Genomic DNA, 288,358 nt, shown 5'->3' with positions numbered 1-288,358 from the left:
GCTTAAATACACAGGGAGTAATCAGGGAATGGGCCACAGGAGGGAGACACAGCTGGGAGTAATAAGGCTAACGAAACAAGGGAGAGGTAAAACTGAACACACTGACATGAGACATGAACTTTCAGAATAAAACAGGAAACTAACAGACACAGAGAACCAGACAGGACACTGAACTTGACAGGCAGACTCATGAGCAGACACAATAACACCATGGACAGACAGAGAGAACACGGGCAGGCATGAAACAAAAACACTAACACATAGCAAACCTAAACAAAAGACAAAACAGAATAAACGAGAACAAAGAATAATATAAAGAAACACAATACACCGAGTCCTCAGACTCAGGACCATGACACTATTAGTTTGATGTAGACACAGCGTAAGAAAAATGTAATTCCATGAATAGTAAATCGAGTGAGTGCTCAGGCAAATTAGAGACCCATCAGATGTTCCCAGTAACTCAAATTAAGACCGAGCCAGCTGTGTAAATGAGCTAACATTAATGCAAATGTTAGCTGCAGGGTTTTTTGTGTGCATAAAATAGTAGCATGTGGGTTACATGTTATCACTAACATGCAATTTGACATGAAATAACAATTTTCAATTTCGTTTTTCTTCTGACTGTTTAACCTAATAAAGCAAAGGAGACTTCCTCCTTAAAGAGACTTCCTTTGATTTTTATATTCTTTGCCTCCCAGAAATATATCAGATACAGTTATCTTGGAAAGTCAAAGAACACTTTATTTAAAACAAACAAACAAACAAACAAACAAAGAAAAAACCCTATCAGAAAAATGTAACATTTTCTGAGGAAGTCTAATTAATTTGTTCTTTTGAACTAATGAACACATACCGCTTCTGTATCTTCGAGCCCCAGAAAGTGAATCAATTTGAATTTAAATCTTTGTAGTCCAAACACAACACTGGAAAAGATCTGAATATACATAATCACCTTTAGCTCATATATGCCTTCACTTGGCACGAAAGCTGCTCCTGCAGTTTCTTTGACAGCTGAGTAACAATTACATGGGTAGCCTACTTCTGTCTCAGCAATCATTTGTGTAAACTTAGCACTTGACTTATGTTGAATTAAATTGAAATGGCATCAAAGACAGTTTGGGTGGAGAAAGGCATCCATGAGCAATTTGTTTTTGTAAAGATGTGGGAGATAGGTGTTGGGCACTCTAAAGTGGGTACTACACTAGCTGCAGTACCACAGTAGCTGTACTAGAATAGCTGAAATGTAGTACAAGTCTGATATCAAGTTAAAAATAAAATTAGCAATCATAAATGTAGCTCACTAAGGGTTTGTAATGTGAAATATTTAGTGTGGAGTTTAAAAGTATTCAGATATAATTAAAATCAAATACAATCATAAACATAGAATATTTTCACATTAAAAGTGCCACTAAGGCGGTATCTGATTAGATGTGCAGTTATCTAAATCAATCTCCAGCTTACTCAGGTTCACAGGTTTGGCTGTGCGATTCTCTGGAAAAGGTTTCGGTTTCCCTGAAAATGGTTCAAAAACTTGAACTGAAACTGTTGATTGACTGCCTGTGTCTACACCAGCGTGCCAATTTCATTTTTTAGTAGTGTTGGTGAAACAAGATAATGCAGATCCATCATTACTTGTTCATTTAAAAGGATGATAATTTGAACTAGTAACTGATTATACTGACCATGAAGAAAATGATTCTTAAAAGATCTGTATGATTTTATACTTACAAATATTTACAAGTAATACCATCTACTACTCCATCTACTGTGGAGTATAATTGTATTTTAGTGGGGTTTTTTTTAAAGCTTATAATTAAATCATTGTTTAACATAGTGTGTCATAGGTTTCCAGCATTTTCTTCATTTACATTCATGTTGATATATCAAAGGGGATCAGTTGCATTATAGCACAAAATATTCTCCCAAAATTATTTCCACCAGTTATAAAGACTCTTCGTAGTAAATATCATTCATTCTCACATTTCTCCTCTTGTTCTGAGCATTTAAAATTTTTTCTTTGGTTTTTTTAACATTTAAATTTAGACTGGGCACCAACTCAAACATTCTAATGCGGTGATGAAAAACTTCACTTTCATGTGTTCAAAGTGTGCTGGCTTATCCTCATCACAGTGAGCCAGTACATCTCCCTAGACTGTAGACATCTTGTGCCGTGCGCAGCGCTGTGGATAGACGTGTGTGCCTGGAGTGTGACTGTAGGTGACTGATAAGATTAGTACGGGTGAGGCCACAGAGAAAGAGAACTGGATGTGTTTCTCAGGAATTAAGGATGTGTTGCTTTGCCAGGGGCTGGCAAGTTTAACAGCACTTTTGCAAAGTGAAGATAGTGAAGTCAAAACTAAAACACAAAGACAGAAGATGAGAACAACTCTGTATGAGTACTTGCCTTATTCCTAATTTTTTTGTGTGTTATTTTTTTTAATATTTGTCACATTTACACATTTCAGATCATCTAACAAATTTTAATATTTGTCAAAAGTAACATAAGTAAATACAAAATGCTGTTTTTTTTTAAATGATGAGTTCATGTTTTTCTATGAAGAGAAAAAAGATATCTAAATGTACCTGGCCTTAAGTCGTGTACTTGACCACTTTTTTTGGAAAGCTTCAAAGATCATTTTCAGTATTCACACCCAGGTCTGATTACTGCCATATGCTTGAATAAATAAACCACCTAAATACAACCTGTCTGACAAAGTGAAGTAGACTAAGAGAGGTCAAAAAGCAACACATCAAAACAGGATCTAAAGAAGCAGTTGAAAAACAACATCTATCAGTCTGGGAAGAGTTACAAGGCCATTTCCAAGGATTTATGACTCCGGTGACCCACAGTGAAAATCAGTATCCACAAAAGGCGAAAACTTGGAACAGTGGTGAACTTTCTCAGGAGTGGCTGGCCACCCAAAACTTCTACAACAGTGCATCAATGACTAAACCATTAGGTCACAACAAAACCCAGAACAACAGCTACAGTACTCAAGGCTTATCTCGTGTCAGTTATGGTTAGACTTCATGAGTCAACAAGAAGAAAGAGAATCAGAATCAGAAGACTTTATTTATCCCCAAGGAGCAATTAACAAACAACCGAGCAGCATAAGTTGAAGATAAAGACAATAAGAACAGGCAATAGGAGTGAAATAATAAATACACAGAATATACAGTATGTACAGTTTTAAAATTACACAGACTGGCCTAAAACAGCATCCATGGGAGAGCTTCAAAGCAAAAACCACAGACGTACAAGACAAACGCTGAACTATGTGGAAGTTTTGATTCCCATTACATTTGGCATAAAACTAACACAGTATTTCATAAAATGAACATCATGAGAATATTCAAAAATAGCAGTGGTAGTAACATAGTGTGGGGCTGCTTTGCTGCTTCAGGGCCTGGAGGCCTCACTGTAATTGATATATTCTGCTCTCTAATAAAAAATCCTGAAGACGAATGTCCAACCATCAGTTCAGGCTCAGTGCAGTGGTTGAAAGGACATCAGTTTCAGCTTTCCTCAAAGGGGAGAAATTACTCCACTGTAGTTCTGAAAGGAAGAAAGAAATGAATTAAGCTTGTTAGGTGAAGTCAGAGTGGCTTTAATGTTGTGAATTACACATTCAAGCAACAGATTAAGCGACAGACTCCTGGTTTGATTTTGGAAGGACATACAAATCCTTTGTTGTTGTGTAAGGGAGATCATTTGATGTAAAAATTTGCCAAATCAAACGTGGAGCTACCTCCTGTGGTGACCCCGACTAAATAAAGGAGCAGCTGAAAGTAGCTTTGTAGGTAAATTCAGAGTGCATGTATAATAAGCTGTGTGTTGGCTTTACACAAAGACAGTCAGCTATTCTGTTATGGAAGAAGTAACAGAGAAGGGTTGTTCAGCTTTTGGCATCGCATAAATGATGAAGATCTTACTGCCATGAATGTGAACTGAAAATAAAATGGACAGAGAAGAATAAGTTGGTCCTTGAATAATTTCTTTCTTTCCAGGCCGTTTTTAAAGTTTGGCATGAGCTGATCAAACCATGTGGAGCTGGATAGCACTGTCCCAGTTCAAATTTCTGGGAGTGATCATCAGTAAGGTCTTTTCTTCGACTTCCACTGTCACCAGTAACATGACACAACAACCCCTTTGAGAAGGCTGAGGAGAATCAGACATCAACTTCTACCAAATGCACAGGGGAGAGTGTGCTGACAGCACCTGATGGCATGGCTTTTTATCAGAACTGCAGAGAACATCATAGGCACACAGCTTTTCTAGAGAGAAGGGCCAGTGAAGGGCCTCTAATATTATTGGAGACCGCAACCCTCTTTGAACTGCTGCCCTATGGCACACATTGCAAGACTTAAAGGATGTTGAACAGCTTCTTTTCCCACAGTACTTTGAAGATGCACCACACCTTAAATACCTCTTTGTGATCTCATTAGTACCTAATTTTGAATCTTTGCAAACAGAGGACTTTCCCTCTGGTGGCCTTTACAGAGAAGATACATTTAAACCTCACTGTCAGGTATAGCAGGTGTGGCAGTGAGGTTTACAAAAAAAAGAAAATAACTGCAGATTTCACATTTCAGCGCTACGCAGTGGGCTGCAGGCGAACCTTTGGCGAGCTGGGCTGCATGTGTCACACCTTTGCTTTAATGACTCAAAATAAAACTGAAATTTGTCTGCAACCCAAAAAGGGGGAAGTGAAAATGGAAGCGACACTCAAGCATAAACACAAGTAATTTAAGTAATTTGAAAAAAGTAAACGGACCTAAAGCTCTGAATCTGTTATTTTGAGAAGGGGATTAACAGGAAATGTAATTTCTACATTTTTCCATCATGTATTCTGAGCAGTAACACATTGCCTAATCATATGTTGCATCAGTCTGTGACTTCTATTATGTGCAGTATTAGTAGTCGTAGAAACAGTAGTAGCAAAAATCAGTATAATAGCACCACCCACACATTGGTGTTATGTTTAAGTGTGCAAACTCTGGGACTTGGAGTTTGGTTTCCTTGTGCATATTTCAGTTTCAGAAGATTGTTAACAGAATTTTAAGGATTTGTGGTTATCCTTGCGGATACTTATTTGCCAAGTTCATAGATTACACTTTCAAGCTGTTTTTAAAATATATTGGCAGTTAAATCATACACCAGTAGAGAGCAGTATAGTTATTTATAACAAGGCCTGTGTTTTCTTTAATTCTTTAAAAATTATAGCAGATTCTGGATTATCACAAAGGAAAACATGATCATTGTGATCATATGTCCGTATCCATGCTGCAGCCTCATTATCACACAGAAACACACAGAATCTAATAAACAATGAACTATAACTTGGAAATCTAGGAGCTTAAGATAACTAAATGAACTTAAACATAAACCATAAACCATCAAAACATTTAAAAACTCAAAATGATGGGTCAAATGACACAGGATCATGAAAAAGCCAGATTCCTGGGGCTTCAGGGTATGTTTACAAATGGTATAATGTCCACTGTGGAATGAATCAAGTTGTTTGATAAATCTTTTTTTTTTTTATTTTTTTATTTTAATAATGTATAGCAATTGTGGCTCCAGCAGATCCCAGGAACAACATCTGAGATCTATGTCCAGAAGAACACAGTCCTAGGAACTGGACAGATTCTGTGCAGGACCCTCAAGCTCCCAAGCCACCAGTAGAGGACCTGAACTTGAAGGATAAAGATCTCCTGCAGGAAATTTTTTTTAAAAATATAATATCTCTAAGGAAGTCTGTGGGCATCATTTTATAATAGACACAGAATAATATATGCACATGTTATTCACACTAAATAATAATTTTGCAGCACATCTCCCCAGTTTTTGATGCACTCATGTGCTACGGGCCACCATGACTTTTCAGTCTGAGCGCTGTTAACTGCTAACATGCAATCATGACAACACAGGCTGAAGCAGCCAGGAAATTGAATCTAATAATTTGTGTTCAGTTTTTATAAGGTGCATGGGTTTTTGACATAGTCCAGAAACTCAAATTATTCAATCATGGATACAAATTGTAGAAACAAACCACTGTACACCACTGTGTGCATTTGCAAATATGCAAAGGTATGCTTGGCTCAGAGTGATGCAAAATTGATCATTAGAGGCTGGACTCTTTGCAGACATCTACGTCCCCTCTAGTTTATTGTGACTGCTTCAGCTTGTCTCCATAGTCTTGTCTGTACATGCATCCTTCAAACTGATTAGAATGTGGCATTAAAGGAGCTACTCGTACATGTCTGCAACTTTCTGTGTTCACAGTGGCTAGAGAGTACAAGGCCAGGATTATCCTCAATCTCATGGATGGACATCATGAACAAGAAGCTGTTCCATTTTTAGTGTTTCTAAAAGATATATAGATACAGCACCAGCTTTATTCTCCCAGCATAATAAAAATGAAAATTCTGTATTTGGTGTGCCACCCCAATATTTTTAGTGGCACCCATATGGCCACTCCTGTGTAAACAATTCTGGAGGCACCCTGCATTTAAGCAAGCAGGACTTGCCATCAGATTGGACTGATCAGTTAACAAACAAGACCTAACCTCCTTTGGATTTAAAAAAAAAATCAATCTATTTTTGTTTCTTCCCAAAACTAATGAAGTAACTGTAGCCAATGTAAATACGATCTGCATTAAAATCCTAGATTACATAGACCTCAGAGGGAGATGAGAATAACGGACGCCTCACCCAATGACCTTGCTGGGAAAAACTCCCTCTGCTCTCCGACCAATTGCCTAATTAATGGGCCTGGCGGCTGATAGCTCTGAATTAGTTTGCAAAACAAATGAGGGTGGCTGCTGCACCACTGAAACCTCTGTGGGGATGGGCAGTGAAGGAGGTGCTGTCATGAATGAACAACAAGACCCATACTTCTTTCACATTTGAGGAATAATTTCTATTTCGTTGTGTTTTATACCGATAGTCCAGGGGCTTTATTCCACTGATAAAAGAACAACGATTTACAAGCACAAAGGAGCAACAGGAGGGGTTTAATGTTCCTCCACCACAGTTCAACACAGGTGGACATTTGGTTTATCTGGAGGTTGAACCGGTGCCCACAGAGCCATTTTAGCCCTTTTTGAAAAAGAACTTTTTGCTTATACATCACAGGAGGTGTGTTGCTGCTGCTAAATACAAAGCGGGTAAGACATTAAAGGGATTTTCAGGTGCCACTTGATCAATAGAATAATGGGGGTAATTATCCCTCGAGTGGAGAAAGGTCTGCAATTTAAATGGACTGTTTGAGGCTGGAGTTTAGCCATCACTAGATTAAGTCCAGTGCGGAGGTGTCTGTTTTCTCTGTGCATGTAACAGAACCAACACAGCATCCTCCAATCATATTTGCTGATCATGCTTCTCATGAAGTTTGAAATAGAGGTACATGGTCATTTTACTGGAAAGCAGTCATCCTCCAGATAGAACTGAATGTGCTTAGTTAATGTCATGTGGAATCTACCTACTAGATTTTTGCTATCATTTCACTAGAAGGGACAACAACGTCATATACAATTAGACAATGTTTGAAGCAGTTTGGGGAAGGTCTTAGTGAGGATCTCCCTCGTACCAGCAAAAGTAGGCAAGAAAATGAGAAAGAGGAAGGGGCAGTAGGGCACAGACATGGGAGCAAACAGGCTTATAGGGCAGCCAGAAATTCAAAAAAAGCTATCCCCAAACATGTTGTTCATGTGGTAACAGAGGAAGCTTATTTGTCCCAGTCCATGCAGTTAAGGCTGTAAGTTTTTGGACAAAGACACATCATTTTTATCATTTTCCTTGTGGTGTCCACCTCAGGGTAGCAATCAGGATGTGACTGAAGTGATGAAGGCAAAAGGCAAATCTAGTACTAGTGAGGTGGACTACTGTCCATTGACTGGTGGCAACCAGTGAATTTAGGGCAGAATGCTTTTGCAGTTTTCACCATCTTAATTTCCTGTGTTGTCATGTCGATATCTTTTAATAAGCTCTAAATTTTGAAAAACAAACAGCAGTGACTAAAATGTAAAAGTTATTTCATTTCATCCACAAGGGGAAAATAAATGCACAAAGTTTCAAGGAAGTGCATCCAGCAGTTGATGGATATTTCTTGCCTAAAGTAGAAATGTTTGTGCAAAATAAATTTTTTCAGAGTGCAGATTGATCACTTTGCAATGCTGTAGGATGAATACCGACTTTTTTTCCATTAAAAATAAAATATAATTTCCATTGGTGTCATCATTTTGTGCCCTTTTGTGTGTCGCTTTATCACCAAGAAGCCAGTCCAAAGCACGTTCGTGTCATGAGACAGTAATTTGTTGCTCTGGCCAGTGAGGATTTTCACGTATTAGCCATTTAAATCACGTGTTACTTAAAATCCACACAGAAATTCGACCCTGGTTTAACTCAACTCTCAACATTTTGGCCTCTATCTAAATTTTACAATTATCTCAAAGGTAATAAATCATCTCTTGTCAACTTGAGAAGAAGAAGGAAGTTCAGCAACAGGAAAAAAAAGATGGAAAAATATATGAAATTTCCAGTGGGCATAAACATAGCGTCAAATGACAAAAGGTCACATGGATATCCAGGGCAGGTTTACCTTTCTGAAAATGATTTGAAACATCATACAGCTGCTGCCAAATACAGCAGTCCCAGCTCTGCATATCTTAAATCGGCAATACTGTTGCTCTTTACAGTCTACAGAAGAATCAGCTCATCCCCTTCTACTCTGTGTACCGGTCTTGGAGATCACCCGAACTTAATGAGCTGGTGACCTTTCTCAGCATCATTTTGCAGACAGTCTATTGCAAAGTCATAATCTACACAGCAATACCAGATTGTGTGATTTGCATTTATATTGATGGGTTGGGAGTGTGATGTGATTGATGCATTGGCGGTTGCAGCGGCTGCAGTCTGGACAGGGGCTGATAAATGACATACTGTATCATCTAGGGGCCTTTTGGTCTCTCCAGCCAACTCAAAACATATTATTTCTGTTTCACATGCTGTCCTGATGAGGGTCCCAGAGGTCGCAGTGTAGACTGAGGTCAGTGTTGATGATCAATCAGCAGCTGCTGGGAGGCGATATCAACATAAGACATAGAGGGACATTGCTGCTCATTCTAACTGCTAATGACAATAACAAACATGTTATTAATGGGTGGCACAGCAACCAATGAAAGCAGTGTCACACATACATAATTAACCTTAACAGAATACTTTTTAAAGGGTGTCACAGTATGAACATAAGTAAAACTTTCAATTCTCTAACAGCACAAAATAGTTTTTAAACAACTATAAAAAACAAGTAATTCTTGTATCAAAAGGCAGCATGACAGTAGAGAAACGGGTTTCTCATTAGCACCCAAATCTGCAGATCTCAGAGCCTAATAGAAAGTTTCAGCTCATCGTTAACAGTCAAACTATACAACGTACCCTATGTGCAGCTACACGCAATTAGCAAAAAATTGTTTAAATATAGCTGTATTTTCCTCAGAGACTGATAAAGACCAAAAACTGAGCTAAAAGAGACTCAAACATTGATGGCATAGGGACCCCAGTGCCTCTGTCCCAAAGACTCGTCAATGATGCCCTGGCAACCATCACTTACTAGGAAAAGGTGTGTATTCAGGTTAGCAAGCATTTGCTGGTAGTTGCTAATGTGAAATTGTTTGCAAAGAGGTATATGGTCATTTGGCTCTCGGCGAAGGCAGTCGCACTTTTCTCCTCTCCTCCTTCCCCTTATCTTCCCTGCTTAGCCTCTTGTGTCCTTGTCTTGTCTCGTGTGTATTACTTTCCCTGGAACACTCTCTCACAGTCTGTTCTCTAAAACCTAAAAGAGAATTATGGATTTGATCAACTGGTCCACTGCATGTGGCGAATAAAATTTGAACTTGAACTTAGTGCTGAACCAAAAATCGTGCAATTTTAGACTTTTTTTTCTTGTGAAACAATATTTATAGGGGTTTGCTAACCTGTCTCTAGGCCTGTGTGAGTGAAGCCTTAGTCTTCATCACATTTGGCTTGCCTTTGAGGTTTTCACTTTGAGAATTTTCTCACATAAAAGTGAGAATTGGAAGATGTAAATCTCACCTATGTTTAGCTTGTCCACATTTGTTTTAAGTGCATCTAAAGCTTCAGCCTCATGCTCACACACTCTCCTGTCAGGAAATGGTTAAACTGATTTTCTCTGGCAGTTAGCGTCTGTCAAAGAATGAACACTTTGTGACACCTCTAATTCTCATCTGAGTGACACATGATTTCATCTCCTATCTTTTTGACTTTTATCAATTTTCACTTGTTGGCATTTTTGTCCTGTGTGACAGCAAAATTCCACATAAAGCATGCTGCTTCAGGCTTCTGTTTCTTGTTTATGTATTGCTGCATCAAGTGTGTCATTTTGCAGTGTAAAATAACATCTAAAAACCTCAAACTGCTTAAATAAAACAATCAATATTGGCCCAGCATGAACATTTACTGTGTTTTGTATCATTTGGCTTTAGACTATTAGACCTTGGAATCAAACCATTAAATCAAACAGATCTTAATAAACCTGAAGCATCCCAGTAGCTATGCTAAATATATGCACAGTGCATATATTTAAGCTCCAGTTTGAACACATTCTCAATATAGAGTTATGTGAGAATGAAAATGCACCATCTATAAGTTTTTACATATCAGGACATAATAAAAAAATAATCTGGTCTTGAGCAGATCTTAAAATTAGGTAAATACAAGGCTACGACAAAATACAGAATCAGTGTGTCAAAGACTAGCTTACCCTTACTGCTAGGTAATAAAAGGGTAAGAAGCAGCCAGTCATGTGCTTGACTAATTGATCACGAGCAAGTGTTGGCACCTCTGTAAGAGCAGATCTTTGAGCTGTCATGAGCTGTGTGCAGGCAGGAACGGTGGACCAAATGTGCAGACACTCAGAGGCAGAAATGTGAACTCAAAACAGCTTTAATGCTCAACTCAAATGTAACACAACTGAAAATACCAAAACAAACTTTCACAGGCAGCCAGACAGAACACACAGCATAGGATAAGGACAATCATGACACAGACCAAAGAAAACACAGGGCTTCAAAACACAAAGGGAGCAATCAGGGAATGGGAGACAGGAGGGAAACACAGCTAAGACAAATCAGGGAAAACGAGACAAGGGAAGCAAAACCAGATACATTAACAAGACACATGGACTTTCAAAGTAAAACAGGAAACATAGCACAGACACATGGACCTGACAAGGGGATACAGCTGACAGGGGAGGCAGAGCAACTGTGGAACACAGAGACATAAACCATAAGACAGAGAACTCTAAGAAACCAAAAGACTAGAAATGATAAATAATATAAAAAAATCAAAGTTCAATAATAATGTAAAACTGAAAACTCTGGGTCGATTACCCAGGGACCCTAACATTAGCAGTGTGCAGTCTTGGAGCATCCAGGCATGTTAACACAATCCCAAGGAGAAAAGACATCATCAAAGATATTTGCTGCCCATCAATCTGGGAAGGCTCATAAAACCCTTTCCAAACTATGTGCCTCATACTTGCATAACTGCCGCAGTCACAGGAACTGAGTCATGTGACAGGACAATGTCACATGCCCTCAGTCTGATGGAAATTATGTGGGGGACCTTAAAAGAGCTGTGCATAAACGAATACCTGTGAATTTCAATGGATTAAAACAACAACATAAAGAAGAGCGGGCCAAAATTCCTCCACAACGATGTGAGAGACTGAGGCTTGAAATTGTTTTGCTGCTAGAGGTGGTGCAACAAGCTACTAAATCTCAGGGTGTACTTTTCACGTGCTGCTTCTGCAGTTTGAATTTTTGTTAAATAAATAATCACATGGTCTGATAAATTGTCTGCTCTTCATCCCAGGTTTAATTTAAATAATTTTAGAACCTGGTAAGGACCAGGTGAGATTTTTTCATCATGTTCTGATACATAAAACCTTAGAATTCAAAGTTCAAAGTTTTAGTTCCTTTCGTACATGGGTGCATATATTGGAAATGTTTGTTTCTGGTTACTTTTACAAACAGCCCCCAAAGCTGTCCTTGAATTTCTGTGTTCAGGTTTGGTGCAGCATATTAATTAAGGTAATGGCAATCTGTTTTATCTGTAGTAATGGAATTACATATGAATATCATTATCTTTATCAGAGATGTCAGATATTTAATTGAGATACCATACTGTCATCAGTCTAAACCAATTACCTGTAGTGACTTTGTTTTAATTGACAGACATTTTCTTTCCCAAAGATCTGAACACAGCATAACCACACACACCCTCACACACACCCTCACACACAGGCACATGCTGTGATCATGCCTCATGATAAGTTTTGTGAATGACTTGGAGAAAAACTTTTTCTCCTTTTATTCATAGAAGTTTTGTCTATGAAAACTGCCAAAGGTAGTTTCAGTTGATCACCCAAGTAATTTATCCTGTTTGATTTTTTTCCTATTTAGAAGCAGATGAGTCTTGCGAGCTTCTTCATAATGTGAAAACCTGCTAACCCGTGTCAGGCCAGTGCAGACTGGCAGATGGTAGCAGTGGGTGCTGCAGTCTGTTTCCCACTGTAGCAATGCCTAGAAGGGAAATATGTGCAGGGATCTGTGAAATACAGGAACTGTGGCATTTTGAGATTATGACGAGGTCACTTTTTCTTTCTTACACTCAGTACTTTGTGGTAGGTAATAACTTTTTGTTTCTTTAGAGGCACTTAAAAATGCTAGAGAAAATAGGGCTTTGGTGATATTTGAAGATGCCTGTACATGGGTTTGAGCTACATGTTCATGCTATAGTTCTTTAGTTTACAAGGGTGGAAAGTACAGCGCACTTAGAGTATGTTTCTGGGTATGGCTGCCTTCTTTGTAGGTGGCAAGGACTTTACAGGATATTATGCTTGTCAGATGTCATGTTGATCCAACATTTTCCCTCAGTGATGGAAAAATTTTGTAGTGCTGATGGACAGGTTGGCAGACGAGGTCAAGCTAGAGTTTCCAATAATAATAATGTTTGCAGACAACATGTGTTAATCTGTAGTAATGGTAGGGGGCAGGTAAAAGAGAGCCTGAAAAGGTGGAATCTTTGGAGAGAAGAGGAATGGAGGTCAGTAGGGGCGAGACAGAATACATGTGTCACGGTACCTGGTCTGTGACCCAGTATGTGTAATTTTGTTTTATTGTTTTCTGCTTGTGTTATATTTATAGGTCCTAGTTTCGAGGTTTCTGTTCTGTTTCTGTGCCTCCCCTGTGTTCCTGGTGTCATGTCTCTTGTGAAGGTTTAGTTCTGTATTCTTGTTCTCCTTATTTGTCTCTGTGTGTTGCATGCTTAGTTCTGAGTGTTAGTTCTCTGTCACTACGTCTTCCCTGTGTTCCACGTCTAGTTACTTTTGTCTCCGTGTACTCTGAATATGAGTCGTGTGTTTGGGTCCTGCATCCTGCCTGCCACACAGCAAAACATGTGTAAATGAGAGGGAGACAGGTGTAACAGCGAAGCTGGAAGGAGAAAAGGTGGTGGCTGTGAAAGAGTTTAAATATAGCTGGGGTCAACCATTCAAAGAAACATTTTGCAGGCAGGATGGAGTGGGATGGACACGAGTGTCAGGGGCACTTCAGATGGAAGAATAGCAGCAAGAGGGAAAGAGCTTAACAAGATCTTATTGAGACCTGCTGTGATGCATGTTTTGAGATGGTGGCACTAATGGGGGGACAAGAGGCAGAGCTCGTAGTGTTCAAGATGCTGAGATTTTCAATGTTGTGACCAGGATGGACAGAATTAGATATTTGTACATCAAAAATATGGCAGTGTAGATTCTCAGTCATCCAGTTCATGGTAAAAAAAAAAGAAAGAAAAAAAAAGAAAGAAAAAAAAAAGAAGACGTTCAGTCACTTTTCTTTACAAGCTCCTTAGATTACATGAGAGATAACATCAAACATATATCATGGAATCCTCCATCAAGGTCTTAGACCAGGGGTCCCCAATCTCAGTCCACGAGGGCCGGTGTCCCTGCAGGTTTTAGATCTCACCCTGGGTCAACACACCTGAATCACATGATTAGTTCATTACCAGGCCTCTGGAGAACTTCAGGACATGTTGAGAAGATAATTTATCCATTTAAATCAGCTGTGTTGGATCAAGGACACATCTAAAACCTGCAGGGACACCGGCCCTCGTGGACTGGGATTGGGGACCCCTGTCTTAGACCATCTTTGTCCAGCCACAGGTACAGCAGCTTCACCTAAATAAAAGATTTCTGCAAAGATTTTAGCATCAGAAAGTCAAACGCTTAGAGGCTTTTGGTGACTACTGTATATTTGCCTGGAAGAAATGTTCCCACACTCATTTTCAAAATAAAAATTAGAGTTAAAATGATAGGTGTGGAGTCAGTGCCAGACAGCAAGACAATCCTCAGTTTGAATTCACCAGTTCACTGGGCTTGATGTCACTGGTGATTCTAAATTGGCTGCAGGTGTGAAAGTGTTAATGGTTGGTGGTCTGTGTTAGACTTGTAACAGACTGGCCACCTCTTAACCTATGGCAGCTGGGATATTATCCAGTCCCCTGCAACCCTGGACAAGTAAAATTACATTATGACAGAAAAAAGGGGCAGAGTTGCCTCTTTTTGTCAAGAAAACTAAGATTTCTTGACATTTGCAGTGACATGTTGATGTTCAATCAGTCTGTGGTGGTAAGTGTTCTTTTCTATGCTGCAGTTCGCTGGGGAGGCAGCAACAGAAACAAGGATGCAAGAAAACGGCACAACCACAAACAGATCACAAGTTGGGTGTTATTGTGAAGCAGGCATGAAATATTCAATGTCTCGCCTTTGACACAACAAGGAGCCAAGATGAGCAGCTATAACAGTCGGCAACCAGTTGAGTCCTCTGTTACTCTACTGCCAAGAGCTGACAAACAGACAGATGCTTATTGATTGCAATGCCTTGGTCATTTGTTTATGTTTATAAATGAGATTGGCAGTTATTTGCAAAGTTTTGCCAATATGCCCAAGAGAGTTTGCAGTCTGTCCAAGCTTGACTGTGATTGCTTGGAGACAGGTTGCCCCCTAAAATGCGACCTCTATTGTCACCTTTTCAGTTGAAAGTGGTCACCCAGAGATTCAGATTATTGTACATGCAACCTTTTGGGAGACCAGTTGGTCGATGCAACTACTTTCTCTTCAATCGGTTCCTGAATGCAAAATAAAAAATAAAAATTGCACAATCACTGGTCATCCGCGGATTTTTCTTCGTTACGAAGAGTTTGTGATTCCTTGTGACTCTGACGTGACTGAGCCAAAAAGTAACCAGAATGAGCCCTGTGTTCCTTATGTAGGAGTAAACAGCTGAAACGCTTTGTCAACTATCACTTCACTTGGTGACTTGATTATGCACAAAATTGGGGTGTCAAATTTATTAAAAATAACAGTGAACAGGTTTACAACCAGCATGTTAAATGTTAAAGTTCATGACGATGGTCACTCACAGTGTCCATCTTTGAACAGAGGCGGTGGTTACGACACCAACTCTCTGCCATCTATAATCCAGTTTTGAGATCCCTCCCCAGACGCCTTAACGCCCACTCACATCCTGGGCCATCTGACCTCAGGAAATCGCATGATAAGGTGGGGCCAGGTTTCACAATGAACTCACCCGAAACCCTGGCTGATTGGGACCAACAGCCGTTTTCACACCTTGGCTCATGTGATTAGAGGATCATCAGGGGGTCCTTTTGTCCCTCTTTGGGGGGATGCTCCCACTGGGTTTAAATCTGGGACTCTCCACCATTTGACCTTAGAATTGAAGAAGCTTCTCTGATGAAAGGTGAAACGTTTTCAAGCAACTTAAAGAAGTCCAGACGCTTTTCTTTGCAAGCTCCTTTGACTACGATGACCTGGATAACTGAGAACCTTCACTGACATACTTCATGACAGTACAATTGTGTTGGAAGTGTTTCTGGAAGAAAGCCTCTTCTCTATAAAGGAACATGGCAGCTCAGCTTAGGTTTGCAAAGTTGCATCTGAACAAACCACAAGGCCACTGGACCAGTGTCCTTTGGCCAGACGAACCCAAAGTAGAGCTGCATGGCTACAACACACAGTGCTAAATTTGATGAATACCAAACACAGCATATCAGTACAAACGCCGTATACCGAGTATCAATCACTGTAGTGGAGGGTGGTGATTTGTAGGGCTGCTCGATTATCGCAAAAATGATAATCACGATTATTTTCACTGAAATTGAGATCTTGATTATTTGACGATATTTATTTAACCCTTTAAGACCTACCATAGAACCAAGTCCGCCAGAGCTTATATTATTTTTTTACATGTTGTAGTGCCATTTTTGGGAGCATTTCAAGTTGCTATACATCAATACAACTGTTATAGCCCATATTTTAATAATATGTATGCATTAAGTCCATAGTAATTACATTAATTACAAAAAAGTGCATTAAACTACAAAAAAATTGAAAATCATTTTTGTTTTTTTACATATATATTTCTACTTGGAGAAATTTAAGAGGTTTATCCCTCAAAACTTTAAATACAAAAAGGTTGCAAAAATAGTTTCCCACCACAGGAAATTTATTTTGAGTGTCTTCATAGTTTTATTTTGGAGATACAGCAATTTTTATATACTGCAGGAAAAACAAAAAACAATCCTATGATGCAAATTTGCAAAGAAAACAGCATGTGCGTCAAAATAAACTATTTCCAGCAGTGCAATTCGAGTTCTAAGCATCCCAGAAACTATTCAGAAAAGCATAGGGTCAAACATGACTTATAAAAACACCAGTATAGGCTTTTAAGGCCTACAAGTACAAAACTACATTTTCCGCGAAAATGACGTCACTTCCGGTTTCGGACAGGAAATGGTGGACATGCGATAGTTTGTGTTGACCAATGTGGGAAGTGTTACGAACAGCTGATTGGATTGGCAAAGCGTGTTTCTGGAATATTATGTTTTTGTTCCTGCAAGCGCTTTTTATGCAATTTTTGCAAAGCTATATGTGAAAGGAAACCATGACCGAGGACAAGCTGATGGCATAAGATGTAAGTACAATTCCTCTGGTTTCATATGCAAAACAAATTATTGCACTAGCTTACGCGGTTCCGGTTCTACAGGGATTTAAAGAGTTAACAATAACAATGTATTGAATAATGACTTTAAAAAATAATATAAAATAGTGTGCAAATACTGATAACAGTGCAAATGTTTGCAATATAAAAAATAAATGAAAAATGTAAACATCTATGTTTAGTGAACTTTGCAGTGTTGCTCTGTGGTGCAGCTACGACACCGTAGCAAAGTTTACACACTGTGTCTACTTGATCCACGTCTGACTCCACGAACCCATAATGTTTCCACACCACTGAAGTTTTTTTACCTCTCTTTTCAACCAACGGCAGTCACTCTCCTCTCCAAATAACTTCTGCTTAGCTTTCCGAGCTTCCCTCGGGTCCTCTTAATTGTTGTGATGCATGTTCGAAATGCAGATAGGTGCGCTCGATTTGCCACATGGAGCAGCGCGAGAGTAAAGCACGAGGGAGGGGCTAATAATCGGCGCAGTCATTTTTAATGATCGTTGAAAGCCCAGATCGTAATCGTGATTAAAATTCGATTAATTGAGCAGCCCTAGTGATTTGGGTTCTTTTTTTAGCCACAGGACACGGGCACCTTGCGGTCATTGAATGTCTCTGTGTACCAAAGCATTCCAGAGTCAAAAGTGAGGCCCTGCCTGACAGCTAAAGCTTGGTTGAAAATGGATCGTGCAGCAAGACAATGATCCCAGTCTGGCCCAGTCCAAGTGCAATCCTGAACTTAAGCAATATTGTAAAAAAAAAAAAGTGTGGACCATAATTTCTCCACAACCATGTGAGAAACTGATGAAGTCATCCAGAAAACAATTAATTCAAGTTATTGCTGCTAAAAGTGGCTTTACATGACTCATGCGCTGTGCTTTTTTTTTTTTTTATAGGACAACAAAAAGTCATCTGAAGCCTTTTTCTAACGTCACCGTGCTTACCACTCAAAAATAGTAATTTTTTTTTAGTAATTTTAGTAATTTCTGCATTTCTTCCCTCTTTTTAGCCCCACTTTTCTATCAATTTGCACTGCTTCACTATCCAATAAAGGCAAAAATGCCAGAAGTAATTATATTAAAATAATAGTAACACTTTTGGTGCTGTAAATGGACTGAGCTTTTCTTTGTTTGAGAAGTCAAAGGTGCTTCTGTTTAAGGTGGTGATGGTTTACCTAATTTTTCACAGAATAATTATTAATTTTCTGTGGAAATTCAATTATTTTTAAATATCAGTCTTTCAAGGATTTCTACTTCATCTGTTCGACTTCTCATCTATTTCAATAAGAATTAAGTAAAAAGAAAAAAGAAACTATTTCCATGGAATCTAATCTTTCGATACTATTTCATCGGGCACTGCTCACAGAGCAGATTATCTGTTTTTCTCTGCAGTGCTATTAAGCTTGAAAGAGTATTTGGTACTTTCATAAGTACAATGAGCATGGAAACCTTATAGTGCAGGTAATGTTGCTAAAGGCTTTTTCTGCCTTCACTGAATTTCAGAGACCTGTGAATTTCAAATAATGCCACACTTCTCTCCGTATGTATTCTGCACAGGGTTGAACCTTTGAGGGACAAGCATAGGCTTTCCGTGCTGTCCCCACAGGTTTATAATCCAAGGGCAAAATAAGCTACAGGCTTTCCCCCCTCCCCCTTCTCCACCCCCGAGCACAGCCTCATGATCAGCAGCTGGGTTCTGACTTAAAAATGGGAGAAAATGGCTCATATATACATGTGTGGGCAGGGAGGGAGATGTAAACTCAGTTGACACAGTGAAACATCCATTTAGTCTATCTTGTCCTTGTCACATTTTCCACCTTCACCTACTTAACCCAAGGAACTAGGTATGATCCTACCTGTGTCCTCCATATGTTGTGTTCCTAATTTGTTTCCAATTCAAGACTGACAACAAAAAAATCCCACTCTGGGTAGACATAACAAAAATGTTGAACATATTTGGCGTGATCTGGAACTCTTCACACATCAGCTTGCTGTGACAACATCAGCTAATATTAGGGAGGTTTTAGCCATCTGTGGGTATGACTGCTCGCAGCATGGGTCTGACCTTCTCCTTTCTGACAGCTCCATGATGCCAAAGAGCTTTTTGGGAAACCAACAACATGCTGCAAGTCAGAAAGTTCAGCCCTCCACTCCCAGCAACTATCGCAAAAATGCACCCCGGCAAACGGTAGTACTTGAAATAGATCGAAGTAGTTTGCCTGAACATTACAGCTAAAACAGTTAAAGTATCTTTTTTTCTACTTATGGCCTAAAGTAGCTGGGCGCATATAAGGCTTCTGGTGACTTGGACTAAAAGGCAAATCCTTATGCAATCTTCAAACAATTATATGCTTTCAACTTTATAACAGTGCTCCACTTAATAAACCCAGTATGATGATTGATCTGTATACAGTAATGATCACGAGCTGCAGTCCAACACCCCTGGAACCTTTGGAAGCAATATGTCTGTGAAGGTTCTCAGTCATCCAGGTCATCGTAGTCAAAGGAGCTTGCAAAGAAAAGCGTCTGGACGCTTTTCTTTGCAAGCTCCTTTGGCCTTTGGAAGCAACTTTAATGTGTAAGCTAAGCTCACCCATTAAAAGTACTAGATGTAACAAAGGCATGCCTAACCCATTTCACACCTGAACTTTTTAAAAAGGATGGCGATTGATTCCGAGCTACAAGAAACTGTTCTTGACCACAGTGTTAATTTGTTTCATATTTGCTTCATTGACTTTATCCTTCAAGGTCCCAATTAACAGTGGAGGGGGGAAACTGTAGTTTCACTCTAAGAAACTCTGGGATATCCAGTTTTTTATATCCAAGATCCACAATGCTTTTTATGGATGTTCTCATGGAACTGCGATTTCCAAGATCCAATGCAATAAATACAGAATAATGAAAAAAGGTGTTATATTAACCTAGGAAGACCATGTAGAACTCAATATAGAGGAAACAAATGCAACTCCACTTCACCCGGTAGCCCTCAGGAAGTTAAATAAGCCAGTCTGTGGGGCACAGATCTGTGAATAACCTCTGATCACTGGTTTGCAGTCAGGTTTTTACTAAAAATAAGGAGAAGTAAAAGCTACTTCTCAGCTTCTGAGAACTAAAAAAGATTCATTAAATATGATTGCCCCAGCTTATAGAATCAAGCTCAAACTTGGCCAAAATTAGGTCATGCAACGAGACAAAGATCCCAAGCACGGCACTAAGTCTACACCAGGATGTCTTATGATGAAAACAATCAAGGTGGGGAGAGTGGTGCAGAGGCGAATGACTGCAAACCTGAATGAACTGAAGAAACACTGTAAAAACGAATGTGCCAGAATTCCTGACACTGATAAAGTCATACGGAAGACCATTACTTCCAGTTATTACTGCTCAAAGTGCTTCAAGGAGCTATTGAATCATGGGATGTACCTGGGCTGTAATTACCTTGTTTTAAGACCTGCTAACTACTGGATAGTTTTCTGTTATATTCTGATATGTACAGCCTTACAACTGTCAGAGGGTATACTTTCTTTTCAGCAGGACTTATATAACATTCCTTCATTTTCATATGGACACACACAGGATGCCTCATCCAACTGGATGAAGATTAACCTGAAGATTAATCTGGCGAATGTACATCTTCCACATTTGCCAGTGTTTGGCAATAATATTAAAAGGAACATCAATGTGACAATATTAACCTCAAAAGCAATTTATAGAAAACTCAAACTCTCCAGCTTCAGAGCAACAAACAAGAGGCTCTGGATCAAACAACATTAGAACAATAAACCTTACATAAAGGCCAAAGATGTCTAAAAAAAACATTCATTCAAGGTCATATGCTGATGCAGTTGATGGTTTTTGAAGTTATCATTTAACATATTGGAGGCCAGTTTTATTAGTTATTGATATTAAACACATATTAATTCTACAGACGATTTTGTTGTTTAATCTTTGAGTCTATATGGTTGTGAATGTAACTCATGTTACCCAGTGATATTTTAGTTTCTGCTTTGTGCACAGTATAGATAGAATCGCTTGGTGATTCTTATATAGAAAACTGACTTATATAGGAAATATTTAAACAGATTTTTTTGCCACATTTAAAAACATAATAATTTCAGTGTTTCATTAGAATCACTCCAGATGTCGCTTTAGTCGCCTTATTGATTAACATAAATTTTTTTGCACTGGAAGTATTTCAAGTAGTAATTATTAGTGGGGGAAATGGAGAAGAACGTGCACCATGTTTGGGGTAAAATTACTTGTCGGCTGTAAATGTGGAAATCACTCTACTGTCCCTGCTGAGAAGCATCTTTTTTCCATTTATTGGCTTCAACAACAGAGATATTCATCACTTAAGGTTCCCAGGTAATTTCCCAGTAACTGTCAGTAGAAGACAGCCAGAGAACTACATTTACTGCACAAATGGAGTTACTGTCATGCTCAATATTAGTTTATTTAGTGAAATGTTCTCACTGTAAGTGTCTTTATATTGCATTCACATTTTATCCAACGTGACATCAGATTGAATTTCTTGATGGAGGACGACGGGCCTGGTCGTGTTTACATTTTCCCACTCGAGCTCTTGACTTACACAAACGCCCCTGCATCTTCACTTTCTCTCCCTCGCTCTTTACGAGTACGTATGAATATAAAATGGCTTCAGATCTTCAGACAACACGCCCGCACAGGCACTAGCCGAGATGACTGTCATTACAGTGCATCTTCTAAGTATTCCAACTCAATCAGAGGTGATACAAAAGGCCTTATCAGAGCTGACGAGCTGCCCTCTCGAGTCCCCTTCTTCCTTCTTCTGCTGATTGCAGCTATCAGTGGCCGTGTGGGTGCGATGCTGCCTGATAACTATCTTCTCTTCAATGAGCCTGTCTTTCATGTTTATGCTCACAGAGATGATGTCGCCCGAACGTGTCACTGCACAACACCACATGGTGTGCACGCGCAAAAGGCTGAATGTTAAATGCAGTGCTCTTAATGAATGGATGTCATTAGCTAAGTGCAGAGAAGTTGGTTTGTTTTCTTTATCTTCTTGCATCACCATATGCAACACTTTAAAAGACTGTTTGTATTACGGATGTTATTTAGCCTTATGCATTTATGGTGTTTGGTGGTAAAAAGCAAGAAGTTACATTAATGATCAAAAGTATTGAGTCATTTTGCTTCCAAGTAGTCAGCCTTTCTTATTATTTCTAAAGTGATCTTGAGCAATAGTTCTCCAGGCTTTCTTCAGACATGTTTGTTAAGTCCCTGTTCTATGAATCAATCAGCATGAAAAGGTTTGAAATCAAAGGATGAACCAGTGTTGGGTCTGCACACATCAGACAATATAGCAAAGAACTCATTTTACATTGTATCTAGGGGCTCTTTGTTAGTAGCAGCCTGTCAGAAAACCCCATAATCTCTCTTTCACTGAATCTATGAAAAAAATCAAAAAAATGATAAAGTTTTACAAACATGAAAGAATATTTTTGTACCAGCAAGGTGATTCTTAAAGAGCTGTGAGCTAAAAATCAGGCATGTATTGACATGGTTTGCAAAGTCTCCTTAAAAACATTTGAGGAAACTGAACAAGTGGCAGGCCTAAAAAATAATCTACAGCAGATGAACAGTATCTGAAAGTCATATCTTTAAAAATCTCTTAAGGAAGGGAAACAGAGAAAAAGGATGGGGTGTTCCAAATTACACAAGGGTTGGACTGAAAATCGGTGGAACAAGTCATGAATCAGCTGAAAAGTTTGCTTCACCTTTATCAGTGTGTACAGAGGAGCTTGGGAGAGATGTACGACAGTGAGCCGATTACAACAGCTTCATTTTTCAGCATGGCAGTGGGATCATCATGGCAGAAAACAGAATAAAAGGCAGCCAACATCCAAAGAATAGCTTTAAATGTCCTTCACGAAGCCTGGAGAACTATTCCTGAAGACTACTTAAAGAAGCCATGCATGAGCGAGTTCAGGCTGTGTTAAAGAAAAATAGAATAGAAGTTCTCAAATGTTGAGCTCAGTAAAATTCTTTTCATTGCTTTTTGCTCTTGCTCAGCGACAGGTTGTAACAGTGAGTTGAAACTAGAGTGACCAGAACCCAACAAACTAAATATGGAACACAGAGCATGTTTGTGTTACTAATGAAGAGAGGCATTTATTATGTAAAGGACATGTTTTATTTGAATGTGACCTTCCTAATTCCCTGACTAACTGAATACAATGAGAATTAAAGGAAGCTAGATATAAATCTCATGGGGCAGGCTTCTTAATGTAATTACAAAAATCTCATTCACCTCCATATTAGGATATATGCCAGCCTCAAAAACTAGTGACTCTGATCTTCGCGCGCTTTCATCCTGTGCATAATAGGCTATGCACAGGATACACTGCAGATACATTATGAACATTCAACAACATGTTTTGTCGGTGGGTTTAAAAAAATATTCTGTACATGGAGAATTAGCAATATTCAAATTATTAAAGTGAAATTCCGCTTGTGCTGGTTATGGCCTCGTTTTGGTATATTATGTGTTGGAGTCTCTTTATAATTATCATTAATTAACTTCAGAAAAAAGTCTTAAAAAAAGGAAGGGTTTATCAGGAAGAGAAATGATCTTCTGTTTCCTGTCTTCTGAGGGATATTTTTCAGTAGATTCTCCATGTTTATGCAGCCTGCATGAAGTCAAGCATGATCAGAGCACACAGGCCAAAGTGTCAGAGATCTGCTTTTTGTAGTCCATTGTTGACTTATAGTTTAAACTTTGCAGACTCACTGTATTCCATCGTATTATTATGCAGTGATCCTCTCAGCACTGCAGTTCCATTTCAAATGTTATTATGAAACCTCTCTGACCCTTTCTTGACCTCATGATGTTTTCTTTCAAGGTCAAGAAAAAGTGACTCAGAAAAGATCTAACCCCCTATTGACTGCTCAGCTGCAGCTCTAGTAACTTGAATACTTGCACTCTAATAATTATTTGCTTCTTCATTTTTAAATTATTCACCTTTTTATAATAATCCGTGTGTGTTTACCAGCCCGGTAGGCCTCCTGAAGTTTGTTTTATTGGTGTGTTGTCCTTTTATAGGGCTGGAGTAAATCAGCCGAGACAGAAGACTGATGAGTCGTTTGTCCCACTGAAAACTACTTCCAGATGAACAGAATCAGCTTTACCTGGAATAATGAGCATGCATCAAGACATGCCAAGATGTTGTGCAAGTGCCGTTAAGCAGTCAGGTGAAGCAAATTTCAAGCGTATCTGATTCATCAAAGACACCTGATATGCGTGACTGAGATTGTGTCAGTCATTGCGCGCAAATAATTGATCTAATTGACCATGGCAGTTTCATCTTTAAATACCTAAGTGATTTCTCGCGTGCAGACTAGACAGTTGAATGTGTGTGTGAGGATAAAGGTGATCTTTCTGGTTTGTGTCTGGTTAAAGTAGAAAAAAAAATAATCCAAGAAAAAGAAAGTCTGTTTAGTTTGTAATAAAACAAAAAAAAAAATCAGGAATTGAGCGCTGAAAAATTGTTCTGGCATACAGCAAATATGGCAACTTTGTCTACCAGGGCAAACAATATGTGATGCGCCTGCATGACCTGATGAATGGAAGAAAATTTGAATGATCACATGTAATCCATTCAAAAATTACCATCTACACTGTTCCTGATTGGAACTCTGTTCATATGAACAGTTCGTTTTTTGCTTTGCAACTCGCTTTGCTTCGTAAAGTTTTTTAAACAAATTTTCAGTTAGTGACCATAAATAAATATGTACATACTGTCATATGTACATTTTTAATGTTCAGGTATTTGTCAGATTGGTCACATTTCTATTCAGGTTGTACTGTGTGCAAATTCAAAATGTGCTGGGAAAAAGGTGCATGAGAGCACAGCACTGTCTGTGTTTGAGAGCAAGACGTTGTGTCTGATGAGGACAGATAATTGCAGTCAGTGTTACGCCTCAGTGGGTGTTACAAAGCACAGTGATTTTTAAAACCTGAGGGTAATGACAATAACCATCATTATGCTGACCCTTCTGTAGTTGAGACAGCTCCCTTAAAAGCCTGTCATACTTTTTCCTACTCATTATGATGTTAGAGAGAGCAGCTATGGCCTAATATGGTCATCCCATGCAGGGACACAGCCAAGAAAGTTGCTTAAGAAAGTGTTTACAACCTTTAAATGATTGAGTGTGGTTGTTTATGGTCTCTTCCTTCTTCTTCTTTTGGCTGCTGCCTTTAGGGGTTGATATAGTGGATCATCTACCTCCATCTCTGGCATCCTCATTTGTCACATGAACGCTCTGGATTTCTCTTCGTTCCTGTGCTGGACTTTATTTTAAATTGAATGTTGAACCTGAACGAAAGGTTTGTTTGCTTTTTCTTCATTGTACTGTCTGCTTTAAATCCTGCGTTTGGCTAATTCTGCAAAAACAACCAACGAACTTACAAATAAAGACATTGAGCAAACAAACCAAATATATGCTGTTTAAAATATGAGCTCATATTTTGGTAAAAGCATAAGTTAGGTCAAGAGAAAAACTATGGTACTAAAGTCAAAAGTGTGGCAGAAAAGTACGTAAAGGTGGTTCAGGACATGTTCAAACACAGAGAGCCTGTGGTGAGGTGTGCAGGGATACAGATGGTTCACGGTAGGGGTGAAATAATATCAGGGATTTGCTCTGAGCTCCTTCTTGTTTGCAGTGGTGATGGACAGGTTGACAAGTGAAGTCAAACAGGAGTCTCTGTGGACTACAACATTTCCAGATGATATTGTGTGGTTTGGAGGAGAAGTTAAATCACATGGCAATATGAATAAAATATCAGGTAAATAAAGCAGACTGTTGAAGATTTATGAAAAACTCACCGCGTGAGGAGGGCTCCATTATTCTAACCAGCAGAAGCAGGGGCGACCCTTCTTAATTATTGATGCTGAGAATCTCAGCATTTTACCAAACACATTGACATTATCATCTTTTTTTTAAATCATTTTGCAATCATCCTCTATAAACAGCAGTTCACTGTTGCTGTTGGTTGGTTTTCACAGAAATACTTAGCATACATGGTGGGTACACGTGTGAGAAGCCAGAATTCAAATGACTGGCCTTCACGATGTTTTGAGAGATTCAACTAATGAGGCCTGCTGGCCCCAATTTGCAGCTTTCCATATAATATTTAGTATTTCTTGGAAAATTCCTGATCATTACAGGTTGTATAAATCTCCAGCCTTTTCAGACAGGAGGGTAACCAAACGGTCTTTAGAAACGCAGCCGCAAGAACACAGCAGGATGTTAATACTAGGGACATCTAAAAAAAGGCGATTATCAATTTTCAATAAAATGATCATTTAAGATGTTGAAAGAAAAATAATCTCATAAAAACCATAAGTAAGGTGTTTTACTCCCCATGTTACAGCTTTAAAACCAGTCATCCTTGCATTCACAGATAAAAAGTTACCAAATATTTATTTTGATTGGATCCAACCCTCCTTCTCTTTCGCCAAGTGAGCAGAACATTTTAACATAATGAGGACTGATTTTACAATTCTTATTAGAGAGTGATGAGCTTTGAATGATGAACAAGAACCTGGTTAACATTTAAAAATGATCAAACCTTTGTTTAAGGTATATATAGTGCTGTTCAAACTAATTCACGGTAATAAGTGTGTGGTTGGGGGACATGTTTACATCAGCATGAAGTTCTTGGAACTGCTCTCAATGATCAGAAAAATCTGTATTTTTCACAGAAAGTTTCAGCTTTGGTTATTTTTCACCTAAACTTTAGTACGTACCTCTTTCTAGCTGGACCTCCTTTTGCCTTCAGAGTGACCTTAATTCCTCATCACATTGGTTTGCCAAAGTGCTGTAAACATTCATATAGAAACATCTATATTTACACTATCCGATTTGTATATTTAAATAGCATTAAGAACAAGGATAAAAATGAATTTAAGTGGGGACAAAGGACCTTCTGAACTGCTCAGCTCTGCAGCCCTGTGAGGGCCTCCATCTACAGTATTATAACTTTTCCCCAACCTAACAAACTGAGAATATTCTATCAGGAAATCTGTTACCCAGGATCTCTCAGTATGAGGTGCTGGAATATATTCAAAAAAGATTCCTACAGGCATCATAGATCTTGCAGGTATGTGTTGATCTTGTGCAGCATGTAGAGGAACACATTACTCTCTCTGTTCTGATCCTGGAAGGCCAATTGGAATGGGAACCAATGCACAAGTGACTAGTGGCGGTTTTTGATATGGGCGACATGGGCGGTTGCCCTGGGCAGCATCGTGGAGGGGGGGCATCATGGCATTGGCAAAAAAAGTTGCTTGCATCCATGCTGCCCCGACATCATGCCAGCGGATTTTGGGGACTGCACGGGCACCGAAAGGTTTTCTATTGCCCATTTGTGAGGAGTAAGGGCGACCTCCATTTACGAGGTGCGTCTGCTGCTTGCTGCACAGGGAGGAGAGGGGCATTAGCCCTTTGAATACTCTCTCTCTCTCTCACCATGTAAAGTATTTATCCGGTTAAATTCAGTGTGGTTCCGCCAACAGTTTTCACAATAGGGCTTTGGAGTTGATGTCACGCTGCAAGGTAATGTGGGAGCGTGGTGCCATTTTCCTGGGCCACGAATCAAAACAAACACACTGTGTCGGAAGGACGACTGCAAGAAACATGCTTAAAAGCAGCTCAAAAGAAAAAGGACGGTATAGAGACCGATTGCGTCCGGAGGCGAAGCGACGGTACTTGCAAAAAATGTATGCACATAAAATGAGTGCGTCGCAAATGTGGACCCGTATGAAATACGCCAGTGGAGTAGAGACCCAGACAACTTACTGCCATTGTCCTACCCCGATATCTTTACGTACCTTGTTTGTGGAGTCAGCACATACACGGCAAACCAGTTTCGTAATTACATATCGCTGGAGGCGCACATCCAGTTTACTAAAGGCTGGATGCAAGATTTGGCTATTTTCAAGCTGCCAACCTGTGAGAACGTCGTCATTCAAACCAAGCTAAGTCAGCTGGAGTGCGTCGAGTATAATAGCCATTGTCCACCCCCCACCACAATTAATGTTATATATTTATCAATGAATTGCAAAAATCTCGTTGTCATATTATGTGTCCATAATTGCAAAGTAGATGCAAACTACTACATTGATAATCCGGTTAGATATTACTTAAAACCCTTTGGTTGGGGTGGGGGTGGTGTTTACCTCCGACTAGTGCTCTTTGTTGCTGTCGTTGCGTTCGCCGTCTGTGACGGTCAGAATGTGAAGTTCAAATTTCAGATTGCCCCATGTGTAGCGTTGGTACCCAGTCAGGATTTGTTTGATCCATTTTATAGGCAAGCTTCCCTACAGTTGTGCGAAAGAATTAGCAAATCTCTACATAGCACATATGTCTGCAAAGTCACTCAATACGATGTTTGTTCGCAATTTCTATAACCTCCGAGCGCATCAACAATAAAATTATTAAGCTATAAAGAGTGATATGAACATATATTGAACTTACCGGAATGAAAATGTCTGGAGCACACCAACCGATATTTGGAGATGGAAGAGAACTGGATATCAGCTCGTCTCACGGCGGCTATCCAGGCTAGACGCCTTCTTTTGGTAAGGTCCGCTATACAAGCTCCCTCATGTTGCTTCCAGGTTGGGAAAGAATAAAAAGATATACCATTCTCAAGCTTATTTCCTTGCCGGTCGTGCGATCAAACATTACAGCCGACCACACAGCAAATACGAACCATGGCTGATGTGTGTGCTTTCGCTTGAGCTTTGTTTGGCCCAGGAAGATGGCGCCTCAACCAAAAATCCGTGGCATCACACTCCAAAGCCCTATAAAATATGTAAATGTTAACTCACCTTCCTGCACACTTCTCCACTGCTGTCCTTCTCTGCTTCCCCAGCCCATTCTTAACCTCTCCTCCACACAAACAAAGAAATATCCAAGTGAGAACTCTAACCAAAATTCACTCGTTATCAAAATCAATTCTGAAGCAATCACTTCGGGCCGAAACCTCCTCTTGTTTCCTCTCTGTCTCGCTCCTGTAAAAGAGACACTTACCTGCACAATTACCTGTAACGACTCCAAGTTCTTTCCTAGTAATTCCTGCAATGAAGCCTTTTTAAACTGCAGTCTGTCTCTGGGTTCAGCTCCTTTGAGTCCAAGCATTTGGTTAGTTATGACAGAGAAAGAGACAAATACCCACTAATCAGTGCTAAGCAACAGACTAATAAAATACTGTCAGTCACTAAAACTGAAGCACAAATCTCAGCGTGGAGTGTTTGGGCCTTCTGTAATGAGCCAATCTGCCTGTCTGGTGCATATTCTGTTGTTATCCAGAAAATAAACAGCAGCATTAGAAAATAAACAAGCGCTCTTCTTTTATTGAGTCAAGCAGTTGGTTAAACTGGCTGGTGTCGTACTATGCGGAGATAGTGCTAACAAAAAGCTGTAATGATCATTCAATATTTTTTGGGGAGGGGGACTCATGTCTATTCTCGGTATATGAAAAAGATATGGGCCTAATCAAAGGCATTAGAAACAATGCTGCTCTGTCATCACTTAAAATAACTTCTGTGGCTGATATAAGCTCAGATCTCTCTCCTAGACTGTGTACATTTCAGTCTTCTTCGTGGTTTTCCAGCCTCCCAAAGTAATTCAGACATTTTTTGATTGACATATCAGAAAAGAAACTGTTTGTTTTTTATGTCTTAAAGTTTTTAAAGAGTTTGTATGGTTTGTGAAACACAGGGCTAGTATATGATATATTGAATACAAAAACTGTATACTATTTTTTTTCAAGCATGGTATTTTTTTCATAAATTTTAAGATGTAAAGATGTATTTAAAAAACAATGAGCAAAGTCGTTTTTTCTTGGCAGTTGCTCGGTCACCTGTCTGACTAAAAGGGTACTTAACAGCTGGCATAACCATCGGGAATCTGTACCTGCTGCTTTGTGAAAGTCATGAGTCAGAGGGCTGAGTGACAACTTATTCAGAGCATTTCAGATAAATCAGAAAGATGGAGCCGTCTGGCTGGGAATAAGAGCATAATTAATTGTGTTTCCTGAGGTGATCGAAGGCAGGTAGGCACTCCACCTCAACGTGATAGAGCTATACAGCAGAAACTTCTTAGAAGTGTTTTTTTTTTCTATTGCAAATTGTATAATTTCAACTGCAATAGAGTCCCTACAGTTGGTATAAATGTTTACTGGAATATACAGAGGCATACCTGCCCCCACACAGTGCACTGAGAGCATATGGATGGATGGATGGGCAAAGGCAGCGCATGCTTATGGGGTTCAGGCAACAAACTACAGGCAACCGGGGCAATCTGCTGGTCGTACTTCATATTCAGAACTCTAGTTGTTGTTTTTACTTGTGTTACATTGTCTCACTCAGTGAACAGAGTTTGTCACAACACTGAATTTTTCTGAAAACTTTAAGTGTTCCACTTGTGTATGCTTAACCTCTTGAGCCCATGTGATCCAGATTATAAAGCTGTGGAATAAGCTCGTATGTGAGTCATACAAAAAGGAATTCAAAGTAACTTTGAGTCTGATTGTTGCTCAGTTGCTTTTGTTTTGCCTTTTCGCTGTCTTCCAAGGTCACAAATTAACTTTGACTGTCCACAGAAAGAAATACTGAATCAGACAGTCCTCGCCATAAAACTTGTTGTAAGGCACCTTGACAGTAATTCAAACTCTGACCTCTGTCACCAACATGAATATGCAAATAAGCCTGGAAATTATTCAGTCCAATGAGCCATCGCTTGATAAGCGTGAAGCTTTTGTAAAGCGTTTGGTTGGACACTAATAAAAGCCGTTTAACCCACATCTCATCTTCACATTCAAGACAAACAATACTGACACTAATGTCCACTTTGAATTACGAGGCGTGAAAGCAGATCCTAAAATACACATTCAACCATGCAAAGTTTGGAGTGCCTAAGAAGTTCTTGGATTTAAAAAAAAGAGAAAAAGTCCTGTGAAAATGCTTCTTAAAGGCGATTAAAAGCCATCAAAATAAAATGAGTACCAGTACAGGACATGATGAACACATTTCAGGTACACCTACTTTTTGGTTTTTGATGAGCTCCCACTCCAGGGACTTCTGGCTGTATCGAGGTGAGTAATGCACATTTTCTGCACCAAAAGGGTCTTTGTAAATTCAGACATTGTTTACACTGTATTTGTTTAAACTAACAAAAACAAACAAACTGGGGATGAAGCCTATAGTTCATGAGGTCTCACTATTTAGGGGAGTCTGAAAAACAGGTTTTTAAGCGAAGCCTTTGATACGTTCTCTCTCTCTCTTTAGCATTTAATGAAAGATCTCTTAAAACTGCTGTCATTTATGTTCACCTCTTCTTTTTATAAAATGCCATTTCAAAATAAATGCATCGATATTTTAAAATAGTCACATGTCTCTTAAAAGATCATTTGATGGTTTTATCAGCAACAATTCAGGGCCTCATGCATATGGTCTGCAAACAAAGCTCCCATCATTTAGTTTTCACGTGTTTCCTCCTGACCTGGTTGCTGTTATGATCCATGATATCAGCTGCTCTCCAGAGTCAAAGCTGTAGTCTGATGGACTCCAACTCCAGCTGTTCTGCTCTGGATGTTCACTGCAAGCTATGTGGCCTCTTTAAGCAGCACAGGGTTCAGGTACCCCTACACTGAACTCACTATCAGCAGTGCAGAGCAAAGGCTAAAGTCAGTAATTGTAGTCCAAGGCAGTGAAGTTGGAGGTTTTAAGTAAGACCATGAATCTAAAACAGAAACCACAATTATGCTTTTATTTAATCACATCTTGTTTTTATTTGTGTTTTGTGGACATAGAAACATTTGTACTATATCACTTTACAGGGAGTGCAGAATTATTAGGCAAATGAGTATTTTGTCCACATCATCCGGAGGGAAAACAGTCCACCTCTCTGAACAGTGTCTGGGAGGCTGTGGTTGCTGCTGCACGCAATGTTGATGGTGAACAGATCAAAACACTGACAGAATCCATGGATGGCAGGCTTTTGAGTGTCCTTGCAAAGAAAGGTGGCTGTATTGGTCGCTGATTTGTTTTTGTTTTGTTTTTGAATGTCAGAAATATATATTTGTGAATGTGGAGATGTTATATTGGTAAAAATAAATAATTGAAATGGGTATATATTTGTTTTTTGTTAAGTTGCCTAATAATTATGCACAGTAATAGTCACCTGCACACACAGATATCCCCCTAAAATAGCTAAAACTAAAAACAAACTAAAAACTACTTCCAAAAACATTCAACTTTGATATTAATGAGTTTTTTGGGTTCATTGAGAACATGGTTGTTGTTCAATAATAAAATTATTCCTCAAAAATACAACTTGTCTAATAATTCTGCACTCCCTGTAGAATAGAAAGGCATTTCTGTAAATATTCTCCAGGCCCATGTAGAGCAGCAGAAAGCTCAAGAGTGGAAAAAACAAGCTGCACAACAGCAGTTTGGCCTGACTCCGCTGGAGGTCCTGGTACTCATCAGGCCTTAGGCCTGCATTACAACACACAGATCAAGAGGATACTGGATGACTCTTACAGAGGCTGCGCCAACTAGGATCCTCCCAACCATGTGATTAATTTTCTGTTTCCTCTTTCTAAGCTTGAACTTTTTTAAACGTGTAATATCACAAACGCTGCTTCAAATTTATCTAAAAGCTCAAATTCACCCTTTTTGTCCTTCTCTTTACTTTTTATGATGTCACAGCATAGCTATCTCAAGCCCCATTTAACTGATGCTCAAGTTATAAATTATGGTTGAAAAGACTAGCGGGTCATTTATCAATCAGGTCTACTCCCAGCTACTTTGTCTGCATGTCAAAGGATCTGTGTGTAAGATAGTGAACTCCAAGTTGCCCCAGTGTGAATGTCTGTGCGAATGTTAGGCAGTGGGCTTGGGTACAGAAAAAGCACTTGTATGAATGTGTGTGTGTGACTGGGGGCATGAGCCTTGAAGTAAAAATGAGGCTGTTTTATATAATATATAAGTACTGGTCAATTTGAGTTGAGTTTATACCAAAAAGTTCTACTTTGGTTTCATCTGACCACATGACATTCTCCCAATCCTCTGCTGTATCATCCATGTGCTCTCTGGCAAACTTCAGACGGGCCTGGACATGCACTGGCTTCAGCAGCGGAACACGTCTGGCACTGCGGGATTTGATTCCCTGCCGTTGTAGTGTGTTACTGATGGTGACCTTTGTTACTTTGGTCCCAGCTCTCTGCAGGTCATTCACCAGGTCCCCCCGTGTGGTTCTGGGATCTTTGCTCACCGTTCTCATGATCATTTTGACCCCACGGGATGAGATCTTGCGTGGAGCTCCTGATCGAGGGAGATTATCAGTGGTCTTGTATGTCTTCCATTTTCTGATGATTGCTCCCACAGTTGATTCTTTCACACCAAGCTGCTTGCCTATTGTAGATTCACTCTTCCCAGTCTGGTGCAGGTCTACAATACTTTTCCTGGTGTCCTTCGAAAGCTCTTTGGTCTTGGCCATGGCGGAGTTTGGAGTCTGACTGTTTGAGGCTGTGGACAGGTGTCTTTTATACAGATGATGAGTTCAAACAGGTGCCATTCATACAGGTAACGAGTGGGGGACAGAAAAGCTTCTTACAGAAGACGTTACAGGTCTGTGAGAGCCAGAGATTTTCCTTGTTTGAGGTGACCAAATACTTATTTTCCACCCTAATTTACGAATAAATTCTTTACAAATCCTACCATGTGAATTCATGGATTTTTTTTTCACATTCTGTCTCTCACAGTTGAAGTGTACCTCTGGTGCAAATTACTGACCTCTGTCATCATTTTAAGTGGGGGAACTTGCACAATCGGTGGCTGACTAAATACTTTTTTGCCCCACTGTAGTTATTTGAAAATTGGTGAACCACTGCCCTTCGTTACTTCTGAGAAAGTCTGCCTCTTTAAGATCCACTTTTTATATTGCATTGTGAATAAAATACAGATTTATGAGATTTAAAATCATTCCATCCAGAGTCCTCTCCCCACTCTCCTGCCTCCCTCGCTTCCCCCCCCTTCCTGACACCATGACACCCCCCTCCTCCAATCCCTCTCTCAGCAGCAAGACATCTCCCCCCCTCCCCTCCTCCCAAACATCTCCCAGTGTCACAGTGGATCAGGTCAGGAGGCAACTGAGGAAGCTTCGCCCCAGAAAGGCAGCAGGCCCAGACAAGGTGTGTCCTAGGATGCTTAAGGCGTGTGCTGCTGAACTTGGGGAGCCGCTACAACGAGTCTTCAACCTCAGTCTGCGACTGGGGAGAGTGCCCGCCCTATGGAAGACATCCTGCATCGTCCCGGTCCCCAAAAAGAACCGGCCCAATGAGCTGAATGACTTCCGACCGGTGGCACTGACGTCACATCTTATGAAGACTCCAGAGCGGCTCTTCCTCAACCTCCTCCGACCACAGGTACAACATGCCCAGGACCCACTACAGTTTGCATACAAGGCGGGTGTCGGAGTGGAGGATGCCATCCTGTACCTCCTACACAGAGCCCACTCACACCTGGATGGGGGAAAAGGCACGGTCAGGATCCTGTTTCTTGACTTTTCCAGTGCCTTTAATACCATCCGGCCCTGTATGCTTCAGGAAAAACTGAACAGGATGGAGGTGGACCCCTGCCTGGTGGCTTGGATCTCCGACTACCTCACCGACAGACCACAGTACGTCAGGCTGAAGGACATCACGTCTGACACTGTGGTCAGCAGCACAGGAGCACCACAGGGAACTGTGCTGTCCCCTCTTCTCTTCACCCTGTACACCTCTGACTTCTGCTACAACTCTGAATTATGCCATATTCAGAAGTTTGCAGATGACACGGCCATCATGGGGTGTATCTGGGATGATCAGGAAGAGGAGTACAGAAGTCTGGTGAGGAACTTTGTCGCATGGAGTCACACAAACCACCTGCAACTCAACACCTCAAAGACTACGGAACTGGTTGTGGACTTCGGGAGGTCCAGAGAAGGTCCACTGCCGGTTCAGATAGAGGGGGAGGAGGTGGAGGTGGTCAACAAGTACAAGTACCTCGGGCTGTGGGTGGACAATAAACTGGACTGGTCATGCAACACAGAGCACCTGTATAAAAAAGCCCAAAGCCGACTGTACTTCCTCAGGAGGCTGAGGTCTTTTAACATCTGCAGGAAGCTCCTGAGGATGTTTTACCAGTCAGTGGTTGCTGGAGTACTTTTCTATGCTGTGGTGTGCTGGGGGAGCAGCACAGCAAAGAAGGACTCATCCAGGCTGGAGAAACTGATCAGGAAGACTGGCTCTGTGGTCGGCATGAAGCTGGACACTCTGGTGACAGTGGCAGAGAAAAGGACATTAAAGAAACTGCTGGACATTATGAACAATGCTGGGCATCCTCTGCACACGGCCATAAACAATCAGAAGAGTCTGTTCAGTGACAGGTTGCTTCTCCCCAAGACAAGAACTAACAGACTTAAAAACTCCTTTGTCCCACACGCCATCAGACTGTTTAACTCCTCTCTGGAGGGGAGAGGGAGGGGAAACAGGAGGACAAAGGAGGGGGGAACAACTAAGCTGTAGTGCCTCTTCACCTCACTGTACAATACCTTGTGCAATACTTTTTGTAAATAGTCAACAGTGCAATAGACTCAATACTTGAAATATGCAATTCACTTGTATTTTTATTTTTTATTCCTATTTATTCTATTTATCCCCTTTGTATATTTTATTTATATTTGTCTCTGTATTTATATATGTGTGTGTGTGTGTGTGTGTGTGTGTGTGTGTGTGTGTGTGTGTGTGTGTGTGTGTGTGTGTGTGTGTGTGTGTGTGTGTGTATATATATATATATAACAATTCTGTAACTGTAACTTCGGTCGTTGCTGTGCTTTTTTTGGAAGTCGAATTTCCCAGAGGAACCCACCCGAGGGATTAATAAAGTTCTATCTTATCTTATCTTATCTTATCTTATCTTCTGGTTTTATTTGCACTTCATACAGCGTCCCAATGTTTTTTGGAATTGGGTTTTTTTTAAAAAATAGTTTCCTTTTTGGAGCAAAATTCCAAAAATGAGCGGGCTATAGCATTTCTGAAGATTTCTCCGTTTCTCTCTTTGTTATTTACTAGCAAACTAAATATCTGACATCACTTCAGAATTTTTTTAATGTAATAAAAAGTCTGAACTGCCTCAGCACCAAGTGCTTAAAGATTAAACTGATGTCAGGCGTCATACTTTAAGATGGACATGCTTGCTATGAGCGTGTTCGTATGTGTTTGTGTGTACAGATGAGGGTCTCTCCTGACAGTGGTGCCACCCTGATGGCTGGTGAGCGCAGGACAATGGATGGCTGAAAATGAATTTGGACAGCTGAGTGACCGCGGGGCAGCCCCGGCCGAGGGTCGTCGTCTGATGACCTTGTGCTGTCTGCCGTGGAAAGCTGATCTGACAGCACGAGGCCCAAGGCCGCAGACACACATGTGGAAGAGCAGATAGCCACCAGGACACAGACTGACTAACTGTCAGATGTGGAGGCAGGAGGAGAGTGAGGGCTGGGAGGTGTTGAGCCATTAACAACAACACTTTGCTCATCAATTAAACAATTGCTACTCTCCTTTGAATTGGCACGTTTAGAGTTAGCCTGATGAGTAGATCAGACTGCATCATATTAGACAGGTCAAGAGTTCAGTCCCTGTACTCAGTGCTGTGATATCCAAAAGCAACATATTAAGTTCCTGATGTGTCGTTTTATTTTCTTTAAAAACTGAATTAATGAGTTGGGCAAACTCTCAGCAGTGCCCTCATTAAAATTAAAAGTCAAAAAATGTTATGTCCAAATAACTAAAACAGTTAATTTCAGCAACTTGACTCCTACCTGATAAAAATTCCTACACTGTGGCTACATAAGGGGCAGCATGGTGGGACTGGCACTGGCTGTTGCCTCATCCTGTTCCAGATCAAGTCATGATTATGTATCACATGCTGACCGTTTTCCAGGAGTGGGCTTGAACTCAAGCATGCTCAGCTGTTTCCTATCTCCACTTTCTGTTCATTGCCTGTATTTCTACTCCATGTAAAATAGTGCTGGGTATCGATTTCTATAATTAATTCGATTCCGATTCATTTATCAGTACGTATCTATATTTTTATGTCTGTGTACAAAAACAAAGCTGACACTTGTGAGACTTCATCAGAGGTGTAAGCATCACAGCAGATGCCTTGGTGTCAAAGTAACTGAGGATAAAGCACAGAAAAACATGAAGGAGATTTTCCTGGCCTGGCTTTTTATAGCAGATAAACCACTTAAAAATACTCTGCAGTAGCTCAAAAACAGAAGAAAACCATGAATCAACATATGAACATTACCTGATGCTGCTGAAGTGAAACAGAGCAAAGGCACAGAGGTTTATAAGGGACACCGCTAAGCCTTTTGCAATTTGGAATAATTTTAAAAAGTTTAAATTTCTTTGGTATTGAACAGCAGAAATTGTCCTTGGTCTACAGGACAAAAGTCACTCTTTTGACCCACACCAGTTTTCACACCTTGGCTCGTGTGATTAGGTAAAGGATCAACAGGGGTCCATGATCCTTTTGGGGGACACTACCATAGGGCTTGAAATCTGGGACTCTCCATCAGTTGCTCTTGGAATGAAGAAACTTCTCGGACATCTTCAAGGAAACTTTTTTAAAAAGTCCAGACGCTTTTCTTTCCAAGCTCCTTAGACTACAAAGACTTGGATGACTAAGAACTTTCACAGACAGCAGAAGTTAGGCTTCCTTCTAGGAGGTCATTTTAGAAAACAAAAAAAAGATAATACAGCAGCTGACAGCGCTGTACACAATGGTAGACTGGTGCATAAAAAGCAAGTGAATTATGCAGAAAACAGAGATTTGAGATCGGAAACTTTTTGAATTACACTGAGAGAGAAAGAGCTGTGCAGGAAGTGTGATTTTATCGTGGTGGAAGCAAAACAGCGAAAGTCAGAGGGAATTAAAAATTGTGTTTTTCCAACCTCAAGCGCAGCTTTGATCTTCTTTTGCTGCTGGTTTAATGATTTTTGGCCAGAGAGTGACAAAACCTAAAGGTTCAGAATATGTGAGATGTCGGTTTTCATTACCCGACGGCGTGTCCATGTATGTGCCCTCGGGTGAACGATCCACGCTCTGTGTTTACATCTTTATGTGGAATCTGCTTACATGCTTTTTAATTTGGTGTTTTAACTCTCTGGTGGTTGTTGAAATAGTTTTGTGAGCTTTAACCTGAGATTCTGGCATTTCTGGCAAAACACATTTATATTTAAAAATCAATTTAGGATTTAATGAATCGATATTGCTTTTTTCAAACTAAAATCATTTTGAATCAGGAAATCGATTTTTTAAACGACCCTTAATGTAAAAGCCCTGTGAGTTTGTTTGTTCTCACCTGGACACTTGTTTGACCCACTGAGTTAGACTTACCTGTTCTGGAACTCGAGGAAACCAGACGGATAACCCTGTGAAAAAGAAGTAAAAATACTTATTTGAAAATTTTGTTTTGAGAAAACGTTCCCGAGTGATGTTCTGGTCTTTGGAGAAGTGCTTTTCAGTGCTGTCTTTTGCTGCACATTCCTGAAACTGTTCATCAAAACCTGCTAAGTCATTCAGTTGTGTCCTTGAGTCCCTCAGGTAAAATAAAAATAAAAAAAACAGCTCAGTGTTGTGATGAAATTATTAATTTGGTTTCTGCGCCCTCTGAGCTTTATCAGTTGCTTCACTTACCGGATTCAAATGTTGCAACTTTTTTAAAAAGCTTCTTTTTATGAACATGTTCTGCTACTATAGACTGCTCTCAATACTGAGAGAAGTACAACTCTGTTTCTAGAGGTGACTGCTATTTTAAGGTTTTGTGGACATTACATAAATTCTGGTCATTGACTGCGGGGACCTCTAGCCTCTGATGGTTGACTGGACCAGTGCACTTATCACTTCATTTAGATTGCATTACACACTACACTGACTCTGTTTTTATAAAAGAAACCCAATTTCTATCAACAAATCAGTTTAAGTATTTAATTCAAGGGCTACAATGCTGTAATAGTTGATGTCCCAAATCAGAGTTGCAGATATTATGTTTAGAGTAGTGTGAGTGTTTTTGACCAACTATGCACACACTCTAAATATGGCTTTTAATCTTTTTAAGTTGAGCAATGTGCATATTACTGTAGGGTAATATTTATTTAAAATGAACTATATGTTAAAAAGTGAATATACAGGGTGGGCCATTTATATGGATACACCATAATAAAATGGGAATGGTTGGTGATATTAAAGTCCTGTTTGTGGCACATTAGTATATGTGAGGGGGCAAACTCCTCAAGATGGGTGGTGACCATGGTGGCCATTTAGAAGTCGGCCATCTTGGATACAACTTTTGTTTTTTCGATAGAAAGAGGGCCATGTGACACATCAAACTTATTGGTAATGTCACAAGAAAAACAACGGTGTGCTTGGTTTCAACGTAACTGTATTCTTTCATGAGTTATTTACAAGTTTCTGACCACTTATAAAATGTATTCAATGTGCTGCCCATTGTGTTGGATTGTCAATGCAACCCTCTTCTCCCACTCTTCACACACTGATAGCAACACCGCAGGGGAAATGCCAGGACAGGCATCCAGTATCTGTAGTTTCAGGTGCTGCACATCTCGTATCTTCACACCGTAGACAATTGCCTTCAGATGACCCCAAAGATAAAAGTCTAAGGGGGTCAGATCGGGAGACCTTGGGGGCCATTCAACTGGCCCACGACGACCAATCCACTTTCCAGGAAACTGTTCATCTAGGAATACTCGGACCTGGCACCCATAATGTGGTGGTGCACCATCTTGCTGGAAAAACTCAGGGAATGTGCCAGCTTCAGTGCACAAAGAGGGAAACACATAATCATGTAGCAATTTCAAATATCCAGTGGCCTTGAGGTTTCCATTGATGAAGAATGGACCCACTATCGTTGTACCCCATATACCACACCAAACCATCACTTTTGTTGTTCCAACAGTCTTGGAGGGATCCATCCAATGTGTGTTAGTGTCAGACCAATAGTGGTGGTTTTGTTTGTTAACTTCACCATTCACATAAAAGTTTGCCTCATCACTGAACAAAATCTTCTACGTGAACTGAGGGTCCTGTTCCAATTTTTGTTTTGCCCATTCTGCAAATTCTGTGCGCCGATCTGGGTCATCCTCCTTGAGATGCTGCAGTAGCTGGAGTTTGTAAGGGTACCATTTGTGAGTAGTGACATGCGGCGAGTGCTACGCTGTGGGTTCTTGCTACGCTGTGGGCTCTTGGTTCAAGGTTCAAGGTTCTTTATTTGTCACATGCATAGTTATACAAGTATAACACACAGTGAAATGTAGCCTGACACGCTCCTCGACATGTGCAAAAATTGGGGGGGGGGGGGGGGGGGTGTAGAGGAAGAACATTATATATATATATATACATACATATAGTATATACACTGGGTGAATGTGCAGTAGTAGCAGCAAGCAGGTGAATTCTGTACATTAATATGAATAGACATCTGACTATTTTACAGGATATACAATATAAACATATTTAAAATTAAAGGAATTGAAATGTACATTGTGCCTTGGTTTAGAGTGTCTGGAAGAGAGTCCTGTTTCAGTCAATTATAGATGATGTGAGAGGGCGGGTGTGTGTGTTTAGGGCACGGATGGCTTGGGGATAGAAGCTCCTCTTGAGTCTCTCTGTCCTTGCCCGGAAGATGCGGAACCTTCTACCAGATTGCAGAAGTTGGAACAGTTTGTTGCCTGGATGGGACGGGTCCTTCAGTATCTGCGCTGCTCTAGTCCGGCATCTCCTGGTGTAGGTGTCCTGAAGCGGGGGGAGAGCAATCCTGCAGCAGCGTTCTGCTGTACGGACAGTGTTGGGGAGTAACGGAATACATGTACCGCCATTACGTATTTAAAATACAAAATATGAGTAACTGTATTCCGTTACAGTTACCGTTTAAAAGGGTGGTATTCAGAATACAGTTACTTTGTTGAAATAAATGGATTACACTGCGGTACTTTCCTGTTTCATATTGTGGCGGGTCAGGACTGTTTGAGTTTTGTTTGACAGCTATGTTCTGTTGTTCCAGGCGGCAGCGTTACGGTTGCCATGGTTACAGGGCGACGCTCTCTCTCTCTCTCTCTCTCTCTGCGACTGTGTGTTTCCTGGGTGAGAGAGCGCCTTTTCGTTGTTGTTGTTGTTGTGCTAAGCTAACAGGCAGAATGCTACAAGCATAGCTCTAAAGAATGTAGCATCATGGGCAGTGTAGTCCGTGTTGCAGGGAGAATGGACTGCCATACACGTTATGTGTCTGTGAGCGCGAGGAGGGAGAGAGAAAAAGGGGAATGGAAAGGTACGAGTTGTCATCGAGGAAAAACGGGAGCTGGAAGCATGTAAATATAATAATAACCACTGCAGCCAAGAAGAGTGCCTGACGAGCCCAGTTGTAAGTAAGCTATTAAGACTCGACTGTACACCGTGTTCGTGTTTTCCTCCGAAAACAATAAGTTCCGTTGGAGCAGTCTTTCAACGCCTCTCTCTGTCTGTCGCAAGAAAAGTTGACCCACACAACAAAGTAAAGCTAGTTTTCGGCTACGAGCCGACAGGGACCCCGCCGTATTAGTCAGAGGTCCCTTTACTACAGTTCGGAGTCGCGGACCTTCAGTAATAGTAATAAATCACACAGCAATAGTACATTCACGTTGTTGTAAAAAGCATGATAATATATTAAGTAATCCAAAGTATTCAGAATACGTTACTGTCATTGAGTAACGTAACGGAATACGTTACAGAATACATTTTGGGGCATGTATTCTGTATTCTGTAATGGAATACATTTTAAAAGTAACCTTCCCAACACTGTGTACGGATCACTCTCTGGAGAGCTTTTTGGTCCTTCACACAGCTGTTCCCAAACCACGATGTCATGTTCTGTGTGAGGATGCTCTCCACAGCGCCTGTATAGAAAATCCTGAGGATCTTTGGAGAGACCCTGAACTTCCTCAGTTGTCGTAGGTGATACAGGCGCTGCCTAGCCTTTTTGGTCTGGACCTGAATGTGGGCAGCCCATGTCAGGTCTGAGGAGATGTGGACACCAAGATACTTGAAGGACTGCACCCTCTCCACTGGAGCTCCATTGATGATGATGGGCTTGTAGTCTCTGTGCTGACCCCTTCTGAAGTCCACCACCAGCTCCTTGGTCTTGCTGACGTTCAGCTGGAGGTGGTTGTCCTGGCACCACGATGCCAGATTCTTCACTTCATCCATGTAGGCCGCCTCATCGTTGTTGGAGATGGCACCCAACACCACTGTGTCGTCAGCAAACTTCACAATGGTGTTGGAGCCATGGGTGGCCACACAGTCTGAAGTGTAGAGGGAGTAGAGCAGTGGCGAGAGGACACATCCCTGAGGTGCTCCTGTGTTGATGGTGATGCTGTTGGAGAAGCACCTGCCCACCCTCACCACCTGAGTTCTGCCAGTGAGGAAGTCCAACACCCATGCACACAGACGGCTGTTAAGTCCCAGATCCCTCAGCTTTGTGAACAGTCTGCAGGGCACTATTGTGTTAAACGCTGAACTGTAATCAACAAACAGCATTCGCACATAGTTACCCTGTTTCTTGTCCACGTGGCTGAGAGTGGTGTGTAGGACGTGGGCGATGGCATCCTCTGTGGATCTGTTGGATCTGTAGGCGAACTGCAGCGGATCTGTGGTGTCTGGGATGGAGGAGGAGATGATGTTCTTCAGCAGCCTCATAAACACCTTCATTACTACCGAGGTCAGTGCAACTGGCCGGTAATCGTTCAGGGATGAGGGTTTGCTGTTCTTGGGCAAAGGGATGATGGTGGATCTTTTGAAGCATGTGGGGAACACGGACTTCGCCAGGGACTCGTTGAAGATGTAAGTGAACACACCTGCTAGCTGAATGAAGCTAGGACAGCCACTGATGTTTCTTCATTAGTGACAGTTTTCTTGCCTCCACATTTTGGCAAATCCAACACTGAACCAGTTTCACGAAACTTAGCAAGCAGTTTGCTGACTGTAGCATGGGAGATGGGTGTTCTCGTAGGGTGTCTTGCATTAAAATCTGACCCGGTTACTGCGTTCACCAGATATCAACACAATTTCAATCCGCTCTTCACGTGTTAACCTCTTCAACATGTCAATGGCGACTGTGGCTCAGGGTGTTGGGAAGCGTATCTGTAACCGGAAGGTCGCCGGTTCGATCCCCGGGCTCTCTGCCCTGGTCATTGTGTCCTTGGGCAAGACACTTTACCCTGCCGCCTACTGGTGTGGGCCAGAGGGGCCGATGGCGCGATATGGCAGCCTCGCTTCTGTCAGTCTGCCCCAGGGCAGCTGTGGCTACAACCGTAGCTTGTCTCCACCAGTGTGTGAATGTGTGAGTGAATGAATAGTGGCATTGTAAAGCGCTTTGGGTGCCTTGAAAAGCGCTATATAAATCCAATCCATTATTATTATTATTAACAAAGAGAAACTTGTAAATAACTCATGAAAGAATAAAGTTACATTGAAACCAAGCACACCATTGTTTTTCTTGTGACATTACCAATAAGTTTGATGTGTCACATGGCCCTCTTTCTATCGAAAAAACAAAAGTTGTATCCAAGATGGCCGACTTCTAAATGGCCACCATGGTCACCGCCCATCTTGAGGAGTTTGCCCCACACATATACTAATGTGCCACAAACAGGACTTTAATATCACCAACCATTCCCATGTTATTACGGTGTATCCATATAAATGGCCCACCCTGTATTTTACAGGTTTCAGTATCTACTTTCTGAAAGAGAAGAATTATTAGAGAAGTACTACATTGTCTGCAAAAACTAACACCATGGTATAGCCAAACTGAGATGACTCATGTTTCATAATGCATCTCTGTATACAGTTCAGTATGAGTTTCTTTATGAAGACAAACTCCCCCACACACTGTCATACTCATGAAGGCTGCTATAAAGATGAGGATGTGACGAACATGCTTGTGTTTAACACTGCAGGTTAACAGTGGCCAGTCAAAGAGCACTTAAGAGCTCCCTGGGAGTCTTTAGTCATGCACACAGAAAAAAACAAAAGTCCAATCACAGAGATCCTACTTCTGTCGTCTCGTCAGCGTGTCAGAACAGCAGCTCCACACTCAGCCACATTAGCCCTTCACATTAAGAGCTCATGAATGCATTTACATCTCTGGGATCATTAACCAAAGGATTCGCTCCACTGCATTCACATCACCTCTTTTTTATTTTTATCAGCATGTCCAGCATCACTCTTGATATCGGCATAGTCATCATAACCACTATCATCATCATTTTAGTACTATTTTTTATTTTTTGTGTGTACGTCTTCTGTTTACTTTTATTTTCAACTGGCTTCATTGTTTATGACGACTCTGCCTTAAACAACATCAAATAAACTTTAGCTCATTATTGTTCACATCAGAGGTGGGACCAAGTCATTGTTTTGCAAGTCTCAAGTAAGTCTCAAGTCTTTATCCTCAAGTCTCAAGTCAAGTCTCAAGTAATGTCAGGCAAGTCAGAGTCGAGTCTCAAGTCACTGGTGTAAAAGTCCGAGTCAAGTCACAAGTCTGAAACTTTGAATTTCAAGTCCTTTCGAGTCTTTAAAAAAAAAAAGAAAAAAGCATGTTGCAGTTATGCTAAATGTAAATATTAGACCATGTAATTTTTAAATCTGTGTTTTTCTCAACACATGACAAAATAGTGAACTTAGAAAATATACACAAATTGTGAAATTGCACCTCTTTAAAATGCAGCTCAATTAAACCTAGCTCCAAGAATAATTTTCACCGACAGTTCTGAGATAAGCTGCATGTTATTCTTGGATGCGGTTGTAGGACCGGCTTTAAAATCGCATGACAAAAATATCACACACATTAAAAAAAAAACTGCATCACCAACGTAGCCTGGAAAACATTTGCTAGTTAGATGAAGTCAGCTATCTCATATTTATATGCATATTTATAATCATACGGTTCTTGGAGTGAGTGCATACACTCATGAAGTTTAGTAACTTCCGGTCACTGCAACAAGCCCAGGTACAGTTTACCGCCGGATGGGTACAGGACCTTGAAACGCACCGTGTAGAACGAAAGACCATCGTACGTATCATATAAGTTTACCAGTCTCACAAATTGTCGTCATAAATACACATTCATTAACCGTTTATTAATAGGACCTTTGAGCTCAACGGTAATTAATTAGTAGTGGAAATAATTTCTGGTACGCATCACAGAAATGTAGCAGTGACAATAATATTGTATGCTGTAATCGTACTGGGCAATTAGTGATACAAAAAACCTGTTTTATCCTGTGAATAAAAGTATATGTTTTTGTCAATGTACCATAATAACAGAAGCGAAACGCAATATTGTGTCAGGACAATTCACTATTTATGCACAATAAACAAAGGAGCATAGCGCGACAATTTCTGTTCAGCGCCAGACTTGCTTGTAACCTATATCACTAATTATGTTATGAAAATGACGTATTAACTACAACAGCAGACTGACCTTTGTGGAAATGCTTGGAGCAGACTAACCTGTGAGCTGGAGTGTTCTGGGACGTTATATTTGATCTTTGAATGGCTGCAATCCAGGCCATCCGTCGCCTGTTTGTCACTTCGGAAACATGGCTCGAACAATTTCTCTTAAACGTCGTAATCCGATAACAACCGATCTCTTTACCCGTCGGCTTCCCGTGACTGTCATGCGACCGGCTATTGCAGTTAATAATACAACAGCTTCTTGACATTTTTGTGTTTCTTTTTATCTCTGTGTAACTGATTTTAATTGAAAGCCTGCGTGCGCTAGTACCTCTTGCCACGAGTTCCCAGAATCCTTTGCGGTTCTACCCGTGAATGACGTCACATTTTCAATCTCTATATAATATGTGTGTTAAATTTTATATTTGGGGTGAAATATCAAGTCTTTTCAAGTAAACCGGTTCAAGTCCAATTCAAGTCCCAAGTCATTGGTGTAAAAGTCCAAGTCAAGTCACAAGTCTTAGAACATTTTTTCAAGTCAAGTCTAAAGTCATAAAATTAATGACTCGAGTCTGACTCGAGTCCAAGTCATGTGACTCGAGTCCACACCTCTGGTTCACATTACCGATGCATGACTCTTCTAACACCTACCATATACTGACCTTTGCTGATGATGCCACAGTCATTGGCCTGATCAGCACTGAGGATTAGAGAGCATACATAAATAAGGTGGAGCAGTTGACAGCCTGGTGGACAACGAACAACCTCACTGTGAACAGAGACAAAACTAATGAGATTATCATGGAGTTCTTCCACAGCTGACCTTTAGTGGTAGGGAGGGTAAAGTGCACTAAGTTTTGGGGAATGCATCCATTGTGTAGAAGGCAAAATTCTCTCCACCTTCTTCATAAATTGACCCACTCGAGCACTAACAGTGTTTTAGAGAGGAACCATTGAAAGCCTATTTATATACAGCATCACTTCATGGCTTGAAAACAGCAGGAAAGAGACAAACAGAACAGGATTGTGAAAAAGACTTGCTTCCATCTCTGTCTGATGTCTACAACCAGTACTGCATTATCAGAGGTTGCATCATCATAAATGATGCCTCCCATCATTCTCACAGCCTGTTCTCACTCCTGCAGTCAGGGATAAGGTAAGCATTTGCATCAGGACCACAAGAGTGGCAAATAACATCTTCCCCACCATAATCAGACTACTAAACTAAAACATGTGACTCTGATTTCTGGACATAAACTTTCTATTATGCAGAAGATTTTATTCTGCATTTTATTCTACACTGTCTTTAATTAGACACAGTTATTGTAGTTATTAATGTTCATATGGCACTTATATGTTACATTAAATGCTTATTTGCCTAGAGCAAGCAGAAATGTTATTTTATTTTTATGCATAAAAAGAAATTGACGAATAAAGTAAAGCTCAGTTCAAATAGGTGTTGGCTGCAAAGTGAGTGCTGACTATAGTTAATGGTGCTATATAACCATAGCACCATTAACTTTCTGACTGGTCCCATACAAGCTTAAATTTCACTTTGCAATTGTGTCAAATTACCCAAGGAAACTAAATCTGGTCCCAAACAAGGAAGTGGATGTTTTGTTTTACTGGGAACTATTAGTAGCTTTTCTGTGGGTAGAGTGTGGAAACTGAAAAATGAAGCTGAATAAAAACTGTATTCTTTCTAATGGCCAACAGGAGGTGACTCATATCCTTGATTTATGATCTCATTAACCACTTTTCTGATGAATTTATGGTCCCAATTGCGCGGCAGATTAACAACCTGTCCTCTTGCCCTGCGACAGCTGGCTTTGGAAGAGGCTGGATGGGCAGTAAACCATGTTTTTTGTCAAGGTTGGCCTAACTTGTGTGAGTGTGCAGTTTCCTTCGGTTTCTAATAGTCCACTGCTCTTTCCACCAAAATGATGTTGGACAAAATGCTGGGCTCACAGATCACTAACCAGCGTCTGATGTCACAGTGGCTACATCCCCCTTTTATATAAACCGCCACTAAGTCTGATGTTATTAGCCATTTCTGGGTCCAAACTCTTCTTCTGTTCCCAGACTCAAGCAAACACTGTGCATCGATGTGTCATGTACTATGTACTTGTACTTGTACTAACCCCCATATCCTGTCCCAGAATAGACACAGGCCATGTAGCTGTCGTCTTGCTTCTAAATTTGACCGCCATCTCTCCAGATGGCGTTCAAATATGGAGCAACCCTGGAGGTCCCTCTCCGGGGTCTGCTTCTGTCCATTGAGCCTCTCTAATAGCCAACTCGATCTCCCAGGTCAGGGCCCCAATTACACAGGTGGGCGGTAGAATGGGAGAGTCCCGAGTTGCGTCTTCAGAGGTGGCGAATTGGCGTGAGAGGGCGTCTGGCTTGACATTACGGGAACTGGGTCTGTAAGTGATTGTGAACTGGAAACTAGGAAAAAACAGGGCCCACCTGGCTTGCCTGGCGTTGAGGCACTTTGCCGATCAAATGTACTCCAGGTTCTTGTGATCGGTCCAGACCACAAACGGCTGGGCAGCGCCCTCCAGCCAATGGCGCCACTCCTCCAGAGCTAGCTTGATGGCTAGTAGCTCTCGGTCTCCCACATCATAGTTGCTCTCTGCAGAGGTGAGACGGCGTGAAAAGTAGGCACAGGGGTGAAGCTTATCACCTTGCTGCTGGGAAAGCACCGGCCCCACTCCAGCGTCTGAGGCGTCCACCTCTACAACGAACTGCAGGTTGAGGTCGGGTTGGACGAGAATGGACACCGAGGCAAAGCGGTCCTTCAGATGAGCGAATTCTTGTTGAGCACGGTTCATCCCAGCAGAAGGGAACCTTGGGAGAAGTAAGACGGGTCAGAGGCAGGGCAAGTTTACTGAAGTCGCGAATAAAGCGACGATAGAAGTTCGCGAACCCCAGAAAGCTTTGTAGCTGTTTATGGTTAGAGGGGGTCGGCCAGTCAACAGCGGCTTGAACCTTCGCGTGATCAGTCGATGATGTGGCCCAGGAAGGAAACAGTTGAGATATGAAACTCACACTTCTCCCATTTAACAAAGAGACGATTCTCAAGGAGACACTGAAGGACTTGCCTGACATGGCGTGTGTGTTCTGTGACAGAGCGGGAGAAGGTGAGGATGTCATCCAAGTAGACGAAAACGAAGTGGTCAATGAAATCCCGGAGAACGTCGTTCAGCCTGAAACACAGCTGGTGCATTGGTGAGACCAAAAGGCATTACAAGATATTCGAAATGGCCCAGGTGAGTATTGAAAGCCGTTTTCCACTCATCCCCCTCCCTTATTCTCACCAGATGGTAGGCGTTGCGCAGGTCCAGCTTTGAGAAGATAGTGGCCCCCTGGAGAAGCTCGAACGCGGAACTCAGCAGCGGGAGGGGATACTTGTATTTAACTGTGATGGCATTGAGGCCACGATAGTTGATACAGGGCAACTCTTGTCCTTCTTACTGACAAAAAAGAAACCGGCTGCAGCAGATGTGGACGAGGGACGAATGAGACACGCGGCAAGGGATTCGTTGATGTATCCCTCCATGCTCTCACGCTCAGGTTGGGACAGGCTCTACAACCTACTGGTCGGGAGTGGTGCGCCTGGGAGGAGGTCAATCCCACAGTCGTACGGCCGGTGGGTGGGAAAGGAGTGTGCCTTATCCTTACAAAACACCAGTGCCAGGTCGTAATAAACAGACGGCATGGAGGACAGATCTGACGGTTCTGAGATCGCTGAATTGATTGGTGGGTTCATGGCGGGGGTGGCGGCTTTTAAACAGGGCAGTGTAACTGTATGACTTCAGAGAAACAGAGCGTGCTGATCAGCGTGCAGCTGATCCGCCTGGCCGTGACAAATAGTTTTTCCTTATACTTAGTCTAGTTTTACTCTTTGAGCTTTGTGTTTCCTTGGATTTTGCATTCCTGACAATAGAGGCTACTTTCATTAAAGAGACATTAAGAATAACCAAACTAAATGTAGACGTCAGAATGAAGACACGTTTTTCTGTTATCGTCTTAGTGTTTTTAAGAAACAGGACAGCTGCTGAAGCCTTTTCTGCCAGGTTGCCTGGGCGGATCACCTCCTCTCTGAACTACAACTGGGCTTCTGATAAGAGATCTTTTAATATTACTCCCGACTTCAATATCAGAGGATTGCAAGGTTGCCAGGCAGGGATATTGAGCGAAAGCTAAGAGTTTCTCCCTTTCGGCTTGGCCCGGCATCAAAACTTATTAGATAGATAAATGAGAGCTGGACTTGTGCCGGAGCGGGCCTCTTTCTGTGCCTGTGTGTCATTTATTCGTCCCCCGAATAAAGGCTCCATCAGATAGTGGGTAGCCTTTCATGGCGGCCTCCATCTCTCTGCATCTGTTGACCCACTGCGGCACAGTCGGGATAATTTGGGCTGCTTTGGCGGCTCTGAAACAGCACTTTCCCTTTGAAACAGCTTTTGTTAATTTTGTTCTTTCTTACCAGATAAACCTCAGATTTAGAGGTTAGGAAGCATATATGTGGTTCTTCTACTCTATTGGGCATTTTGTTATCTTATTTATCAAAGCAAAGAAGCCTTAAAAACCCTTTTTATAAAGCATTTCTTTGTTATATGAGGCTTTACAGCAAAATAGGAGGCTTACTTTTTTATCGTACATGGTTGGATGATGTGAGTGGTATTTATAGCATTGTAAGAATTAAATATTGCTTCTACACAGTAGAGCGTCTGTCATTGTCTATCAGAATTAAGCTCAGGTCCTTGAAAAGAGCATTTCCTTGACTAGTTTCCTGTAACCATGGTAATAGGAAGCCCTCTCCAATCACGTTTTTGTACTGTATGTCAGGGAAGTGAACAGCTTCCTGCTGTTTTCACTGGCTTCCTCTCCACTGGTGTGAACTCAGGATTCCGCATTAGGTCCTGGAAAGCTGTGCAGCTTTTAACCACAGCTCTTGTTGTGAGCAGTTTTTTTCTGTTTTCTGCATTTTCTAATGAATTTGCCCTCAACGCAGTCACATTTGAATGACGTAAGTTTAAACTTTCTTGTAAAAATTTAGACCAAACAGGAGTTTAGGCAGTGGCAGTTTCAAGATTTCATTTTTATTTCTTATGTTTTCAATACTTTTCAGGTGATTACTTGAGTGAACAAAACCAGTGAGATCAATTAATTTCTCTAATAATGTGATTTTGAAGCTTTATCTAAATTTATTTTCATATCACTGCTCAGTGGGACACGAGAGCTGCATGTATAAAATCAGCTGTCAGCTCTGACTTTAAAAATCTTTTAAAGATTTGCTAACTTTGCCCTAAAGTAAGGTTTTAAAAGTCATACTTAAAGCACCTTCATCTTTGCTGTTGTGTGATTCTGCATTCGGGATTCTTCATTGACATGTCTCGTCTCTTCTACACTCTCTGGCTATTTTGTTAGCTACGTCTTGCTAGTTCTAGCTGGGCTCCCTTTGATCTTCACTACTACATTAGTTCACATAGATTCAACAAGATGCTGGAAACATTCCCCAGAGATTTTTGTCCATATTGACATTATAGCATTAAACAGTTACTGCGGATTTGTCGGCTGCACATCCATGATGCAAATGTCCTGTTTTTCCACATTCCAAAGGTGCTCTCACCAGAATCAGATCTGTTGACTTTGGAGGTAACAGTGAATTGCTTGCCACATTCAATAAACGAGTTAAGATTATTTGAGACATGATGTATTATAATGGCAGAACTGTGGTCATAAAGGGGTGGACATGGTCAGCAACAATACTCAGGTAGGCTGTTGTGTATAAACAGCACTCACTTGGTTGTAACGAGTGGTTATTTCAGTTACTGTTGCCATCGAATCAACTCCAAGCAGTCTGGCTATTCTCCTCTGACCTCTTCTAGCATCAACAAGATATTTTCACACAGAGAAAATGCTGCTCACTGGATATTTTCTCTCTGTAAAGCCCAGAAATGATTGTGTGGGAAAATTCCAGTAGCTCAGCAGTTTCTGAAATACTCAGCCCAGCCTGTTTGGCACCAACAACCATGCCATGTTCAGTGTCACTTAAATCACCTTTCTTCCCCATTCTGATACCCAGTTTGAACTTCAGTCGATCATCTTAACCATGTGTTTTTGACTAACTGTATTAGGTTGCTGCTGTGTGATTGGCTGATTGCTGCTGTTAAAGTGGTCAATGGGCATAATGTTTCCGATATAACATATTAAATATACTATATTAAACATGGTCTGTGTTAGTTTTAGATTGTTTTTTTAAACTCTTGAATCTTTAGGAATCAATAGAGATGGGATAAGCAAGACAAGCACAGAGATATGTTGGCAACTGCCTGGTAACCACTGGTTGTTTAGATACCCACCACTATAAAGTCTGTGTTTGGGTTACTGTGGTAATAGTCTGTTGGGTTCACAGTAAGTGAGTGGATGTCTTTTGTCCAACCTCTTATTTAGACATCTTCCTCTCACAAACCTAATGGATTCTTTCCAGTGATAAGGCAGTGTTATATATGTGGAAAAAAAAACTGTAGAGGGAATATTCTGCCATTGTCTGCAGTGAGAGTGAAAACATCTTAGAATGACAGTGAACTACATAAAAGATAACAAAAGCATATCAGACAGAACAGGCATACAGAGAAAGTTTATTTTATATTTCAGAGAGACTAAAAACCACTTCCTGGGGAGTCACGAACACACTTGCGAGAAAGAAATGGAGAACTGATTTACATCAAGCAGCACTCCATTACTCCTCCTCACTGGATCAAACTGGCAGCGATGCAGCTTGGTCATCCAGTCACCATCAGCACTTCTCTCCAAATCCCTCCCCAACCTCAGAGTCTGATATCCAGGAGCCGACACCCATTCCTGCTGGACTCCATCCAGCCCGTGTTGGTCAGGGCTATCATCAATCCAAAACGGGGGATGGAGGAACCTCTCCAGCCGCAGACTCCACAAAGCCCCAGTAACTGCAGCTCATCGGGACCTGGTGGGAAATCCTGCTGGAGTTTAGACCTGAGGGTGGCTATTCTTCTGCTTACTCTGGCAGGAGCAGTAATCCTCCTGCTGCTGTACAGACTGTTACAGCTGAGACACAGGTGTGTACATGTGTAATAACATGTAGCCAAAAGGTAAATTGATGTCAGGCTTGTTTGGTAAGTCATCTGTGTGTGTCTTGACCCAACTCAGTTTGGCCTCAGAAATGGGATCCGAGTTTTACCACTATATTTATTTGGTGTTATGTTTTCTTCAGGCTGAGGATGGCCAGAGCGAGGCATGCTTTGGAGTACACCAGCTTCTACCACAGTGGCACCTACACACTCAAACACCCCACACCTTGTCAGGAGCTGCCAGAGAAGAACAGGGCAGTACCTGAAGACACTGTACCACTCCAAACCATAACCTCAGTGACACCTGCTGTCATCACCCCAGTGCCACCTCCATCGCTGCCCTCACCGGCACCCCCTCCACTGCCACTCCCCCCACCTCCTGTCCTACCACGTCCACCTCTTCACCCTCCAGTTTCTCTCCCTCCAACACCCCCTGTCCTGTCACTCCCTCTTCCCGTGCCTGTCATCCACACCACCCCGCCCAGCCCTCACCTGTCATGGGGTGCCTGCTCAGATGCAGATGTTTATTCTCGGATTGGGACTTTCAGGCCATCCAGGCTTTCCAACCTCTCCAACCAGTCGACAGTCATCCTGTTTGAACACTCATCTGTTTGAACTCTCACAGAATGTGTGTGATCTCCTCAAGGAGTCTGTGACTGTGACAAGGATTACAAGATGTTTCCTGTACTCTATGTTTGTGTGTGTAATATACAGCAAAATATAAGAGGTTAACGTTTCAAAACTTTAAAACATGAAGTTTGCACTTTGTCAGCCACTGAAGGGCTTTATTGACAAAAAAAAGAAAGAAAAAAGCAGATGCAATAAAATTGCAATTTAATTAAAAACACCTCTATTATAACCATGTTTTTTTCTTAACTGGATTGTGACGTCAGGAGGACAGATGAAACCCTCCACTTGTCCAAGAAGCAGGACTAAAAAACTACCAATAGCAGATGAACACTATGTAAAACAGGGCTTATGAATACATTGACTTTTTGGTGGAGGATTTCAGAAGCGAGGTACAACAGTGAACATCTACAGTCATCTGTAAAACATGGCAGAAGGTTGCATTTCAGTCAGTGGTGTCAGGGAATGTGTTAAAGTTGATGTGAATGCAAAAAAAGCACAGCCAGATCCACCAATCAGAACCATTTGGAAGCATCTGATTGACAACAGCTTAATTTCTCAGCATGACAGGGATCCCATGAAAAGAAAAAATTAAGAATTTGAAAATTCATGGATTAGAATGAGTGTAGGCAGCACGGTGGCACGGTGGTTAGCACTGTTGCCGCACAGCAAGAAGGTCCTGAGTTCAATTCCACCATCAGGCCGGGGTCTTTCTGTGTGGAGTTTGCATGTTCTCCCCGTGTTTGTGTGGGTTCCCTCCGGGTACTCCGGCTTCCTCCCACCATCCAAAGACATGCAGCTTGTGGGGATAGGTTAATTGGAAAATCCAAATTGCCATTAGGTGTGAATGTGCGAGTCAATGTGAGCGCGAATGGTTGTCTGACCCTGTGTGTTGGCCCTGCGACAGACTGGCGACCTGTCCAGGGTGTACCCCACCTCTCGCCCTATGACAGCTGGGATAGGCTCCAGCGCCCCCCGTGACCCTGAAAAGGAGAAGCGAAAGTGAATGGATGGATGGATATAATGATTGTATTTTAGAGTTTAAAATAGTTTGATCAAAGACCTTTCAATCCTGGTGGATTAACCATTACAGAAACATAAAAAATAAGTTACCTATGCTGTTAATTTAGGGCAGATATGGCATAACGCTTGCATTTTGTGGTGTCCTCATAAGTTTGTTAAGCACTGTATAACGAGTCCATCACCAGGTAGTTAGTAACACATTTTTGTGTTTTCGTTGTGTGACCACATTCAGGTGTGAATAAGAAATTCTGCATTACATACTTCATCGTGCAGATTGAGAAAATACACACCCTGTTATTTGTCTTAAAATATTGTAATATAAAAAATAATAATAATAACGACATTTTTAAATATTAAAAAAATAACCATGATCCCTAGTCCCTTTAGCTATCTAGTGATCACCTAATGATTAACTCACTATTACTTTCTGCCTCTTTCTGTGGCTCCTTAATAATGAGCATCATAACTTACAAAATGATCATTTTGTTTTCTTTAAAACTCGACGACAGTGTTTAGGAAAATGTTCACTACCATCATAAATCAAGAGACCTGTAGGTTCATTTTCTCATATTCTCCTGTACATTCTGATGTTTAATGGCCTCCTGAGTTAGAAATATGGGATTAATGTCAATGCCATCCTTCCAGCCCTCTCACCTGGATGCTGTTAGTCTCCTAAAATGAGACTGTTATCTCTTAGTGGCTAATACTGTTTAATCCTTCCATGAAAAATGGGGATTCAAGTAAACAGTGCATGTATCATCAAATTTTAAGAGGAACTTTAACTAATGAAAGAAGTCATGTATATGTATAACCATGTATAATTTATTCTGCATGAAGTAGTTCTGAAGTTTGAAGGATTCTTAAAGTGGATATGCAACATTTCAAAATGAAGAACTTTGATTAATATTCAACACATCCAGAAAACAAACACATTCATATTCATCCTTGCCTGACATTTCCTCATTTTATTTAATTGCCTCTGCTGTATATTGTTACAAATGTCTTTCCTCCTCAGCTTACAACCACTTACGAGACATTGCAGAAGCGCATGCACATATTGAATTAACTGGCTTTTAGAATGGAGACCGTGACCCCACGAGCAGACTTGTATGCAGAAATGACTAAAGATACAAGGTACACAAGGTTGCAGTTTTCACCCCAGCAGGCAGAGAGCAACAAACAACCATCAACTAAAACAGCTTCCCTTTACAAACTAATGTTGAATTATAAATGAGAGGTTGGTTGGAAAAAACATATTGAAATATTGAAGAAAAATTCACCTTGTTAATGTGGCCACTAAGATCACCATAGAAACAAGATGTTAGATGTCAGACGTTGCCCTTGTGCCAATGGGGCTTTTTAATATGTGCTAAGTTCATCCACTGGGGAAGAGCACTAATGAAATAGTTAAGAGTTGAGCGATTGCATTGTTAAACATACGGTTTAATAATCATGTTTGAATTTTTTGCTGTTAAAGGCTTATATTACTAAATGAAGCAAAAGCTTATGATACAGAAAGAGACAGAGGGGGGGCATGAATGCAAAGAATGGTGTGAAACAGGGAGGGACGCTGCCATGAAAACCCAGCTCAGGAAATACCTCCCAACTGAGGAAACAATGAGCTCTGCTACTGCAACAATTCAGTAAAAATGGTTAAGATAAACAGGTTAGGAGCGCTACGTTTCCAATCGGGCAGTAGTTTATTTATTACAAACCACTTGAGTTTTGCATTGTGGAGGGCACCCTGAAGTAATTAAGTGCATGTTGTTATTCATGCAAAGTAAGAAAATATGTCAAAAGTTGTCAGTATTCCAGTTATCAGCATAAAAACTAGACTGAAAATGAGTGAAAAGAACATAATTGTTCTTTTCAAACTGGTCAGTCTACCTGTAACTTAGCTGCACAAATCTAGTGATACCTCAAATCTCAGCACAGGGAAATTTGATTAATGAGGCAAACTGACCTCTACAGGCAATATTTGATGCTGGTGTGTTTTGTTGCTTACAGTGAATTTCCTGTTTGGCCAGATAAAGCTTTCTGCTTAGCCAGCATTAGCTTAAGTAATAAAGTGGACAACTTGGCATTCATTGTAGCAGCTAGCTGGCTAACATTATCTCTAGAAAAATGCTGTCTCTAGCCACAACAATCTTCATTGTCTTTAGTTAGTGATCAATGGACTCCATAAGCTATCATAAACTAGTGCTGCTCAATGATGAAAATGCAAACAGAGGTGATTTTCTTAAAAAAAAAGAAAAAAAAACTAGGGAACAAATAAAAAACAAGCAAGCAAACAAAAATAGCTAAGAGGCTGTTAGAGGAAACTGTATGTCAGTGTGATACAAGCCAATTTAAATGCTCCCATTTTCATATTAACATTCACATCAGAGTTATTAGTAGTGAAATACTGAAGTACTCCTATTCGTTAAGTTAATCACTGAATAGCATATTGCTTGTGCTGAGAATCACTGGATTAAAAGCATATAAACTATTAGGAGGAATAGATCGATTTTAATTACATGTACACCGATCAGCTCAGCAGCCACAACTGATCCCTAGAAGGTCAGCTGAATTGATTATTGCTACACTGGATTTAAGGGAACCTTATGAGATTAGGTAAGATCACAAGCTTATTTCCTGCAAGAATTTCTTTCCCAAAAGGTAACACGGGTAGCACAAGTGCATGTTCTTCTGCAAGGCGGCATATTTTGTAGAAATATGTGACTATATAGCTAATGAATGTTGTCTCTTGGTGTTTTGTTTTGGGGTTTTTTTGACAAGAAATGTTTAGATAGAAAGAAAGATAGTTAATGAATATAATTCATACAGACTGTCATGGGCTTTTGACCCAACATTTTGAGTTTTGGAATGTTTTGAGTTTTCTGTGAGCTCATGAGCTCTATATCTATATCTCTATATCTAGTTCTTTCAACATAACATAACATATTGTCTATGTATCCTGTTCATGGGGTCTGTAGGTTTGCACTCCTTTTAAATAAAAAAAGAGAAAACTATTCAATATACTTCAGGTATTTATGATAATTATTATCTATAACAGTGAGTAAAAGTGTTCTAAATCTTGCTTGGCTGTGTCTGACTGGTAGGAACAGTGTTTGCAGTGCTAAATAAAATGAAATACAGTTTCTGTCCCTACTTAACGCATGTAACTGTGTATCAGATCGAGGATCATTACTTACTGTGTCATAGTCGCCATTTGCTGGAACGAGTGTGTCGACGATCACACAGTCCAGTGACCGGGTATCGATGACTTCACACATCATGCACTACAATTTTAATGCATTGAGTTTAACAGATTGGACATCCCTATCTTGTTTTTGTAAACCAGATGGCACAAGAGAGGGTGTTTATAACTTACACTTTCATTCCAAAAGACTACAGATGGGTTTTTAGGTCAGTACAGCTAGTTTTGATTTCTGTGCCACACAGTTTATTGAAAGTTATAAAAAATATCAAACATTAAAGACCTTATCCTTTCCTAAAAGCTGCATGCTGTATTTTTGTTATCGCCTAAAAACAAACGTGGTGTTAAACAATGAGGAAATGCTGAAAGGTAAATCTCAGTTACCGCTGGAATCACACAGCCAAATTCCAGAGAAGATTGCTGTCAGCTGTCAGCAATAAAAACAGACTTCCACCTTCACAAAGTTTATATGTGTCCCAAAACATCCATACAGGCAGATTTAAGAGGCAGATGGAAAATGTCATGGATTGATCCATCCTTAATAACACAGGATGAGGATGCGTGGAAATTGCTTTCCCAAGCGACATAGACAATATTGTGCTTTGAACATCGAGAGAAATTTTCCATTCCTCTGAAGGAAAACAAAAAGGCTGTGCTATGACTCTGACGTTTTCGTCTTCCTCTCATTGTTTACAAATGAACCAGAATGCATGGACAAAACTACAGTGGGAGAAATGACAACTGCTTTTTTAAAATTAGTAACTAAATGCAAAAATCTTTGTGGAATCTATTTTTCCTTTGAGTTCAGTTCATTTTTAATTTTTCCAACAGCATGTTCTTTTCTTTATAATTATCAATATTCACCATTTCAATTGATGTAGCAAAGAACTTCAGAAATCCTTAATAACTTAGTTATTTCCTATCTTATAATCACCTCATTTGGTTGATGATTAAGCTTTTCTTTAAATGAGATTTTACTTGCCTGGGTCCACACTATAGACTGTATATTAAAGATGGATGAATCCAATGTAAAGTTTGCCCTAATTTTCGGGTTTTAGTCACCAGTTTTTTGAAACTCGATCAGATCAGCCAATGCCAGCAAACTTTATCAGCAAACTGCATTTAAAGCTTTCAATACAAAGTCAAAAATAGCTGCTAACTAAGAAAATAATAATGTAAAAACATAGTAGCAATAGTAGGACAACAAATCAGGGAAAAGTTGACTTAAAAGGATGAGAACAGGAGCTCAAACTGTAGGCCATGTCCCTCCTTTGGGAGTTGGCTGTTGGACTGCCAGTGCTGCTTATTGTCACTGATTTGGTTCATAAATAAAGAGAGGAGGACTCTGTGTCTTCAGGATCTTGTAACTGCTTTTTGCAAACGATGCAGTCCTATTGGCTTTATCAAGTGGGGACCTCCTGCTTTAATTTGGAAACTTTGCAACCGAGTGCAAGGCAACTAGTATAAGGAGAAAGAGCTCCAAGTCTGAGGCTGTGGTTCTCAGTCAGAAAAAAGGTGGCGTATCCGCTCCAGTTTGGGAATGAGTTGCTGCCCCAATTGTATGAGCTAAAGTAGCTTGGGGACTTGATAACAGATGAGGGAAGGATGGAGCAGTAGAGTAACAACAGACTGGAGCAGGATGCTGAACTGATGTGTCATGGTGAGGAGAGAGCTTGGCGTGAAAGAAAAAAGAGAAATTTATCAGTTGATCTACATCCCCACCCTCATCTATGGCAAGGAGCTGTGGGTAGTGATCAGATGAATGAGATTGCCGATACAGCAGTGGAATTAGCTTCCTCCGTAGGTGTATGGGCTCTCCCATGGCGATAAGGTGATTAACTTAGTCATTCAAGAGGAGCTCAGAGTAGATCAGCTACCACTTCACATCAAAAATAACCAGTTTTGGGTGGCTCTAACTATGCTTCCTGGATAAGACGTTTCAGGCATATTCAGATGAGCCCCACACTAAAAAAAAGAATGTGTTGGATTTATTTAATTCAATAGTTGCACACAGATGTTTTGCTTTGACAGCAACTTGAACAGCTGAGATAAGTTAACACTTAATTTTAAAACATTAGGTAATTTCTGTTTAATACACCCAAGACAGAAATCCAAGAGATGGCCAGTCTCCTTTTTTCAGTGCACCTCAAAATTCCTCGAAGTCCCCCCAGAAGAGCTGAAGCTGGTGGCTGGGGAGAGTTAGGTTAGAGTTAGGAATGACGGATAGATGGATGGATATTCCGATTGCCAAGGATTTGGATTAGGGTTATGGTTAGGGCTCGAGATGTCACACAACTTAGATCTCAGAGGGTTAAAAAATGTGGAAACATGTAAATAGCACAGTCTGGACCCATTACAGGGAACTCAAGATCAAGAGGTTGAGAAAAAAAGGTCATCACATACAACTCTGCACATTCTTACTCCTTTTTCTTTATAAACATGATAGTTACTCTTAACATCTTGTGCTCAATCTGCTGGAGATGAGATTGAACACCTGCTGAAGGTATCAAACAGAAAACAACAAAGAAAGAGCTTCTGTTTGATGTCAAACTTAAAATGACGCCTGTGAAACCAAACAAAGTCACAGCGCTGACACCTGCTGCAGGTTCAGGAGGGTCAGACTGAGGCCGAACAGGCTCTAAGATTTATGAAAGGATTGGAGAGAGAGAGGAGCGAGCAGTGTCTGATTCAACAAAATGCAAAATAATACAGTGGTTTGGGCCTAATAATAGTTACAGACCATAATTTCTCTTAAATCACTACTTGTTACACATTTTGTTTTCTATGCTGAATACTGGAAAATTTCATCTTCAACAGCCTGCTAAGATTTGATAAATCAGGTTAAGATATTAGATATGATACTGAGGATTTATCCTTTGCTTCAGTCAGTTCAGTTCAAATGCAGGATCGGAGCACTTAAATTCATTAAAACTTTGCTCCGGCCTCCAGTTGGCAAAGTTAATTTAATAAAGATGTACTCATAATGAGTCTTGACTTCATTACTTTTAGAGGAGCCCTGAGCTGCACACCGAACCATCACGACTTCACAGCAGAGGCTTCATTTGTTTACTTGTGCCTCCAGAAGAGACACTCGTGCATGACCAGGAATGTGTGTTTCACATGAACCCATCAACAGAAGCTTGATCACCACGTTCAGAACTCTGTAACTACACAGTGTGCTGCGATAAAAGAAGCAGGAGAGTATTATTTCTTACAATAACACTCCAAAAAAAACCCCTAAGGATTCTTCACACTCAAATAAACATGATATAGTAAATTTAGGCAAAATGCAAAAAATTGTAAGGTTAATTTATTTAAATAATTAAGGAAAATGTGCAATAAATGTGTATCAACTGAATGTATACCAAAGTAAATTTGATTGGACTATATTTAATTAAATGTAAGATTTTACATTGTACACACACACACTATTATTATTATTATTATTATATACAAATATACAAAACTTAAAGATAGAAAACATGAAATTACTGCATCATCCACTTCCTCCATATGATGTATGAAGGTGTATGTGCTTCCCCCACAGAGACAGGATGATGAAGCAGTTGAGAACTTCACCTTGATGAGAGGAAAGCATCTTTAATTCAGTTTAAAGAGAGCCCTTGGATGAGGAGTGAAGACATGTTAAATATGCCTTCCCTACCCAAGATGACAGCTTTATTTATTATTAGACCTTGGTTAGCTAATGTTTCAGACCTCAGCCTGATTGAAATGCAGGGGCGGGGCCCGAAGAGAGCGATGTATATACGAATCCCCGCAAACTTCGATGAAATAAAGCACTTTTGTAAAGAAGACTGAAACTCTACACAAGTAGAGGGAAGACTTATAAACTCATACAGAACAATTGCTTCACATTTTACTGTGTGTAAATGCCTTTGACCTGCCAGGGTGGTAGATTACAATTGGTTGGGTAAAATCTTGTGCATTTGCATGTTTGTTGTGCATTTGTCCCTTTTTGAATAAGATCAATATTAAATTTATGATTAAAGGAAGCAACATAGACTGAATTAATTTGGATGTTTTCCAAAGAAAATGTCATCCCATCAAAAAGTGCAAAAGCTGCTACACAACACATCTCATTAAATATAGTTTATGTACTTGCTCTTTATGAGTGAAACTCATAACAGAAAATTGAAGACTTGCAACAATGCTTTAAAAGTGTCAGTTCCTAGAAACAACCCTGAAAAAGATGAAGATTTATTTCCTATATATTTCTTAAATAATATCTTGTATATATCTTATATATATCTTTAATAATCTACTGTGAGCCCTGTTCTGAGTTTAATGCCTCGTTTTCTGAGCTGAACTCGTTAACAACAGTTTCAAGAAAGGAAAATTTAATAGACAACGAGGCTTTATTTCGCCTTTGCTTCCCGTGAGGTTGCGGAAACCCATAACGTAATTCCTTTGACAGCAGAACGCCACAGGCAGCCCAGCAGGGGAAACACGACGGAACAGTTCAAGAGTGTATGGATGAAATTTAATCCACACTCTTCACCTCCTCCAGTATGCAGGCTGATTTACAGCCAAGTGCACTTGGCTGCAGTCTCCTGAGGAAGTGCAGTAAACCAAGCTGGAGAACACTAGCATCCAAACAGTGTTTCAGTGGCTTTGCTTCTGTCCTGCACATTTTTAAGTGACCACTCAGGGAAAAGTTTAATGCTTTGCTCAGCAGGTTTTGTGAAACTGTTGCTGCTGGTGTTTTGAGAAATTACCTCTAAGAGATGATGACAAATGTGACTAATATGTTCATTCAGAGGGGGAAACCTTGAGCAATCAGCCATCGGGGAAAAAAAACACCTATTTTTGTTGTTTAAAAGTTATTAGGACACACAAATTGGATGCCTCACTGTGAAGAGAAAAGATCATTAAGCATTATGAAAGACTAAAAATACTTCTGTATTTTTGATTTCCCCATTGCTGTATATTTATGAATTAAGTAGGTACTTTATAGAACTTTGGATTTGTTTCTAAGGGAACTGCCTAAAGGAGTGATTCCTACTTCCCGTTATGCATCTCAATAGCATTTTTCTCTTCATTACTACCTACTAAAAACACACATCAATCAAACTCTGTGAGTCTGTCCTAGTTTTAAAACATTTCTGCAACACTTCCAGGCTATATCTTTAGATTTATGTAGTTTTATGTTAAAATATTTCAAAGTAAGACTGTTAAAATCACAAGTTTTAAAACTTTTCCAACTTCACTATACCAGCAAACATCATATCGCGTCACCTGTCAATCTGCTGGGCACACCTAGGAGTCTTTAAACTCCACCCTTTTGACCTGCTAGGCCTTTTACCACCGTACTCCATATATAATGTAAAAGGCTATTCTGTCACTTGAATGTGCGTTTGTGTTACATTACACCATGTATTCCTATCTTTAAAGAAATGTTAATACTAAGATGGTGGATGCATTAGTGACATAAGTTGATGTTATCCTAAATTAGTGAATCCTGTCAGTAGCATGATTGTAATGTAATATGAACAGTATTTAAAAAAAAACACACACACAAAAATATGTAACTCCTTTTTGGTTTTTTGGTTGTTGTTTTTTTCCTTTTTGTGCAATTTCTCCCATTTCTCTGTATTTTACTGGTATGCAAAGTCCTCTGTTTTAGCTAAAGTGTAATCTATCAGAATCCATGGGGATTCTGGAGGCTCTGTTGTGGCAAGCTAAAATAAATAGTTATAATCATTAATTTAAGAAATATATATGATGACAAATATATTTTGGGTATTCATATAAAAAAATAGAAAAGCCAATCTTCATTGGACACAGATGGAATTATAATATGATCTCCCCAGATATTTAAACTGTGGCACAGAGAAAAAGCCACAAAAGCACATTAATTTTTTGGCTCATGTGTGAGAGAGCATCATTTCTTGTAATTAGTTTTTCAGGCCAGAAAAGAAATTTGACATGTAAACTTGTGAAGAGTTATAAACTATTCTGTATCATCCAAACTCATCATGAGAATTGTCTTGAAAACGTCCTTTGAAGAACTGAGCCAGAAAAAATGTAAATCTCAACAGTACTGTGCAAATGTTTTAGGCAGGTGAGGAAAAATGCTGTAAACAAAGAATTCTTTGAAAAGTGAAAGTTTTAATCATTTATTTTCATCAATCAACAAAATGCAGCGAATGAACAAAAGAGAAATCGAAATCAAATCAATATTTGGTGTGGCCACCCTTTGCCTTCAAAACAGCATCAGTTCTACACTTGCACACAGTTTTTGAAGGAACTCGGCTGGTAGGTTGTTCCGAACATCTTGGAGAACTAACCACAGATCTTCTGTGGATGTAGGCATCCTCACATCCTTCTGTCTCCTCGTGTAATCCCAGACACACTCGATGATGTTGAGATCAGGGCTCTGCGGACTCCATGCCATCACAACTTCTTGTTCTTCTTTATGCTGAAGATAGTTCCAAATGACTTTAGCTGTATGTTTGGGGTCGTTGTTCTGCTCCAGAATACATTTGGGCCCAATAAACAATCATTTATGTTTCTCAAAGCATTCTTTGTTTACAGCATTTTTTCTTAGCTGCCTAAAACTTTTGCATTGTATTGTATATCTGAGATGTTTTGTTAAAACAAATACAATGACTGGCCACTCTGTTAGGTACACCTGTTTAGCTGCTCCTTAACCTAAATGTAATCAGCTGAGCATGGCTGAAACTAATTGCATTTAGGCATGTAGACATGGTCAAGATGACTTACTAGGGTTGAATCAGAGTAACAGAATTGTGGTGAAAATGTTACTTTGAATGTAGAGTTGTTGTGGGCTGGTCTGAGTGTTTCAGAAACTGCTGATCTGCTGGGATTTTCCTTCACATTTACCTGTAGGGTTTTTAGAGAATGGTCCAAAAAACAGAAAATATCTAATGAGCGGCCATTCTCTGGGTAAAAAGCTTTTTTGGTGACAGGGGAGAACGGCCAGACTGCTTCAAGCAAATAAGAAGGCAAGAGTAACTCAAACAACCACTCATTACAACCAGGGTATGCAGAAGATCGTCTCTGATTGTACAACACATCAAACCGTGAAGCACATGGGCTACAGAGGCAGAAGACCACACCAGGCACCACTCCGATCAGCTAAAATAATGAACAATAGATGATCTGAAAAAAAAAAAAAAAACATTGTCTGGACTAAGTCTGTATTTCTGCTGTGGCGTTCACGTTGTTGAGTCACAATTTGGTGTAAAAAACACAAAAGTGTGGGTCCCTTGCATCGTGTAGCACCAGTTTAGGCTGGTGTTGCACTGTTTAAATGCCACAGCTTGGTGTTGTTTCTGACCATCTCGATGTCTTCATGACCACACTGTACCCATCTCCTGGAGTCTACTTCCTGCAGGATAACACACCATGTCACAGAGGTCAAATCATCTCAAACTGGTTTCTTGAACATGACAATGAGTTCAGTGAAGCAGTTTGAAATGGCCTCCACAGCCAAAACATCTCAATCAAACAGAGCAACAGGAGATTCAGGATGTGCAGCCACATAAAATCTATCATGTCAATATGAATCAAACTCACTGAAGAATGTTTCCAGCACCTCATTGAACTGCAACGAAGAATTGTCTGTGGGTGTATATGTGGCTCTATTATTGTCTGAGGTTTATAGAGGAAAAACAGTTAAGTTCAAATAAAAGTTAAATAGGATTTAAAGCATCTTCAATTTCTATTCTTGAGCTCTTACCTCTTTTCATTTTCTATTAAACTGAACTTCTTCTTTAGTGTCATTTTTTTTTAAATTTTCAGAGTTTGTTCATTCTGAGTAATTGCTTTCATTATATTGAAATAAGCCACTTTTCATGTTTTAGCTGCCGTAATTATGATTTCCCAACTTCTAGAAATAATAATTTCTTTTTTATTTGTTTTGGGGTTTTTTGTTCAGATATGAGGAAGATTTCTGGAACTCTTATTGCTAGAAGACCACTTTTCAGCACCAGCCAATAAATAAATAAAATAAAATAATACACCTGCTTATTGTGTGAGGCAGCAGGCAGCTGTGGGTCCCTCATACACACCTCCGTGTTCCTGTGTCGCAACAGGCCTTTGATCAGGTAATTGCCCCTCGGCCCCGGAGTTTGCATCCCCCATATGTCTCTATGGCGACCACCTCTTCAGCATCCATCTGCAAGCCGCCTTCACACCCCTTTTAAGATGAACTTATATGTTACGAAGCCACAAGTGAAGTAGCACCGTTTCCACTTAAGCTGCAACCTATTTGTGAAATCTCACATATGATGAATGGTGTGTGTTTATTTTTTGTCCCCTCTTTCCATGGGTTTGTCCATATATCCGGCACATGCAAAAAGCTCCCACACACACACACCTCAGTGGAATGGTGAAATACATTTTTTCAGACTGTAATAAGGAAGCTTTTGTTTCACTCTGAACACTGATGTAACACCCATACATGCATGACACGACATGATCAGAATGCAGGTGGCGCTCATAAGGAACCATCTCAGGACTCAGGAGTCTGTGTGAAGATGCTGTGCGGAGGGTGACATGCTTCAAATGCAAGGGATTAGATCCTGTAAGGAAGTGAGGTGCTTTTTTGACAGATTTAAATGCACAGCTGCCCCTTTAAATTTAAGATCACTTTCCTCTTTAATGCCTGCAAGATCACATTTCAGTTTAATTCATTCCTGCTCTTGTAGAAAGAAATTCTCTAATTAGAGACACTCTTTCATCCATTTAAATATTCTCATTATATTTAGCATTAATTTATGGCCACATTTCCCAGAAATTCAGTTTCATCTAAATAATTTCCTCTGGGATTGATGTTAATACAGTATTCTGATTCTGATTTAAGATTTTTTTTTTAATTTAATAAACACCAAAATGGCATGACTCTGTAATGAGTCAGCCTCCAACAGGTCAGCAGTGGATGGAGAGGTAATTTAGTCATATTCAGACAGACGGATTTAAAAAAAAAATCCACATGTGGAAGCTGCACAGTCACATCCTTAACTGTTGACGCTTCTGCTGGGAAAAGTGTCTCGTTATGCACCTTGCTTGAGGGCACTGCAGTAGATATTTAATGCCATCATTTGCATGCGCATGCATGGTAGTTTATAGAAGCTGGGTGACGGGTTATCACCAGAGACAATGACAATCCTTCAGAAGTTGAAGGTTATGTTATTGTGACTAAATCCCTTTCTGTTTTGCTAATTGCCACATTATTGTATCCATTATTATTGTATCCATTATTACTGCATCCATTATTAACGTATGTAATTACTTATGGTGTAGCAGAGCGACATCATAGATACATGTCATTGTCTATAATTTAATGTCCAAAAAATTGTCGTCTTAGTTTTTTTTTTAAATTTATTTTACTGTTTTTTTTATTCAATTAACAGACCCCACAAAATGCTTCATATTCTTCTTCTTTCTTATTTTTTATACAGTAACATATTACAACAACCATCGCCTCAATGTTGTAATGTAAACCATCGGATTAAAATAACCCTAAAATTTCGACTGGCACCTGAGGAAAGCATCAAATTTCTAAAAGAAACACTATATTATTGATTTTTTGCCTAGTTAAAATGTTATTTTTTAATTTTAAATATTCACAGCTTAGCTACTGGAAACGTGGATTCACAGTTTCAATTCAATAAATTCTTCCTGGCGCAGAATTTAAAAGTGTTAAAATAATGACTTCAGGGGGAAAAGTATTAAAAAGTTGTTTTTTTTATTGGACATCAAAGAACAGGATGAGCAACACGGAGCTTGAATCAAACGATCACAGCTTTATCTATGCATAGGCTATAGACATCTCTGGAGATATTTAACGATGGTGATGAGCGGCAATAATCATTGTGAGCCCTCAGTTCTTGTTTGAGAACAATCTGTTCGCAGGCTGTTGGTCTCTTTTTCACCTGGATGTCTCCAGATCAGCCCTCAGTGACCCGGTGAGTCTTGAACCATCACGGTCTGCAAAAGTGACACTTGATGATTTTCTTGAAAGCGCTCTGAAAATCTTTGTTGAAGTACGCGTAAATGATGGGGTTCAGTAAAGAGTTGGAGTAGCCCAGCCAGTTAATGACATCCTCTAGCCAGCGGGGCATGTAGCACGACTCCTGGCAGAAAGGCATGACCAGGGCGACGATGAAGAAAGGCAGCCAGCAGAGGATGAAGGTGCCCATGATGATGCCCAAAGTCTTCACCGTTTTGCGCTCCCGTGCCAGCGCGATCTTCCTCTTCGCCTCCGTCGCTTTCTCATGCCTGCTCTCGAAGAGCGGCACGGAGCTCGGGGTGTTGGGCAGCGGCAGGTTGCCTTTGGAGTTGCTGTGAACTTCGATGATCTCCAGAGACTCGCCGTCTTCGGCGTGTCTCACCGCGCCGTTGACACTCGGCAGCGGCCGGGGCTCCACGCTTCTTTTCCAGCTCTTGCCCTGTGCATCTCCTTGGATCTTTTTATGGAAGAGCGCGGGAGAGAGCGCCAGGCAGGAGTCGGACACTTTCTTTTTCTCCGTTTTACGCACCGTCCTCCTGATGCGGAACCGGGCAGCTTTGAATATCCGCCCGTATAAAACCAGCATCAGAGTTAGCGGGATGTAAAAAGCCCCGAAAGTGGAGTATATTGTGTACCAGGGGTCTTGCCTTATCTTACACTGCTTGGGGTTCGCCCTGTCCTCTGCCATGCTGCTGGGCTGGGAGCGCATGATCAGCATAGGCGGCACGGAGATGGAGAACCCCACTAGCCAAGTGACGCTGATGAGGACCGCGGCTCTCCTCGGGGTCCTCTTCTTCATATAGTCTATGGGCTCGGTTATGGCCCAGTATCTGTCCAGAGCGATGGCGCACAGGTGCAGGATGGACGACGTGCAGCATAGCACATCCAGAGAGATGAAGATGTCGCACGGAATCTGCCCGAGAGTCCACCGATTCAAAACCTGGTAGAGCGCCGCCATGGGCAGCACCAGCACCGACACCATCAGGTCCGTGACGGCAAGAGAGCCGATCAGATAGTTGGCGACATTCTGGAGAGAGCGCTCCAGCGCGATTGCTGCAACCACGCACGCGTTCCCAAATATTGCGCACAGGATGAGCGCGCCGAGCAGGAAGGATGTGACCACTTGGTAGCTGAGTTTCACCTCCTCGTCTTCTGGTTTTGGGGCTTTGTTTGAAGAGTTGTCGAGTTGAAGCCAGGCGGTCGTGTTGTTTGTGCCCTCCATCGTTGGGCCACTTCGATGCGACTGGAGAGGTTCTACTCTGCAGAGCGCATGGCACGGGAACACCGTGAAGAGCGCATAGCGGTCAGCTGGTCTGCCGAGAAGTGCAGAGAGGCTGTAAACTGCGAGTGTTGGCTGCTGACGGAGAATGATGCTGCGGTTTTATACCGGTGATGGAAAATGCGTCATTTCTGTGTGAGGCTGTAACAGAGGCATGGTTATGTCTGTTTAGTCCACAGCTCAGGCAGTGAAGATGTAGGAGCTGTGAAAAAAACACAGTAGTTTCCTTCTACTCCGTGGTCTCCAGACTGCAAGTGGATTAAGATTTATTTATTTATTTATTTATGTAAATTTTATTGAAAAAAGTGGATTTGCTCATTTTTGAATGGCCTAAAATTAAAATCATTTTTTAATTTAAAACTATTTCAGTTATTGTTTCAACTCAATATGAGTTGATATGAAATATGTTTTTCTTCCCGTGTATTTCATTTGTGGCAGTCGTCTGCTTTCAGCACCACGATCAGCGCAGTGCAGTCAATCTGAGATGTCACACTGCCACCCGGCGTTGATTCACTGTCACAACACATAAACAATTATTACATTTTTGTTATCTTAAGCTTCAAACGCCTTCAAAGTAAAATAAAATAAAATAATTAAAAAGTTTGGCCATTGTGCCAGATTGTTGTATTATTATGACACTGTATTATTTTCATTCAGTTGTTCAATGTTAAAAACCAAAAAACGTCAAGAACAATATAAAAAGTACTGCTTTGCTGCACCTCCGAGTAAACGAGCTTTAATGAGAGCCTAAAATCTTTGAGTAATCCCATATTGTTTCCTCTATTTGATTTGGAAAAAATTATGCCATCAATTTAAATAAATATTTAAAAGTAATGAAAGTTTAGCTGGATCTGTGACAGACATAAACATTGGCCAACCAAACAACTTTAACAGGGGGGCATTTTCCCTACATCACTTTTCTGTTCCATTAAAGGCAAAATTAACTTTTATCTTAAGTATCTTTTATGTGTGCTGTTGCACTTACACACTTTGTCCACAAATCAGAGGTTATAAACTCAGATGCACAACTGCAAAATTCCATGCAAAACTGGAGTGCAGGATGAGTTCCTGTATAATTAATAAACTCATACATTGTGTCATCTGTGTCACATGTTACATAATGTCAAGTATAAACAAGGATAAACATCCTGCTTTAAATCATAAATGGCCTGCATTAGTATACAACCATTTGCACTCACTGGCCATTTTATTAGGAATACACATGGCAGGAACTTGATGCTTTTACCCATGCAGACATGGTCAAGGTGACCACCTGAAGGTCAAACTGAGCATCAGAATGGGCAATAAATGCAATTTAAGTAACTGTGAAATGTGGAAAGGGTGTTTCTTGATCTGGTTGGTTTTGAGTATTGTAGGTTTATGATTCTTTTGGGGTTTGAATATTGATTTATGGTAAAGCTTTCTATCATTTTTTCTTTTGAGTTTGTTATTATTGCTTCTTGCTTTTTAATTTCTTTTTTATGCTTCTAGTTCTTTGTTTGTCGCTTGATGATGTTAGGTCTCTTTCATGCCCATTCTGTCCAAGCCTCATCTTTGTGTTTTGTCCTTATTTTTTTCTCAGGTGAAGTCAGCTTTTTCTTCATGTTTACCTTTCTGTCCTTGTGTCAGGTTTTGTGGTTTGAGTCCGTGTCTCAGTGTTAGCTTCTGTTTAATTTTGATAATCTCTTGTGTTTTGTATTAAGTTCTTCTTCCCTTGTCTATTCTTCTGTGATTAGCATCAGCTGTGCTCCGACCTGTTTCCTCTTCCTTCATTACCTGGTGTGTAGTGTGTGAATCTGTTCTTTCTTATGTTCTCCCTCTATGTTGTATCCCTCTGTTCCCTGTATTTTTAAGTTTTCCATGTGTTTTGCACCAGCCTTGCTCCATGTATGCTTTGTTCTTAAGCTGAGTTTAAGTTACTCTCCCAAGTTAGTCTCCCAAGTCCTGTGTTTCGGTCTTTACCTGTCACATAGCATTTCATTACAGTTAGCGCCAGATGAGTATTTCAGAAACTGGTGATCTACTGGAATTTTCCTGCAAAACCATGTCTAGGGTTTATAGGGTATGGTTCAAAAGAGAAAATGCTTTGTTGATGCCAGAAATCAGAGAAGAATGGCCAGACTGCTTCAAGCTGATACGACAGTAACTCATGTAACCACTGTATGCAGAAGAGAATTTCTGAATCCAATCAAAGCTTGAAGCGGATGGTCTACATCAGCAGAACACCAGCCAGCTAAGGACAGGAAAGTGAGGTTTCAAAACTGGAAAATGCAAGACTGGAAAAACATCACCTGCTCTGTTAAGTCTTCTGCTGAGACATTCACAGGGTAGGTCAGAATTTTGCATCAACAACATGAAAGCATGGATCCATGCTGCCTTCTATTAAAGCTCTGGGCTGGTGGTGACTTATTTTCTTAGCATACTTTGAGCACTTCTAAAGGACAAAGAGGGTAGCATATTGTGGAAAGGAGAGAAATTTTCTCAATGTGCAAACATGGATTAATGAAGTCACCACACACGAGAACACCTGGAGTCACAGACAAGAGCAGAAATTCACCGCACTGCAGTTTTTTTAAGTCAAAAAAGGAAACTAGTATTTCTCAAAATCTGACTTTTATAGTTTGTATCCTCAGTCACACTCTTTCCCTCCATTGCTGCTGCAGGACTAAGCTTGATCTTTGTGTGCGCTGCAGCGTGAGCGTTTAAGTCTGTCATTACAAAACTAAGAATCTCTATGTTTTACTCATAGATGTAAAAACATATCAGTAGATTTCATCTGAGGGGACACAATGACCTTACTGGACTCCCAAGGCCAACCCATAAAAGTAACATAACACTGCAGTGTTATGTTTAGCTGTTAAACAAAATCAGTTTTATTTTGTGATTTACAAATGAAATTGTTAAAGAATAAATTAACATCCCGCAAGTCTGGTGACTGCTTATTCCTCAGGCTCAGAGTTAAATATAGTTTGGTATTTTCGAATTATTTGTTGTTGTTATTTTAATTGATCTATTTAAAATTTAGTTCAGTTCCATTTTAGTTTTTGTTTGACAATGTTGGGTTTTTAGTTTAGTATTTGTTAGTTTCTGTCTTTCCAATTATTGCTGTGTGCAATGACGTGTCATAGTTAAGATTAGTACAGGTATTATTAGAATAACAAATTGTTTGAACGTGTGTCATACTATTATAAACATCCAGAGTCTCAGTAAACTTGTCTTTCAGTGACTCATCAGGCAACTTGTAATGTTTTTTAACCAAACTAAAAATTACTTAAAGATCTGTCCTCTATATTTTCATTTTATTTTAGTTTACAAGTTCTCTTTTTTTTTTTATTCAAGTCCAGATTTTATTTGTGTTTAACGAAAATTGTACTGATCTGTACAATGTAGCTTGCCGTCACCAGTGTGTGTTTGTGAATGGGTGAATGACTGAATGTAGTGTAAAGCGCTTTGGGGTCCTCAGGGACTAAGTAAAGCGCTATACAAATTCAACTCCATTTACCATGAAGTTGAAGCGACAGCAGCGGCCTTTACGGTCCTTTTTGGCCCATTAGACGTCCCGTTGAGCACTTTTCATGACGTCACCGAGCTATTTAAACTCAAGAGAAATATTTTGTTTTCTTAGCGTAGCCGTGTTTACCTAGCAAATACGTCTGTCTTAAAGGTAAGCTTATTTTATTTTTATAGTTGTCGAAATGTTCTTCGTTGTATTTGGACCGTAGCCGTTGTCGTTTAATAGGGCTCAGTAGCTAACTAGCGACTCATTTTATTGTTTTACTTGAATTGTGTTTTTCTTATTTCATCGAAACCGTTAACTTTAAATAAGAAATACTTACTACCACTAAAGTTTGCAAATTGCTGTGGTACAGCATCCAAAACATGAAAAGGCCACATGGCTCAACATAGCAAACATTATAACAGAACTACATAAAATAAAAAATACAATAAAGCTAATTTATACAAGAGCTTAAAAAAACCCCTCTAAAGACACATTAAGGAGTTAAATCTAGAATAACTAGCACGTATAGTGCTATGAGGCGGTAACGATACTTTCTGTACAGGGAGTGCAGAATTATTAGGCAAATGAGTGTTTTGTCCACATCATCCTCTTCATGCATGTTGTCTTACTCCAAGCTGTATAGGCTCGAAAGCCTACTACCAATTAAGCATATTAGGTGATGTGCATCTCTGTAATGAGAAGGGGTGTGGCCTAATGACATCAACACCCTATATCAGGTGTGCATAATTATTAGGCAACGTCCTTTCCTTTGGCAAAATGGGTCAAAAGAAGGACTTGACAGGCTCAGAAAAGTCAAAAATAGTGAGATATCTTGCAGAGGGATGCAGCAGTCTCAAAATTGCAAAGCTTCTGAAGCGTGATCTAGTGATGGGCAGATGAAGCCCCATGAAGCACTGGAGCTTTTCATCCAATTGGTTCACCCCAACGCGAAGCTTCATGAAGCTTCATTTGCTCTAGCAGGACACCTACTGGACGTAAAAATAATAGCTGGCATGAATTTGAAGAGTGTGGCATTTTGCACACAGCCTGTAAATGTCAACAACAAAAGGAGTGTGTAAAACATGTATATTGTAGTGATGGCAGTATACTGTGTATAGTTATGCTGGCAGTATGGAAAAATGATTATTTGCGGCAAAGTTCGAACCGCTTCATGAACCAGTCACGTGGTACAGCCGGGCAGCGAGGCTTCGGACGTCATCATTTTCAGCTCCTCCCATAAATGAAGCAAGCCTCGATACGCGCTTCGCGGAAACGCCCCCTCCATTACTCGACACACGCTCCGAAGCCTCGATACAGAACGTCCCATCACTAGCGTGATCATCAAACAATCAAGCGTTTCATTCAAAATAGTCAACAGGGTCGCAATAAGCGTGTGGAAAAACCAAGGCGCAAAATAACTGCCCATGAACTGAGAAAAGTCAAGCGTGCAGCTGCCAAGATGCCACTTGCCACCAGTTTGGCCATATTTCAGAGCTGCAACATCACTGGAGTGCCCAAAAGCACAAGGTGTGCAATACTCAGAGACATGGCCAAGGTAAGAAAGGCTGAAAGACGACCACCACTGAACAAGACACACAAGCTGAAACGTCAAGACTGGGCCAAGAAATATCTCAAGACTGGTTTTTCTAAGTTTTTATGGACTGATGAAATGAGAGTGAGTCTTGATGGGCCAGATGGATGGGCCCGTGGCTGGATTGTTAAAGGGCAGAGAGCTCCAGTCCGACTCAGACGCCAGCAAGGTGGAGGTGGAGTACTGGTTTGGACTGGTATCATCAAAGATGAGCTTGTGGGGCCTTTTCGGGTTGAGGATGGAGTCAAGCTCAACTCCCAGTCCTACTGCCAGTTTCTGGAAGACACCTTCTTCAAGCAGTGGTACAGGAAGAAGTCTGCATCCTTCAAGAAAAACATGATTTTCATGCAGGACAATGCTCCATCACACGCGTCCAAGTACTCCACAGCGTGGCTGGCAAGAAAGGGTATAAAAGAAGAAAAACTAATGACATGGCCTCCTTGTTCACCTGATCTGAACCCCATTGAGAACCTGTGGTCCATCATCAAATGTGAGATTTACAAGGAGGGAAAACAGTACACCTCTCTGAACAGTGTCTGGGAGGCTGTGGTTGCTGCTGCACGCAATGTTGATGGTGAACAGATCAAAACACTGACAGAATCCATGGATGGCAGGCTTTTGAGTGTCCTTGCAAAGAAAGGTGGCTATATTGGTCGCTGATTTGTTTTTGTTTTGTTTTTGAATGTCAGAAATGTATATTTGTGAATGTGGAGATGTTATATTGGTTTCACTGGTAACAATAAATAATTGAAATGGGTATATATTTGTTTTTTGTTAAGTTGCCTAATAATTATGCACAGTAATAGTCACCTGCACACACAGATATCCCCCTAAAATAGCTAAAACTAAAAACAAACTAAAAACTACTTCCACAAACATTCAGCTTTGATATTAATGAGTTTTTTGGGTTCATTGAGAACATGGTTGTTGTTCAATAATAAAATTATTCCTCAAAAATACAACTTGCCTAATAATTCTGCACTCCCTGTAGTGTTCATCTCCAGTAGGTGGTGTAGAGGGTTATCAGATCAATAGCTCACCTTTTGATCACCTCTTTGTCAGCTGATGAAAGAATCCATGTAATCTGTTGAGAATAGATTCCTTAATGTACATCAAAGTTAAAGAGAACATAGTTGTGATTGCTTGCAATGGTAATAAAAGGATTGTGCAAAACATGGAAACATCTCAGCGCGATCTCTACCAGGACCAAAAGAATCTCAGAGACCGATGTTGTCTCACCAAATCCATGTGACAATAAGTGTTTTGATTTTTGAAACATCTCATGTCCAGGATTCATCACATTGCTTCTCAGTGCTCAGATTAATGTCCCTGTCAATCCAAAAAGTCCTGAAGGTGAGTGAAGTCGCACTTTAGTTAACTGTAAAACCCTTGTTCATCCAAATGCTTAACAATCCTTCTGATGACTGCTGTAACACCTCCAGCACCTTCCAGGATTACAGGCCTAGCTTTAAGTGAGTTTAACTTTGCACCTTAAATACTAAACAGTAATATCCACGTATTTGCTGCAAACTATAAATTTATTTTTTTATCATCAAAATGAAACAGCTGTGGACCACATGGAGCCTATATCTATTTGCATGTGTAGGCTACTTCCAAAGGTAGTAGCTTTAAAATGATTTGAGCCACTTCAGATCCTATCTGGATCCACATCATCAAGCGATTGAACTAATTGATTTCCAGCCTCCAACTTCCGACTCAGAAATCAATCTCTGTACATGTGGTTTTCCTAATGCCTCTGGAAGAGAGATGGGAGGAGGACTCTTCAAACAACCAATTGTTTGTATTCACAGCTGATTATTTCAGCTGACAGTTTGAATGTCCAAATATTTTTGTCATTAGTTTTGTTTTTTTTGTCCTTTTATTTGAGAGTCAGGACCAGTGCAGGTGAGTTCATCATTATGCATTGACAGCCTTTGTCACCATGTACAGATGAAGGACCCACTGCAGGAAAATATGCAGAGATCCATGCTGCGCTGCAGGAAGTGTCGGAAAAGCATCATAGACTCAACATGTTTTTTAACGGTAACAGTTTATTTTAAAATCCTAAATGTGTTTTCTTTCATTAACTTCATAGTTTACTTTAGGAGACGTTTTATGGTATTTGATTGGGAAATTAATGTGTGACAGAAGCTAAAACAAAACTCACAAAAAAGCAAATTTGGCCCAGTCTTTTAATGTGGCTTCAGTTCATTGAGGTTTATGGACCAGACCTCAAACTAATAGAGCTCTAGTCCACAGATGTACAGAGGAGTTCATGGTCGACCCAATAACTAAAGGTGCTTAGGTCCCATGGCTGCAAAACAAGCCCAAATCATCACCACCTCCACCACTGGACTGTAGAAAGTCGTGTGAAAACATCCTTTCTCACATGGCACTAACTGGCTATCAGTACCTGAGAAGCTGTTTTTTTTTTTTTTCATGTAAACCGTCTCGGCTGTCTGTGTGTTTTTTGCTTTGGAGCAGATTCCGTACACAGATGAAGCCTCTGCTGATGTTTGCAGTATTTGGCACCTCGATGTTGACATATTGCCAGAGTGGATTTTGACCTCAGTTCACCAAGTGAGTGTGACCCGTGTGAACAAAGATAATATGTCAACATTTTTATTTAGTTATTTATTTATTTTTTTTAAAGCTGTGTTGACTGTTATTGTTGGAAGAGGAGCAAGAAACTGAAAAAAGTTAATCTTTAAGCTTTGTTCCTTTGGTGTCCCCAGACCCAGTGGACTGCTGGAAAACTCAACTGCCAGAATTGTAGAGCTCGCCTGGGAGGCTTCAACTTCATTAATCGCAGTCAGTGTCCCTGTGGCACTGACGCCTCCATTCACTTCAGCAAAAGCCACCTGGATTACGACCACAAGCACTCCATCCTGATGGGCCAGCCTTTAAGGTCGAGGCTCAACAGGGGACAGATGGACATTTCTCAGAATCACGAGGAGAGGGCTGAGTTTAGCACGACTGCACTGGATAGATTTCAGGATTTTAACTGTGCTGCTACAATGCCCCATGAGAGTCCTATGGAGGCCTCAAATCCACAAACTGATGGGCGAACTCCTGTAGAAAGAGAAAATGCTCGCTGGAAGAGTGTGCCAGCTTTCTGTGGTCGTGATTTTTACCCTGATGTTGTCTCACATCCTGCAAGCGAGCAGCTTCACACAGATGGTGAAGCCTCTTCATCTGTTTCTGAGGGTACCCAGCCACCTCTGGATCAGCATCTCCTGCTAACAGAGGAGGGTGTTGAGTCTTCTGTAGAGACTGCAGCTCTCTGCGACGAGGTCTCTGATCCTGCTGTGTTTCTCAGAAGGAGATGGATCTCTGACAGTGTCTCTGAGCATGAAGAAGAACCAGTGGTATATTCATTTTTATTTATTTATTTTCTCTCTGTTTGGATTTATTGTAAACTATCTTTAACCTGCCAGACCACGTGATTACGTGTGAGTACAGAGTAGTAGAAGTAATGGTCAAGTGAATTCTCGACTCTGTTACTGACTTTCATCCCAAAACCACACTGAGTATTTCCAGTGTTCAGAATGCATCTGAATTTGGGAGGGGGGGGGGCTGAAACCTTGGCAAGGTTATTTCCCATTTTCAGTCTAACTTAGCAGCCAAGAGAGTTTTAAGGCACGGTTAACCTCATTCTCATATAGCAATGTATGCTGTAGCCTACCATAGCTGGTGGGCAGATAACTTCCAAAGTGAGCAGCAAAGTGGTCCAATGGGATTGTCACCTACAGCAAGAAGGTCCTGGGTTCAAATCCAATGACTAGGACCTCTGTGCGAGGTTTGCATGTTTTCCCCATGTCTGCATGCTCTGGCTTCCTCCCACACTCCATAGACCAGCATATAGGGTTAAACTGTGATTCTAACTTGGCTGTAAGTGTGAATGTGGTTGTTTTTCTCTCCAAGTTAACTCTGTGACAGATTGATGACCCTGTGTTCCCAACCTCTTGCCCCCTGATAGACAGCCCAAACTTGTGGTTAAACTGTCTGCTTGCATACCAGTGGGAAAAAAAATTCACTAGCTGATAGATTCTGTTGTTTGAGCTGCTAAATAAGTGACGTGTGTTATTGTCTCAGCCTCAAACCTCTGTCGGCTCCCCACCCTCAAACAGCCTTAGCAAAAAAGAGAAGAACCATATGAAGAGTGTGAGACTGAAACAAAGGAGGAGAGAGAGAGATGGCTGCAACACCAGAATGAGAAAGCACTGGTGAGAGAGCAAGGTTCACACTGAGTTAGTGTCAGTATGAAGGATGCAATCAAGTGGCAGCTGCTGTGGCTGAAAAAGGAAGCCAACATGGAAGTGCTGAAAACTGCAGCTTCTCCAATGATTCCTTCGTTCTAGCTCAAAAAGCAGGGCAGTCCCCATTATCATGGTAAAATACCCCAAAACATTACAGCATAAAAAAATCTGTTTGGCACAGAGTGGGGGCTTTGGCCTCTGTGGATAGTTTTCCCTTCATAACAACTCTATTTTAAGACTGAAACTTGAGGCTGTGGCTGCTTTATTTGATGGGGCTGATAGCTCTGCTGGACTTCACCTAAGTGTTTGTATGTTGGTGACTTTTAGATGCATTTTAATAAAATGATCTGATTTGGCTTGCTGTGTATAGATGGAAGACCAAATGCATGAAGGCCGTGCTTCAGTTGTGGTTAGCGAAAATCCAGTGTTTTAGTAGTCTGCTGTTTGGCACTGATCAGCTGAAGTGCGTTTCCCTGTGGTGTGCAAAAGTCTGTGAACTGAAGTGACATGGTAAAGAAGAGTGTGCCAAAATTCCTCCACAATGATGTGAGAGACTGAGTCATACAGAAAATCATTACTTAAAGTTGCTGTTGAAGGTGGTTCTAGATGTTGTTGAATCACGGAGTGTAGTTTTTCATATGACTGCCTGGAGTCCTGTGAAAACCTTCAGACATAACTGTATCCGTAAGTGTAGAAAAACACTATATAAGAACCAGTGCAGTTACCATATGCATGTAATAATGAGCAGGACTTAAATTATTTTAGATACAAGATTCAAAATGTGATCTGGGCAGTTTCTCCTCCAAAGTATGCTTGTAGAAGCGTTTTTTCCCTCCGCCGTTTGGGACCAAAAAATAAAAACTCAGGATGTTTATGTCCAGGCTGAACGTGTGAGAGTTTTGCTGCTGGATGATGATGATGAGGAGGAGGAGGAGGAGCACCAGGAGAACAGGGAGAACCTCACCTGTGCTGTATGTCTGGATGTCTACTTCAGTCCTCACAGAAGTCAGGCCTGTGGTCATGTCTTCTGTGAGCCATGTCTTCGCGCACACGCCATGAACAGTGGAAATGACAAGACCACCTGCCCTCTCTGCCGGGATGTCATCTTATACACCAACTTACAAACTGGTACGTTTGTTAATTCGCTCTTTGTGTTCAGAATAGCAAACATTTTCTGGTGAGGATATGCTCTTTAGTTCGTCCCCTGTTCTGTCTTCTTCAGAGCTCGATCAAAGGGCAAAAACCCTTTTCCCAAAACTTTACAAGGCTCGCAAGTGTGAATTTGAGGCTTCGCCGTGTGCATCATGGCCTCTGCCTGAAGGTGAGAAGCTTTGCTGTTTAGTTTAATTTGTTTTTATTTGACTAGGAAGTGTTTCCAGTGTAATACTGTGACAGAAAAGTCTGGATTATCCCGTTTCTGTGAAGGTTGACAAAAGCAAAAATGCATGAAGTAGTTTTCAATCTCAGCTCACATTGCATCAGGACCTTGGTTCTGAGGAAGCAATAAATGGTATTGCTTTATCGCCTTGCTTTAGTGTCTGTAGGGTATTTTATCTTTACACAGCTGGTTGTAAACTGTTAAAACAATAACTGAAACTGGAGTTAAAATCGATATAGTTAGGTTTGCAAACCAGACAGAGCATTCCTCCACTTAAAAGCTTTTAGTCTCTTATGGTGGATAGATGATTCAATTTTATTTATACAGCACCAAATCACAACATCAGTCACCTCAAGGTGCTTTATATTGTAAAATAGACGCTACAATAATACTGCCTGTGATAACTGTGACACCCAGAGAAAGAAGCATCAGAACTTAAAGTTTTGGAATGGGACCAGTTCTGATTTGACAATAGATATTTATGTCTTTGGGAAATATATAATTTTTAATTCTTTAAATGTAACACACTTATGTACACTTGGGGTTGTGATACATGTATGTATTCACTTGAACCCCTTAGTTGTGTGCCTGAGGTGACCATATTGGAGTTACTCCCTCTTACTCACAAACAAATCCAAGAGAAGATGACATTGTGTGAAACTGAGGAGTGTGTGGAGCAGTCTGAAGCCTGAGCTTCTGGTTTCTCGATCAGGGCATAAAACCATAATTATGTTTGTTTTGAGATCATGATTATTTACCACTATTATGGTCACTTTTTTCCCTTGAGCTTTAATTAAAATTCAAATGAAATATACTCAAAATGTTAATAAATAAATGAACTAAACCTTTCACAGCAGCCTGGTAACGAGTGAATCTGGACTTTCATGGAGAAACAAGAGTAAAAGAAAAGTTTGCTGAAGGGCAAAAGGAGTAAATTATTGAACAGAATGCAGTTCAGTTCACTCATTTTGTTTTAATACTTGTTATAAATCCAAATTAATTACTCGGATAACCTCTATTATTTTTACATGTTCAGACATGTCATGTCTAATGTGAGTATCTAGCACTGGCACAATAATAGAACCTAAAATAAGGAAAAAACCTGAGTCCCATTAAAAAAAAATGTCTGGTTTTCTAACTTGAATTCTTTATGTAGAGCTCCTTATGTTATTGCAGAGCAAAAGTAAAGGAAAGAAACTGATGAGACATTGAAGGATTTGATGGTTGTGAATAGACTCAGGCAGAATTACCAGATGAAGGTTTCTGGCTGAGGAAATGATGTGTAGTGCGCTTATCTGCCGAATGAATTGAATATTTTCATATGTTTGTTTCATCTAAAAGCTAATCATTGTTTTATAGGTTTAATATTCTTCCACTTTATAAAATTCTGCTCTTATCAAAGGTTTATTTGTATTTGGAGAAATTTTTTTCCCCGTTAAACATGTATCACTTTGTAAAATATAAAATTTGTATTTCTGTTGTTTAAAAGAATAACATTTTGAACCTCGGCACAAATAATGACATTACACACAAATTTTGATTGGTCATTAAATGTGGAACATTTCATCTCTTTCTCATTAGGTATCAGAGACGAAGATTTTCCCGTGCTTCATTTTTACGGAGTGCAATTGGGCCACATTTTGTTAAAGATATTTTTTGTCATCAGCTGCATCCTGTGCTGTGTCCTGGTTCTAGTGTTCCTCTGTTTTATCCTATTCCTCTGCTGTTTTAGACCTTATGGTCTAATTGCATCATTTCTTCCAGATTAGGCCTACTGAATCGCATGTCGGATGTTAATAGAGTCCGGGAATACCTCTGAAACAACAGAGGGCATGTGAGACATTTGCAGAAATTGTTGAGAAAAGTTTATAGTATTGAGTGTGATTAGGGTTTAATAACTACCTAATTACTTGAAAAATCTTCAGTCTGATGATTTTTGTCCTGCTAACATAACAAAGCACAGAACTGCAAAACTGAGCTTCTTGTGTCGTGTTCACTAAGGTCACTTGACAGCAATTTGAATTTTGAATGCCATATTTCTTAAATTCAAAGGTGCCAAGCTTTGAGGCATCACCTGAAAACGACCGTATCAGTGTTTTTATTTTTTTTCAATCATCTGCTGAAAACTGTTTCATAGGTCTTTAATTTATGTCCGTCATGTTTCACAACGTATGGATGTGAAAAAAATTGAATGTAAGTACATATCCTTGACTTATGTACACTTTATCCAAACTGTGAAGCACTTTGTGTTTTCAAAAGTGCCATCCAAAGATCTTGCTGCTGTTCCATTTTCTGTATCAAATGTACAGAGACACGCTGCTTCTGTGAAATGTAATCCATACCAGGAGTCTCAATAAAGGTTAGCTGGCTGATTTTTGGTTGAAAATGTGTTTTTATTTATGGTTTTTAACTCATTGGAAAATGCTAAACGATAATAACTGCTCGGTACACCTGTTTTGGGCACTTTCTCTCATTCTTCTCAGAACCTCTCAAGTTTGACGGGGAGCGCTGGTGCACAGCCGTTTTCAGATCAGTCGAGTTAGTCTGGGCCCTGACTGGACCACTTAAAGGCGCTCACAGAGTGGGCCCAAAGCCCCTCCTTTGTCTCTCTTTACCCAGCTAAATCAGCAAACACCTGGTCAGGAGCAGGTTTTAAATTGTGGTTTAAAAATGGCTGAAGCACCATGTAATTAAATGATTAAAATTCTCTGCTGCCGCAATGTCGTTCTTTAGTAAAACCACGATATAAAGCACAAAATGTGCATTGCATAGTTGCATGCAATAATGTGGTGATGGAGAAAATCTATACATGTTCTTATACTTGATTCTAATCTAAATCAGTATCTGCTGACAAAGAAAGCCCTAAATCACCACATTAATGTTTTTCTGTCCCAGTATATTTTGCGTTTTACTGTTACGTTTGTTTTATTCATTTCAGATTTTTATCATCATCTAACTGTGAGTCTGATTGGCGCAGGCAGTACTCGGAGAGCATTTTGGTCAGAAGTCACATGACCTTGATATTTGAGCATACATGGCGCCTGCAGCAGAGAGCCTGGTTTAACAGATAAAGTTGATAACCACCATAATGATGCTGGTTATTTCACACTGGGGTCTGAGGTTGCATCAAGCTAGCTTAAAGCACAGGAAGCTGTAATCTAGCCATCAAGTGTCTGTATTTTGAAGCCTAGTTTCTTTACATACATGACATAACAGTAAAAAAGATGGATGAAGTTACATGATTCATTCATTCAAGTCATACTTTGAAGCCTTGAGATGAGCATTTATGCTGACAAGGTCTTGGTTTCTTAAAAAAAAGAAGTTACCCCATGTCTGATATTGGGGTTGTTTCCAGGACTCCTTTTTTAATAAGGTGGCACACTGGGGACTAAAGAAACGTAGCTTTGTTTTCACCTGTTTTTTTTGTAGTGAATATCTTCATTTAAACCAGGGATGTCAAACTTAATGTCATAGGCCACATGCAACCCACTTCGACCAGTGAAAGGGAGGTGGGCTGCTGCCACCACACAGTCCACTTCGCACACGCCCCTGACTGATATGCAGTAGGTAATGAGTTTAAAAAACGTGCATCTCGTGGATGCAAGAAAATCATATCGTTTGTCCTGTATGCACAGAAACGGTTAATTTTCAGTCGGAGGGTGACGACTTGTTTTGCCGTTGGCTCTCTCTGTATCCTCCGCACACGTGAGCGTGGGGCGGAAGACGGAGGAGCCTCCCTGTCGGCCTTCAGGAGGGGCTGAAGGTGACTCTCCGCTCGGCTGGGATGTGGAGGGAGCTGCTGGGATATCTTTTCTGATCCTGTTCTGGGGAACAGTCACGCACCGCTGCGGGAGGGGGCTTTAGGCATTAAGCAGGGGGGGGGAAAGAAAAGCCCACACCCAGCAGCGTCTGCGTGTCGTCTTCTTCTCCACAGAGGACACAGCAGCCACCAGAAAAGAGAGGGCATCGCTCGCTGCGTCTGGCTCGGCTCCGGTGGTGGGTGTGCATGCATGTGTTCTGCACCGTATGGGCGGAAAAAACGCCCAAGATCCACAGGGAGCATCTTTCCGCTCGGTAAAGCGGCGCAGACGGAGACGGATCGCCGGGAGAGTACTGAGGGGGCTGTGGACGACAGCAGGATGGTGGGTACTGAAATAAGGATCGTAGTCATGTCTGTTAATGATTAACTTGAGCTCAGCTCTGCACCAAAGGACAGATTCATGCGTGTAAATCCGACTTTTTTACGCGCAGGTGCAGCAGCATTGGCGCATAATGGATAAAAAGCGTCGCGATGAGCCGCATTAAGAGTGTGTTTGTTGTATTTGTTGCATTTGAAATCACACACAGTAATATCGTGTCCTTCCTGATCGCGTGATGGTTTGTTTTCCTTAAGACTGTGCAGGAATTCAACACCCTCGTAGCGCTGTACCGGGAGCAGGTCATCTCCGTCGGCGAGATCTCCGCCGACTGTCCTTCTCTGCGGGCTCAGATGCACCACACACGGTCCAAAGGATGCTCCATGGCCCGGGCTGCGCACCAGGACCTCGCCGTCATCTCTGTTTCGGGGTTAGACACGAGTTTGAATGATAATATTTTTTTAAGAAGAAACTGTGGCTCCCTCATTTATTGAATTTATTTTGTCTTTTTTTAAAACGTTTATGAGCTAACGTTTATTCAGGTAGAACAGGTGAGCATCACAGAGTGTATTTTAAGTTAAATCAGTAAAGCAACAATTTTGAAAAAGGAGTCAGTGATAGATTTTATCCACAGTTAGTCACACATATACACATATTTTATTTTATTAAGTGAAGGTTAAATATGCTAGATACTAGGTGTTCCCAATCAGGGATACATACAAGCGGGATACTAATCAATCAGTTATCTAAACAACTACAACTGATGAATTAGCTTTGAGCAGAAAAGGTAACAGTTAATGCAAAATAAGACTTAGAATATAGACAAAATAAATTAATTTGTGACTGTAATAGAAAAGTAATGATCAAAATAAAAGGTAGGAATAAAAGGTTGAAAAAGCACGATTAGAAAAATATTACATGCATTAAACAGTTTAATATAAACTTAACAGAAAAACGTGGCTAAATTATGAATGAAAAGTTATAGATTATTGTTGATTTGAGACCACAAAAAATGAAAAAACAAAAAACAAAAAATGGTTTAAATACAGTAAAAATATAAGTAGAACTTATTTAGCTAAAAGTTTGTCTAGCAGTTTAATTGTTACGTATTGGTGTGGAATAACAGATGAAACTATTGACTGCGAGTGTCTGATTCTCCTCTCCTTAATGCTGCAGTCCAGAGGACGGGGAGATCCATCCCGAGATCTGTCGGCTCTTCATCCAGCTGCAGTGCTGCCTGGAGATGTTCATAACGGAGATGCTCAAGTCGATGTGCCTGCTGGGGGTGCTGCAGCTACACAGAAAAAGTACAGTTACAGTAGTGAACACACGGTGTGATGATGCTGAATTGCTGAGTAAAGATAAAAAATAAAAACCGCCTGTGGCCAGGTGTTTGAGTGTAGTATTTAAAAGCCAAGTGTAGTATTTAAAAGCTTTAAAAATCAAGTGTTACTCCCAACTGATTTCATTTTGCTTTCAGATAACAAGAATATTATTATTGTTGTTTTAACCACCTTCCAAGTGCAATATGCTGCTACCATGGATATTATGTTTTGGTTTGTTTGGGCTGTGTTTGTATAGTCGGAGTAATTGGATATATATGCCCAATAACGCACAGTACAGATGTTTGATGCAGCTTGATGAGATGCAGACTTTACAACCTGAAATCCCCAAAAGACCTGAGTGGATGTTTGTGGTTCAACTTATAAATATTTCTGACGTATATGGAGAAAAAAGTTCCGTGTTTTCCAGGCAGTTGTGCAGCATGTCTTGCATTTTGTGCTAATGGTTCAGTCACACTTGGAGTAAAAGTAGAACACTCCTTGTGACTAGTATATCACCAGGTGGTTGCTTGGTGATTGCAGTGATTATTCTTCACTTTCATCAACCAGTTGCAAGTCGTTGCAGTAACCAATTGCTTGTTCAAAGGTGACAAATTCATCTTCTGGGGGAACACATTTGTGTACAGGTCGCCTCATGGTAGCTGCTGTCTCCAACCAATCTCACTCCGATTTGTGAATGATCACCGTGTAACAGCACTTTGACCAGACCCTTTGTCACTGTGCAGTTAAGTTGCCATCCTGCAGCAACTACATCACTACTTGTACACTACAGTGAATTTCTGCACCAGATACAGTGGCTTGCAAAAGTATTCGGCCCCCTTGAACTCTCCCACATTTTGTCACATTACAGCCACAAACATGAATCAATTTTACTGGAATTCCACGTGAAAGACCAACACAAAGTGGTGTACACGTGAGAAGTGGAACGAAAATTATACATGATTCCAAACATGGTGACTCTGGACGAGCTGCAGAGATCTACAGCTCAGGTGGGGGAATCTGTCCATAGGACAACTATTAGTTGTGCACTGCACAAAGTTGGCCTTTATGGAAGAGTGGCGAGAAGAAGGCCATTGTTAACAGAAAACCATAAGAAGTCCTGTTTGCAGTTTACAACAAGCCATGTGGGGGACACAGCAAACATGTGGAAGAAGCTGCTCTGGTCAGATGAGACCAAAATGGAACTTTTTGGCCAAAATGCAAAACGCTATGTGTGGCAGAAAACTAACACTGCACATCACTCTGAACACACCATCCCCACTGTCAAATATGGTGGTGGCAGCATCATGCTCTGGGGGTGCTTCTCTTCAGCAGGGACAGGGAGGCTGGTCAGAGTTGATGGGAAGATGGATGCAGCCAATTACAGGGCAATCTTGGAAGAAAACCTCTTGGAGTCTGGAAAAGACTTGAGACTGGGGCAGAGGTTCACCTTCCAGCAGGACAACGACCCTAAACATAAAGCTAGGGCAACAATGGAACGGTTTAAAACAAAACATATCCATGTGTTCGAATGGCCCAGTCAAAGTCCAGAACTAAATCCAATCGAGAATCTGTGGCAAGATCTGAAAACTGCTGTTCACAAACGCTGTCCATCTAATCTGACTGAGCTGGAGCTGTTTTGCAAAGAAGAATGGGCAAAGATTTCAGTCTCTAGATGTGCAAAGCTGGTAGAGACATACCCTAAAAGACTGGCAGCTATAATTGCAGCAAAAGGTGGTTCTACAAAGTATTGAATCAGGGGGCTGAATAATTACGCACACCCCACTTTCCAGTTATTTATTTGTAAAACATGTTTGGAATCATGTATGATTTTCGTTCCACTTCTCACGTGTACACCACTTTGTATTGGTCTTTCACGTGGAATTCCAATAAAATTGATTCATGTTTGTGCCTATAATGTGACAAAATGTGGAAAAATTCAAGGGGGCCGAATACTTTTGCAAGCCACTGTATGCTTTGAAGACAGCAGTCACTGCGAATGGTTGCAGACATGGTCCTCATCTTTGAAGCAAAGGCACAAGCTCAAGTTCATTGCACACTGTTAAGCTAATTTGTTTGCGCTGCAGTCTCCAACTGCTGTTTTCTATAGGGTGACTGTATCATAAGAGAAAATCAGTTTAGTTTGTTATTATTTAATGCTGAACTTAGTTGAAGAGTATATGTAGTGTTTTGATCTTACATTGCCTCCAATTTTAATCTTTCTCCAGATCAAAAATATGTCCACAAATAAATAAGTTTAGATATTACTAAGGAAACAAATTAAATTATAAACAAGCTGCAAATGCAGATTGTTTGTTTTTTTACATTGCAGCCTTTACTAATGTTACGAAATCAGTTTCACCCCGGTTCTTTTTATTCCTCGGGCATCCAGAGACTGCACCGGACTCAGTAGTCATTTTCACAAAAACCTTTTATTCATCTTTATTCATCTTCATTTAAGCATGCATCTTCTAGAACAGCGGTCCCCAACCCCCGGGCCTCGGACCGGTACCGGTCCGTGAGTCATTTGGTACCGGGCCGCGAGAGTTGAGGCTCAGGTGTGAAATGTATGGTTTTCAGGGGTTTTATCGGTTTTCAGCGTTATTTTGTTGTCGTTTTTATCGTTTACTCGGTTTTCCTGGGTCTTTTCACGTGTGTTATGAATAAATTTTCTTTTTTTCGGTACCGATACTAGTTTTATTTTGTTGTATTTATCCACGACACCTTAAAGGCCGGTCCATGAAAATATTGTCGGGCATAAACTGGTCCGTGGCGCAAAAAAGGTTGGGGACCGCTGTTCTAGAAGCAAGGCCGGTGTCCCTCTGAAAATCTTCCACTCCTTTGTTTGTTACAGTCAGCTTTATAGAAGCGACCCCATCATAAAACCCCCATGGTGTGCTGCAAACAAAAAGTTTGTGTGTGTATGCACCAGTACCTGAGTGAGTGTGCATGTAAGTGTGGTTGCGTCGTAACAGTCAAAGCACTGTGTGTGTGTGTCTCTGTATACGTGACTTCCTGGGGGTCATAAAAGTAATCTCCTCACCCAAGCTACACCAAATTCCTCTAGACAACATACAAAACACAGTTAACATATTACAAACACTGAGACTCCCACTCTGCATCCACTGGGCCATTGGCCTCTTATTGTCTTACATTTACAGATAAGCATGTGGAGAGTCTCCTGCAAACCTGCTTCTAAGTTATAACAATTATGAGTTTTTATTAAAGGTACAAGCATCAGCATCAGCAATCCCCAACTGCAGCTTCCTGTCTCCTTTTATGACAGCAGACCCCCAGTGTCAATAAATAAATTCCTTTCCCTCTAAACAATTACACACACTCGCAAGCCTACAGCTAAGCCAAACTGAAACACAGACAAATCCTTCCCTATTCCTCTGATCTAAGCAAATAAAACATTATATTGTAATAATTATTTTCTTGTACTCACAAATCCCTCTTTTGATCTGCCCCATGGCAGATCAACAATACACTATAGTCACTTCTCCCCTGTAATATTCAACATTTTCCCAAGAACACACTGTAATAGCATAATCAACATATACTGTAGCCTGCAAACACAGTTCCCTTCACTCATAAATCCAGTAATCCTGTAGTAAAAAAACATCAACCAGTTGTGTCCTGTTATAAATCACATGATCAAATCACATGAAGAACTGTAATGCTGTAGAAAAGAGAATGCAAATGTTAGTGCTGCGCAGGTATATACACACTTTCTCACAGTGACCTCTGTGAGCAACACAAGCCCATGAATAACACAGCGCTGGTAAATCCACAAACACAGAAAGTGCCATTTAAAAGGTCAAATCGGTATGGCCCAAAGCTCATGCAACCTAGGATGTTGCTGTCATCTTTCTGCTCCTGTAAAAAGAAACACACATAGATTCATCCACCCTTTTGTCCTGTCTAGGTGGAGGTTAACCTTGAGTAGTGGTCAAGTCAGTCAAGTCTTGTGAGCTTTTGTCAGCTTTTACCAGTCAGTCAGTTTTGGGTTTTTTGTTGTTGTTTTTTTCACTCATTCATTCATCCATTCTTTCTTTCTTTGCTGATAGTGGAATCAATTGTCGCATTTCGTTTCCACCCTCAGCAAAATGACGTCATTTCAAAAGAAAAAGAAGAATTTAGACTGGATTACCTCGTTGAATCCTTTTTGGGCAGGGACTCATTTTCTAATTGTCCCAAATAAGTGACTTTCTTCCGAGCCCATTGTAATTTTGGAGAAACTCACTTGCAACGGTTTTCTCGACGTGTCGTATAGAGCTTTTAATTCCCATCGTGCAGATCTGCTTAAAGAAAAGAAATTCCCAAACAAAACTCTCAAACAAAACTCCCAGTGCACTGTTCAAAAACCAAAAAAAAATAAAATAAAATAAAAATAACCAATCAAAATGAAAAATAAAAATACAGAAGCCCGGTCTTAGGACTTGTCTCAGAATATTCTTCCTCTATTAGGTGAAAACACACCAAATCTAAAACTTGGTGAAAAAGAAAAATACCTCAGCCAATTAAATCCCCAAAACTTTCATCAACCAACCAATGATCAGATTGAAATGATCAGTTTCTTCCTTTGTCCCCAGGTGTGTGCCATGGTAAAACCTTCCCCATACATCAGAAACAAAAAACAAAACAACATTATGTTGTAATAATTATGTTCTTGTACTCACACTAACTATCACATTATGTTCTGTTTTTCCCACTGTATAGAAGGAAAATATAAACTTCTGACACTTTTAGGATTTACAGCTTCAGAATTTGGGTTTCTCCATTATTGAACTAATTAAAATATTATTAAGTAAATTATTAAAATACAAAACTTTTATGCAGTTCATTTACATTTAGTCAGGAATTCAGATTGACCTACTGTACTGGACCCTCATCTAGGAATAATTTCTTGTGATCTGCAATTCATTTCTAGTTCACTTGGTAATGAGTTCAAACTGCATTTGTCCAAAAGTGCTGTTTTCGGCTTAAAACACATTTAAATACATATAAATATTAAAGCATTTGCTGAATACTTGTTTTGTTTGCTTATAGTTATTAAAACTAATTATGCTGAACATCAGTAGTTGATAGCTAAGGGCACAATGCAATAAAATATATCATGTGCTATTTTTATATGCACAGTTTTCCCAAGCTCACTGGGGCTTTAGGGGTGACTGCACAGGTTTTGTCCAAGTGCAGTAAATGTTCCTGTTACTTCTAAAAACTGTTTGGCTTAATGAAAAACGAATTAAAACTCTAAAAGTTCATTTACTGCAAAACTGGTGATTTTATTTTGGATCTGCCTGAAACCTCACTGTTGGCCACCTGAAATTCTTATATGCAGGAAAACTCCTGATATATTTAAATGTTATATGTAAATTGCTGTATAAACGTCACAACTTTCCCATTTGAGATTGCAGTGGAGCTGTCATTTTGTATTGAAACAGTAGGGGGAAGCAGAGTGCTGTATTCACGTTCATTACATTTTAAAAACATAATTAAAAAAATGTTAAAAGGAAGAAATAATTTTTGTCAAATGTTAAAACTAAAGTATTTAATTTTCTTGAAATCATGAATTGCATTCCAGATGTAAGTGTTTTATAGTGTGTGAGATTTCTTTGTCAATCATGCTTGAGTGCTGCTGTATTTGTGCGGTTCTGAAGGAACAGACTCGGAGCCAAGGGTGGATTTCAGGCTGGACGAGAGCTCAGATGTTCCCATCCTGGAGGACCGATCCTCTTCTCCCATCGACTTTCCTCAGGAGCAGTGGTTGGTGGGAAATGATATTGAAAACATAGAGAGGTACACGCACTGCACTTGCTTTTAAATTTATATTCTGAAAATGTTTTACCAGTATAAACTCTGTTTTTGTCCAGGATTATCTAAACTACTCATAAAACACTGCTGGTTCTTTGTGTGCAGAGATATGCGAGAGATGCGAAATCTACTCAGCAAACTCAGGGAGACGATGCCCTTGCCACTGAAAAATCAAGGTATGTAATATTTGTTATAGGTAAAATATATGTAAGAGAGTTGATAAAGAAGAATGGAAATCAGAAAAGTCCTTAAAACGTTTCTCCAGAAGGCATTTGGTTTGTTTATGTGGGCAGCTGAAAATTTCAGAAGGTGGAGATTTTGGAACAGGGTCGCTTCTTATTTTGGTCGGCACCCTCTCAGTCCATGGTGATATAAAACTGGCTTCACTGTGGACAGTGACTCTGGTGTTCTAGCAAATTCCAGTTCATGATAGGTTTGAGCCTTGTTGGTTCCTGGGTTTTTTAAAAGTCATCAATGGTTAGATTTTCTAAAGCCTCCAATTAGAGTCCAGAGTAGGTGAAGAAGCCTAGTTCCCCCTCAGACCATTGGAATTACAATATAAAAAAAAGTTTATTATGAATTGTGTTATTACTGGGGTCCAACATGTTGTCTACCAAAGCTTAAAAGTGAGACATCTTTGATTTTTGTGTTTGTTTGTTTGTTTGGGAAGAAAACAATCTTTGTGTTTTTACATAGCGGAAGCTAACAAATGTACATATTCAGGCTATGCACAGGCAAAGTCAGTTTTCAGCTATCTCTAGTGTGCTTGTGTCAAACTGCCATGGTTGAATGTGTCACAATGTGAGGCTGGTGAGTCTCTGTATACCTGTGTGGTGTAGGTTAAACAATTCATCTACAGCCTTATGGCGCATAAACATAACTGGCTCCTACGATATTTGCATTCCTCTTACTGTAGAAGCTAAAGGATTTAGAATTTATTCAACTATGTGTGTGTAGGCTTAAAATAAGCTTTATACCAGGAAAGAATGAGCTGTTTAGCACACTTCCTGAATTTTGCCTTTTAGATTTCATCAGCCTCTTTGTTTTTCCCCCCTGATATGTGTATATGTTGATGCTGACAGTGTTTTTCTAGGAGAGTTTTACTGAAGTTTAACCTCCAGCAGATGATGGTTTTGTAATGGCTTTGGTGGTGTTTTCAACAAGGGTGGGTCAAATGTTCCATTGACAAACACTTTAAAGCTGCCATAATGGTTACTCAAGATGGATGTTGGTTCCTAGTTGTTTAGAAATGGTTCCAGATACCTGGGAACTTGAATGTGACATCACTCCCACCTAGCACCTACAACTGGTAGTTCCTCTGGTAACTTGCAGAATGAGAGCAAACAGGAGTTGTTTTTGGTCTTACCAAGGCAAAAGCCATTCCGGTATCACTAGCAATACAGCATAATACTTGTGGTTTTGCACTACTGCAGTAAAATCATGGATAAAGCCTGGTCAGTGCTCTCTGAATGGCTTATTTAGGGAGCCACAAATACACAACAGTGGCAGTACAGATCAAAGGTTTTCTTTTCTTGCAGGGCAACTCAGGGTTGCCGGTGTTGCTTCGACTTTCCAAGTGGGAAATGCGAGTTGGTGTTCTAGATTCAAATTCCAACTGGCAACTTGGAAATTCTGATTTCTGACTTATTCAGAAACGTAGAACAAGAGACTTTGCCAATTTGTTTAAGTCTACACTTCTCTTTCTTAGATATTCATTGAATTCGTTGGACATTCCCAATCAATACTCTCTTGACTGAGTATTGGTCAATCAAGTGAGTGCTGTCCTTTTTTATGCTGGCAAAGAGAATCTACCAGTTGTAGTTGGTCATGATCACTGACTGACTGATTGCGGTGTCCTACGACAACAGCTTCCGGACACCTATAATGCCGTGCTGAGATGCATTCCCAGGTGATTTAACCACCATTCAAACACTGACCCATGTGACCTTACCAACATGATGGGAGGGTTGGGCACCAACTCACAAATCTCCTGACAATATGCAAACATGCCCTGCCATGTCTGTGTATGTTGGAGCGACCTCCAAGGTGGCAGTCGGACTAGAGTTTGAAGTTGGAATTTTTGAGTTCCCAGTTTACTTTTTCAACTGGAATGCCACCTGTCAATTCAGATAGCCCCACCAACCCCAACATAGCAATTCAAGCTGGTGCAGTGCATGTAAACAGTAGTAAAACTGTAAAAATTGTAGTCTGTCACTGTCTTGTATTTATGATTTGCCACGTGGAGAGCATTGACCAGGCAAAACCAAATCCCGTTTTTTCTTTTTTGTGATGTAACTCCCAAGTTCTGATATTTAGGAGGTGACCTCTGACGGTGGACTTTCTCTGGCTGTGATGGAAACAAGATAACATGTTTGTTTATTGCAGATGACAGCAGCTTGTTGAATCTGACTCCTCACCCACTGATAAGGCAGAGGAAGAGACGCTTCCCTGGACTCTGCTGCATGGTGTCCGGCTAAGAGTGTGACAGAAAAGGACTTTCATTTTAATTTGTTTTATTCAATAATGTATATTTATTTAGAGGCACTTTAATATTATTTAATCCCATCTTTCATTTTTTTAACCAATATCTGAAATTGTAATCTTGCAGTATCTGTTACCAGGTTCTATTTTTCCTCGTCATCTTGATATTTACTGTTTCAGACTTCTCAGCTCATGTGTTCAGGCAGCTTTGGTGCTTGAAGTTTCAGGATTGATTTTTCAAATGTATCTTATTAAGACATTTATCTTCTAAGCTCTATATACCTGAGAGCGCGTAGGCTAACTGTTGGTAATATTGCTTTGCCATTCTCAGATTCAGGTTCCATCTTGTTGGGCTTTAAATACAGAGATATTTTTCTGGTGCTATTTATGACATACAGAACCACTGGGTGATGTATTAGAGCACCAGCAGGTCAGCCCAAAACAAAGGGCCCACCGTCAGCCACACCCTGCTCCGTTTAGATTTTTTTCTAACAACCTGAAAGTGTGCACTTAAAAATAAACAGAAAGGAAATCCAGCAACAGCCACTATCAGATACTAACAAGGTAAAACACAAAGATGAAATAATGCTAGCTTCAGTTCACCAGTCTCTTCTCTGCTCACTCTGTTCCTGTTTCACCAACACCGCACAGAGCAGATGCACATGGTGAAACAGAGAGCAGAGGAGAAACCAGAAACAACATGTCCTAAATTAAGTAAATGTCATGAATAATTCTTTTTTTATTTGGTTCATTAGAGCACTTAATACTGCACTTTGGCCAGTATTCACCTTGTGCTGCCATCAGAGTGTTGGCAAATTAATAACTTTGACCAATAGCAGTTGGTAAAGATTGTTGCATAGAATCAATTTACACTTGCTAAATAGCGTGTACGTTATTTTTCAGGTCTTAAATTATAGCATGATGTCATGCTTAAAGACTTTAAAACAGTTTCATGCTGTAAAATTATTTTTATAATTAGTGTTGTAGAATTAAAGAAGTATTTTCCTGGGGGAAAAGGACACAATTGAAAATTTAGCTATCTACTATAAGCCCAAAATTTGGAAATTGTTTTAACCCCCTTTTTATTTTTGCAATAATGTGGAAACCATTAAATGTAACACAGGATATGAACCCTTATCACCCAAATGAAAGTCCCTTAATTGACCTAGCTGGCTAAAAGTGCACTACTTCTCCTAAAAAAGACCCATGATTAGCCAAAGTCATCAATGGTTAGATTTTCTAAAGCCTTCAATTAGAGTCCAGAGTAGGTGAAGAAGCCTAGTTCCCCCTCAGACCATTGGAATTACAATATAAAGAAAGTTTATTATGAATTGTGTTATTACTGGGGTCCAACATGTTGTCTACCAAAGCTTAAAAGTGAGACATCTTTGATTTTTGTGTTTGTTTTAGGGGTGCAACGATACACAAAATTCACGGTTCGGTTCGGTTCGATACTTTGGTGTCACGGTTCGATGTTTTTTCGATACAAAAAAACTCTCACATGTTTAAGCTGCGGGAGATTTCACTTGTCATGTTTGCATAGTAAGCTAACAATTAATAAGACGATGTCAGAGGAATTGGTGCACAAATTATCATCACTCACAGATCAGTGCTGTCGCTCTCTATACACAGTTCGCGCGATTGCAAAGTGAAAGCAAAAAAACAAGCGCAAATTCAAACACGATTTCAATATGTCACATATTGACAGTGGCTCACCCAATGACATAATTACCCAGCTACATTTCTGAAAGAATGCAAAAGCATTGACATATATTTTTCCTTCCTACAATAGCCCGACAGGCAGGGGAGAGATAGCCCCGGGACGTCCGGCTAGCGATATTGCGAGCCCTGTATCTGATTGAGGAATCACTCATCTTTGGAAAAGAGAGTTTATTACAGAGAAATGTCTCTTTCCAAAATAAAAGCTATACTATCCGCTTCTTCTGGGCTATATTCTCAGCAGCATATTATACATATCAGGTCTCCATAAGGAGAATCCTGTGCTAACAGCTGTCTAAATGACTCGGCTAAAGTTTGTAGCATGCATGCTTGTTTTTGTCTTTGCACTAGGATGATGTCGGTGTAAATGTGCAGTCATATTCGTTGTGTTCCCACTAGTGCTTTCAGGTTAATCTCGTTGAAATAACCTTAACGCCACAACACGGCAAATCTCCGTTAACGAGCTACCCTATACAGAGGGGCTAGACGGCCAACACGTTAACGAGCTAACTGCGCTAACACACTAGCTCCCACCCATGTAATTGAGCATTGCATGGCACATCCAACATACTGTTTTACTTTAGTCCATGACTCGCTTACCTTCAGGGTAGAGCTGGGCGATATGAGATTTTTTCATATCACGATATGTTTTTTTCATTTCAGGCGATAACGATATATATCACGATATGAGCCAAATAACTATATTTGTAAGATTTAAATGTGCTGTTGCTCACAAGTAAAATGTGAAATAATCAGCAGCTTGTTTTTATTTAAATATTTATTTCCCATAATAAGTTCAACAGGGTAGATGTACTTAAGGAACATGAGACTTTTTCAGATAAATAAAGGCAAATATTGCAAACTACACACAAGGCAGCCGCTAAAGCGTTTAAGTTTCAAAATAGAACAAACGAAACAGACTAAATTGTCAATTCCACTTAGAAACAAAATATTAATTCTAAAAATAAATCTTAGTTTGTTTTACAGAAGAACAGACAAAATTGACTAACTTTTGTCAATATCAAATAAACTGAGAACTAAAAGGAAATTCTCAATCTCTCCTTGTTGTATAGCTGAGCTTTTCAAACAGTTTTAACAGTTACTTTAGTCTGACAAAAGCCGAATGATGAATTAGCGCTTCCAGTCAGAGACTGAGGCTACGTCCACACGTACACGGGTATTTTTGAAAACGGAGATTTTCCGTTTTCGTTTTAAAAAATAATCCCGTCCACACATAAAGGCAGAAATGAAGGAAAACGCTGCTATGAACATGCCAAAGCAGCAGGTGGCGCTAGATTCCTAACCGTGCCGAAATGTTGGCCAATCAGAAGTCTAGAAGCCTCGGTGGGAAAAAGTAAACAAAGCTGGGGCATAGAAGCAGAACCGAGTCGTATGTGTGGACAGACAGTAACTGTGTGTATATGTAAGCATTTAAACACTGCAGAGAGTAGAATTAACAGTAACAGTATTGTAGAAATTCATTTCACCGAAACAATAACGTGGCGCACAGTGTGACGCATGCACCAGTTTATTGTATTTCCAGACTTGTTTTCGGCACAATTTACAGTGCACGCTACTCTGTTTTTGTCAGACTTGAAATAGCCGAAATACCTTCACACTACGGAGCTTCTATGGCTCTTCCGTTTGACAATCTCTCCGGCACTGGAACCATCATCTGTTTTCTCTTCGGTCACGCTCGGTTGATTTTTCTAGTCGGCACACTCATTTCCTCCATTACCCGCTGGCTGCTTCCCAAACAAACACACGTGCGGCTTGGCACTTGTGCTGTACTTAACAAGTCACGCTACGTGACGCTGCGGCTGTGATTGGTTCGGCTCTGCGCTACTTAATTTGGATTGGCTGACCTTTTTTTTTTTTTTTTTTTTTTTTTGAGGACAAGAGCGGCGAGGTCTATCGCGATAGCGTAATTTCTCTATCGAGTAAAAGTTATATCGCGATACATATCGTTATCGTTCTATCGCCCAGCTCTACTTCAGGGTCATACGTCACATGAAAACCAAAATAATTCCAAACGCTAGATCTGAATGAGGGTGGGGAGGTCCACTTCTGTCTCGCTAGCTTGCCCTGCGCTCTTCCTTCTGACCATCCTGTCTGTGTTGAGTGCTCAGTGAATCTGCGTTCGACTACTCCGCCTAGGCTGCACTCTCGAGCCTAGGCGGAGTAGTCAAATGCAGATTCACTGAGTGCTCAACACAGACAGCATCGTCAGAAGGAAAGTTGATAAAATAAATTACAAATTTTGTATTGTTCTTTTTTTTCTCCCCTTTGGTTTTCTTTCTTTCTCTCCCCCTCTTTCTTTCATTCTTTCCCCCTGTCCTATCCCACAGTCATGTCTGTCCCGTTTGCAACTGAAAATAAAATAAATTCATAATTATAATAAAGGTCAATCAAATGGACCAATATGATGATCCACTTAAAATAAATCCTCTTGGCATCTTTCTTGGCCTCAAGACAACAATTCTGATGGCTACAGATCCAAACGGGACACAAAAAAAAAAAAAAAAAAAAATTGAAAAAAAAAAAATTGAAAAAAATTGTATTGTTCGATACATATGCGTACCGAACCGAAAGCACTGTATCGAACGGTTCAATATCGATATGAATATCGTTGCACCCCTAGTTTGTTTGTTTGTTTTGGGGAATTTTCTTCCCAATCTTTGTGTTTTTACATAGCGGAAGCTAACAAATGTACATATTCAGGCTATGCACAGGCAAAGTCAGTTTTCAGCTATCTCTAGTGTGCTTGTGTCAAACTGCCATGGTTGAATGTGTCACAATGTGAGGCTGGTGAGTCTCTGTATACCTGTGTGGTGTAGGTTAAACAATTCATCTACAGCCTTATGGCGCATAAACATAACTGGCTCCTACGATATTTGCATTCCTCTTACTGTAGAAGCTAAAGGATTTAGAATTTATTCAACTATGTGTGTGTAGGCTTAAAATAAGCTTTATACCAGGAAAGAATGAGCTGTTTAGCACACTTCCTGGATTTTGCCTTTTAGATTTCATCAGCCTCTTTGTTTTTCCCCCCCCGATATGTGTATATGTTGACGCTGACAGTGTTTTTCTAGGAGAGTTTTACTGAAGTTTAACCTCCAGCAGATGATGGTTTTGTAATGCTTTGGTGGTGTTTTCAGCAAGGGTGGGTCAAATGTTCCATTGACAAACACTTTAAAGCTGCCATAACGGTTACTCAAGACCCCTGGAAGATGAATACTAACCATTTTCCTGACTTTACCACTGTTTTCAGTTTTACAGTTCCATTAATATCAAGAAAAGTCCAAATCAAACATATTAAAATGTACAAACTATTTAAATAGGAAGGATGCAACAAGAAATGTAATGTCTGGAAGTGTGTCCAGGGGATAAAGCCAGTTGATGTCCATGAACGTTTCTGTAGTCCCATTCTCTGGCAAAGTCACTATTACCCTATAGTAACACTGTCACATTAGAATAAAGTGTTACTCTAGTTTTAAGAAAATCCATCCATCTATTTTCCAACACTTATCTGTGTTTGGGGCACGTGAGCAGCGGTCTAAGAAGAGATGCTCAGACTTCCGTCCCCCCAGCTACTTCCTTCAGCTTTTCTGAGGGGACACAGATTCATTCCCAAGCTGGAAGAGACATCTCTCCAGCATGTTGTCAGTATTGCCCTGGGCATAGGGTAGGGACATAAATCAGCTAGGAAATAAACAGCTTTGCTTTCAAAGTAAAGAAATGCATCATAAAATAAAAAATTAAAAGTAAATCATTTTGTCATTTTGCCCTTCATCCTAGTAAAACAACAAGAGTACTGAATCCAGTTTTGTGTAAGAATGATGTCTTTTAATATCTTGAAAAAATATCAAACTTCCTTTCATAATATTATAGTTATAGTTATTTTCCTAGCTGTTGCACTAAACTAAGCTAAGCTGTCAAGGATGTATTTCATTGAGTAATCTGGGATGTTATGCACACTGAAGCCTCTAGGGGACACTAGCATTATCAGTCTAAAAGAATAGTTTTGACGGGAAGAAAATATTAAAAAAGCCGCACACACAAACACGCAGACAAAATCCATATGAAGCATTCTACCAGAGCCATTTTCCTCGCTGAATGTAACGGTCACCTGTGTTGTAAATTAGTGTTTGTGCTATTTATTACTTTAATGTAACATTGGTGGTGTTTCAATTGAGGAATGCGACGTTTTATTTTTGTCAGGCATGTGTTTGACTTGTGTGTAGTTACCGTGTCCTGCAATGTAGAGAAACACAGCTAAACTTATGTACAGCCAATAGGACATTTTATAATATTAATAAAGTTTTATATACAAGATGTTTTTTGTTTAATTTCTAACCTAAAATGTTTTAATACTTTGGGCAGCAGACCAATTTGCTTTCTTTCTATGAATGAAACGATGAGGTGGTAAGTATGACTCCGTGTTCTTAGATTACCTACAAAGCTGAAATCCAGATGTGCTTAGCTTAGTTTGACACAAAGAAACTTGCTAATGCAAGAAAATCCATGTGTCTAGATGATTAAACATAATTGGAGCTCAAATGCTCGTCAGTGAGCCAATTATCAATTTTTTATCAATTTACTACACCAGTAAAAATCTCCTTCTGAACCACCTCCAACAGTGCGAGAGAACAGGGTAAATGGTCTTCAGCCAGGAGCCACCTCTCCCTGCTGGTTCACTCCCTACCGTTCATTTCCTGGACTAAGATCATTGTCCCACAACTTATCATTCCTCTGGAGCCAGAGCCAAAAGCTCCCCTGCTCTGCCTCCTACATAATACCTTGGATAGCTCTTCTCCTACTCTTGCCACCCATGACTCCAAGAGATTTCAGGAAATTCTATGTGGATCTTCCAATGAAACGTCTCTATCCATCTTCCAATGGGAAGATCAATGCTCTCCACTCTGCTTGTTAGCTTGCTGCCAGGAGCTCTTTTCTCTCAAAAGCTGCCTCTTACAGAAACTCAGCTGTACTACGGACCAGAGCATGATGTCTGGATGCAGTGATGTTATGTTGATCTCTCTGGGGAACTTCAACTGCCTGCCAAGGGCTGCTGTAATTTACCAATTACCTCCTAATGACAGAAGGGACCTCAAATGAATGGGACAGCTTGGCACTTTACTTCCCTGTCGGACAAACTTGATCAGCTGCTGGGATGTGATTGGCTGGCCATCTTTTCATCTGGTCTGACATTTGGTCTAACAAAGAGAAGGAGAAAGAACCTACCCAATATAGGTGTCTTTAGACTGTGGGAAAAAATCAAAGTACCCAGAAGAAACCCACATTGGCAAAAGGAGCACATGCAAACTCCATGAATTAAACTTCTCCAATTATACAGCTGAAAACAACGTACAGCGGGGCAAAAAAGTATTTAGTCAGCCACCGATTGTGCAAGTTCCCCCACTTAAAATGATGACAGAGGTCAGTAATTTGCACCAGAGGTACACTTCAACTGTGAGAGACAGAATGTGAAAAAAAAAAATCCATGAATCCACATGGTAGGATTTGTAAAGAATTTATTCGTAAATCAGGGTGGAAAATAAGTATTTGGTCAATAACAAAAATACAACTCAATACTTTGTAACATAACCTTTGTTGGCAATAACAGAGGTCAAACGTTTACTATAGGTCTTTACCAGGTTTGCACACACAGTAGCTGCTATTTTGGCCCATTCCTCCATGCAGATCTTCTCGAGAGCAGTGATGTTTTGGGGCTGTCGCCGAGCATCACGGACTTTCAACTCCCGCCACAGATTTTCTATGGGGTTGAGGTCTGGAGACTGGCTAGGCCACTCCAGGACTTTCAAATGCTTCTTACGGAGCCACTCCTTTGTTGCCCGGGCGGTGTGTTTTGGATCATTGTCATGTTGGAAGACCCAGCCTCGTTTCATCTTCAAAGTTCTCACCGATGGAAGGAGGTTTTGGCTCAAAATCTCACGATACATGGCCCCATTCATTCTGTCCTTAACACGGATCAGTCGTCCTGTCCCCTTGGCAGAAAAACAGCCCCATAGCATGATGTTTCCACCCCCATGCTTCACAGTAGGTATGGTGTTCTTGGGATGCAACTCCGTATTCTTCTTCCTCCAAACACGACGAGTTGAGTCTACACCAAAAAGTTCTACTTTGGTTTCATCTGACCACATGACATTCTCCCAATCCTCTGCTGTATCATCCATGTGCTCTCTGGCAAACTTCAGACGGGCCTGGACATGCACTGGCTTCAGCAGCGGAACACGTCTGGCACTGCGGGATTTGATTCCCTGCCGTTGTAGTGTGTTACTGATGGTGACCTTTGTTACTTTGGTCCCAGCTCTCTGCAGGTCATTCACCAGGTCCCCCCGTGTGGTCCTGGGATCTTTGCTCACCGTTCTCATGATCATTTTGACCCCACGGGATGAGATCTTGCGTGGAGCCCCAGATGGAGGGAGATTATCAGTGGTCTTGTATGTCTTCCATTTTCTGATGATTGCTCCCACAGTTGATTTTTTCACACCAAGCTGCTTGCCTATTGTAGATTCACTCTTCCCAGTCTGGTGCAGGTCTACAATACTTTTCCTGGTGTCCTTCGAAAGCTCTTTGGTCTTGGCCATGGCGGAGTTTGGAGTCTGACTGTTTGAGGCTGTGGACAGGTGTCTTTTATACAGATGATGAGTTCAAACAGGTGCCATTCATACAGGTAACGAGTGGGGGACAGAAAAGCTTCTTACAGAAGACGTTACAGGTCTGTGAGAGCCAGAGATTTTCCTTGTTTGAGGTGACCAAATACTTATTTTCCACCCTAATTTACGAATAAATTCTTTACAAATCCTACCATGTGAATTCATGGATTTTTTTTTCACATTCTGTCTCTCACAGTTGAAGTGTACCTCTGGTGCACATTACTGACCTCTGTCACATGGTAGGATTTTTAGAGAATTTATTCGTAAATCAGGGTGGAAAATAAGTATTTGGTCACCTCAAACAAGGAAAATCTCTGGCTCTCACAGACCTGTAACGTCTTCTGTAAGAAGCTTTTCTGTCCCCCACTCGTTACCTGTATGAATGGCACCTGTTTGAACTCATCATCTGTATAAAAGACACCTGTCCACAGCCTCAAACAGTCAGACTCCAAACTCCGCCATGGCCAAGACCAAAGAGCTTTCGAAGGACACCAGGAAAAGTATTGTAGACCTGCACCAGACTGGGAAGAGTGAATCTACAATAGGCAAGCAGCTTGGTGTGAAAAAATCAACTGTGGGAGCAATCATCAGAAAATGGAAGACATACAAGACCACTGATAATCTCCCTCCATCTGGGGCTCCACGCAAGATCTCATCCCGTGGGGTCAAAATGATCATGAGAACGGTGAGCAAAGATCCCAGGACCACACGGGGGGACCTGGTGAATGACCTGCAGAGAGCTGGGACCAAAGTAACAAAGGTCACCATCAGTAACACACTACAACGGCAGGGAATCAAATCCCGCAGTGCCAGACGTGTTCCGCTGCTGAAGCCAGTGCATGTCCAGGCCCGTCTGAAGTTTGCCAGAGAGCACATGGATGATACAGCAGAGGATTGGGAGAATGTCATGTGGTCAGATGAAACCAAAGTAGAACTTTTTGGTATAAACTCAACTCGTCGTGTTTGGAGGAAGAAGAATACTGAGTTGCATCCCAAGAACACTATACCTACTGTGAAGCATGGGGGTGGAAACATCATGCTATGGGGCTGTTTTTCTGCCAAGGGGACAGGACGACTGATCCGTGTTAAGGACAGAATGAATGGGGCCATGTATCGTGAGATTTTGAGCCAAAACCTCCTTCCATCGGTGAGAACTTTGAAGATGAAACGAGGCTGGGTCTTCCAACATGACAATGATCCAAAACACACCGCCCGGGCAACAAAGGAGTGGCTCCGTAAGAAGCATTTGAAAGTCCTGGAGTGGATACTTATTTTCCACCCTGATTTACGAATAAATTCTCTAAAAATCCTACCATGTGAATTCATGGATTTTTTTTTCACATTCTGTCTCTCACAGTTGAAGTGTACCTCTGGTGCAAATTACTGACCTCTGTCATCATTTTAAGTGGGGGAACTTGCACAATCGGTGGCTGACTAAATACTTTTTTGCCCCACTGTATAAAGTTCTGTTGTTGCATTTTAGTTTCTCTTATAGTGTTGCACAAGAACTATGTTTGGTGCCAGATTGTGAAAACACTTGGACAACTAAAGAAAGTGTGGGAAGACAATAAGCGTACTCCCCCCTTCGCTATCTATATCTGTCGAGTGTCAAGCACTGAACATCTGGTTTATGTCTGAGCAGCTGGGAAACTCCAGAGCTTTTTACTTCCCGTAACAAGGAGGACTTTATGTGCACTGATTGTTGTGGGGTTTTGTTTTTTTTTTTTGGTAGTTTAAAGTTTTTGGGCTCTGATTGGTCAAAGTAAGTCCAAATATCAAGCAGGTTTCCAAGAGAAATAACAGTGGGAGGTTTATGATTATTATTATTCCTGCTTTCAGGACCCTCAGAGTCACATTCAGCTCTGCCTGCAGTGCAGAGAGCATTTACTCCACTTACACTTAACGATAACATTCAGCCAAACAGGTTAAGTACAGAATTACACTTGCTGAACAGGACATCACTGGTGAGTTTGATTTTTTTTCATGTTTTTAAAGAAATGCATTTTTTTTTTTTTTTTAAAGGGAAAATACATTTTGCTGAAAGCTTGCAATTCACCAGTTCACACCTGGTTGCTTTGTTCTTTTATTTCTTTATAGTTTTCACTTACTTTAGTCTTATGTTATATTCATATAATGTGTCCACTGTGTGTTAAATATGATAAAGCATGCATTTTCCTACAAAAAAAAAGCTTCTCGCTTGCATTAAAAAGGAATTTTGTCCAATTGCAAAACACCACTTATGATATTTACCTGAATGAATAAAAGGAGATTGGGGACTTTCAATAATGAGCTGGGAATTACATCATCTTCAGTGGAGGTGAAACCACTTTCAGTTCCCATGATGGCTCCCTCCAGCAGCTTGGCCCTGCTGCTGCTCCTCAGCTGCCTATCAACCGGTCTGGGCTGTTTCTGCGACCGATACTCCTGGAGCTCCTGGTCTGCCTGCTCCAGCACCTGCAACCATGGCACACAGAACAGAGCGAGGTGAGACACACACAGAGCACAGACGGTGAAACCAATATAGACGCAAGCGATAGGTGAGAAAAGTGTATGATGCTGAGAAGAAACACAGGTGAGATGCAGCATAGATATCACAAACAGGTGGGACACTCTACAGAGTGCACATGTAATGCCTATTTAATCAAAACAGATAAAATGGCATGCAGAAGTGTCCTTTTTAGGATTTCTTTCAGAAGTTTTGCTTTTTCTTTTGTTTGCTGTTAAAGCCAAAGTAATTGTGCAACACTGTAAATCAAAAATGAATCCCTTTCCTCTCCCATTTTCAACTGCTGTAGAGAAATGCACATGATGCCAGCAGATGCTGCATGTAAAAGGATTTCATGCTTTTTTGACAGGCAGTTTCGGCATGATGAATATTTCTGGAAGAGCAGCTGCTTTCAGTTATGTCAGCAATACGACAGCAGAGCTTGCAACCAGCACGCCTGTCCAATCAACTGCCTGCTCACTGATTTTGGGCCGTGGTCCGACTGCTCGCCCTGTGCCAAGAAACAGGCAAGGAACTCGCAGTCACGGTGTAAAACAGTGACTCTCATCTTAACTCTACATTTTCTCCACACATTTCTAAACGGCCACATTATTGTCCTTGGATTAAATGGACAAAAAAAATGAACGACCAAAATAAGACGGTGTTTTTGAAAGCTCTGAAAAATACAAATAAAGGGTTTTATCTTTAAGAAAAAGCCTTTCATCTAAGAAAATATTAGGTCTACATAAGATTGAGTAACATAGATGAACATTTTTACCAAATAATAAACATAAAAAGAGTTGAATATATATAAAATAGATTTGATCAGCATTTGGGTCATACTGAGGGCTTTAGGTAACCAAATAGTTGGTTACTGGCTAAAGGGTGACTCCATATAATATCAAATATAATATTTATCCATCTGTTACTGTTACAGTATGTAGAGCTATCACTGCTGCTACATCACTGCTTGTAATAATCATGATCATTGTCATAAAAATATACCTCTATTTGTAATGGCATACTAAGGAGGAGTAATGCTATATAAATGATGAAATGAGCACTTGCCAATGCCTTACTAAGACCTTGATATTGTTTAATAGTGTGATATTTTTATAAAGTGCTGATTTGAGATTGGAGGAACAAATTAGTTTATAATGGAGGAAACTTAAAATCTAATATAATATAACCAGAATGATCACCGGCCTCATTCTCATGTCACTGGCACAGTTTCGGACCCGGTCTGTCGAGAGGCCGGCTCAGTTCGGTGGATCCGACTGCAGCCCCGAGCTGACAGAGGAGAGGCAATGCTATCCATCCACAGAGTGCAGGATAGAGTCTGTCAACTGCAGGGACAACTTCAAGTGTGATAACGGTTAGTGGTATATTAACATAAATGATATCTACATAATTGCTTCACAGTAAAAGAAATAGCTTCACATTCTTCCTGCAGGGCGCTGCATTAACTCGACACTGACGTGCAACAGACAGAACGACTGCGGGGATAACTCCGATGAGAGGGACTGTGGCGAGTTCACTGTTGTGTGTCCTGTAGAGAAGAGAGTGGCTCCAGGGTCTGACCTGGTGGGGAACGGGTAAGCTAAAGGTCAAAAGGTCACAGCTGAGATCCTGACTCATGTCAGTCCTCTTGCATTCCTCCCTCCTGTGTTCATATATTATGTTCCTCCTCCTCAGTGGTCCAGTCATATTTCTACTTGTAAACAGATAATCACCGTTTTGTTTTGTTTGAGGCTGATATCAAGCTTTGAAAGCAATTCAAATAGGAAAACAAAGCATCTGACGACTTGAAATTTTTGGTTTGTGCATAAATATAGAAGCATAATATTTTAAAAATATCACAGATAAAAAAATCCTTGAAAATTAAATGTTTAAATCTTCACGATAATAGTGAATATCATAAAAACATTTATAAACACAAAACTCTGACATAAAAATGCAGAAAATGCTTTCAGTACTTTTTATTACACTTTATTCCAGTTTATTTATTCAGAAATTTCAATATAAGCCAATAATGACATCGGCCTGTGGATGTACTTTTAGACTTTAAAATGGACTTTTTTCTTACAAGCGAATGAGATTTGACTTTCCCCCGATTTGTGTTCGTGAAGGTTTGATGTTCTCGCCCAGGAACCGAGGGGAGCAGTGCTGGACAACATGTTCATGGGAGGAACCTGCGTCATTGAGAGGCCTCCAAGCACATTACTCTACCACCGAGTTCCTTACAACTTTAAAACTTTGAAGATCAAGGTAGGTCTTGGTATTGGAGTCTTGCATTCATATGGAGCTGTTGTCACTTCCAGGTAAATAATCAGCAGTGACAGTCTTTACAAAGTCATTTTACTCGTGTCACTAAAGTGGTTGCAATAGAGTCAAATCCTACCCAACTGGCACTTAATGCAAACCAGCAGCAGCCTGATCAAGCTAACACATGCACTGCCAGGTGCATCGAGCAGCCACCTTAAGACATTAACAGTATTTTCAATGTAATCTTTAAAAAGTGGAAAAGCTGAAGTGTTCCCAGCAACTTCCACACTTGTTAGCACCTAAGGAAGCTCACATTGAGTTGTACACAACACTGCTTGACATACGTTTATATAAACTGCTTGTGCAGCACAATGTCATGATGTGACGAACGACCATTGAGCAGCAAGGCTACAATCACTGCAGCAGACACACGAGTTAATGGAGCCTGTTCTTTTATTTTTATTGATCAAAGCTTGACTTTACTAAGCTTAACCCGGCAGTTCTGTGGAGCATTAGTGATGTATACCAGCAGCCCTGTCTAGGTAATTGGTAGCCCTTTATAACGTGCTGCTGATGAGCCACACTTTTCTCAAAACCTTCAGGGGTTTTTCCACATTCCAAAAAGGCAGATAAGCCACACAACCATTTGTGCACATTTATAATTAAAGCTTTCAAACAAAAGTATCCATAATAAGTACATTTGTGTTAAAACCGAATAACCCTAGAAATCCCAAATGACACCTAAAACCCCCAAGCGACTCTCCAACCAAACTTCCCACTTGAGCTCTACCAGAACCTTTAAATAGTGTTCAAACCCCCGGGGACACATTTGCTCAAACACATTGTAGAAGGCAAAAGAGAGAACAGGCGCGTGATCGCTACACCACAAATCCACTTACACTAAGATCTATATTCATAATAATTGCGCAAATGCATTACCCACACTTTTCTAAACTACATAATAATCAACTACATTTGTGACAAGTACTGTCTCTTTAACTTACAGTATCTGTCCACCGTACGCCAAGTAGCCACTCGAGTGCAGAATCACACAAATCATTAAAATGTTCAATAAATATATTTATAAGTATATATTTAAGATCTCTAATGTGTACGTATGTTTCTTGATGTGCGAATGGTTTCCTAAAGTGCAGAGTGCTAACTAAAATGCAAATTTCCCCGAAAAGGCATCTGCTAATCTCTAAAATAAAAATCTAAATTATTCTAGACAAATAACGAAACGCCTCTTTATTACATGTGGACATTAGAAATGATGTACAGTATTTTTTATTGGTACTTATTAAAAAGCACTTTTTGTTTAAACACTGTGTGAAACATTCAATCAAACCACTGCTGTGCTCAGCCCAACAAAACATAACAAAATGTGTTTTAAATGGAAAGGATGGTGCATTGAACGCCCTGCTATGTTACCCAAGAGTTGAACCGGTGCACCGCCTGTTTTATATGGCAGGGTTTGAAAAGTCCCAGGTAACAGATGTAGTTGTGGTTGTTTAGGTTGGAGAGCCAGAGGACTTCAACACTGAGCCTCAGCCGCTGCACGCCGAGTCCATCGATTTGAAGACCTCCCAAACGACGCCTGGCAGCAGCACGCAATCTCAAGGCTTGTTTTTCTTCCCGATCTTTTTCTTCAGTGCATCGTCTAAGTCGCACTCCGATTCTAAAAGTGAAGCTTTTGAAGCTTCAAAGAAGAAGGTGAGTCCAGAAAACTGTGGGATGCACTCACAAGTTTGACATGATGTAGTTTTGAGAAACCCAGATTCACATTATGCTTTCCCTCATTTTCTAATCATAGATGTAATGTTAGAAGGAGAAAGAAAAGAAAAGGAAAGAAAAGAAAAGACACGATGTTTACATTGTATAAAAAATGACCGCATTAGTAGGATCTGAAACACAGTCCCCACAAAGATAAATAGGTCAACATGTGTGCAGGAACACATATTTCTTTTTTATCTGTATTTTTCCCCTTATGATCTTCTTATTTATTTATTGGATGTTCTTCTGTAGGACTCCAAGTTTATCAGAGTGAACCAAGTCCTTCCTGTGTCAACATTCAAGATTCGGGACCCGGGGGACCTCGTCCTGTCACAGCCCTTCTTACAGTTCCTCCACGCCCTTCCTCTCGACTACAACTACGCACTCTACAGGGAAATCTTTCAGCGCTTCGGGACACACTACTACAGCTCAGGGACATTGGGAGGCCACTATGATCTGCTGTACCAGTACAGCAGAGAGGAGCTCAAGAGTTCAGGTACAACAGCACAGCCTGGTGGAAAAAATGGAAAATGCAGCACTGGGCACATACAGTAAACTGAAAAATTAATTAAACACTAAAAACTGGAAAGAAAAAAAATGAAGGAAACACTCAAATACCACAGTACAACACAAAGTCAGTTAAGCTTCAGGGATATCAGGTCTGTCCAATTAGAAAGCATAAAGCACTGTGAGGGCATTTCACCGGCTTCAGTGCAAATGAAATTAACAGCAAGTGCACTAGAGGAGCAACAATGAGACATGACATGTCACACAGCCAGAGTTTGACACAATGACTTCCACGTGGTTATTTGTGAATTTTTCTGACCAGTCTGTCAGAAACATCCTTCGGTGGCTCCTGTGCTCACAGCCCAGCACCGTGCCTCTTGACTGGCATTTGCCAGAGAACACCACAAATATTTTCGAGCAAGTCTAATTTTTTTTTGTACATCTGGTTAAACGAGGCTGAGTAACCATTCCTCCAGTTTTACCTCGCTTTCATCCTGACCTTTTTCTTTATATTCTCAACATATAGGGGAATGGTAGAAATACGCTTTGACCTGTTCACTCCTCAGAAACAACACGTTGTTGTCTACAACATAAAACACACAACAGCTTGTTTTGATTTCCTGCATTTCTGCATTTCTTGCTCTTTTTCTCTCTGTAGGTGTAACTGAGGAGAGCGCGATAGACTGCCTGGGCCGAGAGACCACCTGGACTATCATCCTCTACACAGAACACAGGCGTGAAAACCGATGCTCTAACAACCGGATGACTCAGAAATATGAAGGTAACAATAATACTATATTTCTGCCTCACTGCCTCAATAGAGAGCATTGATTTCGTTTCTACCGTGTTATCTTCTTCACTCTTTCCCTGCACATTTCTTTTGTCCAGGCTCATATGTTCAGGCATCGGAGAGGTCTTTCTCCATGGTGAAAGGAGGTCGAGCTAGAGAGGCAGCAGCTCTGGCCTGGGAGAGGCAGGGCGCCACTCCGGATAAAATATCCTTCAAGAACTGGGCAAAGTCTGTCCTCGAAAACCCTGCTGTCGTCGATTACAAGGTTAACTGTAGTATTCTTTCCTCAAGCATCACAGAAATAACCATCTACAAAAAATCTTGCACTTACATCTGAGTCGGCGTGTCCAGCTGCTTCCTCTCATAGATCTGGTTCATGGAATTCCTTGCGCTTCCACAAAGAGGAGGCACCTGAGGAAGGCCCTGCAGCAGTACATGCAGGAGTTTGATCCCTGCAAGTGCGCTCCCTGTCCCAACAACGCCAGGCCTGTTCTGTCCGGCACAGAGTGCAAGTGCGTTTGCCAGACTGGCACCTATGGAGCCAACTGTGAAATACGGGCTCCTGATTACACTTCAGGTATATCTGGTGCTCACCAGGTCTAGTTATAAAAACACTGTTGCTGTGTGATGTGGAAATACTTTGAATTTAAAGTGTCCTTAGTGAAATAGCATTGATATAACAGTGGGTTATTTCACAGTGTTCATTAAAGTGAAAGCCTGGGGGAAGGAACTGCCTCTGTGGCGGCTGGTCTTGATAAACAGTGCTCTGTAGCGTTTGCCTAAAGGCAGCAGTTTAAACAATTTGGGAAGATCTGCAGACTTGATTGTCCGTTGCAGTCTGGCTCTGTCCTGATGTATGGCGAAATGAAGCTTGTAGGCTAAAGCGCTTCGAGAGGTCAGTGAGACTAGAAAAGCACTGTTTGACCGGCAGTCCAACATGAAAAGATCCTGATCAGTGACGGAGCTGAAAATGAGGATTTTTTGTTGTTTCTGGTTTTTATTTGTAGACCGAGTTCTGCTAGTCAGTCACATTTTTTTTATTTGATTAAATCTAGAATATCTATTCTAATATGCCCCTCATTTTCTTAGGATCAACTTCTTATTTTGAACTTTGAATAATACTTCAGGAACTGCTAGCGAGTCTCAAAACCTTGAAGCAAACACAGATTCTAATCAGGTTTTACTAACATTCACACTGGAAACATTATCTGCTTTGCTACATCCACAGAGGCGGTGGATGGTTTGTGGAGCTGCTGGGGGTCGTGGAGCAGCTGTGGAGCCTCCATGAAGAGACATCGGACGAGGCGGTGCAATAACCCCGCCCCTCTCAAAGGAGGACAGCCCTGCAGTGGCCCAGACAGACAGGAGGAGGCCTGTCACATCTCCATCTTCACAAAGTACTGTTTTTATTTTATATTTCAGTATAAGGAAAAGTTCTGTCAACCTTATATCTTCGCTGCTTTTACCCTGACACATGGACATGAGGATACACTGCTGCTCCTGTACAACAGCTGATTGTTTATTTTGACTATTCAGAATTACTGGACGATCTGATTTGTGTCTCTCGTTCAGACAGGAGACCTGTGACAATGATGACGACTTCACGATAGGCTGGAGGGACGAGCTGCCACCTGGTGTGCAGGGATGTCTGCGGCCAAAGAGCCCTGAGAACAGCTTCCTCCGCGTAAAACCAGACACACAAGCTGAAATGCGTCAGATTATGACATGTGCTTTATATAGACGCTCATATCTGCATTACATTATTTTGTGACAGAAAGCGAAGCAGTATTATACCTTTGGTGAGGACGAGGAGTTTGAGTGTGTCACTGGGTTTGATCTCGACGGTTTTCAGTACATCAACTGCCTTCCTGATGGAAGCTGGAGTCAAATAAGTGGGAGATGCATCAGTAAGTCTGTTTTCCCATTAAACCAGTCCACAGTTATCTTAGTGGTTTGCTATAATAGTCCTTAACGCACAAAAAAATGACAAACTGCTTAAGGATTGTGTGTGTGAATGTGTGTGTGAATGGATGTGTAAAGCGCTTTGGGGTAATTAGGGACTAGTACAGCGCTATACAAATACAGGCCATTTATCATTTACCAAAGATTAGCTGCGCCTGACGTCTATGTGATCCTGTAACCTTTAGGGAAGATTTGCCTTCCCCCTGACATCCCTGATGACACAAGTCTGTCTCCCAGCAAAGACGAGTACAGAGTGGGTGAAGTGGTGCGTTTGAACTGCAATGAGGCGGGACTGCAGCCGCTGCCGCGAGGTTTCTACAAGTGTGGTAACAGTCTCACCTGGGAGCCCCCAATACCTGCTGAACTGCGCTGCACTAATGGTACACTACACTGCTGGAGAAAACGGGGACCCTACTGGTCAAATTCTGATTTCTGACCTGCACTTTTCATTCATGTGTATTATTCATTAGATAAACCTCTGATTGGTTGGAGATACTCACCGGTCAGTGAGAGCAGGTGGTGATGGTTTTAATGAATAAAATGACATACACAGTTCTGAAGCTTTAGCTATTTGACAAGATTTCATTAAAAAACAAAACAAGTTCCAGTAAGCGGCCTTTAAAAGTAAAAAAATCGTATCTGATTTGAAGTTTGGCAGAGGTTCCATTCAAGATCAGCTGCTCAGTTTTGTGCACCCACAGTGAAAAACCTCCTTTGCAGTTTTTACATTTTCCAAAGCCACCCAGTCAGATAGATTGGAAACTTTGGCAGGACATTCCCAAATGGTCAGAAGATTGAGCCAAAAACTGATTTTCGGTATTTGTCAAAATCTGATTGTCAAACATATCTCTCATGAATTATATCAAGACATTTTGAGCCAGAAAGAACATGCCAAACACAAGGTAGAAGTTGTAATGAGTTTTTGGCAAAGTGAATTTTATTTAGCTATCCTTTATTTATCGATGTATGGAGGCTCGTTGAAAACATTGAAGTAATTCCAGGCAATTATCTACAAACCGCCGCAGCGCTGGTGGACATCTGGTCGTTTCCCAGAGGAGAACCGTGAACAACAAATTGGCTAAATTTAAAGATTTTGGATTTTTGTGGACCTGTTCTCAAAACTTTTTATCTCAGATTTCAAATGAGAACCACATGTGTAAATGAGCAGTTTTGTTAAAAATTTGGCATATTTACATCAAAATTTTTACACCTTGATCTTTTTTGTTTTTACTTCTGAGTAGTTTAATCTGCTATAAATGATCATATCCATTAACCTGCTGACATAGTTTCTGTGGACAATACTTAGTTTATGCTGTTTCTGTATGTGCTGTGTGTAGAGGAACCATTTGTTCCTGATGTTCAGTGTGGTCCAGGACAGGTACTGCGAAACTCTCGCTGTGTCTGTGTCCCACGGGAGAGCTGCCTGTAAGTATTTACGAATGAACTGGTCACATTTGAATGGATTTTTCCATATAATGTATGCACTTTTACTTTTACAACAATCCTCTTTGAATGTTTGAAATGTGATTGACAGCCCTGTGTGTGTGTGTGTGTGTGTGTGTGTGTGTGTGTGTGTGTGTGTGTGTGTGTGTGTGTGTGTGTGTGTGTGTGTAGTTCACAGCCGGAGAATCTCTGCATCCTGAACATAGACCTCGGCGTCACAGTGTCAATGTCGCTCTGCTCCTTCCAAGCTGGTCGTTGCCACGGTGACCCGCTGTTCTTCGTCAGCAAAGCTGCGTGCGACGCGGGCACTTTGGACAAATTGGAGTGGGCCATGTTTAGGGCCAACATGTCCTCTAAGAGCTCTGTTCAGGAGCCTTGTGAACTTGACACTTGCTATGAGTGGGAGATCTGCTCTGGTGAGTTTCACCTCACAAGACCTTTAGCCTAACAGTATGAAGCACAAATAACTGACCTAATGTTAACTCACGTCTGTCCCGCAGTGTTTAAGAAATGTGAGTGCAGAGCTGCTCGGGAGTGCCCCAGAGTGAAACAGCACACGTTCTGCATAAAGCTGACCCGGCTCCAGAGGACTCGCAGCATGGACCTTTGCTCTATGGCCGCGCTTAAATGCTCAAAGTACGAGTTTGAAATTCTCAATGAAGGCCAATGTGAGTTGTGATGACGCTTTTAAAGCTTTTCTGCTGCATTATACTCAGCAGCACCTAACACTGAATGTTGTGTTTAAAACTGCATTCAGCACATATAGTTTTAGACCTCGTTGAGCACCACAAACATCAATTTAAAGACATAATAAACAACAACATGGTGTGAACTTTGACATAAAAAAATGATTTTCAAAAAAGAAAGAAATATTACACAGTTACAACTTTTATATCTGGTAAAAGTAAAAAATGAAACTCCATTTCCAGGAAATGTTTATGAGGTTAAGAGGTGCTTTTAAGACTTGCATCATCATAACTTCCTGGTTGAAAAATATCTGCTTCTTCAGTTTACACATTGAGTGAACATGCCTGTGAGCACAAAATTTGGGGGAAAGTTAACAACCTCTCCCAAAGGGGAGCAATAGACTAGGCTGAATTGCAGGTTAGAGTGAAAAACCACGGCGAGCTTCGCTGAGCTCACCTTTACTTTGTTCTGAGTTGCTGTAATGGCCTCTGAGTTGCATGCCTCTCATTAGCCTATGAATATCAATAGCCTCACTTTAGTGATACTCTATAATGAATGAAGCAGTTTAAAAAAATCTGACTTATGTGTGAAGGAGGAAGAAAGCAGCAGCAGTCTGTCAGTCAAATCTAATTCCAGGTATTTTTATCCTTGCTAAATGTGCTTCACGTGCAAAAATAAAAACATAAAATTGTAACTTTGTTTTCATTTTCTCCTGCACTACTTTCTCATCCCTTGCCTTTTTTACACTGCAAATTAATGTGACTATATCAAATGGCAGCAACTCCATGCACTTAGGCAGTTTGACATGCTGAGGTATCAGAATAACTCTCAAAATCAGTAAAGATGCCGAATTAAGTGACATGCAAGGATTTATAGAGAATAATAAAAAAAAATAGAAAATGGTTAAATAAATTTAAAAAATGACTTGATGATGTCAGAGATCAGAGGAGAATGGCCAGACTATTTTGAACTGAGAGGTAGTAACAATAACTCAAATAACTGTTCACTGCAACGAATGTATGCACAAGACGATGTCTGCATGCACAACATGTCCAGCCTTGAATGAGCAGCAGAAGACCACACCAGGTACCACTCCTGTCAGGTAAGAACAGGAAACTGAGGCTACAGTTCCACCAAAATTAGACAATAAAAGAAAAAACACAGCCTGATCTTATGAGTCTTGATTTCTGCTGAGACATTTGGATGGCTGGGTCAGAATTATGTGTAATGGCTCCACCAACAGCAAAAATAAGTCCTTAGATTGTATGATACAGTAACAAAAACGTTTTATTAACTTTCCGTATGTAACTAAAACAAGCAATTAGATTAAAACATTTGTGTGTACAGTGGGGCAAAAAAGTATTTAGTCAGCCACCGATTGTGCAAGTTCCCCCACTTAAAATGATGACAGAGGTCAGTAATTTGCACCAGAGGTACACTTCAACTGTGAGAGACAGAATGTGAAAAAAAAAAAATCCATGAATTCACATGGTAGGATTTGTAAAGAATTTATTCGTAAATTAGGGTGGAAAATAAGTATTTGGTCACCTCAAACAAGGAAAATCTCTGGCTCTCACAGACCTGTAACGTCTTCTGTAAGAAGCTTTTCTGTCCCCCACTCGTTACCTGTATGAATGGCACCTGTTTGAACTCATCATCTGTATAAAAGACACCTGTCCACAGCCTCAAACAGTCAGACTCCAAACTCCGCCATGGCCAAGACCAAAGAGCTTTCGAAGGACACCAGGAAAAGTATTGTAGACCTGCACCAGACTGGGAAGAGTGAATCTACAATAGGCAAGCAGCTTGGTGTGAAAAAATCAACTGTGGGAGCAATCATCAGAAAATGGAAGACATACAAGACCACTGATAATCTCCCTCGATCTGGGGCTCCACGCAAGATCTCATCCCGTGGGGTCAAAATGATCATGAGAACGTTGAGCAAAGATCCCAGTACCACACGGGGGGACCTGGTGAATGACCTGCAGAGAGCTGGGACCAAAGTAACAAAGGTCACCATCAGTAACACACTACAACGGCAGGGAATCAAATCCCGCAGTGTCAGACGTGTTCCGCTGCTGAAGCCAGTGCATGTCCAGGCCCGTCTGAAGTTTGCCAGAGAGCACATGGATGATACAGCAGAGGATTGGGAGAATGTCATGTGGTCAGATGAAACCAAAGTAGAACTTTTTGGTATAAACTCAACTCGTCGTGTTTGGAGGAAGAAGAATACTGAGTTGCATCCCAAGAACACCATACCTACTGTGAAGCATGGGGGTGGAAACATCATGCTATGGGGCTGTTTTTCTGCCAAGGGGACAGGACGACTGATCCGTGTTAAGGACAGAATGAATGGGGCCATGTATCGTGAGATTTTGAGCCAAAACCTCCTTCCATCAGTGAGAACTTTGAAGATGAAACGAGGCTGGGTCTTCCAACATGACAATGATCCAAAACACACCGCCCGGGCAACAAAGGAGTGGCTCCGTAAGAAGCATTTGAAAGTCCTGGAGTGGCCTAGCCAGTCTCCAGACCTCAACCCCATAGAAAATCTGTGGCGGGAGTTGAAAGTCCGTGTTGCTCGGCGACAGCCCCAAAACATCACTGCTCTCGAGAAGATCTGCATGTAGGAATGGGCCAAAATACCAGCTACTGTGTGTGCAAACCTGGTAAAGACCTATAGTAAACGTTTGACCTCTGTTATTGCCAACAAAGGTTATGTTACAAAGTATTGAGTTGTATTTTTGTTATTGACCAAATACTTATTTTCCACCCTGATTTACGAATAAATTCTTTACAAATCCTACCATGTGGATTCATGGATTTTTTTTTTCACATTCTGTCTCTCACAGTTGAAGTGTACCTCTGGTGCAAATTACTGACCTCTGTCATCATTTTAGGTGGGGGAACTTGCACAATCGGTGGCTGACTAAATACTTTTTTGCCCCACTGTATGTACAATGTCAAAATTTTCAGAGAGAAAAAGCCAAAACCAGCATCTTTATTATTGGCAGGGATCAATACTGATCACGTTGACCTGCTCTCCAGCACATCGCCTGGCCCCCGCCTCACATTCAGTCGTGGTCACGTGAGTGCTGCCGTCACCGGAGCTAACGCAGAGTGGAGTAGAGTCTTTGGGGCATTCTGATGCATTCCTGCACACGCATTTCCTCTCTGCTTCTGCAGTTAAAAAGCACAATGGTTTTATACAGCATCCTGTCACATATACATCCTGTTTTTGGCTTTTATTGTGAGAAAAGAAAAGAAAAAGTCTTCTATAAAGACACCTTGACAGATTGTCCCCGGCTGGCAATCCTCGCAGGATGTAAACTTCTTCTCTGGCCACCGGCAGTCGCTGTCACTGGTTAACACGAAGTTCCGGCCCATACACCGCAGAGCTCCGAGCTTACAGACATCTAGCACCATATTATGGTTTGCACGAAGTGTGGCACACAGCTGCAGAGAAGTCCTAAAAGAAGATAATACACAGAAACGGAGAGAATTTGAATTAGGTTTTATAAATAGATGGAGCATTTCCAATGTGCTAAATACAGAAATGGACATCAGCTTACGTGCACTGATTCGGCATTTTACAGACACACTCGTTCTTTCCCAGAGTCTCCCATAGTTTACATGTTAGGCCAGAAGGAGGAGAGGGAGCTGTGGGGGCTGAGGAAAGCATACAAAAAGCAGGATTCAACCATATATTAAAGCAGATATAACGTGACAAAAATTGACTGCACCTTACCAGCCCACCACCAAAATGCAGCCAGAAAAAGTTATTGAGAAGAAAATACTGAACATATAACAGCTAGAGAGACAGAAGTCACCCTTAGAGAGCAAAAAAAGAAGAGCAAGATGAAATGCATTTTACCTGCTGTACAATGAGCAACAGCAGGAGAAGGAGACCACTGCAGACTGGGAGTGCAGATGATCTCCGACACCTCTCTGTCAATCACCGAGCCCTCGGGGCAGGACAGGGACACACTGTCTCCAATCTCATAGGCTTGTTTGGTTGGTGTGGCTACAACTAAATTGTTGAGTGAGGGAATCCCACATGTGGAACCTGGAACAGGAGGACAAAGCTTTTGAGCATCAGGGAGTGAGAATTACAACAAAACTGAACTTCCAATACAGTTACTAACAATGGAAAAACTTAAAACATGGAGATCTTTAAGGTTTTACTCAGTTCTGGGACTTAATTTTACTCCATCTTACAAGGCTGTGTAGGGTTTATGATCATGCTGTGTGCCCTGTTCAGCAGGTTGCTATGTCCAAAATTCAAGTGGTTATAAAGCAGCAAGGGGGAGGTGGTAGAAATGAGGCGAAACCTGCTGGTTCCCACAAACTGTACAAAAAAGATGGGCATCGCCACCAAAGACATCACCCGTTGAAGTTCTGCTATGAAGCATCCAACCATGGTTGAGGAGCATCTCTGACTGTTAGACTGTTCATATGCTAACAAGCACTCTCATGACCTGGATTATCCTCCTTTAGGGGCCCTAGAAATGATGATCATTTACAAAATTAACTTCAACTTTTATTCAGTAAGACCTGAAAATAGCAACTGAGTCCATGCAGTCATTAAAAAAACGTTTCTTTTTGCAACCGGAGGAGTCGCCCTCTGCTGGCATTACAAAACAATGCAGGCTTCAGACTGTTCATTAATGTTGACAGCAATATCCAAAATGTAATTCAATTATCAAAGTCTTATTTGAATGATTACCCTCATTACAGATGAGAGAGTGAGAAAAAGAAAGAGACTTGGGTGAGCTACAGCTTTTCTCAACAGAAACCACCTCAACCTGTCTTATGTTATGTTCTGTAGGTTTTTTACTTTCAGTGGAAGTAACTGCATTAAGTGACTTCATCCTCACTTTGAACGCCCTTACTCCCAATCTGAGGCTTCAGGTGTACATGATCCCTGTGTCAAAAAACACGGCACCCACAGCAGAATAGAAAACAACAAAATGTAAGGAAAGTTTCTTCAATCTCTTCTGAGCAACATTTGATTCAGGACGAGCTGCTCAGATTTCACAGATATGGGTCAGTGTGAAATGGGCTGCTGCAATAGGACAGATCTGCTGACTGTCTTTTAGAAAAGAAAACACATCTGGTTGTATATTTGTTTTGATAACTGACAAAAACACCTAAGAAAACAATTCTCACAGTCAGGATGGACAAGTTGTTGAAGTGAGTGGACCCAGGCCCCTTTGAACCACGCACAACACCAATAATTTCTGACTCTTTTATCATCTAATCAGACAGCAGGAAATTTTTATCCGAAGAAAATATCGTGGTGTCTCAACCAACAGATAAGGCAAAGTTTTGACTTGGAAATCACCTCTGCATTACCTCAGTAAGTAACAAAGCTGGCTGTAGCCATCCAGTTCCCTCTTTTGCTGCACAAACCTAATGCAACCTGCCTAATTGTGACTATTGAAATAAATTTAAGATGACTGCAAAAAGAAGCCTCAAAGCTCCAGAAATCTCTGAACAGGAGCACAAAATGCTCATGTGCAAAGGTGTCAAGTAATGAAGTACAAATACATTGTTGCTGTACTTAAATAGAGTTGTCACTTTACGTTTTTGCCACCTCTGCTCATGTGAAGGAATCCGTTCATACATACTGAAGAATTCTCTCTGGACCAAAGCACTCATAAAACACCACATGGCACACAAAAAAATTACTCCATGACTCCAGACCCCTGAGTCCTGGCTTCTTAGCCAGTGGCTATATTCACACAGCAGTTTCTGGGATAACCTGATAGCAAAAGAAAAAATTATACACACACACAAAAAAATAAATAAATCACAAAACGTACTTTTACAAACCCTCGGTCCTGTAGTCCACTTCTGGTTTTCAGCACATGTTGCTACTGCATTTCCACTGAGGTAATACCAGTCCACGCAGGAGTACTCCACCGTGTTTCCAACCAGGTAAAAATCTCTGGGATTCTAGAAAAAAATGACAGGAAAGCTCAATCATCCTCAGCCTGATGGACTTAAAGAAGATTCTCAGTCCCAAACACCAGAGGTTCAGTAGCCTCAACAGCTGCTTAGCCTCACCTGAACAAATCCATTCCTGAGGTTTGGAGGAGGCCCACAGGTTTTTGGTGGAGTTACAGAAAGACTGAAGCACTGGGGCTCCATCATCCTGAATGCAAACAGTTTGCAGTTAGATGACTCTGATACTCCTAAATGAATGTCACTGGAGTGGATTAGTTTGCAATATCAAAATCACAACTTGTGGATCCAAATCATTAAGGACATTGCAAATAACCTTTAAAACCTTGAGATTGAAATGAATGAAAACTTTTGGTTTTGCTTTTTAAACTGTTTTATTTCATTTATTTATTTCCATTATATTGATTAAGTTACATTTACCAGACTAATACTTAAATAAAATGATTCTTACTGTAAATATTGGATGTCTGGGTCATCACAGGGCTTCTGTTCCACCTGCAGTCCCGTGCAATGTTGACCACCTCTGCTGGGGGCGGGGTTATTGCAGCTTCGGGTTCTTGACCTTTGGCCTCCAGAGCATGAGCCCCAGGAAGACCAGCAGCTCCAGCTGCCGTGGATCACCCCTGAAGAAAATCAGGAGAGCTTCAGTTTCCAGTTCTGTCTTGTTAGGAAAGGAGTTTGGATGGCACAAGGTTTTATGGCTGGTTACCTGGTTGTTCTCCAATCACAGCTCCGTTCTCGCATGCTCGTCCTGAGGTTCCCGGGCGGCAGACACAGCGACATTCGGAGCCCGTCAGCAGTGGCTGACCGTTGTTCTGACACGGCTGGCAGTGACAGGGATGCTCCTCCGCCAGGTACTCCTCTGTGGCCCTTTTCAGGTGGAGCTTCTTCAGTCCTGCACACTGCACTTCCTTAACCAGCTCATACAGAGGGCGCAGCTGAAAAAAACCCAACACATTTAAAACAAATACACATAATCCTTCATCAAGGAAGGTTATTTATTATGAAAAGAAACCAAATTATATCTTCTTAAGTGCAAATGCATAGCTTGCAGAAGCCAAGCCTAAACTCTAAACAACATTTATAAAGGCAACTCTGCAAAAGATCACGTCTCACTTCACTGAATCCAAACTCTAATTTTTCCCTTCCTGTGAGTCTGTTTGAGTTTCTGCCCAAACCAAAGAGTCACTTTATTTTTTTTGCCTATCCTGTTGGTCCACTTGATTGATCTTTATTATTGTTATTATTTATTTATCTATCATATTTTAAGTTATTACAGAATGGACAGATATGGATGGGGGATGGAAAGGAAGAAAGCAAGAAAGGTGGGAAAGAAAAATAGAGGGGAAGAGGGACAGTGAGAGAAGACACTAAAAAAATCCTCTCGATCACCTGATGGAAGAAAACAGAAAAAGAAAACGAGCAAAAAAGAGAACAACACAATAGGGAGACCACAGCAACAACCTAGATAAGTAGAGTAACAGAGTTTCTGAGCAGCATGCAAGACCGACAGCACATGGTATGCTTTGAGGCAGCAGCCAAGGAAGATATAGTGTGTGTCTATGAGCGCCTGCGTGCACACCTGTGTTTTCAAAAGGTTTCTCCATGTAACTATCTGCTAGAAGCTGTGGAGAACCATAGCCCTGCCCCCGAGGGCATGAAGCAGGCACGAGTATGGTGAGGGCAGATAGGCCCCCACACCTGGAGGGGCCTGAGAAACAGTCACTTAACCAGGATGAAGCAGACAATAGAAAGAAAGCAAATAGATGTTTCACTCTTTTCACTGTTATACCTTCTGGTTTATGACTTCAGGGAAGTCTTTGACAGATGAAGCCCAGTTATCGTAAACTTCTCCATTAGCTTCTGGGTTTTCCAGATCCAGAACACTCAGAGCACCAATGAGTCCTATATCTCCTCCGAACACATTGACCTTAATGGGCATCTTGTTAACACTGCTTCCTGTAGAAAGTAAGCGGAGGTTAAATCATTTATTTGGTTTCTTTGACCCTCTATGGGCCACTGTGTATGGTTCAAAAGTCTTGATATAAAAACCTTTCACCCACCGTGGCTGCTTGATACAGATTTTGTCAGTTTTTCACAGACTGTTTTGACTTTTTTCCTGAAGAAACGGCGCTTAACTTTCCTCCAACACCTCTGGTAATCTATATCTGTCGTACCTTTACAGAAAACAAGCCAGGATCAAACAGATTATCTCTAACGTGTGTGCATTATTTTAAATTGACTAAAATGCCTGGTGTCATTAATACCAAATATTCTTACTGGTAGATGCGAGTGCCTGACGGTCTAACTCCAACAAGGCTTGGTATTCGCCTCCAAGTGAGCCCTCGGAAAGGTAGTGTGTGCCATACTTCTGGAGCACCTGATGGTAGGCCGAGTAGTCATATGTGAGGGGCAGCAAGGACAAGGCCTTCCAGAAGCCTTCGGCCAGAGTCAGATACTGGGGGGCAGAGTTTTGAAACTGGGCCAGCTCCACTTTATTCTTCAGGATTATAAGTCGGTAGGCCTGGACAACAGATGTGGAAGGAAAAACTTGAGCAAGATGCTGACAGAGCCGACTGATCTGAGCCTAGGTACAGTTTGTTAATCTCATTGGAATTAAAAAAAAGACATAAACTGTATTTGTGTATACACACCTTGTTGTTAGTAACCTCCTTGTGAAACGTGCGCCGGTCGTGCACCAGAAAGGCGTTGCTCTGGATGTGCTGCATGTAGGACCAAGAGCTCTCGTAGGATTCGTCGCTCTCGTCATTGTCTACTGTCACCTGCAGCACAAACATCAGAGTTCAGCATTTTCTAAAATCGGACGGCAGCTTGTCACATCAGCTCCGTGTTGTTCAGGCTGTCAGTCAGCTCACAACTCAACAACTGCAGGCAATTTTCTGCAAACATTTATTATCCAACAGTTGGACAAATCAAACAGAGTTTTCCTCAAAAGACCATCATCCAAAGCAAATTTATCACTTTGAGTGAACTTTTACCTGCAACTACTTGATGTCAAATTGAGCATTCTTTTATTATCTTACTGGGTTATTCATAGGAGTCAGCTCACCAACTTTATTTTGCATGAAAACTACAGGTTCCTGTTTGACTCACCTCAAAGTTATATCTGAGGATGTTGTGTGGCAGTCTGTACAAGACTTTATGGTCACCGCTGAACACCTTCCTACACTGCCCTCCAAAGCTTCGAGTGTTGATCACACCTGCTCTCAGTTTCCCTGTTAGCACATTGTACCTGCACAACACACACACACACACACACATACACATCAGTTTTACACCAAACTGCAGCCTCAAAGGCTAGCATGGAGACAAATTGTTGAGTCCAAAACTTAGAGGAGAACCCACTGAGGTTATGCAGTCTATATTCTAGACACATAAGTTAAATATTCTCCTTCCCAAAAATCATATTCTGATCTGCAGTCACATTCCTGGTGTTGGGAGCTGTAGCTACTTACCCTCGACCTGTGAAGTCAGAGTTTGGAGGTGTTTTGTCGAGGTCACACGTGGCCAGGCTGTTGTCTTCGCCGCAGTTTCGCTCGTCCAGCCCGTCCTCACAGTCCTGGTCTCCATTACACACTAGAGACTGGCTGATACACTGACCTGCATGATGGTTTCAGTAAAGAGGTTTATCCACAGATTGCAAAAAAAACCCCCAAAAAATGCTGTAGAAGGAATTTTAATTATTTGCGATATTTTTGTTTACACTGCAATTTACCAGAGTTGCAGCGAAACCTGTCTCCACAGCCTGCTTCCAGTGGACATCTTTTCTGTGGGACACATGTTTGTGTTTGAGTGGCCTCTCCTGAGCACGGCACACCGCCAAACTGGGCAAACACTTCCACGTGTCGAGTTCGTACCTGTAAAAAAAGTGATTAAAAACATGAATAGTCTTTTTGCACGCTAATACTGCTAGTGCACCCTATGTAAGCTCGCTTATTGGCATGGTCACATGCACTATTGAAGCTCAATTGCCTACAATTGTTGTTTATCAATACACTGCTTTGAAACCCACTTCCACCCCAGTTCTTCCTTTTAGCTAGTATCTGACTTCATAAATATCCAATCCTTGGTCACTCACTCCTGCTCTGTTTGGTGATGACCTTGCTTCTGCTAAGATAGAAACATTACTTCTCCTTTGACTGCAGTGGCTCTGACTAAACTGTAGGCATGCAAGTGTAATGAATAGATGGAGCGCTCTCACTGTGTTTCCTCTCACAGTCCTGAGGCCTTTCGTTTCTGTTGGCCTGAGGATTACACAAAGTGCAAATCAGAGTCTTCGTAATGGACTTGGGGGATCAGGCATCACTGAATGTGTGACTGCTGTGTAAACAATTTGTGTGTGCACTATATTCATTATGTCACAGCAAAGGGACAAACTGTGCAGAAATAATGCACATCTCGGGACAAAACACTGATCTTTAAAACATTATACTATAAGGATTGGCTTTAAAGTGAAGATCAGAAAGTGAAGATCAGAAGAGACAGAACAAAAAAAACCAAACTTGTGGGGTGATCTTTGCCTATGCCTCAAACATTTTTTGCATTATGTAACAGTTTGTTTAAACTAGGGGTCAGGCAGGCAAGCCAAAACTAAAGTTTGTTTTTAAGTTCCTAAAGATATTATTCAAAAAGTAGGGCCAAATTACCCATACAGCAAGATGCATGTGTAAAAATTAGATTTCGCTTCTAGTTCTCAAAGTAAAGCTAAAGTGGAAGTGCCATAAAGCTGCATCTTTCTAAAGGCCTGCAGGGGGCGACTCTGGCATCTTTTGTTGTCTAGAAATCTACGTGAAGAAAAAGGCCTAGGCTGTAAAAAGTTTCTGTATGATCTCAATAACTAGTTTTAGGCTCTATTTAATACAACATGACACTAATATTTTAAATTATCACTCCATTTAAAGCTCCTCTTCAGTAATAAGTGCTGTATAATTGCTACTCTTCAGAGTACGGAAGAGCAACTGCTGTTCGACATTTACACACGTCTTATTTCTGACTCCATTTTTGTTTATAACTGTTTCTGGCATGTGTGATTGTCAGCTTCCCCAGTCAAGTCTGGGGCTGTAGCTTTTCTCCCTCCATGCAGTGCCAATTTCAAAATTGCAGTTTGGCGTTCAGTTTGAGGTTTCACAACAGGACTTCTCAAATCAGTAGTTGATTTGAGATCCCATCTTTTATATACAGTCTATGGGTTTAGAGCTGTTTTAGGACTGGAGAGTTGATTCCGAGGCACTCCTTGTGCTTAAGTGTCCTTGAGCAGGAGTAGAAACACAATTACTCGTTAGAATTTACAGTGCCTCAGGCTAAAAGGCACTCTATTTACGTGCAAAGCTTTTAGCTACATGTCTCTGCTGCATGTAAGTGAATGCTGAAGCAGTTCCAATGTACCTTTGTACTTGTGCAGCCATCACACTCAGACCAGTCTCCATAAGGCCCCCATCTGCAGTTTACAGGCTGCTGACAACTGGGGATGAGGATGGGACAGTGTATTCATTGCAAAACAGTTATGTTATATTATATTATTTAAAATGAACAGATAGTTGAAAAACCTTTGATAATGAAAAAAAAATCTAAACTATGATTTTTGACAAACAGTGTACCAGAGATAAGTTTAACAGCCAACAGTGTCAAAGATTTCTGCATGTGTGCACCTACCAAACAGGAGAGATGAAGGCAAGTGACAACGCCAAAGCAGCAGCCAAATTCAGCTGTGAAAAAAATGCAGGGAAAGAGTTCATTTAATGTAAAAACTCCTCATTTAATAGTAGTTATGCTCGATTAGCCAAAAAAATACCTCCCAATTATTTTTAGATATAATCTAAATTTGATAAGTGCTTACCTTCATGATGTGCTCCTCAGAGTTCAGCCGTCTCCTCTGGACTAGCACAATAGCACTCAGGCTCATATAACCAGCTGGAGAGGGTTGGAGGAGGGTTGGTGGTTTTTACTCATTAGAGTTCAGGAATTCCCACACTGAAGAAACACCCACAATTCATAAGCCGTGAACAGAGACTTGGCGTTCTTTTCCACTGCTTCCATTTCTCCACCAAACTTTGTGTCACTGTGTGTCTATTTCCAGTAAAAATATGTGATAATCCTGTTTGCCTTGGGAACAACAAGAACGGTGTGCTGTTTTTTTGTCCTTTTTTCATTGTAGGAGAAAAGCAGCAGCTACGTCACAGCTGTTTATCCTGGATAAGGCTTCCATAAGCTGAGTCAGCGTGATTTAGCCAAAGGTCACATAGACTCATATTTGAAAACATTCGATTTTTTTGTTGCACAATTCATGTAGAAAAGTCCCAGGTATTAAATACTGGCATAAGTCCAGATGCCTTCATTTCAAGTACTTAAAACTCCCGTCAGAGGTAGAACTTATACAGGCAGACTGGATTATAGCCCAGCAGTGGTCTGTCATTATGCAACAAATAGCTGCAAGAAATAGTTCAAGTCTTAGGAATTAACCAGGATTTTTACATTAATTGGTGCTAAAATGACGAAGTTGCCCTTCGGTGGTCTAAACATAATGTGTAAGGCATGATTGAGAAAGCAGAAAATCTTTCACCTGGTGTGTAAAATCAGTAGATCAAGAAGATATTACGTGTGAAACTAAAAAAATAGAAAAGAAAGATCACACCCAAAAAATGTAAAAGTTTGCTAATGATGTTTAAAAGCACGGTAGCCTCTATTTTTGTCAGCCTGATGGAGCATAATAATAGAAGCTGTAGTTCTATTGTGTTTCTGCCTGTGTGCACACTTGGTCCTCTAGAGGGCACTGGTTACCACTGTGACAGTATCACAAGCCTGTGCTGTAGTGGTGCTTGATGGATGCTCAGGACACAGGACTATAAATTCTTGCTCATGTCTTTTTTTTCCTTTTTTTTTTTGTGAAGTGTTGTCGTTTGGGTGATTAGTATTTTGAATAATAATATAACTCTAGCATCAAATGTGCTAGAGCATTTGCTCTTACTATTTTTTACATACTATACTGCTGAGTGACTGTCTGCTCCTCGTCAAATACATTTCATTGCAATGTTGACCCTGTGCTAACTTGCATATGACAAATTAAAACTGAAACGGAAATGTCTTAGAAAGATTAACATGTTTTCTTTCCCTAAACCTTGCCAAAGTAACATGAATATATGGATTTTACACACATGATACATAAGTGAACACTCACACTTGTACAAACAGGATATTCACTATAGGCCACACAACACAGCACAGACTCATTTTGCACAGCAGACACACTCCACTTGAAGAACTACACATAGGAACCAGTTTCCCATGAGGCCTTTCAGGGGGTGACTTCCAGGTGAAATCCAGGTAACAGTTTAGTAAAATAAGAAGGCATGTATGCAACAATAAACAAAACAAAAAACTAGTATGGAGATAATTGTTAAATATTTTGGGGACGTCTTTATTGAACCTCTGTAAGTTATGCCAAATACATCTTCTTCTTCTTTCGGCAGTTCCATTTAGCGGTCACCACAGCAAATCCTCTTCCTTCACCTCACTCTCTTCTTGCATCTTCCTTTGCCACACCAACCCTCTGCACGTCCTCCTTCGCCACATCCATGAACCTCCTCTGCGGCCTTTCCCTTTTCCTCCTGAATATATCCACCACCCTTCCCCTGCACATGTCTAAACCATCTCTATTGGAATAAATTCAGGATTCTTACTTTAAAATACATCAACATATGAAAAAAAGTCAACCTATTTAATACATCTTGGTAAAGATTCAACCACATCTGCTCTTCATCCGACCAAAAACAAAGCAGCTCCAAATCATGATGATACTGATGATAATAATTTTTATGAGATTCTTTGAGTTACTGTGACTGAACTGTAAGAGCAGTCTAAGTATATACCTGGTGAGAATTTCAACATATTAAATTAACAGGGTGTTCTGTGATTTTGTATCCTCTTCCCCTGAGAGTCTAATATCACTAACAGCAGGCTTCTTTTATAACCAGAACTTTTCACCTATATTGACTGAGTTTGCGTCCTATCTCAAATATCAAAACTGCAGAATATGTGTGTGTCTCTGTGTGTGCTATGAGATCCTATATGTTACCCTCAAACCACCCAGCATGTGGAGAGTGCTGGGTGGTTTGAGGGGTGGTCTGAGGACAGGGTCAAAAACAAGCTGTAGCTGACATATGATTGGGTAAGGACTCACATGTACTGCTGAATGGAAAAGCACTGAAATGTGACTCCACAGGCTGGGAGGCATTCGCTCTGTTAGTCTACGTGTAGAGTCCAAGCTGAAGCTGAGCTTTTTTCAGCCATTTGTTAAGTTTCTCTCTCTCACAGTTTCTCTCAGCACCCACGGCAGCTACCAATTAGCTGTAAGAGCTTTATTAAAAAGGTTGACTAATGCACGTAATTATGTAAATATATTAAATTGTTTAGATGATACTGTGTTATCCATTTTTTTCCCAGAGCATTTTCAACATTGACAGAAAAATATTGACATTTTTTATAAAACAAATAAAGACAAATGCACATGACACACTTATGATTATTGCAAAGGACAAAAGGTGAGAGTGAAAAAATACAAGACTAAGAAAATACTAAAAGGTTTAGTTTTTTTGTAAATTTTGTAAATCAACAAGAAAAAATTGTTAAAATTGGAAGAAATAAGGCAAATGTTTTGGAAAAAAATTGGTATATTACTTACTCAAAAAAATAGAAATATATAGGGAAAAAATAAAGATCTAGCAAATTCACATGAAAAAATATGAATTTGGTCATATTCAGGAGACAAAAAGTGTCATATTTAGGAGAAATTGAGAAACACAAAAACAGCAAATTGAGAAAAAACGTGGCAATTTTTTGCATTTTGCAAGAAAAAATTGTCAATATTGTCAAATATTGACTAAATTGAATTAATGAGAACAAATGCAGATTTATTGTTAAATATGTGACAAAGTTATTAGAAAAACCTGAAAATTTCATGAGAAAAAAACTTTACAAGACAAAAGCTGCCAACAAGGCAAATTTGGGAAAAATAAATAGCAAATGTCCACTTCTCCTAAATTTCCCAGCATGTTCTTCTCTTGCCCTAACATATAGGATCTCAGTATTTGTGACACCAACTCAGTACATTTAGGCATGTAAAAATGGTCAAGAGGGGCAGGCTGTTGTGTGTATTTCAGAAACTACTGATCTAGTTTTCCCACACAACCATCTCTCGAATTTACAGAAAGGACACTGAGTAAGTGGCAGTTCTCTGGGTCACAAGTCCTTTTCTCTGGTAAAAAAAAAAAAAAAAGGTACTTGTTGATGACAGAGTTCACAGGAAAATGGCCACACTGCTTCAACCGCAAGACATCAGAAACTCAAATAACCCATCATTACAACCAAAGTGTGCAGACAAGCATCACATCTTATGCAAAACTTTGAGGCAGATGGGCTACAGGAGCAGAAGACCACACCAGGTGCCACTCTTGTCTGCTGTGAACAGGAAACTGAAGCTACAATCCACACAGGCTCACCAAAATAGATTTCTGCTGTGACATTTGGATGGAAGGCTCAGAATTTGGCATAAACAACATGGATCCCTGGATCATTTACCAGCACAGCCTACCTGATCGTTGCTAACCTTGCCCATCCCTTTATGAGCACAAAGGAGAACACACCATGTCTCAAACTGGTTTCATGGACATGAAAATGACTTCACTGTGCGTAAATGGCCTCCACAGTCACCACATCTAAATCCCACAGATCCATGAAAACAGACAGGAGCAAGGTGTACCTAATAAAGTGTCCGGTAAGCGCCTTCTCACTGTTTTCCTGCTGTTCTCAGACTCCACCGGTAGATGGCGCCACTCTTTGCTTCTCCACAGCGTAAACACATCACAGCTGCTGCCGACTGACACACAGCGAGGCGTTCTTCGACAGCGCTGCCAGCTCATCCCGCATTCTGTGAACAAATACAAAAATAAAAGTAACATAAAAACCATCACGGCTCGCAGCAGAGATAATCCGGAGGTCATTTTTTCCTGAGCGAAGTAGGAGTTTTAGTTTTTTTTTTCCTTCTTGCGTGCGTTCGCCTTTGCCACAGCTTTACCCAGGACAGCAGTGAGACCTCCAGGACCGAGCACACTGCGGTGAGTTACAGATGTGTGTTGTAACCCACGCGGATCTAAAAGCCACCAGTGGATCTGGGAATCCCACACGCAGTAGATTAAGCCTTGCTTGTGTTGTGTGTGATACTGTCAGAGCTTCTCGTTCACGTTTTCATGAGGTTAGCCTGAAGAGGGGAAAGGACACAACTCCGACTGTGTAAACAGTAAGGGTGCTGCCACCTGCTCATTACATTTGTTTAGAACTACTTTAATACTAATTTAATTTTTACTTTGGTTATTTATTATTATTACTTTGAGAAAATACTAATTAATCAATTAAGCTATGTAATGTTTCCAAGCAAAAATTCTCTAGTCATGTGGATTTCTTTTCATGTGTCTTTTCCTGAGGATATTCTCCTTTCCTTCGTCTTAAATGAGTAAACTGAGCAATTTTGGGGTTTTAGATCTTTACGAAACCTAAAAGAAGTTTACTTTTTGGATTGTCACACAAAACAGAACTTGGGGGGGGGGGATTACATAAGAAGCACATATTAATCAATTCGTTGATTATTGGAAAAACAATTAAAAAATAATCAAATATTTGGCAATGACACTAAAAGTGAAATACTCCAAATGCCTCATGGATTTTAGGAACGTTACAAAGGGAAATAATTAACTCCTACACTATGATGAATTGCAGCGCTGCATTCCATGTTTAATATCTTCAGCTAACATGTAGTGAAAATATATTTTGATAATATGAAAGTTAGAAATGAGGGGTGACTCAAAACTTTGGCACAGCACTATGTGATTATATGACTCTGAATGCAAAGTGGCATTAGATGTATCTTGTTTGAATCAGCAATTTTTGAAAATGCATCTAGAACCTGTCTAGGCTCCTCTCGTGGCAACCTTAGGGGACTAGACATAATAGTTTAGAGACGTTCAAAAGTGTGCATTTAAGCTCCTATAATTAACGCTGCATGTCAGGACAAAATCCGTTAAAACCTGTGGCGAGGTGCTGATCAGGGAGAGGGTATGAAACCGTTTCTAAAGCTCTGAGGGTTCCTGTGAACACGTTGGCTTCAATAACTCAAAAACGAAAGATATTTAGGGCCACCAGTAGTAACTAGGGCCTCAAAATAGCCTGGGATGCCTCTACCACTCTAACAGAGCTTTAGCGGTCATCTGGAGTACTTGCTGTGCTAGAGGACTCTTGGATTTCCAGGAAGAAGATTCTCTAACTGAATGAGTCAAAAACTGAATCATCTGGGGAGAATGCTAAGAACTAAGGTTGACAATGTCTCTGTATTTTATCAGGAAAATAGGAAGTAGGTGCAGAGATTTATTGAAACATGCAAATGCAATTATTCTTGTAATTTCTTTATGTAGTTTTCAGGACTACTTCTCTGGGTCTCTCAAGGGACGTTCAAAGCTCTTTGCTCTGTTCCATTGTCTGCTATCTTTTCTATCCAGGTCTGCTTTTACTGCACTGGCAGTGTGTTTGAGACTGTCATGCTGAAAAATTAAGCATATCAGATGCCTTCCAGATGGAATCAGAATGGTAGATCAAAATCTTACTGTACTTCCTTCATTCATAATTTCCTAATCAACTTTAACAATATCCCCAACACCGCAAATTTAGCCCCAATCCATGGGGCCTCTGAACTCCATGACAACAATTTGAACTATCAATTTTAAATATGGATTCATAAGACCTGTTGTCACTGTTTTTATTCCAGTTCTTGTATATTATGGCATACTTCAGTATTTTCTCCCTGTTTCCCTTGGAATGGCTTCTTGATAACCAACCTTACACTGAGACAATTTCTGAGAAGCTTCAGTGAACAGTAGATGGATTTGCTGAGGACACAGATGTATCTTTCAGGTCCTGTGTCAGGTCTTGCTGGAATTTTTTCTATTTCTTTACGGCTTGACTTTTAGATACTGTTTAAACAAACAAACAAATAAAACAAAATTCCTCTGAAAATGATCAGATACAAGGACTGCACTGAATGTGAGTGACATCCTGGAGAACTATTCCTCAGACCAGTTTGAAGAATTAGAAGAAAGTCTGGTTTTTAATGAATGGAGGGTGGTGCTGGAGATGATGTGCTGAGAAGAATGTCTTTCCAAAACATCTCGAAGCTGAAGGGAAAAACAGACTTCCATCAAATATTGAACTAAGAGGCTTTTCTTAATGAGAAAATTCTCTTCTTATTTGCAGGAATAAAATCTCATTTGAACGTGGCTGGATGTTTTGTGAAGTAACTGAGTGCAAAGCTTTAAAGTCTTAAACCTAAGGTGGAATTTCCCTGCCTGTCACGGTGTTAAGTTTCCTGTTTTCATCAAATCTGACAGCCCTGTCCTAGTTAAAAAAAAAAAACAAAAAAAAAAAACCCTATGCAGTCTCACCCAAAAGATATTTTACTGTTTTGTTTTCATTTTTTTTAAGGTCCTGAAATGTTTAAACTGAGAAAATGCATAATTTCAAGACAAGTATGAGTAGTTTTAAAAGGGCTGGAAAATGGAGTTAAAGCTGTGCTTACAAATTGTGAAACAGTTTTAGTTCCTCAGTATAAAATGACCAAGGGTTTAATATCTCATCATCCACATTGCATGATGCCATTAAAAGATCTGGAGAAATCTCTGTGTGCAAGCGCCAAGACTGAAAATCAGTATTGGATACTGTGATCTATAGTCCCACAGACAGCACTGCATTAAAAATAGGCATGATTCTGAAACCACTGTCTGTGAGCACAGGTCACTGTGTCATCCACAAATGCAGGTTAATGCATTTGTTCATGCAAAGAGGTAAACATGATCCAGAAACACTGCCATCTTCTCTCGTCCAAAGCTCATTTAAACTGGACTGAGGTAAAGTAGAAAACTGTTCTGTGGTCAGACAAACTGAAATCTCAAATTCTTTTTGGAAAACATCCTCTGGGATCATCTGGCTTTTTATCAGCACTCACTTTAAAAGCCTGCATCTCTGATGGTTTGGGGCTGCATTATTATCAGTAGGCACCACCATCAATGCTTTAGAGCAACAATGCTCTCATTCAGATGATGTCTTTTTCAAGGAAGGATTTGCATATTTCAGCAAGACGATGCTAAACCGGAAGCTGCAGCTATTGCCTGCGATCCAGATCTACCCTAAACTATTTGTACGACAAAGATTCAGGACTGGTGAGCAGCTAGAGTCCTATATGAGACATATGGGACAACCTTCCTCTCAGCTATCGCAGATGTTTATAGACTTGTTAAAAGAAAGAGTGGATGCTGCAGAGTAGTAAACACAGCCCTGTCCAGACTAGGGCTGGGCGATATGACCCAAAAGTCATATCTCGATATTTTTTAGCTGGATGGCGATATAAGATATATATCTCGATATTTTTTTAAGCCACAAAGTAAGAACAAAAAGAGAGTTCTTAGTCAAAGCTGTGTCCCAGATGTCACACAAGCACTTTTATTAACATACAGCACAGATGTACATGAAAAATTACTCAAAAATAAATTATGAGCATTCATTAAATAATAATGCTCCATAAATAAAATAAAACAATGTTGTTTTTGTGCATAACAAAGAGCTCACAATTGTGCAGTCAAAATGTAAACTAAAAGACGCTGAGCATAGTAACAAAGAGACAGATGTCACAGCAGCTCTATTTCCAAGTTTTACTGCGTGACTGACAGCCTGGAGTTTGAAATCCACTTCATAACCACGTACGTCTCTTACAGGTGCTATTTATGGTCCTTATACACACACAATACGGTAATATTACGTTGAAGCACAGTACGTATCACTCCGCGAGGCTCCTCTGTAGCCGTAATGCGCCGACAATCTATCAAGCGGTGCAGCTCCGTAGCTGACCAAAATCGTACTCAAACATTTTTGACAGATTGCTGAGCGCCGCGTACCACATAAAATCAGTTCGCGGCCATCAAGCACAACCAGAATTCATACATAAGGCGCGCTGTCAACTTTTGAGAGAATGAAAGGATTTTAGGCTATGCAGCCCGTAGGGACTAGCGCGGTTAGCTCGTTAGCATGGTTAGCTCGTTAACACGTTGACGCCGTCCAGCCCCACGCATGGGGCGATGCGCAGTAACTCGTTAACGGAGATTTGCCGTGTCCATCTTGTCGCTGCCTGCACGTGAAGCGATGGGGGAGGAGGGGGAGTTGTCTTCAGTGAAGGCGAGGCGGAGTAATGTTGCGTAGAGACAAAAGTAGACGAAAGAGAGGCAAACTTGCGGCTCCACAACTATAAGTATAACGTAACATAGACTATATCGATATAAAGGATATTGTCACATCTTATATCTCGTATAAAAATATATCGATATGTTTTAAAAACTCGATATATCGCCCAGCTCTAGTCCAGACTTTGTTTTTAAACATGCTGCTGCATTCAAATTAAGCCAATATTTTTTTCATAAAATTGTACATTTTCTCAGTTTAAACATTTCATATGTTTTTCATTGTTCTATTATAAATAAAACATGGGGTTGTGAAATTTGCAAATCGCTGGAATTTTTATTTGTATTTTACAAAGTTTCCCTGGGTGGAAAAGGAAAAGTGATAGTATTTATACTGTAACCTTTGTTTTGTTTCAAGTAGGGGTGGGCGGTATAAACGGTATACGGTAGAAACAATATGAATTTGGCCAACGGTAGTGTTACGGCCCTAGCGGGGCCTCTCTCTCTCCTGAGGGTGCCTGTGTGGGCGTGTCCCACTACCTCCTGCCTGAGGTGCCACCTTTCCCTCCTGTACAGCTGACTCCCATCAGCAATTAAGGGTATTTAAGCCCAGAGCAGGGTGAGCTCTGGGCCAGAGTGCCATTATGTGTGGGCCCAGCTAGTGAGCTGAGTGTCTTGTGGTGTTCCCAGCTAGTGAGCTGTGTCTTGTGGTGTTCCCAGCTAGTGAGCTGTGTATTGTGGTGTTCCCAGCTAGTGAGCTGTGTATTGTGGTTCCCAGCTAGTGAGCTGTGTATTGTGGTTCCCAGCTAGTGAGCTGTGTATTGTGGTTCCCAGCTAGTGAGCTGTGTATTGTGGTTCCCAGCTAGTGAGCTGTGTATTGTGGTTTCCAGCTAGTGAGCTGCGCTTTCCTTTTGACTTTTTGCCTTACTGACCGACGCCTGAGTTTTGTTTGTTTCTTTTATGGTGATAACGGCTTGTCCGTGTCCTTTAGTTGAATTACTTCAATAAAACTGTTTTATTTAACTGTTTTGCCTCCCTGACTCCTTTTTCTGACCCGGTCACTTTTGTTACTTCCCCCTCCCCGCCTAGACCCCTCAGGGGAATGTAACAGTAGAGATTTTGACTATACCACTGTACCTCGATCGCGCATGTTGATGGTGTCATCAAGCCTGTTTTGGTCGAAAGCATCGCAGTGGCTGCAAGCAATATCATCTGCAAATTATGCCGTTTGGCAGTAATAGCAAAGAGAAGAAGCACGTTTTGGAATATGAGGAAAACCAAAAACTGCGCTTCACTTCTGTACCATTGATTCATCAATGTTGAATTCTCTCGCAGCTGCTCTATTTCCATGTTGTTGCAGTAAATTAATGACTAACCTCGTATTGTGGATGGATTATCTCAGTTGTTCTCCTGACTGAAGTTTGGTCCATTTAAAGCATCATGCCATGCGATTGCATTTGTCTCTAACCATCACGTTAACCTTTATCGAGTGGAAAAAGTTAGCGTTCATCCTCTAGCTTCACTGTGTTTGTTATGCTAAAATAGCTGTGTCGCTAGCGGTCACGTAGCACATCATTATATACCAGCTAATCCAACTTCACTAACTCTACAAAAGTCACTGTTGTTTAGTTTTCTGTCTTCATTTATGCTGGAAGTGATAGCAGAGCTGTATGTTTAAATTCTTTCAGAAATCTCTCAGTCAGAACATGCAATATCATGTTTAGGTGGAAACTAGCGAGCTAACTTCCTGCTAACTTCTAACTCTGTTAAATTTAATAAATTCTGTTTTCATGCTTGGATGTTAAACTTAATTGTTACACTTGGTAAAGCAGCAACGCTGATCATTATACTAAAGATGAAAAATTTAGACAGTTTTTAACTCTCAGTGATGTCGCAGTGTTCGTTTGACTTTAGGACCTGAAGCAGACGAAGTTTTGGACCCAGATTACTCCACGAGGCTCCTGACTATGGTAGTTGTAATGCTCCCACAATCCATCAAGTGGTGCGGCTTCGTAGCTTACCAAAGTCATTCTAAAACATTTTTGACAGATTTTTGAGCGCTTGTACCACATAAAATTGGTTTCGAGGTCAGTAATCACAACCAGAATTCATAGATAAAGCGGATTATAAGGTGCACTGTCGATTTTTCAGACAATTAAGGGATTTTAAGCGCACCTTATAGTGCGGAAAACACGGTATACAGAGGAAAAGAATATATCGCGATATATATCGTTACCGCACATGCTTCAGATTATACTGTGATACGGATTTTAGGCCATATTGCCCAGCCCTAGTTTCAAGCATAAACAGATTTATGATCTTAAATAATTTCTCACAGTTAGTTACTGTATTATCACAAACAGGTTGGATGTATTTGCCAACTTGACCCATTCAATCTCAGAGTGATGGCTCTGACTCTGTCTGTGGGCAACACTTTTTAGTTAAAAAGGTTGGTGAGCAAAATAAAGACTTGGCATGAGATAATTTAATCTTATTAGATAAAACAGATACTGACAAAATGTAACTTTGAGGCGAATCATTTGCAGTTGAAAAAAAAACCCATGATATATCGCAGTATATGTTGGCATAAACATATAATATATCACAGTGTTAAAAATTGCAATCATATCAGATTCTATTAAATGCTAGTTATTTTTTAAAATAATGCTTTCACTAATTAGCAATATATTTGTGTGATATACACAAAAACTTCAAGAATTTCAAGCTGTTTTCTTTTTACGTTGTCATTATTTGGTAGTGTGTGTGGAATTTTGAGGTGAAAAAGGAATTTAATCCATTTTGGAATAAGGCTGTAACATGAAAAAATGTGGAACAAGTGAAGCACTGAGAATACTTTGTGTACTTCCTCCTTTGTCCCCATTATAATTACTGCTGCTGTTGGACACAGGGCAATCAAGCCTGATCGTTAGACATAACTAAGGCTCATAAAAATTATGAAAACTGAAATTATGTCTGTTTGTGCAAACACCGGTACAACGAGGCCCTGAATACATGTTAAAAAGTTATGATAAGCTTCTCTAGAACCTGGTATTGGCCTTGAACATGGTAGCGGAGCCCAGGTGTGTTTATTTAACAGGCTCTGACCTCTGCAGCTGTGAGCAAAGTTTAGTCTGGAAGAGCATGAGTTAAAAAAAAAAAAAACCCTCAAAAAAACTGCACATGTAAGAAACCTACTTTCTTAACTCCGTGTAGACAAACAGAGGTAAACACTAACTTACACTACTGTGTGCATTTTGACTCCACTTTATAAGTTAAAGGTTATGTGTGATTTACCTACAGAAGTGTGGTATCTGCAGGTTTCCAAATCTGCTGTCAGTGATCACATATATTGAAACATTTTAGGGCCAATCTGTGTTAGCTGCTGAGAATCTGTTTTCTCAGAACAATACTGTGAGATATTTATCCTAAAAAAGTTAAGCTCAAGGACTTTAGATAATGGGATTTCAAATGGGCCCTCTGAAAACGATGCTAGAAAATCATCTAAAAACAGCCCTGCCTGTAGAAAAATAACCACAGTAGAGACTTGAAATTTTGCATAATTCCCGATAAGTGCAGCTTTTGTTTTTTCAGGCAAATCCAAGATTGTCAGACGGGAGGAATTCGATACACTGACATCGAATAACCCTGATCTAATTGTGTGAAACTAACTGATGCATTTATCAGTCACTTTCTTCATTTTTAATGATGTTCTGTATAAAATGAGTTTGAAAGAAAAGGAGGAAAGTTATCAGTGATTGCTGTAAACCAAGCAAGTGTCTAATTCTGATAAATATTTAAAGTTAAAAGAATACAAAAATACACATGTACCTACTGTAAGTCCTGATATCATTCAGTAAACCTTTAGTAAATTAATATTGGGTGATTTGTAAATTAAGTCTAAGAAAGTCAATGCTCCAAAGTGAGCTTAGTTGAAGAAAGAAATATGACCTTGCTGCACATCTTTGAATAGCACGGCAACAAATAGCAGTGAATATATTAGAGTGGAGACGGTAAACTGGCAAGACGGCAGACATCAGAGAAACATTCATGTAGATCGAAGCTGAACAGGCTTAGAGAACAACATGAATGGGTTTGCATCAGAAGGTCTCTGCCTCTTCGAATGGAGATCAAACCACATCTTTGTTGATATGTTCTGAGGCAGGGATCGCAAACATGAGGCCCGGTGTCCAAAATTTTGCACATTCATGTCTTACAATTTAAACCTAAGAAGTCATGTTGACACATTTCATTCATTTACTAGAGCAACATGTTTTTTTTTTATCATGTATAAACACTGAGACATGCTGTTTAAATTGTACTTTTTCTTATTTTAGGATACAGTATGTCAGGGATTAAATGTGGAGGACTTTCACTGGTCCGGTCCACTTAAGCAGTATGTAGCCCACGGTGTAAAATGAGTTTGACATCCCTGATCTGAGGTGTGAAAACTCATCATTATGCATAGAAGATCTTTATTTGTGAAAGAGTTAAATTATTAAAACATAAACATTTTGAAACCACTGAAAGTGTTTTCTGAGTTGTATGTGGTGCAGCGTCATTCACAAGGCCTACAACAAATACCGCCTTCATCCTAACATATATGTGGTTTTGCGTTTTCTTTAACTTTTGAAAATTCCTTGGCACAAATTTATAAGCTCCAACAGTCTGAGCAGTGCTAAGTTTTGAAATGTTATAATAAGTGTTTGTGAGAAATATTTATACAAAAAGACCTTTATTATCATCCCTCATTAACACCTCTAATCTAAGCTCACAGAAGTGAGTTCTGGGTAGATTAATTTGGCACCGAAAAAATTGCAACTGATGTCAGCAAACAAGAGCTACGCAAAGCCCAGAGAAGTAGTAAGGTTGGATTTCACAAGAGCTGGCAGGACTCCAGCACCACTGGCTGGGTGTCACGTTCAGAAGAAATCTGTTTAGTATTTCGAAATATGCCTTTCCAAGAAAGATGGATTGTTTGTGAATACCAAGAAGCATAATGAATAAAACACATTTCTTAACCTGCTTGTCCTTGCTGCTTTCGAATAACTGGTGTTGTCTCACTCATCCCCATCTTTGTGTAGCAAAAAAAGATAACAAAAACATGTCATTAAACAGGTTGCAGTTTTGAACAGCTGCTAAAATACTGCTATGGATATGCACTTACTGGCCACTTTGTTAGGTATACCTGCTCCGCTGCTTTTTAATGCATATCTGCTAAGCCTGCATTTAGACATGTAAACATGGTCAAGATGACCTGCTGAAGTTCAGACTGGGCATTGAAATGGGGGGAAAAGGTGACTGAAGTGACTTTGAACATGGCATCGTTGTTGGTGCCAGACGGGTTGGTCTGAGTATTTCAGGAACTGCTGATCTGAAGGGATTTTCCCACTCAACCAAGAAATCTGCAGCAACTGCACGATGTTATCACCATGTTTGCACCATGTTTAACCTATACAGTGAAGAATTAAGGCAGTTTTTCAAAGGAAAAAAGGGGGTCCAAGTCACCACTAGCAAGGTGTACCTAATTAAGGTGCCAGTGAGTGTAACTGTCTTACTGCTTCATCATTTCGTTGCGTTAAGAAGCTGCAGTTTCTGCTTCTGCTGCTGCTTCTTTGTGCACTCTGAGCTTCATATAATAAAGTGATTTGAAGTGTGGATGAATGAGACTTAGTCATTTATTCTTTTCTTGAGTTTAATGCAGGTAACAAGAAATGCATCCATTAAATTGTGATAGTGCAAAAGATGTAGCACGTAGTGGTGTCTGGAAAAACAAGCAACATGCAACTAGCTTAAAATGGACACTGGGCTAGCTTGTTAGCTCAGAAATTTCTTAGACATGTGGATGGACAAATCTGAAAATGTCACTCACTCTTAAACTGAAAGCTTAACTATAAAGAATTTTACTAGCCAGTTTCCCAAACACGGATTAAACCTAAAAGACTAAAAGGAAAAAAAAAATCTGTGACAACTCTATTGAAAAAAGGTTTAGTCTAGGATGAGGCTTAATCCATTTTGGGGGAATTGAGCCGTGTATTTAACAAAGGCCTCAGTCATACAGCGAGCCCCCGGCAACCACTGGTTGCTAGTGAAAAATGTGTATTCCCTAACTGGCTGGCGGATGCTTGTTAGCTTCCAGCAACCACTCAACCAATCAAAAACCGTGAGTCAACTGCTTTCAACAACTTCTGTGTTCTTATTGTAACACCTCTACTAATGATCTAGATAAGAATTAATAAATAGCTAAAGCTGCTAAACAGAAACAAGCAAACAAACTGAAAATAAACTGAATTAAAGGCAAAATGTCAAAAATAAATAAAAATAAAAACTAATCAGAAAAGAATTTTAGAGCGCTCAAGCACTCCCAAAACCATAGTAGCCCTGAAAATAATAGCAATAATAGTTTGGAAAATAATGCTAAAATGCTAACTTCTAATGCTAACCCAGAAAGAAGATGAAGAGGTAATCTAACGACACAAATCAGTGGTGCAGATTTAAAACAAGTCTTACCTGAAGCGTTAGCAGGCAAAAGTGCAAATTGTTGTGATGATGAAGGGTGATTAAAGTGACTTAATAAGTTTCTGCTTAAGCATATTTGCTGTTTAAATAGCGTCAAAAACACTGGCTGGCTAATTTTAACCTTCAGTGTTTGTTTACAGTATAGGACAGTTACAGATCCAGGTATGAACAAGTGAAAAGAATGTTACCTGTCCATGGCCAGCAGCAGCCCGTATTGATTTAGGATATCGGTATGACTTTATTGTTATAAATTCTGTTTCACTGTTACCTTTGCACAGAGAAGGAGAGAGGAAGACAGAGAGGGGGAGGACAGAGATTTCTGAGATAAATAATATTTGTGTTTTCTTGTTTTCAGTACAGCTGGTCTTCTACATGCATTAAGCACTAGGTTGTTATATATTATTTTAGAATCTTTACTCAAGTCATGGATTTTTTTATTTATCAGTTATTGTGCAGAAAAACTGCAAAAGAATGCAAATGTGCAAAGTTTAATAAAGTTAATCCAATTTTCTTACAAGCAAGCTGAAACTATAAACATACAGAGATTGTTACTAATGTATAGCACCTGCAGCAGTGTGGCAGTCGTCGAAGTAGTAACATTCGTTCAGCATGGGAAGCTGGTATAGAATATTTTAGTAAACCAGGAAAAAAAATTCTTTGCCTTAAATAACAGTGCCTCAGCAGAGGTTTAGATCTAGTTACGCCCCGGTGGGAGCGTACTGGTTTAATGGTGGTAGTGGGCTGGGCCTTCGTCAGCTGTGTGGTTCAGTGGACTGCCCTGAGAAACTTAACATTACCCACATGTCTCCTCCACAGCTCCACACCATGGCTCACACTCTCACCATGCTCCTCTTTGTGCTTCACATCCTCACTGCTTCGGTGCTGCAGTCGGCCTCAGAACCAGGTAGGATTTTGAATATTTATTTCAATAAATCAGCATGCATGTTTGTAAAGCTGTGGAAGACCTGATTCAGGTTTGAAAACACAGTCATTAAATGACATTAATTCGTGCCTTTGGTTGTGTTTTGCAACTCTACTGCTATGACATCTGGTGCCTTCTACTAGCCAGATTTTCAGATGCTGTTGAACTGTTTTGTGGGAATAAAAATTGAGGAACATCATAATAACTGGGGAACTATTACCAGAGATCAGGATGCTTTTAATGGTCACAAGAGACTTTGAGCCTAGTATAATGTAAAATACTAATAGTTGCATACTTACTGACTTGTTTTGGCTTTAAATGAAATGGGTTGCATAACACATTCACAGAGAGCCTCGGTGAGCAGAGAGCAGATTTCTAGTGAAGTGGCTTCCCAGGAATTCTGAACAGAGAGCACTCGGCTGTTGTTAAACAATGGGAAGCTGTTCAGTTCGTAGAGGCCTGGCTTTCTACCAAACACTCCGCAAATGGAAGTGGAAATGCTGTGTATGTGGACACATAGGCTGTGTTTTATCCACAGTGATAAACTATGTCTGTGCTGGTTATTTATGTCACACACGGACATCCGGTGCTTTGTCTTGTTACATAATGCTCAGTAAGTTAGCAGAGGTGTGGACAGAGAACATAATCTCCTGCTGTTTGCTATTATCCTCTTTGTGCTCAGTACCCTTTAGGTGGGATTTTACAAGGCCGCTGTGTTTTGACAGGAGTGTTTGCTGCTCTAGAAAAAAAAATGAGACTGAGGACAACTTGTTGATTGAAAACAGTGAAGTCACAAGTAAAAGAGTTCTTTTTAAAAGCAGATTTGGCAACACGCTAGCCAGCTTGTAGTGACCTGTACATTTCTGACTCACTCCAGTGATCTCAAATGTTGTGGAGGGATTCTTATTGGTTTAGTGTCACCATGGTTAATGGCTGCTTGTCCAGTGGGAGGAATATCTACAGAACCAACATAAACTTCATGATCTAATTGTGTAATATGAGAATCTACACTGGAATTTTTTAGTGTAGACAAGATTTTCAGAATCAACATAAATTTAAAAAGGCTGAATCATCATCAAAATATAGCCAGAGGCCTTGAAATTGTATTTACACAAATGTACACTATATGGACAAAGGTACTGGGACCCTCTTTGTAGCTATAATAGCCACTAATTGGTGTTGTGCTTTGTGATGTAATGCTTGCGTGCAATTGCCCTGCCATAGAAACCCATTCCATGAAGCTTCCTCTGCACAGTTTCTGTGCTGATGTTATATCCATAGGAATTTCTAGCTCTGCAGTAGCTGACTCAGCAGATCATTGGCGATGTTTATGCACAGTGGTCCCTCGTTTATTGCGGGAGTTACGTTCTTAAAAATAACCCGCGATAAGTGAAATCCGCGAAATAGCCAGCTTTATTTTTTACAATTATTATAGATGTTTTAAGGCTGTAAAACTGCTCACTACACACTTTATACACATTTCTCAGACAGGCATGAACATTTTCACACTTTTCTTTCTTATTTAAACACTTTCAAAGTTCAGACCTGATGGTGCAAAACATTTCGTCGACATTGTTGTGTTTGTCGGGGAGAAAACGTGCAAACATACAGTACAGCGCTTCAGAGTCACACTGCTAGTGATCAAAGAATTATGTAAATTTGACAAGCTGAATGCATTCTGTACTGTACAGTAGGGCTGGGCCATATCATACCGTTCACGGTAATACCGGTATAATGTTGGGCAATGATAAGAAAATGAAATATCGCGATAGAATATGGGTAAAACGTGCATGCGTAGTGCCTTTGTTTTCATACGCACATGGCGGAAAGTATGGCAGTGGAATGAGAAGAAATGAGAATGAGAAGGGCGAAAGCGGATCGTTGAATGAAACGGATGAACCAGAATTAGTTTGTAAAAATGCTGCAACTTCAGTGGTGTGGAACTGGTTTAGCTTTCGTCCATCAGATACACAACAAAGCACTATTTTTGGTCGAGCATGCTAGCGGGCCGTTGTTATTACCGTGTTGTTTGGAAAATATGGCACACTTAAAATCAATCCTTTGATTTTTCTGAAAATCGACAGATTATAATCCCGTGTGCCTTATGTAGGAATTCTGGTTGTGTTTACTGACCTCGAAACGATTTTATGTGGTACACGGCGCTCGAAAATCTGTCAAATGTCTTAGTACGACTTTGCTAAGCTACGAACCTGCACCGCTTGATGGCTTGTACAATAGCAAAAGCGTACAATAGCATTACTGCTATTGTAGGCAGGAGCCTCGCGGAGTGATATGTACTGCGTTTCAACATAATATTACTGTATTGTGCGTGTATAACGTCTTTTTAAGTTTTGTGGATATTATACATGGTTATGCTGAGGATATGTCGGCCAATTTCCACTGGAAATGCATTTTGGTTAAACTGTCCGCAAGGAATTTGCATTTGCACTGTTAAATTTTTATATAACTTTAATGCACATAAAAACAGCTGCTTGTTTAAGTGAAAACACATTGATTTTTTTTTTTTTTTGCACTAATAAAATGTGGCGTTGCAAAGTATTTTGTCTAGTGTCAATTATATTGTCCGTTATATCGTTATCGCAAATTTTGAAATGTATATCGTGATAAATAGTTTTGAAGGCGGGTCATCTACCAATCAGTTCAATCGGTGGCTGCTCCAGTCTCCAGACTGCATGCCTAAGTAACCTTTGGCCTAGATACTGAACCCCAAGTTGCTCTTCGATGTGTTCATTGGAGTATGACTGTGTGTAAAAGGCCTTAGGTGTAGAAAAAGTGCTTGTATGAATTAGGGCTGCCACAAACAATTATTTTGATAGTCGACTAGTCACAGATTATTTTTGCGATTAGTCGCCTAATCAGATCATGCATTCACTGGACGTAAAGCGTACAGCTTATAGCAGCAGCATGCGTCTGCTCTTATATAACTATCATTAGCTTACAGCTTGAAGTGTTTAAGGTATGTGCTAACTAAAAATAAAGACAAGATGATAGTTTATTAAACTTTTAATGAAATTTGTTTTTTTTAGTTTTTGTTTTTTTTTTTTTACTTTTAATTCCACTCACTGGTTAGATTTGGCACTGAAAACGACTGCTGAGTTTAGGTAAAATCTCCATGGATAGGATTAGGAGAGGACTGGTTTGGATTTAAACACACCCTTTCACAACAATGGCCCTGTTTGTTGTGAAATAATGAGTTGGGAGGGACCAATTGGGCTCAATTAATCCTTAACATGGTGCATCAGGGCAAGATGCAAAAGGACAACTTGTGCCTTTTTTCATCTGCCATATCAGTAGTTTTGACAAAGGGGCACTAGTTGATGCCCTGGAGATGAGAAAGGACTGTAACATCTGAGGCAACCAGTGAGGCATAAAATACCACACTCAATCTGGCATTTCCGCTAGCATTTTGAAAATGAAACGGTTAAACATAAATGAAATAATTAAGAAATGTAACTGGCTTTCAAAGTAATGATGATGAAAGCAGAGGAAAACGTTAGAGGATTTTAAAGAGTTAAAAAATAGTGAACAATCAGTCGGCTTTAACAGTTTTGTTCTTGTTTCACAATAAAAGTCAACATTATCTGTTTCAAGTTTCAAGGTTGTTTTGTTTTTTTCACCTAAGGTAACAAAACTTTTACAATAGCTCTGTCACATCTTAAGGGGTGTTTATGCTCTTTCTTTCCTCCTTGCTTGTTCCATTTGGCCCCTTATATGATCATCTGGGTCAAGCTACAGCATTGGAACAAATAGTACATTTCTTTTGAGAGCACACATAGCCAAAAATAACTCCTCTCACTTTCCAGCTATACTGAAGCACCAGCTGTGGGAGGTACTACTTCTAGGAATTGAGTGGTCTATGTAGGGGTCAACAAGTGTTTTTCCTCTTTGCTACTAGAGCACCACAGGGGATATTACTTAGAAATCAGGACATTTGCCGTTGATAAAACAGCATTTCCTCTCTTAGGAGGTTATATTGTTGCTTTTTGGCATGAATAAACTGTTTTCCTGCCCATGATTTGCCCATAAAGCTTGTTGGGTCTCTAAAAGGCTGGAACTTTAATCACCGATAAGGGCTTCTTGGCTCTTAGCCAAGGAAGGAAATGGCTTTTCTAAATGTAGCGCGTAAGGCATTTCCCCCCTGAGAGTGCACTTATTGATGTCTGAGCATGTGAATCTCTAAATCACTGTTTTCGCTGTCTGCTCACAGGAAAGACATTAATGAAGGCTTCCCACCAATATGCTGAGCACAGGTTAACAGGTGCAATAAGGGGAAAAACATGAACTGATTAATTAGGTGGATTTGGTAAGTGTACGAGGCAGTCCGTCAAAAGGAAATTAATTTATCTGCTATTTCCCTTCAGAGCTAAAACATAACACATCTTATCAAAACAAATCACACAAGGGTGTTTTGTTTTACCCTGAAATAGGCTGCCAGGAGGCCTCTGAGAAATAAACATGCAGTAAACATGTTTACCCCGTAAGCTCGTGGCAGATCTGTAAGAGAAGCCCTGTAATGAGAACAAGCTGTAAGCTGATATTGCCATCTTGGAAACCGTCTGCGTGTTTTGTAGCTCTAATGATATCTGCTGCTCCAGAACTCCTGCTCACATGTTTACTTACACCACAAGTGAACTCTGCTTGGTGGCTGCTAAGCAAACACAGCAGCACGTTGATGCACAAGCACAAAAATGAAAACCCTTTGCAAGCCAGTCTAGTTTTTTTAATCACTTCTCTGCCTGCAAATGGCCCAACTACATAACATGTGTATAATACGCTGTGGCACAATACACTTTTTCCATTTTGTCTTCTTTTTCACTTTCACTCAGTACTTTAAATACAAGTGAAATGAACCCTGAAATCACAGAATTGTTGTTAGCAAAAGTGTTTCTAAAATAAAATTACTCTGCTTACCCTTTCATCGTATTATATTTAGTGCTGTCAGCGTTAATCTCGTTAAATCAGAATCAGAATACGTTATTAATCCCGAAGGAAATGACGTTAATGCCATACCCGCATTAACGTGGCAAATTTCCATTAGCCAGTTAGCACGGATCGCCCCGTACGTGGGGCTGGACGGCGCTAACGGGTTAACAATCTAACTCGGTAACGGAGATTTGCCACGTTAATGCGGTTATGGCGTTAATGTCATTTTAACGAGATTAACGCTGACAGCACTAATTATATTATATTATATTATTTGGTTGCAACTTATCTTAAACTCAAACAAATAACAGTGCAACACCCCATTTGCTTTTTCCTTTTAAGACCATTTTAAGCAGGGAAGCTGTGCTTTTAGCAAATCAAATCATGATTATTTCACAGCAATGTTGTTACCATCGATTGAGTAATAATTTCACCTCTTATCATTTTATTGGGACATAATTAAAGTCGCATTCATTTGAAAGCACTTTATTGTTTTAGCTGGTGGAGCTAAATGAATTACGATTAATTTGCAACCTGCTGGGCATTCTGACTAATAACATGCCTTATTTAGAAGTTATTACATATCCACATAGTGTTACTGATTGACCAGAATGGTCAGCATACCTTCTGCCCATTGAAACAAGAGTATTATTTAACACTTTCCATGGCATCAGTAATCTCCTTTTTTAATTCGAATCATACAGAGACCATATTCAAACCTCTGTGTCATTGTTTTATGCAAACTATACTTCCCCAGTCACGTGCCTACATGTCCCTTGAGATCATAGATTATATATGAAGCTAGATAAGATAGATGGTGTCACTGTGGTGGTAGAAACACACTTCGAGTCAGAAACATTCGAGGAAAACTGTTTGAGGGTCAACACATGAGATGCAGATGGCTATTTTTGCATTTTGAATGAAATTACGCACTTTACAATATGACTTTGTGTATATCAAACTACAGTATATAACTCTTTCCAAGGTTAAGATTTTCTATGCCGGCACTACAGTCATGTGAAAAACCGTTTTCACACGACTCTGTGCAACCGAGTGAAAAACTAAGTACATCCTTGCTGCTTCCATTATTAACAAGCGTGACTAGCTTTTTGGGGGGGAAAAAAAAGAAGGCAAAAAAAAAAAAGAGGTTTTGACATGTTGCCGGTCTGGAGCATCCAGGTTCATTTTAGCACAATGCCAGAATTTTTTTTTTCCAGGAATGGATACCCAGCAATTCTACCCCAAGGTCATACTGTGTAATACTCAGAAAAACTGTAAAACCTCCCCCGAGCTAGATCCTAAAATCTGTAGGCCTCAGTTAGCATGTGAAATGCTTGACAGTACAATTAGAGAAAGACTGAACAAGTCCAGCTTGTTTGGAAGGGTTTCTTGGAAAAAAGAAAACTCTTCTTCTCTCTAAAAACAACATGGCAGCATGGCTTAGATTTGCATCTGAACAAACCCAAAGGCAGAACAATGTCCTGCCATAACACATGCAGATCACCAGACCTCATACCAACTATCAAGCATGGTGGTGGAGGGGTGGTGATTTGGGCATCTTGCAGTCATTGAGTCGACCATGAAGTCCTTTGTATTCAAAAATATTGTGTCCGAGTGCAAAAGTGTTTCAGTGATCCAAAGTACATTGGCAAATCTGCAAGTTACTCATTTATACAAAAGGATCTACAACCCCCCCCCCCCCCCCCCCCCCCCCGGAGACAGACACACACAGACACACACACACACAATTTCTGTCAATGATTAACATTACAAGGAGATCAAAGTTGAATTTCACTTGAAGTGCAATTGCATCAGAAAGTTCTTATTTGTTGATTTTTTTTTTTCCTTTAAAAAGAGGAAAAACAAATATCTGCATTGCTCTGCCTACCGTCAGTGGGGCCCTGCCTACAGTTTAAGAGTAATTAATAATAATTAATATGAAGTAATGTTCTTGAACGCTCACATTCAAGCGCATACCAACTCAAAGAAATGTTCCATGTTTTCATTTATCACTAAACTGAGCTACAGGAATCCACCACATAGCTGAGTGTCAAATTAATTATTCTCTTAATCCTGACACAGTTCTAAGGAGGAGCAGGGGATCGAATACACAGGTTATTCTAACCCATGACGGCTTTTTCTCTGAAGCAGGCCAAAGCTATTCATCTGCTGCCTCTCAGATGTGAAGGAGTCATCTCATTGTCACACTTCTATCTCATGTTTTATCCTCTCAGACATGTTGATGTAGTCAGCTGCCTGCAGCTACTGCTGTGTTTACCTAACAGCCTGTTTTTAAAAAAAAAAAAAAAAAAAAAAAAAAGCTCTCAGCTTTCTATTTAAAAGGACACCTACTTGACATTTCACAAACATATCCCCATTCTCCCATGCAGACTGCTGTCCATACACGCCCTATTTAGCCAAAGCAAGTCACGTTTAACCACCCAAGTCAACAAAATACACAAAATAGATAGCCCCAACATACAAGATGTACTTTGCGGTGTCTCCCAGCACAGACTCAAGATTCCAGGAGACAGGCGGTTAATTCTAGGAGCTGGACAAGGCTGTAGAAGGTCCTTAACCCATCAGCAGGATGGTATCTGCTCCTTTGTAGACGGAGGACCAGGATAAGAACTGCCAGAGCTACAAAATGACCTTCAGCAGTCTGCTGTTGTGAATGTCTCTACATGCATAAAGGACACGGGGTCCATACAGACTACAGAATACAATTTTCATTTGCAATGAAATTTCAGCAAAATGGATTAACCTGCTGTGTATTCTTTTCATTTCTATCAAACAATGTAGCGTCCTTTCAAATCTAACACATTGCCCAGTCCATATCAGTGTAGATATCCAGTGTTCCTTTGGAATTTTTGACCAGTGTACAATAAAATAAAATTCAGGAAAATAATAAAAAACCAACATATAGTGTAAAAGGACATGATGGACACACAAAATATAACTGTTTTTAAGATGAGATAATACCGGCTTTTATTTGGTTTTCACTTGGAGGGAAAAAAGCCCAAAAAATCACTCTTCCCATCAGCGCTGCTGATTTGTTCTGTGAAAGTCAGGAAAAATCAGCTGAAGCGCCAACATCCTTAATTATAAGTTTTGTGCATATATGGATTAAAAAGTGCCTTTTTATTTGGCAAAACTAATTTCCTTGTTTTGGGTTTTTTTTTTTAAATTCCCACATCCCTGATTTGATATCAAATATTATTAAAAAAGATGAACCCAAAAGCGGAGAGGCGGGCTGTTAGAGATCATGCATGCAGATCTCTAACAGCAAGAGTCCAAAACAAAGACAAAATAGAATCCAAAACTAAACTAGGAACGCTTGGAAGTAAACAGGTGGAGGACCACATGACACAACCACAAAAATGAGGATTGGATGCCTTTATACGGAGACACATAAGGGCTAACAAAAAACAGCTGAGAATGATCAGAAAAGGGCAAGGGTAGGAAGTAAAAGTGCACACAGTTTCTAAAGGAAGTGCACATAGTTTCTAAAGGAAGCAAACAGAAAAGAATACAAACATTTACCAAGTGCGACAAGAAAACATACTGAACATGTCTACACAAGAAGACAGGGGCAAGGAAACACTAAAAGACGAAGACAAACTGGGAACTAACTAAACAAAAACTCCGTAAAGACATCAGTAAATAAAGATAACACCTGAAGACTCAAACGACAAAGGTAGAAAAACAAGACACCATAAAGACTGGATAGGGAAGCTCAGAAAATAAACATGTCAAAACTTCTAAACAAAAGGCACTAAATTAAAACTGCTCTACAAACAGTAAACTAGACACACAGAGAATCCAAACCTAAAAATAACCAAACAAAATGCAGGGACTACGGTCCCTGTGGAGATGATACACAAATCACAAACAATATGAACAAAACTGAAAACCTTTCATTTAAAAAAAGGAACAAAGTGTAAACCAGGAGCTCCCAAAATTGTAGCGCCAGTTAACAGCATTTTGTTTTAAGGTGAAATCTCTATAATATTGGAGAAAACCAAAACCGTTGCCGATCTTGCTCTGAGCTGCACAGTGGTGGAGTCTCAGGGAGGGGCAGCCATCTGGTGCGACTAGTTGGAAAGCGAGGGGAAGGTGCGAAGTTTAGCAGAGAGAGATGACAAACAGCACACAAAGGAAACATTTGGCCTGTTAGAGGCTTCATTAAACACACACCGGGAACACAAAGCTCCGGAAGCCGAAACATCTGCAGGAAGGAACAAGAACAAAGCAAGTGGGACTTCATGGGGGAAAAGACACAAGGTTAATGGTTTATCATCATTATGAAAATATGATGATAAACAAGGACAGAGGGGAATAGGGGTGAGGTGCCCAGCACAAAATCACAGGAGGTCCTCCAGATTTGTAGTTTAAAGCCCAATCTGAAAAGTAGAGAGGGTACCTGCCTCCTGAACCTAAACTGGGAGTTTAGCTGATAGCTGAAGACTTCGTCTCCCGTTCCTCTTTTAGAAACTCTAGGAACCACAAGCAAGCCAGCGGTCTGAGAGAGAATTGCTCCATTGGGATAATATGATACTATGAGGTCTTTGAGATACGATCAGGTCTGATCCTTAAGAACTTGGTATGTGAGGAGGACTTTCATGTCAAATCTGGATTTAGCAGGCAGCCAATGATGATATGGAAGAAATGTGATCTCTTTCCTAGTCTCTGTTAGGGCTTTCACTGCAGGATTCTGGATAACAATACAATTACAATACAATACAATTTTATTTATATAGCCCATTTAAAAACCAGATATATGCCAAAGTGCTTCACAGAAACCAATTAAGAGCAATAATAAATACAAGTAAATAAAATAATAAAATGAAATAAATAAAAATAAAATATACTGACAGGTGGGAGACATAACTAACCAATGATACAGCAGGTAGGCACAAGCCGAAAGGCTGAAGGTTAAATCATAAAAACATTAATAAAAGCAAAAAAAGATAAGTTACAGTACACTTAAAAATGCAGGGTCTAGGAGGCAGGGAAGGCAAGGCTAAATAAATACGTTTTTAATCGAGATTTAAAAAATCGAATTTAATCAGATGCGTTAGGTAGTTTAAATCTGATCTATCCGAAAGGTCCTTTTCTGTTACGATGGGTACCCACTCTTCCTCCATTGCCCCTGTTACCTCTGGTGTCCCCCAGGGGTCTGTGCTAGGTTCTATGCTGTTCTTTTTATACTTGTTACCCTTGGGCCGAATCTTTGCTAAATACAAATTTTTTTTTTAAATTAACTGAAAAATTTCCCCGATAAGTTGGGAATGAACAATCTTCTCTAGGATTTTAGACAGAAACAGGAGTTTGGAAATAAGTCTAAAGTCAGCGAGATCTTTCTGATCGAGGCAGCTCTTTTTGAGTATAGTTTGCACTACAGCATGTTTAAAAGCAGCCGGAACACAGCCCAATAACAATGACAGGCTTATTAGTGATAAAATACGGGGCCCGATAACGTTAAACCCATCTTTAATAATGCGAGATAGGTGGAAGTCATGAACAGCGTTTGAGGGTTTTAGGTGATCAATTATACCCTTAAGAGTAGGGAGCGAAACTGGATGAAACTGATTGAGGTTAGTGGAGCATCGTAAAGCTGGGGCCTGACTCATCACAGGGGGGTGCAAGACTCTTAGAGATAAGATTCTGCCTGCAAAATGATTTAAACATTCTTCACAAAGAGCTAAGGAAGACGATCTAGGCATTTCAGGACAGGGATTAATCAATGAGTTAAAAGTTTTAAATAAAAAATGTGGATTGTGACTGTTATTTGTAATGACAGCCCACAGGAAAGCCACTTTAGCCAACTTAACAGATTTCTGAAATTCTGGCGGGTCCTGCGAAGGATATCAAAAAACACCTGGAGCTTATCTTTTTTCCACCGTCTTTCAGCTTGGCTGCAAACGTGTCGTAGAGCACGTAAAGAGTAATTTAACCATGGCTGAGAGCAGCTTCCACACCATTTTACCTTTATAGGGGCCACAACGTCAAGTAAAGAGGAGCATGTATTCATTTAAACAGTAACGTATTGTGAAGGTTCAGACAGACTTAGTGGATTTTTAGTTAAAGCTAAATACAGCAGATAATACTGAAAGTTTCTGGTGTCCCGTGCGACACCTATTTTGTGTCATCTTTGCACTGAAAGTTAGTTTAAGGCCTTGGTGTTCACTCTCAGGGCTCGTCATAGTAGATCTAAGGAGCTTGGAAAGAAGGTGACTGGACTTAGAACTGAGGAAGCTTCTTGGATGAGAGGTGAAACTTCAGGAAACTTAAAGAAGTCCACTAACCTTCTTTCCTTAGACTACCATGACCTGGATGACTGAGAACCGGCACACACATTCTTGTGTTTTAATATTTGTCTTTTTATTTGTTATTTGCTGTTGGGAAGTACTTTGAAATCCCCAGAAAGGTTCTATATAATATATATATGCTAAATATATGTGTCTAAACGTTTGCATAACTATAAATTGTGAATGTGAACATATACACAGCATTTTGATATGAGTTCAGCATTTGCAGTAAATTGAAAAATAACACGTTTGTGCTTTAGGGTTAAAAAAAACCCTGCTAATCGTTTCCACATAGTTTTGGAAACTGCCCACATTAAATCAAATTGCCAAGCCAAGTCCAAATCAGTTTTTATGACTACCACAAGAAAAGTCCCACGCGTATCTTGCAGAGTGCAGTAGATATTTGGCGTCATCAGTATTGTTTAAACAAATGTTTAAAGTGGTGTTATGTTACTGTGTTGCAGAAAGCATTGAATAAAGGGGCAAAATGACCTTATGGTTGAACGTGTTGAGCATGCACATCAGTGCTTGAAAAGAACAAGAAGCAGTGCTAAATTACTAACTATGCACTGAATATTATGCACCACTTAAACTTTGGTTTCTGAATTAAATATGTTTTTCTTCATTCTGTACAGAAAAGACCAGTTAAACCACATTATGCTCACATTTTTCACCTTTGCATTGATCACAGTTCACACAGACAGGATCTGGGACAGAGTATCGTAAGTCTGTGAAGGTTCTCAGTTGTATCGTATCGTAAGGAAACTGCAGAAATGTGCTCTCTGCACACGTGTTTCGAGTTTATTCAGGCAGTAAAACAGATTCCTGGAGGTTCTTTCTGTGTAACTGTGTTTCTAGGTAAGGCAAAAGCAAATAGCTTGTTCCGTGAGCGTCGTGGCACTGAACTCTCCAGCTGCTGCTTTCTCTTAAAGAGCAATAAAATGACTTCCAGGAAACTGCTGATACTCGCCTTGTGGCTGCGCTCCTCAGTGGAGTTAGATTACCATTATTAGCTTGTCACTGAAGTGTATCTTTGCAATCCTCAAAAGCAACAAGATTTTATAACACTTGCAACAAGGAAAAGAAAAGAGAAGTAGATATTTGCTGTATTAAAGATAATTATGCGTAATCTTCCCCTCTGTTCCTCTCTCCCTGTTTCCTTCAGTTCTCTCTGAGAGACGTCCACACCTCACTGGCTGTGCTTCCCCAGACATGATGACTTTCCGTTGCAGATGGAATGTTGGCCCTTTCCAGAATCTCTCTGATCTCAGAGCTCTCCGCTTATTCTACTTTATAAATGTGTAAGAAGAAAATACCTCTCATCACTACCAGAGTGCTTTTTTGGGAAAGATTAGGAAGGGGAAAAAAGAAGAAAAACATGGGTCATAGGTGCCTGTTTTGTACAGGCATTCGCACATCTGCAGGTTCTTAAGCACAGCTTTAAAGAGTTTCTACACATATGTAGTGTGAGGAAAACGCCAGTTGTTTGCAGCCTTTGAAATGATTTTAAAGTATTAGAATAGAAGTATTTTTAGCCTGTTAAGTGAGCAAAAACACAATAGAAACACTTTATGTGTAGATAAACCATCATTTAGCTGCTTAGGTCAATCAGGGCCACTGGGTTTATACCTCCAATGCGTAAAATTTAAACTTATGGTGCAGACATTCACTCTGTTGACAAAGCAAAGTCCAGCTTATATTGTAACGTTTAACACGCCTAACTTCGGGCAGTTTACGCTTTATTGCCTTAAATACTCTTTTTAAGTACACACGTTTTCACACAGGCAAAGTAAATTTTCTAATTGTCAGCAAATGCAATAAAAAGATAAAAGAGGAATAATGAAAATCCCAGTTCCAATCCAGCTCCAGACTGTCACCAGGCCGACCTGCACTACCTTCATGACCCATGAATCCTTTGGCTGTATTTTATGTGTTATCAGCTGTTGCTTGATTGTGAAACTAGGAAAAACTAGATAAATTGCTTTAATTTTACATACATGTCATACTTGATGAGTTCATATAATACAGTTGTTTATTCCTCAAAACTCAAACAGAATATTTAAAAGATTAGTTAATCATACTGCCTCTTTTCATTATTATCTATAATTCCCCTCAGAACAAAATGCCATTTATTAGCAGGGTAGGTCATAATCTTATCTGCAGATTACCATGAAATCGCATTTCATGCATACATGGGAACAACCCTTTGTTCGTGACCTTGCACTGCTCATGGATTTCTTACTGTAACTGACTAATGCGCTGATCCTGTCCCCCACCATTCAGACCCCCTCATCTGTCTTCAAAAAATTGGAGTGAATGTCCTCACTACAGCAACGAGACGCCAAACGAGTGCTTTTTCGATCAGAACCACACCTCGATCTGGACATATTACAACGTCCAGCTCCGTTCCAGGGATGAGACCATCCTCTATGATGAGAAGGGTTTCTTTGTTAATGACATTGGTGAGTTCACTGCCTCTTTACACACACTGAAATTATTATGTTAGAAAAGACTAATAAAAAGATACAGTTGTAAAGTTTTCGCATGTTACACTGTCACCACTTTTAACTGTCACAGCATCACAAGTACGCGAGGTGGTTATATGACATTTTCAGGGGTGAACAATACTTTTGATCTTTGTTACAAAATTTTGTTTCTGTTTGATCTTTTTCTTATAATTCGCTAGAGAAAACTTCAAAAAGGGAATTTTTGGTTAACATAAAGGGTTATGGCCAAAGTTCAGGTCATCCCTCCTATGATTGCCTGTGCAATTATGGATAACATCTCCCATGAGTCTTAGCATTTGCATATTTTTCAGGCTTCATAGGAGCTGCAGAACAGGTTTAACAGAGCTACAGTGATTTCTAGTGTCCTGCAGAATTGATTATAAAATGCTCTTGCATGTATATGAGACTCGCTTACATGGTCAGGGCCTTGCTACATTTCTGATAATCTGTTACTTTACGTTATCCTCGACTCCTAAATTGTTACACATCCAGTATTCCTCAAAAAGAAAAACTGGGGATGCAGTTTTTCACCCGTCAGCCTGAAAGGTTTGGTTTATTGTCGTCACCCCGCCAGGCGGCATATCTCTCACCTCTTCTCTCTTTGTGTCTGCTTTAAAGGTTTATTTATGAAGGACTTATCTGTATTGACGTTTGCAAAGGCCAATAAATGGAACATTTAAAAAATAGAGCAGAGACATATCTTCCAGCTTTTCCTCTAACGCCTCGTGCAGCTCAAAGTTTTTCACTTACTGTTGTGAAAACGCTTAGTTAGGATCTTTATAGAGCACAGAGCACACATGACTTTCATCTACTGATAGTTTCATAACATTTTTTCTCCCCCCCCACCCCTTTTTTTATTGTTTAGTCTAAGCCTATTTTTCATAGAAATATCTACAACAATGTGCTTACAACTTTGTGCCAACTGTTTGGGAAAAACTTTTCCTGTTTCAACATGATTAAATCTGAACATTGACGGCGAGCCAAGCCATCAGTGGCTGACTTCACTAATTCTCTCGGGCCGAATGTGACTAAAGGCTTGATGTCAGGTTTTGAAATCTTGCTTCAGGATGACTTGCAGCCAAATTCCAAGAAGAGGCGATTACAGCAGTGCTTGTATTCCATTTGCTTTGTAAAAACAAGTTCAGCAATCATTTGCAATGTCCTGGTCTTTGCTTGCTTTCATGTAGGCAGTGAAAGAGACAGTCGAGGACAGTGATGTAAGGATCCGTCTGTTATTACTCAACAAATTAATTAGTTCAGTCCAGTGGAAGACTTCCTGACACCAGCCCCCTTACTGATGAAAAAGTGCTCTAAAGTGACCTTCTGTTCCGCAGTGCAACCGGATCCTCCTGTCAGCCTGAACTGGATGCTGCTGAATGTGAGTTTGACTGGCATCCACTATGACATACTGTTGAGCTGGAAGCCTCCTCCATCTTCAGGTGTGGAGACAGGGTGGATGAAGCTGCAGTATGAAGTTCAGCACCGTGACAACAGCTCCAGGGTGTGGGAAATGGTGGGTGTGTCATGAATCTAATACACAGCTCAAAAAAATTAAAGCAGCACTTCAAACTTCTGGGGTATTTATCTGGTCAGTTAAATAGCAGAAGGGTTGTTAATCAGTTTCAGGTGCTTTGGTGTTATTAAAATTAACAACAGATGCACTAGAGGGGCAACAATGAGACAACCCCAATAACAGGAATTGTTTTACTGGTGGAGGCTGCTAACATTTTTACCTCCTATTTTTTTGGTTTTTGGTTTTTTTGCTTGCAATTGTGGGGGTTTTTTTGCATTTGGCTAGGGTCAGTGTCACTATTGTTAGCATGCGGCAATACCTGGACCCTAAAGAGGTTGCACAAGTAGTCCAACCTCTGGCAATGGCCATCAATACAAGATGAGCACTGCCGAGGTACAAAATGCACTCCAACAGGCTACTGGTTTGAATGTCTCTAACCAAACAATCAGAAATGTCACGAGGGTAGCCTGTGGGTCTGACATTGATACCGCTGACTGGCCCCGAAATTCGCCTGACCTAAATCCAATAGTTATGTTTTGGTCAATCTGACACTGTCAGGTTGCACCTTCGAGCTCAGTGACTCCCAGATATGGGATAAGATCCCCCAGGACACCATCCATCATCTCGTTATGATGATGGTGTCAGTCATGCATACAACCACATGGAGGCCATACAAACTACCTGGTATCATTTTGAGTTGCTGCAGTTGAATTTTGGCAAAATGGACTTGCCTGCTTTGATTTTGATGTGTCTTTGAATTCGGCCCTCTGTAGGTTGATCATTTTCATTTCCATCAAATTATGTGGCATCCTTTCATTCCTAGCACCTTATCCCGGTACATATCAGTACAGATATCCAGCATGATTTGTTTTGGGGGTTGTTTTTAACCCATCGAGCTCTGATGCATTTTCAAAAGGTTTTTGGGGAGCATGCACACTGGCTGATTTTGGTAATAATCTTTTTATTGTTGTCAAAGGAAACCTAAATGTCAGACTTTGAAACCTTATTTTTTTCACCACAGGCTGACCCTGTTTTGAGTACAAGGTGCTCCCTTTACGGGCTTCAAACTAACATCAATCATGAGATCCGGGTTCGGTGCAAAATGCTCGGTGGGAAAGAGTTTGGAGAATTCAGCAAATCTGTCTTCATTCACATCCCATCGAAAGGTAAACTCACTGTTTGACTCAGTGTTTGAACCGGGTGTAAACGGTGTTGTAAAGACTTTTCAGTTTTAGATCATCTTATATTTGTCATGAATTAACATTTGAGTACTATTTCACGTTTTATGTGAAGTTTAATGTGATTTTTTTTTTTGTGTGTGTGTGTCCATTGTTTTCATCAGTTTCAAGATTCCCCGTGGTGGCTTTGCTCATCTTTGGTGCCTTGTGTTTAGTGGGAATCCTGATGTTGGTTATCATATCACAGCAAGAAAAGTAAGCATTTTAGATTTATTAGGCTTTTATGCTAAGCTGAAACGGTTTTGGCTGCTTAACTTTGAAAATCTACCACAGGCTCAGACGTCAATTGTGTTTACTGTTTTCTAATTTCTTCCATGCACTGTGTGGAATTTAGTATTCTTTTTTTATTTATTCCCCAAGGTGGATGGTTATCCTTTTGCCTCCTGTTCCTGGACCCAAAATTAAAGGAATTGACTCTGAACTTCTCAAGGTGCTTATCCAAAGTTGTGACACTTAAAATAACTTGATTATCTTAATTACAAAACTATATATATATATATATATATATATATATATATACACACACACACACACACACACACACACACACACACACACACACACACACACACACACATATATATATATAATATACACACACATATATATATATAATATACACACACACATATATATATATATAATATACACACACATATATATATATATATATATATATATATATATATATATATATATATATATATATATATATATATATATATATGTGTGTATATTATATATATATATATGTGTGTGTGTATATTATATATATATATATATATATATATATATATATATATATATACACACACATATATATATATATATATATATATATATATATATATATATATATATATATATATATATATATATATATATATATATATATATATATATAATATACACACACATATATATATATAATATACACACACATATATATATATATATACACACACACATATATATATAATATACACACACACATATATATATATATATATATATATACACACACACATATATATATATATAATATACACACACACATTTATATATTCGAATGACTATACACTAGAGTACAGTCTACAGGTTAAAAACAAGACTTAAATTGCAATGATGGCCTCTAAGTGCATTGGTATATTTTCTTTCTCACAGAGTGGGAAGCTTAGGGAATTGACATCAATCCTGGGTGGTCCTCCTGATTTGAGGCCGGAGCTCTACAACTCCGACCCCTGGATGGAATTTATCGATCTGGACATTGAAGAGCAAAGCGACAGAGTGACAGAACTGGACACTGACTGTCTCATGAACCACCACCTGACTTCTAACTGCTCCCCACTATCACTTGTCTTCAGAGATGACGATTCAGGTCATGCAAGCTGCTGCGATCCAGATCTCCCATGCGACCCAGAACCATCACCTTTCCTTCCTCTGTTCCCAAATCTTGCCCTCAGTCAGGAGACATTATGTGCAGCAACCTCCGAGCCAAGCTCTCCCATCCAAAGCTGCAACTCTGGGGAGCTTCCTTCATTCGTAACGGACAGAGACACTTTGTACACCCAGGTGAGTGAGGTGAGGTCATCGGGCAAGGTGTTGCTCTTACCTGAGGAACAGACAGAGGGGGAGAAAATGCCTAGTAAAGAGAAGGAGGACGAAATTGTGGTAGAGAAAGAGAAGAAAGAGTTTCAGCTCCTCGTGATGAATGCAGATCACAGAGACTACACTTCAGAGCTCAATGCAGGAAAAACAAGCCCAGAATTATCCACAGGGGACCTGACTGAACCCTGTAAAACATTTCCGTCACCTCCCTATGAATCAAACACCACCTCGCCCCCACCAATCCCTGCTCCTGTCTACACTGTGGTCGAAGGTGTTGATAGACAGAACAGTCTCTTACTGTCACCAAATTCAGCTCCAGCCTCACATCTGATAATTCCAAAGAACATGCCGACACCAGACGGCTACCTGACCGCTAACCTTCTGGGAAGTATCACACCGTAATTCAGTGTCGAAGTGTGCAAATTAAAAATCTGGAGGTTGAATGTTGACTGCATCCTTTGGCAGAGTTTTGTAAAGGAACTGAATAAAAATGTGTTTTACTCTGATTGTAGAAAAGGGAAGCATTAAAAGGGAACGCTCGAGCTGAAAACTGCTGCACCTTCCAGTATACATGTATTTATTTTATTTGCATTTATAAGATTTAGTAAAAAAATTAATTTCCTTTCATCCCTGGTGGTCCTCTTTGTTTAAATCTTTGCTAATGTTTTGTCATTTGGTGCTGTAAGCCAAACAAGGACAAAAATGGATTGCAGGTGCACAATTCCCTGCAATATTTAAACGAGCAACACCTTCTATGCTACAGATTCACATTTTAATCAGCATTAATGTTAAAGGCACCACGTCCTTGTGCATATTGTACATATGAAAAGACAATATTTGAAAAGAAACAAATAAATAACCTTCTTTTTGATTTTCTTTTGAATGACATTTTTTTTATCTGTCAGATCAACTTTGCCTCAATGCAAACTCAATGCATTCAGTTCTGTGCTTTTCAGAATGCTCAGTGTATGTCAACATATTGATTCCTAAAAAAAGAATAATAAAGCATGATTTATGTGTGACAGGATAAACAGGAGATCAATGTAAGATGCTAATTTAATATTAATATTATCACATATTGTGTTCTTAAAAACTGTGAAAAGTTTTGAGAACTAAAGCCAAAACGATATGAACTGAAATTATTTTGCTTAGTGAGTATTTGTGTTTATAGTGCATGGATTCTTTTGCTGTTTTTTTTGTTTTGTTTTGTTTTGTTTTGTTTTTTATTTCTGGTTGGCTTATATGCATTTGATGCAATGTAAAAGCTAAAGGTATATGAACAGTGTTAATTTGTATGGTTATTGCAATAATCTAAAAATATTTTCAAATAAATGAAATAAAAAATCAGATTTTGACTTTATGTGTCTTAATAAACTAAAATGTGTTTTGTTTTTCTGCGTTATTTATGTAAAAACCAGTGACTCTACAGCCATTGGTAAAAACCCACAATCTACTAAGTATCTTGATTTTTGGGTTACTTCTGAGTAAGTCAAAATCATAAAATATCAAAAAAATTCTAAATTGGGGACAAGTCACAATATATATTTTTTTATTTACAATAATAAAAAAAATAGAACATGGTAACAACTGTCACCATATACATTTTTTTCTCTTAAAGGTAATAATTTATGTGAAATTTATATAAACTGCAGATTTTTATTTATTTATTTTACTAAATATTAAATAATCATAGCACTGCAGAGAAACCGCTTCACTGCTAGTAAGCTAGCTGTATGCCCAAACGAGCTGGGGTCTTTGTTAGCATCATGTTAACATCACTTATGAGGAAGATAATAAAGACAATACTATACTGACTTGCTCTCGGGCTTAAAATATGACAAAGTTAAACTGCGTTAATCTTGAGAAATTTCTGGAGGAGTTTTGTCAACTAGAACAGGTAAAGTAATTTACATTGCCCTATTAGCCAGCTAACTTGCTAATAGGCTAACTTCATCTGCTATTTACTTTCTCTTTTTTTTACTTTCTGCCTCTTTGTTAGACTAGGAGTTTATCTATGAACTTTTACAGGAAGGCTTTCAAATGTTTTTATTAATGTCAGCTATCTTTTTTTCTTGTGTTGTTTTTTTTTTATTGCTCGTAGTCACTTAAACATAAGAAGGAAACCTAGTAAGTAAAAGAGGGATTAGACTGTAAATAAACTTAATCCTAATGAACATACATCATACATTTGTAATAAATGTGGATTTTACTTTATAATAAACCTGAGACTGTTTGTGTTTTATTATATATGTGCATATGTGTCTTTATGGAATAAAGTATTTTCTCTGGATCTTTATTAAACAGAACATAACTGAAGTTAATGGCAGAAACAGCATGTTGGAGATCATGTTGGAGGATGCTAATAGACTGGTGAAGTTTTACCAGACCAAGGAGAAGAGCCTAATTGAGGGTGAGTGTTAAAACTCAAAACCTATCATTCAGTTTAATAACATCTCCCTCTGCTGGTGGTTTTGCATTCATCGGGCCCTACTGGAGTAGTGCTGTATGATTCATATATAAAAATAATCGTTATTCAGCTTATACTGGCCTTGGTGAAGGCCCTGGGTTCATCCTCTTGATGAAGTGAGATGTTATAACTTGTTGATCTCATTATTTGACATTTTAGCCACATTTCATATCAGTATCCAGCATTGTAATTCCACATATGTCATAGAAAAATACCATCTGGCAGATATTAATAACAAGCCGGATTTGGTAGCGATTCACTTTACAGAAGAAAAACATTTTAAATATTTGGGGATTTTTTCTGTAAATTATTAAATTTATTTCTGTTTTATATATGTATTTGGAGCATGAAAGTAGACTTTGTTTCTGAACCTCTTTCAGAAAAAGATAGCCTTCTTCTCACAGTGAACAAACTGCAGCAGACTCTGCAGGAGCAGTGCAACCTCAGAGGTATCTCTAATAACATATCAAACACACATACACATATATACAGCAAAAAAAGGTACCCTTTGTCAGCTCTAACGTTTTACATATCAGGACATAATAATATAATAGTTCTTAGCAGGTCTTAAAATGAGGTATATACATGTGACATATTAGTGACATATTATATTGTGTTGTTATTTATTTAAGAACTAAACCAGAATGCAGAAATGTTGTGTTAAAGACTAAGTGCACCCTGTGCAGTTTGTAGAACAAGTTTTAGTAGCAAGAACTTGAAGTAATTGTTTTCTTCTAGGATTACTGCCTTGTTTCAGTATCCAGTTTTGGATAAACTTTAGCTGTCGCAGAGATGGCTGCACATTTGGTCCTGTATGCTGGAGAGGAAGCCCAAACCATCAACCCTGAGGTGTTTCTATTGAGATGCTGTGTTTAGTTCTCTCCAAATGTGACACTGCACATCATGGCCAGACATCTTCACTTTGGTCTTGGCTGTCCAAAAACCAGTGTTCAAGAAATCATGTGGGTTGTTCTGGTAACCCTTCCAAACAAGCCATACTCGTTCAGTCTTTTTCTGATTGTATGTCACGAACTTTAACATTTGAAATGTGAAAATAAGGCTTGTCTGGGTTGTTTGAGGTTTCTCTGAGCATTACATGGTCTGATTTGTGGGGGAATTTGCTGCGATGTGCACTAAATAAGGACTAAATAATTTTTATTATGTCTTGATATGTAAAACCTTTATATTTTTATATATTTTTGATAGGGTGATAATCAACTGAAAATGACTCCATATCATCTTTTTCATGTTTCAGTGAAGAATGAGAGACTCAAGAATGATATGGCAGATCTGAAACAGCAGAATGAGAGAACAGCAGAGGTATGAACAGAAGTAGGAGCAAGCAACAGGTGTTTCCTGTAATCACTCTGGCTCCTTAGACCTAAACTGTTAGGCTACAAAGCAAAACTAAAGGGTTTATCAGGTACATAGAGTGTTTCTACCTAGCTAAATCTCCATAATAACATATGCTGAACACATATCCAGAGTAGGTTTTCAGGTTATGAAAACGAGTTTGGTTTAAAGACCATTGTAAGTTGACACTTTTTGTTTGCCACAGATGGTCTTACCACCAATATGCTCTCTGTGTTTGATTTTTCTTTTCAAAGTTTTGAAAATACAAATTTAACAAGCAGATCATGTCTTGTTGGGCCAAATCTTTCTTTATCTTGTTTATGTGGTGGTGCTCATGTGTTTCATAAGCAGTCTAGGCTCAGTACTTTCAATACTTTATATAAATTTGGTGGTGCTAGAAACACGAAGACCGACATTAGTGACGTCTGAGCACCTCAGCATACAGGACTGAGCACGTCTGAGAACCTGTTCAGCTGTTTATGATGAGTGAAGGAACTTAACCCTCTCAGGCTCAAATTAAATTTTTTGTTGCTAATCCACAACCAAGTCCTGCAGTGGTACTTCTGAGTAAAAAAACCTCATAAAATGTGCATGTGGGTTAATCCGGTTGTTAGTTCTTAACTGTTGCAAATCGGCAACGCCTGCCTTGAGAGGGTTAAACTGATGAACATCTATCATAGAAATGATACAAAGCTTTTCCTAGAGTTGGTCAAGTGAGAAACACAGAATTATACCTGCACATTTTACTTTCTCCTTTGGTTTTTTTGATCATGTAATGTGGCAGTCTTGTTCAGTCTTGCTGTTGGATGTAGTTGATGCTGCCTCTATGCAAGACACCTTGAGGCAGGAAGGTGCCTTTTCCTGGATTATATCCAGATGTTACAATATGATGTTGACATGTTTGGCTGTCAATCTGTTGTGTTTGGCTAAGCAGTTTGCTGCGGTGTTGTATTCGTTGGGATTGCACCATGTTATCTAAAAGTCATAAATCAATTTCTCTTTTTTGTCGTGAACAGCAATGCAGCAGGGTGCCAGAAATTTGCAATAGAGCGTTCGGCAGATGATGCAGAACGCACATAAATGTGTTTTCACAGAGGCTTTGGGTTTGTTTCAGATTTAAAGGTTGCTTTGTACAAGTGTTTTAATAATTACTTTTCTTAGAGCCAAGTAGTGTAAAGAAATTTCCCATTTAGTGCAACATAATGCTTCAGGTCTTGTGCTGTTGTAGCTAATAGCAGACAGGTTAGAGAACTGATCAGCCTATTTTGTCACAGAATATTTAATAATGAAATTACTTTTTACTTCTTAATGCGTAGCATATGATGTCAAAAATATCATGATTAAAGTTTAAGAGGTATAAAGTGAAGCTGTCACTGAGAGTGCACAGAGAGGTAAAATATAATAATAATAATAATAATAATAATAATAATAATAATCAAATTGTACAAGATTATGAGTTTTCTTTCTGCATTGTTTGGATCACCAGTGTTTCATTTTGCTGCAACAACTTTTAAAATATTCTTTACATCTCTTCGGAGCCATGGGCTTTCTTTGCCTTCAACAACAGCGTTTATTGATGCTGTTGTTAGAGGCAAAGAAAGCCTGGGCAGGTCACACATGCTTCGTAGTGCACTCTATTGCCAAGTATGAAACAAGTGAAGCTATGCTTGGATTTACCCAAATTTATAACTTTAATGATTAATTGTAATAATAACAATAATAAATCATGATAAGTGTGTCAATGTTATCTAAATACAAAAATATGCCTGCAAGTGACAGAGCTGTCGATCAAACTCGGTTTCAGTATGTTGAGAGGAAATCTTTAGAAGTGAAAACATCTGAGGGGTATGAGCCTGTCGGAGCCTGTGCTAAAACTTTGCGCAGCAGTAATTTCAGCCTTTGTATGCTGTTATCAGGTTGGAAAAGCTGAAGTTCAGCGGCTGGTCAGAGAAATGAGAGCAGAAGAAGGGAGACACAAGAGGGCGCTAGAGGATCTAAGACAGCAGTGTGGCAGGGAGGCGGAGGATGCCCACAGGGAGTATTTTAGTCAGTGTAAGGCCTCACAGAGTGCTCAGTGCACTGAGACACTGGTTCATGTCCAATGAACCCATTACACCCTGACATGCTACAACAAATGTATGAGAACAAGTAGGATGGAAGAGTTCCAAACACTGTCTGATAAATGGGATACCTAAATCGCATTGCCTGCAGACACACCAACACAAAAAAAAGCATTGTCAGCTTGCAAAATCCTTTCATAGTCTATCTTTTTATGATGTGCATTTAGACATTTCAGTGCAGCTTTAATAAAGTCTGCAGAGGGTTTGCTTCTCCCTCTTATTTAGCTACATGCTCGCTACTCTGATCAGGAAGCTCTGCAGAAACTGTTAAAGGCATCAAACAACTTACAGTTTGCTCAGATTTGCAGGAAATCTTTAGTTTTGTTGATTCTAAAAAATGTTTTTGTGAACACGTGCACTTGTTTTGTTGATTGATTGCTTTTTATGGCTGTAGACAGAGTGAGACAAAGCATCAAGCAAATTATCTCACAATTTGACAGCCTTGAGCTCTTATATGCATAATGGGAGCACACTCCATTGAGTGCATGAGGGGGTTGTAAGACTCAGAATAAGTGAGAGTGGAGATGTTATGTAATGTTTCAGGGAATACTGACACATTATTTATATAATTTATGGTCCTTGAGTCCTATTGCACAACACGGACAGCTAACAACAGATCTGTTGAAGTTTCCTTACTTTACATCAGTTTTTTACTGACAAAATCAGAGAAATCTGCCTGTGATTTGTTTTATTCAGTGGAAGCTAAAGATGCTGAATGTAAGAAGCTGCTGGAGAAAAAGGATCTGGATCTAGAGGACATGAAGAAGAGACTAAAAGATCAGGAAAAGGAGAGTCAGAACGAGCTACTCAAGTTACAGATGGAGGTAAAATAACATAATTGAAATTGTAACCATCATACTTAATTTGATTAACATAGATCTACATAAATATCTGTCATTGCTTTTAATATATTTATGATGTTTAATAATCAGGTTTAAATTGTGTGTGATTTTAATGAATAATATTAAGAACACAGGCAGGAGCAGGAGTCTAAATCTTTGAAATAAGAATAAACTCTGCTTTGGTTTTGAGTGTCTAGTTTCAGTTACAAGCTCATTGTTTTGCTCTGTGTTTTTGGCAGTTTGGTGCAAAGTTAGCCAGAGTTCAGAGTTCAGCTCAGTGGAGCCAACAGCAGCAGCAGCAGCAACATGGCCCAAACCTTCCTCAGAGTGTCTTTAAAAGGGTAAGCAGCCCACACAGAACCTGTTACACCCCCTTGTTTAAACTGTTGTCAATCTATAACTGAGTGTTTTGGTGTGATTTACCGTATTCCAAAAGCACAGGTGAGTAAACACCATGTGTGTAACTGTTACTGATGTACTGATGTATCCTTCTCATAGAAACTACAACTAAGAGTAGAGCAAAGTCCATTAAGTCTTAACTAGAAATCTTATCTTGTTAGTCTACACGTTTTAAGTCATCAGGCTGCTTCCCGGTATGCTGTGTAAGCTTTATCAGCCTTTGTAATGCTTTAACAGACATAAATTCCCACTTAAATGGTAGGCTGACTGCCTGTATACGTTGCTTTTCTAGTCTTATTTGACCACTCAGCTTTCAACATGGGCATGTCTTTACCCCGAAAGTGTCAGCTGGATCATTTTTGAAGCATAAATTAAACTCCAAGAAGTGAAATGGCAACTTTAGGTTCATTGCTATAAATGAACTGCACCACAGTTAATCTTGATGCTGACTGTCACAAACACCTCCTTCAGGTTAACACTAGCTGTCCACTTTATTAGGTATACCAGTTTGGTATGAGCAATACTCATCACACCAGGCGTTTTTCCAATCTTCCATTGCTCAGTTTTGGGGAGCCCCTGTGAACTGTAGCCACAGGTTCCTGTTCTTAGATGGCAGCGGTATCACCTTGTGTCACCGTCCTCCATCTACATTCAGAGATGCGCTTCTGCCTTGGTTGAATATAGAAAATGCACACTAGATATAACCATCCAATATTCTAATTCACTTAAATGACCTTTCTGAGTCATTCTGGTGCTTGGTTTGAACTTAAGGAAGTCATCTTGACTGTGTGTACATTGCTAAAATGCACCGAGGTGCTCCCATGTGTTTGGCACGTCAGATATGTGCAATAACCAGTAGATGTACTCTGTAAACTAGTCAGTGAGTGTACTTAGCCACTTAGCAACAACATTCCTTCAAGTGGGGTAGTTGGTTGCTCATTTTATGTTACAGAAAAAATGTCTAATGCTTGGGTTATTTTTGGTATCTCATAAATCCCAGACAGGGTTTTGTGTGTTTTGTTGAAAACTGCTAACCAAAATTTTCATTATTATGATTTCAAAATTTATTTCATTAGGGGGGAAACCGTTCAGTTATGTGTTTTCTTACATTTTGGGCTTTAAATGATTGAATAAGAAAATAATTTCAAAAGGCATGAAATCATGAACAGCAATGAATATATCACTGAGTGGCTTCAGCAGCCACTCAGTGCAAAGCACATGGCAGACTAGATTTTTCATTTAAACTCGTTTACCTGGCATTAATCTGAAGAATAGAAGCTAGTATTTACAGGGCGTGTTTTATAGGTCAGCAGTGATTTTGTGTTTTCAGAAGTGTGTTGTATGTCTTTTTATGTTTTTCTCAGAAGCTGCAGTTTTTCCAGGAGGAAAAGAACAAAGAGATTTTTGCCCTGCGTCAGAGAATCAAAGAGCTGGAAGAGAATCAGCGTGCCAGCAGCATCCTGGACAGCCGTCCAAAGAGAAGAAAGATTTAATTTGTTTAGAGGCTAACGAGCTGCTGACCTGCCAGTGGACGTGCATGATTCCCATAGAGCATTCTGAAATTTCCAATCTTACATATTCAACAGGACATTTACTTGGTGCTTGTGCAGTGTGACTAGATTTGACTGCAAGTCCAGTGCTCTTCTTGCAGGTGACCAGTGTAAAGAAAGTACAAACACATGCTGTATTCCTGTCTAAGGATTTAATCCAATTAGACGCCTGCAGGGAAGGATGGAGGGAGAGAGTGTAGGTGGAGTAGTGCGATTGTGAATGAATTGGCTGAAAGGGCAGTCTGATTCAAGGATGTAAATCTGTTTATCTGTTTTCATTCAAAGAAATCATTAATAGTACTTATCCCCCTTTTTTCAAGGTTATTGTAATTCACACTGAGTTCTCTTTGTGTTCATATAGATGCATTTTCTCTGTGGTTTATTGTTCTGAGCATTATTAATTGACAGAAGTCTTCAACTAGCAGAGTGTCTTGCCATAAGCTAATGTTTTGTGTGTATCATAGACTGTGTAAGAAAATGTGTATTAAAAAAACTTCAGTTGATCCAGTGAAACATCGGGCACAGCTCCTCTGTTTCAAATCTTTTCTTCTTTTTCTTTTATAAATTGCAGCTCTGTTTAGAATAAAGTAGATGACACAGCAATTTATACTTCCTGTATCATTGTGTGAACAGCATGGGTGTTGTCAGTGTGACATATTGTCAGCTTCTTTAAAAAAGAAAGCATTAAGTAGTAACACAAAGCCAATAACAAAGTTGGTGAAAATGAGCTGTAAGAGCACTTCACAGCGGTTTACACGTGGAAACAGTTACAGGTAGGCTACAGTGCTACAAGCCTGTCTGCTCAGCACTGCTTCGATTAATTGCTGGAAATCAAGCTTTGGCTGGTTGGATGGAGATTATTTGCTACTAGCTTTTATGTTAGCCTTAGCCCTTAGTGTCACGATTCCATCTTTTGCACAGTAAAAATAAAACTTCACACGTTCATATATCCACTCGCCTGCTGCATCATTTTCACTTTGATTTCCAGGGTGTTTTTGAATTCAGTCCTCTGCAGGCTGATTATTCATCCTTTTATTCCTAACATGTTACCCAGCACACATCAGTATAAATATCCAGCATGATTTATTTTTGGCAGTGTTGTTTTTTGAGGGGGTTTTGAGCAGTGTGTATAATAATTATGATTTTGTACATTTGCATGGTTTTTGACTGCTGTCTGCTGATTAATGTCCTTCCACTACTCTACACAGGGATGACATACCTGAATGAAGATGCTCATGCCTGCTGAGGCGTTGACCTTTCTAATCTCGTTATCTGTGCTGTTCTGCCAGCATCTAAAGGGGATAGAGAGCTAATCTCTATGGGAACATTTGCTAATGCCGTTGCATAACATTTCATCTTCACAAAATCCAAGAGATCAACTTTACCTAGATAGCACATGGATGTCAGTTGCACAGGTGTATTATGTTAGACATGAAATCCGCATTCTGATCATATAAACTCTAAAAACAACTTATTTGTGCATATCTGTTTTATGGCCCCTTTTTTGATGTTTGAATTGATGTTAGCTGTATGAAAGGACTGGGGCAGACTCAGATTAAAGCAGGATTAGAGGTCATGGCATCATCTTAAGCTTTCGTTTCTTGGACATGAAAAGAGGCTGAAGATAAGCAAAGGTGAGGGGTGTGGCCAGAGATGCCCACACTGACTGAACACTTTACTAATCGTTGTGACGCTCCCCCTACCACGCTGCCTTGCATGTGATTTGCCATGAGTGTGTAGTCATCTGATTTAGAGGACTGAGAAGAGAGCGAGGCTATGACAACGCTGCTCTGAAGACATTTTTTAGGGTTCTGTACAGAAAAAATAACCCCCTTTTTTAATATCATTTGCAAGGGGCTCTGCAGCCATGGTTTGATGCAGAAACTTGGTAAGAAAATTTCTCATTGTAGTTATTTGTGTGTGTTACTGTTTTATTGCAACCATTTCACTACTAGGCTTCTAAAACAGTATAAAACATGTATACGTTGCAGATTTAATTAATGTTTTACTTGAGCGATTTGGTTTCAGTGAAATAAGTGTCAAAACTTAATAGTGGTTCTTTTGGGGAAATTTATAGAGAATATCAGGAATCAAGTAAAAAACAACACCTTTGTCCCTCTAGTTTACTTCTATATGCTCCTCTGTACTGTAACTTACATAAGATGGACTGTTAATGACTCCACCACTATCTTCAGCCTGCTGCAGAAATGCCTGGAGGCCAGTACCAGGTGGCGCGCGCCAGGCTCCACCACAGCCTCTACAGCCTGACGGACAGCTCTGATGCTGGGCCTGAGGATGAGGAGACAGACAACCTCACTCCCCTGGAGAAGCTCACCAGAGATATGTGCAAGGACGAGCAGACCATCAAGGAGCTGATCATAGGGCGCAGAATTGGATTCTATATGGTCCGCGGGGAGATCGGCTACGGGACATTCTCCAGGGTCAAACTGGCTTTCCACGCTCTGACGAGAGGTAGATGGATATTCTGAATCTTCAAGATAATCTTCACTTATATTTTACCTTTGCTTCCTTTGCCTCTGTCTCAGACTCAACCCTATCAAAGCAGAGCTTGAATAGAGTGTGGATATGCAAGGTTTAAACTGGTTGCAGCCCTTTGTTGACAACACTTGAAAACCTTTTTTAAAGACTACACACGTCTGATGTTTGATGGGCCTGAAACTGAGAAAAAAACACAGCTCATGCAATAATGAGCAATTTTATGCAACACAGTTTCCAAATTTAGTTGCTCAGTTAAAAGGAGAAATTACTGAAATACAGCAGCAGAACAGCTGCAACCTGATTCCAAACCTGATGTGTTGAGTCGTTTCAGGACAGGTGGCAGAAATCTGACCTGAAAAGATCCAATTATTCACATAGCTTGAGATAGCTTCTCTTTGAATGTGTTGCAAAACAGTCCACCACAAACACATTCAACATACAGCAAAGTTAAGCTGAGGAGATTTTCACATTTGCAAAGCACAAACAGATTGTATCATTATAAATACCTTCAACATTTAAGCACAAATCCAATGACTTAAAACTGCTAATGGTGGTTGAACCACTAGAACCACAAGAACTGCTAGAGAAAACAGGTTACTGCAAAATTGCTGCCTTTCAAATGGCCAGGTCTGTGACTACTCGCAGTTAGTTGCCATCTTCAAAACAACTTGCAATGGGAAGCAGTAAGAAGGAAGGGCAATGGGAATGAAACAATCAGTCCCCTGTCGATTGGGAATTGAATGGGGTCAAACTGACAATTACATGTAATTTTGTTTGTGATAATACAACATTTAACTGTGAAAATCTGTTGCCGTCTTCATCCACAGAAATTCATATGAATTATTTTGATTCTAGCCAGAATCTCGTAGATTTGAAACAGAAATTTAGATATTTAAACTGCTAAATGGCATAAGTGCTTGGAAAGACCTGCTTTTACATAGGAATATAACCAGAATACAACCAGCTGACAAACAGTTGAGAAAAGTCTGCTATTGCAAAGAGACATGTCGCAGCTGAGTTGCACTTATTGCCTAAGACCGACTCATATTGGTTGAAACATGTTAGCATTTTTTTATAAATTAGATGGCAGTTATTTGCAAACAGTTGCCAATCTGTCTGAGACTGATTGCCATTTGTGTTGGTCTGCAAATGTTCAAAGACAGGTTGCCTTCCACTATGCACCTGGTTAAACTTTTTCTATTCCAAGGAGTCAAGTCTGAAAAGCAGCTGATATCTGGTGGTTCATCTGGATAAATTAATTAAGAGGACCAATCAACTGCAGCTGATTATATATTATATAATATAAACATGCTGTTCTGGTGATGCCAGTCCTTTTTCATCTTATCCTGCTTTAAGCTAAACAATTTCAAACATTGGGATTTCAGGTTTACCTTCAGCAAGCTAACCCTTTATTAACTTTTTGATCATTACTTAATAATTAACACCATATGTTATAAATTTAATAAAAGAATTCTGCTCGCAGTCACTTCTTTAGTTAAAGACATTTTTTTCCCGATTCATTTAACTACTCTCTCCATGTATCTCCATGCAATGCAAAAGCACTCCGGTTTCTGTGTAAGCTTTCAGTTTCTGTTCGACTTTCAGCCTCTGATGTCATGGACACCTTCTCTGGAGTTATGTTACCATGACACGGTCATTCTGTCCAATCTTTCACAGACAAAGTGGCTCTGAAGATCCTGGATAGGACGAGGCTGGATGCTGAAGCCCAGCGTCTTCTCTCCAGGGAGATCAGCAGCATGGAGGCCCTGCACCACTCAAATGTGATCCGTTTGTATGAGGTCGTGGAAACGCCGAGACGCCTCCACCTGGTGCTGGAGTATGCAGGAGGAGGAGACCTCCACAGCAGGATATGCAGCGAGGGAAAATTGTCAGACAATGCCAGCAAGATCACCTTCGCCCAGATCCTCTCTGCCATCAAACATATGGTCAGTGATGTTGAAAGCTTTCAGAGCAAGATGCTGCTTGTGTTTCCCATCATGCAGTTTAGTTATGTGCTCAGTGAAGTCACACCTTCTCACATGTGAGACACACACAAGATGTCATCTGCTTCAGATGTGTCATGGCTGCTGGCAGTCCTCTGTTTGGTTTGAAGGTGAGGGAGCTGCCTGGGTAGAGCGTGCAGGAGGCAGGACACATGACAGACGCTGGCTCACTGTGAATAAGCCAGATTATAACCTGCCCTGTTCACACAGGAACGCAAACTGGATTTTTACTGAGAAGCTGGCAGGTCAAAGATCAGCTAACAGCTAATCCCACCATGTCTGACACAGAGCTGTTATAATTTTACCCATTTTAAAAAATTATTTGAAATGTTATCTTTTCTTTTATTTGGTAAATTTCTAGTGTGAGTTTGCTTGTTTTGGTTCATTTTCATCAGCTTCACGGTTCATTTTAGTTTATCATTATGCATTTATTATATTAGGTATTTTAATAAAAACATAACCCCTCATGACATGTATGTATTGTAAGATGTTTTTGGTGTTTTTCCTGACTGGAAAAACACCAAAAACATCTTGATGTGTTTACATACATCAGCACACTAACAAAGGTTAAAAGTCAGGACATTCACCAGGGAAAAACCAGAATGACACAACAAAGACCTGATGACAAAGTCAGGGCTTAAATACACACACGAGGTGGGTAATTATAGATAAAGAACAGGGCTGGAAAAATAAAGAGAGGTGGACAGAATCAAACTAATGACATAAAGAGGAATCAAAACTAAACACACAGGAGACAAGAGACTAGCAAAATAAAACAGGAAGTAACCAAACAAAGGAACATCTGACATTGCCAGGAAACTGGAAACCATCCGGGGGATAACTGTAAAGAACGCAAAAAACTGAAAGAACTACAACAAAGAGTCTAAAGCCAGAAGCACTGGGTCAAATATCCAGGATCATGACAGTGGCATCAAGTCTGTGCTATCTTACATGAGGAAATGTACTGTTATTTTTGGCCATGAAATACTCGATGCACTTTATGCTTCAGTAAATAAAATCCTGCTTAATATTTTTATTTCAGTCTTGGTGATTTTCTTTTAGGGAAAGAATAAAACCTCTTTGGCAAGTCCCAATTTTTTTTCTCTGCAGGAAAATCCTGATGAAGACCTGATGAAGATCCAATATATATCTCATATTTATTCATAAAAGGGTTCTTTCCTTATCTTATTGTATAAGATATTATTTTAGTGACTCACACTCAACTCTTATAGTCAGGTTGCATTAGAAGAATGAAAATAGGGTCCGTTAGATGAAATCTTGGAATGGAGAATGGAGACATACATCAAAAACATGCAAAAACATGATTATAAACAAGCCTTTGTGCTGACCCAGTTATCTAAACCATTGGAGTGAATATTTTAATTTTCACTTTAGATTTTTTTCAGGGTGATTGTGGGTTTAGCTGTAACCTGGGCAGCTTAGGTGCAGGTCTGCTCAGAGCACTTTTTTGTGTTCCAAAACAATGTTAAAGTTGTGCGGTCACTGAACTGGTCACCATTAAAATTATAATTCATTACAGCCATCCAGCTGTACATCTAAATTCCCAAAAGCCTTTTAACAGATGCAACTTTAATAGTGAAAGTCTAACCTCACATTTACTTTACAGTTTGAAATTCCAACCTTCTCTTTATGTTTTGCTCTGCAGCACAGCATCAACATCATCCACCGGGACCTGAAAGCAGAGAATGTCCTGTTCACCATCGACGGCTGCGTGAAGGTGGCTGACTTTGGATTCAGCACGCAGATGTCAAACTGCAACAATGCCCTGGACACCTTCTGTGGCTCGCCGCCCTACGCAGCCCCAGAGCTCTTCAGGGATGAGTCCTACCTGGGGCCTCCGGTAGATGTTTGGGCAATGGGAGTCCTGCTTTTCTTCATGGTGACCGGCACCATGCCGTTCCGTGCCGAAACCATGGGCAAGCTGCGGCGCTGCGTCATTGAAGGCAATTACACCATCCCCCCCTGGGTGCCAGGCCCCTGTCAGAGGCTCATAAAAGGCATCTTGAAGCTGGTCCCCAGTGAACGATATGCTATCGACCAGATGCTGGGTTGTGATTGGCTCTTACCTGTGGAGTTCCCCTGGTCGTTTCTCCCTTCCGACTCAATGACCACCCTGCGGAGCCTGATGGTCTCGGAGAACACCAGCCTGGAAGAGGAAGTGGAGGAGGTCAGAAGCTCGCTGGAGAAGCTTGGCTTTACCGCAGAGCACCTGCAAAACAATCCGCTGAAAGACAGCCGGAGTCCTGTCACCGGGGTCTACCGCATCCTGCTTCACCAGGCCCAGAAGAAGAAGGGCTGCGACTCTCCCCCAGTAGTCCGAGGGATGGTGAGAGACCCCAAGAGGGAGGGGCTCCGGGCCTACAGGGGCCTCAGGCACACCTCCAAGTTATGTGTGCTTTCATAATAAAGCACTGCTTTTGCACAGACTTATTTTATACCAACTTGCAACAAACAGGAACATTTTTAAATGACTTGTAGCTTTTACAGTTTTTAGCTTTTGATAAATTTGTTTCACTCCTCCTAATGCAACTCAGGTGTCAACCTGCAGCAATGCCCCAGTCACCTTCTGCACTGTTTGGAATACCCTAAATGTTAAATAAACATGGAAGTGCCTAATGAAATTAAACAAAGGTAGTAATCAATGAAGGAATGTGTGTTTTCATTCATTTATTATTACTTTTTAGCAATATTTAAACACATAAAATATTTTTTTTCTAAAGCCCAACAGACAATATAAAAGCTGTAAAAAGAGAGAGAGAATGGGACGTACATTAAATGAGAGACAACGCTTATGCCCTGTTCACGAAAGTGTAACTAAAGTAAGGAGCGGTGCCTGATGCAAATTTCATTTTAAAGGCAGAGCAGGTGGTTCTGCTGCTGCACCCAAACACAGCTGATCTCCTGTCTTTGTGCTGTGTTTACCAAAGTTTCACCAAGTGCCTGCCAGTAAATAATAGTCCCGACAGCAGCTGGCAGGATACCATAGATAGTCAGGACCCCCACCCTCTCTTCTCCCCAAAACCGGCCCAAACCAGCCAGACCTCACTCAGCACTGTACTGACTAACCCCTCCGACTCCTCCCAGCCCTGCCCTGTCCGACCCCAACCTGCAGGAAGCAGCAGATGGCGCGGCGTGGCCAGGGAAGACATCTGCGGGCTAAACAATAGGCACTCTGTTCGGACCGCTGGAGCTGACAGGCCGGGAGCCCCGCTATTGTGCTCTGCGCCATACATATGCAGATGAAGTCTGGAGGAGGAGGGCCTGAATGTGTTTGCCCCCTCCTCCCTCAGATGTCAGGCCGTATCGTCTCTCCACCCAAAGGGAGCTTAAAGCTTGTGTTAGTTTCAGCCCTCCTCCCTCTAAACACCCCGAAAAAGCACAAAAAACAGAGTTTTGCAACTGCAAGTGAAAACACAACGCAAAATTCATCTTTCAAGTTTTATTGAGTATTTTCCACTTACAGCTTCCAATAATGTTTGAAACAGCTGATAAGTTAACACCAAGTTAGTTTCCAGCATTGCCTCAAAAAGATCAAACACATTAAGTCAAATTTTATTTTCTTTTTGTTTTCACTACAGGCTACATAGTAAAATATTTATAGGATAAGCTAACAAATTCTCATGACGTTAAGTTAATTGAGCGATTTTCTAAAGTGAAACCTTTAGAATATAGACATTTTGTTGTTTTCTATATATGTTTTAGAATATTTTGTCATTGTTAAATTTCTAAAGTGAAACCTTTAGAGAATTAAGACAATTCTGGAAAGTGGGAAACATTTCCGCTGACTGCAACTGATGTCATGTTGCTCAGCGAAGAGGACATCCTTAAAAAGTCCCTTTCTAAGAAGGCCTCTCTCTCAGCACCGCTTCTTCTCCTGCTGCGCGTGCTTCAACGTGCGACATTTGCTCTGTGGAACCACAGGACGCAGAAATCGCTTCTCCTTCCTCTCCAAACCTCATCCGCACAAAGAATGAGGGTCGATGCGTCGCTCTTGTGGCATGCCCGACCTCATTCACATAAAGAATGAGAGTCATCTTGGCATGGACGGGACAAGAGGCGACGGTTCACGGGGGCCCCTCGGGCCGGCGCCGTGCTGCCTGGACGGGAATCCTCCTCAGGAGTATCCAGGGATGAGCAGAAACAGGGTCATCCTGTCCATCAGGATGAGTATTTCCAGATAAGAAGCTTTGCAGCATCTGAGCGAGTGAGGAGCAGGTCCCAGATCAGCGCTCGGGGAGGCTGATCTCAGGAACCCAGTCGTTCAGATGCCTGCTCTCCTCACAGAACAGGTGCAGCTTCTCCAGAGCGGGGTCCTCCCAAGACCCGTCAGCCGGGTTCTGATCAAACAGGAAGAGGAAAGCAGATTTAGTCGCACGTTTCTTTTCAGAAAGCACAAAAAAATAAAAACAAAAAATCAGCCTTGAAATTCTTCACAGTGCTGCTACTGAGCTCTACATACCGTGATGAGGACGCAGTGCGCATCTTCAAACTGTTCCGCCTTGTCCCCAACAATCTCCACTAGACGCTGCATGTCGCTCACTCTGACGATGCTGATGTCGTTGTCGAAGCAGAAGGACTGGATGAGGGTGAAGTGGATCTGGAGGGCGATGTCACACTCAAACTCCTCATCCATGGCCAGGACGCAGAAAGACACACTGTCCGGGTCTCTGTGGGGACATTAAAGAACAAAATCCATGAGATTCTACCCACAACTGAATAAATCAGCGTTTAAATGAGTTTACACGTAGTAAACTTTATCTTTCCAGCAGTCTCATACTTACAGGTTCATAACTTTTGCGCACTCGTAGACACCAACGGTGAGGGAGTCGTTGTCTTTGGCGGTCACCAGGACCTCCTCGAGGGCAGTGCCGGCGCACTGAGCACGCTCGGTGGGTTTCTGGATCAGGACCTCCTCAAAAGTCATGATGAAGGCTGTGAGGATATTCCGCTGTGGAAAAGCTCGAGAAAGTCTGAAGAGTAAATCCGCAGGGAGAGCAGAGTGCTTTCACAGCCGCGGTCACTCTCTTTTATACCCTGCAGCTCGTGCGGCGCAGTGAAAGCTCTGTGCCCTGATTGGCTAAAGCTGAATGGTGTATTGGTATGATAATGCTATTGTCACACTCCGGCTCGTGGCAGATTGATGGGGGTCATCGAGCCACTCACACCCCCGGCTGCACGCACGCAGCAGCTTGCCCTGCAAGCTAAAAATTGCTTAATTATATTACAGAAAGCTTTTGATTACTCTGCAGCACTTTAGTGCAACGCACTCAAAACACAGCATATGATTCAAGTTGCAGTGACACATCGTGCACCTGTCTTTTTACATGTACTCATAATAAACTACAAACTGAAGTAAAATGCGCATATAGCTACTCGGAAATCTTTGCAAAGGTTACTTATGGACACTTTTAGCCCCACAAACGTCTTTGTGAACTTTACTAAAACATTTTTTGAACTCAGACAAACTTCTAATGTCTTTTCCTTCATTTTATACTTTTCTGATAGAATCTAAGTAGCAGAATGGCGAAAGTGTGAAGCTCCCCTCCTCCCTCTCAGCAGCAGAGAAAGGGCAGGTGGATGATGCCATCTGTGGAGTACAGGCTGGCCATAAAACTGCCCCATTGTAAGCACAGAAGCTCCTCTATTGTCACGGTCTTCTATACAAATGCAAATCATCAGCGCGTGCCAGAACGCAGTGCGTGCTGCACAATCTGCAGTGCTGGCCCACGCGAACCACGTGGCCATCAGCTGGCCCCCAAATCCTTCCTTCCTCGGGTTTTATTTATTTACTCTGGGGAGTTCAGGAGCCACGCGAGTTACGCAGAAATAGCTTTAAAAGTTATTTTCCTTGGAATTTGGCCCATAGTTCCACTAAATGCTTTCATTTGCGATTTAAGTGGTCCCGACAAACTTTTACGCAGGACTCCATTTCACCTGCTCCACGCGTTAGGCACTTTCAATGTAACATATTGTCATTATTTGGTAATTTTTAGTATCCAGTTCAAGTAACCTGACCTGTGTCTGGTTTTATTATTATCCACAACTTCTTTTCACTCCGAAACTTTTACGCACGATCCTGCCTCATTCGGTTCACTTCTAGTGCCGTTTCTCTTCTCTTATTTGGTGCCATTTCATCTGCATAATAATCCAAAACACATCTTGCATCAGGTCAGACCTGTTGCCATTGCTGCGTAAATTGCGCAGGGGGTTGGAGGTGCAGACACAGGTCGGTGGTGATTGATTCAGCACTATTGTTCTATGGAAGGCACAGTGGCAGATGGAGAACTGTCGCTATGAGGGGACCCCCTCCTCCAAGCCCCCCTTCTCCAAGCCCCCATTCTCGTTCTCCTAAACCTAGGTCATCTTCGACCCCAGGGCTTTTTTTTATTTTTGTCTTTTGTCGACATGTCTCAACATTCGCAAGTCTGTTGTCTGAGTTTTGATTAAGTTAGAATACCAAAGATGAGACTTCACAGTCTAAACTTGCAAAATGTAAAAGGCTATCTCCCCAAACAAGTAGAGGCAAATAAAAATCACTCTCAGTTTGAGCTGTAATCAGACGAGAATGCCCCAAGTGTTTCGTTTAACAACAAAATGCTTATCTTTGCATTATTGCAAACAGGGTCATTTATTTGTTTTTACTTCAGTCCTCATCTGCGCGTCATCTGGCCCAAAGTTTGATTTGGATCTAGCTGATACAAAATAAAACACACATCTACTTTTAGGAAGGATAAGCTCTTATCACCACGGGCCAGGCGCGTGCAAATCGATACCAACCCATTGTTGGTGAAGCACATCTGCCAGATGGTGGACTCTCCGGCAGTGCGCGACAGGTGTTGGTGTTCAAAGCTCTTTACTGGTGACCTGCGGCGACTCAACAGAGCCCACCCTCTGCGTTATAAAGGGAAATGTCCAAAGGTGGCAGATAATTCAGAGGTTTGCAGAAATGTGTTTTTAGTGTTTGCAGAGATGACTTAAGCTCTGTGAATAAAAACAAAATATTTGTATATATTTTTGCACTGATAAAATACGTTTTTGAGTTAGAGAGCGATACACATTACATAACAATCATATTTAGCGTAGATCCACGCAGTCTGTCTACAATTCTGCGTTTTAAACACAACTTACAAAAATAATCTTTGCAGGAGTAGAACATGTGTCTATTACGCCCAGCAGGTGCTGCGTGACTTCTTTTGTTCACCCTCACTTTACCTTCCCCCTGGGACAGATGGTATCTGCCGGTTACTATGGAGAGTGATGCAGAGTAGAGAGATAAAGCACGCAGGCATCTCCAGATGCCACGCGCCAGTCTTTACACATGCAAAGCAGCGGCCCGTGCCATTTCTTAATCTACAACAAACAGTTCATGCTGTGAAGCTGGTCACGACGTCTAAAAGTCTGCCTGACAGTCAGTACAGTTAGAAGGGTGGATAGATCTGATTATTTTGACATCAAACATTGCTGAATACCCTGCATTGATGCTGTTTTTAAGAAAGTTTCTGCTTATTCTTCCAGAAAATTTTCTACGACGTCTTAAAAGGGCCCTGTCCGACGGTGTTCCAATAGTGTTTTAGCTGTTCTGACCACAGCATTAATAACAATTTGGACATTTCTCGCCTATTTACAAATATACATTGTGCATATTTCATAAATTTTTATATCTTTGCATTTTTACACCAGCTGCGGTTTCAGTTAGGAATAAAATATTTAGCTTTTAAAAAACTTCAAAAAGTGGTGAAAGCATGAAAATATCTTACAGGTCTCGAATAGATTTACTGAAGCATTTGTGTACACAAGACTTTATCTGACTAGCTTATTCAATCAAACTTTTATTTATACAGAAAAATATAATGTCATCATTTGAAAACAAACCAGTTCAACATCTAATGCTCTGTCTTCAGATTTTAAAAATCCATCTTTAGATCGATTTTTAACAGCAGACCAAACCAATCAGCCACTGCCACCCATTCATTTCCACAAAAGGTTAAACTAAAACAGCAAGTCTTTCTCTGTGATTTCAGCTCATTTTAATAATCTTTATAAGCTTGCTTAGATCTGATCTGAAGTTAACTTTGACATGATGAATGGTGTTAGGATTCTAACCTTGCAGGAAAGCTTTATTCAGAGCCCAAACTCTGTGGATGAATGGAGTAATACATTTTAAATGGCAAATATGAAATGATATGGATGACATAACTGGATCAAAAGGATGTAGACTTCTTACTGTTTTCACTGGAGCTTTTTATTGCACTGATCCAGGCAGACATCAATTCGCACAAAACAGCAACAGTTACATGGAGAACCTCAAGAATGCAAGAATGCAGGAGTTTTGACCAAAGTTACTACTAATGCTCTGTTACTCTTGATGTAATCGAAGATCACTCCAAGTTTTATTAAAACTAGCTGATTGCACAAGAAAGAGCAAGTTTGAAACAGATAGATTTGAAAAGTCTGAAATGAACCTGACAAACACTTTGTTGATGTTCGGTGAGATGCCACAAACACCGGTAAATTTAACTCCATGCAAATGAATGCAAATGACTGGGTGCATTAAAACAAGCCCCCCTAAAGCACAATATTATGATTTGGAAAGCGTGCAGTTGCATTGAGAAATACTTTAGATTTAAATATCCTTTGGCTTCATCGTTTAAGCATTTCAGTGGCGTTATCAGTCGCTTCTTAATCTTGCAAAACTTTGAGGACTTTCACAATAGTAGTCTGGTCTTGCTGTGTGGTTTCATTATTCTTGTAAGCTGAAATAAGCACTTAAAGGTCAGGCTTTCTACATTTGATCCTTTCAAATGAAGCTGCCCCCAACTTTCTAAGACTTTTCTATGGGCACGCGTGCCTGAGGGTGGGATGGGGGCTGCTGGCCTCTTGTTACCATTGTGCTGCAATCAGCCAATGAAAGAGTCAGCACGTGCTGGGTCTGCAGTATAAATGTTGGCAATCTCCTGGAAGCAGCACAAACAGCCTTTTCTGGACTTTCTGATACTGCTTCAGCTGAACTGTGAGATACAAACTAACCATGCAGTCTCCTGGAAAATCTCTGAAGGAAGCTCTGCTGTGTGCTCAGAGCGAGGAGCGACTCACTGTTGGAGTCTATGAGAGCGCAAAAATTATGACTGAGTAAGTAAACTTCATGTGACCTTAGCATCTTCTCTTAAGATTAGGGTTAATAAACACTGAACAGCAGCGCTTAACAGGATGATTTTTGTTTGCCTACAGAGACCCGGACAGTGTGTCTTTCTGCGTCCTGGCCATGGATGAGGAGTTTGAGTGTGACATCGCCCTCCAGATCCACTTCACCCTCATCCAGTCCTTCTGCTTCGACAACGACATCAGCATCGTCAGAGTGAGCGACATGCAGCGTCTGGTGGAGATTGTTGGGGACAAGGCGGAACAGTTTGAAGATGCGCACTGCGTCCTCATCACGGTATGTAGAGCTCAGTAGCAGCACTGTGAAGAATTTCAAGGCTGATTTTTTATTTTTATTTTTTTGTGCTTTCTGAAAAGAAACGTGCGACTAAATCTGCTTTCCTCTTCCTGTTTGATCAGAACCCGGCTGACGGGTCTTGGGAGGACCCCGCTCTGGAGAAGCTGCACCTGTTCTGTGAGGAGAGCAGGCATCTGAACGACTGGGTTCCTGAGATCAGCCTCCCCGAGCGCTGATCTGGGACCTGCTCCTCACTCGCTCAGATGCTGCAAAGCTTCTTATCTGGAAATACTCATCCTGATGGACAGGATGACCCTGTTTCTGCTCATCCCTGGATACTCCTGAGGAGGATTCCCGTCCAGGCAGCACGGCGCCGGCCCGAGGGGCCCCCGTGAACCGTCGCCTCTTGTCCCGTCCATGCCAAGATGACTCTCATTCTTTATGTGAATGAGGTCGGGCATGCCACAAGAGCGACGCATCGACCCTCATTCTTTGTGCGGATGAGGTTTGGAGAGGAAGGAGAAGCGATTTCTGCGTCCTGTGGTTCCACAGAGCAAATGTCGCACGTTGAAGCACGCGCAGCAGGAGAAGAAGCGGTGCTGAGAGAGAGGCCTTCTTAGAAAGGGACTTTTTAAGGATGTCCTCTTCGCTGAGCAACATGACATCAGTTGCAGTCAGCGGAAATGTTTCCCACTTTCCAGAATTGTCTTAATTCTCTAAAGGTTTCACTTTAGAAATTTAACAATGACAAAAAAAAAAAGATTCAGAAAAAAATCATCTAAGGTTTTCACTTTGGATATTTAATACTGAATTTAAAAAAAAGGTTTAAATAAAAAAAAAGATCTGACTTTAAATCTTGAAGTGTGAAACAAAAACTCTTTCAATTTAACTTCATGAAAAACGAAACTATTTGTGAATTCTTGCATATTTTTTCACATGAAAAGTTACAAATAAAACATTTGAAAATTCTACTTTGCTTATTCACTATTCTTTAATTTTTTGTCTCAGTTGTCTGAAGTAGAAACACAGTAACACTTGGATTTTTTTCCCGTGGCAACATTTTGAGCTCCTTTTAGGGAGTTTTACTTTTACTGGAATCACTCAGCAAGGTCTGCAGCTCCTGAGTGAAATGGGAATAAAGTTAAGAAAACCAAGTATATAACAATGTAATTGCACAGCTCAGATTATTGTTATCGGACTCATTTCTTTATAGCAGTAAAGGATTAGGAGGGGTTACGAGATGGATAAAAAACAATAAAGTGGGAAAAATAGATGCATAATGGTAAACCTCTAAAAAGTTTCATAGTCAGATGAAAAACAGCTAAGACCAATCCATTTACTTCTCTAGAGGAGGTGAGGTGATTTTAACGTTACCTGGCATGGCCAGAGATTTAAATCTGCTGTTTTCATTCCTTCTACAGTAATGATTACAGATCAAATTAAGTTTGTCTCTGTGAGCCTGCAGCTTCTCCTGTACTTCAAATGCCAAAATATGTTTTTTCTTTTAGTGTGAAATTCCTACGACCGCTGCTATCAGGTGACCCTCTAATCTCAAAAATTGATTTAAAAAGTATTTTTTGTATATATTGTTTATCACGCTTTTTCAAGTTGGTACATTAAAAACCTAGTGGATTAGCTATTAGCAGCTTGTGTTTTAATACTATAGCCAGAGAGGCCGACTTTGACCTATGAAGGAAAACTTTCAGTTTGTGATATTCAAGTTTGTTTTGCTTCCTGTTAAATTATTACAAAGTCCTGTTGATGATGAACCTAAACTCGAGTTAAATGTGACCAAATAATGAGTGCAGTCTATAGACGGGCAAATAACATCTGCATCTATCTCAAAAACTGATGACTTTGACAACATAAACATATTTGCCACCTTTAACTTAGTTATATATCCCCCTTTTCAACAGAAGTGAACTATTTTTTAAAAGACTTCACAGACAGAGGTGGAGTGGTAAATTGTTCCAGAGCCTTGGCGCCACAGACCAAAAGGCTCTGTTTGCCTTAAAGGCTTCAGTCTTCTACAAAGGACAACAAACAGATTTTGAGCTTTTGAATGAAGACACTGAGCAGCACTGTGTCTAATGTGTCTAACAAGAAGTTGAGATAAATAGTCTGAATCATTTTCATGTACATAAGTGTGCTGGATGCAGTTTTAAAACATACTCTTAAATCAACCCGGAGCGAGTGTAAAGAGAATAAAGTCGGGGTAATATGCAAATTTGTAAAACTCGGTTCAGACTGGAGGCCTCAGATGACTCTGTGTTAGAGTTTGTGTTGTTGATTGTCATTTATGCTTAGAAACATTTACTCACACACCCACACACACACACACACACACACACACACACACACACACACACACACACACACACACACACACACACACAGGCAAGGTACTCTTTGTTTGTATGTAGACGTCATATGTTAATGAACCTATGCATATTCATGTAACCTCAATAAAAGGACAGTGGTACGGGAGAACGGACGAGAGCAACTGGGGTCAAGCAAGGAACGGCGTTTGTCCAGTTCTCTCCCGTGCACGAGTAACATGAAGAAGCTTGCCTATTTGTGTCTTGCTTTGCGGTGTAATTATATTGTCTTCAACGTTCCAGCGAATAGGTTTATGCTACAAACCTATCACTCTGCTTCTCTGTTGTCTTTAAGCAAGGACCCGTCCCATCCTGGCAACAAACTGTTCCAACTTCTGCAATCTGGTAGAAGGTTCCGCATCTTCCGGGCAAGGACAGAGAGACTCAAGAGGAGCTTCTATCCCCAAGCCATCCGTGCCCTAAACACATACACCCGCCCTCTCACATCATCTATAATTGACTGAGACAGGACTCTTCCAGACACTAAACCAAGGCACAATATACATTTCAATTCCTTTAATTTTAAATATGTTTATATTGTCTATCCTGTAAAATAGTCAGATGTCTATTCATATTAATGTACAGAATTCACCTGCTTGCTGCTACTACTGCACATTCACCCAGTGTATATACTATATGTGTATATTTATATGTGTATATATATATATATATATATATGTTTTTCCTCTACACCCCCCCCCCCACCCCCCCAATTTTTTTGCACATGTTGAGGAGCGTGCTACCCCCCCCCCCAATTTTTTTGCACATGTCGAGGAGCGTGCTACCCCCCCACCCCCCCAATTTTTTTGCACATGTCGAGGAGCGTGCTACCCCCCCCCCCCCCCAATTTTTTTGCACATGTCGAGGAGCGTGTCAGGCTACATTTCACTGTGTGTTATACTTGTATAACTATGCATGTGACAAATAAAGAACCTTGAACCTTGAACCTTGAGCAAGATGATGAAAATGTGTTTTTCACGTCATTTTCACACATACACTGCTAATTTATTGGTTAAAAACTCTGTGTAAAGTTAGATTGAGCAGATATGGAAGTACATGGTTAACTGTCTGGAGCATTTCGTGCTAGGAAATGCTCATTCAGGCAGCACTCCCAGCCTAATCCATCAAGCTTTTCTGATCTGATTCTTTCCAAACTGTTTAAAGTTTAGTCTCCTCATTTAATTGATGGCCAGTTTATGCAGAGGTAAGTTTATGTTTGAAAGAAAAAGGGTGTTTATAAAACTTTGCAGTGACTGAACCGATGACATTTTCTGAGGCTAGCTCATTTAGTATTGCCAACTCCAAACATTTTAAATTATTTCACTCTTGTCAGCATGCTAACTGTACTTTGTACCCTGTACCCTTCTTTAAAAACACCCCCCGCCCAATAAAACTCAGCTACACAGAGGTTGCATGGAGGTTAATGGAGGTGATCTTCTGCTCCTGGCACATGCTACTTTTTTCTTCTCATTCTCAAATTTACAATTCAGAACCTTTAAGAAGCTTTTGTGTGCTTGAATTCAGATTTTAAAGGCGCTCTGACCTGCATGTTGCCTGCAGTGTGAACTATTGTGGCGTCAACAGCTGCTGCAGGCCCCCCATGCCCCAAATGACATACACAAACACACACACAGACACCCATGATTGCTACTTAAGTCTTTACTCTTTCTGCTGATCTGCTTTCTAATGTGATGTTTTAAAAGATTGAAAAATTAAACCAAAGAAGAAGAAAAGTGGTTGATCTAAATCAGTTACACCCTAAGTAGCTTCATCAGTCTGTGTTGCACTCTGGTGTGTGCACGTACGCACACCCAGCAGCCCTTTGTGACACAAAAAAAAGAGGAAGAAAAAAGGGCCAGGCCAGCTGAAACGTAATCAGCCCTTTAAATTTCCACAGCAACCAACCCAACACTCACTCCATCTGCTGTCCAATTTAATGACAGAGAGAGAAAGGGAGAGAGGAGGAGGAGGAGGTGGCCCTGTGCCTGGCACAAGTCTGCTGCCATTCATCCATTCAAAGCCAAATCCTGACTAACAACAACATCCCCCGGCCGAGCAGTCAGCAGAAACACATCTGAAGTCTGAGCACAGCAGGACGGAGCGGTCTCTAAAAGTAGTTAAACAGTTTTGGGCATTTTAGAAAAATGTGCTTTTATTTTATTTTATTTTTTTATGATACACTAAATGAGAACCAGTGTCTGCCATGTGCAGGGGATAGCTTAGCATCGCTGGAGTCAGAGAGCAACATTAAGGCTGGAACTGGAAAGGTTTAAAACACACCTGCAAACACATTTAAGGGTACATTTTCTGTCTGCTTCTCTGAACCCTAAACAAACCCAGCTGCCCTCAGCCTCAACCCAACCATTAAGAGCTGTGCTGCTGCAGGCGCATGCTGCTTCTCAAGTATCCTTTCAACATAAAAGCTTTCTTCTCCTCCTAAAGTCTTTTCAGTGCTGGAGAGCTGCAGCAGATGGTAATGACAGGCTGCAGGCTCAGTGTGTGTTTCTGTGTTCTCCTGTTTTATTGGAGTTTTGATTGAGCAATCCATTTATATTTCTTGCTTTGCTCGGTTATTAGGGTTTTTTGGACAATAAAGGCTTTTATGCATCTAAAATCCTAAAATATTGAATAATCTAAGAGCCCTAGCCAAAGCCAAAGTCAATTAAACTGTTTTTACTTTAGAAAAAACAAAATTGCAGAAATCAGTAGCTGTCTGACAACAATGCTAATCTTTTTTTTTAAACTATGCAAATTTCCTGATTCATCCTTTCCATACGCCTGCTGCTGTTGCGCTGCTTGTGTGCATGTGTACATACGGGACAGAAACGCCCACCCTGTTCCCCCGGTCATCAGCTGCTGATGCTAATTTCTGGTTGTGATCTCAATCGCCCAGACCTGCTCCGGCTCGTAATGAGTCTAATCACTAATTACATTAGCAGGCCCCCTGAAGGGTGCGCTGCTCATCGGTGGCCTCAATCCTGCACAAAGATCCGGTGTAAACACGCCACCATCTAAAGAAGCAAACCAAAGCTCGTTTGTATTTGTAACAGAGAAAACTTCAGCAATTTTACAAGTTAATTAGAAATCAGTGAAAATACATTTGTTTGCATGACAATTTCATCTTTCGGGTAACAAGAGTGTTTATAAGTAAATATGAAGACAAAGAGATTATCTGTTTTGTCCAGCGTTGCAGCTTGTTAAGATAAAGTGGACTCAGAGAGCTGAAGCGCTGCCAGCTGTTGCCAAAACACGGGTCTGTTTCTCCATTGAGCGTTGAGGCCCTCGAGGGCCTGGCTCAGCTGCTGCTGGTTCAACACGGCAAATTGCTGTGTATGCATTTAGCCTTACAGACAACATGGCAGAATTTCAACACTGAAATGAGTCCAAAGCCACCATAATTTATGTAATAATGTAGATTAGAGGCCAGATTTGAGTGACACAGCAGTGGCCCGTATCCTTGTATGCTGCAGAGGAGGAAGATCAGATGGCTAAATGTGCCTGTGCCGCACCTCCACCCACTGCACACCCACACCAAAACAAAACTCTGGCAAAAAAGAAAGAAAAAAAAAGCTACAGCCAACACGTCTACGCCCCCATCAATGGACACAAAGAGCAGAAAACGACAGGAGGGGCCCCAAACAAAGGTGCAGCGAGACCTGGGCCCTCTCTCCTCTTTTGTGCTGAAGAATGGCGAGGTCCAGGAGCAGCTGCTGCTGGCTGCATGGGACATTTGAGCCGGTCCTTTTCACCAAAAAACAAAGTCTGGCGCTGTGAGTGGACAGGCTGCACGGCTGGAGGGGTGGAGAAGAGGAGGAGGGAGGCTGTATACAAAACGAAGGGCACACTTTGCCAGATCGACGTAGAGTTGACTCCCCATTGATCCTGCAGATAAGCAGCAGCAGAGGAAGAGGAAGGTGGGGTTTAGCAGGGTGAGGGGGGGGGGGGCGTGCTTTTAAAGTGAGGCCCTTTAAAGTTGATGGGAGTCACATCAGTCACAGCACAAAGGAGGACCCCGAGGTCTGCCATATGGTTGTAGGCACATCATCTGTTCAGGAATCACTAAAAGAAATCCAACCTAGGCCAATAGCGGCTCGAGCTCTGCCGACTGCACTACTCAGCAACAACAAATCTCTGGTTTCTGATTGGCCGATGGGATGTAGTTATTAAAAGCTCAGCGTCTCAATTACCCAGACAGGTATAGAAGTGAGAGACTTTGTTGTTTTAGTACTTGAGGATGATCTGTGTGGCAGATTGATAAGTGCTATTAATATTTTATTTCCTCTCCTTTTGCAGCTGTCAAAATCCGTTCTTTTGTATACTTTTTAGGACTTTTTGCTGGACTCCTTTTGCCTCAGATGTCCACTGAAACTAACCAGTTAATCACAGGATGAAACAAATACATTAAAAAGCAGTCAGTGCATTTAGCAGCATTAATCAAACCTCAGATTTTAATACAAATTTAAAAGAAACCTAATGCTACATATTTGGGCGCTAACTTTTACCATATGAATAAATCTTTTTTCTTTCATGCACCAGAACTATTTTAAACAAAAAGAATGAGATTTTTACAGGCATGTGGCCTAAAATAAACATAACTTGTATTAAAACTGTAATAGTTATTTGAGGTATAGGTCATCTGTAGGTATTTGTTTTATTCCTCTAAGCCGACCTGACCTTTGACTCTCTTTCTGCAGTTGTTGCAAATGATTGTATCATAAAGGACAGAAAAACATGCTGCCCTGCAAAATTCAAAATGCAGGCCAGCATGGAACATACAAAATCTTCAGTAAATAGTGTGAGAATTTAAATGAACCCATAATTATACATTTATTCAGTATGTCATGTATAATGATGTTAATCAACTGCGTTTATGTGTCAGAAGAAGATTACTTGTATTCATTTTAAAAGCATTTTTCTTGAAACTGCTTATTGCATTAAGTATGTATGGCTGTAGGAAAGAAAAAAAGCTGACTTACATGTGACATCTTTCATTTAATGGAATCTGGTCAAAATTAATCCATTGGTATACCTTAGTGATTCATTATTTTAAGAAATACAATTTGATTTTAGAAATTTTAGTTGCAGTTTTACTCAAAATTATTGTTACAAGTGCACGCCTGCACTTGCCTAAAGGCATAGCAGAGGGAACCCGTGTGTTAGGAGATGAAAGACTCGAAAGAAAAGGTTAAAAAACAAAAAATCTAATACATTTAACTGGACTCTCTCCTAATCTTTATTTAGGAGGGGAATGAAACCATAGCGGTGAAACGGACGAGCACAGTGTTTTTGTGAGGCACCACAAATATAAAAAGCGATCATAAATGAACAGTTCTTTTTAATAGGCTTGTTTGTATTTCTTCAAATGTAACACGTTATTCTGAAAGATGACCACAGCTGACAGGTGGAGTAGGACCATAAAACATGGCGTAAAACGGACATAAACTAATGCACTTTACACTAACTGGTAAATAGTTTAGGTTGGCTTTCCAGCTAAAGATATAATGGACCTGTCTTCTTCTGTCAGCCTGTAGCATCGCAGTGGCACTACAGCTATCACCGCTCTCCTCCAGTCGGCATAGTGAACGAAGATAAATAGCTCCACCTAGTGGTTAAAAGGGGTTCCTGCATAACAGTGCAGCGTATCGTGGAGCCTGGTCTTGATTAAGTCCATCAAGGCCAAAAATGACCGTAAAAACATGTCAATTAGATTCAGATGATAAAATAAAGAAGCTGAACGTTTCTTTATTTGTTGCAATAAATCTGTTAAAATGATAAAATAACACAAATAATCATGGGCAAATGATGCACTTAAATTCTATTTCTTATCTGTTATTTCTAGAACATTTTATTATTAATCATGATAATTAACTAACTATCATTCATAATTATTTTATATTTCACTCTCCATTGTGATTATTATTGTTATTCTAAGAGGATTCTTTACTTTGAAATCACTTTTAGCTGGATCTGTATCTGTAGTGGAATTATCTAAAGGATATTATGGCTTGTTGTGTGGTTCAGAGAGGCCAGACACTTGTGCTCCAGTTTTGCTGATTGACAGTCTAATACATCATTAGCCTACTACCTAGCACTGTGCAGTGCATAAGTACAGTTTATAGTTACACTCTTGCTAAGCAGGCTTGCTTATATTAGCTGACAATTTAGCACTCCACACTACTGTGCAAAAGGCTTGGCCCATCCCTCATTGTTGCTTCCAATGAACCAGACTTTTTATCTTTCTTAAAGCTATTTTTTAAAAAGGTGTCTTAATCAACAGTTCTCCAGGTCTTTCAAAGTTTTTCTCTGACCACTGGCTGCTTTTTCATCCATTTTCAGTCCTTATAACTGACCACCACTGACCTATTAATCATTCAACCATAAAAAGGCACCTAAACTCAAGGGAAAACCAAATAGAAAACATAGCAACGTTTTGCTATGTCACAAAAAACAAAACTTGTTCCCATTTCTATAGTTAAATCTACAAGAAATACCAAAGATAACAGTGTGTGCTGTGTGTCCCTAACAATACCAAAGTCATGACCAAGAATTAGGGAGAAAGAAATCCAGCAAAGACCTGATGCATGACCTGAAAGAGCTTTTCAAAATCAATAAAATTTTGAATACAGAAAAGTGCTGATTTTTATCCACCATGCAATACCATCTGGAAAGCATCCGATCAACAACAGCTTGATTTTTCAGCACGACAATGACCCCAAACACAATAACAATGCAGTAAAAGAACAGAAAAGGTTAGAAGAAACAAACAGTGGAACCAAATCCGTCATGGTGCCCAGACATCAACAGTATTGAAGCAGTGCGGGGTCATCTTGACAGAGAGTGAACCAAAAGGCCGACAACATCCTAAGAAGAACTTTAAATCTCCTTCAAGAACCTTGGAGAACAATTAATGAAGGCTACTTAAAGAAATGACAGCTTTCCTAAGAGAACTCAGGCTGTGTTAAAGAATAAACATATATTTCCATGTATATTTGCACCTTTCATTAAATCTTTGCACATATTTCTCAGTTTCCAGGCAAAATATAAAGAAATGAACGATGATTTGACACTTTTTCACAGTATCGTAAATTTGCTCCTATTAGAATTTGATAGCTTGAAAAGCAGCCAGTGGGACGACCTCTGGGCTGAGTATATCAAGCACAGCCACAGCACTGGGCGGGTGGTGCCGACGGGTCAAGATTAGGTTAAGTGGGGTGTGTCGTGCAATGAAGTAAAGTCGGTCTGTCGGGTCTCCAAGCTGCAGATGGGACCCCTTCTCCTCTGGAAAGTCCCCTTCCCACAGGCACCTGTTGGCTGGAGTCTGGTGATAAGGTTAATTGGTAGCAGTCAACCATTCCATCTCTCGTCCACATTGCTTGGCTTTGCTGTGCTTTGTTTGCACTTGGGAGGTCCATCTTCCCTAACAGTTTTGTAGAATTATCTTTTTGTTATAGCTTTTTTAAAATCTCAGTGGATTTGATAAAGGTCCGCTAGATTTACCAAAGCTGTAATTCCACTGTTGCGTCAGTCGGATGGTTAAAATACTCAGAGGAGCCTAAAAAGACAATCATGAAGTGCATATCACAACTTCTGTTTCTAGTCCTCCTTTTCTCCATAATGCACATTTAGATGGCGATGACAGCTGCTGCTTGGATCTGCCTCCCAAAAATCAGACCACCCAGTCGTGAAGCTAAAGCAAAGTTTTGAGCAAGTGTGTTTTTCAGTCACCAGAGAGTCTGTGTGTGTGGTCACTGCAGTGGAAATACATCCACACGTCCTCATAGCAGATCAGCAGTAGGGAAACAGGCTACAGGCAGCAACATGTTTAAGTCCAGTCCTTTAAACTGGAGGCGGACAGTTGAGATCACAAGTCTCTGCTGACTTACAGCAACTATTTGCCTGACTGGAGAAACAGTGTCAGACGGGGAAGTCAGAAGTCCGGCAGCTTTCCTTTTAATTGGCTCTCAGCTGCTGGAAAACAGACGTTCACTTACACATGAACACAAACACGATGGGCAGCACATGTGACTTCATTACTGTGGGAATAACACAAGCAAACACACGCCTTTTCTGGTGCAGCACTGACCCAGTGAGAGGAGGAGAAAGCCAAGTTTTAGAGCACTAATGTAGCTTCTTGAGGGGTTAAGTTCCAAAGATAGGAGGGTTTCCCCCTTTATTTCAGGATTAAACCAAATAAAAGAACCTGAACATGCTATCAAGGGAAGTGTGGTAAGAACACCTCCTCCGCCTCTAAAGTTTGAGTGTTTTATCAAACATGAATCTGTCATTAGCAGCAGATATAGGCACACTAGAATCCATCTACAGACTGCTTTTGTATGTGTGACCACACAAACAGGACAAAACTAATATTCAGGGCACTATTTTGCTCCAGTCCAGCTATAACTGCTGCTAATTTTGTTATCATCCCTGTCTGAGTCATCTCATCCACTTATTTTTAGCCGTCTGAAACATTTCAGTCTTATTGCACTCGCTAAAAAACACTCAACTTTATTGGACCCTCCTCAATTTACAAAGATATGCCATTATATTATAACACTTTTGCCTCCATTTTTGCCTCCATTCTGTCTTAATATTAGAACTGATACTTGAGCAATTTGAATACTTCTGCTCAGCCTTCTGTCTGGTTCCTCCCCCGTTTTCTCTGATTCTCCCCTGTTTCCTCTTTTAATCTGTCTCCCCCTTCCCCTCTCTCTGTCCCAGGGTGCGCACACAACAGACTGGAAGTCATTCCAGAAAGAAATTAACAGAGGAGTCTAATACTCTAATGCTCCCACACAGCAAATTGGATTCGTGCGCTTCACTGACTCTGGGTATCAGTTTTTTGCAGGACACAAAGCCTCCCGCTGCAAGCCAGAAACATAGACTCTGGGGGGAGACGCTGTTGCTTCGACACTGCTAAACACTTGCAAACTGAAAACTTACAACCCGCGAACAAAAGTATGTGGACACCCCGTCATTTAGACAGTGGCCTTTTCTGCTGCTGTAACAGCCTCCATCACTCTGGTTTCAAGCATTTCTGCACAACATAAGGAGCAGATATACTGCAGAGACTCACTCCCACTCAGCCGTGAGAGATTAGCGAGGTAGACACTGATGCTGGGTGATAGTGCCTGGATCAGGTGAGCTGTACAGTACTGTGAGCTGGTTGGGATGAGAAACACGGTGTGGTTTTTGAAGGAAAACGGTTTTATTTAAACAAAAATGTCAAATCGTAGTTCTGGGCCTTCTTGTAAGAGGTAAAAAAAAAAAAAACCTTAAACCCAATCAAAGTAACACATGAAAACTACTCAGAGGAAATCCAACCCAAGCTCACTGACTGACAGGGGGAGCTCAAACACACTATAACATGTCTTATAACTAAGACACAAAACCAACAGTTATTTCAATAGTTACTTAAAGCTATCAACATTTAAATTGCCATATCCCTCAACAATCAAATGAAACAAGCAACATGTTTAAAGTAAACCATCACCCCCTCCATTATGAAGTGGTATGATCCAAACAAAACTTTCTGAGTTTTTAACACTGCTGAATTCAAAGGCCTATCACAAGTAAAGCCATAGAAAGACCAAATAAATAAAGCCAGTGTATTTTAAACATATAACAAAAAATCATGCTTATTAAATTGAATTCATGATTCATTTACACATAACTGGTTTGCTTTATTAGGAACACTTGTTCACATGCTTCATAATGCAAATGTCTAATCAGCCAATCACATGGGGCCTAGACGTGGTCAAGTCGACTTGCTGAAGTTCAAGCAGAGTATTTGCGTGGCCAAGAAAGGTAATCTAAGTCACTTTAAATGTGATGTGGTTGTTGGCAACAAGATGAATGGATACCGAGGAGACCTGAGATTGGCCGTGGAATTGTTTGTGGAGGTGCTGTCGGAGGTGGAGGAGGAGTTGGACCTTGAGGCCTTTCCCAGTGAGACACAACTGTTGTGACTGATTGCTGTGATGGATGATTCTAGAGCATTTTTAAATGCCCCTGGGCTTGTTTTATCATAAATAAATCACATGTTCTTAAGTGCTACACTGTTTTTACACTCCCTGGCTTTGTTCATCTTCTGGTTGCCACAAAATTAGAAGGACACTTAAGAAATCACTAAAAGCTTTAAAATATTTTTCTTTACGGGAAAAATGTGATGCTATTTCTACGTAGCATTTCTTGCCTTGACCTTTGCAAACTGTGAAATGTTCTGTATAATGAAAACATATGCTCATTTAAAGTTTTATAAAAAAGCAATTATTTATTTCTAATGAAAACAAGCTAATTTGAACATTTTATCCATTTTTAAACAGCAGCGCACAAACAAATAAAAATCTATTACAAGTATTTAATTGCATGACTGCAAGTTTATTTCAACCTTTAGTAAAAAGAAAAGCAGAACCTTTTTTTTCATTACTGTTTTTTTTTTCAGTTTAGAGTGTGTGTGTGTGTGTGTGTGTGTGTGTGTGTGTGTGTGTGTGGGCTTTGTGACTCTAACTGCCAATTTGGTGTAAAACCGGCTTTCATAAAGTCTCCCTTCGGGTCAAAAAGCCTGTTCCATGTAATCCTAAATCAGCAGCTCGTTCCTCATTTCTTCACCTACTTTGCTGTTATATTATGTTTCATTACTTTGCTGTCCTGAAGCACCAGCGTTAATTACGTTTGTTTGAAAATCTGTCCGTCTGCCACGCTCTAAATTACAAAAGCTGTTGCCGCTTCAAATTCTCTTTTTCTCCGTGCTTCAGGAGTGAGGCGCTGGAGCTGAACTTTGATCTCTGTGTACTGTAAAAAGAAAAAAATAACAGGGTCCCTGATCTAAAGGCTAGTTCTACTTTAGAAAGAGCACTTCCAGTGATTACAGAGAGGATGTTCTCAGTGAAGGTAAAAAGTTCCAAATCCATTAGAAATGGATACAAAGTTACAAAGTTTCTTCTGTGTTTGAATTTAAATGTCTCTTGGGAAGAGTTTCTTCACACCGATGTCTTTGGTCAGAAAACTGCATCCATGAAAGGAGAGGAAAAAACTGAGCCCCTAACCAAAGACAGGTTAAAGGGGTAAAGTTGTCTGCATGCTATGGTCCACACTGTGTAACCTGGATGTAACTGGCAGCTTTGTTGCTTGAATACCAAGGATCCGCTGCTACAGCTCTACTTTGTTTGCATGTTTTACCCACAGACAAGCCAGCCAGCGCGCATAACCTGGATAATCCTTCTTTTCTGACTTGTTAAATGATCATAGTTTACAAAATGCATTTAATGATCTACTGAATGCACAACACAGGAATTATAATACAGACATTTGTGTACAATTTCACAAACTTAATGTTTACTTTAATCAAAAAACAAAGGAGCTGAAGGCTTTTCTTCAACAGACTTCTATACAACCAGAGAGTTTGTTGTAGGTATCGCCCTCTATTGGCCATTAAAATGATAGCAGACTTTAGGCTGTGTCCATCTTTTAAACTGTCTGTGGCAGGAGTGTAAGACCAGTGTTGGGACTAACGCGTTATTAAGTAACGCGTTACAGTAACTACGTTATTATTGTGGTAACGAGCATGGTAACTAGTTATTATGCCAAAATCAGGAACGCGTTAGTCGTTACTGGGATTTAGATAGGGTCGTTACTCGTTACTTCGTGTGGTGGCTATCGCGGAGCTTCCACAGATTCAGTAACATTAGCAAGTGGGGGAGGCCAGCAGGTGGATGAAGGAAAAGGGACGCAGAAGGAAAAGAGACCCGAGGCGGCCGCCGGTCCAAGTGTTAACTGAACTTCAGGTAAGAAGTTATGACCTGCAGTCTCTCTGGGTCAGATATGAACCAAGTTTAGGTGGAGTTTATTTTCGTTATTCTGACTTTTCCCGTACTGCGTGCTAGCTAGCATGACGGAGTTTCTATACAGCTGGGTGGTGCTATGAAGTTAATGATGTTGAACTTTATTTTGTTCATAAGTTATTAGAGTTGCCAACCGTCCCGTCTGGTATTCAGAGAAAATATTACGCGTTTCTTATTGAGGTGAAAAGGAACAGTTTGTCCCGTAATTCAGCTACAATGAAAAAGGCACAAAGCTGGAGTTACTCTGTGTCTTTGCTGCACAGCTGCCTCTTCTTCTCTCATCCTCCCACCCTCCCTCTCATGTTTCTACTTCAATCATGAAACTGATCAATGATCAGCTGATCGGCTCTCTTGTTTGTTTATCGCTCACTTTGCGCCGAAAGAGGAAACCAGCGGATGTCGCGCTACACAACAGCAGCACGTTTGATCAGCTGTTGTTAGAATTTATTTAATATTAATTTCTAGTATCAGCTGATGTTTGCTGGAGCCACAGCTGTAAAGCTGCTGGTCATGATGTCGGTTTGGTTATCTGGTGAGAGGAAACATGAAGATGAAACCAGGAGATGTCCTTACTGAATCATCAGAGCTGAACAGGTGATGGAGAAACAGGTTTACCTTTTAGGTGACATGAATGAGTTGAAGAGAAGTTATGAACTGTTTCTGAGAGACAAATAACACCAGGATCCTTTTCTAAGTAGCTGACAGCTGGTAACTGTGCAGGGGCGGGTCTAGCAAAGTGTTGCCAGGGGGGCATGTAGGGCATTAACAGGGAGAGGGGGGCACAAAGAAATACTTTTCTTTCTTATTCTCATTTAAAATGTCTAGTTTTTAAAAAAATAATTATCTGAATCTTACAACAAACGATTGATAGATTGATGCATATATACCATCAAAACAGTGTACATCACTGTCACAACAGTGTTTATTTTCATTCAAAGGCTTTATGATTTTTCCTATAATGGTGGGCCAGTCTCTAGTCAAAATGCCCGGGCCAATTTTCTGTCCCAGTCCAGCCCTGTATGCAGCTCATCTGCAGTCTGGTGTTGCCTACATCTTCCTATTCAGAAGACAGAATTTCTGAGTTCTGAGTACATTTAAAAGCACCACGACTGCAGTTTTTGTGTTGGATGTAAAAGGCGCACATGACGCTGTGACGTAGGCTAGAATCATGGCAGCAGTCAATGGCGGTCCAGGCGTGGGATTTCTCTCGTGGAAATATGCACATTATCTTTTCCTTTCTATTGGTAGGTGGCACAGTGCACTTGTGGCAAGTAAGCAAGCTAGAAGACTGGCAAAGTTATGGAAGAAACACATTAACAAGAGAATTCTGAGTAAAACCAAAGTTACTTTCCCTAGCAACTAGTTACTTTGAAAGTAACGAGTAACTTGAAGTAACTGAGTTACTTTTGAGAGAAGTAACTAGTAATGTAACTAAGTTACTATTTTAAAGTAACTTACCCAACACTGTGTAAGACATAAGTCCCGAGGTCCAAAATTGGCCTGAGTCCAATTCAGTCCACTGGACAGCTTTGAAAAAAAGTGAACAAGGGCTTAAAATTTGGACTACTAATAAAGACTTGTGAAGCTCCCCCCTGATCATTCATACTGCACTAAAGTAATAGGTAAACAATTCAACAGCAGAAAAGTTCCTGTTTTTCACTGGCTGCCATAGGATTTTCAGGTTTTTTTGCAATTTCCAAAAAGGACTTTTTGTGATATAGCAAAACGTTTCTGTTTTATAATTACAGGGCAGTCTGGGCAGTGAGCTACTAGAACCTTTTTTCTGTAATTTTAAAGAGTGTTTAAAAAGTTATGCTGTCAGATTTCTCTGTACTGTTGAAATTGCACTTCTTCTTATATTAAGATATTTCAGGCATTAAGTGTGCAGATAAACTTCTTCACATTAACAGGAAGGGGGAGTGAATGGATGTATGGAGATTTGCTGTTATGCTTACGGTATGTATATAATTAGCTGGTTAGTTAGTTGGATCTGTGGGGTTGTGGTTAACACAACTATCTCACACATGAAAGATCCCCACTTCAAGATGGAGAGGATATACAAATTCAGCCTCAGGTGTCAGTCCCGTGCCTGGATAAAGGGAAAGGTTGTGTCAGGAAAGGCATTTGGTACAAAATCTGTGCCAAACCACATCTTTTGGTGATCCCTCGAGAAAAACGGGAGCAGCAGAAAGTTCCTTCTTCCTGTTGTTGGGTACTTAGAATCAGAATCAGAATACTTTATTAATCCAAAAGGAAATTAGCAGATGTAGGTTGTAGCCACTGTCACATCATGAGATAGTCATGCTAAATGTTTTTGTCCGAGACGGGTCATTGTGACCAGCTTTGGATTTCTCTCACTTAGATCTGTCCTCAAAACTCAAAAAAGGTCTCTATTCCAGTCCACTTTGAAAAAAACAGCCCAAAGTCACAACCCAACACTGATAAAAAGAAATAAAGAGACAGATTTTTAATCATTAATGTTTTGCACTTTTTAGGAAAGGTTCCTTTCAACCCAAGGAGCTTGGAAAGAAAAGCATCATGGTTTACGACACCAACTGTCTGCCATCTATAATCCAGTTTTGAGATCCCTTCCCAGACGCCTTAATGCCCACTCACATCCTGGGCCATCTGACCTCAGGAAATCACATGATAGGGTGGGGCCAGGTTTCACAATGAGCTCACCCGAAACCCTGGCTGATTGTGACCCACACCCGCTTTCACACCTCATGTGATTAGGTAGAGGATCATCAGGGGTCCTTTGTCCCTCTTTGGGAGGAAACTCCTACTGGGTTTAAATCTGGGACTCTCCACCATTTGACCTTAGAACTGAAGAAGCTTCTCGGATGAGAGGTGAAACGTCTTCAAGCAACTCAAAGAAGTCCAGACGCTTTTCTTTCCAAGCTCCTTAGACTACGATGACCTGGATGACTGAGAACCTTCACGTGTTCCTTTCAACCCAAAACCACTCGGTCACCCTTGGGTGTACAGACATATATCTATGTATCAAATTTAAATATTAGAATTTCTCGTACCAAAACGAAGCTTCTTGGGTGGTCTGTACCTCACAGTACGTCTTAGTGTTAGATATATCAAGTAAAATTGCTCAAAAGGACACCAACAGCAGATCTTCTTAGCATACAGCTTTCTGTGTTGGGATGCCTGTTAATGAAAGAGACCCCATAAAGCTGTTATGAAGGGGGAAACTAGAGGCCAAAATCTTGCTTCTGATCCTCTAAAGTTGATCATTTTAACATGAGAGTCTATGGGGACTGACTCACGTTTGGAGCCAGTCTTAGAGTTAGCACTTTCATGTTTGCTTTATTTTCCTGTCTCAGAGACAGCTGCCTGTGTTTAATGCATTATATCTCATTTTGAAGTCTGCACAAAAACCAAATAGTGTCTTTCTGGGGGTTATTTCTGTCATATCGCCAACAATAAGCTCGTCAGACACCCAGCACAAACTCCAACTAGCTGTGCTCTTTCTATCCTACTCCTTTCAAATCTAAGGATAAACCCCTTGAGATTTAGTGTTTGTCTACAGAATGTCAACTGATGACCTCGTCCTTTCTCACAACCAACGGTGGGATTTACAGAGGAGGGAGCGATCCTTCTCCCGATATTAAACCATGAAAGTCAAAGAGTGGATTTACGAGGTTTTGGCAGGACAGCGGTGATCTGCAGGCATGACGGACACATTATGAACAGCGGCTGCATCGCTGCACTTCTCCTCGGAGCTCCTTAAACAATTTCCCCACAGCTCATTTTTAACCTGCCACACAGCCGTCATCACTTAGCTCCATAATTCCCCAAATTCACGCATAATCAAACAAATTAGCCTTTATGCTAATTTCTTATGACTCAATTATGTTAAAAGCCCAGCTTGAATGACAGTCATAATTACAGCCATAATGCTGGCAGAGATATTACCGGCGAATAATACGGTAATGGATATCAAAGGAGCAAGCTTCATCTGCCATAGAGAGACGCTGCTGAGTGGGTTAGCAGGAGTAAATAAACTCTGATGTGTTTGCTGATGAGCTGTTTTTTGGTCTACAGCACTGCTGAGACTCCACAGAGGTCAGAGCCACGAACACACTGATGGATGGAAGGAGACCCAAACGTTTTTAGGGAGTTGACTTGATTTCAGCTCTCTGGCCCTATTTACCTTTAATCTCTTTCTAAGGTTTTGAGTGTGATGTTAAAGAGTTTACAGAGAAGTTCTTTGCCATGTGCGTGACTTCTCACTCATCCACTGACTTTGTTAAAAAGACTAGTTTATTCCAAGCATGTGGACTTGAGAGCATTATGTGGAAACTCTAAGCTTTTCTGGTGGTTGAGGCTTTGATGCATACAGTACTGTGCAAAACTCTTGAGCCAGCCTTCATTTCTTTACATTTTAGGAAAAAGAGGAATTGTTGCAGCAATTTATTGAAATGGGGAAACACACAGGAACGATATATTATGTTATATTAAGCAAGAACTGAGTTTAAAAGTCAATATTTGGTATGACCACATGTATTCTTCCACACAGTCTAAACTCTCTTAGGCTGTTTCCTTGTCATTTCTTTAACTTGTCTTCAGGAATTCTTCTCCAGGCTTCTTGAAGGATATTCAAAGCTCTTCTTTGGATTTTCGCAGCCTTTTGTTCCATTCTACATGAAGATGATCCCACATTGCTTTAATAACATTGAACTACGGGCACTTGGGAGGCCAGTCCATGACTGATGGTGTTCCATTGTGTGCATTGGCAGTCTGTTTAGGATCATTGTCATGCTGAGAAATTAAGCCATTCTCAATCAGATGTTTTCCAGATGGTACTACGTGGTTGATAAAAATCTGACGGTACTTTTCTGTGTCCATAATTCCATCAATTCTGAAAAGAAAGCCAACATTACTGAATGAAATGTAGCCCCAAACCATGACAGAAGCTCTGCCAGGTTTTACAGACTCACCGTTGTTCCTCACCTCTCTCCTCCACTCCTCTATACATACTGATGAAGATTTCACCCTACAATGTCAAATTTGGATTTATCAATCTATAATTTCAATCGCCAATGATTTACAGCTTAGTTCTGGTGTAGTTTGGCATTCCTGAACCTTTTTTTGTTTCCCAGTCTCCTTAAGGACGGCTTCTTGAAAATCACTCTTCCACTGAGATGTCTGATGAAATTAGATCCAACATTAGATGGATCAGCTGAAGGGACAGATTCATCTTTCAGATCATATCCTTGCTGAGGGTTTTTCCTCCTCTTTCTTAAGCACATGACTTCCAGATACTTTTTATCTGTTGTAGATGTTTTTTATGCCTTCTGCATCTTTCCAGCCTGATCAGGAGGTTCAAACCAGGACCCTTCTTGCTATGAGGCAACAGTGATAGTCACAATGCCTCAGTAGAAAATAAGAAATAGACAAGTAATAATGTAATGTGTGTATGTGTTAGTCACAAGTAAGGTGACTCACTGTCATATTTTTATTATTTTTATTTTTATTAAATACAATGTAGCAAACATAACAGCCTGCTATGACACAACATATAACCTTTCCTCCTGCAAACCCAGAGCTTACCACACATATAATATAAAAATATTAATTTTAATTACTATTAGCAGCTTATGGAGTAAGTCCAACAATGTCTGCACTTCATTTTTGAAGAAGGAGAAAAACTGAGGAAATATATTCAAACAGCCCCGTCACACACACTCATCATGAATCCACACCAGCCTGTGACAAAATAATAAAATCTCTCGTCCCACTTGTTCAGCAGTGTAGTCTGGGTGGCCCCTGACATTTAAATGCAATCCATATCATGAGTGGATCTTCTACACAACAGTTAAAATGTTTGTCCTCTCTCTTTTTTAGATTATTGTTATTTAACGTGTAATTGCCGTTTATCATCACTTCCCTTTTTTCTTATTATTTTCGTGTCCCCCTCTCGATATTTCACCCTGTGGTGTGAATTTTATTTTAATTGAACATCAGTAGAAAATGAGGACAGAGGGACTTGTTTTATTTGAAAGGTTAAATATTCAGAGCATTTCAAAATCAGCACTAATCTTTTTGAAAAGAGTTACAAGGTTATGTTCGAGTGGAGGTTGTTAGTTCCCTCCTACAGCTCGTTATGTAAATGCTTACAAAAGTACTTGTTTTTAATAAAATAAAATAAAAAATACTATGATTTGAATGAATCTGAAATACCGCTGAAAAACTATTTAAGTGATCACTCCCACTGAGATGTTCAGTGATTAATGATGCCACTAATGTACCTATAATAGATGTAATATTAAAAAGAAAATGTTTGAGGAGCAATGACCTAGAAAAAGCTGCTCAAACTGCGGCAGAGATAAAGGCCACATTCCTGTCGGTCCCCACACTTGTCATAGAGCGAGAGGTTAACTCCACATGGATTCACACTTGTGCCTGTGGAGCAGTCTCTTAATTAAGGCCCAAAACAGGAGCTTCCCATCACATGAACGTATGAGTCAAATAGATTAATGTCAATAACTTGAAGATTAAAGACTGATCTGTTTCAATATATAATACAGATTTTTATTAAAATATTATTTTTCTACTTTGTTGGTATTTATCGTAGAAATTTAGAAGAAAAAGAAATAATAACTTGAACTATTTAGCACTGTGACCTCAGTCAGGCATCCAAGGGGGTAAACTAGGAGAGTGCAAGTCCCAGATATACACAGTGAGCTAGTTTGGCTGACAAAAGGACAATGTCTAGGGTGAATGCCTCATTCGGGACTAAGATGATGTCAGTATAATGTCAGTTAGATGATCAATCATAAAAAACATTCATAAGGGAATACATGCACCTCCCAATCATGTTAAGAGATTTTCTACATTATACAATATAACCAAATCTCTATAATACAATATAATCAAGTGTGCCTTATATTTTGTGTGTTCATATATTTTCACATAACCAAACTTATTGTTAAAGAGAACATAATGCATTCCTTACCTCAGTGTGTGATGTCAGATAAGCATGATATACTTTTGTATTGTTATTTTCAGTGTATGTGTGCAAGGTCAGATAAGCTGAGATAATGCCTGACCTCTCCCCTTTCAGTTAAAAGAGGAAGTACTATGTAAACTTACTTTCACTATAAATAAAGCAACGGAGCCTGCACTCGGTGTGTGTGTCTTCCCAGAGACATTCACCCGTGCGCACGTATTCTAATACTCTCTGAGTCGGTCCGCAGTGTCTTATTTCTCTTACTTGTGTTTGAACAAATGTCAACCCCTGACAATGCACCTCCCAATCATCTTTAAACCCAAATAAGTCAACAGAATGTCCATCCATCAATCATCTTAACTCCCTATCCAACGTATGATCATTAGCCCACGGTTACAATCATGTAGCCTATCCCTGCTATAGTGGGACTTAAGGGAGTGCATGCTGTGCAAGCTGCAGGCTTTATCACAGGGCCAACATAGAAAAAGAACCACACACTGTCCAACCTGATGTCCCAACCCAAAGCTTATAATAGACACGCTGTTCCAACGTGTCCATTTCTTTGGCTCTCGAAAACGTGAAATGGGAATGCAAGCCATAAGCTGCAATAACAGCACAGCGAGATATTTTATTTTAAGTCATGCAACTTTCCGCATGCATGTCCATTTCACGTTTTGGAGAGGCAAAGCGTGAAATGGACATGGTGGATCAGAGTTCTATTACACGTTTTGCACTGTCACATCCACACCTACAGCCAGAAGCACTAATTAACCTGATATGCATGTCTTTGGACTGTGGGAGGAACCCAAAGTACCTGGAGAGCATGTGAATCCTACAGAAAACACCAGCCTGATTAGGAGGTTTGAACCAGGAACCTTCTTTCTATGAGGCAACAGTTACTTACCACCATATCACCATGCTGCCCTCTTCAAGTGTCTGTAAATATACACTGCAAGGCCTTTGACTGCTATTGGCATGTGCCAGTGCATTTAAAAAGGCATGCACATACAGAGTAAGGAATGGTTTAAAAATATGCACAAATCTACAGTCTTCTTTGTTTTCTTTTGGCTGCTTCCTTTAGGGGATGCCACAGCAGATCATCTCCCTCCATCTCACTGGGTCCCTAGTATGCAGTATTTACATTACAAAAAACACAACAACAAAAAAAAACATGTGATAAGTTTCCGCAGGAATTCTTTTGCCCAAACACTCTGGGAGACTAGTGAAGAGGCAGAGGTGAGTTTGCATGAGTGATGGGATTATCCTGTCATTTATCTTGAGTTAAATTTGAGCAATAATTAATCAAACATTAAGCAATATGTATTTTTCTTAATTCATAGGTAAACAAGGGGGAACATGTGACTTGGCTGTGCTACAACAATCAAATAAACAATGAATAAAAAAGTCTGTTAAAACACGTTGTGTGTTTATTGTGCCGATGTTCTGTAATTTTTCTGTCCTGTTAAATCTACATGTTAAAGTTCAAATTGGGCCTCTATAAAAATACTAGAAGTATATATACAGAACAAATAAGGCAACAATGAGCACATTGTTAATTTTTATTTGCATTCATTCATAAACATGCTGGACATGAAAAGTTCACAGAGCATAAATCTGGAAGTACCACAGAAGCAGTTAAAGGATAACTCCGTGATTAAAAACTATTAACAGGTATTTGAAATTATTGCAGCTTAAATCAAAACCCCATCATCTTTTTTTTTAACCCTTTTTCACCAAAGACAGTCAGTTTGGTTTGTTACTGAGACAGCTCTTCTGAGCTTAAAACTCAAAAGTAATTTTTGTAAGTGTGCACACTTTCCTCTGCACATCTGAGGTGTTGGTTGAGGTTAGCAAGCCTGTTGACCGTGGGCTTTATAACCCATTCTCATTTCAGACTAGTTGGTTTGGAATGGCTGTTAGTGATCTTGGAATGCCATCCTTCAACATCCAGCATCCCACGTGCAGTTTGAGTGTTATCTTTTACTCAAACAGAGCTTTATTTTTGACATACAAATTGCCATGGTATTACAGACGCTATCTCAAGCAGAACTGGAAAAAGTCACACATGCTTTCATCTCATCATGCTTGCACTACTGTAATTCCTTCTACTTGGGCCACAGCCAAAAAGTCCATCTCCCACTTTCAGCTCATTCAAAACTCAGCTGCAACCCTTTTAACAATTTCAGAAAGGCATAACCACATCACTCTTAACCTTGCTACACTACAATGGCTACCTGTTAGTTACAGAGGTTATTTTAACTTTTATTTGTTCTTACAAGTTCTTGATTACATCTATATAATGGATTTATTTAGGCCTTATTAGCCAAACCCTATGGTGGCCCTGAGAGGCCAAACGGACGGCAACTTAAGAAAACACCAGCAATAAGAAAAATGCTGTAAAAGCACACAAAACAGAATGGAAATAGGAAAAAAGAAAACAGAAATATAGGAAAAAACACAACTTCTTTTAAGTGGCTCCCAGCTCAATTCTTAGCATATTTTGGTTCCTGCAACTGGTCCGTCAGGTTATTGTCTCCCCAGAAACACTTCCCTTGTGTTTTTTCCTATTTCTGTTTTTGTTTTTCCTATTTCTGTTTTCTTTTTTCCTATTTCCATTGTGTTTTGTGTGCTTTTGCAGCGTTTTTTTTTTTATTGCTGATGTTTTCTTAAGTTGCAGTCCATTTGGCCTCTCAGGGCCACCGTAAAACCTTTCTTGAGGGACAAGCATGGTTCTGGCCTGGTTCTATGAAGAACTGTGCAGACTATGTTATACGTGGTGTTTCTGTGTATAGTCACCAGGGGGCAGTGTAAAAAACATGTGGGACCACTAGTACTATGGACTACACTTGTTTATGGTTGTGCTGCTGTCGGTCCACTAGTTTAACGAGAAACAGAAAGCAATGAACTCTCTCCGTCCTCTTTAAGAAACCTTTTCAACTCATCAGACTTCCATCTTTGCAAAGCATCATCACTGTTCTGCTGTGTGCTGTTGGCTTTTTGGAGCACATCTGGGTTGACTCCATACCCAAAAATCCTTCAACATGGTAGCCAAATACATAAACAAATGGACGCAAAAACTGTGGAACTCTACCAGAGGAAACGTAGTTAGCAAACTATGTTTCTGCTTTTAAATCACTCCTCAAAATTTACTTTTACAGGACAGCTGTTTTCTTCATTTCTTGAATCTGTTTTATTTCTCTACCGCCGCTTATTTAGTTGATTTGTTATATTATTCACATTTGTTCATGTTTTATGGTTTGTTTCTCAAGTCTTTTTTTTTTTTCATTTTTGACTTTGGGCTGTTTTACCATCTTCCGTAAATCATTTTGTAACTATGTTTTGAAAATAAATCCATTACTATTATAAATGTGGGGGTGACATTCTGGTACTGGACTAGAACTGGGCCTTTCCACCTCTCTCTTAGACACAAAGAAATCTCAGCCAATCACAGCCTTCACTTTTCATGCCTGCAGAGGAGCAAAGATGTTATTACGTGAATCTTTTTAAATCATGTTCCTGTGAATCTTTGGAATTTGGTTCCAAGAAATTTGGTATACAACCTCCCCTTTGGAATCAGGACAGACAGCAATAAAATGATGAAAACTGTGGCGGTTTGTTAAGAGATGACAGAAGCCAAAAGTTCATGTTGACAAAATAGTAAGACATTAAGAGACCAGGGGCCTGTTCTTCGTACCGCGCTAAGTGAGTTAGCTGGATGAGATTGTTGACGATTTTGCGTGATCCTGGATCGTTCGGTTCCCCGAAGCCCATCCGGGACTTGCTGTCATAGCAACAGAGCCGTAAGCGTAAACCTGCTGGGGAGCAGGTTTACTTTATGTAAACAGGATTAGATCGCGGCCACGCAGGTATGCCCGTGTCATTCATACGAAAGCAACAGCGATATTCCACCACTGTTTCACCATAAATAAATAACATCACTGTAACCAAAGATAATGCAGCACTTGATCCTTTTATTGATGTCACACAGATACATACAGGTCAGTCCCCAAAAAAAGGGAAATGTACCAGTAATCACGCCATGTCATGTAGGTGACCACGCCAGATGCAACACACATGCCAGAGTGGGAATAGCACATTACGTCGTGTAATCACGATGACAGCCCACGGCTATAAAAGCGAAGGTGGAAGTGGGAAGTCTGTCGCAGCCATGTCCTGTCCGTTTGTACGCGAGCCACCCATTGCGGAAGGTGCAAGAGTGATAAGGAGAGTGTTCAGAATCCAACGTATATTGCGGGATAGACAGGATCCTTTAGCACAGCGTGACAGTGTGCTCATAGAGAGATACCGATTTTCCCGTGAGGGTATCATCTACCTAACCACCCTGCTGGATCCCCATGTTAAGAGTACCACTCACCGTAGTCGGGCATTAACAACTGCACAGACTGTGTGCATTGCCTTGCGTTTCTTTGCGAGTGGCACGTTCCTGTACGCGTGTGGAGACGCAGAGAACGTTGGCAAAAGTGCCGTCTGCCGGGCCATTCGCAAAGTGTACCTGGCACTCAAGCATTACCTGGGTGTGTTTGTGGTTTTTCCAAGCCACGTAAGACCACAGGTCGTCAAACAGGGCTTTTTTGCCATTGCAGGTACAGTAAATTGTATAGTGTATGTGATGCAATCATGACCTATGGCGGTAACTGTAGCTCGAGCGTCCGCAGGCTTCCCGAATGTGATTGGTGCCATAGACTGCACACACATTGCGATCCAGGCCCCCCCAGGCCCCAATGAAGGGGACTTTGTCAACCGAAAGGGGGGCCACAGTATAAATGTGCAGGTGAGTAATACTGACATTCCAGATGGCAATATATAATGGGAGACGTGTGTTCACACATGATACAATCCCCCAGATGGTGTGTGACTCCATGTGCCACATCACAAATGTGGAAGCTAAATGGCCCGGATCAGTGCATGACGCACGGATCTTCAGAGAGTCAGGGTTATGCACATCATTTGAGCGTGGTAAGTAAGGGAGGCTTATATTGATACTACATACACCTTTCAGGCCTGACATAACAGCAGTTCCCCACTACACAGGGGCCTACGATGGGATCCTCCTCGGGGACAGAGGTTATGCATGCAGGCAGTACTTTATGACACCGTTCCCTGACCCCGACCCTGGGCCACGAACCCGCTACAATGCAGCTCTGGCCAGGACAAGGGCACGCATTGAAATGACCTTTGGGCAACTGAAGGAACGGTTCCAGTGTCTGAGACGCCTGAGGGTTGCACCTGACAGGGCATGTGACATCATTGTTGCATGTGCCGTACTGCACAACATTGCCACCATCAGAGGGGAGAGGACCCCCGTGGTGGAGGTGCAGCCTGAAGATGACCTCCAGCCAGTGCACTTGGACCAACCTAGTGGCAGAGCTGCACGGGACAGGATTGTGCAACACAATTTCGCATAATAAAGAAATGACATGACATATTTTCTATTGACGTTTATTTGTGCACCGTTGTCTGTCCCATCACACACAGGCCGGTCATCAGAGTTGCCTGGAAAGACAGAGCATATATGCTGTGTCACGCAAGGTCAGCAATAGTGCACCGAGTGAACGTGTGTTCCTACTCACTCTGGAGTTCCCCTTGGAGCAACTCGATTTGCAGTTGCAGTTTTTGCCTCATTAGAGCTTGTAGTTCGATCTCACCTAGGAGCTTTTGTTTCTTCAGCTCAGTGTACTCTATTTTCTGCTGGAGACTTCTCTTGTAGAGCAGACGAATGCCACCCTGTGTCGAATGTAGTGACAACATTTAACGGGGGATGCATGTCACATGGGCAGTATAATTAGTCACAACACAGCCCACCTCTGTATCAGCAGGCCTCTCTGCTGGCCTCTTGGCCTGCGAATCATACTGCAGTCAGACACACATGGCAGTACACAGGTGGATGGCAATTCAGGCCAATGCATGCATGTACTCACAGGGTCTTCCTCCAGACCACCGCCATCTGACAGGGTTGCGTCACTGTCCTGTGCAATGGTAGCACAATGGTGTTACAAGGGGATGTGGTACAGCCTATTGGTCTGTACAATTGGGTGGGGACAGGTATATGTATATCTCCCAACTTACTGTGCATGCTCCAGTCACCCCTTCCATGGGAACAGGTAAGAGTGATGGGGTGTCATGTAACACTACACACAGAGGAAACCCACAGTGCCAATGTATGTCACAGTTCGAATAGCATTTTCATTACGGCAACAACCACACATTTTACATTGTGCAAATGGCATCATGGGCCCACTCACCAGTTATGTAGGTGCTGCTGCTACTGCACCCCGGCTTCTGCTGGTCTACGGAAGAGCTGCCCCCAGGGATGCCCTCAACAATGGGTCTGGTGGCATTCAACCTTAGAGCCAGCTCCTCTGCTGGGGTGTGACGAGGGGGTGCAGGACCACCACCTGTCTTTTGTTGCTCTGCCCTCTTCTTGGTTGCTGTTATACACACACACAGGGATTGTTTCAGGGTGTCTTTTCATGGGACTGACAGCAATATACGTGTTGGATATTACCATTCTGTAGTATGTTCTTGTATTTCACTTTTACTTGTTCCCATGTTCTGGTGGGTCCGGTTGTGGCTCTAATGTGTACAGGGATATCATGTGATATGGTTTGATATGTTACATTATGATATGGTATGGTGTCATGTGATATGTTGCATTACTTACGCGTTTAATTTGTCAGCAACTTTCTGCCAGCCCTCTATCCTTGCCTTTGCAGCCTTCGCGGTGTTCCCTTGCGTTTTGATTTCACTCTGGTGCTCCTGAAATCCCTCTATCAAGAGTTCTTGCTCTGCCGCGGTGAAATACTGGGCGCGCTCCTTCGCCATTTTCGCCAACCAATCAGCGGGTTGCCGATCACTGTTTCTGCTATTGATGCGTATCCCCTTTTACGGCACCCAGTGATCGCACATTACTTCATCCAGCTGTACTAATCGTCAACAGCAGGTGTGTTCGGGGAACCGGATTAGCGCGCTCACGGTTAGCGCGATGGTTTGGTCTTGGATGTTTCATTTGATCTTGGATGTAGTAAGCGACGTACGAAGCACAGGGCCCAGGGGCCTGTGCTTCGTACCTCGCTAAGTAAGTTAGCTGGATTAGATTGTTGACGATTTCGCGTGATCCTGGATCGTTCGGTTCCCCGAAGCTCATCCGGGACTTGCTGTCATAGCAACAGAGCCGTAAGCGTAAACCTGCTCGGGAGCATTTGATCTTGGATGTAGTAAGCGACGTACGAAGAACAGGCCCCTGGACATTAGAATTCTTAGTGGACTGGCTTTTGTGTTTATGATAGATTGATTGCAGGTTGTAAGGCATTCACTCCCAGGCTCCTTATCGTTGTGGTCAGAGGTCAACCTGAGCACTTGGCTCTTCACAGTCAATATTTTTTGCCAGAGGTGTGGACTCGAGTCACATGACTTGGACTCGAGTCAGACTCGAGTCATTAATTTTATGACTTTAGACTTGACTTGAAAAAATGTTCTAAGACTTGTGACTTGACTTGGACTTTTACACCAATGACCTGGGACTTGAATTGGACTTGAACCGGTTTACTTGAAAAGACTTGATATTTTACCCCAAATATAAAATTTAACATGCATATTATATGGAGATTGAAAATGTGACGTCATTCACGGGTAGAACCGCAAAGGATTCTGGGAACTCGTGGCAAGCGGTACTAGCGCACGCAGGCTTTCAATTAAAATCAGTCACACAGCCATAAAAAGAAACACAAAAATGTCAAGAAGCTGTTGTATTATTAACTGCAAATAGCCGGTCGCATGACAGCCACGAGAAGCTGACGGGTAAAGAGATCGGTTGTTATCGGATTACGTCGTTGAAGAGAAATTGTTCGAGCCATGTTTCCGAAGTAACAAAGACGCGACTGGATTGCAGCCATTCAAAGATCAAATATAACGTCCCAGAACACTCCAGCTCACAGGTTAGTCTGCTCCAAGCATTTACACAAAGGTCAGTCTGCTGTTGTAGTTAATGCGTCATTTTTCTTAACATAATTGGTGATATAGGTTACAAGCAAGTCTGGCGCTGAACAGAAATTGTCGCGCTATGCTCCTTTATTTATTGTGCATAAATAGTAAATTGTCCTGACACAATATTGCGTTTCGCTTCTGTTATTATGGTACACTGACAAAAACACATACTTTTATTCACAGGATAAAACAGGTTTTTTGTATCACTAATTGCCCAGTACGATTACAGCATACAGTATTGTTGTCACTGCTACATTTCTGTGATGCTACCAGAAATGATTTCCACTACTAATTAATTACCGTTGAGCTCAAAGGTCCTATTAATAAACGGTTAACGAATGTGTATTTATGACGACGATTTGTGAGACTGGTAAACTTATGATACGTACGATGGTCTTTCGTTCTACACGGTGCATTTCAAGGTCCTGCACCCATCCGTCGGTAAACTGTACCTGGGCTTGTTGCAGTGACCGGAAGTTACTAAACTTCATGAGTGTATGCACTCACTCCAAGAACCGTATAATTATAAATATGCATATAAATATGCTACGATGAGATAGCTGACTTCATCTAACTAGCAAATGTTTTCCAGGCTACGTTGGTGATACAGTTTTTTTTAATATGTATGATATTTTTGTCATGCGATTTTAAAGCCGGTCCTACAACCGCATCCAAGAATAACATGCAGCTTATCTCAGAACTGTTGGTGAAAATTATTCTTGGAGCTAAGTTTAATTGAGCTGCATTTTAAAGAGGTGCAATTTCACAATTTGTGTATATTTTCTAAGTTCACTATTTTGTATGTGTTGAGAAAAACACAGATTTTAAAATTACATGGTCTAATATTTACATTTAGCATATAACTGCAACATTATTTTTTCGTTTGTTTTTTTTAAAGACTCGAAAGGACTTGAAATTCAAAGTTTCAGACTTGTGACTTGACTCGGACTTTTACACCAGTGACTTGAGACTCGACTCTGACTTGCCTGACATTACTTGAGACTTGACTTGAGACTTGAGGATAAAGACTTGAGACTTACTTGAGACTTGCAAAACAATGACTTGGTCCCACCTCTGTTTTTTGCAACTCCTTCCTTCTTCCACCTCCATTGTAAGTTGCTGTTATGGATCAGATCTTCATCTTGGTCAACAAAAGAACGCACCAAGGGTCTTTAATGTTCTATCCCTTAACTGCTGCGTTGATAAAAACGCCGCCTTTTGTAGGTGAATTGCTGTGCATTGTGATAGATGGATCCTCAGCAACTTGCAGAGTAATTGCATATTTTAGGGCCCTCAGATGAATTATCCAGGGCTGATCCGTCATTATAATACTGAAGCTCATGCCGTCATTTGCGGTGAGAAATGTTGCTCGATAGTGGTATTTGCACAGCTGCAGGGGGTCATAAATTATTACAGAGGACACATGAGCATTAGTTCAACTCTTTCATCAGAAGGTCTTAAACAAGGTAGCCTCCTCCTTCGTCATATGTTGTCAAAGAGGCTCTCTCGTGCTTCTTTTTTCATGTGTCCTGGGTTATCTGTGCTATGACGTCTACATGCAACAAAACGTTTTTCTAAATTGTTTTAGGCACCAGTCACCTATTCATTTTAAGCACTGACACCCTCTTCATGAGAAAAAGCGACTATCTGAAAAGAGTCAGAAAAAGCAAACCAAACCTTACCAAACCAAACCATAGCGCTGGTGCTGTGTTCTGCTTTGTGGTTGCGATGTTAACATCACATGTTATCACATGTATAATTCAGGATAATCATGGGACAACATGAGAAGATTTTGTGCTATTTTAGCATGTCTTCTTCAAGTACACATTTAAGTGGTCCTCTGTATTTACAGACCGTTTTTTATTCTCAGAGAGAATGATTCACACTTGAACCTCTATCTGAAACAGGCTGTTTTAGCCCTTCCCACAAAGAGCTGTGCACCTGATATGAACATATTAGGATGTAATACAAAAAAATATCTAATCACCTGTAATGTCCTCCCTTAAAAAAACAGCTTTTATATGCACTTGCATTAACCCATAAGGAATTACTATTGTTCTGGTGCTGAAGTTTTAAAATATATTAAAAAACAACCATATTAGGGTCATGTTTTAAGTTTTGGAGTAGATGGTATATGTTATGGCAAACCTTGAAGGTCATATTTGACTGACCAGTAAAGGTGGACAGTACGGTTAAAAGTAAGTGGTTCCTGGATTACTTATATTTCCCAATATAAAGTTCAATATTTAAATCAGCCATGTATGCAAACTCCATTTCAGCACCTGGGGATCGAACCACCAAGGCCTTTGGCTTCAACTACCATCCGATCCATACATGGGCCACCCACGGTATGGGTGGATCAATGGCCCACGTATGGATCAATGTAAAATCTGTGTTGGATTCATGTGATGAATGCAAGAGAATCAAGACATGACGTTTCACCTTTAGATGTTTTGTTTCATTGTGGAACAGTAAAATGCACAATTCACTGAAACCGATTAAAGTTTTCTTCCTTTAAGTCATGAAAAAGTAAGTACATCCCAAGGAAACTACTGATTTGTTCCAGTATATTTCAGCAATCAAATGAGTGATGAAACAGTGCCTGTTCTTTAAAGTGATGCTTTCAGATCTGTAAATATAGAATCAGGGTTGCCAACAATAAGGTCTTCTTTTAGACAGGAGGGATGTGTCTTATTTAAAACCTCTTATATTCTGGGTCTGCTGCTCTCATTGCCACTGAACAGTGCGGTTTCATGATCACATGGAGAGCTAAAGAGCTTTCTAAACCTTCGGGGTGGATGCCAAACAGTCTGGTAAGGGATTTAAACTGATTTGAAACCAATGATTCCACTGTAAAAGAAAATCTTCAGGAAGTGGTTTAAAATTTTGAACAACTGCCAGTTTCTCCAGGTCTTAAAAATTTTAAATTCATTATAATTGTCATTATAATTGTTTGATATTCAGACTTGGGAACATTGGCAGCATTTTTTCTCTCTGGCTGTCAAAATGAATACTCTGGCAGGTGGCCATAGTACTGGAAGGAGAAAAATAAAATATGAGAAATATGAGTAAGAATGTACAGCAAAAGTATTTCAATTAATAAATGTGAGCAAAAACTAAAGTGTTACACTTTTGCACATTGAACGTTTGGTAATACTCCTGATATCAGTCATCCTGGTAAAGAGGAAAGAGGCTTTTATGGTGCTTATTAAAATGATGTCTTGCTTCTAGTGTAAATTTCAGGTGATGATAAAAACCTGTGTGCAGCTTTGTTTTATGGCAAAGACTTGTTTGCTATATATTTACGTAGATATATTGGTACTAAAACTAATATGATACACTCAATGTGTGTGTGTGTGTGTGTGTGTGTTTATGAGAATGTGTGTAAATTGATGCATGTGCCCAATGCCTCTAATGTCTCTCTGTCTCTCTCAACGACTTTTCATTCTTGTTGTGAGCAGGATATGGATCACCACCGTTCATCGCTCGGATGCCGCTGTTCGGTGCCTGATAACTCTGTCCAATTAGATCACAGACGCTGCTCGTGCTCGCCGCCTTAGCTCACTGCCTCAGCTCGCCTCTCCGGGTGACAAATGTGACAATTACCCAAAGCACCAGGAGCTGCTGTTCATTCCTTATTAAAGAATCAATCAGGACTAGGCGTGCTGGGCCCTGAGGCACTGGCACTTCAAGAGCCCTGAGGATGTAGGGCTGGAGGTTATTCTGCATGCCGACTTTCAGTTTTTAAGAGTTAAAAGTGCTTGTTTTTGTTGCATAAGAGCAAATTAAAGCACTTATCTTTTACATCCTCAAACTTTGCACTAACTGGATGTTAATATCCTGCAAAAACCCTACAGAAAAATAGATAAAACTTCCACAATCAGATTGGAAGAAATGCTCCATAATTGGCTCCATTGTTTCACCCGACAGCTCTCTCATGGGCGGCCACGTATCCTTTCAGTCAAACAGGTGCAAAGGCTCAGACCAATCAGAGAGGCAATAAATGCTATACACGTAAGTACAAGCTTAAAAACTCATATAACAATAATAAAAGTATACAATGGTTAAAAACAAAAAGAATAAACACTATAAAAAATTAAGGAAAAAACTGCAGCCAACACTACAGTGCAGTCTGTTGAACTCTTAGCCTGACCTCTCTGGGGTATGGGAGGTGGGATTCAGTCCTGCATCACAATCCACAAGGAATGAATAACTTCCCAGGCAGCAAAGCAGTTCTTCTCCCTCTCCTTCATTTAGCATCTCTCTAAAATAGAGGACCTCACCGGTACATAATGTAGAGGTGAAGATTAATCATCGTCTCCTGTCCCTGGCTACTGGGCCTTAAGGTGGACTGACCATCAAGGTGGAACATCTCATTTGGTAAATCACACGCTTTACACTTTACTTTTAATCTCTTGCTGTTTTTTGCTGATTGTTAAGCACTTTGATCAACCCTGTTGTTTGTAAATGTGCCATATAAATGAATAAACTGGAACCTACTCAGAGAGGAACATCAAGGTGTCTAATAGAATCCCTTCAATAGCCTACGACACATTCTCACACACACAGTCTTCTGGGGACCATGGGTGCTGAACATAAAGGGTGCTCCAGCTGACCAACATCCACAGCTACTGCTATAATACAGGTAATTTCAAATGCAGTCTTCAAACATCTCAACAAATAACAAAAACAGAAGATTTCTGTGCAGCTGGCTCACAGTTCGTCTCCTAGCTGAAGCGACAGCGTCTGTATTTTCCAGTGGGGGGGACAAAAAAAGTTATAAATGCGATAGCTTTACCTACGAGACTGAGAAAATAAGGAGAGAAAATACAGATTTCTTCATTCTCTACAGATTGTTTTATTCAGTCCATTAAATGTTTTTAACAAATGAAATGATAAAAAGATTCACGTTTGAAAGGTTTATCTGGGCAGCTAAACAGAAGTGTTTGCAGTTACAGTTTACAATAATGGACTGTGCACGTGAGCCTGTGGTATCCATGGTGACTACCATAGATTAAATCATGGGTAGCAACAGAGACATTATAAAAAAAGGAAATGCCACTGAAATAAAGTGAAATCTACTGAAGATATCCACAACACCAAAGATGATGATAGTAATTTAATAACCAGCACAAGAAGCTTTTAAAACCTAAATTTAAAACTTTTTAAGTTTCACATTTTCACATCTTGTTCCATATATAATGTTTTTTTTGTGCTGATAATCACTGAAATTAAGGTTATTTATCTAATGAGTAACTACCTTAATATATATAACCAAACTGCTTTATCATTTATAAATGGTTCATTTTTGTGTACAGTTGTTATGTAGACATATTATTGGTATAAACACTTTCATTCTTGTTTGCAAAATTACTTTTATCTGGTAACTTTCTTGGATTGTGGCATGCAGGTTTTGGAGCTACATGCAGCACAATTTTTCTGACACAAATTCTTCTTCTTCTCCTCATTATTTTTGACTGACAGCAATGCTGTGCTTTCACAGCTCTGTTTCAGGAAGGTGTAAAACAACATGCCGAAATAGAGCAAAATAAATAAGAAATTGCTTGTTGAGTGGGTGTACCTGAAAAGAGGATGACAAAGACACAAACTTGTTTTTGTATTGTTAATACCACTGATTTTAACTCTTTACATACGTGTGCTCAGATATAGTTTTATTCTTGTTTCCAGTGCAGAGGCCTCTTAGAATACAGAAACACAGCTGTGTTGTATTTTGGCACCACTGCATTCAACCGCTGAATGCATTCCACCAAAGGATCGGCAGTGTGTCCCAGAGGAAGTGCTCATTCAAAATAAGTGATCACAGCAGATAAGATGGTCAGGAAGTCAGAGACAGAAACACCAAAGAGAATCTGGAGGATTTTCAAATTAAAAGGCTCAGTGCAGGTTAAACATTTTAGCTATGAAATGCTTCTTGGTGTAATTTGATGGTGTGAAGTCTGCAGAGATGCAATATTGAAGACACACCAAATGTACTCCCAGATTTATGCTACCTTTATGCCTGCTGTGGGTTGGAAAGCACACAATATTTCATTTAACATCTGCTTAGATATCATAGAACACACTTGGATAAATCCACAGAAAAGTGAGTCCTTTCACCCTGTGCACTGACCCTGCTTGATTCCACCAGTTACAAGAGTTTACTAACAATCATACTGTGCAATATGTCTTCAGAGACCCAGACATATCATGACTTCAGGAGAAAGATTCATTGAATAAAAGTAGAACTATGTGAAAGTCAAGACTGCAAGGGTCACAGCTACAGAGCTCAGATAATAGCAGCTACTTATGCAATATTTATAAGGAAGCAAGAGGTGGGCAAAGGGTTTATATCTTCATTGAGAGGACAACAAGATTAGTAACAAAAAGCAGAAGTTGCTTTATACTGCATGGTATATAAAGTATTTCTGGTGGAGAAAACCTTTCCTCATCTCAGCAGCACATACAGAAATTAAACAAGTTTTGACAAACTTCGAGACAGACTAAACATTCAAAGCATAAAAAGTCAAGTCTTTCAGACCAGGTTCGTAAATGGATTTGCTAAAGCAGTTCATCATTCTGTAATGAGGATTGCAAAATCACAAAGTCACTCTTGTCTGCTCTTCTTCTGTCAAGACAGTGCGCTGTAAACATTTTCCATACCTGTTGGTAATGTTCTTGGAAAATACTCAGTGTTTACACTTCTGCATAAACCATCTGCTGCCTTTTCAGCTAAGAGACTGACGTTCATAGTTTGGGTTAAAGTGTGACCTTTCACACCATTAAATAGAATAGCATAGAATAGAATAGAATATAATTCAACTTTATTGTCATTGCACATGTCACAGGTACAGGGCAACGAAATACAGTTTGCATCCATCCAGAAGTGCTTTAGCCATGATATAGATATATTACAATATATATTAGCAATAATATAGATATGTAAGTATATAACAGAAATAGGTCTATTGTGGTATGTAAGTATGTACACGGTATGAAGTATGTTATGAATATGCTATAAGTATGTACAGGCTATGAACAGGATATAAATATGAAAAAAAAAAACTATACAGAATATGAAATAAAGAACTATACAGAAATATGAGATATAAAGCTATACAGAAATATACAGAACTATGCAAGTTGTAAACAGTTGTAGAATTAAAAATTATCGTATTGTATTATATTGTACAGAAACATTAAAAGTCCAACTTTTAACAAACGACACTCTCCTTAGTTTTCTTAGACAGACTACAAGGTGACACAGGTCCTGCCCAGGTGTGCACATGTGATGCTTCGTGTGCAAACTCTGAGGCCACTCAGCTTCTCTCCCTGTATGGACACATGGCTCTAAATGAAGATTAAATCCTGTTCGATGCATTAATACAAAGCATTTTCCAATTTTCTATTTCTTGGCTTCGACTTCCATCGCTCACTTACAATTTCATTTCAGTCCTCATAACTACTACGATGGTGGTGATTACTGAGTCATTACAGCCGCTATAATGATATAAGCATTTACACCTGATTTGATTCTAAACTCATTATCTGTCGTCTTTGGGAGGATGTTATGAGAAGCTGCTGTTCACTAACATTCATTTACTCATGCACTTACTTTCACACACTTACCTCTTCTGTTTAGAAGAGGCAGACAGTTATTTGCCAAATCATCCAGAGACTAACCAGCAGGGTATCTTAGCTTGAGTTTGAGATGGCAAATTTATAACAAAAAGCCTGCAGTACAAAGTGGAGGTGTGAGCAGGAAGGGGAGAATATGGGAAATGTAGGATTAAATATGCTTGGTTGTTTGTTTTTTTGTATAGAATAACAACAAATGAGTGATTGTAAATGTTATTCTTCTTTAAAAAATGAAGTCAAGGTCAGACACAACAGAGGCAGGATGGATAGTTTTAATTACATTAACTCACAAAGTAAAGAGAAGTAAATAAGTCGAACAAGCTCAGGCAGGAGGATTCAAATTATCCAGTGCCCCTGCCTGAGGTTTCTTCCTGTTAAACAAGAGTTTTTCCTTCCCACTGTCACCAAGTGCTTGCTCATTGGGCATAGTTTGATTGTTGGGGTTTTCTCTGTATTATAGTAGGTTCTTTACCTTACAATATAAAGTTGTGATTTGGTGCTACATAAATAAAATTGGATTGAAAAATAAAAGACTGGAGTGGAGAGCAGACAGGTATTAATGTCCTGCAGTTCACAGCTGGGACAAAAAGGCAGCAGATATCTGTGAAGTTAAGCGTGTGTTCAAGCCACAAATACACGTAGTACTGTGCTGTTTAAATCTTTGTGATCAAGGTCTCTGAAAACAGGATGGAGGTTTCTGGCTCAACTTTGAGTTCTTCTAAGGTGCCTGGAAAAGAGCAAGGGTATAAAGAGGTCGAAACTGTATAAATGTAGCCTGGGAAATTAGCGGCCTCACAGAAAGCAATAACAGCACTTTAACAACATACAGAGAAGGTACAAAGAGTAAAACACAAAGAGACAAAAACAAAAAAAAACACTGAGTGAAAATGTACAAAAGGACAAATATACCAAAAAAAGGGATCTGGCTACACATGTTAGTTTCCAGCCCACTTGGCTGATATTGATCACCAACACCAACAGCTGCAAACATATACACCCTATTGTTAAAATACTGCCTGCTAAGGTATTTTGAGTATTGACACAATAATATTTCAACACATTACAGGTGGATTTACCAAGTACTTTACAAAGCAGGTCAACAGATGTGTGAAGAAAGGTGTGATGGGATGAAGCTTCATTAATATGCTAAGTAAGTTGAGTGAATTTTCACCTCGGTTTTATTCCAACATATGAACAACACTGATAGAATGAATGTTGTTATGCTTGCAAATTTTGACACTGTGTGGTCTATGTGGTTAATCTTTGAATTCAGGTATTTTCAGTGCGGTTGTCACATGTGTACAAAATCAAGTACCTAGCCAAGGAGTCTGCCTTTACCAACACTTGTGAAAGAAAGGCTTGTTTCAAAGATTTTAAAGATGAATTCAAGTGTCTGTTATACTGTATTAGGATGTCATCCTTGCAGCAATTCAGGTAATGAAATTTCTTCCCTTCTTGATGTTCCACAATCAGCTGTAAGTGCTATTATTACAGAGTGGAAGCATTTATAAACCACAGCAGCTCAGGCATGAAGTGGCAGACCAGATAACGTTACAGAGCGGGTTTCGTCGAGTGCTGAAGCACATCATAAAATCAGCCAACGCTTCATATTTCCAAATCCCATCTTGCATTAACAGCAGCACAAAAACTGTGTGCTGGGACCTTCATAGCAGGGGTTCACAGCCAAACAGTTCCTGTGGATGTCATGTGTAGATGGCTCCATGCTTTTGTTCATATAGTGTATGCATTGTGAATGCATCATTGCAGGTATCTTAAACTGAGCTGTTTAGACATGAGATCTTCTGCATGCTTATTTTTTAATGCAAAGGCACATAGTTCACACTTGTGTCATCTTGAAAGGTCAGACCTACTAAGACTGCGGTTGCAGACTTCACGAAAAAGTAGCCATTGTGCTCAACCAGACATAAAGCCAACACATTTATATGCCTTCTGATCAATGGAAAGGAATTGGTGTCTAAAAGGCTCATATGTTTCTTTAAAAGCAGATCTAATTCAGAACATTTTTTCATATGTCTTTCTGTACGCATGTGAAGATTTTTCACATATTTTCTATTATTTTTTCATACAAGGACGTCAAATTTGTCTAAATTATCCTCACATGATGACTCCAGATTTCAGTTAAGTACAGGGTGGGCCATTTATATGGATACACCATAATAAAATGGGCATGGTTGGTGATATTAAAGTCCTGTTTGTGGCACATTAGTATATGTGAGGGGGCAAACTCCTCAAGATGGGTGGTGACCGTGGTGGCTATTTAGAAGTCGGCCATCTTGGATAGAACTTTTGTTTTTTCAATAGGAAGAGGGCCACTTTTATGTGAATGGTGAAGTTAACAAACAAAACCACCACTATTGGTCTGACACTAACCCACATTGGATGGATCCCTCCAAGACTGTTGGAACAACAAAAGTGATGGTTTGGTGTGGTTTATGGGGTACAACGATAGTGGGTCCATTCTTCATCAATGGAAACCTCAAGGCCACTGGATATTTGAAATTGCTACATGATGATGTGTTTCCCTCTTTGTGCACTGAAGCTGGCACGTTCCCTGAGTTTTTCCAGCAAGATGGTGCACCACCACATTATGGGTGCCCGGTCCGAGCATTCCTAGATGAACAGTTTCCTGGAAAGTGGATTGGTCGTCGTGGGCCAGTTGAATGGCCCCCAAGATCTCCCAATCTGACCCCCTTAGACTTTTATCTTTGGGGTCATCTGAAGGCAATTGTCTGTGGTGTGAAGATACAAGATGTGCAGCACCTGAAACTACGGATACTGGATGCCTGTGCTGGCATTTCTCCTGCGGTGTTGCTATCAGTGTGTGAAGAGTGGGAGAAGAGGGTTGCATTGACAATCCAACACAATGGGCAGCACATTGAACACATTTTATAAGTGGTCAGAAACTTGTAACTAACTCATGAAAGAATAAAGTTACGTTGAAACCAAGCACACCATTGTTTTTCTTGTGACATTACCAATAAGTTTGATGTGTCACATGGTCCCTCTTCCTATTGAAAAAACAAAAGTTGTATCCAAGATGGCCGACTTCTAAATGGCCACCATGGTCACCACCCATCTTGAGGAGTTTGCCCCCTCACATATGCTAATGTGCCACAAACAGGACTTTAATATCACCAACCATTCCCATGTTATTACGGTGTATCCATATAAATGGCCAAATACATTTGGCTATATTTTGTGTTTAATGAGACTCCAAAACAAAACTGTGTTGTGCAGCTTATTTGAAATAGATATGGAAGGTAAAGTTCACAACAATCCAGCTGTTAATAAGGCCAAGCTTTGGGGGGGTGTAACCTTCAGTAGATGTTGTGTATATAATAAAGAGATCCCCGGGCTCGGTGAGAGGGAGACGCCTATAGTTTATTAAGTGGGTAATATTTTCTCATCCCTTTTTAATCATCATTGTCAGACTGTTTGTGAGCCTTTAATCATTGTTTATGTCTAGAGTTAACTGGAAACATGCTTTTTGATCGGCTGATGCACTTGACTGGCATTGACACGGACACATTATTTTCCTCTGAGCAATTCTTTCCTCGTGGTGACCCGGAGACTCTCCACCACAATCACAGGATGACCGATACCTGATCCCGCAAAGAAACCTCTGAGATCCTCCCAGCCAAAACGAACAAATGAACAAATACCAGTTCGGCGTGGTATGCTGAGTCACAGGCAAACATGTTTTCAGTTAGTTCTCGGCAGGAAGAGGTGACACAGATACTGCTGGGGAAATCTGATGAGTGCAGGAATAACATTTATGGGGAAGAGAACAGAGCGCTCGCTCACTTCTAGACAAAAGGGAAGGTTGTGTATTTGATGTGCAGCCATGCTGTGAGGACGTGGATCAGTTCAAATGGACAATAGCTGTGCACCAGTGGAGACAAACTAATGACTTACAGACATTGCCTCCATAATGTCTTGCTTCACACCAGGGTTGGACTGGGACAAAAAATCGTCCCGGGCATTTTGACTTGAGACCGGCCCACCAGGTATTATAGGAAAAACCATAAAGCCTTTGAATGAAAACAAACGCTGTTGTCACAGTGATGTACACTGTCTTGTTGGTATATATGTATCAGTCTAATAAACTTAAACCTACACCATCCTCCCTATTCTGGTATTCTAAACAGTACCCAAAAGTAGTATGCTTGGTCGAGTTAACCTCCTGAACTATCTACAACACATGGTGTAAACCTGAAATTAAGACAGAGAAGACTAGAGGTGAGACATGATCATTACTGATTACTGATGACAGATTTAAATATATTTTCATAAACTATTCATTTACCACATCAATAAACAGCATGGCAGGGCAAAATATTTTTTCTAACATGGCAACCTTTAAAAAGTGAAAGGAGATAGAAAGACATGTGAGAAAGAATAAAACTTAATTGACTTTTTGATGGCATTTTACACACAGTACTGGTACAGTATCTAGAAAATGTGGGAAAATACTGGCATCATATACAGTACTTACTTCTGAAGAAATTATGATGGTACCTAAAAAAAATTACTATGTACAATAATGGATTTCTATATTTTACATTAGATGAAAACGTTTGTTAGATTTGTTAAAAGCGAGACATCTTAAATAAGAATAAGAAAGAAAAGTATTTTATTTGTGCCCCCTTTCCTGTTAATGCCCTACTTGGGCCCCGGGCAAAACTTTGCTAGACCCGCCCCTGCACAGTTACCAGCTGTCAGCTGCATAAAAAAGTGATCCTGGTGTTATTTGTCTCTCAGAAACAGTTCATAACTTCCCTTCAACTGATTCATATCACCTTAAAGGTAAACCTGTTTCTCCATCACCTGTTGAGATCTGATGATTCAGTAAGGACATCTCCTGGTTTCATCTTCATGTTTCCCTCTCACCAGATAACCAAACCGATATCATGACCAGCAGCTTTTACAGCTGTGGCTCCAGCAAACATCAGCTGATACTAGAAATTAATATTAAATAAATTCTAACAACAGCTGATCAAGCTTAAACATGCTGCTGTTGTTTAACGTGACATCCGCTGGTTTCCTCTTTCTGGCACAAAGTGAGCGATAAACAAACGAGAGAGAAAAGCCGATCAGCTGATCATTGATCAGTTTCATGATTGAAGTAGAAAAAGGGGGAGAATGAGAGAAGAAGAGGCAGCTGTGCAGCAAAGACACAGAATAACTCCACCTTTGTGTCTTTTTCATTGTAGCTGAAGTCCGAGACAAACTGTTCCTTTTCACCTCAATACGAAACGCGCAATATTTTCTCTGAATACGAGACAACTCAGTTTTTTAGGGGACGGTTGGAAACTCTAATAACTAACCTTGTGAATAAAATAAGATAAAACAAGTTCAACATCAATAATATCATAGCACCCGCCCAGCAGTATATAAACTCTGTCATGCTAGCTAGTACACAGTACGAGTTATTGTAACTGACTGTAAAAAGTCAGCATAATGAAAATAAACTCCACCTAAACTTGGTTTATATCTGACCCAGATAGACTGCAGGTCATAACTTCTTACCTGAAGTTTACCGCCTCGGGTCTCTGCTCCTCCTGCCTTTCTGTCATCCACCTGCTGGCCTCCACCACTTGCTAATGTTACTGAATCTGTGGAAGCTCCGCAATAGCCACCACCAAACAACTGAGTTATTTTTTACACATTTCCCAGCATCTGGCCAAACCACCACCTTTCAGTGTTTACACCGTTACAGAAAAAAACGAAGAAAAAAAAAAACCCCATCGGCCCACCGGGCAAATGGCCAGTCCAGCTATGCTTCACACACAAAAATACAATAAAATAAAATAGGTCATCATTTATCACCAGATTTAAAGTGGAATGATTGCGTTCTTACTTATTTTCTTTCATATGTATGTCATTAATTTAAGTTTCAAATAATGTCTATAGGTCAACAAATGCACAAGCGTGAGGCTTATACTGCTCTAAATCCTCCATTAACCCTTTAAGACCTACCATAGAACCAAGTCCGCCAGAGCTTATATTATATTTTTACATGCTGTAGTGCCATTTTTGGGAGCATTTCAAGTTGCTATACATCAATACAACCATTATAGCCCAGATTTTAATAATATGTCTGCATTAGGTGCATAGAAATTACATAAATTGCAAAAAAGTGCAATAAACTACAAAAAAATTGAAAATCGTTTTTGCTTTTTTAACATATATTTCTAGTTAGAGAAATTTAAGAGGCTTATCTCTCAAAACTGTAAATACAAAAAAGTTGCACAAAATAGTTTCCCACCACAGGAAATTTATTTTGAGTGTCTTCATAGTTTTATTTTTTCAAATACACCAATTTTTATATACTGCAGGAAAAATGAAAATAAATATTATAGCGCAAATTTGCAAAAAAGCAGCATGTGCATCAAAATAAACTATTTCCAGCAGTGCAATATGAGTCCTAAGCATCCCAGAAACGACACAGAAAGTCATAAAGTCAAAGATAACTTTTAAAAACACCAGTATAGGCTCATGAGGCCCTGATGGTAAAAAACTACATTTCTGCAAAAATGACATCCTTCCGGTTTCGGGCAGGTAATGGCGGACATGCGAAAGTTCGTTCTGACGTCTATTCCAACGTAGGAAGTGTTATGAACAGCTCATCGGATCAGCAAAGCGTGTTTCTGGAATATTATGTTTTTGTTGCTGCAAGTGCTTTTTATGCAGTTTTTGCAAAGCTATATGTGGAAGGAAACCTTGACCTAGGACAAGCTGATGGCATAAGATGTAAGTACAACTCCTCCGGTTTCATATGCAAAAAACATTTATTGCGCTAGCTTATGTGGTTGCAGTGCTACCGCGATTTAAAAATTGTTACGCAAAACAGAGCGTGCCCTCCGACCGGTTTTAAAGGGTTAATGACACTCTCTTTGGTTTTTGTTTGTTTACTATTGGCTGTTAGCCAAGAAGCCCCACCCACCTGCTATTCAAACCTTTTTGTTTGTGAGGGGAAGCCAACGAGAAGAAGACTGGCTTAGAGAGAAAATCGCCTTTAAGGCAAGGGATCTAGAGTAGAGTAAAAAAGCTTCTTTGAGACGGTAGATGAATCCAGGTGCCAAGGATTCAAGGAATATTTTAAACTGGGAATCATACAAAGCTACTCTTGCAAAGTGAAAAAGTAAAAGTACTGGGCTGTAAAAAGTGCAGATAACAAGAAGTATTTTGTCTTTGCTATCTGTCAAAGGTTAGTTGATTGGTTCAGCTTGTCTGTTTGTTACTAGTATTACTTTAAGTTGGATGAAACTCAGAGGTGGGGTTCAACCAAATTAGAAGTGATCTGAGTCGATCACATGTAAATGCAGGAGGTTTTATTAATGTCTGGCAAAATGCCATATTTACAAATTCACGTCCAGTGTTGGAGTCTTAAACATTTAGGCTACGTCCACACGTACACGGGTATTTTTGAAAACGGAGATTTTCTGTTTTAAAAAATAATCCTGTCCACACGTAAAGGCAGAAATGAAGGAAAACGCTGCTAGGAACATGCCAAAGCAGCAGGTGGTGCTATATTCCTAACCGTGTAGAAATGTTGGCCAATCAGAAGTCTAGAAGCCTCGGTGGGAAAAAGTAAACAAAGCTGGGGCATAGAAGCAGAACCGAGTTGTATGTGTGGAGGGACAGTAATAGTGATGGGATTTCTGGCTCCGAACCGGCTCTGCGGGTTGTTTTGTTGCTTTAATTAATTTATTATTAACAATAATATAAAATTAAGCACAAAAGGAATTACTAACGTAAAAAAAGTGGTTTTATTTATATATGTTTACAGTGGGGCAAAAAAGTATTTAGTCAGCCACCGATTGTGCAAGTTCCCCCACCTAAAATGATGACAGAGGTCAGTAATGTGCACCAGAGGTACACTTCAACTGTGAGAGACAGAATGTGAAAAAAAAAAAATCCATGAATCCACATGGTAGGATTTGTAAAGAATTTATTCGTAAATCAGGGTGGAAAATAAGTATTTGGTCAATAACAAAAATACAACTCAATACTTTGTAACATAACCTTTGTTGGCAATAACAGAGGTCAAACGTTTACTATAGGTCTTTACCAGGTTTGCACACACAGTAGCTGGTATTTTGGCCCATTCCTACATGCAGATCTTCTCGAGAGCAGTGATGTTTTGGGGCTGTCGCCGAGCAACACGGACTTTCAACTCCCGCCACAGATTTTCTATGGGGTTGAGGTCTGGAGACTGGCTAGGCCACTCCAGGACTTTCAAATGCTTCTTACGGAGCCACTCCTTTGTTGCCCGGGCGGTGTGTTTTGGATCATTGTCATGTTGGAAGACCCAGCCTCGTTTCATCTTCAAATTTCTCACTGATGGAAGGAGGTTTTGGCTCAAAATCTCACGATACATGGCCCCATTCATTCTGTCCTTAACACGGATCAGTCGTCCTGTCCCCTTGGCAGAAAAACAGCCCCATAGCATGATGTTTCCACCCCCATGCTTCACAGTAGGTATGGTGTTCTTGGGATGCAACTCAGTATTCTTCTTCCTCCAAACACGACGAGTTGAGTTTATACCAAAAAGTTCTACTTTGGTTTCATCTGACCACATGACATTCTCCCAATCCTCTGCTGTATCATCCATGTGCTCTCTGGCAAACTTCAGACGGGCCTGGACATGCACTGGCTTCAGCAGCGGAACACGTCTGGCACTGCAGGATTTGATTCCCTGCCGTTGTAGTGTGTTACTGATGGTGACCTTTGTTACTTTGGTCCCGGCTCTCTGCAGGTCATTCACCAGGTCCCCCCGTGTGGTTCTGGGATCTTTGCTCACCGTTCTCATGATCATTTTGACCCCACGGGATGAGATCTTGCGTGGAGCCCCAGATGGAGGGAGATTATCAGTGGTCTTGTATGTCTTCCATTTTCTGATGATTGCTCCCACAGTTGATTTTTTCACACCAAGCTATTGTAGATTCACTCTTCCCAGTCTGGTGCAGGTCTACAATACTTTTCCTGGTGTCCTTCGAAAGCTCTTTGGTCTTGGCCCTGGCGGAGTTTGGAGTCTGACTGTTTGAGGCTGTGGACAGGTGTCTTTTAAACAGATGATGAGTTCAAACAGGTGCCATTCATACAGGTAACGAGTGGGGGACAGAAAAGCTTCTTACAGAAGACGTTACAGGTCTGTGAGAGCCAGAGATTTTCCTTGTTTGAGGTGACTAAATACTTATTTTCCACCCTAATTTACGAATAAATTCTTTACAAATCCTACCATGTGAATTCATGGATTTTTTTTCACATTCTGTCTCTCACAGTTGAAGTGTACCTCTGGTGCAAATTACTGACCTCTGTCATCATTTTAAGTGGGGGAACTTGCACAATCGGTGGCTGACTAAATACTTTTTTGGCCCACTGTATATATAAATATATGCGGTGGCCCCTAGAGACAAAACACGTACAAACTCCAAAACACATTTCTAGCATGAACTCAACTTCAAAACAGAGCTACTAGATCACTTAAATTACACAATTGAAAGCATGTGTGTATTGTTTGTGTATTTATACACAGGCACTCATATATATATTCAAATAATTTTAAAAAAAAGTTCATTTCCCTGTTACTACCACACACCAAATCTGGTCGTTGGTACTTGCTGGCTTGTGTAGCCACTAGGTAACAAAAGCTCAACACTGCGCCCAGCATCCTGGAGCACTTCTGTTGTCTTTTGTACGTGTTTTGAGTTTTTATGTGCTTCTGAGTTTTTACGCGTTTTGGAGTTTGTACATGCTTCAGGGTTTGTACGTGATTTGAAGTTTGTATGTGCTTTGTCTCTAGGGGCCACCGTAAATATACTTTTATTTATTCACACCACATAAAATGTAATAAATAAATCATATAATACAAAAATCAACTATTCACATTTCAACTTTTAACTATTTAAATTTTCAGCTTTTTCCTTTTACAAATTTAAACTGAAACAACACAAAACACTGCAAACCACAACACAATTAAATATAAATTATAATATAAAAACAAAAAGAAGATGCATATTCTCTGTCATATGGGCCCGCATGAATAAACTTTCTGAATCCTTTATCATCTGCAACTGAAAATAGTTGTGGATGATTACTATACCTTTCTAATGTGAGGTTGTTGTCCCTGGCTCTCTTTCTCTCTCTCTTCCTCTGGCCAGTGTTGCCAACTTAGCGACTTTGTCGCTATATTTAGCGAGTTTTCAGACTCAGAGTGATGGTAAAACTGAGTTTATGCTAAACTCAGTCAAGCAGCCTGAGCTTTGTGTGAATGTTGGACTGCAGCTTAAGGTCGCTACATAATGGTGACTGTTGTCTCCACCTGCTCTGTTGTCATCGTAACTGCTATAACAAGAGATCCCCAAAATTGGATAAATAAAGTCAGCATCATTCTGATGTTCTTCAGAAAATATGAGCTGAAAATTCAGAGAATTCAAATGCTGAAGATTGTAAAGCCAGAATCATCAAATAATTATCAGACTGGACTGTTTATTGAATCTTCTGAAAACCTTTAAGATGCTTAAAGAAAGTCAAAGGAACACCAAAGTCTTTAGGAACATCTGAGGATAATAAATGAAGAAGGTGACAGGAAGATGGAAAGCTCCATCCTTAAAGCCATGATGTTAACAAGGTAGGAAAAAAATGTTAGCAATGACTGAAAGTTACAGGGAAACTTGTGCCTGCTTTTAACTTTCTAACCTTCTGCTGCACCTCCTTTAAATCATTCTCTTGTGTTTTTAAAGTGGATTTTCTCAGTTTTCAGGAGACTTGGCTTCCAGGCTGAAAACACTTTTCACAGACTCCCATTGAACATTACCAACGTGTTGACTGATATGACTTGTTTAGAAGTCCACATATTGGATATATGTATGTGTTTTTAAACAGAGACGCTCAGATGAAATATTTTGTTTGGGTGAGGAGGTTCATGCATGAGTAGAAGCCCCCGGGGTCCTCTCACTCAATCAGGCCCGCTCCTGATGTCACGACCACGCCGTGACCCTCATCACTTCTCACTTCCCACTCCGCATTTTCCCACCGACATAATGATGCACTACTGATGGTCTCTGAGCCCACTTTGATACAACTGCTGCCACCTTATTTAATCGAAACCAAACCTCTCAGCAATGTGTTCTTACTTTCTCTCTTCAAAATAAACCTCTCCCTGCTGTTTTACTGATACAACAAAGGGAATAAAAGGAAGGCTTGTTCTCGCATAAAAATTTATTGTTAAAACTTGGACATTGTTTAAACTGCAGGTGAAGTGTGTTTATGGCCCAGTCCAGGCGCTCCCTTTGGAGTGACAGCCTTGTCAAATAAACTTCAGGCTAAGTGTTAGCGCTCATTCCCTCATTTCCCAACAAAAGTCAAACACGTCACGGTCATATTTTATGCTACTAGCGCGCGCCTCTCTGGAGAGTTCATCGTACATGTTTGAATGAATTTTAATGGCTGCTCGTGAAGCTTATTTCCTGGTAGAAAAGGCTGATGAGAGCCCTTGTTTTAATGAAGCAGTGTATAATTTAAATGCATGAGAAAATTCATCTTCAGCCATAAAGCAAAGAGAGAGAGAAAAGCTCAGGAGATGTACATAGCATTTCCCCAGATATGCGTTTATTGCCATCATACATCTGTGAGTAATGTGCTGCCTCCGCTTTATCATGCAGACTCGAAGGACTTTTTTTTCCCCCTCTCACAATATTTACTGCCCTTTTGCATTATTCATAGGAGTCGTGTCATGGTGAAATAAATAAATAAAAGGTATAGACCTTAAAATGTTATTATATGTATTTTTATTCTGTGTGTGCAAAATATCATGGCTGCAGGGTCAACTTACACACACCTCCCTTTCCTGTTTTTAGAATGATTATAGGAATGGAAATGTCATTCTCTCCAGTGGTCCAGCTCTTTGGTTCAGGCTGAAACTCAACAACTAATGAATGGATTACAATGATATTTTGTGCAGATGCACACTGCTCAAGTCAACAAATTTTCTGCAATATTGATCTGGTCAGTTAGGCAGCAGAGGGGTTTTTCAGCAGTTTCTACCCCCAAAACAGGAGTGGTTTTACAGTGGGAGGCCACTTTTTCCCCTCCTTATCTATTCTGACTGTTTTTTTCAGTAGTTTTGCATTTTGGCTCGGGTCAGTGTCACTGCTATTAGCATGATGGAATACATGGACCCTGCAGAGGCTGCACAGGTAGTCCAACTCCTTCAGGGTGGAACATTGGTGCATCCAGTTGCCAGAAGGTTTACTATGTGTCCCATTGAGGAGATTCCAGGGCACAGCCAGTTACTCCAGGAGAGCTGGGCGGAGATCTCCAGGACACTGTCTGTAGTCTTGTTAGGAGCATGCTCTCACATTCTAGCCATACAAACTACTATGTGCCATTTTGAGACAGTGAAAAATGTTCAGCAAAATGAACTATCCTGCCACAACATTTTTTCACTTTGATTTTTGAGTTCAGCCTCTGTAGACGTTTTCATTTCTATCAAACGATGTGGCTTCCTTTAGTTCCTAACACATTACCCAGCCCAGTATAGACATTACCTAGATCAGTTAAGACATCCGGCATCTGAGATCTGATTTGTTTTCAAAGTGTTCAATGTTCTGTCTCTACACAGGCAACCAGAGCCAAACATAATGTCCTGCAGCAATGATATCACTCTTTGTAGAGGAATTTTATAGATTTCTGTTTCTATGATATTCTGGCTGGACTCAGAATGTTAAGTAGTTCACGTGAATTTCTATGTGTACAGATGACAATGTATTTCCAACAAATGGCAAATTATTGAGTTAATCTCTTATCAAAAGAGATTACATGGAACTGCCAACTTGACCCCATTTAATTGCAAACTAATAGCAGACTGACTCCATCTTACTGCTGTTTGTTTGGCATCTTAACACAACAAAGTCACATTGAAGATGGGATCTGAGTGCAGGTGGTCATAAACCGGGTTCCCATCATTCAAGGAACCATTTTAACTCTTGAAAGCCCGAACGCCGAAATAATTGATTCTAATTTAGAAAAATGTTTGAAAATGAAACATTCATTTGAGTTTAAATTTGTTTCACATTTGCTACACCCATCTTCCTCCCACAGTCCAAAGACATGCAATTAGTGAGGTTAGGTTAACTGATACTTCTAATTCGCCCATAGGTGTGAACGTGAATGTTTGTCTGTCTCGCTGTGTTAACTCTGTGGCATACCGGTGACCTGTCCAGGGTATACCTTACCTCTTGTCCTATGGCAGCTGGGATAGGCTCCGGGCCCCGACAACCTTGATAAGGATAAGAATGGATGTATTTGCTGCACCGCACGTTTTTTTCCCCAATTTATTTCCTAAAAATTTATTGTGCAATTAACTTGTGGAGGGGAGAAAAAATATCCCACTGATGACATAGAAGTATCATAAACACATTAAAATTCCAGTATCAAATACGAGGTTAAGGGCAACAAGTTTTTTGCACATAATTGCAGTGACTATGGTCAAGCCATGACTCCAACTACTGTTTTCCTAATTTGTCTGTAGCAGTTGTGTGTTCTAAGCCCCGCCTCCACTATAACTCACTGAACTGAGCCTCTTTGCTGTGTTTGTGCTCTTTTATCAGTCAGCTCTTATGCAGTCGGTCATGTTTTATGAATGCTGATAAATTAGAAGATGTTAATAAAAAGCAAATCATGCTCAGATTGATGGTTTCTAGACTGCATTTCAGCAAAAGCTTTTGCTCTTCACAGGGAAATGTTTATTTGCGCCAAACCAAAGCTCAAACGCTCAAATGCAACTGTTCAGTAGTTCTCAGACTTTCTCAAACCTTCGGGTAGCAAAAAGAAAACCGTATCCTTGCCTACAGATCCTGCATATTAACATGCATATATCTGTTTTTACAATCAGCTCTCCCTGTCTGCACAGCTGGAAAACGGGGCTTCCAGAAAATGCCCAGGAAGAAAATGACATAAATATTTAGGGAGTGATAAATATCAGTTTAGTTTTCACATGGTAACTGATAAAATAGCTTTGTGGGATGGTTGTTTGTGCTCCTTTAAGTTCACCACCACAAAGGTCAATGTAGCTTGTTTTCAAACACATGGGTTATCTTAAGTGCTGTAATCAAGCGGTGGTGAGTGATTGTGTGATTGCTGGTGATGTTGTTGTCCGAGCTATTGGCTTTCATGTTCTGCTGCTTCCAGACCTGGATCTATATATATAGAGAGAGGGAGTGGGGGGACAGGACTGTGGTAATGCAATGATAAATGGATTCAGCGAGGCCTAATTTTCATGGGGCAGGAAATCACTGGAGAAAAGCTAAACTGTACAGGCTGTAATTATCCTCAGGGAGAGATCAGTCACAAACTACAGCCCAGGAAATGGATGTATCATGATTCATAGTGAAGTAACATGTTGTACGTTCAGCCTTGCACTGTGATACCCGCCTTCATGTTCTCGTGCCCATTTATGTGCTTTCTCAGGGGATGTTTTCTTTTTATAAGTAATATACTATTCAAATGACCTCATCTCATTCCGCTTCTCAGGAGACACCGAGCTGTGCAGTGTTGGCCACTCAGCTCTGTTTCCTCTACAGCTGCAGCTACACGGCATGACGCACATGCATATACACATAAATGTAATATGTAAACTGTGAAGAGTGATATACTGTTGCACGATCCTTGTTATTCTTTAGAACCACGTGAGATTCTTTTGCTCTGTGTTTGCACAGTAAAATACTTTCAGTAGGTCTCAGTGTCAGTGCTCACAGGGATCTGGGGATAAAAACTTGGTAGGGGAGGCCACAGTAAGATGACTAACAGGTCTATGGGATCGCTGACATTTTATAGTTGTACCTGCAGCTGCTATGACACGAGCTATGAATCAAATATGTAGCTACTGCAAAGCTTGGCTACGCCGAGAAATTTTTGTCAGATGTTTGCCTCCTTTGAATCTGTTCCATTTATTCATTTAGATTTTTTTTTAAAAAGTAATGCCTAACCTGTTGACATCTGCAGCACTGAAGTTTTTATGCTGATATATACCAAAGCATAAAAAAGGCTGCCAAGGATAACTTACATTTTTCTTGTTGTCAACAATTCTCATAAAAAGTTTTTTTTTTTTTTTAAGTCAATGAGGAACATGTGTTTATTCAGCACCACAAAAACAGTATATGTTGGGCTTTTTATATTATGCACCAGTCCTACATTACCATGCTTCTGCCAAACTGTAAATGACTCCAACCAAATGTATATAAATCCTTTGATGAAAATGTAGCATTCAATCTTGTTTGGGTGACGTTTGCTAAACATTACGGTGCCAAAGTGTTTTATGGAAGTACGGAGCCCTTTAAAACAATGCATTTATCATTTATTTTTAAAGATTTACTGTGTTTTTAGTGTGATTCATGGTATTTGGGCTGAGTGATCCAATGTGGGAAGTGGAAAAATATTTAGGAATTAACACACTGTTGGTTTTGGCTTTCCAAGGGTTTTAAATCTGGAATGCATCTCACAGTTTAACTCTTCATAATATTCAAAAATTACAGTCAGTATTAATACGTATAACTGTACAGGAACTCTACCTGGAACTTTATCAGGCACACCTTTTCAACAGCTTATTAATGTAATTAGCTAATCAGCCACATGTGAGCCAGGCACCAATCTACAACCAAGCCACCAAGCTACTAACTCCACCAGCCTTCCAAATGGAACATGGCAGCAACTTATTGCATTTAGGTGTGTAGACATGGTCGAGACAACCAGCTTAAGCTGACGCTGAGAATCAGAATGTGGTAGAAATTTGATTTAAGTGACTGTGAATGTGGTGTTGTTGTGTCAGGTGTGCTGGTCTGATTATTTGAGAAACTGATGATCTGCTGGGATTGTCAGTCATCTGTAGGATTTCAAACACTGATGAGAAATGCAGAACATACCCATTGAGTCGTTGATTTCAGACCACTCGTTTCAACCAAAGTATGCAGAAGAACATTGAACCCTGAAGCAGATGGGCTACAGCTAAGAACAGGATACTCATGGCTGACCCAAACTGGACAAAATAAGATAAAAACATTGCCTGGTCTGTTGAATCTCACATTTCTGCTGCAATATTCAGATGGTAGGGTGGAATTTGGTGTAAATAGCATGAAAGCGTGGATCCATCCTTCCTCATGTGGTGGCGTACTCCTAAATATGCGAACAACTGTTATGTTTTAAACGTTCATGGAGACCTTTTTGGTTAAAAATAGCTCAAAAATGTCTCTTTTGATAGTTAATGTCACTGTTGCAGAGACAGTCAAATAAAGGTGTATTTTATGTTTCTGTTATAGATTCATGTGTATCTAAATTCACAAGAAATGGTTAAAAATGTATTAAATAAGAGAATAAAATGTTGGCATGTATTAAAAATAGTCTAAAATGTGGGATTATTAAATACTCCCACATTTTAACAGTGGTTAAAAGTGCTGTAAACCTTCTAAGAGCTTGTTTGAAGCAAAGGGTAATTGTCACATGACCAGAGTTTAGCAGAGAGCACAACTGTGTTATTGCAAGTCAAAACTAGTATAATAAAGAGAAACCACAAAATGTAGATTATTCTGCACACATAGTAATTATTTCTGTGAATAATATATATAATATATAGTTTACATTTATTATAATAAGATAAGATGACATTTTAAGTAATTTTGGTTTAATTTTTTACTTTTCTGCTTGAGACTGTTTCTGGTCTGAGATATTTACACTGTAAGCTTTTAGGTCTTTTTAGTTTTCATGCTTTGTGAAAACATAAATATGTCTCTGCATAAATATACAGATAAATAAAACTTCAAGGACATCAGTATGATGCTTGGCTATCCTTTTGTTGGACTAAGTTGCAGACTTCAGGGTCTACACCCCGAAGAAGACATAATCAGATAAGCTTTTGTGTTTTGTTAATGTCAAACCAGCTACAATTAAGGTCTCTTATTGGATGGATTTTTATTCCATACATGGCTATAATTGTTCCATTTTTCCTTCATCATTCCCTTCCATGGAGGACATCAGAAGGCCTCCTTTTATTTTCATTTTTAAAAACATTGTACATTAAATAAATTTACTATAATTAGAGAAATACTAGACTTATAGAAATACTTATAGACTTAGAGAAACACTCGAGTGTGACAGTCTTTTTTTCAAACCTGTCCAATAAATGTAAAGGCTAGTTAAGCATACTACTACTACTACTACTACTACTAATAATAATAATAATAATACTAATAATGTAGTAATGTGGCAGTTTGAATGACAAGTTTCACCACAGAATTTAATATCTGATCACTGCACGTACTATTAATTATGTGCTCACTCAGCTTCAGTCAGCAGAGGGAGCTGTTGCCAGTTTGTTGGTATTCGGTTCCTTTCTTGGTTTGGACACAAGTGTCAGTCTTATCTTCTTTAGATTTTGTCAGTTCCATGTAACAGGATTGGTAAGGTTCGACCTTACTAGTGTGTGTGTTTGCTATGTAATCTATGCTGGTCAGAGTCAGGGTGCTGTTTGGCCTCCTGATGTTCTGGAGTAAATATGAAAATAAAGCTTCACGCAGGAAAGGCCTTATTAGTCTGTCACTCCAAACTAACCATTGGACCCCTCTCTTCACCCTAATCGCCCCGTTCAGCTCCCACCATCCTTAAATCCCACCCTCCCCCCCTTTCTCACCCATGGTATTTTCTCCCCCTGTCAGAGCTGGTCGTGAGTGTCAGATTTAATCTGGTGCAGGGGTCGACCCTGCCCCGGGGGTGCAGGGAGAAACCCATCATTTTAAGTTTGTTTGTGTGTCTGTGTGTGTGTCTGTGTGATGGATATAACAGATAGAGGAAAGGACTGGGCCGCAGAGAAGGAAACAGCCTGACAAATTCAATAAAACACCTCAGAAGAGTGCCCACCGCACAGTCTAACTCACTTTGCCTCTCAGAATAAATATGAGTTTGTCTAAATCCGCTGCTCAGCGCATTACTGTTGTGCATAATTGACTCATTTTTTTTCGTCCCTGGACTATTCTTATGATTGTTGTTTCCCAGAGTGAATCCAATTACAGGTGTCATCATTACTCACAGTGGTGGATGGAGCAGATGATGCGAGGATCTGAATGCCTGATTGCTTCTTTTGCGAGGTGATCACATTGATTATCTATAAAATGTGTCAAGTAAGAATTTCTATTAGTCAGCCCCAAACGAGGCTCTAAAAAGTTAAATTAAGCAGTGAGATTTAAGTGTGCTTTGGCTCTCACCTGACCCTATTGACAGCTTCCTCTGAATAATCTCGTCAGTCGACCAGAAGATCAACCAATCACAAGACAGATGGTTATTTCATGAAATGTGTAAGTAGTGGTTTTATTGGAATTTCAAAGAAACTCAAATGCCAATCTTCTGATGACCTCAAGGCTGTTCATCATCTGGATTCTGCCCAACTTGGTTAGATGGGTTTCTGGATAATAAGCCAGGTAGCAGTGACTGGTTTGTTGGAGCAACCGCATAAATGGTGGATGAAAAGTTCTCAGCAAACAAAGAAACCTGAACCCTGTCGCTATGTTAGTCCTGAAATGAAAATTATTGTACATAATCTGGAGAGTGTGAGATGGAGGCAGATGAACCACTTTGGCAGCCCCTAAATGGAGCAGCTGAAAGAAAAAGTTCGCCAAACTGATTAGAACTGAGCTTCCTTACTTTGAAAGGCACTACGTCACCACCAAGGCAAATATCCATCCACAGCTACTGTAAAGCCTGTTGAATGACATGAATTTACTGACTCGTTGACAACTTGACTAACATTATTTGTATTTCAGCTGCTGAGTGTGTGCCACAGTAAAACAGACACACTGGAAGCAAAGAGACATCCTGCGAAGTCCCATTGGAAGCCATAAGTTACGTTCTGTTATTTTTTCCCCTTTGTGATTCTTTACTTACCTTTGTCTCTCATTTCAGCAGTCCCATCCTCCCCACCCCCTTGTGTCTCCCCCTGTGCGATAGTCTGGTCTGCCCTAATGTGTTTCACCTGTAGCTAATTGTGTGTTTAGCCTTAGCCTAATTCTCTGTCAGATTTTCTATCATCGTGAAACCGAGGAGTATATGGCAAACAAAGGTCAAAACAGCCAGGCTTTCTTTGAGATTCTTTGGCTCGACAAAAATAATGGCCATCATGAGGGTGGTAATCAGCTTTCTGTTGAGCTGGGCTCTCGGCTCCAGACAAATAAAACGGGGTGTGTGTTACAGTGATATTAGAGGATGATTATAGTGATACAGGCGATGACTCAGTTATTTTATAACCCAGTGTCGTGTCAGTGTTGCTGTTTTGTTTCTAAGGTGATGGCTGCACGTTATAGCCCTGAAACTTCAAATTTGATATATTTAAACATTGTGTGTTACTGTCCCACATCGTGATAAAACAGACATGGAAATTACTTCAGTCTGTCAGCAGATCAAAGTGAAACTAATTGGACTGACTGAACAGGTATTAGTGTATATGTTTTGTTTGGAGGGATAGCTGCAATTCCAGTAGTCTAAAAGAGACTTAGCAGCAGATCAAGTATAATGCCAAGACATTTTCTTCATCAACAAATGAATACCTGGACAGTTTTAGTAAGGTACGACTTAACATCATGCACAGTTATTTAACTAGCAGAGAGTCTAAGATGCCTATAAACATGCTGAAGTAAAACAAACTGAAAATGTGGTACGTCCAGGCCACTTTAAACTGAAACTCAGAACATAACCAGGTCACGGGTTCACCTTAAGTTACCACGGTGATTTAGTCAGAGAAAACTCACTATATGGCTCACAAAGCTGTTAATCTCACTTCGTAGTACACTCCTCAGGTGTACATGAATAAGGATACTGTAAAAGACAATATTGTGTTTTATGTGTGGGAGATTACTTCTAGTCCCTTAGTCTCCTCTGTGGAAGGCTGACGAATTCGAAGGGAAGGACTTGCATGTGGCAACATGCATTCTTGGGTTAATCAGCTACCAAAACAAATAACAAAGAAGCTAGGATTACAACACACAGAACAGGATTTAATTCTCTGCAAAGGATGCCATTATCTCACCATTTCTTTTTATAGCAAGCAGACAGTTCTTGCTGTTGTAATAATTATAAAACGTTGATATACAGAGCCTTTAAAAGTCCGAGTTTCATTTGGTTTCAGTGCATATGGCTTGCGGCTAAGAGCTAACTGTCTGGCTAACTGAGATGTTTCCTTTTTGGATAGCACACTTTCACTATATCTTTTTGATGTTTTCATTTACGAATTGCGTACCCTTCATCGTGACTTCGCCTTAGTCTATTTTTACCTTGTTTAGCTTTTAGATCTGTTATTTTTTATTTTTTATTTTTTAATTTACCTTGTGTTTTTATTTTTGTGCTAATTTAGGGTGACCTTGAGGGTCTTTAAAGGTGCCTATAAATAAAACTATTACTACCATCATCATCATCATCATCATTGGCTGCAGACTCCCATCTCTGCAGGACCTGTACACCTCCAGGACACTGCGGCGTGCAGCCCGGATCTCAGCTGACCCTTCTCACCCTGGACACAGTCTGTTTGACCTGCTCCCCTCAGGCAGGAGGCTCCGGTCCATTCGCACCAGAACCTCTCGCCACAAGAACAGTTTCTTCCCCTCTGCTGTTGGACACATGAACAATAACCACTTGACTGTCCCCGCCACTAACACATGACCCTACGCTGTGTCACTGCATCATTTCATGTCTGGCACTGATCACCACCTGCACTCATGTATATATCTTTCTACGTAGCACTCTTAATTCTTATTCTCATGTATATATCTCATGTATATCTCATGCACATATCTTTCTTTCTACATAGCACTTTAATTCTTATTGTTTGCACTGAAGCACCGCAGCAAATTCCTAATGTTGTAAACCTCAACATCTGGCAATAAACCCATTCTGATTCTGATTCTGATCATCTCGTCAACTTTGAACCAGACTACTGGAACACTTCTAGGTTTTTAAGACTTAGAACTTGCCTTAAAGTCTATAACTAAAAATACAAGAACAGTGTAGAGAAAAACCCTAATCCTTCCTTTGAGAGACTGGGGAAAAAAAAAAAAGAAAAAAAAAAGAAAAAAAAGAAAAATCGGACAACCATGGATCTTCCCCCCTGAGACAAGCAGAAACAAAACAGTGGGAGTCTGTTTTCTTGGCTATAGGGAGGTCACTGTTAAGTGGTGGGGTTAGAGGTGCAGAACCCGTGCCGTGCCCTGAGTTGCAGGGGGGAAGGGCAGGAATCTCTAATCAATGGATCGAAGCTTTGACAGACTCAAAGAGCACAAACACATTAAATCATCTTTAAATTTAGAATAAATTGAGACAAATAAGCCCGTTGCAGAAGTCAGTTTCCTGGTTTTGGTTGCAGATTATCAAGATGATGCCATTACGTCCATAGCTTTGAAGCCAGTAATAGTGTTAGTAGATGCCTAAACATTAAAACCATAACATTAGAGTTTACTGTGTGTTTGCTGTAAAAAGATGAACAGTGCATTTGTATTAATCTTTACAAGAAGTGAAAATCTTGAGATAAATTCTTAAACTTCTTACATAAACTCACTAACCCTGTTAAGGCCTCTCACGCAGCCAAAAATCACTTGTTAGTTCATACTATAGGTCAGATGTGCATTTTACATCATGGGCCACATACAGCCCACTTTGATCTTAAGCGGGCCGAACTAGCAAAACTCACTTTTGTCCCATTTAATATAAGAAAAAAAGGACAAGTTTAACAATATGCTTTTTTTTTTTTTTCTTTAAACATGAAGTAAATTATGTAGTAAGATACTAATTATTTGTGTGGTGGTCATCGAGGTATTTACCTGTAGAAAACGATAAAACCTTTTTTTTTTTTTTTTTAAATCATTTAAAAAAAAGAAAACGATAAAACCTAAATACAGTTAAAAGCATTGTGACGTTCTGTTTTCCTGCTGGATGCCCTCAGAATGAGTTTGGCAACGTGGACACAGACATGGACCACGGAAAACAAAAGGGAAACGAGAGCACAGACATAACAGTAAAACAAACTACACTGAGAACAGGGGAAAAAAAAAACAAAAACAAAAAAACAAACACCCCAGGCAGGTGGTGGAGGGCCATGATGGAGGTCCAAATCAAAAAGCAACCTGTCAAGGGGCCGACCCAGAGGCCGATGGCACCAGAGTCCATAATTTAACAGTTCAGGAGGCCGACTGTGGGGCTAGCGGTGGTGGCGAAGCGGGCATAAGTGAAGACCCTCGGGTGGCTTGACTGGCGGTCGATGGCAGCGTAAACTTGATAAAAGACAGGACCAGATGGTGGCGTCGAACCCCCAGACACTGGAGCCGGTGGAGGAGCAGCCGCTGTTGGTGGCGGCAAGGTGGCTGCACAGGGTGGAGCAGCAGGTGACAGTGTGGATGCCACCGCCAGTTGAGTAGGTGACACCATGGAAGCTGCAGGCGGATGAAGCAATGGCGGTGCAGGAGCTGCAGGTGGTTGTGATTTTCCACACCTCCAGCTGGTGTGGAAAATCCAGGTGGCTGCAAGGGCTCTCTGGAGCTCCCAGTGGAAACAAGTGCAGGACTAGCAGATGCGACGACCTCTGGCTGAGGTGGAGCTACCTGGCCAGCTCAGAATACACACAGCCTGCTCTAGGCACTTTTAGGCACTGACAACTTCACGTAGTCCATAACTGGCTGTGTGAGCATGGCAAAACTCCCCGCAGACGGAGGAGGAGGAGGAGAAGGCTTCACTCTCCTTATAACCTCCAGGTGTCCAGAGTTGGCTAAATTTGCCATCTCAGTCTCTGGAAAAACTAGCCTTTTAGCAACAAAAACAGTATTTGTTGGAATAATTCCATGCTCTGAAGGAGCAAGTGAAAAACCAGTGTCCATGAGATGAACAGTCTTTATGTGGGCTGAGTCCTTAAAACCACCATCTGGTAACTTAACTAGTTCATTGTTGCAAGACAGAATTTACAGCACCGGAAGAGTCTCTGGCAAACTCACAGAACAGTCCAAAGGGGCCGAGGTTACCTCAAACACAGTCCGTCAGTCTTATTGCTCTTGAACAATATTAAAAACTGTTGCGAGTTCACCTGGTGATATTTTTAAATGAACGAAGCAACCGCGAAAACAGCAAACAAACGTCAACATGCCAGTGCTGTATACAGGATAGCAAGAGTCAACGATCTGGAGAATCTTGTCTTCATTATCATTCCCCTTGTTCATTTTATTACTCTGATTTCAGTGTTTTTGCCTCGCAACTGAAGCGTGCAGTTTACCTTGTGTGCACTCAGATGGAGTTGAGACAACTAGCACCACCTGCGGCCAAGTGCCATAGTCTACAGCCAGATTCATTTGTGACACATCTGTGCCTGGGTCCATCTCCACGTTTGAATTCCTGTTTCATGCACAATACCATTTCTAACTTTCAATGTTTTCTGTTCTTTCCAATAAACCATTAAATTACATGAAATGCAAATTGTGTATTTTCAGCTTATCATACACGTGAAGTTTTACAAATCACCTCTCCTTTTGTTTGCCATTTCACAACAAAGAAATGTATTTAACACATTTTACTAGTGCTGTCACATTCTGTCAGCATAATCTGCCTGTGTCTTTTCTCTGGACAGTTTAACTGAAATAACGGGTTACTGACTTTGTATATTGCAATTGTGATAAGATAAAACTATTGATCCCGCGACAGGGAAATTTTTGCATTACCTCAGCTCAGGTACAGATATCAGAAGGAAATACAAAAATACAAATAAGTACAATCAATGAAAAAAGTAAGATAATACACTATATACACTGGTAGCATACACAGTATGTGATTATGGATATGGTTGAAAATATGCAAGACATAAATTATATAGCTTGACATAACTACACACACACACACACACACACACACACACACACACACGCACACACCCACACACCATGACTGTAACTCACCTGGGACAATCATGTAGTGTTTGCTAGGAACACTTTGAGCCAGTATAGGTAATTGATCAGCACAGCTGGTCTACATAAGTTTGATGAATGAAACAAACATTTGTGTGTTTGAGGAGATGGCAGTTAGTGACTTTACAGCAGCTAGACAGTGACTAGAAAACAATTATAGCCAGTGTGATTGAGAAGAGCTTGCGAGACTGGATTTAAGAGAGTGAGTGCCTGAGGGGTGCCCGTTTGTTTATGTTGTGTGTTTTACATATTGTGTGTGTTTGTGGTGCAGTGGAGTATTGCAACAAGGTACGACATTAATAAATGAAGTAAATATGAAAATTCAGTTGTGTTAACTAATGTGATCAACTTTTCAAGGTCAACTATGGCTTGTGTGAAAGTCTGGGCATCAAAAGAAGCCTCTGCTCACCATATCATCCCCAAACAAATGGACTTGTGGAAAAATTAAATGGCCCAGTCCAGAGGTACAGTACTGTCACTTTTGTGTTGTAACTTTATCACAAAACTGCATATTTAGGATATTTCTCCTGCGTGCTACCAATTTTCAGAAATGCTGTAAAGTACAAGAGAAAATGTTTTAATCCAGTTCCTCCGTGTCATTCTATTTTGACAGATTACAGAAGAAAGGGTCTGTACCATCATTTGCAACAAAGAAGCTTGTGAGGGCCTAAAATAGCAGGAGGTGGTGTACGCTGAAGTGACAAACAAAAAACCCACAGGAGAAAGGCAAAAAGTGGAGAGGAGGATAGTTTTCAGGTGGGAGACCTTGTTTCGCTCAAAAATATAAGGCAAGAGCATTAGGAACATTAATAAAACATTAATTATATACTCATATTTAATGACATCAGTTTGGCAGGGGTGCACAAAAGGTTTCAGAAGGCTTTGAAACTTGAACTTTTTAATTTAAGACTATTCATAATTTACTTTCAATGTCTTCACTTTGTAGTATGATGTGGCAGTTGGGGCAGTCTGCGACAAAAGACACTCGTAAGAAATCACACAACCACGAGCTTGTATTAAACCTTGTAATTTCATTTACAAGGTTTAATACAATTTTATTTGTTGTGTTTTGATGCACGATAGATGCTCTTTGTTGACCTATTTGGGGCAACACAAGAACAAAAGTATAGAGTGCAAGGATGTAACAAGGTGAGCAAAAAGAGTTTAGTAGCTGTGTCCCAAAACGTAGGCTGCATCCTTCGGAAGACCCCAGCCTTCGCGGTCTACGTGGGCCGGGTCCTTCGAAGACTGAGAAGGCCGGAAGTGAGAGGCTGTGAAATGGGATGGTCTAGCCTTCAGATTTGTGTCACCACTGTCTCGCTGGAGTTTAAACTCAGCCGTCTGCTCCTTGCCATCTCAAAATATAACAGGACATTGGCGTAAATTCTCGACCGTCTCACACTTCTGTTTCATCAGTTTTCTGTTTGATGTTGATTCAGCTGTGTGAAAATCCCGGAGGAACCCACCCAATGGATTAATAAAGTTTTATTTAATCAAATAACTTTGATCTCAGCCAAACAGATTTACTCTGGAACAAATAAAACACAGAAAAAAAAAGCCAAAAAATTAAAATTTTAAGTTATCCGAGTGACTTGTATATCATGTTTTACCTGATTAGTGAAAGACAGCGGGCGTCTGAAAACGATGAAGCTGGGAGTCCGCTGCTCTCGCCGGCTCGAGTGACCATTGAACCCCCCCGGCTAGCTATTGAGCAGTTGGGTAACAGACGTCTCCGAAAACCTCGGAGCACTTTTGAAAATATGCAATGTCTTGATAAACCAAGCAGATATTTGATCTTTACACAGATACTTTCTCGCCTGAAAATATGTTAAAAGTTTATTTTGTGACCCTGAAAGGGTAATAAGAGTAATATTAAAACTTGGTAGCGGCCGCCATTGTTGGAAACTGGAATTGGCTGGGCTGTGCTATGAATTCTGGGATATGGTGGGCTACAAAGCAAGGTTATTATCGTTAACGAAAACGAAATAACGAAAACTAGAAGTGAAAAAACATTTTCGTTAACGGAAATAAAAATAAAAACAAAAAAAAGGAAAACTAACTAAAACTGTAATGAGTGTTCACAAAACTAACTAAAATTAACTGAATTTATAGCAAAAATGTGTTTAGTTTTCGTAGATGTGTGTGTCATACAATAGTCAAGAGTGAAAATGAAGTTTAGTTTCCAGATTTTTTTCTTGCCGTCTCATTATGCCAGCAGGTGGCAGTACGTTAGTCGAGTCGTCTGTGTTGCTGCTCCGTCCACGCGCAGAATCATGTCAGGAAAAGTCGGGAGAAAGTGTCAGAGTCCAATTTGGGATTAGTTTGAATATGACTGTGTCTTGGATAAAGCAAGTGTCTTGTAGTGGAAAGAGACAAATTATGAGGGACATTTCTAAAGGGGAAAAAAAAAAAAAAAAAATCCCACAAACCTTAAAGTGCACTTGAAAAGTTCACACAAGGCTAACCTAGCTTACCTTGAGAAGGGAGCACACTCAATCCTCATCCCCAGAAAACAGAAGCTAATCCCAGGCAAGGCAGCGTGATGCATCCCGAGACAACAGGACGGGGACATCTACATAACTGTGTTAGTCAATTGCCTTCAAAAAGTTTATCAATTCACTTGAACCAAAATTACGAACACCCGGTGCTGCAAGAGTTAATAGTCTCATTGGGGCCAAGATATACATTTTATAGTTGCCTGGTATCAATGGTTGTTCATCTGCCTTCATTTATTTATTTAAAGAACCCATAGGTGGGAATGTGAGTTGTCTGTCTCTGCGTGTTAGCCCTGCGACAGACAGGTGACCTGTCCAGAGTGCAGGGTATGGTAGCTGGAATAGCAACATACCCAAGGATAAGCAGAAGAGCATGACTGATATGATGAAACTGGGATTTTGAAACACTTAATTATTGCAAACACAACTAAAACTATAACTGAAACTAATCAAAACTAAACTGAAACTAAGGATTTTCAAAAAAAGAAAAACTAAACTAGCAAACAATTGGCAAAAACTAATTAAAACTGATATAAAATTGAAAATCTGAAGTCAAAACTAAATAAAAATAAAAACTAATGAAAATTGCAAAACTATTAAAACCCTGCTACAAAGGACACACCCGACCCATCCTTCAAATTCTGGGAAATGAAAGACTCATTTGTCGGCCGCATTTGAAGGAGTCAATGAATTGGGACAGCCTTTGTCGCCTGGCTGTGATGTAATTGGCCTTCAAATGCGGCCTCCGAAGGATGCAGCCAACGTTTTGGGACACAGCTAGCGTGACTACTGTGGTTAACTTCTATAAACTCTTACATGTGAATTACATGAGGTTCTTGTAACAAGTTCAGTAACTGTAGTAGGCCTACCCGTTTTTGTACAGAGCTCTAGTTAGGTGGAAATGTTCAGCCATTGGCAAATGGAAATGCTCAACTGTCACCCATCCTAAACAGCAGGACATAACATCCTGTGGCATCTTTGTATGCAAGGTAGGTAAAATACTCGTGTATTGTACATGAATAAGCCCATATGGAAAAGATATATATAAATCTTATAAAGTTTGTATCTGTCTTGTGTGAAACTTGTATAAAAAGCATATAAGAGTGAAAACAGATACAGTACGTACCTGGACCTGCCTACTATCCTCGGAAAGGCAAAATGATTGGCTAGAATCTAAAGTGTATCACAGCTCAGGAAAAAAAAGCACCGAAATAAAGCACCGAAATGTGCGCTGCTTTTTGGTCTGGTTACTACCGTTTATGTCAGAACCGGTGCCATGATACCGGTACCCATCCCTATGTTTAACCTTCACCAGTTAATTCGCAACACCAGCTAAGCTGGAACACCAGCAACTTCCCGTTCAGGAGACAAACATAGAAACAGACTTAAAATTCTTTAGAGATGGAATTCACAGTCTCTGAAATAATTACCCTGTGTTCAGAAGCACAAGGCAAACAGGCTTTAGAATCCACAGTACCAGAGTTTCTTTCTCTGCAAAAACAGTCTCTCCCAGCTCTGACGGAGTAAAACTAAAGTCTCTTTGGCTATGTTCACACTGCAGGTCTTAATGCTCAATTTTGATTGTTTGATCAAATCCGATTTTTTTTGTCTGCTTGTTCACACTACAAATAAAAATGTGACAGCAAACGCGCTCTAGTGTGAAGCCACAAAGCGGCCCACATACGTAAAAGAAGATGTCACACACACACACACACACACACACAACGCGCTCTGTTTAGACCCAGACCACACAGTATTGTTTGACTGATGGCCCTTAATATAAAGACTTGTTTCGGACTTTACGTTTCCCAATTTTGCTTTAAGTTATTTTGTTATTTACATATGGCCTAATAATTATCCGTATTGCTGTTTCAGAGAGGAGCGGTGCTTCAAAGGATAGTTGCAGATTTCTGTCAGAATCTGCAGATTATACAGTACAAATAAAATGTTTACGTTTCTCCAACGTTGTCTTCCCAACAGTTTCACTAACATCTACACTGGATGGCCAGGAAGCGTTCGCGATGTCTTCTCGGGCGCTGATAATTGCCGTCTGTCTTGTGTCAGTGACGTAAAAGACGGATTTAATGCGACTTGACCGTTCAAACAGCAGTCGCTTTCTAAAACATCGGATATGTATCAGATTCAGTAACACATACGAAAGTGACCCAGATCGGATTTGAAAATATCGGATTTGTGCCGTTCACACTGTCATACCATGATCGGATATGGGTCGCATAGGGTCAAAAAAGTCAGATTTGAGGCGCTTTTGCCTGCAATGTGAACGTAGCCTTTGACTCACCGCTGCCAGTGGCTGTGGGCAAGTCTGGGGATCCGATCGCAGTCAAAAGAGCGCTGTTTCCTTCTGGGAGCGCAAGGGAAGCTGCGTCGCAGAAGTCGGGGGTGACGTGGCGGTGGACTCCTTGTCATCTGCCCACATTCTCGCCTAAAACGAGGCAGGCGACGGGAGGCCCGACCGAGACGGTGAGGAAAAGCGGCTAGTCCGTGACGTGGGTGCAGGTGGCTCTGGGCTGGGGCAGAATCTCAGCAAGCCAACCCAGATCTACTCGGGGCCGCGAGGCAGTGGTGGAGAACGCTGAGTTGAGGAGGCGTTCAGGATTGAGCCAGGTTTTCGACTCGGTGCTCCTCGTCTATCCAGGTCCATGTTGGTCGGGCTGTTACTAAAAGATGAAACTTGAACATGGCCTGAACAGGAACATGAAAAACTATCACGTGAGATAACTAGACCCAGAACCTGAACGGGAGAAAAAAAACTCTGTGACTTGACATGGAGAGGAACAGGGGAAGACAGAGGACATAAATACACAGAAGGGTAATGAGGGAAGTGGAAACACCTGGAGAAACACAGCTGACACAAATGAACCTGAATGCCACAGGGGAAGTGCAACTAAACACACTAAGCATGGAATGCACTCTTCACAATAAAACAGAAAACATAATAAAACACCCAGTATAAGACACAATAGGGGTTACTCTGAACTGTGACTCATGCAAAGCAGAAACATAGCACTGGAAATAATTAAAATAGAGCAAATTTAAAGTAATGGAGTGAAAAACAACCTTCACTAAGTAATGATTACTTATATTGATCAAGACAGTGGAAAACTGTAATTTTATTGCCTTGTCCTGACAGCATGAGGTTATCTGTATTGATGTCAACCCCTGTGTTTACAATCCCCATGCTTTTAGGTGTGAAGCTCTGCATAAATTCTCCATCACTGCTTGCCAAACTATTTCACTTGTATCCTCAAAATTATTGCTGTGGAAAATTTAGCAGCCACTCAGTGTCGGTCTGTAAAGTCTACCCTCTTTTAAAGTATTTAGTTGAGTAATGTTTTGAGAAAAGTTAGGTGGAACTGACTTCATTTGTTTCAGTGATTTATAACTGTTAAATGTTTATACTGCAAAATGTTTTGTGTGAACGCAAACTGCAGCAACCTCTTCCATTAATTTTAATAAAGTCATTTCACTAGGTTTGTTTTCACAGTGGGATTTTTAGCCATGTATTTAAATTGCTTATATTCTTATTGCATCTAAATATTAACTTTTCAATTATTTGGTTCTGGAACGATTATTTCATGTCCTAAAAATAACTGGCCTAGTGTTATATTGCATAAAAACTCATTTCCAGAGAGCGAGGCAAAACCTTTGTGGACGTGAATTTAATTAAAATAATGGTTTTTACACTGTCTAGATGACCCAAGCGTTTCGGTTTGTTCCTCTTTCATATTTCCACTCTAAAGGATTCATTTTCTCTTCTACCTGCGAATTCTGCTCAGCGCACGTAAAATACCTTGAACTGTTGATAATCAATGTTCACCCATAAAAACCCGGTTGAGCCATTCCTCGGGGCAAAGCGTGGTGGTATCTTATTTATGAAATTCAATATGCGTGCACAGAAAGTGGACTTCGGTCTTCGGGGTATCAGTAATCGTCTGGAATAACTTCCAATTAATGAGCCAGATGGTATTTTCACAGTAACACCTGGGATGTCCAGGCGTTCAGCAGGCAGGAATTAATTCTACTTAGAGTAATATTTCAAAAAGTGTTATCCCCTACATCCCTGTTGCTTCTTTTTTCCACCGCCGGCTGCTTAAAGTTGTAATAAATACCCTTTGCACTTCTTTAATAGAGCATTCGTCTGCGCAGGCCTCCTCTCTTGTTTCTGAGGGTTTCTAGTTCTTGGTAATCCTGCTGAAAGTCATAACTGCCTGGGAAGACTTCCAGAGAAGGACAATGGAAAATGGATAATTCCATGTGTTGGTCTTTTTATAAGTTAATATGCCACTCAGGCTCCTGCCGTGCGGAGTGAGACCTAGGAAGCAGCGAGCACAGTAAAGCAAACACTGCGACATGACAGGATTAACCAGGAATGTGAGCAAGCAGCACAGCAGCCAGCAGAAAGTGGGCTGAGCTCTCCTCATTTCTGCCTGTGTAAAAATGAGTAATTATAACACAGACTGGTCATTTTGTGACCACAGCGACCACATGGTTAAATACCCATGTCACATGTAATGAATGGCTCTCTATGGGGCCACTGAAAGAGAATCATACTTATATCCATCCATCTATCCATTTATCCATTTTCTTCTGCTTACCCAACTTAGGGTCACTGAGAGAATAATCCTTTCTGGGTAAAATGTATGCACCGGTAATTCTGTTTTTGTTACTTTAATTTTTGAGTTAAGTGCAATTATTTAAAATGTACAGAGGCCCTGCAGTGCAAAAAAAAGTTTTATAAAAAAAAAAACAGAAATATTCTCAAAGAGTGAAAAGTATAATTTAGCAAAACAGGGAAATAAAAAATAATAAAATAAATGTTTTAAAAATAAAAAAAACTTTTCTTTAGAAGTAAAAGAATAATTAAAGAATAAAAGAAAGAAAATTATTTTAAGAATAATTTAAAAGTAATAAAATAGTGATAGTAATAAAAGAAGAGTAGTAAGAAAAAGTAGTAAAAATAATATTAATCATAAACCAAATTATTGGGACAAAATCTCTCTTTATAAACATTTTTTATTTTTTTCCAGAAAAAATGCAAAACTAATAAGTAAACAACACACTCAAATCGATTTTTAAAAAGTTAGACTAGAACAGATTTTGGAACGTGAGCATACATGCATGAATAGTCAATTGAAAATCACAATAAACTAAACAGAAAACCATGTCAAATGTTTATAAATCAGTACAACGCTAATGTAAGACATATACTGTATACCGCAGTAATTCATGTTTGTTGCTCAGACTTCCAGTGTGGGTGGCATGATTGTCAAAAACGTTTCATAGCAGACAAGTATGACGAGAAAATGACCAAGTGGAGCTCTAAAACCGCAGGATTGAGGTTCGTGTTTTCACCTCGGGCTCCAAGCCTGCACGGAGCTGAGTGAGTCAATAAAGCCAACACTTTTTGTACAGCTTTATTTTTTAAATTCAGTTGCTCCAGTGAGAATCTCAATTGATGTACCCACAAAAACGCTTTCACTTTAGCAGATTTCAAAACAGAGACTTTCCAGTATTTCACAAAAAAGCAATTAATTTTCACCCAATGTCTGATCAACATTCAAACAGAACTCTAAGTTCATTACGATCCGTGCAAATCTAAATTATTTTCCCCACAGCATCAAGAAATGGAACGGATTACATATAAAAAGACGTCAACTGCATAATACAGTAATCATACCGGAGGTATAATCATTAAATTTCAAGTGCAAATCATACTGCATATCTACATTTAACACCAAAGCATTTGTCCCAGCTTTAAATGTGAAACGCTCCATAACAACAAATGTGAAGAGGAGGTTGGAAATAATGAAACTTGGCATGTTTTCTCTGTGGCTCTTTGCAGCGACATTGGGTTTATTGTCAAGTGCACAATAGGAGTTCTGTGATGAGCTGCATTTGATGATCATAAACGAAATCAGAGCTTATTATGATGAGTTTGTTGATGATCAGACGGTCCTTTTTTTTCTCCCTCCCCCCTACTCATAATGATCAAAGTTGGTTCAAACGCGCTTCCCTGGGAATTTCTTTCACTTTACCGTCATCTCGTTTCCGGGGACTGAACTGCAGCCCAGGGATTCGTCCCTCTGTATGGTAGACATCTGTACTCTGTTATTTGTCCATGTAGAGACACGCTGCCTCTCTGCCTCCACTCTGCCTGTGATGTAATTAGTAGCTTCCCCTGTCAAGAATGAGGTTGCTGTTTATCTTTGTCACAGCCTGTCCATTAAATCATTATTAGCTGGCTAAATGCTGAAGGAGGAGTTTGCTGCCTGCGTGGCCGATTCGAGGAGTTATGACCAAACATTGGCTGCTTCTGACCATCCTGTAATTGATGGCTCTGGTTAAGCTTGGGCCGATCCATAAAGAGCAGTTTCTGCACTGTGGTTAATGCAAGCCTGGAAACTGAGGAAATATGAGAAAGGGGAGGCAGTGAGTCACAGGAGGACACAGAAAGTCTCCACATGAAAGCCAGAACAGACATCGCATACTTCCATGTAATGTAATGTTGCTCATTTCCACTCTCTACACACAGAGTATTACATTTCAGGATCTAATAAGAGTAAAACTCAGTGGCAGTTCTCCTGAGGCCATATTTATGGTTGTCTCCCTTTTTGTTCGTGTTCCACAGTTTTCACTGTCTCTAAGAAGCAAACTAGAGTTTACAACTGGATCATGGTGGTAATACTATACACTGATGTTGCACACTGTTTTACCAAAGTTAGTGCACTAACGTGCTAAAGTATCCAAATTAGAACTGAAGACAAAGAAAAACTGATGGGAATTTGATTTTCTTCAGATATTTAGTTAGGAAATTACTGCCAAAAGAGCTCTGTGTAACCTCAAAAAAACATGTTATTAATGACGCCCATGCATCCCTGTGTGAGCTTGCATCAGATTAAAAAAAAGTCCAAGAACTCATTATAGGAAAATAAATATTTTCATCAGTGTTGACGTCTTAAAAACAACAACTGCTGATTTGTTTTTTTTGCATAAGTAAACCAAAATGCATTTCCTTGTTGAGACCAGTGCCAAATATTTACTGTATGTTCCTTCACTGCTGCCTTCAGCCCACCTTTAATCAGGTGTGGCTCAGGTACCAAGCGCACTGGGGCTCCTCTAAAAAATCAATAAACATTTCTTTGGTCTTAGCTACTTTTATTTAGAGGAACGACTGGTACACAGTACATATGTGGGTCTCTCTGTTGAACAGAATAAACACACAGTAATGTAACGTAACAGTGCAGCCGGACAGCATTATGTATAGATCCCAGTGTTTTACGAGTCATTGGTTTGGTAGTCTTAGAAATTGCCAAGCTGTGCTGTTAAATCACTGGTGCTCCCTTAACGACCCTCAGCATCTGTATGAAATGAGGTTTCCCTCAAAGGCACAGACCATCTCTGTGGCCCATCAGCATCCCTTACATGTTGAATTCCAGATGCTTCCATCAAGCCAAAGTCTCCCTAAAGGTAGCACTAATAGATATAGACTGTCATTTGTTCCATCTGCTCTTGTTTCTGAAACAAATTTTGAACCATTTCCTCCAAAGTAGGATATCTGGATCTTTGGACATACTGCAATTGTATGTAGTCTGTTGCTGCTACCGCAGACAGTAACCCAACACAAAACTGTGGAGATGATAGTGGACTACAGGAGGAGGCCCTTCCCATTGAGCCCAGTCACCTTACTCAACAGCACTGTGTCTGCTGTGGAAACCTTCAGGCTTCTGGGATCCACAGTCTCTCAAGATCTGAATTAGTCATCCAATATAGACACAATCATCGAAAAGGCCCGGCAGAGGACATACTTCCTGCACCAACTCAGAAAGACCAACCTGCCTCAGGAGCTGCTGATCCATTTCTACACTGCAAGAATTAAAATTTTCAATTCAATTTTATTTATACAGCACCAAATCATAACAACAGTTGCCTCAAGGCGGTTTATATTCTAAGGTAGACTCTACAATAATACATATAGAGAAAAACCCAACAATCATATGACCCCCTATGAGCAAGCACTTTGGCGACAGTGGGAAGGAAAAACTCCCTTTTAACAGGAAGAAACCTCCAGCAGAACCAGGTTTAAGGAGGGGCAGCCATCTGGGGTGAGGGAGAAGGACAGGAGGAATCTGGAGAGGAAGAAAGGACAAAAGACATGCTGTGGTAGAGAGCCACAAAATTAACTAATGATTAAATGCAAAGAAGTCTATTAAGACATAGTGAGTGGGTGAGAAAGTACTCAATGCAAAAATCCAGTTTGTTCTCTGCACATCCATCACTGTACTGCTAGGATCCACTCAACAAACAGGACAAGAACAGGCTACAACAAACAGTGAGGTCTTCAGAAAAAAATTTGATGGTAACTTGCGTTTGACTCAGGAGTTGAATAAATACAGAATCAGGAAACGGGCAGGCATTTGTTGTACATATCTATATACCACTGTACCTCTATATCTATCTCTGTACATCCTTTACAGGGAGTGCAGAATTATTAGGCAAATGAGTATTTTGTCCACATCATCCTCTTCATGCATGTTGTCTTACTCCAAGCTGTATAGGCTCGAAAGCCTACTACCAATTAAGCATATTAGGTGATGTGCATCTCTGTAATGAGAAGGGGTGTGGTCTAATGACATCAACACCCTATATCAGGTGTGCATAATTATTAGGCAACGTCCTTTCCTTTGGCAAAATGGGTCAAAAGAAGGACTTGACAGGCTCAGAAAAGTCAAAAATAGTGAGATATCTTGCAGAGGGATGCAGCAGTCTCAAAATTGCAAAGCTTCTGAAGCGTGATCATCGAACAATCAAGCGTTTCATTCAAAATAGTCAACAGGGTCGCAAGAAGCGTGTGGAAAAACCAAGGCGCAAAATAACTGCCCATGAACTGAGAAAAGTCAAGCGTGCAGCTGCCAAGATGCCACTTGCCACCAGTTTGGCCATATTTCAGAGCTGCAACATCACTGGAGTGCCCAAAAGCACAAGGTGTGCAATACTCAGAGACATGGCCAAGGTAAGAAAGGCTGAAAGACGACCACCACTGAACAAGACACACAAGCTGAAACGTCAAGACTGGGCCAAGAAATATCTCAAGACTGGTTTTTCTAAGGTTTTATGGACTGATGAAATGAGAGTGAGTCTTGATGGGCCAGATGGATGGGCCCGTGGCTGGATTGGTAAAGGGCAGAGAGCTCCAGTCCGACTCAGACGCCAGCAAGGTGGAGGTGGAGTACTGCTTTGGGCTGGTATCATCAAAGATGTGCTTGTGGGGTCTTTTCGGGTTGAGGATGGAGTCAAGCTCAACTCCCAGTCCTACTGCCAGTTTCTGGAAGACACCTTCTTCAAGCAGTGGTACAGGAAGAAGTCTGCATCCTTCAAGAAAAACATGATTTTCATGCAGGACAATGCTCCATCACACGCGTCCAAGTACTCCACAGCGTGGCTGGCAAGAAAGGGTATAAAAGAAGAAAAACTAATGACATGGCCTCCTTGTTCACCTGATCTGAACCCCATTGAGAACCTGTGGTCCATCATCAAATGTGAGATTTACAAGGAGGGAAAACAGTACACCTCTCTGAACAGTGTCTGGGAGGCTGTGGTTGCTGCTGCACGCAATGTTGATGGTGAACAGATCAAAACACTGACAGAATCCATGGATGGCAGGCTTTTGAGTGTCCTTGCAAAGAAAGGTGGCTATATTGGTCGCTGATTTGTTTTTGTTTTGTGTTTGAATGTCAGAAATGTATATTTGTGAATGTGGAGATGTTATATTGGTTTCACTGGTAAAAATAAATAATTGAAATGGGTATATATTTTGTTTGTTTTTTAAGTTGCCTAATAATTATGCACAGTAATAGTCACCTGCACACACAGATATCCCCCTAAAATAGCTAAAACTAAAAACAAACTAAAAACTACTTCCAAAAACATTCAGCTTTGATATTAATGAGTTTTTTGGGTTCATTGAGAACATGGTTGTTGTTCAATAATAAAATTATTCCTCAAAAATACAACTTGCCTAATAATTCTGCACTCCCTGTATTTATTTATTAAAACATGTTAATTACCTCTCACCGTTGTACAGTGAGAGCAAAAAAATTCTAAAAGAACAAACTTCCTTTAATGTGTGCATTAACTTGACCAAAAAGCAGATTCTGATTCTGTATTCTACTCTCACAGTTTGAGTATGAATTAACCTCGATGTGATGAAGCAGCTAATGCTAAATACATGTTGCATAGCCACAGTTGTTTTCACTGGACTCTGTACAGTCCTGTGAAAACAGCAACTTGAAATAATGGTGTTCTGTATGATTTTTATCTTTCTATCACACCATTGCCGTGGAATTCTGGCCCACCTTTCTTCATTAAGTTGCTTCAGTTCATTGATATTTGTCAGCATTCATTTATGCACAGCCACATTCTCTGAGATCATGAATAACAGTTTATAGTACAACAAAGTTCCAAAGCTTAGAGCTTAAATTTGGATCACTTTGCTTCTGTCTGTGAGACACAGCTCGTTCTGTGGGAGGTAGAAGAGCTAAAAGGCATTAGGCTTGATAAGACTGGTGATCAACCTCTCACAGCAATCTGCATGGTAATTTTAAAAAACGATATTGAATATTTGCAAAGCTCAGCATATTAATTAGATGGTGTAATTAGAAGGAGTTCCAGAGTCCAGAATAGAACTAACTCAACTCATCTTCTGGGGAGCATGAACATGTCCAGAAAACATCACAGGAATCCCAAATGTTGAGCAAAGGCAAGTATGAAGGCGGTCCCAGAGGGAAGTTAATCACTGTGAAAATTTCATTACTAGGTGGTCAAAAACAGTCAGAACCTAAAGTTCATGATTCCCTCAACCTCCTAAGACTTTTTACCTTATTTTTGTTTTTAAGAAAAATAAGAGCCACATATGAGGATATTCATTTAACATTTTGATAGAACAATAAAAGTATAATGTCCTCATAAGTGGATATCAGGCCCTTGTAGAGGATAATTGAGTATTTTGGTCTAAATAACCCAAAATGTGATGTCCACATATGTGGACCTCCTAGGAGGTTAATGATAGGAATTGCTCTGTGTAGATGGATCTGTGTTAGCAAGCAAAGGGATTCAGAAGGCTGTGTGTGATCAGCGCATCTGAACTTGTGACATTAATGTGAAATATTAAGGCCTCCCCACTGTTTGATGTCCGCAGACCTGCAGAGGACTCGCAGGCAGCATCTGTTTTCAGCAGCTCAGCGTTTGAAGGCGGGCTTTTGTTTATGTATAGTTATACAGTATTTGCGAATACGCGTGCCCCTGTGCAGTCCCAATTTGCCAGGAAGTCTGGCTGTGTGGGCAACATGCAGCGAGGCATGCTGGGACCCTGAGGCATGGAAATATTAATTAGCTCCGAGGAAAGAATAGATGACTGGCTAACAGAGAGTAGAGCACAGGAAAGGCCTTCAAACACGCTCGTTTTCATTCTAACTTAATGAAATATGATCATTAAAACAGAATAATTTTCATCTATTGTGAAAAAGACACTCTGCCGCCGCCTATCATTTTTTATCGTGCTGTATGACAAGCTCATATTACATTTACGAGGGAAGATGAAGCAAGGAATGCAGCCCTGTAAAGAGATCTCTGAACAAATAAAGCCGCTTATTTGGAAAGTATTAAAAAGTGCTATGATGTGGCTCTGAGTGCAATTCTTCATTACAGGTTTCAAAATTGTTTTCCAGCATGTTGCAGGAGTGGGTGGTGCTGTTCTACATCAAGTTTCCCATCAGGCAGTAAACGTTAATTGAAATGCTTTGCACAGTCAATTCAAACATCTTGTTTTCATCTACTGTGGTATTTTCAACCAAGATCTCGATCTTTATTTTGTTACATTAATTTTTCATTTATGTTGTCAGGGTTCTGGTCTGAAATGAGGACATTACTACACTGAATTATTACTGAATCAGATTGGATTTTAATAAATCATATTTTATGAGGAGATAAGAAATGAGGTTGGTTGTAACTCTCCAAGTCTCTTTGTGACCGCAACAAACATGTTTATTGTTCAATTTGTAGCAGTTATTAGAATGAAAAGTGAATCTGTCATCAGAGCTCTTTTCTTTTGAGTGGAGAAATGATATACATCCTGTTTCGGAAACAGCAACAGTCACATCACACATTCAAGAATTGATCTGAGGTTTACAGAACACTCCATCATACTCTCAGTGGAGAGCAGCGTTTTATTTGAACCACTTTGGAAGATTATGTGATGCTTTAGAAATAAAAACAAAATCTCATTCCATCAAATATTGGTCTGTAAAGGTTTTCCATTAAAATTTCAGGCCTTCATGTCATCTTGTTTCAATAAATAAAATCATTTGAATTTTATTTTTTTAAGCTCTTATAATGCAATTCACTTTTTAATAAATGAGTTTTACAGCAACATAGGCTGATTGTCCTCACTTAAAATGATATCTGCCCTAAAACATGTAAGAGAAACTGAAACTAAAACAATATTCTGACCATAATAAACTAAATCTCTCTCTGTGCGTTTGTTTATTTGTCTGTGAACTCTTCCAAGACCATCAAGAGGTAAGCATCCAAACCTGGCACACAGGTATACTTTGGGACCCTGAAGATTCTTAAATATATCAAATATGCCATTATGTTGCCTAGCAACCACCTAGCAAATGGCTTAAATTACTTTTTTTGGCATTTATGCGCCTATAATGGAATAGAAAAGCATTGTATCATTTTTATTTCATTACAACATCATGTGATTTATGTTCACAAATGTTGAGTTATGTATCACAGCGGTCCCCAACCTTTTTTGCGCCACGGACCGGTTTATGCTCGACAATATTTTCATGGACCGGCCTTTAAGGTGTCGCGGATAAATACAACAAAATAAAACTAAAGAAAAAAAGAAAATTTATTCATAACACACGTGAAAAGACCAAGGAAAACCGAGTAAACAATAAAAACGATAACAAAATAACCCTGAAAACTATACATTTCACACCTGAGCCTCAACACTCGCGGCCCGGTACCAAACGACTCACGGACCGGTACCGGTCCGAGGCCCGGGGGTTGGGGACCGCTGATGTATCATATGCTATGAACCCACTGGAATAATTGACCAACACTTAGCAACAGGCTAATTGCTTTTAGCGAAACAATACTGTAGCATTGTATTTGTTACAATTAACATTTACCCCCACCCCATCTCCTCTGTGCTTGACCTGCAGCTGACATTTCTGACCCATATGACAAACATTTCATCAGTTATCCGGTCTTTAAGTCTGATGTAATTAGCCGTGTCTGTGCCCAAACTGCGCTGCAGGTCTATAAGCCAAACGCTCACTGCGGCATCACTGAGAGTTAACTGTCTAAATTTTTTCATCTGTAATAAAATGATCATTGTGGCTGCTCTACCATGTGAAACAGTTAAGTTAAACATCCAGGCATCCATGAAAACGGAATTTATTCAGCTTAATGGAGTTTGAAGTTAGCAAGGAGTTAGCTCGCTAGTTTCCATCTCAATATAATATAGCCTGTCCTGACTGAGAGATTTCTGAAAGAAATTAAGGCGTACAGCTCTGCTATCACTTCTGACATAAATGAAGACAGGAAAGTAAACAGCAGTGGCGTTTGTAGGGTTACTTTAGTTTGGCTAGCTGATATATAACGATGTGCTACGTGATCGACACAGCTATGTTAGCATAATAACAGTGAAGGTGGAGGATGAATGCTAACTTCTTTCAACTCGATAAAAGTTGCCGTGAGGATTCTCGATGGTCAGGGACAAATGCAATCGCTTGGCAGGATGCTGCAAACGGACCAAACTTAAGTCAGGAGAACAACTGAGATAATGATGATCAGCTATGAGGTCACAGAGGTCTTTAAAAAAATACAATAAAAAATAAACACGAATTAAAAAAAGAAAAATGCTATACTTGGCTTTTACTTTGAAAAGATTCTATGGGCCCACCCTATAGTGCCTCTGATTGGATTGTGTTTCGGGGGTTAAGCTAAAGCATGACTCATGACGCACCAGGTGTGAATATGATACATTAATAGGAAAAAAAAAAACTCACTCATTTCTAAATTTTGAGGGATCTGTACCACTGTGTGTGACTGTAAATATATGGCAATGCATTTCAGGCCATGTTACAGAGCAATGTGAAAGTACTGAAAATATTTACTTTCTCCAGGGACTAATTAAGTAACATACTACAGTACTAAAACAAAAGTGAGTCACGGATAATATATTACCTTTTTTGACTAACGACCGTAATACTAGCCTTAGGTAGGGTTAATTGGAGCAACCCCAGCAGCTACCTTTTGCTTGCCCTTTGAATTTACTTAAGAGGCCGCTTATCCACTCAGAGTAAAGAAACTACACAGGCCCTCCTAAAATTATACATGCTGCATTTCAACTATATTTTGTAATAAACCTCATAGTCGTTCTACCAATATTTATTCATGTTGTTTACCAGAATAAATATGAGCAAAGAACATGGGGGAGGGGGAAAATGAAATAAACCAACAGATCACCATTATGCAAGCCAATCTGTGTTCTCCCAGTGTAAATAAGTGAAAACAAACACAATCATATGAGTCTAGCTGCAGTTGGGAATGACTTGCTTTTCATAAATAATACTCTTTCTTAGAGGAATGTTGATATAAGACAGATAAGGAAATAAATATAAGATATGTGTTATTTATCGCAAAATCTGGGAAATTCCTGTGTTACAGTAGCCAGGTTAGAGTACAGAGTCTGAAATAAAACTATTGAGTTTAACAGTTTTGAACTTGCCTTCTGCTGTGACAACTGTCTACTTGGCCACAAGAGACGAGGTATCCAGTTGGCAGCGGGCAGGGAAGATAAATGCAGTTTGAGTTTGTGTGGAGACCACAGGAGGAAAAATGTAGCTTGACAGATCTATTAAAGCTCTAAGGTTAGAAAACAGACTCATATCCTACTGGAAGTTTTGAAAACTCTGCCTGTTTTCCTCTGTATCGCTGAACTTGGTGACCACCGCAGTGCATGCCGCATCCTGCATGAAAGCAGCTTAACAGTTTGTTGGGTGACCTCATCTCCACCACAGCTTCATTAGTGTTTGGTTTGCAGCCAATCACAGAGCTGACCTTCCTGTATTGGTCTGTATTGGCACAAGGATCAGGACTATTAATAGCAATGAGTGTAAAACTTGTCTTAACCTGCAGCGCTTCCGAATTAAAGGATGCATTTTATTTTTATGCTCACATCCACACATGTGCACTGCTCCGCCCCCTCTTCCTGTGAAGGAATGAAACCGCTAAAAGCAACAAATGGGGATTTTTAAGTAGTTTAATGCATTCATCTTAACACTATTATTAATATTGATATCATCCCTTTAGTCTGAAAATTGCTTTGCATTGGACTAGAATCAGATTTTACCCAGTCCTGCCTTCCAGTAATAATTTCAGTTGATCATACAGGAATAGATGAAACTTTTAAAAACTGTGATTACAATACCAGGATGTTAAATTATAAATTAGCTCACTTGCTTTACTGTGGCTCCATATGAAATTGAGGATATCTGGGCAGAACGCAAGACCGCTTAACCTTTTTATGCGGTAATGACATTGCATGCTTTGTACAGGCATCATACTTAAATGCACAGGAGCAAATGTCAAGCATGTTTAGCATTACTGAAAGCTTATTGGTTGCTTCTACCCATGTCACATTTTATTTTCCACCTAAATGCATTTTACTGTTCATGCTCATTATTTACAGGCATTTAGAAAAAACAGTGTAGTTAATTCATTTTTTTTCCTGTTCTGTTTCCAGTTTTTCTTATTTGTCATCATTGACACCTACGAGCAGTGAGGAGGTCCTACCAAAGGTGATTTACAAGGCCACAAAAAACCTCAAAGACTGCAGCAGGATGCGGGCCAGAAAAAAAAAAGACGGCCATGTTCCACAGTGACGAGGTGAGAGTCAGTCTCGTGAGGCGGCGTAACGAGCCACGGCTGCAGCGGGCAAAACTGCGATTTCCGCCCATTAAAACCAGAAATCACAGGCTCACCCAACCATCGTTAAGAGGCAGCTGTGTCTTCAAGGGTCAGCGCTGACACGGAGGTGGACTCTGATAGCGTGTCTCCAGCTAATTGTGAGAGCACTCATTACATCTGATAAAGAAAAACATAAATCACAAGGCGAGGCTTGACCTACGGCTGGCCCCGGACGTTTGGTGGGGGGGAAACTCTCGGGGGCTGACTCAGAGCAGCTAAGATCTCATTACGTCTTTGTCTTGACAAAGAGCCAGCCGCATCTTTGATACTTCTGGGGAGGCCGCTTTCATACACGCTGGCTCTGTTCTGTGTGTTTGGATGAAAACAACCTGAGAATGACACCAAATCTGCCACTGATTCTCTGATGCTGAGCAACAACCAGAGGTGAAAATACCAACAGTATCCGTTAGGAGTGGCATTAAACCTGCTTGTTTGATGTGGATCTTTTTGTTTCGCTAGGACAAACCAAAAGTCTGACTGACAGTGGATATAAGATTTTGGTATGAAATTAAGACCTGCTTTTTATGGTGATAAAGAAGAAGAAACACTACTATCAGCTGCTCCCTTGTTCACAAGGGGGTCGCCACAGCGGGTAGCTCTGCATATTTGATTTGGCAGACTTTTATGCCCTTCATGATGTAACCCCCAAGGGATTTGTGTCTTCTCTTGGGAGTCAACCAGGGATCTTTTGCTTGTTAGTTGAACCACTACACCATACAGCCACTGAAGCCCATGAAAGAAAACTTTCAGTGTATAAATCTGGCATCGTGTTTAAAGGGCATGTAACAGTGGAAGATGATCAGATTTTACATTAAAGTCAAAGCTGCACTGCTATAGTATAGACAGTCTCCTTTAAATTCATGGATTCACAAGCTGACTTAAGTACATAAAGTACCATCGACATCTGTTAGACAAGTGGCGCTCATGAATATGAAATTTCAGTGGTTCTGACAAAACAGCTTGAAAGTACCTTTTGTATCTTATACTCGAGGTGTCGTTGGCATCATAGCAGACAGTCTTGTTTGAGGGACATTAAGACTATCAGGCACTCTCTGATTTTGAAGATTTATCCTTCTGCGTTAAGTTTAGCATTTATTCACTGATTAGACTGAGGAAAAGATCTTCTTTTGAGCTAAAATATGCCCGTTCATACCATTAACTGTGCAAGAAGAGTACCGAGTGCTTTCTAATATGATGCCAAAGGGTCCTGACCTGGTGCCGATATGTGACAAACTGGCAGTGAGCCCAGTGTATTACTGCAAACACTGTGCCAAGGCAGCAGTACTAAAGGAAACTCTGACCAGACAGAAGCAGGGGAGTGGGATTTGGTAGGTGGGGGAGCCTTAAAATACAGTGAAGTGTTGCAGTGTGGGGAAAGGACTGGGAAACTATACAGTTTTGTGAGCTCCAGTAGATCTGCTTTCTTTGGTTGTGGTCATGTGGGCTGTGCTGCTGCTACACTGAAAACAAATCTTAATCGTAATAATCTCTCATTTTCCTTTCTTGCCCTCTCTCTTACATCTTTCTCTATAGTTGCTTCTCCTGTTCTCCATATATCCACCAGACACCATCAGTTTTTCCCACTGGTCCCAACCTAATTCTCCACATAGTGACAGCACACAGCGTGTTTCCACCTTCCTGAGTACACGCCCACTCACCTGTTCCCTGTTCCCCATGTCATGTTATCTTTCTTGCTACAGGCTCCCATGCTCGCCACCCTGCCTGTTGTCTGTTCCTGTCTACTTTCATAATCTTTATCATCAAACCTCTGTTACATGTGCTCGATTATCCGCACTTGAATGCACTGTTGTTCATACAACCAGCAAGGACAGTGGTTGCATATGTCTGAAGCCCATATTTCTGCTTTCTGAATAAAATTGTAATACTTATTATTCAGAAAGGCTAATTTCACATAATAGCCAACACTTTTTTACAAATATATTATTAAATTTTGGATTATCACATTAATAATGCATCTGTTGAAAGTGTATCAGTTTAATCACTGATAATTAACAACACAAAATATTATTATGTTTTATATTAATCTGAGTCCAAAAGCTAACTAAATAGAGAAAAATACAAATAACGGAACAAAAAAAAGAAAAAATATTTGTTCTCATGTAGTTACATAGAGGCAACATCCAATCAATCCAATCTGTTAGACAAAAGGTAACAGGTTGAATAACCAAATATGTGTTGTGAACCGATATTAAAATTATTGAAAGCTCTGAATGAAAGATGAAAACATCACATATGTCAGTCCACCAATTAAACTAAATGACAAGCCCTGGAGCTGATAAATAAAGCTGAGTCTGAAATGCCAGAAATTGCAGTTCTACAAGTGACAAGTTGAGGCTTGCTCCAGAAATGAGTTGATCCTAACTTCCATATTATGCCCAACTTTGCATCGGGATTTCAGTCTGGTACAACAACATGAATTCGGCTTCTGTAGATAATCTCTCCCTCCATAACAACTCTTTTTACATTAAAAAAAGTTTATTTCTCCTTTTGTGTTGAATATATAGAGCAGGGGTGTCAAACTCAAATACACAGTGGGCCAAACTTCAAAACTGGAACAAAGTCGCGGGCTAACGTTAATATTTATTGAAATATATTTATTCCTCCAGATATAAGAATGAATCTTTTCTTATGGACTCAAACACGTTTTGCTGAAAAACTGGATATGGAACAAGCAAAGCTTAATACTAAACAATATATATATTAGCTGTATAATACCAGTAGACCAGCTCTAATAGTAATTTGGTATAGCTTCGCGGGCCAAATGTAATTAGGCTGCGGGCCAAGATTGGCCCGCGGACCAGAGTTTGACACCTATGATATAGAGCCTCCGACGTAGCCTTCTGAAGAGACAAACTCTGTAGATGGAATTTATGCCTGTGTCATCATGATATGCAATTACATTTCTAGAGGGATACATGTCACATTACGGCGCAGAGTTTCAGAAGGCCCTGCAGTCACGATGTACCTACAGCATAGGTTTAACAAAGAAGAGTAAATCTCCTTTAAAGACCATGGCCACTTTGACCAACAGGTGTCCCAGAACAGCCAGCTAAAGCCAGTCTGTGTCTGTTTGGTCTCATCTCTGCTAACAGACATCACACAACGGACCCATCCTCCCCCTCTGTGCTGCTGGTGCCTATGTTCATCTTTTATATTGTTTCCAATCTGAACACATCCTACTGCTTCCTTGATAAAACCAAATTGCAAAGTTAACCGCAATGACTGACCAATAAGAACCCACAGCTTTCTGTGACTCGTGATTGAAAATGTGAATTTTGGCAGCTCCTCTCATTTAAGCACCACATCCGCCAACACAGCTCAAACGTTTCAGAGCATTTCACTTTTCAGTGACTTCACAGATTGTAGAATCGTCTCCTGTGTGCACGCTTATGAAGAGAATTGGGGTAAAAAAGTGAAAATTTAAGACATAACTACTTCATAAATTGCACACCATAACCTTCAACGTGTTTTCCAAGCTGTGACCTTGAAGTGCAGCCGCAGCAGCGCGATATTAGTGTGAATCTCACGGTGCAGCACAGCAGACGGAGGAAATCCAACTGGCTCTCCATCTTTTTTCCAGTAATCTGCTGTTTCCTGCAGCTAAAACAACATGAGCAATCTGACTGATCTTTAACAATGAAAATACTTTGTTTCTATCAAATATAAATCTCTGGAAAACAAAAACAAAACACACTGATATATTGCCACAAAAGGAGAAAGAAAAGCTCAATAGGTTTTGTGGGTTTTGTTTTGACTCATGGTCATTTTAATAAAGTTGCATTCAATGTGCAATCACTTTCTGAAAAACTTTGTCTCCCTCTTTAGTTACAGCCTTTTATTCCTTCTGGGTTTTTTTTTTATATTTCCCTCCATCATTGTTCTCTTTCCTCATTTCCTTCCCAATCCCTTTGTGATTTGTTTTTCCAAGTTTCCATTTCTCTTTCCCTTTTCCCCCTCCTCTTTTCTTCCACTCTTGTTTTTTTCCCCCTTTTTTCCTTCTTTTCTTCTTTCCAGCCTCCCCAGTCGAGGCAGATGGATGCCCTCCCAGAGCTTGCTCTCTGAGGTTTCTTCTTGTAAAAGTTTTTTTTCCTCTCTATGACTGTCTGGTGTATGCGCCTAGAGAATTGTTGGTTTTTTATGAAGGCAAATTTTTAATCTATAATGAATAGAATGTAATTTCTTTCATTTTGTGATCTGGAAGCAGATCAAAGAGACGACGGCTATTGCAAGATTACAAATAAATAGAACGACAATTTAGATGCACTTTGCGTGTAATGTTTTTTAAACATTTTAATCTTTTAGTTTAGTTTGTTACACTGTAAAATGGCAGGGAACGTAAGCACTGAGGTTAGGTTTAGGACACCATTAATGACATAAATTTATACAAAACTGCACAAGCCTTCATCTTCTTCCTTCCTTATTTGTTTTTTGACAATCATTTAAGCTTGGTGGCTTTATACCTTGATTTTTTAAAATATATATATCAATTTCATTGCCTTTCCTTTTACTTTCTATTCACACCGTCCCTCTTTTCTTCCCAATTTTCCTTAATTCCTTCTTCATTTTCCTGTTCCCCACATCTACTCTCTTTGCTTACTTCTAAGCATCTAGAAGATAAGGAATGAGCGATGGTCTGCGGCCACCACCTTAAAAACTATTCCCTTTTTGGTGGTTATCTTTGTGCCTCTCCAGGGCACCCTCCCTGAAGCTTAACTTAACTTTGTGTTGTTCTGCAATGATCGAGTGAGCTGTGTATTGAATTCCAGAGTTATTACAGTGAGTGATAGGGTATTTTTACATCCAGGCACTGATACGCAAAATATTTTTCCAGTATAAACTAGCGGCCTGACTTGAAGAGGGCAGGGCTTGTGTTCAGGAACAGAAACTTTTTGGAAGATGCAGGTGACCCTTGTCCTTAGCTACCAAACTGCGGTGTCTGTTGACAGCACACAGTGCTTTTCCCGCCTCCTTTCCTTCACACCTCGCCTGTTCCAGGAGAGCAGGCCTGCACATTACTGTAGGGCTTTGACAGTTATGCTGTTATTTCTAACACATGGCTAATTTTCTCCCTGGCACTCTAGATGCCAAGACAAATATTCATTTTCACTCTCCTATGAGTTTACACTGTTGACCATAGTTTGGAAACAGCACACGGGAAAGTCGTGGTGCTGGGATGGACTGCCGAGTCCAAAGAATCATTGTTTTGGAAATTAAGTATGCTTTTCATTTGGCATAAAGACACCGTGTCCTCAGACAGTACAGATCAGAGTAAACACCAGACTATAAACACTTCCAGAGCATTCCAGCACTGTGAGAGTCAAAGCGTACAAACATCTGCACAACTCCACACCGATTATGAATCAACTTTTAACCCCCAGACTGAGTCAAATTTATTCCTACTGTCATTTAACAATGTGCACTGGAATTTTAGCAATATTTTCTCATGAAATTCTCGCCCCTTCTGTAAATTATGAGAGCAGACAAGTAAAGAAATTGTAACAGAGGCACTGGACAGTTTGCCTTGCTGAAAGATTGTGTAGCTAGTTAGCTACAATTACTGTTTGTGTATTTTTAGTTATAGTCACTGTGATCTATTTTTATATCAAGTGACAACAGAAAAAGCCTCCCAAACCATTTACTAAGCTGCTGAGCTGATTGCTTGTTTGTTTGTATGAAGTATGGTTATTTTCTTACTTACTGATCTAGTGGAAATTATACCACTTAATGCTGATTTCTACCACTCAGGTGTCACAGATCGCTCTGCTGTGGAAATGCCTATCTATAACTATTTACTCTTTACTCACTGTTTATTTCCCTTTTCCTCTTTGCTTTCTATTCTTTTTCTTGGAAAGAGTTTCCACTTTTAACTCAGTTGTTCAAGGGTCCACTTTGTTAGCTACTTAATGAAATATACCCATTGCTATTGTGCAAAATAAAAATGTTTTTTTTCTTCTTCTCGTTTTGGTTGTGTCACACTGTGGAAGTAATTTATTATTTTGGGAAAAAAAAAATATTTAAAATTGTTTTTTCTCATTTGCATGCTTTCATTTTGAAATGTTCTTTTTAGTTTTGAAAGCATGTCTTCCCAATCGGTAAAAAAAAAAAAAAAATTATATATATATATATATATATATATATATATATATATATATATATATATATATATATATATATATATATATATATCACACATGCCCACCTGTCCATCCTTTAAGAGACACAGCAAAGCAACATAGCAGAGAACCGAACGTAATGGGGGGTAATAAACTTTAATCGGCATCCATGAAGTGATGGAGCGAAGGAGGGGTTGGTTTTTAGGAAAGGAGACGAAAGCAGGGTGCAGAGAGCTCAGAAAGCAGTCAGTCATTGTTGGAGACACACAGAAGCTGAGGAAATTACTTGATGTGCAGTCAGATCTGGATGCGGGTCAGAGCTTAGACCTCTGCCCATGGCCAATGACTACTGTCCCTCTGCAGTTTCTACAGAAGAATTGGTGTCGCTCGGGGTGAATTACTGCCAGTTGTTTCCTTTCTACACAAGAGGTCAGCACACTTAGCCTTTAAGATTCAGTCCATTCCTAACAGGTGGAAAGCCTCACAGTCGTGTTTGCTTTTAAACTAAAAATATTCCCACTGATAAAACAGGGAAAAAAAAAAAAAAAATATATATATATATATATATATATATATATATATATATATATATATATATATGCACATCCTCACTGCCATGTGGGGCTGGTGCAGACCTGAAAAACACTTAAACACAGAAAAGATTTAATGGTTCACACACTGCAAAGCTCCATTTTCCTTATTCATTGCAGCTTATAGTATATGATGTTTCAAGCATACATGCTGTTCAGACAGTGAATCACGGGGCGGCATCATCTTAAATCACGTGTGATAGGTCACATGACCGTGACCAGTGACAGTAATATCCAATCAGAACCACGTCTTGCATTGGATGAACATCTGAAAAATCATCTAATAGTAATACATATTGCCTTGGCATGAGTCAGAAAGGCTAGAAGGAAATAAGAAGGATCTATTACCACTGATTCTTGTTAATTTGCCTTTCTATAGTTTTAGCTTGCCTGGCCCGTGCTGTTTTTATTATAATAATTTTATTTGGGGGGGGGTTGTAAGTAAATTATTTTTAAATTTGTTATTTTTACATCTGTGAGACCTCCTTGAATTCCCACCCCTTACTCAGTTACAGTTGCCACAAAAGATTGTGCTACTGTAAATGGATGCTGCTGTACGGATAAGAAGGAAAGGATGGCACAATCAGCCTGTCCATCTTACAGATTTCATGCCTGAAGTATGATAAAATAAAGAAAATACCCAACCAGATCTTTTACTATGCTACAGTCACTGCACTTTCTTTAAATGGTTATTGTTGGCTAATGTGTAGATAGGACAGTGGTAATGTATATATCTCGCAGGACCAAGTACCAACGCTGGAAAATGTAACATTTTTTTCACAGTCTGATGAATATTTTCCTCTGTGCCACTTAACTTTGGATTTGGGGGAAATTGTGTTATCACAATCATATTTTTTTCAGGCCTCTCTTCCTGTGTCTGCGTGGGTTCTCTCCAGGTACACCTGCTTCCCCCCACTGTCCAAAAAAAAGAAAGAAATGCAGTTAATGGGGTTAATTGGTGAATCTAAATTGCACTTGTGAATGGCTGTCTGTATAAAAAAATCCTATTTTTTATTTTATTTTTGTTTTGGTTTGTTTTTTTTCTCCCTTTGTGCTTTATTGAGCCCCCATAATTTAACCACACAAACTTTTCAGAGCTGTTGAACACATTTGAGTTCTTTAAAAACTGCAACCAAATCAATTTTAGACCCACTCCAGGACTCTGGATTTTAAACAGAAATCTCAGCATGTTTTATCCTTTTTTTCTTCCTGGTAACTCACTGGAGGAAACTTGGAAAAAGTATTTTGGCTAAACTTCCAAAAGTAGCTGAGTGGCTGAAACAGGTTGCAGCATATGAAAAGTCTTTTTTTAATTTTTTACTACTATTTTGGTACCAGGCTCATCTTCCAGATGTGATTCTATCAGTAAAAATTAAGAGAGCTTTTTTTTCAGCCCTTAAGTATATTTTAGTTACAAGGGCTCAAAAATTCTGAGGAAACAAAAAATTATAATAATTAAATAACACATTTTCAAAAGGAAACACTCAAAGGGAATTTTGACACATTTATGGATATGTAAGCACTGGAATTTTCCTGGTGCTGTGACACTGCTGGGAATCGCAAACACAGACTGTATATGAAAGATTGGTGTATTCATTGTGACATCACCAAATGGAAATCCAGTGAAATCCAGTTTTGAAGCCTCGGGCTGAAAATGGTTGGGCTGCTGCCATCTTTGTGTTTTCAAACTACACTTGAGTGACAGAACACTGAGTGACATTGCGTGCTAATATAGTTGTGTCTTCAGTCAAAAGTAAGCTGCTCTAATGGAAGCATAATAAAAAAAAACATCATGCTGTATATAGTAACACTTGAAAGTAGTGATTGTAACAAACTCATCAGGAAACAGGTTCAGTAAGGTCACAGATCAAGTGAGATTTGGGGTCTTTTTCCTAGGAATGCCATTCACTCTGTGAAATAACACTTCTGCATTGGCATTACTTTCAGACCCTAAGCAGATATTCATCTTTAAATGCAGTGTATAAGCACAGTGCACTTAAAGGAACTTAGAGCCTAGCTTTGGTGAGGAGGACCTACAATATCCAAATATCTGATTTGGAGCTGCCAGGCAGGAGAAAAAGAGGAGGACCACAGAGAAGATTCATGGATGTTGTGTAGAAGGGTATAACGAAGGCTTGTGTGACTGAGGAGGATAGTAGAAAGATACCTATAAGGACTGAATGCTAGGGAAGTTTCTGTATGTACTCCTGATCCAGAAAGGCTGCACTGCTCTGATATTATGTGGATGGGTATTGTCATGCTGCAACAACCACAGGGTGGGGTGCTGCCACAAGAATGGCATAAGTACAGGTTGGAGCACCTGATCGCGGTACCTCTGTGCAGTCAGAAGAACAATCGGACACATGAGTCAGGTACAGCATGGTGGCACTGATGGCAGGGTTGAACATGTACTGCTTTTTGAGAATCTCTTTTTAAGCACTTAAATGATGTACTGAAAAATAATAATAATAATAATAATACATTTTATTTGAGGGCGCCTTTCAGAAACCCAAGGTCACCTTACAAAAACACAATTAATAAAAGGAACAGTAGTCATAAAATACATAAAATAAGTTAAAATTACAAAACAGAGCGTGACAACAGATAAAATCAGCATTAAAGCGAATAAGCCAGTTTAAACAGATGTGTTTTGAGCTGTGTCTTAAATACGGAGAGGGAGTCAATATTTCTTAGTGCAGGAGGAAGAGAGCTCCAGAGCCGAGGAGCAGAGCGACTGAAAGCTCTGTTCCCCCATAGTAATAAGGTGTGAGGACGGAACAGTAAGATGAATAGCAGATGATGATCTGAGAGGGCGGGAAACAGTGGTGATATGGAGCAGGTCACACAAATATGAAGGAGCAGATATATGGATACACTTGTATGTAAGAAGTAAGATTTTAAAATTTATCCTGGCTTCTATGGGCAACCAGTGAAGCTGCTGAAGAACTGGGGTAATATGAGCACTTAACGGAGTGCAAGTTATGACCCGAGCTGCAGAATTTTGAAGAAGTTGGAGTTTATGAAGGAACCTTTTAGGGAGACCAAATAGGAGGGAATTACAGTAATCAATACGGGATGTAATAAGACTATGGACAAGGATGGCAGCAGCATGGGGAGTAAGGAAGGGACGGAGTCGGTGAATATTACGTAAATGGAAGTAAGCAGACCGTGTTATGTAATTAATGTGAGACTGGAATGAAAGAGTATTATCAAGTATGACACCCAAACTCTTAACCTGAGGGGAGGGAAGGGTGGTGCATTCAAAACAAAGACTGACAAAATATTATACAACAATTTTTAAAAAATAACCAGGTATAATATTTATCTAGGTAGACTTTTGCACATATCAGAAACTGTCAGACAAGTTTGTACAGTTATCTGTATCAGCTGATCTTTCAGGACGTGGGTTTAGTCGATTCCTTTCTTTCTTTTTTGTCAAGATGTATTTAGAATAAGGCCAGCTGTTGTTTTACATTTCATGTAAATGTTCATGGACACCACTTAAATCATCATTAGCACTACTTCCGAACATCAGCCTGAAAAAAAAAAAAACCTGAGTACTTTCAAATGTACTGTTTCAACCAAACAAATGTGTGTAGGGTCTTGAGGAAAGCTAGCATAAACAAATATTACTAAAATGCTCCTCTTAATACAGGACAGTTAAGATAAACTGTTCCATAATTACAGAAATGATACGAGTGATAGAAATGCCCAAACCAGAGTTCACAAAAAGTTTAAGTGCAGCTTTGTTTCTCATTGGTGATAATCAGCAGTCTGAACTGTTCAGCCCCGGGACTGGTGCCTGTTAATGGCACTGCATTACAAATGGGCCGCAGTTACTCATCCATCAAACTATGTGAGCGGGCGTCTGCAAGCCACCACACAACTGTTAGACTCCCTGTCCCCGGGCTGGTTAGCGACACTGTACTGTGGCATGGGAAACAGAACCAGGTGTCACCTCACTGTAAAGCTATGCTAATTAGCCATGCAATAAAAACATTCAGGGCAATTAACAAAGAAAAGGGGCATGAAAGGAAGGAATGTCAAACAGAAGTGGAGGAGGGAATTCAAACTGTGGCTCACAAAAGCGAGGAATGTCGGAGACTAAACACCGGCTGAGCGTGTGCTCCATGTGCTCCTGTCTGTGGGGCATTGTGAGGTTGCTTGCTAACCCCCCCTCCCCATCTTTCATCTGTTTAAGGTTTTTGTGTATAAGGTCATAATTTCTGAGAATGCTCAGACCTTCCACAGGGTGGCTGCTTTCTAATTAACTTTTTTTAATAAACTCTCCTGTCAGGCAGATTATTCATTTTGCTCCCATTAGCTGGAGTTATCTATTAATCTGCAGGACACACTGAACCCAAGGGATAACGAATGACCACAAGATATCACATATAAATCTGTATACATATGGCATTTATTAAAAATTCTTCTGCATCTTCATAGTGATGACTCAGGGACATTACATTAATAGCCTGTGAGGTTTTGTTAAGACTTTTTTTCCATTTTTCCTTCTCTCCATTTCCATTTGTTTTCATTTTGAAATTAAAAACACATCTCAAACGCACAAGCAGAGTAACCCAGTCATCATATTTCTCCTTCAGTACCCTCCATCTATGGGGACATTGCAGCCAAATTGAAATGATGACCTCATGATGGCGCAAGATGAAAGTAAATACATTTACTAAAGTCTTTAGGATTTATCCAGTTGCTGGCGTGGCTAATTCACCTTCTGGCATCTCTGCCCTGGCAAACTGGGTTATGCAGGAGTGCCAGGGGCTGCAACTCCAAACTCATCATTTTTCAACACACAGGGTTACTGTTAAGAAGGGCCATACATATATTTTTTTATTTTATCCCAATCCAAGAACTGTTCCTAGACCCACGGGCAACCTCCAGAGTTGACAAATGATGCCAAAATGGAAGTGGCACAAACTGCAGTTCCACCAGTGGCCATTTGAGGACTAGCTTTAAAGTTGAATCACTGACCCTTTGCAAATTAAAAAGCACATTTGGCTTTTATAGGTAGTTTCTCTGCTCAACTCTACAGGTTCAATACTCTGTGGTATACCTTTGGTATTTTAACCTATAGGTTTCCATATAAAAAGGTACCTTATATCTTACAAGCAACATTAATAAAGGCATCAGTCAAAATGCTGCTGGACACAATTCAGCTGCATCTAGAGTTAAATATGGTTTCAGAAACCATCATGAGGTCTTTGACACTATATACACTTGAAACATCCTATTCTGTTTTTTATGATTGAAATGAAAAGACAACTGAGTAATGATAATGAAATCATGCAGGCATCTAAGCTAATCTGTACTTCAATGCACTCTCTAGTAAGCCCAGTCTACCTTTAAAAAATTGCAGTAGCTGTCAGTGTAGTAATAAGTAATAAGTCCTCTCTTTAATTGCAATAATTGAATTATTGGGAATACCAACATCTTTATTTGCACTGAGGTACATCATCTGTTTTGTTTTTGTTTTTTCTTTTTTTCCATTTAACAGAAGTTCTGACCAGGCTGCAGTGCTCCTAAACAGCTCATCACACTATAAACCAGCAGTGCAGCTATGAATGGTGGTGGTATGTGTCTGCACAGGAATTTCCCTGCAACAAAACCCTGAAAGAACACAGCTGCAACAATGTAACGCAGTAAAATGGATTGTTAAACATAAAAAACAGGAAGAACTTCTGGATTCAAGAACATGTGTGTTTTGTAGAAGAATTTACGAGAGCTGGGTAAGAGATGGAAAAACACCAGCATTTTCTGGCTGAATGTCTTTTTCAGAGCGTTACATGGTGCCGATCTGACCGCTAGCTCGCCAAACTGCTGTGCTTGGTGTTTCTCTTGTGACGTCATGCACGCATTGCTTGAGATTTGGCCTTCATACTGGAAAGGATACTACCACTGTGGTTCCTGGAGGGTGCTGGCTGCCACTCTGTTGGTGCAGAACCTTCACAATCTCCTGGCAATTGTTTTGGTTTCTAGCAAATTGCCAGGGTTGTTTTCACGTTTGTTTGCAAATAGTTGCTAAGCTAGCTGAGTGGTGATAAAAGTGAAAAGTAGAATACAAGTCAAGTCAAGCCAACATGTTTCAAAAAGCACAACTTTTACTTTGAAGGTAAACAATCCCCATTTCCCATTTGTGTCACACTTCTCAGTTTCACTACACCTCTGCAGTGATCACTAGCCCTTCCCCTATGTGTTTTTCTTTGTCCTGTTTTATTTTGATAGCTGGTTGTCTTCTTTGGCTGTGTTTCATTTGACTTCCCCCTTGCTTGTTGTCTTGATTGTTGTCAACTGTTTCTTGCTACCCAGGTGGTCTCCATCACTCCTTAGTGTGTTTTGACTGTAAAAATAGCACTGTCTTTGTTTTGTCCTTGGTCACAGCAGGTTTCCTCAAGCCAAATGTGAGTGATGGACTTTTGAAGGCGAGTTTCAGTTTCACACAGCCCATATGATGGCAGTTGACTGGTCATGCTACAGGTGAACTACACCAGCAAAGACCTTTGTTGAAACTTCTTACACAGCAATTAAATTGAAGAAGACCCAAACAATTTTTTACATGTTGCTTTTACAGCATTGTAAAATTGTAATATTGTTTTATTAAATTCCTCAGTGGGTGTTATATTAAGCCTTGTGTATCATTATTTGGCTGTTTCTTGTAGAGCTGCAATCAAAATACACAATTTTTCTTAAAGGCTAATAAACTTTTGTTTGGTTTTTTTTATGAGTAGTAGTGGGCTTTATGTGGATTAAATTGAAACTGCTGTATGTGACACATTTGACGAAACAACATGGTATTAAACTACATGAGTCTGAGTCTTGGTGTGATTCTCATTTCCCAGAGTGGCCCTTAGGCTGTGCGACACAGCAAAAATAAGTAGGAAAAAGACCAGCTAATACTCATCTTGACATCCTAGCAGCAACATTATACAGCTGACACCTTTCACTACAGTCAAAAATCCTGAAAAAAAAATACAGGTGTCAAAATGAAAAGCAAGAGTGTCTGCTGCCGTCACACCCAGGTAAGGTAAGCAGTGTGTCTTACAGAGCAGCAGGCACCAACTATTGTAAAGGCCATTTACAGGAAGGTGTTAAAGTGGACTGGAATGAACACGAATGGTGCTCCAGCACCTTTGGTTAATGAGTAATTAAATCTAATAGAGAGTTTAGTACAAAATACACTGAAGCGGGTTCATTTTATATGGCTCAAATGTCAATAAAATTGTGTTTGCAGTACTTCAGCATCAAGCTAGCACCACAGAAGAGAGCAGAGCACAAAATGAGTAACTTTTTTTTGAGACAATTTCAAATACCTCTGAGTGCAGGCTCTTAGGCTATGTCCACACGTACACAGATTTTTCTATGCGTTCCATCCACACGTAAACGGCGTTTTCGGTCACTGAAAACGGAGATTTCTAAAAACGCCTGCCAGGGTGGATATTTTTGAAAACTCCGTTTTTGCATTTACGTGTGGACGAGGTAAACGGAGAAAATGCAGCGTCAAAGGTGTGCGCCTTTTTTGACGTTACACTGCGCCACGTTATTGTTTTGGTGAAATGAATTTCTACAATACTGTTACTGTTATTTTACTCTCTGCAGTGTTTAAATGCTTACATATACACACACAGTTACTCTCCCTCCACACATACAGTGTTGCCAACTCCTCAGTAAGGAAAATCGCTATTGGCTGTCCTAAAAGTCGCTAGAAGTTGCTAAATGACGTCATCACCTAATTTGCATAATTGGTCATGCTAATATAATTGTAACCTATGCTGTTGGAGAGAGAAATAAGTGAGCAAAAAACGTCCTAAATGCATTTAGAATTTATTTAGAACTACGAATTAAATTTATTTTAGCAATTATTGTTTTTTAATGTCACAATTCCAACCCTGCTCCTTTATCCGGGCTTCGACCGGCAAAAGTGACCCAAAATAGGCACTCTGGTGGAGTTACTTTGTGTGTGAGAATTTATAAGTAGTTTTAAACCTTGTGATCCACAAAACAGCATAACAGGAAAAGAAGAACTGACTGCGTTACAGTCAGTGTGGGAGCAGCGGCTTCACCCATGCGCGATTCATTTGCAGTTTGGACCCATAGGTATGAACATCTCCTGCAGCTGGGGGAGGACTATCCTCCGCCCGTGAGTGCTTTAGCACGGGTGAGGTGCCCACGGCAGCACCGCTGCTTGTTGAGAGTAAGAGCAACACGCTCTTTCACGTCAAAAAGTCGTCATAAATAAGTCTCCAATAACACCAGAAAAAGTCGCCAGATTTGTCGCTAGTCGCTTTTTAGAAAAAAAAGTCGCTAAGGGGCCTGAAAACTCGCTAAATATAGCGACAAAATCGCTAAGTTGGCAACACTGCACACATACGACTTGGTTATGCTTCTATGCCCCATCTTTGTTTACTATTTCCCACCGAGGTTTCTAGACTTCTGATTGGCCAACATTTCTACACGGTTAGGAATATATCGCCACCTGTTGCTTTGGCATGTTCCTAGCAGCGTTTTCCTTCATTTCTGCGTTTACGTGTGGACGGTGTTGTGTCTTCACTGCTTATGAAGAAATCGCCTCGGAGTATAGATTCTTTTATTCCGTAAAAATATATAACAACGCATCCACACCACTGTAAACCGCTAAGCTAGCACATGAACACCAGCCGGTGTACCTATCTACTTCCGGTGATTTCAAAATAAGAGTTCGAACATTACATCTCCCTTTAACAAACAAAAACGTTTCCCTGGTAGTGAGACTATAATAAGATGTAAACAATATACTTCTCAGCAGCATATGCTATGCTGCTGTATGTGTATTATAAACATTTTTTATTTATTTTTCAAACATTTCAACACTCTCTTTAGTTTCTGCTGCATAAGTGTCTCTTTTTTCTTTTTTTGGGGGGGGGTTACAAATCAAGAACCTGCCTTGGCTTGATGGCACGGCCGAATCTGGTCCGAGGGCAGGGTTCAGTCATTGTAGTTGGAGTGTGGTGGGGAGATCTGGTCTCTGGAACAATGTCTTGAGTGGTTTGCGTGTCATCACAAACGCCAGTTTGTGTGGGAGTGCGTGGCGAGGTGTCCTGGGTGCTGACGAGGTGTCGGCGGTTGCGTCTCAGGAGTTGACCATCACCTGTTTTGATGTGATAGTTGCGTGGGGTCTCTGCTGGTTTGACAATAGTGGCTGGCTGCCATGTCCCATCTTCTTGTTGGTAGCGTATTAGTGCGTCAGCCCGCGGTGTCGGCAGGGGTCGGGCGGATGTGTCATAATGTCTTTTCTGACGAAGTTGACATTCCTCCCGTCTTTCTTGCACAAGGCTTTGTGGGGTGACCTGAGGGCGGACCTGTGTAGTTGTTGAGGGCAAAATGGAGTGCAATCTACGGCTCATGAGGATTTGGGCTGGGGATTTAAGGCCACCAACAGGCGTGTTCCTGTACTCCAGCAAGCTCAAGTAGGGATCCATCTTGTCCTGTTTTGCTTTTGTCAGTATACGTTTTGCAGTTTGGACAGTCTTTTCAGCTAAACCGTTGCTCTGGGGGTAACGTGGGCTTGATGTAATATGCTGGAATCCCCAGTACTCCGCAAAACGTTTGAACTCTTGTGAGCTGTAACATGGTCCGTTGTCGCTTATGACTTTCTTTGGAATGCCATGTCTGGAGAATGTGGCTTTCATCTTGTGAATCACAGCTGCTGTGGTGATGTTTGGCAGGCGCTCGAGTTCAAAGTATCTGCTTAAGTAGTCACAAATGACAATGTAGTTTTCAGAGTTCCATGAGAACAAATTGGTCCCCACAGTTTGCCATGGGTTCTCTGGGATTTCTTGAGACAGCATGGGCTCTTTTTGGTTCGAGCTGCGATGCGTTTGGCAGATGTCACATTTCATAACTGTCTGTTCAATCTGTTTGCTTATGCCTGGCCAGAACATTATGTCTCGTGCCCTGTGTTTGCTCTTTTCGACTCCAAAATGTCCAGTGTGTATTCGTTGCAGCATGTCTTTTCTCAATGAGTGCGGAATTATTATTCTTTCACCTTTCAGGAGAAGTCCATCTGCCTCAGTGATTTCATCACGATGGTTCCAGTTCTCACTGACAAGTTCTGGGCACTTTTTGCGTGTCTCTGGCCAGCCTGACCGGATGATGCGTTTGAGGGTAGAGAGTTGTTCGTTTTGGGCCGTGGCAGTTTTGATGCATTCCAGTTTCTCTGTGCTCACTGGTGCTGTCCGGATGATTGTGTGCACTTGTGTTTCCATTTCCTCACTTTCGCCACTGTCGTCTATTGACTTTCTTGATAGCGTGTCTGCTACTGGGATCTCTTTTCCAGGCCTGTGGACAAGTGTTATGCTGTACTTCTGAAGAGCAAGCAGCATACGTTGTAGTCGAGGCGGTGCCAAGGCTAGCGGTTTGCGTAGTATACTTTCCAGTGGCTTGTGATCCGACTCGACTGTAATATGACGTCCGTAGATGTAGTCATGAAATCTTTTACAGCCATAGAGGACGGCGTAGAGTTCTTTCTCTATTTGGGCGTAGTTTTGCTCTGTTTTGTTAAGCAGTTTTGAAGCGTATGTGACCGGCCTTCCTTCTTGCATGACTGTTGCACCTAGTCCATTTTTAGATGCGTCTACTTGTAGAGTTACTTCCTTTTGAGGGTTGAAATATGCAAGCACTGGCCCTGGTTCGGCAGTAAGGGTGTCTTTGATTTGCTGAAAAGCACGCGCGTGTTCTTCTTCCCATTTGAACGGCATGTCTTGGGGCAGCAGCAGTCTGAGTGGTGCGCTCATTTCTGCCAGGTTTGGGGCGAATCTGGCGAGATAATTCACCATGCCAAGGATTGTTTCCAGCTCTGCAGCGTTTTCTGGAGGTTTCATGTTTTTGATAGCTTTTACCTTGAGTGGGTCTGGTTTCAGCCCGTTGGTTGTGAGCTTATGTCCGAAAAAACTCAACTCTGTAACACAGATGCAGCACTTTTCTGGATTGAGTTTTAAACCTCTCTCTCTTGTGCGGTTGAGCATGGCTTTGAGGTTCTTGTCGTGTTCCTCTTTTGTTTTTCCGAACACAATGATGTCGTCAACGATGCCTGCCACTCCTTCCAGGCCTTCATATGTCTCGTCAATCCTCCTCTGGAACTCATCTTGAGCAGACACAATGCCAAAGGGGAGTCTGAGGAAACGGTATCTGCCGAAGATTGTGTTGAAAGTAGTCAAAAAGGATGACTCCTCACTTAGCTTGATGGCCCAATAGCCAGAACGTGCATCGAGGATGCTGAAAAAGTTTGCACCTGTAAGCTTGTGTGTCACATCCTCAAGAATGGGGAGTGGATAGTGTGGTCTCATTATGGCATTATTTAGAGGTCTTGGGTCCAGGCACAGCCGGAGTTTTGGTCTTTTCGGGTTCTCACAGATTACCAGAGCATTGACCCATTTGGTGGGCTCTGTGACTTTTTGGATAATCTTGTCTCTTTCCATATTGTCCAGCTCTGATTTGACCCGATCTCTGAGGGCAAAAGGCACTCTTGGTGGGCACACGACTGTCGCACCAGTCGTGTGCCCACCAAGTTTTTCGAGTGGGTCCGCTGAGGAGTTACTCACTCTGACACCATGTTGTGTCTTCACTGCTTATGAAGAAATCGCCTCGGAGTCGTCATATAGATTCTTTTATTCCGTAAATATATAACAACGCATCCAAACCACTGTAAACTGCTAAGCTAGCACATGAACACCAGCCGGCGTACCTATCTACTTCCGGTGATTTCAAAATAAGAGTTCGAACATTACAGACGTGATTATTTTTTAAAACGAAAACGGAAAATCTCAGTTTTCAAAAATACCCATGTACATGTGGACGTAGCCTTAAAGTTTATACTAGATTGTAAATGATATCTAAGTCTACGTCCACACGAATGCACGCATCGTTTTCTCGTTTGGCCTCCAGTCCACACTGAGATGGCGTTTTCCCAAGGAAAAATGCAGCGTTTTGAAAACGCTCTCGAAAACGTATACATTTGAAGACGCTGCGTTTGTGTCGCAGTGTGGACAGTGAAAACGGAGACTTTCTAAAACGATGATGCATTTTAGTCATGTGACCAATTAAACAAAGATAGGAGGGAATTATACAGCCGTTGTTTTGTTTGCTCTGAATTTTGACAGCCAAATTAAAGATTAATATCAGTCTGTACATGCTCCAGATAGCTTTTCTTCAAATTATTTAATTCTCACTCGCTTTTGCAACTTTGTACTTTTTTTTTCTTCTAAGCTTTATTTTCATTTTTAAATTGGAAACGAACAAAAAACAAACAGACACACAAAGCAAGAAAGAAAAAAAAAACAAACAAACAGAAAACTCACAACTATGGGACAGAGCAAGTATCATCAAATAACCACAGCATGGCAGGCTATTGTGACCACAGAAGCACTCCCAGGTGCACACTCTTGTATCTATGGCTTTCAAGGATAACCTCAAACATCTGAAAACCAAACACAGAAAATACAGGCATAATAATGATAATAATAATAATAATAATGACAATATTGGTAATTACAGAAATTTAAAACAAACACACAAACAAACAAAGAACAAAGAATTCAAAAAAAAATTGAGCTAAACAGAAAACACATCATGTGAACCCCTCCCACCATCCCCCCACCCCTTTACCCCTGTATGGCTCTCAACCTCATCACATTTGTGTATCCAGACAGCCCATATTTACACCTATCTATAGAAACTCTCATACACAGAAATCAACATCCCACAAGATAAAACTACAGCATTCAGGAAATCAAGTCAGAAGGGCCTAACCGGGGATCAACTTAAGGCAGACCCAGGGGGATTTGCGTCATCTCTATGATCTGTTAGGTCCAAAGACGGTAGTACTGACAGGAAGGGGCCCCAAATTTTTTCGAAGGTTCCATATTTCCCTTTTACACTGTGCAATATCTTCTCAGGTGTGCAGTAGGACGCTAGCTCATTAATCCAGTGTCTCAGTGTTGGAGAGTTTTCAGATTTCCAATGTAGCAGAATACATTTTTTCACTGCAGTACTCGCAAGTGAAATAAAATATTTCTTGTGATAATTCACATTTATAGAACCTGTGTCACCTAAAATCCATAGTTTTGGGTCCAGTTTGATTTGGATCCCCATTACCCTTGAGATTATTTCAATGGCCCGTCTCCAGAACTCTTCTATCACTGGGCAATTCCACAGCATGTGGAGGAGATCACCATCTGTCACCTTACATCTCAAACATTTGGGGGAGTAATTAGTATCAATTTTATGTAACCTATAAGGGGTATAATATATCTTATGAAATATATTAAATTGCATTTGCCTGTGATTTGTAGAAATTAACATGGTCTGTGCCTGTTCCAATAAATGGTGCCATTCTACCTCGTCATAGACATAGCCCAGGTCTGTCTCCCATTTTCTTTTTAAAGACGCTTTATTATAGTCAGGTAACTTTTCATTGATAATAGTGTATATAGAAGATGCTATTCCTTTTATTGACTTCCATGGTTTGGTGCAAAGATGTGTTTCAAGAGGAGTTTCTTTAGGTATCTCGGGGAATAATCCTTTGGATTTCTCTTTGACCCAATCTCTTATTTGTAGGAATTTGAAGAAATTTTGTCCTGGGAGTTTGAATTTTTCCTTTAGTTGTTGAAAGTCAATAAATGTATCATTATTGTATAAGTCAGCAACAGTTCGAATATTTCTGTCCTTCCATCCCAGCAATATTGGGTCAGCAATATGATAAGAGAGATCAGGGTTGCCCAATAAGGGTGTCCTTCTAAGAAAAGAGATATTTATTTTCAGAAGTGAGTGGTATTCCTGCCAGGCACAGAAGGTGTTTAATATTATCAAATTGTTTGTGAGCTTGGATAGACATTTTTTTGTACCTAAAAATGGAACATCTTTTAATGGTATGGGGTTCACCTCATGTTGTTCTATTGGAACCGATCGAACCTCACTCCTCTCTGCATGTAGCCAGATCCAAATTGATTGGTACTGGGAGGCAAGATAATAGTTCCTAAAGTTTGGTAAATTAAGTCCTCCCCTTGAATATGGGGCCTGTAGTGAGGAGAGTTTGACTCTTGGATTTTTCTTTTGTCATATGAAAGAAGTTATGAGTTTGTTAAGCTCTTTGAAGAAACTTTTAGGAACATTTGTAGGGAGACATTGAAATAAGTAGATAAACTTAGGCAAAATGTTCATTTTAATAACATTAATTCTCCCTATAAGAGATAATGGAAAATCCATCCATCTCTGAATATTAAGTTTGGTTTGCTCCAACAGTTTGATATGATTTAATTTGAATATTTGATCCTCAGATTTACCAATTTGTATACCCAAATACATAAATCCATTATTACACCACTGTAATGGGTCAGTAAGAGCTCTAATACGGCTATCTTGTATATTTAATGACATAATCTCAACTTCGCAACTTTGTACTTTTGTGTTACTCGCAGCAACAACTCCACCTCATTGTTCGTCTCATTTAAAAAACTCTGCTTTTCCTCGACAGTTTGCTGTGACGTTTCAACGAGCCATAAAGTAAATAAACGACAGACAGAAATGAGGCTGGCTGAATCTTCTTGCGCTTCACGCATGCGCAGTACTGGAACGTAAGCGTTTTTGACCGTTTCAATGTGGACGCACAACTCTGTGATAACGAGTGAAAACGCTAGTGGGGAGCGGGGCGTTTTCAGACTAATCTTTTTTTGTTTTTTCAAATCTATCCAGGCTAGTGTGGACGTAGTCTAAAATGGGTAGTTTGCAGTGTGATGATATGATTTACGATGGTGCAGGACAAACCATGATATCCTCAGTCACTGCTAGTATACGTCCTGGGTCACATCAATCATGTTTTTCATTAAAGCAGACTCTAACGATCAGCAGTGTAAAAAGGTGTATTGAAAGACGGGCATTTCCAAACAACTGGTGAATGACTGGGGAGGCTGGATATTTCACAGGGTGTGACCCAAAAACTACCAGAGGAGAGAGAGAGTGTATTAGCAACTACGAGGGTGAGTAGAAGAGAATATTGATGCACTAGCTTACTTGCTCAATTCCTAAAAAGGGGTTCTGGAGGGCTACTCAACTGGCAGGTGGAGATCTGGTAACAGGTGAAAGACTGAAGCAGGAGGATATGGCTGGAGGTTCTTGGCAGGTTGTCTTACTAGCAGTTAACAAGGAAGAGCCATAATGTCACCATAATGACAAGGACAAACTGGTAGAGAATAGTTATACCATCCAGCCTTTAAACACTAGACTCTTTATTACTCAGGTTGAAAAAGGTGTGGAAAAGATAGCGCAAGCAGGAAGACTGCTCTCTTGCAGAGCCAGCCCAACAACTCCACCTGCAACTTAAGGGGAACAGGTTGGAGGGAGGATTCAAACCCTACCCTGCAAAGATTATAACAGAAGCAGAAATAGAGGAGAGACACATCACTCAATTCTCAATGGAGAATTTTGTAGCTGCAGTGATAGTGGCAGACGTATAACTTACAGGGGAAAAGCTTTTACAAGCTTATTTGTGCAGAAAATCTGCAATAATTTCACATCATTTTCTGTTCATACATTTTTAATGTCCAGATTACTTTTTAAAAGTTCATTTAAATAACGCTTCAAAGTAAAATACAGAAAATAAAATAAAGAATAATGAAACTTCAGTGTTCAGATGCTTTTAAGCATAGCTGCTGAGTAACAGGATTTGCTTTTATCAGTTTGAATTGAAGCTGACTGTGTTCGTCACTTGCCAAATCCCACCTTTATCATAGCTAGGGGCTGGAAAGGAGCCATGATGGTTTGTGTAATGAGGTTTTTACACTGTAGTTGGCTGGAACACAGCCAATCACCTGTTCACTAAGAGAGCTCACAATAGAAATTATGTGGCTTATTTCTACGTGAGTTATTTCCTCGTGCTGTCCTGCTACACAACTTGAGTTCTCTCACCTGCCAGATTTCACTTTAACCCCTGATTACAGGCATGTGTCCCAAAAGGAAAACCACTTTACTTGCCTTGTCAGAGATCACCAAGTTCGAATTTAAAGACACACACACACACACACACACACACACACACACACACTATATATATATATATATATTTATATTTATTTTTTATTCAGACCCTTTGAAATAAATAGCTGGCCAGTAGCAACATCTTCCTTTAACAGAAAAAAGAAGAAGCTGCAGAGTCAAGATAAGAGCAAGCTATCCCACACTGTTAGCTGTGTCACCATCTAATTTACCAGGCTCTGCTGGAGCATAAAGTAGTCCACAAAAAAACTAATGCAGCAATTAACAGACAATTATGAAACAGAGGTCAATAGTACTTATCTCTCCTGAGTAAACAGTTACGGTTCCAGTAGCAGTTATGCTGGCAAAGCTCTCTTAACAGCTATGCTCAAGCCAGCTGTCCCGATCCTGTTCTTGATGCATTCTTGGTTTTCAGTCCAACTAATCTAGGGGTTTTTCTTGGTTTATCCATGACGTTCTGTGCATATGTTTAAAAAAAGAAAAATATCCAGAATTTCCTTCATTTTTCTTTTTTTGAATGTGGGAGAGCGCCCACAGACTGGCCCCACCACCCCATGCTGAGGGGATAACTGTCACTCCAAGCTGAACCCAGAAGTTGGCAGCCCTAAATTTATCAACAAGCCCCAGAAGGAATAAAGACACGCATATTAATATTTTCCACTTTTTTAAAGAGCGAGACAAACTGTAGAATGAGACATTTTCAGGGACGATACTACACAAGTACTCAAGTACTGTTTTGCTTAAGAAATAATTTTTAAAGTGTATTTCTTGCCTGAACAACACAGATTTAAAACAAGCTGTAGAAACACAATTTGCTTTTGCATGTTCTTAAACCACAACCTTGCTGTAAAAATACTCCCCCTCCCCCGACTCCATGTGTGTCCACCTCCTTTACGACACAGTGTTTTAAATGATTTGAGTGGACACACCTGCGATCAGCTGCCGTGATTGCGGTCCTGTCGCTGCAGGTGTGGCTTTTATAAAGAGCTGTGTGTTTCCTGCTCTGTAAGCCAGAGACTTCCTTGATTTCCCCGATAAATGCATATCACCTCATGTGACCACACACACACACACACACACACACACAGTGCATGTGTGCAGAGATTTTATTTAAACTTTACTTCTATGAAAAGTGACGTTTGAATTTGCTTCATGGTGTATTGTGGGCTACCGGATGTTGAGCACTACTGGGAGGAAACCTGCCATCCAACCATAAAAACACTGTAAATTGGAGGAAAGCCCTTTTAACCCCGAGTAACCCCCCCTCCTCGCTCCCATCATGTTGACTTTTTCCAACTTTTCCTCCTGCCCCTGAGGATCAGTTGAATTGTTTAACATCTGAGAGACGTTTTCTCTTTTTCTTAGAGGGACAATAAATGAACTTAAAAGTCAAACAAACGTTAGTACATTGAGGACGGAGTTGGAGACAGAACAAGCACAAGTGCTGGGGGGGGGAATGGAGCTGAGGTGATGTAATTGCTTGTTTAGCAGCAGCAACAGGATGGGACAGTTGAGCTTTTAAATACATGCTTACACCACTTGAGCTGATCAGCTGATTAGAGTTTGTGCCCTTTTATTAAATTGGCATTAAGCGTGACCCCTTAATTATCGAACCATTGATTCTCACAGATCAGACAGCAGCAGTGAAGCTAATTACACACTGTCAGACTAAAAGAACTTTGTGGTTAATACACAACTAGATTTTTTTTTCCCTTAATGTGGATGTTAACATGTTTAATTTGTTCTTAAAAATCAATGAAAACTGACTGCTAGACAGGACACTGTTTCAGCAGTTCAGTGCTTTGGTCCTTTTCTCCTTATCCCTGACATTTACAGACCCCTCGCCAGCAATCGCTAAATTTTTAAACAGCTTCCAGCAGTTTACATTAAGGCTGCATTTGTTAAAGGTTGATACTTCAAACCATCATCAACCCACTCTGGTCACTGTTCACATTAGCTGTAACATCTGCAGAATTTGAGGCTGGATGCTTTTGGAACAAGTGTGTTTGTGCATTCCCTTATAGGAATGTTCCTAAAGCATGGAAGGCACCTACAAAGAAAAAAAACCCACATGCACAGATTTTTAGACTACACAGTCCACATTTCCACATCTTGGTTTTCTGGAGCCAAAGCTTTGCCCCACATTTATGTTGTTGGGATCTGATAACCTTATCTTTACAAGCCCTAAATGTGCTCTTTAACGTGAAGTTTTAAAGCTACCACAGAAGTGATGTTTCATGGCTGTAAATTTAGTTTTAAACAGCCAGAGATTAGATTGCATAGCCTCTACCTTTAACCACAACCCAGTCCACGTCGCACTGGACTCACAAGATGGCTTGTTTGTGTTAAGCCTGGCTAGGTTCTGTGGATTATTGCTGGGCCACCAGGTGCTCTTAAACAACCACCTTACCCAGCTCTGGCAGAGTGGGAGCTGGTCCTGGAATAGACGGAGGGCACACTGGAGATATGTCTCTCATCTGCTCAGTGGACTAGAGTACTCCTAGTGAGTACACAAAGTGACCATTTTTTTTCTTGGCTGATCAATGGCACATAGCAAGCCACATTATTTGTATTATTTCTGTTAAAAATGCACCAACAACACAAAAATGGGGGGAAATTAGTTTAGGTTGGCTTGGCAGGCCACATGATACCAATCAGCTACAGCAGCCATGCTGAGAAAAATGTTTATCCCTTGCAATATTTATGAAGGAGGAAATATCTCTTTGGATCGGCTTTCTATTGGAGCTGGCCTCAAGTGGCCACTAGAGGAACTGCAGATTTTACTTCTGCATTGACTTGGGATGCTTATGGAAAGCTGTGTAGGGCTTTAATTAGGACTCTCAATGTAATTGTGAGAAATAAGATCTTGGCTCAGAATCAGGATTAAAAGTCACAAGGTGTCATTTCCAGTCCTTTATTTAGCCACAAATGGATGTAGACACTCCATTAATTCAAAATTAGCATAAAACCACTGTTTGTGCCTCAAGTTATTCAGCAAGGCACTTAAGACAACATCAAAGTGGTGCAATTTGCCTCACTTGAGAAGTGGAGAAAAGGACTTTAGATTTGCTTCCCTCAGTTTTGGAATCATAAACTGAAAGAAAAGGAAAAAAGTGTCAATTAAGAAGTCCAAAGATTTTTTTTTTTTTTTTTTTTTTTTTTTTTTTTTAAATAGCACCACAATTAGCTACCAGTAGTAAATTATATAGAGGCTGATAAAGTTCAAACACGATGAAATAAAATATTATGCAATTAAAAATATAATCAAAAGTCACCTAAAAGGTCTAAATGTTCCTTTTGGGGGGTACTTTTAAGTTGTGTTTACCAGAGTAAACATTCTGTTACCTGTTATAGTGTAGTCATTGCTGTCAGATTATACTCCATGGTATCCTGCTCCATATGACTGGATTAAATACTTCTGCGTCAGTTTCATATTTGTTCTGTATTTTTGTGACCTTTTTAATTGTTATTTAGTCCTCAAGTTCATAAGTGTCAATAATAACACTTCACAAATCCAGTAAAGTGTATAAAGAAGGCTCCTGATTGATGATTTGATAAACTGCTCATGAGTACCGAACCACGAGCGAGCCAACCAAACCGTGTTTCTGCCAGTTCATCATTCTCATGTTTTAATTCAAATTCAGCACATAACAAGAAATGTAATGCACATGAACTCGCAACCACCTGCTCCAGATTTACTCACACAGCTCCTGTGACTGTTCCAGTTACTCTGTACCACTTTTCACCAATTATACTTGGGCGGGGGGTCGTCTCTGCAGCGACTAGCTGTTTGTGTGCGTGTTGTACGTGTGCCCTGTCTGTGAGATGGCTCCTGGGATCCCATGTAGTGACATTGTTGGGAATTGCGTGTTTCTGCATACAGTAACCGTGTGTGTGTGTGTGTGTGTGTGTGTGTGTGTGTGTGTGTGTGTGTGTGTGTGTGTGTGTGTGTGTGTGTGTTCCTGAGAGCCA

At 40.3% G+C, this 288,358-nt stretch overlaps 11 protein-coding genes across 20 annotated transcripts; 8 read left to right on the top strand and 3 right to left on the bottom strand.

The window, feature by feature from the left end:
* The first annotated feature begins 50,632 nt into the window (after positions 1-50,632).
* LOC113027369 (amyloid beta A4 precursor protein-binding family B member 1-interacting protein-like) lies at positions 50,633-53,636 on the top strand. 3 transcript variants are annotated; one of them, XR_003273034.1, is made up of 3 exons: positions 50,633-50,744; positions 52,376-52,869; positions 52,968-53,636. XR_003273034.1 is itself a non-coding variant. In XM_026176986.1 (3 exons), exons 1-3 carry the CDS (start codon positions 50,709-50,711, stop codon positions 53,437-53,439), a joined length of 768 nt encoding a protein of 255 aa, XP_026032771.1. In that variant the 5' UTR covers positions 50,633-50,708; the 3' UTR covers positions 53,440-53,636. The 3 variants fall into 3 exon arrangements, 2 of the variants coding, with proteins under 2 accessions (XP_026032771.1, XP_026032770.1); XM_026176986.1 differs by having other exon boundaries at positions 52,553-52,812; XM_026176985.1 differs by having other exon boundaries at positions 52,376-52,812.
* Positions 53,637-67,423: 13,787 nt separating this feature from the next.
* Positions 67,424-69,006, bottom strand: htr1ab (5-hydroxytryptamine (serotonin) receptor 1A b). The gene has a single exon (XM_026176984.1). The coding sequence runs from the start codon at positions 68,890-68,892 to the stop codon at positions 67,642-67,644; it is 1,251 nt and encodes a 416-aa protein (XP_026032769.1). The 5' UTR covers positions 68,893-69,006; the 3' UTR covers positions 67,424-67,641.
* A 3,492-nt stretch (positions 69,007-72,498) lies between these two features.
* On the top strand, positions 72,499-82,041 carry LOC113026053 (E3 ubiquitin-protein ligase RNF180-like). Of its 2 annotated transcripts, XM_026174463.1 has the most exons (8): positions 72,499-72,613; positions 75,330-75,392; positions 75,990-76,082; positions 76,524-76,619; positions 76,775-77,407; positions 79,180-79,426; positions 79,521-79,619; positions 81,258-82,041. In XM_026174463.1, the coding sequence occupies exons 2-8, from the start codon at positions 75,363-75,365 to the stop codon at positions 81,443-81,445; spliced, it is 1,386 nt and encodes a 461-aa protein (XP_026030248.1). In that variant the 5' UTR covers positions 72,499-72,613; positions 75,330-75,362; the 3' UTR covers positions 81,446-82,041. The 2 variants fall into 2 exon arrangements, with proteins under 2 accessions (XP_026030248.1, XP_026030249.1); XM_026174464.1 differs by lacking the exon at positions 75,330-75,392 and having other exon boundaries at positions 72,500-72,613.
* Positions 82,042-83,287: 1,246 nt separating this feature from the next.
* On the top strand, positions 83,288-114,442 carry c6.2 (complement component 6, duplicate 2). 2 transcript variants are annotated; one of them, XM_026174462.1, is made up of 22 exons: positions 83,288-83,818; positions 84,070-84,242; positions 84,989-85,119; positions 90,798-90,936; positions 103,599-103,618; positions 104,210-104,315; positions 104,687-104,843; positions 105,547-105,691; positions 105,770-105,911; positions 106,446-106,584; positions 108,097-108,294; positions 108,607-108,850; positions 109,520-109,642; positions 109,750-109,916; positions 110,003-110,228; positions 110,880-111,048; positions 111,224-111,335; positions 111,426-111,558; positions 111,799-111,993; positions 112,951-113,038; positions 113,228-113,472; positions 113,557-114,442. In XM_026174462.1, exons 1-22 carry the CDS (start codon positions 83,687-83,689, stop codon positions 113,733-113,735), a joined length of 3,363 nt encoding a protein of 1,120 aa, XP_026030247.1. In that variant the 5' UTR covers positions 83,288-83,686; the 3' UTR covers positions 113,736-114,442. The 2 variants fall into 2 exon arrangements, with proteins under 2 accessions (XP_026030247.1, XP_026030246.1); XM_026174461.1 differs by lacking the exons at positions 83,288-83,818; positions 84,070-84,242; positions 84,989-85,119; positions 90,798-90,936 and having other exon boundaries at positions 103,271-103,795; positions 104,144-104,315.
* A 2,209-nt stretch (positions 114,443-116,651) lies between these two features.
* On the bottom strand, positions 116,652-129,527 carry LOC113026049 (complement component C7-like). Of its 2 annotated transcripts, XM_026174455.1 has the most exons (19): positions 129,486-129,527; positions 125,568-125,701; positions 125,384-125,436; positions 125,117-125,192; positions 123,447-123,588; positions 123,187-123,331; positions 122,825-122,963; positions 122,365-122,493; positions 121,991-122,234; positions 121,774-121,887; positions 121,503-121,669; positions 120,420-120,648; positions 120,162-120,333; positions 119,813-119,900; positions 119,569-119,701; positions 117,618-117,809; positions 117,316-117,412; positions 117,031-117,212; positions 116,652-116,923 (listed from the first exon to the last, which is right to left on the bottom strand). In XM_026174455.1, the coding sequence occupies exons 2-19, from the start codon at positions 125,631-125,633 to the stop codon at positions 116,748-116,750; spliced, it is 2,544 nt and encodes an 847-aa protein (XP_026030240.1). In that variant the 5' UTR covers positions 125,634-125,701; positions 129,486-129,527; the 3' UTR covers positions 116,652-116,747. The 2 variants fall into 2 exon arrangements, with proteins under 2 accessions (XP_026030240.1, XP_026030239.1); XM_026174454.1 differs by lacking the exon at positions 129,486-129,527 and having other exon boundaries at positions 125,568-127,094.
* A 70-nt stretch (positions 129,528-129,597) lies between these two features.
* ghrb (growth hormone receptor b) lies at positions 129,598-160,851 on the top strand. 4 transcript variants are annotated; one of them, XM_026174457.1, is made up of 9 exons: positions 129,598-129,840; positions 141,331-141,418; positions 153,857-153,992; positions 154,975-155,153; positions 156,533-156,711; positions 157,733-157,877; positions 158,054-158,144; positions 158,310-158,379; positions 159,114-160,851. In XM_026174457.1, the coding sequence occupies exons 2-9, from the start codon at positions 141,340-141,342 to the stop codon at positions 159,957-159,959; spliced, it is 1,725 nt and encodes a 574-aa protein (XP_026030242.1). In that variant the 5' UTR covers positions 129,598-129,840; positions 141,331-141,339; the 3' UTR covers positions 159,960-160,851. The 4 variants fall into 4 exon arrangements, with proteins under 4 accessions (XP_026030242.1, XP_026030245.1, XP_026030243.1 ...); XM_026174458.1 differs by lacking the exon at positions 129,598-129,840 and adding an exon at positions 129,864-130,022; XM_026174456.1 differs by lacking the exon at positions 129,598-129,840 and adding an exon at positions 139,592-140,158.
* A 349-nt stretch (positions 160,852-161,200) lies between these two features.
* Positions 161,201-168,891, top strand: ccdc152 (coiled-coil domain containing 152). 2 transcript variants are annotated; one of them, XM_026174453.1, is made up of 8 exons: positions 161,201-161,454; positions 161,862-161,967; positions 162,405-162,473; positions 163,280-163,344; positions 165,294-165,423; positions 166,194-166,321; positions 166,579-166,680; positions 168,103-168,891. In XM_026174453.1, exons 1-8 carry the CDS (start codon positions 161,392-161,394, stop codon positions 168,229-168,231), a joined length of 792 nt encoding a protein of 263 aa, XP_026030238.1. In that variant the 5' UTR covers positions 161,201-161,391; the 3' UTR covers positions 168,232-168,891. The 2 variants fall into 2 exon arrangements, with proteins under 2 accessions (XP_026030238.1, XP_026030237.1); XM_026174452.1 differs by having other exon boundaries at positions 165,294-165,429.
* Positions 168,892-168,965: 74 nt separating this feature from the next.
* On the top strand, positions 168,966-175,457 carry nim1kb (NIM1 serine/threonine protein kinase). Its single transcript, XM_026174451.1, has 4 exons — positions 168,966-170,176; positions 170,484-170,760; positions 172,465-172,733; positions 174,457-175,457. The coding sequence occupies exons 2-4, from the start codon at positions 170,496-170,498 to the stop codon at positions 175,213-175,215; spliced, it is 1,293 nt and encodes a 430-aa protein (XP_026030236.1). The 5' UTR covers positions 168,966-170,176; positions 170,484-170,495; the 3' UTR covers positions 175,216-175,457.
* Positions 175,458-176,235: 778 nt separating this feature from the next.
* On the bottom strand, positions 176,236-177,816 carry LOC113027367 (growth arrest and DNA damage-inducible protein GADD45 gamma-like). The gene is made up of 3 exons (XM_026176983.1): positions 177,593-177,816; positions 177,271-177,478; positions 176,236-177,148 (listed from the first exon to the last, which is right to left on the bottom strand). Exons 1-3 carry the CDS (start codon positions 177,733-177,735, stop codon positions 177,035-177,037), a joined length of 465 nt encoding a protein of 154 aa, XP_026032768.1. The 5' UTR covers positions 177,736-177,816; the 3' UTR covers positions 176,236-177,034.
* A 3,978-nt stretch (positions 177,817-181,794) lies between these two features.
* LOC113027366 (growth arrest and DNA damage-inducible protein GADD45 gamma-like) lies at positions 181,795-183,037 on the top strand. The gene is made up of 3 exons (XM_026176982.1): positions 181,795-181,940; positions 182,040-182,247; positions 182,370-183,037. Exons 1-3 carry the CDS (start codon positions 181,840-181,842, stop codon positions 182,481-182,483), a joined length of 423 nt encoding a protein of 140 aa, XP_026032767.1. The 5' UTR covers positions 181,795-181,839; the 3' UTR covers positions 182,484-183,037.
* A 24,431-nt stretch (positions 183,038-207,468) lies between these two features.
* On the top strand, positions 207,469-208,855 carry LOC113024914 (putative nuclease HARBI1). Its single transcript, XM_026172217.1, has 4 exons — positions 207,469-208,033; positions 208,106-208,221; positions 208,295-208,406; positions 208,482-208,855. The coding sequence occupies exons 1-4, from the start codon at positions 207,493-207,495 to the stop codon at positions 208,853-208,855; spliced, it is 1,143 nt and encodes a 380-aa protein (XP_026028002.1). The 5' UTR covers positions 207,469-207,492.
* Positions 208,856-288,358: the final 79,503 nt, after the last annotated feature.

Source organism: Astatotilapia calliptera, chromosome 7 (assembly GCF_900246225.1).
Source record: "Astatotilapia calliptera chromosome 7, fAstCal1.2, whole genome shotgun sequence".
Taxonomy (NCBI): Eukaryota; Metazoa; Chordata; class Actinopteri; order Cichliformes; family Cichlidae; genus Astatotilapia; species Astatotilapia calliptera.
The sequence above is the reverse complement of the archived record's forward strand: the minus strand, read 5'-3'. Positions and strand labels throughout refer to the sequence as shown.

Coding starts and splice junctions, on each gene's coding strand:
- LOC113026053 (XM_026174463.1), top strand. CDS start 75,363: ATGTCCCTGTCAATCCAAAAAGTCCTGAAG. Junction 75,393..75,989: donor CAATCCAAAAAGTCCTGAAG/GTGAGTGAAGTC, acceptor CACCATGTACAG/ATGAAGGACCCACTGCAGGA. Junction 79,620..81,257: donor ATCATGGCCTCTGCCTGAAG/GTGAGAAGCTTT, acceptor CTTTCTCATTAG/GTATCAGAGACGAAGATTTT.
- ghrb (XM_026174456.1), top strand. CDS start 140,117: ATGCTTGTTAGCTTCCAGCAACCACTCAACCAATCAAAAACC. Junction 153,993..154,974: donor TTATTCTACTTTATAAATGT/GTAAGAAGAAAA, acceptor CCCACCATTCAG/ACCCCCTCATCTGTCTTCAA. Junction 158,145..158,309: donor ATCATATCACAGCAAGAAAA/GTAAGCATTTTA, acceptor TTATTCCCCAAG/GTGGATGGTTATCCTTTTGC.
- htr1ab (XM_026176984.1), bottom strand. CDS start 68,892: ATGGAGGGCACAAACAACACGACCGCCTGGCTTCAACTCGACAACTCT.
- LOC113027367 (XM_026176983.1), bottom strand. CDS start 177,735: ATGACTTTTGAGGAGGTCCTGATCCAGAAACCCACCGAGCGTGCTCAG. Junction 177,479..177,592: donor TGCGCAAAAGTTATGAACCT/GTAAGTATGAGA, acceptor ATGTCCCCACAG/AGACCCGGACAGTGTGTCTT. Junction 177,149..177,270: donor CGCACTGCGTCCTCATCACG/GTATGTAGAGCT, acceptor CTGTTTGATCAG/AACCCGGCTGACGGGTCTTG.
- LOC113024914 (XM_026172217.1), top strand. CDS start 207,493: ATGCAACACACATGCCAGAGTGGGAATAGCACATTACGTCGTGTAATC. Junction 208,222..208,294: donor GCCACAGTATAAATGTGCAG/GTGAGTAATACT, acceptor ACAATCCCCCAG/ATGGTGTGTGACTCCATGTG. Junction 208,407..208,481: donor ATGCACATCATTTGAGCGTG/GTAAGTAAGGGA, acceptor CCCACTACACAG/GGGCCTACGATGGGATCCTC.
- nim1kb (XM_026174451.1), top strand. CDS start 170,496: ATGCCTGGAGGCCAGTACCAGGTGGCGCGCGCCAGGCTCCACCACAGC. Junction 170,761..172,464: donor TTTCCACGCTCTGACGAGAG/GTAGATGGATAT, acceptor AATCTTTCACAG/ACAAAGTGGCTCTGAAGATC. Junction 172,734..174,456: donor TCTCTGCCATCAAACATATG/GTCAGTGATGTT, acceptor TTTGCTCTGCAG/CACAGCATCAACATCATCCA.
- LOC113027366 (XM_026176982.1), top strand. CDS start 181,840: ATGCAGTCTCCTGGAAAATCTCTGAAGGAAGCTCTGCTGTGTGCTCAG. Junction 181,941..182,039: donor AGCGCAAAAATTATGACTGA/GTAAGTAAACTT, acceptor GTTTGCCTACAG/AGACCCGGACAGTGTGTCTT. Junction 182,248..182,369: donor CGCACTGCGTCCTCATCACG/GTATGTAGAGCT, acceptor CTGTTTGATCAG/AACCCGGCTGACGGGTCTTG.
- c6.2 (XM_026174462.1), top strand. CDS start 83,687: ATGTGTTCTGCACCGTATGGGCGGAAAAAACGCCCAAGATCCACAGGG. Junction 108,295..108,606: donor TTGAAGCTTCAAAGAAGAAG/GTGAGTCCAGAA, acceptor GTTCTTCTGTAG/GACTCCAAGTTTATCAGAGT. Junction 113,473..113,556: donor TGAGTGGGAGATCTGCTCTG/GTGAGTTTCACC, acceptor TCTGTCCCGCAG/TGTTTAAGAAATGTGAGTGC.
- LOC113026049 (XM_026174455.1), bottom strand. CDS start 125,633: ATGAGCCTGAGTGCTATTGTGCTAGTCCAGAGGAGACGGCTGAACTCT. Junction 122,964..123,186: donor TCTGACTTCACAGGTCGAGG/GTAAGTAGCTAC, acceptor TGTGTTGTGCAG/GTACAATGTGCTAACAGGGA. Junction 122,494..122,824: donor TCCTCAGATATAACTTTGAG/GTGAGTCAAACA, acceptor TTTGTGCTGCAG/GTGACAGTAGACAATGACGA.
- ccdc152 (XM_026174452.1), top strand. CDS start 161,392: ATGACAAAGTTAAACTGCGTTAATCTTGAGAAATTTCTGGAGGAGTTT. Junction 162,474..163,279: donor GGAGCAGTGCAACCTCAGAG/GTATCTCTAATA, acceptor TTCATGTTTCAG/TGAAGAATGAGAGACTCAAG. Junction 166,681..168,102: donor CTCAGAGTGTCTTTAAAAGG/GTAAGCAGCCCA, acceptor TGTTTTTCTCAG/AAGCTGCAGTTTTTCCAGGA.
- LOC113027369 (XM_026176985.1), top strand. CDS start 52,493: ATGCAGCTTGGTCATCCAGTCACCATCAGCACTTCTCTCCAAATCCCT. Junction 52,813..52,967: donor CTGTTACAGCTGAGACACAG/GTGTGTACATGT, acceptor TGTTTTCTTCAG/GCTGAGGATGGCCAGAGCGA.